Source organism: Symphalangus syndactylus, chromosome 1 (genome assembly GCF_028878055.3).
Source record: "Symphalangus syndactylus isolate Jambi chromosome 1, NHGRI_mSymSyn1-v2.1_pri, whole genome shotgun sequence".
In the NCBI taxonomy this organism is placed as follows: Eukaryota; Metazoa; Chordata; class Mammalia; order Primates; family Hylobatidae; genus Symphalangus; species Symphalangus syndactylus.
In genome coordinates, this window is record NC_072423.2 from 88,933,703 (window position 1) to 89,222,060 (window position 288,358).

The following is a 288,358-nucleotide window of genomic DNA, read 5'->3' on the forward strand; positions in this document are numbered from 1 at the left end:
TTACAATCACTGCATAATATTTGCTTTTTACATGTAACAGTATATCATAGATTTTTCCTTATTGATATATAATTTCATAAGCATCACTTAATTTCAACTTAGGATTTTATGAATCAATATAAATTTACCATTCCTCTATTATTGGATATGTAGGGTATTTCTTTTTCTTTCTTTTTACAAATCACTTTTGGAGCACAGAAATCATGAGCAAGATACATGTTTCCTCTTATTATTCAAAATGCAGCTTTACATTTAAAGTCTTGTCAACATTGACCAGTAGGAAGTACTAGCACCTGTTAAAAGCCAGAAAATTTATTTTTAATTTCACATCGACAAGGGAATAGTCAAAGATCCAATACACAGAAATAGTTATTTCAGATTCATTTAGCATGAGTTCATTTAAGAAATTTGATTTGTTTTAAATTCTTGGTGTATAACATAAAACACTGATGGAGGGGTTCAAATCTGAAATTTTCCTACGTTAAGTCTTCAATCCTTCAGTGAGTTTCCTTTTATGGAAAACTTGGGTTGTGTGTTCTGAGCTAAAAACTACCAAGTAATAAATGAATATGATAGAATCTTGTGGTGGCAAAATCAAAGCAAAGTTACAATTATCCTCTATTGACCCCAGCCTACTCAGCAGTGCAAAATGCTGAGCAAGAATAAATAAGTTGTCTCCCCTTAGAACTTCCTATCTGGGTGGAGAAAGAGAAATTAGTTCATCAGATACCTGTTACGGGTAAAGCATTTTGTTAAGTATGGAAGGGTACAGATAAAGATGGGAGAAGCTCCCTGATCTCAAAAATCTTAGTGCCTAATTGAGAATGATATAAGCATATGTATTAAAAGATGACCGATAAAGGTCCAAGAAAACTCAATGGGAAAAGAACAATCTTTTCAACAAACTGTGGTGGGACAACTGGATAGCCATATGCAAAAGAATAAAATTGGATACCTACCTCACACCATACACAAAAATTAAAATGGAGGCCTAAATGTAGGAGCTAAAACTATAAAACCTCTTAGGAGAAAACATAGGTATACATTTTGTTACCTTGGAAAGGCAATGAGTTCTTAAATATGACACCAGAGGCACAAGCAACCAAAGAAAAAATAGATAACTTTGTTCTTAAACAAACAAAGAAACAAGGAAAAATAGGAAGGAAGGAAGGAAGAGAAAGAGAAAGAAAGAAAGGAAAGGAAATAAAGAAGGACACAACTTTACTCCATACTGTTTGCGTTTTGAGTTTTGGTATACTTTAGACTCCCCAGAAGGAATTTAGAATAGGGGTTACCAAATGGATGCACATTAGCATGAAGTGAGAGTTTTCCAAAGCCCTACTGCCTAAGCTGAGCCCAGATGTAATCATTAGAATCTCTGGGCTAGCATTAGGCATTGGGATTTTTAAAAGGTCCCCAGATAATTCAAATTAAATCAAGTCTAGCCTAAAGCTGCCTCCTTACATTTTTTTGTTTGTTTGTTTGTTTTGAGACGGAGTCTCGCTCTGTCGCCCAGGCTGGAGTGCAGTGGCACCATCTTGGCTCACTGCAAGCTCCACCTCCCGGGTTCACACCATTCTCCTGCCTCAGCCTCCCGAGTACCTGGGACTATAGGCGCCCGCCACCACACCTGGCTAATTTTTTGTATTTTTAGTAGAAATGGGGTTTCACCGTGTTAGCCAGGATGGTCTCAATCTCCTGACCTCGTGATCTGCCTGCCTCGGCCTCCCAAACTGCTGGGATTACAGGCGTGAGCCACCGCACCCGGCCCGCCTCCCTACGTATTTTAAGGTTGGCCTAAAGGTTTTTCTTTACATCGTGAACTGTAACAAGTGGAGGTGTAAACAGACCGTAGCCTACACTTGTGCCAGTCATGAAGTTTTGATCAATCAAATGTCGTCAACTGTCCGAACCGTGATCAAATAAGGTAAATGCCAACCTGTAACCAATCCAACTGTTTCTCTACCTTATTTCCATTTTCTGCACGTCACTTTTCTTTTTCTGTTCATAAATCTTCTTCCACCACGTGACTGTGCTGAAGTCTCTGAACCTCTGGCTTGAGAGGCTGCCCAATTCGCGCATCATTCATTGCTCAATTAAACTCCTTTAAATTTAATTTGGCTGAAGTTGTTCTTTTATCAGTACAGCTGCCGTGAAAACTAGTGATTTAAAAAATAGCATGCATCCTATGTTAGAATGCTAAACACCCGCGGAAAACTCAATTCTGCTGAACTCTACTCCGTTTTGTCCCGTTCAATGAGAGCCTTTTTTTGAATTTGTCTTTCTCAGAGCTTTCCTAATTAAACATTTTCAAGTGAACTCAGGAAAGAAAAAGTCTTTAAGAGAATCTCTTGCAGTTCCGCATTGACAAACAAAAGGCCTGCAAAATAGTATATCCTAGATGGATCTTAGCTTATTTTTTTTTTGACAAGCACCTAATTCAAGTTTATTTAAAAGAAGAAAAATTGTGTGTCTCATTTAATGTCTTAATAAAAGTTTTCTGTCATCTCGTGATGCATTATTCCTGTCATCAACTCTGATTCACTGCAGCTGTTTCCTGCAAAATGCAAAAGCATAACTTCAACAAGTTTCATTTCCTATAAAGATAAAAGTACAGAAAGTTGTGGATAAACCTCTGGGCAACTCTGTTACTGCAGAAGCTGATGAAAAATGGTGCCAGAGCTATGAGAGCTTTCTGATGCTTTAGGGCTGGGGACTTCTCTTTTCCTTGATCTCACCTGGTTCATGGAGCAATATCGTTCTTGTCACTGATGCTGCACCTCACAGATTTGTTGCTACTGTATTGGCTGCTGTGATTGTTTCCATCAAAGATGAGCAAGAATTGCTTTGAAGAACATTTTACAACACACAATTGTCAATGAGTTATTATAAGTGATATGACTGAACTTTAGCTCTAAGTGAATAGAAGTGTCTAAATTGCACCTGCACCATCCTCTTGACTACTCACTAGTGAGATGGAGACTAATGCATCTAAATTCTGTAGACTTCACAAAGGCAGGAATTCTTGTCTATGTTGTTTACTCCTATATACACAGCACTTAGTACCAAGCACATGGAAAGTTGAATTTGTTGAATTTGCTGAATGAATGTAGCCCTTTTATCTAGCTGTGCCTGTAGGCTCTAGACCTCCCACCATTCTGAGGTAATTGCTTGCCTAGATGCTCGTGCAAACATTGAATTCTCTCTCTCCTCTCCTTCACAACCAAACAACTCGAAAGCAGAGTCTGCTTTCAAGTTTGAATGTTTTCATATCACATTCATTTTTCAGTGAATTACAGTCTGTCTTTTCTAATACTTTTCTAAAATTGTTTCCCCAAATGCTGCCAATGACTTCTTAATTGTTGAATCTAGTGGATTCTACTCAATTCTCATTCTGTGAGATTTAACAACACCGCCCTTTTGCTTCCTTGCCTTTTGAGACACATGCCCTTCGTTAGCTTCCAAGATGGGACACTCTTAACTCTCTCTCCTACTTTCTTAGACATACACAATTCCATCTTCACTAGTTTCATTTTTTCTGACAACCAAATGTGCACATTCCTCACAAAGTGTCACCTTCCCCCCAAAACTCTCATCCATTCCCATAACTCAGTCTATCAATTTTAGGTAACTAATTCATGTAATTGCATTTTCAATCCTGTTTACTCATCTGATTTCCAAGCCTGCACGTCCGGGTATTTGCAAATTATTTCATAATGATCTCCTATCTGCAGTGTAAAACTATAGAGCTGGTCCAGTCTGAGCCCACAGTCCAATTCCCATGCACCTCCTTTTCAGCTTCCTGTCTCTCTCCATTCGCATCCTCCCCCATCATCCATACTCACAGCTGAGAGATGTATTTGATTTCTTCCTTTTTCACTCTTTGTATCTAATGAAGTTCCTCAGGTACTTTAAGTTTTGTCTACTCTAAAATGTCCCTAAAATCCAACTCTCCTTTCTAGTCTTCAGTTTAGGTCTAGTTTCTCATTTGCTCCTGCTGTTTCACTTATTTTATAAATGATTAATTGGAATTGTTACATCCCTACTTAGACATCTTGAATGATTCTCCAGTGCTTACCAAGTAAAGTCCAGATGCCATGGACATTTAAGATCCTGCATAGTATTGTTTTAACTTTTCTCTACTGCCTTCTCATTACACCCTAATTTAGCCACAGTCCAGCCTGGTTATTCAATTATTGCTCCTGAACACAAATAGAATGTTTCTGTTTTCATCCTGTTTCGATAGTGTTCCCCTACATGGAATATTCCTCTCTTTTTTCTCTCTTACTAAGTTCTACCTATTCTCTAAGATTCATCTCAAATCCTTCCTACTCCATGAGGTTTTCTTTTAATACTCCAATTTTATTGAGCTCCCACCTGTGCTATATTATTGAGCAATTATATTGTCCTATGCACCAGGACATTATACCATTATTTAGCTCTTCTGGGCTGACTTATATCACTGGTTATCTTGTAAAATTATTTGTATTGAGATTTGTTTCACACACCATAAAATTTACTCTTTTAATTTTTTAAGGAGGTTCTTGAAGAAGCTCCCATACTGTTTTCCATGGTGGCTGTACCCATTTTCATTCCCACCAACAGTGAGCAAGTGTTTCCTGCTCTCCACATCCTCTCCAGCATTTAGTTTCTTTCTTTGATAACAGCTATTTTAACTGGGATGAGATGATATCTCATTGCAGTTTTGATTTGCATTTCTCAGATGACTAGTGATGTTGAAAATTTTTTCATATGCCTGTTGCCATTTGTATGCCTTCTTTTGAGAAATGTCTATTTTGCCCATTTTAAATCAGATTTTTTTTGTATTGAGTTGTTTGAGTTCCTTATACATTTCTGTTAAGTTGAATGGTTTGCAAATACTTTCTCCCATGCTGTAGGTCTCTTTATTTTATTCTATTTTATTTTATTGATTATTTTCTTTGTTGTCGAAAGCTTTAATCCAGCAATCTGACTGCTAGGTATATATCCAAAAGAAAGGAAATCAGAATATTGAAAAGAGACCTGCACTGTCATGTTTATTGCAGCACTATCCACAATAACCAAGGTATATTATCAACTCAAGTGTCCATGAATGGATGGATAAAGAAAATGGGATATACGTAATATACACAGGAACATTATTCCACCATAAAAATTAATGAAATCATGCTATTTGCTACAATATGGATGGAACTGGAGGACATTATGTTAAACGGTATAAGCCATACACAGAAAGACAAATGTCACATGTTCTCACAAATATGGGGGTGCTAAAAAAATGATCTCATGGAGATAGTAAATAGAATGGTGGTTAACAGAGGCTGGGAAGGGTAGTGAGGAGGGAGGGATAAAGAGGAGCTGGTCAGTGGGTACAAAAATATAGTTATGTAGAAGAAATAAGTGCTAGTGTTCAATAGGGTGACTAGAGCTAATAATTTATTGTATATACAAAATAGCTGGAAGAGTAGATTTGGAACATTCCCAAAATAAAGAAATTATAAATATTTAAGATGATGGATATCCTAATTACCCAGATTTAATCATTACACATTGTATGCTTGTACTAAAATATCACATATATGCCATAAACATGTACAACTATTAGGTATTCATAAAATTTGAAAAATTACCCCTTTAAGTTGTTTTTAAATACATTAGGAAGTTGTACAACCATCACCACTATATAATTCTAGAATATTTTCACCACCCTGAAATGAAACCTAGACTCATTAGCAGTCACTCCCCATTTTCTCCTTCCCCCAGTCTCTGGCAACCACTAATCTACTTTCCATTTCTATGAATTTGTCTATTCTGGACATTTCATATGAATGGAGTAACACACATATATGGCCTTTTCTATCTGGATTTTTGCACTTAACATGATGTTTTCAAGGTTCATCCATGTTGTGGCATGTACTTCATTCTTTCTGATGAATGAATAATGTTTCAGTGTATGCATATACCACATTTTCTTTATCCATTCATCAGTTAATAGACATTTGAGTTGTTCCCACTGTTTGGTTATTATGGCTATGAACATTTGTATATAAGTTTCTGTGTGAGCATATATTTTCAGTTCTCTTGGGTATATACCTAGTAGTCGACTTGCTAGGTCATATGGTAACTTTATATTTAGCTTTTTGAGGAATTGCAAAGCAACTTTTCAAAGCAACCACACCATTTTACGTCCCCACCAGCAAATTATGAGGGCTCTAATTCTCTAAACCCTCACCAACACTTGTTACTTTCTTTTTGATGATAGCCATCTTTGTGAATGTGAAGTACTATCCCCTTGGGGTGATTTGCATTTCGCTAGTGTCTAATAACATTGAATATCTTTTCAGATGCCTGTCATGCACATACTGATTGGCCATATGTGTATTTTCTTTGGAGAAATATATATGCAAATCCTTTGCCAAATTTTAATTGGATTATCTTTTTATTGTTGAGGTGTAAGCTTGCTTTCTGTATTCTAAATCCTAAACCCTTATCAGATATATGATTTGCAAATATTTCTCCCCTTCTGTGGATTGTATTTGCATTTTATTTATAGTATCCTTTGATGCACAAAAGTTTTAAACTGAAGAAATGAATTAAAAGAAGTCTTCTGAGGAGATAACTTAATAAACAAGGCAGTTGGTGACAGAAGAGATCCAATGAGTTAAAGAGGGTATGATTAAAATCTTAGAGAAATTAGAGAGGCAATATTTAACAACATTCTACAGCATTATCTAGGAAGAAAGCACTTTCCATAATAGGTGAAAATGAGAGTTGCTCCTTTTGGTGTTCATGTATGACTATTCAATAAGCAAGGAATGTTTGTGTCTATGTGCAAAGCAATACAGGGAATTAATCATTGAAGTCTACCTTTTAACCAGCAAGAAAGAAAGGAGGACAAAGTAAGGAGACAGAGACGGTGAGAAAGGGCAATGCTCTACTATGACTAAGACTCCTCCTTATGAGGCATCTCAATTTAGAACTATGCCTATGCTTTAGAGGACTGAAACAGGAGGAACTTGACTTAAATTAATATGAGAACTATATTGGTTTAAAATAAGGAGAAGGAAAACTAATTTTCTTTTAAATGTATACCATGGGACAGGGATTAGGGTAGAAGCATTACATCCAGTAAATCATTTCTGCCTCACCTCAACCCAGCGAAGATGGGTATAATCCCATTTTACAGAGGAAGAAATAGAGTTTAAAGAAACATCACTTCCCAAGGGCACACAATAAAGGAACTGGAATTCAAACTTCAGCCTAATTATAAAATATTCATTATTTCTCCTACTGTCTTAGGACTAAAAGAGAAAATCTCTCTATCTTCCATCTAAAGACATATTACATTAATTCTTTACTTTTTTCCACTGTTTAACATCTTTGAGATCTTACAGTATCATAGGTTAAGTGGCTGAATTTTCTTTCTTGGTGTTGTATAAAATAATGGCACATCTTAACAACAATTATGTGATAGATTCAATGAACTACTCAGATACATGACTGACTTTTGATGGAAATTCTGGCAGAGATATTTAAAGAATAATATTAATAAAATAGTTTAGATTTGAATATTCACTCTCAGATGGAAAGCAGAGGCCTGGAATAGAACACCTCTAAGAGGTAGCTTCTTTGTTTAGCTCTATGTTCTTCACACTTAGATGATGGCACTTCATTCTGAAATATTCTACCTTCCAACACTTGGCAAACATCATTGTTTACAGATCTTTCACTTTGCTTTTCTGAAAAACAAAAACATTTTATGACAGTACCCACCAACAGGACCTTCCATTAATAATGCAAAAGCTAAGGTGTGTTTGGAGGTATCCAGTAAAATCAGAGAAGGATCAAGGAGGAGCAAACTTGGCCCTCAAGAGGCTAGGCCCAGACTGCACCTCCTTCACCTTTTACTCCAGAAAGCAGAAACTCATGACGGGAAGAGGAAGTGAACAGGGTGTGCATCTGATGATGGAGATCAGGGCTGGCCAGTCCTGCGTTCCCCAAACACCCTCTCCTCTGTTCCCTAATATGAGGATGGAGAAACTCCATTTCTTCACCCTATCCTCTCAACTCCAGGGGATACTATGAAAGGTGACCATTAAATATGGGACCAGGACTCTCACCCTTTCCAATGCATGGGAATTTCCAGATCTGAGGAAGAGTCTATGAGTGAGTATGACGAGACCACAGTTAGCCCCCGTAGTGGCCAAAATTAAATTATCATGCTGCTACTTTTAAACCAAAGATTGCTTCTTAGCCCCAGAGACCCCATAGACCCTCCCAACTCAGAGAAAGACTTGCTCAAAGGCAGGTTCAAGGATGACCTCTTCTGCAAAGCCTTTCCTCACCAACCACTGTAAATTCTCCTCTCATGGCCTGATTGGATTTCATAATAACTGTGTATTTCACTGGGTCTGACTCTATCATTAGGATATAAGCTTCTTGAAGGTAATAACCATTTTTACTCACCTCAGCATCCCCAGTCCCTGCTCATTCAATTCTCTTTAAATAACTGTTAGACTTTGTTCTTTAAGAACTTAGTGAAATCATCAACACAATTTCCATTAGCAGCACTACTTCTGTAAAGCACTCAAATTAGAACAAAAGTAAATATGTGCCTTATCTTCTACACAACTTTACTTTCCTTCAAATGATAAGTATGTGTGGTGATGGATGTGTTAATTAGCTGGATTTAATCATTCCACAAGGTGTACATATATCAAAACAGCATGTTATACACCATAAATATATACAATTTTTCAGTTGTCAATATTCCAGAAATCAGCTCTAAGCACTCAGCTTTTATTCTGTTGGCTCGGATGTTTTCAGAAGGAGGAGCTAGTGCAATTCACTATTTTTAGTTAATTCTCTTTTCTATATTTTGCTAATACCTTGTCCCCAAAAGCCAACAGGTGAGCCCCATTTGTGTATTCCACACAAAAGGCAACTCTCCTTCTCCAAACAGCTACCTGCACCAAGTGTCCCCGTGACGATTCTGTCCTCTCCTCCAGAATCCTTCACTTGCCTCTGTTGCCCACATTTACTTTAACCTAAGTCTTGATGATTCTTTCTCCATATTGCTAACAAAACAACGACATGTTTTGGAGTCCTCCCTATGTATTAAACATAAATAAAAGTGTTCTGTACACATATCTCACTTCAGCTTCATAATAACCCTTTGGCATAGATACTGTTATTTCTCGAATTCAAAGACAAGTTGCCTAAAGCACAGAGACGTTAACTAATTTGCCCGAGATCACAAATAGGAAGAGAGAGAACAGGCATCTGTTCTGTATTAGATCCTATCATATTCTTAACCTCCATGGGTTTTATCTTCCCTGTTTGTCTTTTTAGACCTATCTTTAATCCTTACTACCTTGGCAACTTCGACATAGGCTTGTTATTGTTGATTATTTTTTACTTTTTATTTTGAAGTAATGTTACATTCACATGCAAGCTGCTAAAATACTACAAGGAGCTCCTAGGTACATTTCTGCCAGCTTCCCTCGTGTGCACAATGTATATAACCATAGTATAACTGCCTAAACCAGGAAACTGACATTTGTATAACACCACTGACTGAACCTCAGAACTTATTTGAATGTCACTAGTTTTTAAATGCACTCACTATGCTTTGTGTGTGTATATACAGTTTATTCATCAAATGTAGAGATTTTTGTAACCACTACCATAATTGGATTTTAGAACAATTCCACTATCCGCCAAGCACTTGTGAGTATAGATCGTTTCCATCACTAAAAAGAAACTCCCTTGTGTCACCCCCTTACAGTCCAACCCCATCCCTAATCCCTGGCAACCACTGGTCTGTTCATCATCATATACTCTGACATCTTAAGAATATTCTATAGATGAAATCATAGAGAATGCAATCTTTTCAGGTCGGCCTTTTTTCACTTAACACAATGCCCTTGAGATCCTTCAGTTCCTGTATCAATAGTTTATTACTTTTTGTTTTGGAGTAGTCCGTTGAATGGGTATATAGTTGGCTTAGCTACAACCTTTCATTTTCTTCTAGCCTCCTATAGTTCTTCTACCAGAATAATCCAGTGATTCTCAAAACACAGAGGGAGGCCTTCCTTCAATTGGTCATGAATGTTAAAAAGCAGAATTCTGGATCCTGTTTGAGGTCCATTGAATCTGAACATCTGAGGGTAAGGACTAGTGTTACAATATCTGCAGTTCACATACTTCAATGTAGATGGTGTAGTATTGATTGCTTTTTAGTTGCATTAAGCTATAATAGAAACCTATGTTGCTTCCACTTTAATTAGGAATGGTGATGATCAACTGGCACTCTAATCACAAATTCCATTCTTCAGAGGCAATCAGTGGTATTGATATCAGACCCTTTTCTGATTAGAATAATACATGTCCAATTTTTTAAAATATGAGTGGCTTATGACATAGCATTATTAGAAATGGATTCTTATCTGTGAAATTAAAGGCATTAATATTTTAGACACACCCTAAACCCTAGCATGAACAAGATATAAGAATCTAACAATGTCTGTAGCCTTTACCCTTCCACCCTAAATTTATGCCAGATCTTTGGACCATCCATGAACTTGGAAGACTCTGATGATAGGAGTCTATCATCAGACAAACCTGGCTTGTACACCCAATTGAAACTTGCAGATAGAATAGTACTAAGCAGAGTACCTAAAGGATACAGAAGCTAGGAATGTGATAAGCATTTTCTACCATATTCACTTATTAGAGCCTAGAATAGTGCCTACAGTAAGTATTTGGTGAATTTCAAAATGTGCTCTATTCTTTTATAGATTTCTAATTTAAACTAGAGTCACAGAACCAATTAATCCCTAACTAGTGAAATTCAAGGTCTTTAGTAGATAAATACTTTCTCTAGATTCAAAATACTTGACCCAAATGGGCATACCATACAAGTATTGTTGTAAGATTTCCAACCACTTGTCATTTTCTGAGGTTGCACAGTGTTAGGAAAGAAGCAGAGAGATATGTCTCCTTGCCTTTCCAAGGTTCTGAGTCAACATCTTGTTGTATCAGAAAAAGGAGAATAAAAGAATAACTGTTCAAAACAAGAAAGAATTTTTTTTTTAAGCAAAGATTAACCATGAAGGACACCTGGTGGTGAAATCTGTCACCATCATGTCACAATTGCTCCTCTGTACAGTACCACACTCGCCACTTGAGGTCACTACTGAGGCTCAGATACTGCACACATGTGAGTTTCAAGCCTTTTGAAAAGCCATGCTGTGGAAGCCCCAGTCATTAATACATGAGTGCACTCTGCCTCTGTCTCACTCCACTCTCCCTGATTGGCTCAAGTTTACCTAGAGACTCAGTCAGGCTCCCAGTCGCTGAAGGTGCCCTGCTTTAGTAGAAAAAGTAAAGAGTTTGCACTCAGACACACCTGGACAGACTCTCTACCACTTTCTAACTACATGACCTTAATCATATTGCTCACCATGCTATGACTTAGTTTCCTGTGTGTAAAATGGCAGTTAAATCTATTATGGCATTGTTGGAAGAATTAAATAAAGGTTTATGCAAAGCCAAACAGTATCCATTAAACGGCACATGATATTATGTCTAAATCAATCCTGATATTGAATGTACTACCATTCTCTACCCACCAGTGACTGAGGTTTAGAATTTATTTCTATACATTTTCCAGGAGCCCTAAGCATACTAACTCTCCTCTTCTTATCTTTATTCTGACCCTGTTTATATCACTAGGCCTCGGTTCCTTTACTGACCCTTTCAGCGTGAGTGACCTAGCTCTCACCATTCCCCTTCCCAGAAGACTAGACCTGACTCCCTGTACCTCTAGCTGCCAGATAGAGCCTGTCTGGCAAACATGGAGTCACAATGGTTGACAGGTCGGTGTTACCCAAACCGTTGATCACAGACCAATGCTAGATGCTTTCTTCCTTCCTTCCTTCCTTCCTTCCTTCTTTCCTTCCTTCCTTCCTTGCCATTTCATGAAAATATAAATACAGAAAATGAGAATAAAGCTTGCATCGCTTCTCAGCATTTTGGCTGAGACCAAGTATGGAGAGGAGTATGTAGTAGCATGTAGTGACTTCCATCTCATTGTACAGGGTATAGACCATCATGCATGCAGCTTATATAACAAGTTGTATGTGGTATGAGCTTCATATTGGTCATGCTCTATAGGACCACATTACAACACGTAATATGCTAAGGTTGGTTTGTCAACTCTAACTCAATAAAATATATTTAAAAATTGAGAAAATTTAAACATTCTTTATATCCAATTATTCCACTGGAAAAGCTCTGCTGAAAACATTTGAAATAGGTAGTGAACTGTTTGCATTTCATCAAGACAAGAAGCTGCATAAATGTCTTCTTTTGAGAAGTGTCTGTTCATGTCCTTTGCCCACTTTTTGATGGGGTTGTTTGTTTTTTTCTTGTAAATTTGTTTGAGTTCATTGTAGATTCTGGATATTAGCCCTTTGTCAGATGAGTAGGTTGCAAAAATTTTCTCCCATTCTGTAGGTTGCCTGTTCACTCTGATGGTAGTTTCTTTTGCTGTGCAGCAGCTCTTTAGTTTAATGAGATCCCATTTGTCAATTTTGGCTTTTGTTGCCATTGCTTTTGGTGTTTTAGACATGAAGTCCTTGCCCACGCCTATGTCCTGAATGGTATTGCCTAGGTTTTCTTGTAGGATTTTAATGGTTTTAGGTCTAACATTTAAGTCTTTAATCCATCTTGAATTAATTTTTGTATAAGGTGTAAGGAAGGGATCCAGTTTCAGCTTTCTACATATGGCTAGCCAGTTTTCCCAGCACCATTTATTAAATAGGGAATCCTTTCCCCATTTCTTGTTTTTGTCAGGTTTGTCAAAGATCAGATAGTTGTAGATATGTGGCATCATTTCTGAGGGCTCTGTTCTGTTCCATTGATCTATGTCTCTGTTGTGGTACCAGTACCATATGCAGCCAAAAAACACATGAAGAAATGCTCATCATCACTGGCCATCAGAGAAATGCAAATCAAAACCACAGTGAGATACCATCTCACACCAGTTAGAATGGCCATCATTAAAAAATCTGGAAACAACAGGTGCTGGAGACGATGTGGAGAAATAGGAACACTTTTACACTGTTGGTGGGACTGTAAACTAGTTCAACCATTGTGGAAGTCAGTGTGGCGATTCCTCAGGGATCTAGAACTAGAAATATCATTTGACCCAGCCATCCCATTACTGGGTGTATACCCAAAGGACTATAAATCATGCTGCTATAAAGACACATGCACACGTATGTTTATTGCAGCACTATTCACAATAGCAAAGAGTTGGAACCAACCCAAATGTCCAACAACGATAGACTGGATTAAGAAAATGTGGCACATATACACCATGGAATACTATGCAGCCATAAAAAATGATGATTTCATGTCCTTTGTAGGGACATAGATGAAACTGGAAAACATCATTCTCAGTAAACTATCGCAAGGACAAAAAACCAAACACCGCATGTTCTCACTCATAGGTGGGAATTGAACAATGAGAACTCATGGACACAGGAAGGGGAACATCACACTCCGGGGACTGATGTGGGGTTGGAGGAGCGGGGAGGGACAGCATTAGGAGATATACCTAATGCTAAATGACGAGTTAATGGGTGCAGGAAATCAACATGGCACATGGATACATATGTAACAAACCTGCACATTGTGCACATGTACCCTAAAACCTAAAGTATAATTAAAAAAAAAAAGACAAGAAGCCTGTTTGATCTCAACTTTTCAAAGATGTACCTATGACCAGAATCACTTATTTGTGTGACATCTTTAATAATTTAATGATTATAATAACTCTATGCAAAGAAAAACTGCAGGTAAGATTAAAGGGCAAAAATAAACATTAAAAGCTTAGAAAAAGAGCATTTAACAACTAGCAAGAAAGTGATTGATGATTTTGATATTCCACATCTGCAATAAGTTATTACCAATCCCTGTATGAATTGTATATTTCTTTTGATGGAATATAAAATTCAGAAGAGGTCCAAAAATTGAAAATTAATCTTTCTAGAATGCATTTTTTCTTTTTCATAAATAAATTTTATTGTATATATTTAAATATACAATATGATGTTATGAGATACATATAGACAGAAAAAAGCCTCTGTAGTGAAGCAAATTAACAAACCCATCATCTCAGTTACCCGTTTTTTTGTTTTTGTTTTTGTGGCAAGAGAAGCAAAATCTATTCATTTCGCACGAATTCCATATACATTACAATTTTATTACTTACCATCCTCATAGTGCACCTTAGATCTCTAGACTTGTTCATCCTATGTATCTGCTACTTTGTATCCTCTCATCTACATCTCCCATTTCCTCCCCCCAGCCACTCCTGCTAACCAACGTTTTGTTCTCTATATCTGTATATTTGCAATTTTTTAGCAAAAATGATATCAAAAGAGAAGAACCAAGTTGGAGGAGTGACACTATCCAACTTCAAGACTTATAGTAGAGCTACAGTAATGAAGACAGTGTGGTATTGGTGAAAGAACAGACAAATGGATCAATAGGTGAAATCAGCCAGACACAGAAAAAAATATATTGCATTATCTCAAAATCCATTTTTTGATCAAAAGGAAAAAAATTATAGACAGGATAAATTGTTGGCAGTGACTACCAATGGATTGAATATGTATTTTGAAAATATGATATCACTTGTTTTGTTATATATAAGAATTTTAAATAAATATTCTGTGTTTCCAGCCGGGGGCTGTGGCTCACACCTGTAATCCCAGCACTTTGGGAGGCCAAGGTGGGTGGATCACTTGAGGTCAGAAGTTCGAGACCAGCCTGGCCAACAAGGTGAAACCCCGCCTCTACTAAAAATACAAAAATTAGCTGGGCGTGGTGGCACACGCCTGTGATTCCAGCTACTCAGGAGGCTGAGGTATGAGAATCCCTTGAACCCAGGAGGCAGAGGTTGCAGTGAGCTGAGATCATGCCACTGCACTCCAGCTTGGGTGACAAAGTGAGACTCTGTCGCAAAAACACAAAACAAACAAAAATTATGTGTTTCTGAAATTATTCCAAAATTTATTCTGTTCCTATCAACATACCTCTGTGAGACTGATTTCTCTACTAGGGGTATTGTTAAAACAAAACATAGAAACAGTTTAAAAATGCATTATCCTCTGCAAGTAGCACTGCCATCAATCCGAGTTAAACAAATTAATAAGCAAGAAGCAAGTTTATTTAAATAGTGGAAATTTAAAGAGTGATGTACACAATGTTTATTCCAAGTGTGTATTATAGACTTTTAATGCAGGAAATCAGTATTTCCTTTGTAATTTTTGTTTAGCTACAGTTTTGGAAGAGCCAAAAGCTATGTGTAATAGTGATTATAATAGTTGTGGATCATTGTCAGATTTGTAATTCTTTTCTGTTTTCCCATGTTGAGGTGACATTTATTAAAACCATTTTATGCCTACAGATTCTAATGAAAATGCTGGGCTTGAATTATTGTCTATCTTATTTTCCTAGTTGTTTATTTTTATTATATTTTACAAATGTGTTGTTCCACAATAAATTGAAATTTTTAATGGAAAAAATGGCCTTTCTCCACAGACTGTTTGTAAAGCATTCAGCTTTACGAGCATGTTCCTAAGCTAGGGATACAAAAGAGATTATGAAATGGTACTATAACTCCTGCCCTTAGAAGTTAGAGCATGTCTGAAGAAATCACAAATCAGAACACAACATAGAAGAATCACACTGTTAATGGCACTAACCACATGATTATAGGAGAGAACAGTGCAGAAGTCTTACCAAGATTTGCTGCATGGAGGTGGGTCTGAAAGGCCAACAGGAGAAGGAAGGGGATTCTAGGTTTAAAAGACACTATTTCTTTTTTCTTTTTTTAATTTTTTATTTTATTTTATTTTATTTTTTTGAGAGGGAGTCTCGCTGTGTCACCCACGCTGGAGTGCAGTGGCGCAATCTTGGCTCACTCTAACCTCTGCCTCCCAGGTTCAAGTGATTCTCCTGCTTCAGCCTCCCAAGTAGCTGGGATTACAGGCGTGTGCCACCACGCTCAGCTAATTTTTGTATGTTAGTAGAGACAGGGTTTCACCATGTTGGCCAGGCTGGTCTCAAACTCCTGACCTCAAGTGATCCACCCACCTCAGCCTCCCAAAGTGCTGGGATTACAGGCGTGAGCCACTGTGCCCAGCCTGACATTATTTATTTTCAACTTTCTCTTCCTGCTGCCTGGAATAAGGTTGATCATGTTATACCTTTCCAGACAGCAATCATGATTCTGTGGGCTTTCAAAAACAATGCTGACTTCTTTTTCCTTTAAATACCTTCAAGCCTTTCAGCAATATTATTGCCTGAAATTGTCATTTTCTTAAGCTCATAACATTAATAAATCTTCAGCATCTTTTTCTATTTTAGAAAAATATATGAAAATATAAACCCACAAGAGAAAGAAAACCCTCAATAACACACACAAAAAAAGAAAAAAGAATCTGCACTCATGCCACTAACTCTTTTAACGTATATTTAACGAGCCTTAACATGTGTGAGACACTGTGCCATACATGGAGTTGGAGGTGGGGATAGATATCAGCCCCTGCCCCAAGGATCTCTGGTCTCAAGGTACTCATTTGTACCTGAGATACAACCTAAAATAAATAACTGGAATGTGATAGGACACTTCCAAAAAATAAAATAGCATGCCACTATTAAGAATTACAATAAATATGCTGGGCGCGGTGGCTCACGTCTGTAATCCCAGCACTTTGGGAGGCCAAGGCGGGCGTATCACGAGTTCAGGAGATCAAGACCATCCTGGCTAACATGGTGAAACCCCAACTCTAAAAATACAAAATATTAGCCAGGCGTGGTGGCGGGTACCTGTAGCCCCAGCTACTTGGGAGGCTGAGGCAGGAGAATGGCGTGAATCCAGGAGGCGGAGCTTGCAGTGAGCCAAGATCGCGCCACTGCACTCCAGCCTGGGTGACAGAGCAAGACTCCATCTCAAAAAAAAAGAATTACAATAAATATGTTTATTGACATGAAAAGCTATTTATAGGACATTAAGCTTAAAAGCAGGTTATGAAGTATATATACATTATGATCTTAACTTGATTTTACTATGTAAAATACATATATGTGCACACAAAAGTTTACAAATCAAAATGCAAATGCTATCATTAATTACGTCTGCGTGGTGAGATTGAGTGCTTTTTCTCTCCTTTTTTTATTATCTGCATTTTACAATTTTGTCCATCTAATTTAAAAGGCATTAAAATGCATTATGATATTGCAATGATTAAGCATCAGAAAGCTGGAGAAAATAAATACTTAAAGTGTTTGGGAGGGTCACAGTAGGCTTCCCAGTAAAAATTAGAGGAGGACGTGAAAGCACAGCATATTCCAAACTTTACAGTTGCATTTACATCACTTGAGGTGAAAGAGAAATAACCATAAAAGGACTTCGGAACTACATAAAGATACAAGACAAATTGGTTTGGAGCACGGAAGTAAAAGCTACCTATAAAATCCAGGTAAATATCTGATACTGGCACACAGGTTGAAGCAGAAAAAGAGGAAACATAGAGGTACCAAAGGAACAAAGTAAGTCCATTGATACATCCTTGCCTATCTCTCCTCCAAATCAATGGGCACAAAGTGGGGCTGGTCTACCTGTGTGGGTTCTATTCTCTAGATTGGAGGGATGAAGACAAGTTCTTGACTCTATGTTGAGGCCAGGTGAAAAATGAGGGAGAATAAAACCATGAATGAAACAAGAAAGAAACAAAACAGAAGAGGAATGAAAAAGTAAGTTGATTGCTATACAAGAGATAAAACGGACTGCAAAAAAAAAAAAAAAAAAAAAAAAAAAAAAGCTAATGCTTGCCGGGCACGATGGCTCACACCTGTAATCCCAGCACTTTGGGAGGCCGAGGCAGGGGGATCACCTGAGGTCAGGAGTCCGAGACCAGCCTGCCCAACATGGTGAAACCCCATCTCCACTAAAAATACAAAAATTAGCTGGGCATAGTGGCAGGCGCCTGTAATCCCAGCTACTCGGGGGGCTGAGGCAGGAGAATCACGTGAACCTGGGAGGTGGAGGTTGCAGTGAGCCGAGATCGCTCCATTGCACTCCAGCCTGGGTGACAAGAGTGAAACTCTGTCTTAAAAAAAAAAAAAAAAAAAGCTAATGCTAAGAAAGGTGAATAGTAGGTTCAACTGTATGCCATTCCATGAACATGGACCCAAAAGGATGAGGCCATGCCCCACTGGGCGCTTGATGATTATGTGGCTACCACAGGGACAACATAGAACACAGAAGTAATACTGGAGCCCTTGGCTTTGTAACACATTTTAATTAAGGTACTTCTTTCTGACAAGAAAACAATTAAAATTAAAATAGGTGGGGATAGAACATTCATTTTCACCAGATCAGCATTTTGTGAAAGGTGATATAAGTGTACGCCTCTGGATGTACTGGGTGATTTTGTGGAAATGATTCGGTTTCATGTTTTGCTTTATGCTATAAAGTAATCTTGAAAATAATCATCATCTTCACTCTGTCAAAAGTGAAGTTAGCATGAAAATGAGGTAGAAAGAAACTATAAAAAAGTAAATTTTTTCCCATTTTTATTTGAAATAACGTAATCACAGAGCAAATTGCTGAGGTTTTCTCTAATTGCTTTAGTCTTATACTTTTGATCTCATCAGAGCTCCAATATTTTTATGTGTTCCTTGTTCTTAAAAATAATTGCAGTTGTTCTAATTTTTATTTTTAAAAAAAGGACAACTAGGGGTAAATATTTTGTCAACTGTCAAGAGAACAATCCTACTAAGTCAATAGGTGGAATCTATAAAAGGAGTCTATTTATTAGTTTCCCTTCTCATGTATCATTTGCAGAATTGTCTTCATTTCAATTTAATAATTAAAGAATCAGAACTGGCTGGCTCTGTCTTTAATTCTTTTTATAAAACCAGAACTTGACCCAGTAAAAATGTATTCTGAGTCCTAATAACTATAGACCTAGCCATTAATAATCTGGTTTCTATGTGAAACTTACAGATCTTAGTCCAGAAACTAAACAGCAGATATGAAAGGAGAAACAGTTGATAAATTAAAAGTATTGAGTTTTCCTCATAAAATTTCTCAAGATAAAAAAAAAAGCAATGATCAACAGCAAAGGAGAATGTAATGAAGTCATATACATGCAGAAACGTGGACAATTCTTTAATTATATGCTTTTAAAAGCTCAAAAAAATTCTCGTTCTGGTTAATTACTGTACTCTGAGTACCCATCTCCTATTTCCTTGCTCTTGACATTGACCCTGTTCAATTCCTTTTATAAACTTTTCCTATGGCCACATCCACTGCCTAAAACAAGATAGAATACCTTGGGATCTAATAATAAAATAATAGTTCCTTTTTAAGCTCTTGCCATGTGCCAGGCACTGTTCCAACAGTTTTGCATAAATTTGGATAATTTGATCTTTAGACTAGCCTCTTTAGGTACCTTCTGTCATTTTACATTTGAGACATAGGAACTAACAGGGATTTCATTAAGAAACTTGCTTAAAGTCCCAGACTTAGTGAAGTAGCAGATTTTGAAGATTAGAAAAGAGGGCTTGAGCAATATTTGGCCACAGAAACCAGATCCATAGGATGTATAACCTCACATTCTCAAATGCTATTGACAGTTACGTGGTGTTACTCTAAGAGTCACAGCTATGGACTTGTTTCTTTTTCCTTGTTTAAAATAAACTTTTGTGGGCTCAAATGTGTTTACTTTTTTTTTTTTTTTGAGACAGAGTCTCGCTCTGTCACCCAGGTTGGAGTGCAGTGGCACGATCTCGGCTCACTGCAAGCTCCACCTCCCGGGTTCACACCATTCTCCTGCCTCAGCCTCCTGTGTAGCTGGGACTATAGGCAACCACCACCACGCCCGGCTAATTTTTTTTTTTTTTTTTTTTTTTTGTATTTTTAGTAGAGATGGGGTTTCACCATGTTAGCCAGGATGGTCTCGATCTCCTGACCTCGGGATCCGCCCGGCTTGGCCTCCTAAAGTGCTGGATGTGTTTCCATTTTGAAAAAAAAAAAAAAAAAAAAGGCCTTTGTAATGAGATATTTCAGAAAGATGTTTTCTCCCTTTTCATTGACTTTTCAACCATTTTCAGTTGCATCTAGCATCGGAGAGTAAGGGTTATGTGTGCAGGTTCTGGATTAAATTCTCTCATTATGAAATGGGGATATTAGCAGAGTACGTACCTCATGGGGTTCTGTAAAGGGTACAGAGATAATGTATCTCATGCACTTAACATAGCAATAATAATAGAGCCAACCCTGTAATTGGCACAATTCTATATACTTTGCAGAGAATAACTCTTTAACATTCAAACTGACTCTCTAAGGAAGGTAGTCTTATTAGCTCTATTTTGCAGACAGAAAACAAAGGCAAAGAGAGGTTAACAAACTTGCCAAAGACACAAAATTGGGGTTAGATCCGAAGTTCATGTTCCTAAACATGACACTATACAGACCCTACTGTGCCTACAATAAGTTTTTAATAAATGTTAGCTCTCTACACACCTCATCTAAAGCTTGCTAAAGAGAATCCTTATTAACTTAATTACTCAATCACGAAGAAGTTAATCTGGTTTATAAACTCCTCTCCATGGCATCAGAAGACAGAAGTTTTGTTGTTGGGTAGTTGCAGGAGCAGAGTCAATACCCTGTCACCAAGGCTGACCTGGAAAACAAGCTGCAAATTTCCAGAGTGATTCTGAACCAACAGCCAAGAATCCCATTTTCGAGTCCTAACTCTGCCACACGTTTTCCATGTAACCTTGAGCATGTCACTTAACTTGACTCAGCTTCAATTTCTCATCTGTAAATCAAGGGTAATGAGACAGGATAAATGGAAAGGGTCTTTCCTACCCTAAAATTTCTGGATTCTATGAGCACAAGGTCTGAATATGTGTCCCTGTTAGATACCAGTGATACACTGTACCAATAGGTTATTCGTAGTATTCACACTTCATACCAAGAATGAAACATTCATCACTCTTTCTTGATATTCATAAGTACAAGAAAATTGCTTGAGAAGACCTCAAAAAAGGAATCTAAGGCTAAAGACAAATTTTTTAAGTGTCATCATTTTTTTCAAGAATTAATAGTCATTGTTGTCCATATCCAGTTGTACTGGCTTATTTCCAACAAAATTTCCCTTGCCTACATGGGGCCTGAGATGCTCTAAGCTTTCAGAAGGACAGAAATGAATAAAAGCATTTTTCCTAAAGAACAGAAGAATCATCTTAAGTGGGCATATGTGAACTATCTAGTTTCCCAATTCCTGGCAAATAATTTTAATCTTGGACTGCCCTCCTTGCCATACAAGTATTGTATTACTTGGCCCCGTATTAGTTTTCTATTTGTTGATATAACAAACTACCACAAATGTAGTGGCTTAAAACAATATAATTTTTTTATCTGACAGTTCTGTAGGTCAGAATTCCAATACCAGCTCACTAGACTAAGCTCAAGGTGTCAGCAGAGTCATGTTCCTTCCTGGAGACTCTAGGGAAGAATCTGTTTCCTTGTTTCATCCAGCTTCTAGAGGCCACCCATACACCTTGGTTCATGGACGCCTTCCTCCATCTTCACAGTCGGCAGCATAGCATCTCTCTAATGAGGGATGGTTTCGGGATGAAACTGTTCCACCTCAGATCATCAGGCATTAGAGTCTCATAAGGAGCATGCAACCTAGATCCCCAGCATGTGCAGTTCTCAGTAGGGTTCACGCTGCTATGAGAATCCAATGCCATGCTGATCTGATAGGAGGCAGAGCTCAGGCAGTAATGCTTGCCTGCTGCTTACCTCATGTAGTGCCGCCAGGTTTCCAACAGACCACGGACAGGTACCAGTTCCTTGGCGTGGGGGTTGGGGATTTATGAGAATCACGTTTCTATCAGTTGTTATGGCCCGTTATCTGCTCACTTGTTCCCTCCATTTGCATAGATAATTGACATTTGACATTTGGTAAGATTTTCTTTAGTTTCTTTTCTGGATAAATGTATCACTTTGGTATGTTTTGTGACACTTAGGACACAATGATGTCATCCAAGCCAACAAGCCATGCTGAAGTACATGAAACCATACCCAACCCTTACCCACCAAGCAGCTTCATGGCTCCTGGATTTCAACAGCCTCCGGGTTCAATCAACTTAGAAAACCAAGCTCAGGGTGCTCAGCGTGCTCAGCCCTACTTCATCACATCTCCAGGAACCTTTGCTAGCAGTCAACCGGGTCAAGGAAATATACAAATGATAAATCCAAGTGTGGGAACAGCAGTAATGAAATTCAAAGAAGAAGCAAAGGCACTAGGGGTAAGTCTATTTACTACCAGAATTTTAATTTCACTTTTGCAAGGTCTTCTTATAAGTTATAGGAGAAGAGAATACCATCCAATTGCTAAAAAGTTCTGAACGTTATTCTGAAATTATCTCTTTTAGACAGAAATAGTCTGCCTATAGACTTTCCCTTGAGTTCATTTCATTTTAGATCAGGCAAAAATATAACAGAAGACAAAGGAGCCTCCCTAGCTGGAGGAATTGGTAATATTGACATGATGGAAGCACTATTACGTCTAGCTTGATCTCATTTCTTCAAAGGACAATCTTTTGGACAATCTCATCTCTGGATTAGTTACAAGTCTGGTATTTGCATAAAGGTGAATTTACATAAAAATGAACATTGATGGCTGCCCCCAGAAAAGGAAACTACAAATGGGCAGTCTGGGAAAGGCTGAGTGTGAAAGAATTAGGGGACATTCCATCTGCTGTGCCCCTCTCGCCAATACCCTTAGAGATGCTACGGCTTAACTGTCACCTTACTTCTACAAAGGAGACTCTGAACTGACTACCTTGTTTCTGTAGGCATTGTAAAAACAAAAATGCCCTATTTGTAAGAAAATTCCACCTGCCTAGGTAGAATTGTTAGTCCCTTCGCTGTGCTTTCCAAATATGTCATTCATCCCACTAGCACAATTCCACCAAATTATCTTAAGTCTCTCCCTGTGAATAGCTCAAAATGCTCTGCTGGAGCATTCCGTAAATGAATGCTCATTATGTGCCAGAAACTCTTCTAGCCATCTTACTACCTATTTCAAGTTGTGATGTTTTAGGGAAGTAAAAATGAGCATGAGTTCTCTTGCAGCAGCCTATTTACTAAGCTGTAGAGGTGGCCCTTCTGATCCTCCACCTCCCAGATACAGGAAATTCCCCGCTCCTAATAAGCCAGTGGGACAAACTAACACCCAATACGGCCAACTCCACACAGGTACTTGGAATATCATTGAGCACAAAGCAAGTGCAATCTCTGCCCTTACAAAACTTACGCCCTGGGTGGGGGGAAATCAGACTGTACACACAATAAGGAAGTAAAGTACTTAGTGTGTTAGAAGGTGTTGAATGATACAGACAAAACAAAGAAGTGTAAAAGGGCTAAAAAGTACTAGGCAGTGAGGAGGCAGCAATTTCAAGGTGGTCAGAATGGGCTTTCCTTAGGACATGACATTTGAGCAAAAACCTGAAGTTAGGAGTGGGCCCTGCAGATATCAGGGAAAGAGACAACAACCAGCGTAAAAGTCTTTAGATGAAAATGTGTGTAAGGTATTTAAAGAACAAGGAGGAGGCCAATAAAATAGAACAGAATGAGTGAGGGAGGGAGCAGTTTTCAAGAGGGCAGATGAGTGGCAGAGGCCACAGCTGGTGAGGCCTGCAGAGCAGAAGGCTTTGGCTTTGATTGAGTGGATGAGGAACCACTGAAGCATGCTGCCCGGTGCCAAAGAGGCGTGTGATAAAAATACTTCAAAAGAATGTGAAGTTTTGTTTTCAAAATCTCCAGTTGGCAGAAGCTACTTCCTCTCTCTGAAGACTGTTATTTCTATGCCATCAGCAGGCCCCGGGCATCACGACAGTGCAGGGGCCACAGGTGGCAGGAGGTGGCACACCTTTACCAGTCAACTCAGACCTTTAAGTGCTTCTGTGGCCAAAAATGCAGACAAATTGTATGTCCAAATTTTTAAGTCTGTCCTATAGGCAATTTTCATCAGTAAATGGTACAGCTAGGGCTGTAGGAGGAGAAATGAAGGCCAGTACAAATCCAGATCTAACTGCCCCTCATCAAGGTGACAGGAAGGATGAGAATGGGAAGTTTGTGGCCAGATGGCTGAATTGCTGCTCTAAATAAGAGTTGTAAAAACCAAATATAAAGTCTAATACAGGAGTTCTTTAAGTGAGATAGGCTAAAGGAGGCCCATCATTTCTCTGAAGCTATATGCAAAAGTATGGTATGTGTGTGTATGAATGTGCAAGAATAATTTTTCAGGGAGAAAGGTTCATGGTTTTTATCAAAGTCTCAAGAAACTTTTAGCATTGTTTATGAAAATGGGTTTTTTTTCTAATTTTAATTCAATTTACTTGTGTTCAGTAGCTATTTATTGAAGAAATAAATACAGCAGTCTTTGCATTTGCAGTCTTCCTGGATAGATAAGATGTAAACATGAGGAAAAATAAATTACAAATCTACAATCAACTTTTGGACCAATCTAGAAGTGGTTATTCCTCAGAAATCTATCTTTATTTACAATGAAGGAAGGTTAAATAAGAGGTACAAGGAGCTAAAAGATGTATACCTTACTTTTAGTAATATATGATTGATAAGAAGAATGATTGGTAAGAAAATGATTGCATACCTGCAACTTTTTAAAAAAGAACAATATACACTTTGGGAGGCCAAGGTGGGCAGATCAAGAGGTCAGGAGATTGAGACCTTCCTGGCTAACACTGTGAAACCCCGTCTCTACTAAAAATACAAAAGGAAATTAGCTGGGTGTGGTGGTGGGTGCCTGTAGTCCCAGCTACTCGGGAGGCTGAGGCAGGAGAATGGCGTGAACCCGGCAGACAGAGCTTGCAGTGAGCCGAGATCGTGCCACTGCACTCCAGCCTGGGAGATAGAGCAAGACTCTGTCTCAAAAAAAAAAAAAAAAAAAAAAAAGAACAATATAAATGAATCCAAAATCAAGTAATAAGGTGTGTTTTATGTCATGACAGGCAACAGAAATTTAGAAAGAAAGAAAAAAGATTAATTTGGTGTAATCAAGAAGACTTCATGGAAAAGGTAGAGCAGAGCTGAGCATGGGGGAAGACAGTACTGAATAATTCAGACAGGCTCAGCAGTCAATGTGCTGCAGTAAATTCCCAGATCTGCCTCTTAGGAATTGTGTGACCTTGGATACCTGATGCCTTTATGTCTCTTTGACTCAATCCAGTTGTGGGAGGATTACATGAAACAATAAATGTAAAGTGTTCAGAACATGACCAAGCACATAATTCATGCCTAATAAATGGTTTTATCTTCACCAGTTCCTTTACCCGTAACTGGGATGACCCAAGCAGAGAACTGATCCATCTGAAAAAGCAGCTACTGACATCACAGTTAAAGTATTTTTTTTCCAATAGTCCTTTAGAGGCCCTCAGAGATGCTAATGCATGATTAAGCAGCTTTACTTTCTGAAGAATTCTTCTTGGGCCATCCCAGTAAGTCTCCCCAAATACCTCAAAACAGGGCGTTTCACTAAGGGCCTTGCACTCCAGTTATTCTAGTGTATGTCAGAATCTTCATGGCCCACCTCCTGCTTCAGATGCACGCCTGAATGACAATGATGGATCTCAGCAAAATTGACAATAAATAAGCAGGGGCAGCAATGACAGTAATGTTTCACATGTCTGAAAGTGAAGAAGTAATTTTAAATGGCTGTTTTCTTTTTTTTCAGGTGATCCAGATCATGGTTGGATTGATGCACATTGGTTTTGGAATTGTTTTGTGTTTAATATCCTTCTCTTTTAAAGGAGTATTAGGTTTTGCCTCTACTGCTTTTATTGGTGGATACCCATTCTGGGGTGGCCTTTCTGTGAGTAGATTGCTAGAACACCACTCCTTCTTGGTTTATAAAGTATTCCTTCTTGGTTTATAAAGTATTGCTATCTCCAGCCAATTCACAACTCATTTCTTGATAAAGCCCTACATCTGAGGGCTGGAGAATTTAGAAAAATTAACAGCTCTGAATGAGCATGAAAAAATCGGGAACTTGTTCGCCATTTTACCTAGGAGCTTATTCCATTCTTTGAAATTTAATCATGTAATCAGCAAGCCAAAGTTTTGGTTTCCTACTACATTTGAGATGGAAATATATGTGTTGGGTGGAGAGAGAGAGAAAAGAAAAGGTGATTGGAAACATGATTAAAAATATGCAAGTAAGCCAGGCATAGTGGTGTGTGATTGTAGTCCCAGCTACTTGGGAGGCTGAGGCTGGGGAATTGCTTGAGTTCAAGAGATTGAGGCCAGCCTGGGCAATATAGTGAGACTCAGTCTCTAAAAAAATTTTTTTAATTAAAAAAATGCAATTGATTATGAGAAGGGATGGAGCAGTAAGCCTTAGAACAAGGAATGCTTAAACATTATGAGTTCTTCATAGGCCAGAAATTAAGGAAAAGAAAATAAAAAAGTCAAGGACATATGACTGAGAGTTACTCCAGAAAATTCAGAAGTGCGAGAGAAAATTTTGAGAAGGAAACTAGATGAACATAAAAGACCAACCTTTCATATAAAGAGAAATTCCCAAGCACAACCAGTTAACCCATTTCACAAATAAATTTGTCCATTTCCACAGTTCATTATCTCTGGCTCTCTCTCTGTGTCAGCATCCAAGGAGCTTTCCCGTTGTATGGTAAGTTAGACTGTTTCTACTTTTTGAACCCCTTTAGAGATTAGCTTAACATATCGGGGAGGAAAATTGAAAAGCTGGATTTGGGAAATGCAAAAGGGAGCACCTTTCCTACAAAAATCTATTGGTTGCCTCATGGTCTGAGCGCTGGGGTGGGGGAATGGTCCACACAGTTTGCCACTAAGAAATGGCAGAGCTCCACATCCTGACTCTTGAACTCACAAGGGTGAGAAGTAGTAAAGATCAGGGTTGTTTAAGCTTTAACCTAAAAGCTCCCTGGTTCAGTCCGGTCACACTCTATTATGGGAAGTCCAAAGGAGAATCCAGGAGCCAGGAAATAGCTACTAGACACATCAGTTACCAAATCTCTACCGTTCATTTGCCACTTCTCAGCTCTGTCTTGCATTTTTATTTTTTTATTTGTGCTATTTCCTACTCTTACACAGATTGTGTGTTTTACAATTCTTTAAATTGCCATTAAATGAGTCTAGCTTATTCTGTAAGAAGAGTTTATAAAAATGATCAGTAAGACCGGACTTTGAGTTCTGTCGGTCACAGCACCCCACCTATTCCAATTTCCTGGTCTACTATTGAATCAGGAAAAAGAAAGTGATTTACCAAGAACTAGGGTCAACTAGAGCAGAGGTGGTGTCAAGATTATATGTAATCCAGCACAAGAGGAAAGAACGGGGAAAGAGGCACACAGAATCATGTAGCTCATGCTCTTCCAGACAAAAGAAGAATAAAATAATTAAATCAAATTAAAATAAAATAAAATAAGCCTAATTCTGACTAACCACTCCTGTTGTAGTCCAAAAACAAAATAAAGCACCCTTTCTCTGCATCTTTTAAGGATCCTTCCCTCTAATTGAGATTGTCCAAGCATAGATTCCATCCTCTTAGAGGAGACAGCCACTGACACTTACCTAAGACAATTTTTCTAAGACCTTTTAGAGACCTTCAGGAGGCTCTAAGGCACGCTGCAGCACAAGCACATTCTAAAGAACTCAACTGTGCCACCCCTAGCAGGTCACCTGCGGACTTGGTTTCACAATTATTCTTCTGCATGTTAAAATCCTATTGTAGAAACTGGGGAAAGTTTTGGAGTCGTCCATACACCTCTGCCCACAAAAGCCTAAAGAGTTTCTCCTTCTAAATTCGGAGGTTCATATTTAGTCCCTAGAGAGACTTCGGGTTTTCATTAATTCCTAAATTTTTCAGCAAATGTGTCTAAATACTTTCCCATCTATAAAATCAGATGCTATCGTACTACCTCATTCAAAGGCTGTAAGAGTCAAGTGAGATAATTTAAATAATTTAACACAGTGTCTGCCACAGAAAAATGCTCATTAGAAGTTTGTTTTTTCATTTTTTTATAAAGAAAATATAGTTGTTATTGTGCATGAGGCTTTTAGTAAAATCCAATAGATGAGTGCCTGCTTTATATGATTTACATTTTTCTACAGCTTTTTAGAAGTACCCTACATCTAGGCTGCATACAGAATAATGTTTATGGTAATTACCCAGAAGGGCAGAAAACACAATAATTTCAACTTAAAAATTGTTTTGAAAGTTCAAAAATTAAGAACCATGAAATTTGATTGATTCTTATTTCACTTAACTTCAATGATCCTGTATATAATTGATTTTTTCCTGCCATCTCCATTAGGTGAAAGGCAGCCTGGGAATGAACATTGTTAGTTCTATCTTTGCCTTCATTGGAGTGATTCTGCTGCTGGTGGATATGTGCATCAATGGGGTAGATTTCCAAGACTACTGGGCCGTGGTAAGTATCCCATAATCCACCATGTGCCTGCTCTCTTTTCAGTCCCGTAAAGTGGGTCTATGTTTTATCTCCTAATACCATACACCAGCTCTAGTGGAAAATCGTTTTTCTATTCTAGCCCCACCCCTAGTCATATGATCTCTAGGACTATAGAATAAAGTGAGAGGGTTACCTCTACAGATAGACTGAGGCTTAAAGGACATCCTTTATTGGCCCATCTCACTGTTAATCACATGAACAATGGGGAAGGGTTTGGATAAGCCTCCATGGCTTCTAAAATTGTCCAAAAATTATTTTCCCAACATTTGAAATTCTGTATAAATAAGGTAGTCAAGCTATTGAGTGTTTTTTGTTAAACTTCACAGTAAAGTATGAAGTGAGAGGGAAATGACAGGGATAAGAACATCTGATTTTTACAGAGAAACCCAAGGAATGAAGCAATTGCAAAATGAAGCACATATCTCTGAATGTGCTCAAAACAGAATCACACATTCATTAGCCTTATATAGTCAAGCATGGACTCTGACCTTAGGAGGAAATGGGTGGCCTGAGGGCAGGAATGCTTACCATCTATAAGGAATGGAGCAACATGGTATAAAATGAGGTTGGGCTGGAAGCTGTCATCCTACCTCAATGGCCACGTTAACAATGTTGGTCTTCATTCTGTGAGCAATGGAAAACCACAGAGGAGTGGTTTTATTGGTTTTGTTTTATTTTATGTTGGGGTTGGTTTTGCTTTTGCTTTTCAGTTTACAAAAAGCAGAGTTTATTAAATTACTGTGGGCTACATATATCTTAAGAAAGACACATAATGATAGGACATATTAACATTAAGACAATATCACAATATTTTGAACAAATAACCACAATAACATTTCCCTTATCAGTTCACTCAATACTGTGTAAGTAATTCTGTTTCACTGGATCTTGGAGTGGCAGGCTTATGAAGCCATCTGCTTCTCAACTAAAAGGTTCTGAAATCCTGACTCCAACCATTGGTATAATCTGAAAATTGTCTGAGCACTCCCATCAGATGCCTGTCCCCTAGAGTATGTGCTTTGAAGTGTCAATAGTTTGAATTGCTGGCACAATCCTTTTCCACCAAGCTCTGAGACAATCCTTCTTTGTTAAAAATGTAGGAGAGTTTTAGGCCGGGAATTTGAATGATCACTTTTGTGCTTAGAAAGGACAACACTGTTTGCAGAGTAAAGAAAAGCTTATATAAGAAGGTGTATTAGTTTGTTTTCACACTGCTGATAAAGGAATACCAAAGACTGAGAAGAACAAGGGGTTTAATGAGCTTACAGTTCCACATGGCTGAGGAGGCCTCACAATCATGGCAGAAGGCAAGGAGGAGCAAGCCACGTCTTATATGGATGGGGGCAGGCAAAAAAAATAGAACTTGTGCAGGGCAACTCCTGTTTTTTAAAACCATCAGATCTCATGAGACCCATTCACTATCACAAGAACAGCATAGGAAAGACCTGCCCCCATAATTCAATCATCTCCCACCAGGTTCCTCCCACAACAAGTGGGAATTATGGGAGCTACAAGATGAGATTTGGGTGGGGACACAGAGCCAAACCACATCAGGAGGCAAAAATAGATGAGAAAGCTTCTTGGTAAATAAGGCAGAGTGAAGCAAGAACAAAATTCCTCCTCCAAAATACCAAACGAAAGAACAAAAATTATTCAAAAAAACTGCTTTCAAACTGGCATCCAAGTAGAGAAACAAATCATTCTGATGCTACTCAAAGCTGAAAAGAAGCACAGCTTTTAGACCTGGCTCTTGTTTCCCTAAAAACAAAACTGAGGAAAGAAGGGAAGGCAAAAAAAAATACTGAGAAGTCTCACTAACACTCTCCAGTCTGTAGCTGAGAAGCCTGGGGTGGAGAGCAGTCAATTCTGCGAAACGATAAAGCAAATCCTGTATGGCACAAGACCATGGGTAGTACCCAGGACCTCAGGAGACAGAAGAAAGGGCAACACCTTCCCATACCCTGCATGGTACCCTGCTACCAGCAGGGAATGAGCAGAAATGCACAGGAATACACAGGAATAAACCTCCAGCCAAGGAGCAGGCCTCCATACTAAGCATTTAGCAGGCTCTCAGAAGACAGAAAAAGCGAAGTCCATGTTCACCAGCAAGAACTTTGCTCGAAGCCAGCTAAGCTATCTCTCCCTGCAACAGCTATATGTTCACATTCACAAACATGGATATAAAACAACAGCTAGGGCTCAAGTTGTAATGGAAGCAAGGAAGACAAATGGGACCCAAATAAACAGAAGTGTGAATGAAGGAAAATTCACTTACACTGTATCTGATCAAATAGAAGGCCTGTATAGAGTTCAAGTGAGCTTAATACTTTTATTTAAAATAGAAATAACATGATTTCATTCTTATGGAATGATGCTCCTCTCTCTTGGTTATTCTCTTTTTTCCCTCTCTCTCATGGCATCTTTGCACACATCCATTCTTCTGCCTTTTCCCTGTACACAGAGAGCTAGGATAATAGTCATCAAACATTAATTTTGGTTATTTCTAAGCAGTGGCATTTGGAATGATCCGCTGGTTTCTATATTGCTTGACTTTTTTAATGAGTAGTAACATTTTTATTAAAAAAAAAATGAGGCCATCACAAAGGAAAAAAAATACCTTCTTTCTAATATTTCTAAACAAAATAGCCTACTTACCAAAAGGAAAGACTTCTGGCATTTTAAAGAAAATCCAAAATAAATTCACACTCCTCAGGAACAAGCATTTGATGATACTGGAAGAATAAACATAGAGCGAGTTGAATATAAGCAATAGCACATTTGATGAGTCAATAACTTTTTGAAGCCCACGTGAGGCCCTCCTGATTAGCCAAAATTTCACTATTTATTTATGATTTCAGCTTTCTGGAAAAGGCATTTCAGCCATGCTGATGATCTTCTCCCTCTTGGAGTTCTTCATAGCTTGTGCCACAGCCCATTTTGCCAACCAAGCAAACACCACGACCAATATGGTGAGTTGGGTCTCTTCTTTATAAAATAATCTGAAAATGCCCTGGAGAAATACAGACTTGTGTCTGCTAAATCCTACTATCGGCTTACCAGAATGCTCTTTGTCCTTCACTCTGATGGTACCAGAGGAAATTGCATAGGATTGTAGTAACCATATTGCTTGTTTTTATTCATTCTTTCCAGTCTGTCCTGGTTATTCCAAATATGTATGAAAACAACCCTGTGACACCAGCATCTTCTTCAGCTCCTCCCAGATGCAACAACTACTCAGCTAATGTCCCTAAAGAGTAAAAGAAAAAGGGGTATCAGTCTAATCTCATGGGGAAAAGCTACTTGCAGAAATTTCTTAAGAAGAGGTCTTTTATTGTCCACAAGGATTTCTAGTCTTTAAAAACTGTTTGAGAGTTGTTTTTAGGTTGGTCGCTAATGATGGCTGTATGTCCCTTCACTGTCTCTTCCTACATTACCACTACTACATGCTGGCAAAGGTGAAGGATCAGAGGACTGAAAAATGATTCTGCAACTCTCTTAAAGTTAGAAATTTTTCTGTTCATATTACTTTTTCCTTAATAAAATGTCATTAGAAACAAAAGCCTTTTTCAGTGTGTTTAAAAAATTGATTTTGATTTGATATTGGTTGTAGAGCAGTAGATCTGACCTATACTCCAAGAAGACTGATAAACCTTCTTTGATGATGATTTTTCTAGGTGTCCAGTCACTGGAGTTCCCTAACTCATCTCCTCCTCATCTTTCTGTTCGGAAAGCAAGTGTCCAATTGCCCTTGTTGGAGGTCACATTATTCTATACATTAATGTCATCAAACATCTTGCCTCTTAACTATCTACAAAATTTTGCTATTTACAGAGTATTTTCATGTACATTAAACTCACCTGCAATGGGACAACAGTAAGACAGGGATGCTGCATTGAGGGGTTTTCATTTGAGTTTTAGCTTTTTGTTTTTTGAATTGTTGGCACATTTATAAGCCAATTAGAACAATCAAGGTAAGACAGAAGGGATGAATGACAGTGTAAGTTTCAAGAAATCAAAAGCACAGATGGAAAACATCACCTAAGTCATGAAAAAGGGCAGTTTCTCTACAAAATAGAAAGGTATAATTATCACAGATATCCACAGCTTTGCAATAGTGGCAGTGAGGATCTGATGTGATGGCTCATGTCATCCCTGTCAAAGCAGTAGTGACGTCATGCCTAAGGTAGGGGCATAGGTAGAGTCAGAATGTTGAACAGAATGGTAACATGGGAAAAGTCATGGAACTGGAGAATAAAGTGGTCAGAGAAACAGGATTGCCAAGCTGTACAGAGGGCACATTTGAGGATGTGGTAACAAATTCAGAGTATGAACAAACTGCTCCTGCAAGGCCTTGCTGCTAGATCCAGGCAAACTATGGATCCAGGAAACTATCTATTTGATTTTATCCAGATTTTGCTAGAGGAGATAACAAAATAGCAGAAGGGCAAGAAAGCTTAGAACATTGTAAAAAATATTATTTAAATGATGGACTGTGGAATCTAAACTGGATAAGGAAGGAATAATAATAATAATAAAAGCAATAATAAAGAAAAAAGACAGATTGATCATAAATGGAGAAATCTGCCTTTTCTCCAGGAGCTGTTGTGACAATCAAATAAGATAATGTTATATGAATATGGTTTGAAAATAGCAAAGTATTGTCCCTTTTTGAAATTTTAGTATTATTAAAGAAGCCAGAGGGGAAAAATATAACAAAAAGAGTAGGCAGAGAAATCAAAATCACGGAAGAGGCAGATTAGAAGAACAGAATTTTTGCATCTGGGAAAGCAGATGTATTATGTCAGGTGAGAGTCACATAATTTCAGCGTCATTAACCTGCCTAGGTCCCAACTATTCAGCAACTGGGTGATCAGAAATGCTGTGTCCTTCACCGTAAAGCTCAACAGCTCAGCAAAAGTGAAGGCATAGATTTCACGGTCTAAGGGTCTGGAAAATAAATGGTGCCTCAAAATGTGGGGGAGGGGATGGTATATTGTATATCTATACATGTAAAATAAACAAATATAAAAGTAACTTACCTTAGGGAACAGAAGCATTTCCAGCAAAGTTCATTTTTTAAGTAAATTTCTATCAAATATATTCTATTTTTCAATTTGCTTTAATAATAGTAATAATAACGGCATATATTTAGCCCATTCTTTGTACCACTCACGTTCCAAGCACTGTTTCAATGCTCACAATAACCACCTGTGAGGCAGGTGGATCATTTTCAGATGAAAAAACTTTGGCAGAAAAGTTAAAAATCTTGTCCTAAGATATGTAGCTAGCAAATGGTGAAGCATGGATTTGAACCCAGGCAGTATGTTTCCCAGGTCCAGGCAGTTGCCCTAACCATTATTCCCACTATTCTTATGGTCTTGGATAGAATCAGACATTTGTAACACCAAAACAAACAGAAATGTTTCTCTATAGTAAGCTTGTAATAAATTTGGAAGACATTGCCTTATTCTCTGAAAGGAGAGAGGAGATTTGGTAGTATAATAATACAGTTGACACTTAAACAACATGAGTTTGAACTGTGTGGCTCCACTTGTGTGCATATTTTTTCAATGTGGGAAAAGTCATGGAAGTGGAGAATAAACTGATCAGAGAAACAGAGGATTACCAAGCTATACTGAGGGTACATTTGAGGGGGTTTTAGCAAATTTATACTATGAACAAATTTCTCCAGCTGGGCCTGTGATCTGAGACCCTAGAAGGTGACTGGAATAGAAATATGATATTGCAACATAAAGGTCACATGCCTGCTGTGGTATTATTTAAAGCCCTTATGATATTTTCATTCTGGAAAATCTTTTTTAAATGTTCATTTTTTTTCATTCATTTGCTTAAAAAGAAGTATTACACTACTACTTTGTGATGAAAACTCTGCTATTCCATAAAATTTAGGCTTTACATATTTTTTTCATGTAAGGTAATATAAAATGAAATAGAGTAGGATTTATCTAGATATCAGTGAACGCACGCTTTTCTCATGCACAATTAACGCTGGATTTGTGTACAAAGACTTTGCCTACGAAATATAACTTAAGCTACACACACACATACACATTACACACACAACTCAAGTACCTCCTATATTTAGTCTCTTCCATCCTCAGAAGAGCACAGATCGTTATTAGATCTCTAGGGCTCTAGGGTGTCTTCTAATTCTAGATTCTAAGGCTTTACAGAAGGTCAATCATTCATCATGAAACACATGGGCTCAAGAATGATTTTCAAGAATCTATAAATATGTCTTAGATAAACATGTGTCATTGATTTCACACCTGGCCAAAACAAAATTTCTGAAAGCTCTCTTTCCCAGAACATGTTTGCATTTGTCACAACCCTCTAATAATCAATCACAATTGTCCCCTTTTCCCACAGAGCAGATGCTGGCCAAACCTACCCTGAGTTTGGACAACTGGGGGTGGGGTGCAGAGTCCCTAGGCATCTATTTGCAGGGGTGATTTGCATCAAGGAAAATATGCCACAGAAATTTTGAGTTCAGGTATCTGATACTCAAGCTGAAAGATCAGAGTCCGGTTGCCAGCCTCACCTAGGTGACCAGGTCTAATCCCTGTGGAGAAAGGGCTGTGCTCCTCACTTGTGCATGGACTATAACCAGGCTCCTTCTCTGTAAGGAAGACTGAAGAAGAGGCAAGGCTGTTTGAACACCTCCAGGGCTCTGGTGCTTGGGGAGCCCTGGGAGACAGCACCTGGGGTAAGGCAGCCTTCTCCCAGAGAAGCTGCAGCAAGGCCTGAGAAGACTACAGCGTACCTGGAAAGTGGCTGCCCCATACACTCAGCAACAGCTCAGCTGAGGCCTGCGGGAGAACAGATGTGAAAATTCTGGGGACTCCCAGAAATGCTCTGGAAATTGGGATTTGCAGATAACTGGGGTCATTCTTCAACAGATGGGGGTGGAAACCAGGCCAACTGGGCCATAAGGCTAATATGTCTTGCTAATTCCCACAGGCTGGAGAGGCCTTGGATATCAGTGTTTTCCTAAAACTTGCTGATTTCTGCCCTTTTCTCTTCATTTTGCATTTAAAACAAACCAAGGAAATTTATAATTTATAACTGTTCTCTCTTTTCTCCTAGCTCTCTTCCTCTCCCTCAGTTCTCTGGTTTCACTCTTAAAAACAAATCGCTGTTACTAAATTCCAGCAGCCTAGCAGTGCTCAACAGGCTTTATTCAATCTCTTTCTCCACACACACACCACGGGGGTCTCTATTTTGTTTAGGTCTAGACCATGCACAATTTCACTTTATATTTCACAACTCTTTCTACTCTCCCAAGTATTTGGCAACGCTTAAGGATATGGTAAGGACTTTTAGGCCAAATGTCATTTCATATATTCATACAATGCTACAATGTGTACTTCAAGACCCTAATTTTACAGATGAGAAATGAATTCAAAGAGTAGAGGAATGGAGTACACACAGCCAGAACTGGAGCTGGAAACCATCCCTAGACCTTGCGATTTCTTCAACAATATTCTTTATGCAATTCCATGACAGTCACAACACAGAGCTCTTTCTGAAGGAGGCTTAGAGGAAGAAAATTGGGTAGGAGGATGGGCTACAAATTCTGGAGCTAGACTTACACTGCTGGAGTTAGAATCTCAACTCTTAACATGTATAAGCTGTGTGACTCTTAATTTCGCCAAACCTTAGCATACTCATCTGTTAAAATGAAAATAACAATGGTATGTACATCATTGGCATGTGGTGAAGTTTAAATAAGCAATATAAGGCACTTAACATATTGCCTCAACATAGTAAATGCAAGGGAAAAAAAGCAAGATAAGTTTAAGCTATTAAGTAGCGTTTTACTAAAGAACAGTATATAAGTGATATAGTAAACATATGAAAACTGAAATCTACTACATATATGTATGTGTACCTGCATATATATGTACACCTTTATACATATAGATTATACTTTATATAAATATACATATGTATGAACATTGCATTTCTACAATGAATAGTTTCCCCAGTTTGTACAGATTTCCATTTTACTTTACTAGAACACCCTAGTGTTTACACCGAGGAAACATCTGTTTTCTCTACTGTATAAATAAATAAAATTCCTCAAAAAAATCTGGACAAGTTATTTTATCAGGGCTCACAGCCAACAGGGTCCTTGTAATAATCCCCAACAATGGTTTTAACAACATTATATAGGCATTGTGGTTCCAGCACATTTTCACTAATGTCTTTTGTATACTGGGAACCAATTCAAGAGAAATTAACAATATGATCCACATGGAGAAATAAAAGTCATATTGGATGTCAAACCATGACTGATTGATTGCCTCTTCATTGCTGAAGAATACAGTTTTTAACAACCAAATGACAAAAAATTAAAGTGAATTCTGAATTTCCAAATCCAGTTTATAGGTACTGAGAAAATCAATGCTGCTTTTACTCATCTGTGATATTAGCAGAAGAAATAAGATGTGCCAAGGAACCATGCCTGTCTCATAGTTTGGCTCACTCTTCTATTTTTGCCTATGTTTATACTGAATACACATTTTGGCACCAGTCCAAAAAAATGATCAAATCCATGATAATTTCCAGAGACTGTTGGCCAAAGCTTAAATGAAGAAATATGTCACTTCTCTCACAAATAATTAATCAGTCTTGGCAGCAAGTTACAATGGGGGTCCATCTCATCAGAACTGGCTCTTTCTACTATGGTTTCTAAAAAATCCATAACTCTGACGTTGAAGACACAGTTCCTCTTTCTACAGCAAAGAGAATGCTTAATATTATCAGAGCCCTCTCTGCTCATAGACAAGAAACTCACAAAATAATAATAATGCTAGAAACTGAAATGGTATATTACTTAAGAATAAAACTATTACCTTCAATGACATACTGACTAATACAGAATGTAAAGACTTTAAAAGAGCCTGGACTTTTTTTTTTTCTTTGATTTGAGGGGACTTTGGAGTCTCAATGTAAGGAAGCTAGCTGTGAGACTAAAAATAAAGATTCTCAGTTTACAGTTGATTTTTCAGGCTACAAAAGATCTTGATGGCTTTTAGACATACTCATGATTTAGCTTTTTGCAAATAAGGGTGTTGGAAGCACAGAAAATTTCCTTATGAAAGAAAAATCTGTCTTGTTTTCTGCGTGTTTTACTCACTGGCTATCATTGGCTAAAAATTTACATTACAAGCTGGAATTTTAACTTTTCCACAATGTCAATTCAAATTTTCCATGAATAAATGAGAAATGCCATTGAGTAGCTGTTCTCCAGGTACTTTAAATGCCTCAGTAAGTCATGATAGCTGCCTAAGAGGATGGTCTGTACTCCTCATCTAAAGCACCTCTTCATAGACACTGTTTTAACTACTGTCTACACCTCAAATAGAAAATTGACACCATGTATCACCTAAAAGGTAAATCCACCACAGCAAGTGGATCAAAAAGTCATTCTGGTGCCTTAAGTATTACTCTCATCACCAATTTCCTTCTTCGGTTACTTATGTTTAAAGAAAAAAAAAAGTGAGCCATTGATTCAGCCACTTCACTCGAAAGTGCACCTTCCAAAGTGCTCTTGTGGTCAAAATTCTTCTTTGAAGACAGAAAAGGTGAAGGACGGACTTTTCCTCAGTGATCCTGGTCACTGTGCAGCAGGTGTGTGTATAAGAAACGCACCAATACGGGCAATCTCAGAATAGAGGTTTGCAGAAACCGTTCCTAGAAACACCAAAACGTAGTTAACCCGTTGTCTGACCACCTGGCTGCCAGGGGCCTAGTGAGTCTGCGCACACGCACTCCCTCCTCCCCTGCGTTCCTGAGTGGCTGCGCAGGCGCAGGAGGAGCACACCGTTGCCACTGGAGACCGTCACTCCCTGAGGAGCCTGAGGGCCGGCTGGGTGCTGGGCTCCGGGCTATCCCTGTGATGGTAGCTCAGCGAGATCTGGGGACTTGGCGCTGAGCGCGTTGCCAGCCGGGATCTTCCTCTTCATCTAGGCCCGGGCGCTGGCGTGAGAACTCGGACTGGCCCCCCCGAAACGCCTTGGAACCTTGAACAAGTAAAATGCAGGGTAGTGATGTCGCTTTGCTGGAGTGATTTCGTGTCAAAAGCCATAAAGGGACACGGAGGCTGATTACGGTGTTCCTCTCCCCACAGCCTCCCTGTTCTCTTATCATCTCCTCCCTCCCTCATCAGAGTCTGGATCTTAACGCACCCCGCCCCCACCCGCCCGCCCCCCGCCGCGCCCCATTCTTGATTTGATCCAGTATTGAGTCTCTGGGTTCTAGCCCAGGACTGTCCTTGGTCATACAGAAATGAATTCCTTGACTTCTGGGAGCTCCCATTGACTTGGGAGCCAGTCCTGAAAATCGAAAGAATACACTGTGGTAGGAATTATGCTCAGAATGATGGGGGAACAAGGAGTGGGGCATCTAACAGGCTTGTGAGACAGAGTAGGCTTCCCAAACAAGGTTACTGCGGGAGCTGTTAGTGTGGAAACCGAAGAGTGGTCAGAGTTAAGAAGCTGGGCAGGGAGCTGTTCATGAAGGGCTTTACGTGCCCTGCTAAAGAATTTGGACTTAATTCTGAAGGCGCTGAGGGGTTGCATCCCTGCTAAAGACGCTAAAGATAGAGAAGTGGTTTCTAGATAAGAGCTTTCTGTGACTATTTCAGAATTTCTATATAAAGCAAGTTTAGGGGATAAGAATGGGGTTGGGAGTAAGGGTTAGGGGACTCATCCCCCAGCTGTTTTTGGATTAGTGACAGGATCACCAAAAAATAAAAATAAATAAATGATTCCTTATATTTATTTATTTTTACAAATAATGGGATGCTTAACTGGGTTTAAAGTACTCAAACACAGACTGATTTTAAAAAAAGAAAAGAATTCCAACCATCAGTTATTGCAGGAATATGTTGTAGTATTTCTTAGTTTCTTCCTTCCATCAATTAACCTGAGAATTTTGAACACCCCCACTTTCTTTTTTTGATTGGCATTTTTTAGGAATACCAAACCTAGGGTGGTTTGGGTAGGGGCCTAATGGAGATTACAGTGATGCCAGATATTCTGCTCCCTGAGTCACTTCATGGTGCTTCCACTGTTAACTACTAAAGTGAAAAGAATTTTCTATACAGTCATCCCTCCGTATCTGCTGGGCAGACACCAACATCAAAGGGTGCTCGAGTCCCTAGTATAAAGTGGTGTAGGATTTGCATGTAACACACAAATCACCTATATTTTAAATCATCTCTGGATTACTTATAATATCTAATACAATGCAAATGCTATGTAAATAGTTGTTACACCACATTGACAGTTGCATTTGTATTTTTACTGGCATTTTTTGGAATATTTTTGATCCACAATTGGTTGAATCAGATGAAACAGAGGGTCAACTGTATACATAAAAGGGCCTATTTTTATTTTCTTGTTTTCTGTAAAGTGACAAATAATAGCAATGTAGATATGCTGTTCCTTATTATTCTATGTGGATTCTATGATTTTATGGTTTTGTATTTAATCATAGCAGAGTGATTTTGATTGTCTATACTTCTAAACACTTTGTTATTTCTCAAAGATGTGTTTGAATGTATAAAGCTTACTTCAGTTAATAACATATTGTTTTCTCTCTGTTGCTGTTACTAACTTGTATTCTTAACTAGCTTTTTCTGTCTCTATACTTTATAGCATTAAGAGACATTGAGAAAACAATTTTAGAAAACAAAGACTTATTAAAATAATTAAGTCATGAGATTTCACAAGTACAGAGAATGAGAGGTCAGTTGGTCAAATTCCCTCCTTTCTGAAAAGATCAAGCCTCAGATTTTAAGATCGTGTTAGTGAGGTGGCATGACTCAAGTTATTGACCTATGTAAACATGACATACTAGCAGATGTAGAATTCCAGATCTAAAAATAAATATAATCCACAAGGGTATATAATTAATAGCCAGGTTTTATCTTAATATAAATGTGGAGATGATCTGAACAACAGAGAGAAATGCAGGAATAACAGGGAAAAAAAAGACCAGGAAATGCATTAACATTGTGGGAGCAACTTTAGTAAGCTGTCTGATAGAATAAAAGATTCTTTTCATATAGAAATAACTGGGTATTAGGTATGTGTCAGGAAAAAAATCACAAGCCTACATTTTTGATGAATTTAAGTACAAGAACTTGGTTTTGAAAATTCAAACATGGCACTATGAATTGCATTGAATTGATTATGAATTGCAAATAAATTGTTGAAAGTTTTACTGAAAATTCTCTAATACTATTCCCTAGATATTCTTTATACCTTATCATTTCTTTATACCTTATCATACTCTGTAAACAGTAGGCACTATTTACTACTCAGGGATGATAGCTGTAAAATGCCGATATGTTTTAGTCATAGAGAGAGACTTTTCAGTTATGAAGGCTGTTATTCAGAACAGGTGGATGAAAGTTGATGCCTCTAATATTAAGGCCTAGAAAGAAGAAGGCTATTGCTTCTGAATTTGGGGAGGTGGTGACTGAACAATAAGGAAAGGATCAAACTTACGTATTTTCTTCTAAGAAAATAATGTATATGTGCTTTGTATTGTTTTGTACAAGTTTGCCAATAAAGACATCACCAAAGGTTAGAGAGAAAATCATCTACAGGAAATGCTGGCAGTATGGCATGTGTTCTTTCACAAATCTCTACAGCAGATTCTCTCGTTTTAGGGGTAAGATTTCACTTTGACTAACTGAATTTAAGATCATGAACTATTTCATTTTTTAAAAGGATATATTGGATCTAAAGGGGGAGAGACTTGGTTAAATCAAAAGGGTAAAAGTTTATTTTTTTTCAAATGTTGATTGTCTTCTACAAATTTTGACTGATCTCATGTTCCTTAATGTGCTGAGATATAGTATACAGACTAAACCAACACACACAGGATAATAGAGAAATCCAAGTAAGGTTTAAAAGGAAAAAAGAGAGTACTGTACTTATATCTATGCAGTAGGATGATTATAAATTTGTCTCTTCTATTAAGTTATAAACATGTGAAGTTACAGTTTAGCTTTCTTAATAAACACCAAGGAATTATGAGTATCATGCTTTTTCACATCCAAAGGGGAGAAAACTTTTCCACTCGTGAACTTTTCTTCTGAATTTGAATGTTGCATAGATCAATTATCTAAGTCGCCTATACGACTGTTCAGCAGAGGTTCTTAAACTCTTTGGGGTCACAGACCATTTTGGCATAGAATGAAAGCTCTGAATCTTCTTCCCAGAATTATGTACGTGTCGCAATCCTTCGCATTTTTTTTCCTGGGGGCAGGGGGTAGGCGGGTCTGACCTCCTGGAACTCATATTGGCTCTAGATTAAGAATCATTTTTAAATAAGAAAACCTATCTTGTCCTTCTCCACACACTGGCATTCTTAATAAGCTTTGGCTAATTAGATATTTCATAGTTTTATATAAAACAATAGTCAATCATTTAAAAAGAGATAGTATTTTTCAAGCCCACTTACTTTTTTAGCAGTTGGGAAAGTCACATGGAATCACTATTCTTTTTTTTTTTTTTTTTTTTTTTTTGAGACAGAGTCTGGCTCTGTCCCCCAGGCTGGAGGAATCACTATTCTTGACACCAGTATGCTTATATAAGAGGTATTTGCTGGATGTCTCCTCTATTCTAGGCACCATATTAGAGGCTGGTGATAAAACATCCCAGGCCTTATGGGATTTTGCAGTCTAGTGGGGGATATTTCTCCAGGCAAATCCAAAGAATTTCTGGAAATATTACCATTCTTGCAAATTTGATGCAAGGGGAAACCTTAAATTCTAAATCTATAAAAATGCACGATCATTACCAAAAAAGACTTTTCCTTAAAAAAAAAAAAACTTCTCCGAAATGTATTTTTTAAAGTTAGCCAATTGCACTTACATATTTCATAGACTGCCTGCTTTGCAAAGAGCTGGAACTCTTAAAACATTAAATAGCTTTCTGTTAAAGTTTATATGAAAATAAAATTTATGTGTCCTCTGTCATTTTTAAAGAATAACCAAAACTGTGATTAAATATATGAAATATTAGTTCACATATAAATTCAGAAATAAATTTGCTGGGATTATAATTATCTTCTTACAAATTAAGAGTTGAGTAATAATTCTCCCCTATTCAAAATCCTTCCCCTCTCCAATGGGAAAACCGAGTTCAAGCGAGTCCATTTTGGATATTTTCTGCATAGCTGTGTTGGATTATGCCTCACTCCAGCATACTTGTGAAAAAAATCATACCAAATACTCCTTGAAGGAAAAGATGAATCAAACCTTTATAAAATTCAAAAAGTGATTCATCTTTAATAAATTACTAATGTACAAGAAAATGTTGGATTTATGGCTTCCTGCATTATAGTAGATTAGTAACCACATCTTCTCTAAAGTAACCCCAATATTCTCCTCTCATACCATTACTTGATAGGTATGGAGACTACCAGTGATAGAATCAAACTGTTAACTTACAGGAGAATTGGCCAGAGCTACTATTATTGAACAGCCTGTTGCTTTCAGTATGACTGATTCCTATTGGGTAAATCTCAGTCCTTCCTGATTGGTCCTTTTTTATGGGATAACCAATGCAGGAAATACATCATTAAGTGCATTGCTGTTTTACTTTTGTATTTGTAAAGGTGTTAAATGCTTCTTATAGTTAACACTTATTGGAATTGTGTTTTAAATTACATTATTTCAGTACTAACAGCATTCTCTTCTCACAGGCTATCCAGATTATGATTGGCATCTTTCATGTTTTCATGTGGTACTTTCTACTGGTTTTGTATATGGGACAAATTAAAGGAGTCTTTGGAACGTATGAACCTGTAACTTACAAAACAGGATGTACTTTATGGGGAATTTTTGTGAGTAGAATACATATATATTGCTTTAATCATACAATAAATAATATTCATGCCAATAGTAGAAGGTAGGGAACGGTTTCTGAACAAGGTTTTCAGGAGAATTATGTAACTAAATCCCATGTTGATAATTTATTCAAAGTCAGATTCCTTTTTTCAACAAATATATATTGAGCACCTTTAATTTACAAGTGCTGTTTCAAGAGATATGAGTACAGGAGTACACAATGACAACCATAGGGCAGTTTGTCCCTAGATATGTGAAAGACAGAAAATCTTAACTATAATATCCATTAGCATGATTAACTTGCATGTTTATTATCTTCACTTCAGTCTCCTCACCCAATGAGTCAGTACTCATTTTTTAAATTTTTCATTACTGACACTCTCCTGTGGTTTCTAGATAGCCACTAGGTAGAGGAAAACTTGGAGTGCATGGCATCCTGGAAGCCAAGTGAAGAAATTGTTAGAAGAGATGAGGAAGGATCAATTGTATTATATTTTGTTGTTTTGTCAAATAAAATGAGGGCTATGAATTGACCATTGGATTTAGCAATATGGAAGTCAGTAGTAAATTTTACAAGTAGTTTCAGTGGAATTGTGAAGCAAAAACCTGGTAGGAGTTGATTTAAGAAAAAAATAGGAAGAGAGGAATTACAGACAGTAAACAGACAGCTTCTTTAAGGACTTTACTGTAATGTGGTATAAAGTAATGGGGTGACAGCTGGGGAAATTTGGCTCAAGAGAGGGTTTGCTTATTAGTTTCTGTGGGTTGAAAGAAAAAGCATCATATCCTTTGTTGAGAGGCCTGAACCAAAAGAAAGAAAATTGATGATATGAGTAAATGGGGGTGGGTATTGGAATCAAGTATTTGTGTAGGCAAGAGGTGATGGATTTTGATGCACAAATAGCTAGGAGCATAGAAAGTTTATCTAGGGTAGTGGTTCTCAGCTAGAGGCGATTTTGCCCCTGAGAACATTTTATAATATCTGGATATATTTTGGATTTTCACAGCTGGAGGTGTACATCAGGTGGGCAGGGGCAAAAGATGCTGCTAAATAGCCTGTGATCCACAGGACAGCTCCTCACAACAAAGAATTATCCAGTCTAATTATAAATGGTTTCAAAGTACAAAAACAGAAGGGAAAGGCAGAGAATGGAGAGTTTTCTTTGATAGGATGTTGGAAGCCTGTGGAAGTTTTTTTTTTCCAGTAGCTTCAAATAGCTCAATGAATTAGGAAGCAAGATGATGAGCTGAGACTGAGGATGGGGAAGTGGTTTGGTTGTTTGAGGAAAGGCAAGAGAATATGAAATAATCATCGAGGAAAAGTGAGAGTGCACAGATTATGGAGAGGTGGTTTTATTTTCATACAGCATTAAGGACACACTTGAGCAGGATATGAATATGGGTTGTATGCCTTTCTCAGGCCATGTTCAGCTGCATGAGTGCAACCATGCAGTAGGATAAAAACAATCAGGATCTTTGTTTAGCCATGCAACTATAATAAAACAAGAAAGGTGCAAAGCAGTTGCAAGTGGATATAGGGCAGTGTTTGTAATGGTTGGCCATGAAATTTAAGTTAGTGATGGAAAGAAAAATTTAACAGAGAGTTGAAGTTCTCAGATTACAGACTCAGGTGGGGTCAAAGGGTTATTAGAATTTTAATACTAGAAGGCATGAGCTAGAAAGATAGCAGGTGGTGACCAGGTGGAATACTTGAAACTAAGATTTGAAAGGTACAACAAGGACAAGAGAATGATTATGGGAGTGAGTGACTAAGATAGTTTGGAGTCAGGGATGGGAGGAGAGAACAAGAACCACAAGCCCAAGGTACTAGAAAGATGATATGGTTTGGCTGTGCATCCCCACCCAAATCTCATCTTATAGCTCCCATAATTCCCAAGTGTTGTGGGAGGGATCTGGTGGAAGATAACTGAATCACAGGGGGAGAGTCATTCCCATGCTGTTCTCACAAGATCTAATGGTTTATAAAAATGAGAGGTTTTGTGCCCCTGGCCCCTCCTAAATTTCATGTCTTCACATTTCAAAACCAATCATGCCTTCCCAACTGTCCCCCAAAGTCTTAACTCATTTCAGCATTAACCCAAAAGTGCACAGTCCAAAGTCTCATCTGAGACAAGGCAAGGTCCTCTCCACCTATGAGCCTATAAAATCAATAGCAAGTTAGTTACTTCCTAGATACAATGGTGGTACAGTCTTGAGTAAATACAGCTGTTCCAAATGGGAGAAATTGGTTGAAACAAAGGCTATAGGCCCCATGCAAGTCCAAAATCCAGTGGGGCAGTCAAATCTTATCAAAGCTCAAAAATGATTTCCTTTGACTCCATGTCTCACATCCAGGTTATGCTGATGCAAGAGGTGGGCTCCATGGCCTTGGGCTGCTCTACTCTCATGGCTTCACATGGTGTAGCCCTGATCTGGCTGTTTTCACAGGCTGGCATTGTCTGTGGCTTTTCCAGGCACAGGATGCAAGTTGTCAGAGATCTACCATTCTGGGGTCTGCAGGATGGTGGCCTTCTTCTCACAGCTCCACTAGGCAGTGCCTCAGTAGGGACTCTGTGTGGCAGCTCCAACCCCACATTTCCCTTCTGCACTGCCCTAGGAGAGGTTCTCCATGAGGGCCCCACCCCTGCGGCAAACTTCTGCTGGGCATCCAGGCAGTTCCATGTATCCTCTGAAATCTAGGCAGAGGTTCCAAAACCTCAATTCTTGACTTCTGTGTACCCGCAGGCTCAACACCACATGGAAACTGCCAAGGCTTGGGGCTTGCACCCTCTGAAGCCACGGCCCAAGCTCTACATTGGCCCCTTTCAGCCACAGATGAAGCAGCTGGGATGCAGGGCACCAAGTCCCTAGGCTGCACATAGCATGGGGGCCCTGGGCCTGGCCCATTAAACCACTTTTTCTTCCTAGGCTTCAGGGTCTGTGATGGGAGGGGCTGCCATGAAGATCTTGGACATGCCCTGGAGATATTTTCCCCATTGTCTTGAGAATTAACATTCAGGTCCTCGTTACTTATACAAATTTCTGCAGCTGGCTTAAATTTCTCTTCAGAAAATGGGTTTTTCTTTTCTATCACATTGTCAGGCTGCAAATTTTTTGAACTTTTATGATCTGCTTCCTTTATAAAACTGAATGCCTTTAACAGCATCCAAGTCACCTCTTGAAAGGTTTGCTGCTTAGAAATTTCTTCTGCCAGATACCTTAAATCATCTCTCTCAAGTTCAAAATTCCACAAATCTCTAGGGAAAAATGCCACCAGTCTCTTTGCTAAAATATAACAAGAGTCACCTTTGCTCTAATTCCCAACAAATTCCTCATCTTCCATCTGAGACCACCTCAGTCTTGATTTCATTTTTCATATCATTATCGGCATTTTGGTCGAAGCCATTTGACAAGTCTCTAGGGAGTTCCAAACTTTCCCACATTTTTCTGTCTTCCTCTAAGTCCTCCAAAGTGTTCCAACATCTGCCTGTTACCCAGTTCCAAAGTCTCTTCCACACTTTTGGGTATCTTTACAGCAGCACCCCACTCCTGGTACCAATTTACTGTATTAGTCCATTTTCATGCTGCTGATAAAGACATACCTGAGACTGGGCAATTTACAAAAGACAGAGGTTTGTTGGACTTACAGTTTCTCATGGCTGGGAAGGCCTCACAATTGTGGCAGAAGGCAAGGAGGAACAAGTCACATCTTACGTGGATGGCAGCAGGCGAAGAGAGAGGGCTTGTGCAGGGAAACTCCCATTTTTAAAACCATCAGACCTCACAGGACTTACTCACTATCACAAGAACAGCATGGGAAGGACCTGCTCCCATGATTCAATTATCTCCCACTGGGTCCCACCCACAACACGTGGGAATTATGGAAGCTACAAAATGAGATTTGAGTGGGGACACAGAGCCAAACCATATCAAAAGATTAGATAGATAGATAGATAGATAGATAGATAGATAGATAGATGCATATATATATATGCATGTATATATACACATATACACATATATATGTATGTATGTGTTTGTGTGTGTGTGTGTGTGTAAAAATCACCAAATATTAAGTTATGTTGGAGAGAGAATCAGAGAGTCAAAATTTCAATTCATTCCAAAAGAGGAATGGCCAAGGGGTCAATAGATTACTTAAACCATGAAAGATGGTGAGTTATAGAAACTGACATGTGACTCAAAGGTGGAGGAAGAAAGAATGGTTGGATAGCAATAATGAGCAAGGAAACTGCTTATCCCACACTTCAGACAGATGGAATGAGGGCTGTAGGATACAATATGGCTGCCCATTGAGACAGCAATTAATCACTAGAAGAAACAATGATTTCTAGGAGGTCTCCCATTTTTATACATATACTAGCTCATAAGTGTCAATGGATTGCCTTAAAAAAAAGGAGAAAAATATTGAATTTTCACAAAAAATCCAGATAAATGATACATGGTTCATAAAAGATGCATGGCTCATAAATAATGCACTGGTTCATAGGTGATAAATGACAAATGATGTACTAGGTCACAAGTGTCAAAGCACTACCTTAAAAAATAGGAGAAAAACTGTGGATTTTCCAACAAAATCCAAATAAATGATGCATTTTCCTTAGTGTTTGACCATTCACATTATAAAAATAGTATATTAAACTCCTAAGATAACTTATCTAAAATTTCAACTACGTGTAATTTAATACTAAACTTCTCACTTAAGCCTAAACTTTGAAAGGCATTTTGTAAAACACATAGTAATCTGAAGATAATCTCATTAGAGAGCACTCTAATTCAAAATTCACAAGATATTTTCACTTTAAATTCTGAGCTAGTTCTTACCTTCACTGTGTACCTCCTTAGAAATCTCAGCTTTTGTTGTGGAATGAAGTGCTGAACAAATAGATTTAAAATTATCCATTGGAAGTTTGTAAGCTTCAGGTTTGGGCTTCCTATATATAGTGACATGACAAAAATAGCCTTTGACTTGGATCTTTAGTGTCTTATCACTAAAACAAATAAGACAAGGAATACTTTGAGGAAATTCTGCAACCCATCTTCAAACAATATGGCAGAGTTTTATACTTCTTGGAAGTAGACAGACTTCCTGACATGAAATAATGGAAACTCTGTTTTAAAAAACAAAGGCAAAGGCACGAATTTCTGCCATTACCTTAATAATGACTACAATCTCATAAAAGAGACTGCATATTTTGTACCATCACAATATGGAATAGATTCTTGAACCACTTTTTCCATATTTGGATATGTACATAGTAATCATAATTAGTGTCATCATCTCATTAGGAAGGATAACATTAAAAGCAATAATCAAATGAGTTATATATGATGTATCTCGTACACATAAAAGCAAACTTGGTTCCCAGTTCAGGACTGCTTAGGCTATCTGGCATATTATCACAATGTGAATCTGCCCACTGTCCCCTATATGTTTCTGTTATGATTGACTCTACTATTACCTTTCAATGTATTACTACATGACGTAAATTTGTCCCGACCCATCTACTAAAACTTCTGTATATTTTGTTACTATTAGCATTCTTAAAATAATTAACTTAGAAGAGTTATTAAAAGTACATTCTAAATTGGCAAGCATTATCAATGAGTATTTATAAATATGTTTTTATATCCAGTTTATCATTGCAGGAGTCTTCCTAATAAGAGTAACAAAGTATCCGACTCGATCTGGAGTAAGTTGAAATGTTTGAGGTATCTCTAGAAATCACTTATCACAAAGCTAAATGTTAAGTTTTAATGAAAATATAACATCTAAACAATGAAGGAATCTACCCTGCCTGTAAAATAAATGAAGGAATTAAGAATGAATCTAGAAGAACATAATTTAATGTAGACAAATATACTGTATTGGTTAAAATCATGATTACTTTATGTATAGGTTTCTAAATATATAGTTTTTGTTTTGTTTGATGTTCTACCTTTTAACATTGTATAAACTTTATAATTAAAAAATTTTAATAGGACCTAATGCTTTTAGATATAGACATTATACTACTGTAAAACTTCATGTTCTGAACTATCCAGTTTGGGAACAAGATTATATCTTGTAACAAAGTAGGGAGTTGGTCCAGATTAAAGATCCATGCATGGTATAGGTGGATAGAATTGGGAAGAAGAACACTTTAGAATCTTAGAGCTAAAACATACCTTAGAAATTAGTCTGTCCTCATAATTTTACAGATAAAAAAAGATGTCTGAAGATATTGATAGATTTTCTTAGATAATGAAAACCCAGAGTTAAAATTTTATCAACTAACTCCTATTTCTACAAGCAATCATTTTCCATTTTCTTTTTTTCTTACAATGGAACCACTTTTGTCCAAATCATACCTTATGTGCTTTCATCCAAATGACCAATAACATTGAAAAACACAATACTTTTTTTTTTTTTGAGATAGAGTCTAGCTCTGTCGCTCAGGCTGGAGTTCAGTGGCACAATCTCGGCTCACTGCAAGCTCCGCCTCCCGGGTTCACGCCATTCTCCTGCCTCAGCCTCCGGAGTAGCTGGGACTACAGGCGCCTGCCACCACACCCGGCTAATTTTTTTGTATTTTTAGTAGAGACGGAGTCTCACCGTGTTAGCCAGGATGGTCTCGATCTCCTGACCTCGTGATCCACCTGTCTCGGCCTCTCAAAGTGCTGGGATTACAGGCATGAGCCACCACGCCCGGCACCGAAAAATACAATACCTTTTAGCCTAAATGGAAGATTAATGATTAATGGACTGATGGTGTTAATGTTTCCTCCAGATTAAATGGGCTTCATATAAATCAGAAAAATATTTTCTTAATACTTAATACTTCTAAGACTGCAGAAACTAGATCAAAGTTTTAACTAGATGACTTTTTTCAGCAATGCAAACTATTACACCAAAATGTTTATTCTGAATATAAAAATTTGCCCTCTGTCTCCTTTTCAGATTATATGTACTTTAATCATAAACATCATCTGCATAATTACTACAATTACTGCAGTAACTCTAACAATAATAGAGTTGTCTCATTTTAATTCTGTGTCATACAGGAATTATGGACAAGCGGTAAGTGACCAATTCTATGGGAACATATTAATTTTAAAATTATTCTTTTTAATAATTTTGAAATCTTAGGAGGTAAGATGAGGCTTTTATTGGTCCTCATGAAATTCTTTGATTTAGTAGTGAGCTCTTGATTGAAAATTTTAAATCAAAAATAATTCTAGGCTGTGAGTTTTAGTAAATATTAAGAGAATGTTTGAATTCTTGACTTGCTGAATTAAAGTGAGTAAAAATTTGAAAGCTTCAGTGGCAAGTTTCTATGTAGTAGGCACAGAGTCACTTAATGATTCTCTTAATACAAGAAAAGCATAATCCTGGACCATAAAACCATTTTGCAAATAAACAAAAGAATTTGCTACTGACACATATGGTTCAAATTGTAGACACCTAGTAATTTCTGGCTTAACATAGAGCTTTTCTTACATAGCCTATCTTTGCATCTTACATGAATTTTGCTTTAAGGCCAAAAATGCTAAATATAAATAAACCTAACTTATTTCCATTTAGTTCTTCAGTAAAGGTGATGATCTTTACTGATAACACAATAGTTTTATTTTAATTATATTGGCTTTAAATTCAGAATCATAGAATATTAGTGGGGCAAAAGACCTTAGCAAAGTTAATACAAAATCTCACATTTAAAATGAGGACAAATTAGAGTGAAACACCTTGTTTGACCAACAGAATAAAACAAATAACAATTTCAGTAATGAGTAGAAGCATCATTGCAGGTGAAGGATAAACTTCCTCCTCCTCCCCTACACACTTTCTCTCCATACCTGTGACATGTTATTAAGGGGGACGTCAGGGGAAAGAACCCAAACCTGGAGAACAAAACCCTGGAGGACAGTGATACAATAATAGAAAAATGCAGTAATACCCCAAAATATATTATCTGTAACGAGTGATTATGTAAACAAACATGGACCAGATCTTCCCTGTAAATTGTAAGAAAATTGTCCAGTTGCCCTGAACATTCAATCTAGAAATCTTTAGTTCTAATTTTGAGGGCATAGAATAGGAAAGGAGGACTTAAGTTATTAAGTGCATAATTGTTTCAAGTTATATGTCACCATTCTTATTCATAAACTTTTAATTATCAGTTTAATATGGCATAATTGCCAAGGATTGCCTTTTGCAGTCAGTGTGACAAACCATTGTAGTCTGTATTTATCTGATCTGAATTCAGTAATAACGACCAGTTTTACAGTCTCTCAAAATCACAAGTTTCAGCACAAGTTCGCTGTGATAAGTTACACAAAATGAACTTGTATATTAGACTTATATCTCAAAGCCACCATCTTTTTCTAGTGCCATTATAGAATTATATACTTAAACTTGCTAAGGCAGCCAACACTTTACAGGACTTTTACATGCCAACTTTTCTAACATAAGCAAGGGGCTTGGCTAAATCTACAAACTCATCAAGTTATCAGTGTTCCCCAGCAGTTAGAAAAGTGCATGCATCTGAAATATACTCCTCATATGGCCGAATGGTTAATAGCATAGATTCCAGAGTCAGAGTGCACTTATTTAAATACCCTCAGTACTCACTGTGTGTAAACCCCTAGAAAAGTTTCTTAACTGTTTCCAAGTTTTCTTTTGTGTAAAATGAAGAAAATGCCTGCTAGTTAACTGCTCTGTTCTTTCTTCCAAACTCCTAGCCTGTTGTTTTAAAAGCTAGTTTGACTTTTCTACTTGGCTATGCTTCTATCACTATCATATCAAACTCAACAGATATAAAATGGAAATTACCTCCTCAAAAATACTATACTGCAAGACTCCCTCGTTTCAATCTCCCACACACAAAACCTTGACAAAATACCTCATCTCTCTTTCTACTGTCTTTATAATTACCAAATATTGCTTATTCTTCATTTAAGTATTTATTAATTAGGGTTATCTTGGTTTTAAGTAACAGGAAATACAACCCAAGTTGACTTGAGGCAAAAAGGGTCACTTACTTACTTAAGCTGGGTCCAGAAGCTTACAGTTTACATCATCTGCCAGGGACTCATTCATTCTCTCTCTCTCTCTCTCTCTCTCTCTCTCTCTGTGTGTGTGTGTGTGTGTGTGTGTGTGTGTGTGTGTGTGTGTTTCCATTTCCTCAGTTGTTTTCATATTTGAGCTGCTCTGGCCGACCTTTTGCCGCTTTCAGTCAGGGAGGGAGTTTTAGAATAGCACTCTCATATAAATTAAAGAATATGGGGCCAGGCACGGTGGCTCACGCCTGTAATCCCAGCACTTTGGAAGGCCAAGGCAGGTGGATCACTTGAGATCAGATGTTCGAGACCAGCCTGGCCAACAAGGTGAAACCCTGTCTCCACTAAAAATACAAAAGTTAGCTGGGCATGGCGGTGGGCACCTGTAATCCCAGCTACTCCGGAGGCTGAGGCATGAGAATCGCTTGAACCCGGGAGGCAGAGGTTGCAGTGAGCCGAGATTGTGCCACTGCACTCCAGCGTGGGTGACAGAGCGAGACTCAGTCTTGAAAAAAATTAAATTAAAAAAATAATAAGGAATATGGGCAAACTGACTTTTCACAGTCTTGTCAGCTAAGAGGTCCCAAGTACTTTCTAGCTAAAATGTTATGATTGTTATGACTGTGCATTTCTGCCAACAAAATTAAATCAAAATTATTTACCTTGGTATTTCAAACCTTCTACATCTTTTCCTTATCTTCCTGTTTATATCATATATGAATGAACACTCTAATTCAGTTAAAACATGTTTTATTATTTTCTCAAAACGTTATATTGCTTACATTGTTTTGTTCTCACATTAAAAACCATAGGATGTTCTGATACATATTTTACTATTGGCTCTATTTTATGTCTCAATTTTTAAATTGTTTTGTCACACTTTTAATTTATGCTATTAAACTCTTTCTGAAACAAGATAGGTTACAAGGAAACAAGCAAATAAAAATTTAAAGTTGCCTAGAATGCTGCTTCCTGCCTTCGTTTTTCTCAGTCCTACCCTTATTTCAAAGGTCCTACCACTTTATGAAGCCTTCCCAGAGAGTAATAGCTTGGAGTGAACCTCCTGTCCCTCCTGTCCCCTGTAATGATTGAGCAAGTTTTTATCCATTTTATATGGTACCTTATATTATCTTTCTGTCTCTTCTACTTCATTATAAACTCTAAGAAATCAGGAAGTTTTTATGTATCATTGCATTCCTATCATCTAATTCCTACTACCAGATAGTTTCTTGAATATAAAAGATATTAAATAAACCAAACAAAGAAGGAGGAGGAAGAGTTAGAGAAGGAATTGAAGGGGAGAGAATTATGATGTCATTATTTCTAGATCTGAGTATCATTCTTGTCTTTCCACAGCTAGCACAAAACCCACATTTTCAGGATGAGTACCAATATTATTCACATAACTAACCAATCAGATTTATAGTTGAAAATATCTTTCTGATAGCAACAGAAGGGAATCTGTTTTATTTATCCCAGCAGTCACAATCACCTTATGCTTCCAAATTAAATGTTCTTTGAACTCTTTTTGAATTTATTAATCATTTTAAATGATATTAGAGCAATATGTATGTGAGAGTTTTATCACCACGTATGTAAATTTAAGAAGGGTTGTCATCAAAAATAGCTGTTTTAATAGAAAAGGATTGCTTGATAAATCTGTTGGTGGCCATCTTATCATTAGAGACAGGAGAGTCAAATCTTAGTAACTGAAGAGCTTAGATAGTGAGCTGTGCCAGTGACTCTGTAAAAGCTCTCAGAAGTGAGACAAGAATGCTAAGCAATGGAGATCAAATACAGAAGCCACAGATGCTGAATTGAGGAACCAAAAGCTAGGGAAAGTATAGCAGAGGGCAAAGGAGTAGAAAGGTCTAAGGAAATCAAATGGTGAAAGGTTTATCTGTTCTTATTTTCCTTCCTTTTTTTTTTTTTTTTTTTTTTACTCTCATACCAGTAGTTCCTTCCATGATCATGTTTGCACTCACTAAAGATAATAACATAAGATTTCTCCCTGTTTTTTGGTTATAGAAACTTGGGAGGGAAGTATCACGTATTTTACTGTTCTTCTACACTTTGGAATTTTCTATTGCACTTACACACTCAATATGCAGCTGTTCCAATTTGGTAAGTGTTTACCCACTCTCTGGCAAATCAAAAGATGTTGATTTCTAGTAACTACACTCTATGGGGAGATGAAGTGCACTGATACAAAATATTTAGAACTAATATAAATGGAAGGTGTGATATTGCCTTTATTTTTTATGTTTGTTATTTTACGAATAGAAAGCATAAAATTATAAAAGTAATACATGAAACTACATTTAAAAGTAAAAAGCATATAGAGTAAAAAGTGATTTTTCCTTAATATGGTTCTCATCATATCCACACATCCAATTCTATACAAAAAAAGACCAATACACACACATTCTCTTTTTTACTAATTGTATGTATTATATTCACATTGTTTTGTCACATGCATTTTTTGCAATGATTAGAAATATCTTTCCATTACAAAACATATCTAAATACTGCCTTTTATTGCCCTCATTGTTTTTCTTAGTATTTAACATTCCCTAATTACTGCATATGTAGCTTGGTTTCCAGTTTTTTCTAAATTATAAACAATGATGCAGTGAACATTTGAGTATAAATATTTTTGCATACAGGACCACTAATTCTTTAGGTGTTTGATTCCTAGAAATGTAATTGCAGGATCAAGTGTAACAACATCCCAAAATGCTATAACAACTCACAAAAGTTTATGAGAATGACTATTTTCTCACAAGCTTAAAAGACTACATATCTAAAATTCATTCATTCTTTCTCAAATATTTATGGAGAGCATGCTATTTGCTAGGCATTGTCATAGGCACTAAGGATGCAATGATCAACAAAACAATGGCTTTTCCATTAGGGAGTTTGCATTCCATTGGGAGAGAAAGGCAATAAACAAACACATAAAAATATAAAATGTCAATAACTGAAAAATGTTATGAAGTAAAATAAAGCAAAGTAAGGAGATAAGGCAAGATTATTTTATGTAGGATGGTCAAGGAAGACTACTATGATCAACAACTGATTGAAATACGGAAACAACTATAAGACTATATGGTAAAAGGATTTCTGAAGAGAGGGAATGAGTTGCATTTCCAGAATGGCTGATTGAGGACATGGTAACTCTCCCTAAAAATGAAATTATAAAACTGAACAAAATTGTCAATAAACAACCTTCTAAAGATTCAGGAAGTTGACCAAGCATACAAGAACTTGAGAAGTGTTTATTTAAGAAAATCTACTGGACCTCAGTAAGAACAGTGGATGTCTGTGGCATGTTAGCTTGGGACTGTTCTCACTCTTCCCACCTGATATGGTTAGGCTTTGTGTCCCCACCCAAATCTCATCTTGAATTGTAATCCCCAGCTGTTGAAGGAGGAACCTGATGGGAGGAAATTGGATCATGGGGGCAGTTTTCCCCATGCTATTCTCATGATAGTGAGTTCTCATGAGATCTGATAGTTTTATAAGTGTTTAGCAAGTTCCTCGTTCACTCAGTCTTCTTTCTCCTGCTGCCATGTGAAAAAGGTCCTTGCCTCCCCTTTGCCTTATGCCATTATTATAAGTTTCCTGAGGTCTCCCCAGCCATGTGGAACTGTAAGTCAATTAAACCTCTTTCCTTTATAAATTACCCAGTCTTGGCAAGTTTGTTATAGCAATGTGAAAACAGACTAATATACCACCCCACCCCCAGATTCCATTACACAGAAGTTTCCCTTGGTGGGTCAGACTGTGAGGCCCAGCAGCCTCATTGCTTGAGATGACTAGTTTTATTTGGAACAGAACTCAGAAAGTTCCATGACCAAGAGCGTTATTAAAACAACAGTAATCCCAGTGGCAAACAAGCAGATAAGGCCAAGGTCACTCCTAGCCTGACTAAGATCACAATACTTGTTGGGGCAAAAAATTTACTAGCAACCAACCAGAAACTCAACAGAGAAATGTGAAGAACAGGACAGCCACTGTGGACCTTGATAACTTCCTACTTTTCCCCTGTAGTCTGGAAGAATATAAATATATGCAAAGCTATATACATACTAAGGAGACAGGAGAAGGTCCTAGCGAGCCCTTGGTTGAACAAGAGGCGTTGCAAAAATAAAGTAAAAGCTGGGGCAGCCTCAAATTTGAATATATTGCTCAAGCTACACTGATTCATTGGGAAAGGGTAGAAGTCTTACTGGCTCAAGGTGTCTAATACTTTCCTAGAGCTTCTATAACAAAGCACCACAGACTGTAGCTTAAACAACAAACTTATTTCCTTACAATTCTAGAGGCTAGAAGTTCAAGATCAAGGTGTTGGCAGGGTTAGTTTCTTCTGAGGCCTCTCTCCTTGGCTTTCACTTGGCTGTCTTCTGCGTCTTCACATGGTCTTCTCTCTTTATTTGTCTGTGTCCTAGTCTCTTCTAAGCTCACCAGTCATATTGGATTAGGGCTCATTCTAATTACCTTATTATAACTTCATTGCCACTTCAAAGACCCTATTTCCAAATATAGTCACATTCCAAGGTACTGGGAGTTAGGACTTCCAGTATTCCAAGATACTGGTGGTTAGCAATAACCACCACTCCTGGGAAATAAGGCAATCAGAATCTAAAATTGCTACCATATATTATCTAAAATGTCCAGTTTTCAACAACAAAAAGTATGCAAACAATAGGAAATAGTTACCCATAGAGTTTAAAACAACACTTAATAGACGCAGTGTCTTTGAGCAAGGGAAGAATAAATGTTGGACTTAACAAAGAAAGGCTTCAAAAATTAGTAAAGTAAATATGTTTGAAGAATTATAAGATGGCAACAATGGTTCATCAAATAAAAGTCAATAAAAGAAACAGAAATTATAAAAAACCCAATGGAGGTTCTAGAGTTTAAAAATACAAGAACTGAAACGAAAAGCCACTAGAGGAACTCAAGAGCAGAGGTGAGCTGACGAAAGACAAAATAAACAGATATAAAGATAGCAAAAAAGATATTGCCCAGTCCAAAAAACAGGAAAAAAAGAAAATGAAGAAAACTGTACAGAACCTCAAAATCCTTTGAGATACCATCACATGTATAATGGGAGTCCCATAAAAATGGGCAGTACCAGAAAAAAATTAAACAAATAATGGCCCCCAAATTCCCCTAATTTCATGGAAAATATTCAATACATCCAAAAAGCTCAAGGATCTTCAAGTAAAATAAACACAAAGAGATCCTCCTAGACACCTCCATGTCAAATTGATAAAAAAGAAAATCTTGAAAGCAGCAAAAAAAAAATAAAAACAAGACTCTTCATATATAAAGGAACCACGGTAATATTAACAGCTGGGTTTTCATCCAAAACAATGGAGGCCCGAAGGTAGTGGAATGGGATGTTAAAGTGCAGGGGGAAAAACAGTCAGGCAGGAATTCTTTATCCTTTAAAACTACCCCTCAAAAATGAAGGTGAAATAGAGACACACACAGATGAATAATGTGTTGCTAGCAGAAATTCCTCATGAGAAACACTAAAGGAAGTTCTTTAGACTGAAAAGAAGTGACATCAGATGAAACTCAAATGCACATGAATAAATAAAAAAAGTACCAGTAAAAGTAATTATGTAGGTGGTTATGAAAATAAGTATAAATACTTCTTTTGTGTTTTTTTCTGTTAACTGATTTAAAAGACAGTTGCATTAATTGCATTGGGCTCACCCAGGTAATCCAGGATGATTACCTTAATTTAAGGTCATGTTATTAGTAACATTAATTCCATCTGTCATAACTACTCAGCTCCAACTTTTAGCATGAAAGTATTCATAGACAATACATAAAGGAATGGATATGGCTTGTTCCAGCAAAACTTTATTTACAAAAACGGGAGTGGGCTAGATTTGGTCCATGTATCATAGCTTGCCAACCCTTCTTCAATAGATAGTTTCTCAATTTTTCTCTTAAATTTTAAAAGATAAGATTATAAAAGCAGTAATTATAACACCATATTGGTAGTTACATAATATATATAGATAGAATAGATGACAATAATAGCACAAAGAAAAGGAAAGGGAATTAGTTATATGGGAATAAAGTTGCTGTATTTTACTGGAATTGAATTAGCATTCATCTGAAGTAGACTGTGATAAATTAGGGTGCTTATTTAGTGATTAAGCAAGCTAAAACTATAATAGCTTAAAAATAAGGGAATTAACATACACAAAGTATGTTTAATTTTTAAAGAATAAAGAAAGAACACAATGCCCAGGCTTGGTTGGTTAATACCCATATTCCCAGCATTTTGGGAGGCCAACTTGGGAGGACCATTTGAGCCCAGGAGTTCAAGACCAGCCTGGGCAACATGACGAGACCTCATCTCTACAAAAAAGTAAAAATAAAAACACTAGCTAGGCATAGTGCCACATGCCTGTGGTCCCAGCTACTTGGGCAGCTGAAGTGGGAGGATCACTTGGAACCCAGGAGGTCAAGGCTGCAATGAGCCATAGTCAGGCCACTGTACCCCAGCATGGGTGACAGAGCAAAACTCTATCTCACAAAAAAAAAGAAAAAGGAAAGGAAGAGAAAACACATGAGACACGTATAAAACAAATAACAAAATGTCAGATATAAATCTATTCATTGTAATAATAACATTAAAATGACAGTGAGATATTTTAAAGTACCTACTGGAATGACTGAATTTCAAAATATTGACAATGCCAACTGATAGCAAAGATTATGGATAAAAGAAATATCTCTCACACTCCTAGTTGAAATATAAGTTATTGCAACAATTTTTAAAACCTTTTGGGCATTACCTACTAAAAATTAAAATGTGCAAACCCTATGATCAGTAATTTAAGTCCTTGGTATATAACTAACAGAAACATTTGCACTTATGCATTAAGATAAACTTCCAGGAATATATAGACAGCAGTATTATTCATAGTAGCCCCAAAGTGGAAACAACACAGATGGGTGAGTGGTGAATAAGTTGAGGTGTATTACTTTATTGAAATTTGACATGGTGATTAAAAGGAAATATACCTGCACTTAACAACATGGATGGATCTTACAAATAAAATGTTGAGTATAAAAACTCAAAAGAATGCATACTTTTAAAACATTCCATTCATATGAAGTTTGAAACCAGGTAAAACTAAAGCTAACCTATAGTGTTTAGGGGTGAAGCTTAGTTGATGAAACTAGAAAAAAAATTGACAGGACCGATGACCTTATCTAAAAGTCAAAATGACCATTACCTTGAAGGGAAGGAATAGGTAATAGGTGAGAAATGTCTTGAGAGGCTAGGGTGCTGGCATCTATTAAGATTTATGTTCAAGAAGACTATGGTTATTTTTATTATAAAAGTTTGAAAGTATACCAAAAGATACAAGTGATCCAACAGAAATTAAGAAAGTAGGTTGAAGGCTGGTCATGGTGGCTCACACCTGTAATCCTAACACTTTGGGAGTCTGAGGCAGGAGGATCACTTGAGGCCAGGAGTTCAAGATCAGCTTGGTCAACATGGTGAAACCCCGTCTCTACTAAAAATACAAAAAAATTAGCCAGGCATGGTGGCACAGGCCTGTAATCCTAACTACTCCGGTGGCTGGGGCATGAGAATGGCTTGAGTCTGAACCTGAGAGAGAGGGGGTTGCAGTGAGCCGAGACTGCACCACTGCACTCCAGCCTGGGTGACAGAACAAGACCTTGAAAAAAAAAAAAAAAACCCAAGGAAGGAAGGAAGGAAGGAGAAAGAAAAAGAAAGAGACAGAAAGAAAGAAGAAAGGGAGGAAGGGAAGAAGGAAGGAAGGAAGGAAGGAAGGAAGGAAGGAAGGAAGGAAGGAAGGAAGGAAGGAAGGAAGGAAGGAAATGAAGGAAAGAAAGAGAGAGAAAGAAAGAAAGAAAGAAAGAAAGAAAGAAAGAAAGAAAGAAGAAAGGGAGGAAGGGAGGAAGGGAAGAAAGAGAAAGAGAGAAAGAAAGAAAGGAAGAAAGAAAGAAAGAAGGTTGAAATAGGAATGGGACAGAAGTAGGATACTTTAAGATTTTACTCTATAAATATCAGTATTACCTGTATTTTTTAAGAAAAAGATCTATTTATTAGTTGTACAATTTTAAGAAACATGATACGATTTGTAAGAGGTTACTTTTTTCCAGTTTCGAAGACAAAATGATCTTACATCTGTTGCTGAGGAAGCTGAGAGCACTCTTTAAAAACCCTAGAAATGTGAGAATTTTGCTGTTGCTGATGCCTGGTGTGGGTCCTAATGATATCTCTGTATAACAAAGCAGTTACAAAGCCTACAGACTGTGCAAAATAAAATACAAACAAGGTGAATTTTTCTCCTCGGTATTCAAAAATGTCTCTGCTCATGTTTTTCTAGGCTGCAAGGGGAAAGCTTTTCCCTATTTAAATATGAGATTATTGCCGGATGAATTTGTTATCTAGGTACTCTGAATAGCTGTCAACTCTCCATAATAGAGCTTTTGTAAGAGACTGTAAAAAAGATTCATTATTATCTCTAGAGTGAAGGCTATAAAGACTTGGGCCAGGATGCCGTATAATTCACAGGAAAACTTTAAATACTTATGTCCGTACAAGTAGAAAGCACATTTTACAGTCTGAGTTCTTCTACTTTAACTAGTTTCTACCAAAGTATGAATCAAAAGTCCTCTAATTCATATTTCCTTCATTGTTTTTTGACTTCTGTTCTCCTTATTTAAAGTTCCTTTCTGCCCTGAACATATCTGCTATCTTTCTTATCTTTCTTTCCCCTTGCTTCTTTCTTCTTGTCATTGTTTGGATCATCTGTTCAACTGCTTTTCAAAGCAGACAGACTGTTTTTCCACAATAAGGAGAATTTCCTAGAAATCTGTCCTGAATTCAATTCACCCTCTCTTCTAATATGGAACATTACTTCAGAAAGATGTTTCACTAATTGTTATCTAACACTGTAAACTAAGGTTGCTTGATTCTAAGAATTTCAGCACTTAGCTCATTTTTTTCAGATTGTCTACTGTATGCCAATGAATAATATATTAAGCTCTGGAGTATCAACAATTAATAAGGTACCTGATGACAAGGAGACTTTATTTTAGGGGATGAAACAAATAGCTACCAAATTAAGACTATCTATGACATATAAACAGAGTATAAAAAAGTAGAAATAAGACAGAAGAAATAATCCTTCAGATGTGAAACAAGAGGAATAAAGCTTTATGAAAGACCCCTGAGCAGGGGATTACTAGTTTACCAAGCAGAAAGGTAGGAAGACATTTTGAACAGAAGACTTTAGCTTATTAGAAAAGTGGGAGAGATCACAGCTAAAATAAATATATTAAAATTTAATGACAGGGAGGAGGAAGTCAAGAGTGAAAGCTGGAAAGACGGGGGAGGCAAGATAATAAAGAAGTCAAATCATCAAAGAGTTAATACTAAAGTATTGAACTAAATCTTGCAGACAGTAGGGGGCCACTGGAAAGTATTTCAACAGGAAAATCATAGGCTTGGATTGACATTGAAAAAAGTATGAAATATGGGAAAATGCGATAGAAAGTATAAATTTGATTAAAGCAACTGGATTGTGAGAGGGAAAAATGGATAATTATTGTAATGATTCAGGGAAGCAATGAAAAGTGGTAAGTTTTAGCCTTACTGGCTGATTAAACATGAAGTGTGAAGGAATCTAAAATAATCCCCTAGTTTCTGGATTAGATAAAACCTATAGTGATATAAAGCATATAAGACATAACAGAATTGGATAAAATGATAAATTCTATTAGGATAAGTTGAGTTTGAGATAACTAGAGAACATCAAAGTAGAGATGTCAATTAAGCAGTTGAAAATACAAATCTGGAGACAGAGGAAAGATCAGCTATAAACTGATTGATTTTGGTGGTAATTAAAAATATTGAGGGGTGATGTCACCACGATGGCAGACTAGAAAATTACCTAATCATATCTCCCAGAACAACAACAATTCTGCACCCATTCCAAGTCAAAAGTCTCTCTGCAGGAGCCTCAGGATTCAGGTAGGAGTTCCTCAAATACCCAGTGGAGCCCAAGACCCAGGAGAATCATTTTTAGATTGCAGACCAACACCCAAGTGGCTGATTTGCCAAGATTTCTTGCAGATTCAAGCCCAGTAACATCCTAGGCCTTGAAGGGGCCTGTTTAAAGTCTCATTCGGCTTTGAGCTTACAACCAAAACCATCTGCCAAGGGTTCCAGAAGGAATCATGCACACCAGTGCCTTGGTGGAAAGGCTTGTCTGCCTGCTGACATTGATCTTGGCAGTGACCCTGAAAAGTGCGCTGTGGCTCTGCTTACACCTTTCTTAGCTGAGATCCCAGCTCAGAGCTACTCACACAAGAATCCCAAAGGGAGACTCACTCATCTCTTGTAACCCGGAAATCTGAGCCTCCGTGATGGGCTTGCCAACCTCTGTCTCACAGGAGATCCCAAGGGGGTCCACTCTCAGCTCCAGTGCCTCTCACTGCAGTTGAGAAACTATCCCATCTGTGCTGAGATCTGCTGGGAAATGAGTACCTGTCTGGGCCAACAAGATGGACTTTCCATGCTGCATCACACAGGAGATCCCAAAGGAGCCCAGTCCCTTCTGCTGCAGTCAAGGAACTATCCCATTTTTGCAGGGTCCTCCTGTGAGACATGTGCCCTCTGAGCCAACAAGACTGGGCTCTATAACCTTTATCCCACAGCAGATCCTGAGGGGGCCCAATCTCAGCTCTGGTCCCTCTCACTGCAGTTGAGGAACTATCCTATCTGTGCAGGAACTTGCTGGGTGGCATGTACCCCTCTACACTGAGATTGACCTCTGAAAATCCCAAGTTGTTGGGTGGCACAGACACGTAAGGTACCACAAGATGGCGACAGTTCCAGGTTCTTCCTCCCTCTCCACACCTGACGCAATGTTAAACCCGCCAAGAAAGAACCAATAAGAAAATAACACCTCCCGCTCCCCCCCCGCCGCTCATCCCCAGACCCGCCCCCCAGACCCAATCATCGATACCCACGTAGCCCTAAGGGATATAAATATCCCATCCCAACAGCACTCTCTCTCTCTGCGCAACCTGACCTGACTCTGCTAAAAAAGATGTCTTGACTGCGTTTGGCGTGCTCTGGGTCTGCCTTTACTCTTTCACAAGTGGGCCCAATTTCAGCTCAAAACCCTCCTGCTTCAGTAAGGTAGCTATACCAGCATGCCAGCCTCTGTTTCACAGCAGATCTTGCAGGGAACCAAACTCAGCTCTGGCCCTTCCTGCAGCAGTCAAGAAACTAGCCCACTTGTGCAGGAATCTGCTGGATGATGCATGCTTATCTGAATTGACATGGGCCTACTAGCCTCCTTCTCATAGCAGCTCCCAAAAGGGCCCAGGCCTTTTGCTACTCTTGCTGCACTTGGGGACACAGCCCACCTGTACAGAGACTTGCTAGGAGGTATGCACATATCTGGGCCACTGGGACAGTCATTCAGCATTTTCACACAACCCCAGTACCCTTCTTGAGTCTTTCCCAGGTCCATCTGGGTCAGAAAGCTGTGTCAACCTTGAAGCCTTCAAGAGGTTCACAGTAAGCCTGGGCTTAGGGTGTCTTATAATGCTGAGACAGCTGCAGTGGTCACAGGCTCTGGGAAAACAACAGTAAGTCAGCTTAGAATCCCTGGAAATCCCTCTAAAGGAAAGGCATAAACAAAGCCAGTCTGTAAAGAATGAAATAAATACCTAATCCCTCAATGCATGGATATTGTCACACTTCCACAAGCATCAAGAACATTTAGGGAAATATGACCTCAACAAATGGACAAAATAAGGCACCAGAGACCAAACTTAAAATGATGGAGATGTGTGATCTCTCATACAAAGAATTCAAAAAAGCTGCTGTAGGGAAGCTCAATTAACTTTAAGGAACATAGAGAATCCATTTAGAAATTTATCATAGAAATTTTAAGAGAGATTGAAATAATTAAAATCAAACAGAAATCCTGAAGGTATAAAATACGATGAATGAAATGAAAAATGCAATAGTGAGCATAAACAGCAGAAGTGATCAAACAGTATGATCAGTGAGCTCAAAGACAGATTATCTGAAAATATACAATCAGAGGAGAAAAAAAGAATGAAAAAGAATAAAGAAAGCTCACAGGACCTACGAGACAACATTAAAGGAGAACATATTCAGGTTATTGGACTTAAAGAGGGAATTTAAAAAGACAAAGGGGTAGAAAGTTTATCCAAATAAACAATAACATAAACTTTCTAAACCTGAAGAAAGATATAAATATCCAGGTACAGAAAGGTTAAAGGTCGTCAATCAGATTCAACACAAATAAGAACACCCCAAGACATAAAAAAACACTAAAAGGTAAAAGACAAAGAGAGGATTCAAAAAGCAGCAAGAGAAAAGAAAGAAAATATAAGGGAGATCCAATACACATGGCAGCAGCAGACTTCTTAGCAGAAATTTTACAGGCCAGGAGGGAGTGAAACAATATATCCAGAGTGCTAAAGAAAATGCCAAACAAAGAACATTGTACCCAACAAAGCTATCCTTCAGAAATGAAGGAGAAAGAAAAAGCTTTAGCAGACAAACAAAAGCTGAGGAAATATATTGTTACTAGACCTGTCCAACAAGAAGTGCTAATGGAAGTTCTTCAAACCCAAAGAATAGAATGCTAAGGTGATTGTTACACGTTATTGTGATTGTGGTGTTTAAACCATTTATATCTTTAGTAAGAAGACTAACAGACAAAACTATTAAAAATAAGAATATTTTAAACTATTAAAAATAAAAATATTGCCTATTTTAAATAGGCAATATTTATCATAGAAATTTTAAGAGCGATTAAGGTAATTAAAATCAAACAGAAATCCTGAAGGTATAAAACATAACTATTTTAAACCAGAATTATTTTTTATAAAGTAAATTGTGACTTCAAAAATGCAAAATGTGGGGAGAGAAGCAAGTTAATGTGTACAGGGTTGTTTTTTTCTTGGTGTTGTGTGCAATCAGTTCAGTTGATGTCAGTTTTAAACAACTTGCTATGGCTATAAGATGCTTTACACAAGCGTCATGGAAACCACAGAGTAAAAACCTATCATTGATATCCTAAAAATTAAAAGCAATGAATTAAAACATGCTACCAGAGAAAACCACTTACATACAAAGGAAAACAGTAAGAAAGGAAGAGAAAAGTTACACAACAACTATAAAACAAGTAGCAAAATGGCAGTAGTAAGGACATACCTATCAATAATAACACTGTTATTAAGTAAATTAAAATTATCCAATTAAAAGATATAGAGTGGCTGCATGAATTAAAAACAGAACCCAACTATATGCTGCATATAAGAAATTCACTTCACTTATAAAGATGCACACAGATTGAAAGTGGAGGGATGGAAAAAGATATCCCATGCAAAGGCAAACCAAACATGAACAGGAGTAGCTATGCTTAGATAATATAAAATAGACTTTAAGTCAAAAATTATACAAAAAGGCAAAAAGGCCATTGTATAATTGATAAAGGGGTCACTTCAACAATAGGAGATAACAATAGCAAATATGTAAGCACCCAACACCAGAGCACCCAAATATATCAGCAAATATTAATAGATTTGAAATGAGAGATATACTATAATACAATAATAGTAAGGGACTTCAACAACACACTTTTGGCGGTGGACAGATCATCCACGCAGAATATCAACAAAGAAATATTGTAGTTAAACTACACATGAATTGGACCTAACAGACATTTAGGGAACACTTTACCCAACTACTGCAGAATACACATTCTTCTCATCAGCAAATGGAATAACCTCCAGGATAGACCATATTTTAGCCACAAAATAAGTCTCAACAAATTCAAAAAAGTAAAAATTGTATCAGGTGTCTTTTCTGACCACAGTGGAATAAAACTAGAAATCAAGAACAAGTGGAACTTGGGAAACTGTACAAATACATGAAAATTAAACAATATATCCTCAAACAACCAATGGGTCAAGGAAGAAATTAAGAAGGAATTTTAAATATTTTTGAAACAAATGAAAATGGAAACAAAACACACTAGCATCTATGGGATATGGAAAAAGTGTACTAAGAGGGAAGTTTATACTAATAAATAGCTACATTAAATAAATTTCAAATAAGCAACCTAACAGTGCACCTGAAGGAACTATAAAAGCAAGAATAAACCACCCTGAAATTAGTAGAAAGAAAGACATTTTTAAAAGATCAGAGAAGAAATAAGTGAAATTGAGACCAAAAAAAAAATACAAAAGATCAGCAAAATGAAAAGTTGAATTTTGAAAAGATAAAACAAAATTGGCAAACCTTTAGTTAGAATAAAAAGGAGAATAAAAAAGAGAAGCCCCAAATGAATAAAATTGGAGAAGAAAAAGGAAACATTACAACTGAAACCAAAGAAATACAAGGGATCAATAGAGACTATTATGAGCAACTATGTGCCAATAACTTGGATAATCTAGAAGAAATGGATAAATTTCTGGACACATACAACCTACCAAGATTGAACTATGAAGAAATAGAAAATCTGAACATACCAATAATGAATAACAAGATCAAAGCAGTTATAAGCAGTCTCCCATCAAAGAAAAGCCCAGGATCTGACAGATTCACTGTTAAAGTCTACCAAACATTGGAAGAAGAACTAATATCAACTCTACTCAAACTATTTCAAAAAACTGAAGAGGAGAGAATAGTACTCAACTCATGTATAAGGCTAGAATTACTCTGATACCAAAACTGAACAAGAACACAACAAAAACTACAGGCCAATATCCCTAATGAACATAGATGCAAAAATCCTCAACAAAATACTAGCAATCTAACAACATACTAAAAGAGATTATTTATCATGATCTATTGGAATTAAACCTAGAGATGCAAAAAATGGTTCAACATGTACAAGTCAGTAAATGTGATAAATCATATCAACAGAATAAAGGACAAAAACTATATGATCATTTCAATACAGGCTTAAAAAATATTCAATAAAATTCAACATCCCTTCATGATAAAAACCCTCAACAAACTGGTATATAAGGAACATACCTGCACATGATAAAGGACACATGACAAGCCCACAGCTAATATCATACTGAACAAAGAAAAACTGAAAGCCTTCCCACTGAGATCTGTAACAAGGCAAGGATGCCCATTTTCACCACTTGTATTCAAAATAGTACTGGAATTTCTAGCCAGAGCAATTAGGCAAGAGAAAGAAATAAAGGGCACCCAGATTGGAAAGGAAGAAGTCAAATTATCTTTTTTCCAGATGACATGATCCTATATTTAGAAAAATATAAATACTCCATGAAAAAACTCACAGGACTGATAAACGAATTCAGTAAATTTGCAGGATATAAAATCAACACACACAAAAAATCAATAGTGTTTCTACATGCAAACAGCAATCAATCCAAAAAATAAATCAAGAAAGCAATCCTGAGATCTTTCCAAGATGGCTGAATAGGAACAGCTCCAGTCTACAGCTCCCAGCATGAGCGATGTAGAAGACGGGTGATTTCTGCATTTACAACTGAGGTACTGGGTTCATCTCACTGGGACTTGTTGGACAGTGGGTGCAGCCCATGGAGTGTGAGCCGAAGCAGGGCAGGGCATCACCTCACCTGGGAAGTGCAAGGGGTCAGGGAATTCCCTTTCCTAGCCAAGGGAAGCTGTGACAGATGGTACCTGGAAAATTGGGACACTCCTGCCCTAATACTGTGCTTTTCCAACAGTCATAACAAACAGCACACCAGGAGATTATATCCTGCTCCTGGCTTGGCGGGTCCCATGCCCATGAAACCTTGCTCACTGCTAGCACAGCAGTCCGAGATTGAACTGAGAGATGGCAGCGAGGCTGGGGGAGGGGCATCTGCCATTGCTGAGGCTTGACTAGGTAAACAAAGCAACCGGGAAGCTTGAACTGGGTGGAGCCCACTGCAGCTCAATGAGGTCTGCCTGCCTCTGTAGACTCCATTTCTGGGGGCAGGGCATAGCTGAACAAAAGGCAGCAGAAACTTCTGCAGACTTAAATGTCCCTGTCTGACAGCTTTGAAGAGAACAGTGGTTCTCCCAGCATGGAGCCTGACATCTGAGAACAGACAGACTGCCTCCTCAAGTGGGTCCCTGACCCCTGAGTAGCCTAATTGGGAGACACCTCCCAGTAGGGGCCGACTGGCACCTCATACAGTGAGGTGCCCTCTGAGATGAAGCTTCCAGAGGAAAGATCAGGCAGCAACATTTGCTGTTCTGCAACATTTGCTGTTCTGCAGTTTCTGCTGGTGATACCCAGGCAAACAGGATCTGGAGTGGACCTCCAGCAAACTCCAACAGACCTGCAGCTGAGGGTCCTGGCTGTTAGAAGGAAAACTAACAAACAGAAAGGAATAACATCAACAAAAAGGACATCCACACCAAAACCCCATCTGTAGGTCAGCACCATCAAAGACCAAAGGTAGATAAAACCAAAAAGATAGGGAGAAACCAGAGCAGAAAAGATGAAAATTCTAAAAATCAGAGCACCTCTTCTCTTCCAAAGGATCGCAGCTCCTTGCCAGCAATGGAACAAAGCTGGATGGAGAATGACTTTGACAAGTTGACAGAAGTAGGCTTCAGAAGATCAGTAAAAATAAACATCTCTGAACTAAAGGAGGGTGTTCAAACCCATCTCAAGGAAGCTAAAAACCTTGAAAAAAGATTAGACGAATGGCTAACTAGAATAAACAGTGTAGAGAAGACCTTAAATGACCTGATGGAGATGAAAACCATGGCACGAGAATTACGTAGCCAATTCGATCAAGTGGAAGAAAGGTATCAGTGATTGAAGATCAAATTAATGAAATTAAGCGAGAAGTTGAGAGAAAAAAGAGTAAAAAGAAACAAACAAAGCCTCCAAGAAATATGGGACTATGTGAAAAGACCAAATCTACGTTTGACTGGTGTACCTGAAAGTGATGGGGAGAATGGAACCAAATTGGAAAACACTCTTCAGGATATTATCCAGGAGAACTTCCCCAACCTAGCAAGGCAGGCCCACATCCAAATTCAGGAAATACAAAGAACGCCACAAAGATATTCCTCAAGAAGAGCAACCCCAAGACACATAATTGTCAGATTCACCAAGGCTGAAATGAAGGAAAAAATGTTAAGGGCAGCCAGAGAGAAAGGTCGGGTTACCCACAAAGGGAAGCCCATCAGACTAAGAGCGGATCTCTCGGCAGAAACTCTACAAGCCAGAAGAGAGTGGGGGCCAATATTCAACATTCTTAAAGAAAAGAATTTTCAACCCAGAATTTCATATCCAGCCAAACTAAGCTTCATAAGTGAAGGAGAAATAAAAGCCTTTACAGACAAGCAAATACTGAGAGATTTTGTCACCACCAGGCCTGCCTTACAGGAGGTCCTGAAGGAAGCACTAAACATGGAAAAGAACAAGCGGTACCAGCCACTGTGAAAACATGCCAAATTCTAAAGACCATGGATGCTAGGAAGAAACTGCATCAACTAACGAGCATAATAACCAGCTAACATCATAATGACAGGGTCAAATTCACATATAACAATATTAACCTTAAATGTAAATGGGATAAATGCCCCAATTAAAAGATGCAGACTGGCAAATTGGATAGAGTCAAGACCCATCAATGTGCTGTATTCAAGAAACCCAACTCACGTGCAGAGACATATAGAGGCTCAAAATAAAGGGATGGAGGAAGATCTACCAAGCAAATGGAAAACAAAAAAAGCAGGGATTGGAATCCCAGTCTCTGATAAAACACACTTTAAACCAACAAAGATCAAAAGAGATAAAGAAAGCCATTACATAATGGTAAAGGGATCAATTCAACAAGAAGAGCTAACTATCCTAAATATATATGCACCCAATACAGGAGCACCCAGATTCATAAAGCAAGTCCTTAGAGACCTACAAAGAGACTTAGACTCCCACACAATAATAATGGGAGACTTTAACACCCTACTGTCAACATTAGACAGATCCATGAGACAGAAAGTTAACAAGGATATCCAGGAATTGAATACAGCTCTGCACCAAGTGGACCTAATAGACATCTACCAAACTCTCCACCCTAAATCAACAGAATATACATTTTTCTCAGCACCACATTGAACTTATTCCAAAGTTGACCACATAGTTGGAAGTAAAGTGCTCCTCAGCAAATGTAGAAGAACAGAAATTATAACAAACTGTCTCTCAGACCACAGTGCAATCAAATTAGAACTCAGGATTAAGAAACTCACTCAAAACTGCACAACTACATGGAAACTGAACAACCTGCTCCTGAATGACTACTGGGTACACAACAAGGCAGAAATAAAGATGTTCTTTGAAATCAAGGAGAGCAAAGACACAACATACCAGAATCTCTGGGACACATTTAAAGCAGCATGTAGAGGGAAATTTATAGTACTAAGTGTCCACAAGAAAAAGCAGGAAAGATCTAAAATCAACACCCTAACATCACAATTAAAAGAACTAGAGAAGCAAGAGCAAACACATTCAAAAGCTAGCAGAAGGCAAGAAATAACTGAGACAAGAACAGAATGGAAGGAGATAGAGACACAGAAAACCCTTCAAAAAATCAATGAATCCAGGAGCTGGTTTTTTGAAAAGATCAACAAAATTGATAGACCACTAGCAAGACTAATAAAGAAGAAAAGAGAGAAGAATCAAATAAATGCAATAAAAAATGATAAATGGGATATCACCACCGATCCCACAGAAATACAAACTACCATCAGAGAATACTATAAACACCTCTACACAAACAAACTAGAAAATCTAGAAGAAATGGATAAATTCCTGGACACATAGACCCTCCCAAGACTAAACCAGGAAGAAGTTAAATCCCTGAATAGACAAATAACAGGCTCTGAAATTGAGGCAATAATTAATAGCCTACCAACCAAAAGAAGTCCAGGACCAGACAGATTCACAGCCAAATTCTACCAGAGGTACAAAGAGGAGCTGGTACCATTCCTTCTGAAACCATTCCAATCAATAGAAAAAGAGAGAATCCTCCCTAACTCATTTTATGAGGCCAGCAACATCATGATACCAAAGCCTGGCAGAGACACGACAAAAAAAGAGAATTTTAGACCAATATCCCTGATGAACATCAATGGAGAAATCAATAAAATACTGGCAAACCAAATCCAGGAGCCCATCAAAAAGCTTATCCACAACGATCAGGTTGGCTTCATCCCTGGGATGCAAGGCTGGTTCAACATATGCAAATCAATAAAAGTAATCCATCATATAAACGGAACCAAAGACAAAAAACCACATGATTATCTCAATAGATGCAGAAAAGGCCTTCGACAAAATTCAACAGCCCTTCATGCTAAAAACTCTCAATAAACTAGACATTGATGGGACGTATCTCAAAATAATAAGAGCTATCTATGACAAACCCACAGCCAGTATCATACTGAATGGGCAAAAACTGGAAGCATTCCCTTTGAAAACTGGTACAACACAGGGATGCCCTCTCTCACCACTCCTACTCAACATAGTGTTAGAAATTCTGGCCAGGGCAATCAGGCAGGAGAAAGAAATAAAGGGTATTCGATTAGGAAAAGAGGAAGTCAAATTGTTCCTGTTTGCAGATGACATGATTGTATATTTAGAAAACCCCATCATCTCAGCCCAAAATCTCCTTAAGCTGATAAGCAACTTCAGTAAAGTCTCAGGACACAAAATCAATCTGCAAAAATCACAAGCATTCCTATACACCAATAACAGACAAACAGCCAAATCATGAGTGAACTCCCATTCACAACTGCTTCAAAGACAACAAAATACCTAGGAATCCAACTTACAACGGATGTAAAGGACCTCTTCAAGGAGAACTACAAACCACTGCTCAAAAAAATAAAAGAGGACACAGACAAATGGAAGAACATTCCATGATGATGGATAGGAAGAATCAATATTGTGAAAATGGCCATACTGCCCAAGGTAATTTATAGATTCAACGCCATCCCCATCAAGCTACCGATGACTTTCTTCACAGAACTGGAAAAAACTACTTTAAAGTTCATGTGGAGCCAAAAAAGAGCCCGCATCGCCAAGACCATCCTAAGCCAAAGAACAAAGCTGGAGGCATCACGCTACCTGACTTCAAACAATACTACAACGCTACAGTAACCAAAACAGCATGGTACTGGTACCAAAACAGAGATATAGATCAATGGAACAGAACAGAGCCCTCAGAAATAATACAACACATCTACAACCATCTGATCTTTGACAAACCTGACAAAAACAAGAAATGGGGAAAGGATTCCCTATTTAATAAATGGGGCTGGGAAAACTGGCTAGCCATATGTAGAAAGCTGAAACTGGATCCCTTCCTTACACCTTATACAAAAATTAATTCAAGATGGATTAAAGACTTAAATGTTAGACCTAAAGCCATAAAAACCCTAGAAGAAAACCTAGGCAGTACCATTCAGGACACAGGCATGGGCAAGGACTTCATGACTAAAACACCAAAAGCAATGGCAGCAAAAGCCAAAATAGACAAATGGCATCTAATTAAACTAAAGAGCTTCTGCACAGCAAAAGAAACTACCATCAGAGTGAACAGGCAACCTACAGAATGGGAGAAAATTTTTGCAATCTACCCATCTGACAAAGGGCTAATATCCAGAATCTACAAAGAACTTAAACAAATTTACAAGAAAAAATCAAACAATCCCATCAAAAAGTGGGTGAAGTATATGAACAGACACTTCTCAAAAGAAGACATTTATGCAGCCAAAAGACACATGAAAAAATGCTCATCATCACTGGCCATCAGAGAAATGCAAATCAAAACCACAATGAGATACCATCTCACACCCGTTAGAATGGTGATCATTAAAAAGTCAGGAAACAACAGGTGCTGGAGAGCATGTGGAGAAATAGGAACACTTTTACACTGTTGGTGGGAGTGTAAACTAGTTCAACCATTGCGGAAGACAATGTGGCGATTCCTCAAGGATCTAGAACTGGAAATACCATTTGACCCAGCCATCCCATTACTGGGTATATACCCAAAGGATTATAAATGATGCTACTATAAAGACACATGCACACATATGTTTACTGCAGCACTATTCACAATAGCAAAGACTTGGAACCAACCCAAATATCCAGCAACGATAGACGATTAAGAAAATGTGGCACATACATACCATGGAATACTATGCAGCCATAAAAAAGGATGAGTTCAGGTCCTTCGTAGGGACATGGATGAAGCTGGAAACCATCATTCTGAGCAAACTATCACAAGGACAGAAAGCCAAACACTGCATGATCTCACTCATAGGTGGGAATTGAACAATGCGAACACTTGGACACAGGGTGGGGAACATCACACACCGGGGCCTGTCATGGGGTGGGGGGCTCGGGAAGGGATAGCATTAGCAGAAATGTACCCTAGAAATTAAAGTATAATAAAAAAAAGCAATCCAATTTACAATAGCTACAATTTTTTAAAAAAATACCTAGGAATAAATTTAACCAAAGAAGTGAAAGATCTGTACAAGGAAAACTATAAAACTCTAATGAAAGAAACGTAAGAGAACACAAAAGATAATAAGATATCTCATAATCATGGATTAAAATGGTTAATATTGTTAAGATGTCTATACTACCCAAAGAAATCTACAGACTCAATGCAATCCCTAACAAAATACCAATGACATTTTTCACATATATAGAAAAAAATCCAAAAATTCATATGAAACTACAAAATACCCTGAATAGCTAAAGTAATCCTGAGCGAAAAGAACAGAGCTGGAGGCATCACACTACATGATTTTAAATTCTACTACAAAAGTATAGTAACCAAAACGGCATCATACTGGCATGAAAATAGATACAGAGACCAATGGAACAAAACTGTGAATCCAGAAATAAATCCACATACTTACAGCCAACTCATTTTCAACCAGGATGCCAAGAATACACAATGGGAAGAGGACATTCTCTTTAATAAATGATGCTCAGAAAAATCAATATCCATATGCAGAGGAATGAAACTAGATCCGCCTCTCACTATGTACAAAAAAGCAACTCAAAATAGATGAAATATTTAAATGTAAGTCCTCAAACTCCGAAACTAGTAGAACAAAACATTGGGAAAACACTACAGGACCTTGGTCTGGGCAAAGTTTTTTGGGTAAGACTTCAAAAGCACAGACAACCAAAGCAAAAATAGACAAATAAGATTACATCAAACTAAAAAGCTTCTGCACAACACAGGAAACAATCAACAACCTGCACACTAGGAGGAAATATTCACGATCTCTTCATCCACACAGGGGATTAATAACCATAATATATAAGGAACTTGAGCAACTCAATAGCACAAAGCCCAACTAATCTAATTTAAAAATGATTAAAAGAATGTTAAAAAACATTCCTCAAGAGAAGACATACAAATACTCAACAGGCATATTTTTTAAATGCTCAACATTACTAATAATCAGGGAAATAAAAGTCAAAATCACAATGAGCTATCATCTCACCCTAGTTAGAATGGCTATTATCAAAAAGACAAAAAATAACAAAGTTGGTGGGAATGCAGAGAAAGGGGAATGCCTGTACATCATTGGAAAGAATGTGAAATAATACAGCCATTATGGAAAACATTATGGAGGTTCCTCAAAAAACTAAAAATAGAACTACCATATGATCCAGCAATCCCACTGGTGGGTATATATCCAAAAGAAAGGAAATCAGTGTATGAAATAAATATCTATTCTCTCATCTTTATTGCAGCACTTTTCATAATAGCAAAGATACGGAATCAACCAAAGTGTCCATTAATGGATAAATGAATTTTAAAATGTGGTATGTATACAAAATGGAATATTATTCAGCCATAAAAAAGAGTGAAGTTTTGTCACTTGCAACAACGTGGAAGAACTGGAGGTCATTACATTAAGGGAAATAAGCCAGGCACAAAAAAACAAATACTGAATGTTCTCACTCATATGTGGGAGCTAAAAAAGTTTATCTCATTGAGGTAGCAGAGGCTGGAAAAAGAAGGGAGGAGGGGGTGATGAAGAGAGTTTCATTAATAGGTAAAAAATACAATTAGATAGAAGGAATAAGTTCTGGTATTTGATAGTACAGTAGGGAAATTATAGTGAACAATAGTTTACTATATATTTCAAATAGCTAGAAGAAATGTAATGTTCCTAACATAAAGAAAAGATAAATTATTGATGTATGAACATCCTAATTACCCTGATTTTATTACATACTGTATACATGAATCAAAATATCACATGTACTTCAAAAATATGTACAACTATGATATAACATTAAAAATGTTTTTAAATGTTTTAATTTTAAAATATGGAAATAAAAGGGTGTCAATTTCCAGCACTTAAGGACTAGCTTCCTGCAATCAAAGCCTCCTACAAAGAACAATAAAAGGAAGCCAATTTTTAAAAATATCCTTTGTTTGAAGGCTGGAGATCTGGGATTTAAGGAGACATGCTTCCAGAGTGGAACCAAGAGATAACCCAGGCTTTTGGCACAACATTTTGCCCAGAGGCATTTTCTAAATCACAAACATCAAATTAGAGGTTAAGAAGTGGAGAAGAGCTTTCATTACTCTCCAAAGATTGTAAAGAGTAACCATAAACACCCAAGACTTAGTGTTGTGATCCTTAAAAGGGCTATATCTTAACAGTAAAGTTGAACGAAAATAGGCTATACCTCTAATATAAGGATACTCAGACTCAAATCAGGTCAATCACATGATATTAAAGTGAGCTTCACCAAAACTAACATTCTGCCAAAAACAAAAATAAATCATTTCAGGAGGAATATAATATCACCCAGAGCATCAAGTTATCACTACAAATTTTCATACACAATGTCTGAAATTCTGTCAAAGTAAAACAAGAAATGACTGAGTAATGTCATCAAGATGACAGAGTAGGAGATACCAGCCTTCATCTGCGCTAACCTGCCCCACTGCAAACACACATACATACACAAAAAACATATATAGATGGCTATCCACAAACCAAAACCACCCTGAGAAGACTCAAGGTCCAAGAAAAAATCCGCAGCAACGCAATAGAGCACAAAAAATGGAGAATATTCATACAGAAAGGATTGCTGGTGAGATCAGCATGTTTGTGATAACTAGAGATGGCTAGGAACAAAACTGAAACGCAGAGACTATTAGTATCAGCCATGTACAGGAACCACCATCATCCCCAGTGGCCTGCTCCACAGACAACACTGGCATCTTTTACTTTTTTACTTTTTACATCCAAGAGACAACCAACAGTCATTCCTGCAGGGGAACCTCAGAGAGAAAGATGCAGCTGTACACCGCTTTCCCCTCCAAGGGCAGCCTCTGTTGAGCCCCTAAAGGAATAGAACCACTATCCTTCCCAACCCTCAACCCTTGAGTAGCAGCCGCCCTGCAAGTGCCCACACTCCAGACTTGGGATCTAGGGCTGCACTGCACATACCCACATATCAGACACCAAAGTCATTGCCATAGCAATCTAGTTCATATTCTAGACCCTGAAGCCAGGGTCTCTTTGAATGTGACCATATTCCAGGCAACAGCCACCATAGAGAACTGGGCACCTGAGCCCTGTATCTCTGCATATGTCTCTGCTCAGCTCCACAGTTGCTTCACAAGCACCTATGCATTGCATACTGTTACCAACAAGACAGCAAGGGTGCCAGTGCCCAAGCCACCAATCCCAGTACGACCTCAGATTCAGGATTCATAGACCCTCCACAAGTACCAGTGCTTCAGTGAGATATTGCTCCTCACTGGAGGGCATCAGCTGTGGGGGTCCACCCGCAGACCCTGACCCAAACGACAGATGAATAAAACCGACACTGATACACAGATATTCTCTTTTGCCAGTCCTGCTGAGTGTACGACCGCCTGCACACCAAGAGGGGTTTGTCACTGCGGCCAGCCCTGAGCAGTTCACACTCCAGGCATTTATTTAGTATACAATAAACAACAAAAGCTCTGAGTCAACACACTTGTGGATAATTAAAATGGTTAAGAGAGTAGTTCTAGGAATTATTAAAGCTCAGACGCTGCGATCTAAAGTAAACACCATTAGGGGGCAATATCCCTGGTCGACCTCCCCCAGAGAGGGCCATCTGGCTCAAAGGTTAGTTAATGGAGGTAGGGTAAACAGACTTAACTGCGGAAGCCTCTATTGTCCCTAGTATTTACCCTATGACCTAATGCTCTAAGGTAAGAACGGGCTGCCTTCAGCCTGTTCAATTATTACAAGCTATGTAACCTTTCGGCCTTCCAAAAGGTTTGTGACTATTTCTTATAACTTTTCCCAATATTTCCCTTTGATATTTCTGTCACCATCCTGAGTGAATCCCAACATTTCAGGCTTCATCTCTATGGCCACTCCATAGGTACCACTCAGCATACATCAGTGCCAATGCCATTTGGGCTTGCAAGTAGGATCCAGTGTCAAGAGAACTTCCATCACTACAACATCAGGATCAAGAAGATCTTAGCAGCTACTACCACCATAAACCCCAACAACTCACACTACTGCAACAAACATCCACACTGTCACATGCTGAGGATCCATGTAATCTTTGTCAATACCAAACCAAGCTGACAGAGCTGCAAAGTGTGGGCGGCAAGCCACCCAGGCGCCGAGGCAAGAGACCCAGGACACGAGCTGTTCCAGTATAATAAAATATAAAACAAGAATAGTCATACCAGATATAGATCTTAGATATGATTACATATGAATATCATTAATCATTAGTTGGTAGTAATTACTCTTTATCCCAATATTATAATAATCCCTGCTCTATAATCATAACCTAGGAAAAACCAGGCCATACAGAGACAGGAGCTGAGGGGACATAGTGAGGTGTGACCAGAAGACAGGAGTGCGAGCCTTCTGTTATGCCTGGACAGGGCCACCAGAGGGCTCCTTGGTCTAGCGGTGACGCCAGCATCTGGAAAGATGCCCATTGCCAGGCGGACCATGGTCTAGCAGTAGCAAAAAGTGTCAAGGAACAACACCCGCTACTTAGCAGGCCAGGAAAGGGAGTCTCCTTTTCCCCGGGGGAGTTTAGAGAAGACTCTGCTCCTCCACCTCTTGTGGAGGGACTGACACCAGTCAGGCTTTCCCACAGTTATCCGGAGGCCTAACCGTCTCCCTGTGATGCTGTGCTTCAGTGGTCACGCTCCTAGTCCACCTTCATGTTCCACCTGTACACCTGGCTCTGCCTTCTAGATAGCAGTAGTAAATTAGTGAAAGTACTAACAGTCTCTGATATGTAGAAACAATGGCGTAAGCTGTCTTTCTCTGTCTTCTCTCTCTCTCTCTGCCTCGGCTGCCAGGCAGGGAAGGGCCCCCTGTCCAGTGGACACGTGACCCACGTGACCTTACCTATCATTGGAGAAGACTCACATTCTTTACCCTGCCCCTTTTGCTTTGTATACAATAAATAACAGCACAGCCAGACATTCGAGGCCACTACCGGTCTCCGTGCATTGGTGGTAGTGGTCCCCCGGGCCCAGCTGCCTTTTCTTTTATCTCTTTGTCTTGTGTCTTTATTTCTACACTCTCTCATTGCCGCACACAGGGAAAGACCCACCAACCCTGTGGGGCTGGTCCCTACACAAAGAGACTGCACAGCTGTGCACTCAGTGATGCCAGAACTGCTGCTGCATCCCACCTAGCAAACACTCTTGCACCTCATTTTTACCCACAGCAAAAGGTGTTTATACACAAAAACTAGTCTGTAAATTCTAGTATAGGTGACTGCTCTACAAATGCACAGAAATCAACATAAGGCAGTAAGGAACATGAACAACTAAGGAGACATACTACCAAAATAACATAGTCTCCCAGTAGCTGACCCCAAAGAAATAAAGATGTATAAACTGCCTCACAGACCATTTAAAATAATTGCTTTAAGAAAGCTCAGCAAACTTCAAGAAAAAACAGATAAACAATTCAATGAAATAAGGAAAATAATAAATGATCAAATGAACACGCTTAACAGAGATTAAAATTATTTTAAAACAAGAAATTTTGGAGCTGAAAAATAAAATAAATGAAGTGAAAAATGCAATAGACCCAGTAATGCAATTGCTGAGTCAAATGGTATTTCTGCTTCTATATCTTTGAGGACTTGCCACACTATCTTCCACAATGGTTGAACTAATTTATACTCCCACCAAAATTGTAAAAGCATTTCTTTTCTCTGCATCCTCTCCAGCATCTGTTATTTCTTGATTTTTTTAATAATTGCCATTCTGACTGGCATGAGATGGTACCTTCCTGTGGTTTGGCTTGCATTTCTCTAATAATCAACGAAGTTGAGCTTTTTTCCTATGCTTGTGGGCCACATGAATGTCTTCTTTTGAGAACTGTCTGTTCATGTCTTTTGACCAGTTTTTAATGGGATTGCCTGGTTTTTTTTTCTTGTAAATTTGTTTAAGTTCATGGTAGACTCTGAATATTAGATCTCTGTCAGATGGGTAGATCGCAAAAATCTTCTCCCATTCTGTAGGTTGTCTGTTCACTCTGATCATAGTTTCTTTCTTTCTTTTTGGTTTTTTTTTTTTTTTTTTTTTTTTTTTTTTTGGGAGACAGAGTGTCGTCACCCAGGCTGTAGTGCAGTGCAGTGGTGTGATCTCAGCTAACTGCAACCTCTACCTCCTGGGTTCAAGTAATTCTCTGCCTCAGCTACCCAAGTAGCTGGGATTACAGGTGCCCGCCACCATGCCCGGCTAATTTTTGTATTTTTAGTAAAGACAGGGTTTCACCATCTTGGCCAGGTTGGTCTTGAACTCCCAACCTCATGATCCACCTGCCTCAGCCTCCCAAGAGCTGGGATTACAGGCATAAGCCACCACACCTGGCCTGATGATAGTTTCTTTTGCTGTGCAGAAGTTCTTTAGTTTAACTAGGTCTGTTTTGTCAATTTTTGCTTTTGTTGCAATTGCTTTTGGCATTTTCTTCATAAAATTTTTCCACTTGCCTATGTCCTGAATGGTATTGCTTAGAGTCTTCTAGGACCTTTACAGCTTTGGATTTTACATTTAAGTCTTTAATCCATCTTGAGTTAATTTTTCTATAATGTCTAAGGAAGTGGTCCTGTTTCCATTTTCTGCATATGGCTAGGCAGTTCTCCTAGCACCATTTATTAAAGAGGGAATGTTTTCCCCATTGCTTGTTTTTGTCAGGTTTGTTGAAGATCAGGTGGTTCTAGGCGTGCGGTCTTATTTCTGAGTTCTCTATTTTGTTCCATTCCTCTACATGTCTGTTTTTGTACCAGTACCATACTGTTTTGGCTACTGTAGCCTTGTAGTATAGCTTGAAGTCAGGTACCACGATGTCTCCAGTTGTGTTCTTTTTGCTTAGCAAAAGTTTTAAAATAGTTTTTGTCTAATCCTGTGAAGAATGTCAATGGTAGTTTAACTGAAATAGCATTGAATCTATAAATTACTTTGAGCAGTATGATCATTTTCACGACACTGATTCTTCCTATCCATGAGCATGGAATGTTTTCTCATTTGTTTGTGTCCTCTCTAACTTCCTTGAGCAGTAATTTGTAGCTCCCCTTAAAGACATTCTTCACTTCCCTTGTTAGCTGTATTCCTAGGTATTTTATTCTCTTTGTAGCAATTGCTAATGGAAGTTCATTCATGATTTGACTCTCTGCTTGTCCATGTTGGTGTATAGGAATGCTAGCAATTTTTTCAGGCTGATTTTATATCCTGAGACTTTGCTGAAATTGCTTATCAGCTGAAGAAGCTTTTGGGCTGAAAGGATGGAGTTTTCTAGATATAGGATCACGTCATCTGCAAATAAAGATAATTTGACTTCCTCTCGCCCTATTTGAATACTTTCTTTCTTTCTCTTGCCTGACTGCCCTGGCCAGAACTTCCAATACGATGTTGAATAGGAGTGGTCAGAGAGGTCATCCTTGTCTTTTGTTGGTTTTCAAAGGGAATGCTTCCAGCTTTTGCCCATTCAGTATGATGTTGGCTGAGTCTGTCGATTATTTTGAGGTATGTCCCTTCAATACCTAGTTTATTGAGAGTTTTTAACATGAAGGGATGTTGAATTTTATCAAAGGCCTCTTCTGCATCTATTGAGATAATCATGTGGTTCTTGTCTTTAGTTCTATTTATGTAATGAATTACATTTATTGATTTGCATATGTTGAACCAACTTTGCATCCAGGGATGAAGCCAACTTGATCATGGTGGATAATCTTTTTGATGTGCTGCTGCTGGATCCCATTACTGGATATATACCCAAAGGAATATAAATCATCCTATTATAAAGATACACGCACACTTATGTTCACTGCAGCACTATTTGCAATAGCAAAAACATGGAATCAACCCAAATGCCCATCAATGATATACTCGGTAATGAAAATATGGTACATATACACCATGGAATACTATGCAATCATAAAAAGGAAGGAGATCATGTCCTTTGCAGGGACATGGATGGTGCTGGAAGTAATTAACCTCAGTGAACTAATACAGAAACAGACAACCAAACACCACATGTTCTCACTTATAAGTGGGAGCTGAACAAAGAGAACATATGGACACACTGGGGGGAACAACACGCACTGCAGCCTGTCAGGGGTGGGGTGGGAGAGCATCAGGAAGAATAGTTAATGGATCTTGGACTTAATACCTAGGGGATGAGTTGATCTGTGCAGCAAACCACCATGGCACATGTTTACCTCTATAACAAGTCTAAAAGCTGAGTGGGGTGGGAGAGCATCAGGAAGAATAGTTAATGGATCTTGGACTTAATACCTAGGGGATGGGTTGATCTGTGCAGCAAACCACCATGGCACATGTTTACCTCTATAACAAACCTAAAAGCTGAGTGGGGTGGGAGAGCATCAGGTAAGAATAGTTAAGGGATCTTGGACTTAATATCTAGTGGATGGGTTGATCTGTGCAGCAAACCACCATGGCACATGTTTACCTCTATAACAAACCTACATTGTGGTGGCTCACACCTGAAATCCCAGCACTTTGGGAGGCCAAGGTGGGCGGATCACGAGGTCAGGAGATCAAGACCATCTTGGCCAACATGGTGAAACCCTGTCTCTACTAAAACATAAAACATTAGCCAGGCATGGTGGCACATGCCTGTGGTCCCAGCTACTCAGGGGGCTGACACAGGAGAATCGTTTGAACCCGGGAGGAAGAGTTGCAGTGAGCCAAGATCATACCACTGCACTCCAGCCTGGCTAGAGAGCGAGACTCCATCACAAAACAAAACAAAACAAAAAACCTACAAACCTGCACATGTAACCCAGAATTTAAAAGCCAAAAAAACAAACCCAAAAATTCAATAGAGAGCATCAACAGCAAAACTGATCAAACCCATCTGAGAAGTAAAAGAGTATTTTAAAATATACTGATATGGCTTGGCTCTGTGTCCCCACCCAAATCTCATCTTGAATTGTAATCCCCATGTGTCAAGGGAGGGAGTTGGCTGGATTATGGAGGCAGTCTCCCCCGTGCTATCCTCATGATAGTGAGTTCTCATGAGATCTGATGGTTTTATAAGCATCTGGCATTTCCCCTGCTTGCGCTTCCCTCCTGCTGCCTTGTGAAGAAGGTGCCTTGCTTCCCTTTCCCCTTCCACCATGATTATAAGTTTCCTGAGGTCTCCCAGGCCATGCAGAACTGTGAGTCAATTAAACCTGCTTTGTTTATAAATTATCCAGTCTTGGAAAGTATCTTTATGGCAATGTGAAAACAAACTAATACATATATATTCAGAGGAGAAAAAAAGAATAAAGAGAAATAAAGCTTATAGGATTTATGAAACATACATAACATTTACATGTTATATAATAGAAAGCCCAGAAATAAATTCACACATATACAGTCAACTAATCTTCTACAAATGTGCAAGAATATGCAATGAGGGAAGGATAGTCTCTTCAATAAATGATGTAACTGCATAACAAATGGGAAATCTGAATATCCTCATACAGAAGAATAAAATCGAATTCTTATCTTACACCATACAGAAAAATCAGTTCAAAATGGATTAAAGACCTGAATGTAAGACCTGAAATTATAAAACCACTAGCAGAAAATATATAGGGGAAAAGCTCATGACATTGGTCTTGGCAATGATTTTTTTTTTTTTAGTGCACTGAAGTACAGGCAGCAAAAGCAAAAATAGACAAATGGGTTTACACCAAACTAAAAAGTTTTTGCTCAGCAAAGGAAAAAACAGAGTGAAGAGGCAGCATACAGAACGGAGAAAAATATCTACAGACCATATATCTGATAAAGGGTTAGTATCTAATATAAAGAAATGCCTACAGCTATTGGCAGAAAAAAAAAAACCCAAAGAACCCAATTTTAAAATGTACAACTGACTGAATAGACATGTTTCTAAAGAAGATATGCAAGTGACCAAAAGGTACATAAAAAGGTGGTTAACACCACTAATCATCATTTAATTTAAATCAAACCACAAGGAGATATGATCTCACACCTGTTAGTATGGCTATTATGAAAAAGTCAAAAGATTACAAGTGTTGGCAAGATGGGGATAAAGCTATCAATTATATCTCAATAAAGCTGAGGGGAAGAGAAAATTATTACAGGGCAAGTTGGGTGGGGTTTAGGAATGCATATGGACAGGGGAATTGTGGTTATGTTTGCAAATCCATTGCAGTCTGCCATATGGTTACAAATGTTCGTATCTATTCCACAAGCAAAGTACACCTACCCCCTTTCTAGAGCACCAAAAGGTGCTCAATTTAATTATGGCTAAGATTTCAGGATCTTGTATCTAAATTAGGTGAGAAAGTAGCCAAGTATGAATAAATATTAACTAAAATGCAGATCATCTTCACCCTACATACCCAACTTATAATGGTCAGGCAAGAACAGGAAAATTGCAATAGATAATGCTTTTCAGAAAGGGATCCTGTGGGGACATGAGGCTTCCAGTCCATTGTACTCTATTACTGCCTGGGAGTGGTTCCTGATGGAAGAAGTTGAAAAATTTTAAATTTGAGGTACTAAGATTTACTATAAAGCTACTGGAATTGAAATTGTTTGGTGTTGGCGTAAAGATAGACAGAAACTGAAATAGAATATAGAAACCAGAAAGAGAACCACAAAGATTTTGACCTCTACCTTTTACCATACAAAATCAATTTCAGATGGCTCAAAATGTAAACAGAACAATAAAACATTTAGAATATAACATAGTAGTATATCTTTATTAACTTTGGATAGGAAAAAAAATTTTTAACAGGACACACTAAAGAGTACCCAGAAAGATAACATTAATAAATTAGAATACATTAAAATTTGAAACATCATCAATAGACATCTTCAAATGAATGACAGAAGATAATTTGAATACATATTCCTGGCAAAAGACTCATATCAAGAATATACAGGCTGGGTGCAGTGGCTCACACCTGTAATCCCAGCACTTTGGGAGGCCAAGGTGGGCATATCACTTGAGTCCAGGAGTTGGAGACAAGCCTGGGCAACATGGCCAAACCATACCTCTACAAAAAAATTTAAAATTAGCTGGGCGTGGTGGCTCATGCCTGTAATCCCAGCTACTCTGGAGGCTGAAGTGAGAGGATCTCTTGAGCCCACGAGGTTGAGTCTAAAGTGATCCAAGATTGCACCACTACACTCTAGCCTGGAAAACAGAGTGAGATCCTCTCTCAAAAAAAAAAAGAATATATAAAGAAATCCTACTAAGTACTAAGAAATAGACTAATATAAAATTGGGTATAAAATGTGAATAGGTACTTCTCAAATGAGGATCACCAAGTATCCAATAGGCATATAAGAATGTGCTCAACATCATTAGCGTTAAAGGAAATGAAAAACCTCAAATACAACTCTACTACAAATATGCTAAAATATAAAATTACAAAAAATAAAAACATCAAGTATTAGTGATATGTGCAAGTCTCATATTGTGTATGAGGAAAGCATAAATTGGTATTTTTAGGAAGCTGTTTAGCAGAATCAACTATAGCCAATTAAAACTATGCCCTATGACTCAGCAATCACATTCCTAGGTATATATTCCTAGGTATAACAGAAATTAGTCCATATTTGAACAAAAAAATGTTTAGAATGTTTCTAATAACTTTATTCAAAAATAGAAAACTGGAAAAAATTGAATCATCCATCAACTGTAAAAAGTGTTGCAGATATCTTGCTCCTTAGTTCAGCTAAAACTGGGTTCTTGGCCGGGCGCGGTGGCTCACGCTTGTAATCCCAGCACTTTGGGAGGCCGAGGCAGGCGGATCACGAGGTCAGGAGATCGAGACCACGGTGAAACCCCGTCTCTACTAAAAATACAAAAAAATTAGCCAGGCGTGGTGGCAGGCGCCTGTAGTCCCAGCTACTCGGCGAGGCTGAGGCAGGAGAATGGCGTGAACCTGGGAGGCGGAGCTTGCAGTGAGCCGAGATCGCGCCACTGCACTCCAGCCTGGGCGACAGAGTGAGACTCCGACTCAAAAAAAAAAAAAAAAACTGGGTTCTTGTCACAAAACCAGGAAAATTTAGGCATGCAAACACATTGAAGGGTGAGTAGAACCAGATTTTATTGGGTGAAAAGAGAAAAAAAAGAAAAAAAAACACAGCAAAGTGAGATGGAGTACTGCTAACAGGCCCCTGACCTCGCAGATTGGATCCCGGGCCACCACACAGGAACTGAAGAGAGCAGGCTCCTCTCCTGCATAAGGCCTAAATTCCCCGTGGCTCCACCTACTTCCCCCAGTGTGCATGTCGGCCTCCAGTCTGCTGCCCAGAGAAGCCCTGGGCAGGTTTCCCCATCTGCACAAAAGCATCTGATGTAAACACTTGTGGGGCAGGTGGGAGATTCTCCAGGGACCTTTTTTTTTTTAATCTGCCTAAGCATTTGGCTGTCTCATTATCCCCTTTAATGAAGTACATCTAACTGCCATTAGAATAAGGATACGGGTAAGGATGAAGACCGATCTTAACTGCTTCTCCTAACAGTGGGCGCTGTTTGGGAAAATGGCAGTCAGATCTCCCTCAGAGGCCTATCTAAGGGTCATTGGTAAAGGGGCCATTGTTGGAGGTTCTGGTTGCATGACCATTTGGAGATTGATGGCCTGAAGGCAAGAAGAGACAAACAGGATTATTAGAAAACATGTATCAAAATGAAACAAGGGGTGGGTAAGGACAGCTCAGAGATCCTAAAGCCTTTCATTAGTTTGCACAGGGAGAGAGAGGCCAAAAACCTGACTGGCAAAAAAAGAAAAAAGAAAAAAAAGAAACTTTTGCCCTTTTGCTAGCATGTGAGGCTTCTGGGTCCCTTCCCCAGAGCCCAATCCTAAGCCAACCGGTTTAAGGTTTGAGAAATTAATTCTTCCCAGTTTGGAGAATGCATCTGAGGGGAGTGTTCCATAGTATGGATGAGAGGTGAAGCCAGCTGGACTTCCTGGGTCACATGGGGACTTGGAGAACTTTTCTGTCTAGCTAGAGGATTGTAAACGCACCAATCAGCGCTCTGTGTCTAAAGGATTGTTAACGCACCAATCAGAACTCTGTAAAAACGCACCAATCAGCAATCTGTGTCTAGCTAAAGGATTGTAAATGCACCAATCAGCACTCTGTGTCTAGCTAAAGGACTGTAAACGCACCAATCAGCACTCTGTAAGATGGACCAATCAGCAGGACGTGGGAGGGAAAAATAAGGGACTAAAAGCTGGCCACTCCAGCCAGCAGCGGCAACCCGCTTGGGTCCCCTTCCATGCTGTGGAAGCTTTGTTTTTTTGCTCTTCACAATAAATCTTGCTGCTGCTCACTCTTTGGGTCCGCACTACCTTTATGAGCTGTAACGCTCACCGCGAGGGTCTGTGGCTTCATTCCTGAAGTCAGCGAGACCACGAACCCATCAGGAGGAACGAACAACTCTGGACATGCCACCTTTAAGAGCTGTAACACTCACTGTGAAGGTCTGCAGCTTCACTCCTGAAGTTACTGAGACCACAAATCCACTGGAAGGAAGAAACTATGGACACCTCTGAACATCTGAAGGAACAAACTCTGGACATGTAATCTTTAAGAGCTGTAACACTCACTGCGAGGGTCCGTGGCTTCATTCTTGAAGTCAGTGAGACCAAGAACCCACCAGAAGGAATAAATTCCAGACACATGGAGACATAATTATGTATCAGTGAAGAGAGGAAGGGAAGGAAAAAGGAAAAAATAAGGCATTTTTTTCAGAGGAGTCCCACAGGTTCAGGATGCATTCAAAAAGGGTACAGACTGAAGATGAATGACTACTCATCTAGAAAGAGGGGAGCAGGTGTCCCTGGTTACTTTTTCTTCCTAGTCAATACCCAGGGTGTATCAGGGAGGGAAAGTGAGACATTCCTCTTTCTTTCCTCTGTCCTTGTATCCCCAAGTCCTTGCAACCGTGATAGGGTGCCATCCATGGGTGTCAAGGCAGCTTTTGCCCATGTTAATGGGGAGGGGATGGGGAAGGGAATATTTGCTCTTACCCTATCTCCTCTGCTGTCAGTAGCCTTTGAATTCCCTAGTCCTCATTTACACCATGGATACTAGCATGACCTTATCCACGAAATGGGAAGCAAACCTCATATCTGACCTGAATAATTTAGTTTGCCTATTTATATTTTGACTACATCTGCATTTCACCAAAAATCTTTAAGGCTGCTTTTATTTCTCAAAGATGAAAGTCATGTGAACTAAAAAGTACCACAGCTTTTATCTTCCCTTTTAAAAAATATTTGATCCAAGTGCTTATCTTCCTTTAGCACTTTTTTTAATAGACATCACACATACAATACATATATAACTACACAGACAGGCAGAAGAAATCCAGCAGCCATAAGATTTTTCATTTGCTAATCTCCTAATTGGATTATTGGTCTCTGGGTGGAGCCCTTTAAGAGACAGGGCTAGGAAAACATGCAGCTTCTAGGGTCTAATAAACAGGCACGACTGGGAGGCAAAATAGATTTTGAGAGAGATCCGTCAACTTTTAATTCCTGGGGTTCCATGTCGAAAACTGATTTCTTCCCAAAATAGAGTGAGTGGTGCCTTCGCTGTTTTTCCCAAGGAGTCCAATGACCCCAGGAGTTGTCTTAAGGCCTCTCATGTGTGTATCGAATGGAAAGACAAAATGGAGAAAAAGAATTTGGACAACTGAGAACAAAACCTTTTTCCAGCAAAACAAGATCCAAGAAAAGAAAAACATAAAGGCCTTTTTAAATATACCTATAACTTGGATATCCACTTTTAATTAAGTTGAGTGCTCTTTAATGCTCATTTACCACGCAAAAATCCTAAGCCTTTAAGAATAATGCTAAGTCTACTCTGCCTGCACCCTATAAATGCAACAGCATATGAATAACACCTGGATAACAGCACATCTGTTTACAGCATGTTTACTAAATATTTTGAGCCAGTGTTGAAATCTACTGTACCAAAAAAAAAACACTTTAAAAATATTACTGCTCATTGACAATGCACCTACGCAGCCAAGAGTTCTGATGGAGATATACAAGGAGATAAAGTTTTTTCATGAATTTTTTTCTCCTCCTGAGGTTATGATTTTATTGCTCTATAGGATATTAACCATTTCATGACTTTTAACACAATATCTATTCTGCAGCCAATGGAGCAAGGAGTAATTCTGACTTTCAAGTCTTATTTTTTAAGAAACACTTTTTTAGGACTATAATTGCCGTAGATGTTGATTCTTCTAATGGGCCTGGGCAAAGTGGATCCGGGAAAACCTTCTGGAAAGAATTCACCATTCTAGATGCCATTAAGAACATTTTTGATTCATGGAAAGAGGTCAAAATATCAACATTAAGAAGAATTTAGAAGAAATGGAGACCAAGCCTCATGGATGAGTTTGAGAGGTTTAAGACTTCAGTATAGGAAGTAATTGTAGATGCAGTGGAGATAGCAAGCAAACTAGAATTAGAAGTGGAGCCTGAATGTGACAGAATTGCTGCAATCTCATAAAACTTGATTGCATAAGGAGTTGCTTTTTTTTTTTTTTTTTTTGAGGTAGAGTCTTGTTCTGTCACCCAGGCTGGAGTGCAGTGGCACAATCTCGGTTCACTGCAACCTCCGCCTCCCAGGTTCAAGCGATTCTCCTGCCTCAGCCTCCCGAGTAGCTGGGACTACAGGCGCCCACCACCATACCAGGCTAATTTTTTGCATTTTTAGTAGAGATGGGGTTTCACCGTGTTAGTCAGGCTGGTCTTGATCTCCTGACCTCCTGATCCACCCACCTCGGCTTCCCAAAGTGCTGGGATTACAGGAGGAGTTGGTTCTCATGAATGAGCAAAGAAAGTGGTTTCCTGAGATGAAATCTACTCCTGCTGCAGATGCTATGAGCACTGTTGAAATGACAACAAAGGATTTAGAATACTACACATACTTAGTTGATAAAGTGGTGGCAGAACTGAAGAGGACTGACTTCAATTTTGAAACAAGTTCTGTGAGTAAAACGCTACCAAACAGCATCACATGCTACAGAGAAGTCTTTCAAGAAAGGAAGAGTCAATTATCATGACAAACTTCCTTGTCTTATTTTAGGAAATCACTACAGCCATCCCAACCTTTAGCAACCACCACCCTGAGAAGTCAGCAGCCATTAACATCAAGGCAAGACCCTCTACCAACAAAAGATTATGACTCACTGAAGTCTCAGATGATCATTGACATTTTTAACAATAAAGTATTTTAATTAAGATATGTCCAGTTTTAAATACAATACTGTTGTACACATTTTAATAGAGTACAGTCTAATAGTCTAATAACTTTTTTTCAGATGGAGTCTCACTCTGTCACCCAGGCTGGAGTGCAGTGGCACAATCTTGGCTCACTGCAACCTCTGCCTCTTGGCTTTAAGCAATTCTCCTGCCTCAGCCTCCCTAGTAGCTGGGACTACAGGTTCACACTTCCACACCCAGCTAATTTTTTTCTATTTTTAGTAGAGACAGGTTTCACCATGTTGGCCAGGCTGGTCTCAAACTCTTGACCTCAGGTGATCTGCCCACCTCAGCCTCCCAAAGTGCTGGGGTTACAGGCATGAGCCATTGCACCCAGCCCTAATAACTTTCATATGCATGGAAAAACCAAAAAATTACTGTGATTCACTTTATTGCAATATTTGCTTTATTGTGGTGACCTAGAACTAAACCCACAATATCTCCAAGGTGTGTCTGTATTTATGTATATATAATATTAAAATAATTCAAAGATCTAATATAGGGGCAAGTCATATTACAAATTAGACGGCTCAAATTTTAAAGATATCAATCCTTCCTGTGGTAAACTAGAGGTGATCATAAACTTTGACACTCCTTGACCACAGAAAAAGTCAAGTCTAGGTCCCTTTCTCTTGAATCTAAGTGGACTTTGAACATTTTGACTCATAGAATATAGGAGAAATGATACTGTGACTTTCTGGGCCCAGGCTTTAAAAGGACAACAGCTTCCATTCTCTATACCTTAGAGCACTCTCTCTGGGACCCCTGAGCTGCTATACAGAAAGTCCAGCTACGTTGACACTGCCCTGCTGTAGAAGCCACCTGCAGTGGCTTTCATCAGAGTCTCAGTTCAGCCAGCCTTACTTGCCAGTATACCAGGCATGAGTGAGGTCCTCTCAGACCCTTTAGACCAACCTATCCATCAACTGAATATCACTAAAATTAACAAGCTGAGAGAATACATGGACACATAGAGGGGAATGACAGACACTGGGGCCTATCCAAGGGTGAAGGGTGGGAGTAGAGAGAGGATCAGGAAAAATAACTAATGAGTATCAGGTTTAATACCTGCATGATGAAATAATCTGTTCAACAAACCCCCATGACACAAGTTTACCTATATAACAGACCTGCACAGGTACTCTGAACTTAAAATAAGAGTTTAGACACAAAGCTGATTCTAAATTTACATGGAAATTAAATGTGACAAGAATGTCCCAGTTTATGTTGAAGAAGAATAAAGTTGGAGAACTCATGCTACCAAATATCAAGACTTATTCTAAAGCTACTAGTTTCTTGAGACACTCTCTTTCTGGGGGAGCCCTGAGGGGCTATATTAGAAGTATAACTACACTGAGACTGCAGAACTGGAGAAGCCACCTATAGAGCCTGTTGTCAGAGTCCTAGCAATTGAGAGATTTACTTTTAATAACTGTCCCAGGTAAGACAGTGCATGTGTAAAATATGCCAACAAAACAGAATAGAGTTCAAAAATAGATGCACACATTTTTAAGCAATTTATAACAAGAACAGTTCAGAGCTGTATATACTTTTCAATAAATTGTCTTACAATGGGGTAAAATTTACTTATAACTTTCAATAAATTCATAAAAATTTATGAATCAGTTCGAGGCAGATTATAGATCTAATTGTTAAAGATAATACAATCAACAAAATATTAGCAAGTCAAACCCAACAGCATATTATTTACAAAGAAACAGAATTATTTAAAAAGACCAAGTTAGAGTTATCCAGAAATGCAAGGGTGGTTCAACATAAGAAAATCAATCAGTGTAATATACCAAATTAATAAAACAAAGGGGAATAAAATGATATGATTATCTCAATTGTTGCAGGAAAAGCATATAACAAAATTCAACACCTTGCATGATAAAAACTCAGAAAACTAGGAATAGAGGAAAAACTTCTGAACTTATAAAGGATATTTATGAATGAATACAGATAACATGATTATCTATGGTAAAAGACTGAAAGCCTTCTCTCTAAGATCGAGAACAAGACAAGGATGCCTTCTTCCACCTCTGCTATTTGACATTGTACTGGAAGTTCTAGCTACAGCAGTTAAACAAAAAAAAAAAAAAAAAAAAAGAAGAAGAAGGAAGCAAAAGGCAACTAAATTGAAAAGAAAGTGGCAAAGCTCTCTCTGTCAGCAGATAACATTATCTTCTACATAGCAAATAAAAAAGAATCCATATATTCACAGCCGAATTCTACCAGAGGTACAAGGAAGAACTGGTACCATTCCTTCTGAAACTATTCCAATCGATAGAAAAAGAGGGAATCCTCCCTAACTCATTTTATGAAGCCAGCATCGTCCTGATACCAAAGCCTGGCAGAGACATAACCAAAAAAGAGAATTTCAGACCAATATCCTTGATGAACATTGATGCAAAAATCCTCAATAAAATACTGGCAAACCGAATCCAGCAGCACATCAAAAAGCTTATACACCATGATCAAGTGGGCTTCATTCCTGGGATGCAAGGCTGGTTCAACATACGCAAATCAATAAATGTAATCCAGCATATAAACAGAACCAAAGAAAAAAACCACATGATTATCTCAATAGATGCAGAAAAGGCCTTTGACGAAATTCAACAAAATCTCCTTAAGCTGATTAGCAACTTCAGCAAAGTCTCAGGATACAAAATCAATGTACAAAAATCACAAGCATTCTTGTACACCAATCACAGACAAACAGAGAGCCAAATCATGAGTGAACTCCCATTCACAATTGCTTCAAAGAGAATAAAATACCTAGGACTCCAACTTACAAGGGATGTGAAGGACCTCTTCAAGGACAACTACAAACCACTGCTCAATGAAATAAAAGAGGATACAAACAAATGGAAGAACATTCCATGCTCATGGGTTGGAAGAATCAATATCGTGAAAATGGCCATACTGCCCAAGGTAATTTATAGATTCAATGCCATCCCCATCAAGCTACCAAAAACTACTTTAAAGTTCATATGAAACCAAAAAAGAACCCGCATCGCCAAGTCAATCCTAAGCCAAAAGAACAAAGCTGGAGGCATCATGCTACCTGACTTCAAACTATACTACACGGCTACAGTAACCAAAACAGCATGGTACTCGTACCACAACAGAGACACAGATCAATGGAACAGAACAGAGCCCTCAGAAATGATGCCACATATCTACAACTATCTGATCTTTGACAAACCTGACAAAAACAAGAAATGCGGAAAGTATTCCCTATTTAATAAATGGTGCTGGGAAAACTGGCTAGCCATTTGTAGAAAGCTGAAACTGGATCCCTTCCTTATACTTTATACAAAAATTAATTCAAGATGGATTAAAGACTTAAATGTTAGACCTAAAACCATTAAAATCCTACAAGAAAACCTAGGCAATACCACTCAGGACATAGGCGTGGGCAAGGACTTCATGTCTAAAACACCAAAAGCAATGGCAACAAAAGCCAAAATTGACAAATGGGATCTCATTAAACTAAAGAGCTTCTGCACAGCAAAAGAAACTACCATCAGAGTGAAAAGGCAACCTACAGAATGGGAGAAAATTTTTGCAACCTACTCATCTGACAAAGGGCTAATATCCAGAATCTACAATGAACTCAAACAAATTTACAAGAAAAAAACAAACAACCCCATCAAAAAGTGGGCGAAGGACATGAACAGACACTTCTCAAAAGAAGACATTTATGCAGCCAAAAAACACATGAAAAAATGCTCATCATCACTGGCCGTCAGAGAAATGCAAATCAAAACCACAGTGAGATACCATCTCACACCAGTTAGAATGGCCATCATTAAAAAAGCAGGAAACAACAGGTGCTGGAGACGATGTGGAGAAATAGGAACACTTTTACACTGTTGGTGAGACTGTAAACTAGTTCAACCATTGTGGAAGTCAGTGTAGCGATTCCTCAGGGATCTAGAACTAGAAATCCCATTTGACCCAGCCATCCCATTACTGGGTATATACCCAAAGGACTATAAATCATGCTGCTATAAAGACACATGCACACGTATGTTTATTGTGGCACTATTCACAATAGCAAAGAGTTGGAACCAACCCAAATGTCCAACAACGATAGACTGGATTAAGAAAATGTGGCACATATACACCATGGAATACTATGCAGCCATAAAAAATGATGAGTTCATGTCCTTTGTAGGGACATGGATGAAACTGGAAAACATCATTCTCAGTAAACTATCGCAAGGACAGAAAACCAAACACCACATGTTCTCACTCATAGGTAGGAATTGAACAATGAGAACTCACGGACACAGGAAGGGGAACATCACACTCCAGGGACTGTTGTGGGGTTGGGGGAGGGGGGAGGGACAGCATTAGGAGATATACCTAATGCTAAATGACGAGTTAATGGGTGCAGGAAATCAACATGGCACATGGATACATATGTAACAAACCTGCACATTGTGCACATGTACCCTAAAACCTAAAGTATAATAATAATAAAAATAAGAAAAAAAAAAGAAGCTTCAAAAAAAAAAGAAAAAAAAGAAAAATAAAAACTCTCAATAAATTAGGTACTGATGGGACGTATCTCAAAATAATAAGAGCTATCTATGACAAACCCACAGCCAATATCATACTGAACGGGCAAAAACTGGAAGCATTCCCTCTGAAAACTGGCACAAGACAGGGATGCCCTCTCTCACCACTCCTATTCAACATAGTGCTGGAAGTTCTGGCCAGAGCAATCAGGCAGGAGAAGGAAATAAAGGGTATTCAATTAGGAAAAGAGGAAGTTAAATTGTCCCTGTTTGCAGATGACATGATTGTATATCTAGAAAACCCCATTGTCTCAGCCCAAAATCTCCTTAAGCTGATTAGCAACTTCAGCAAAGTCTCAGGATACAAAATCAATGTACAAAAATCACAAGCATTCCTGTACACCAATCACAGACAAACAGAGAGCCAAATCATGAATGAACTCCCATTCACAATTGCTTCAAAGAGAATAAAATACCTAGGACTCCAACTTACAAGGGATGTGAAGGACCTCTTCAAGGACAACTACAAACCACTGCTCAATGAAATAAAAGAGGATACAAACAAATGGAAGAACATTCCATGCTCATGGGTTGGAAGAATCAATATCGTGAAAATGGCCATACTGCCCAAGGTAATTTATAGATTCAATGCCATCCCCATCAAGCTACCAAAAACTACTTTAAAGTTCATATGAAACCACAAAAGAACCCGCATCGCCAAGTCAATCCTAAGCCAAAAGAACAAAGCTGGAGGCATCATGCTACCTGACTTCAAACTATACTACACGGCTACAGTAACCAAAACAGCATGGTACTGGTACCACAACAGAGACATAGATCAACGGAACAGAACAGAGCCCTCAGAAATGATGCCACATATCTACAACTATCTGATCTTTGACAAACCTGACAAAAACAAGAAATGCGGAAAGTATTCCCTATTTAATAAATGGTGCTGGGAAAACTGGCTACCCATTTGTAGAAAGCTGAAACTGGATCCCTTCCTTATACTTTATACAAAAATTAATTCAAGATGGATTAAAGACTTAAATGTTAGACCTAAAACCATTAAAATCCTACAAGAAAACCTAGGCAATACCACTCAGGACATAGGCGTGGGCAAGGACTTCATGTCTAAAACACCAAAAGCAATGGCAACAAAAGCCAAAATTGACAAATGGGATCCCATTAAACTAAAGAGCTTCTGCACAGCAAAAGAAACTACCATCAGAGTGAAAAGGCAACCTACAGAATGGGAGAAAATTTTTGCAACCTACTCATCTGACAAAGGGCTAATATCCAGAATCTACAATGAACTCAAACAAATTTACAAGAAAAAAACAAACAACCCCATCAAAAAGTGGGCGAAGGACATGAACAGACACTTCTCAAAAGAAGACATTTATGCAGCCAAAAAACACATGAAAAAATGCTCATCATCACTGGCCGTCAGAGAAATGCAAATCAAAACCACAGTGAGATACCATCTCACACCAGTTAGAATGGCCATCATTAAAAAATCAGGAAACAACAGGTGCTGGAGAGGATGTGGAGAAATAGGAACACTTTCACACTGTTGGTGGGACTGTAAACTAGTTCAACCATTGTGGAAGTCAGTGTGGCGATTCCTCAGGGATCTAGAACTAGAAATCCCATTTGACCCAGCCATCCCATTACTGGGGATATACCCAAAGGACTATAAATCACGCTGCTATAAAGACACATGCACACGTATGTTTATTGTGGCACTATTCACAATAGCAAAGAGTTGGAACCAACCCAAATGTCCAACAACGATAGATTGGATTAAGAAAATGTGGCACATATACACCATGGAATATTATGCAGCCATAAAAAATGATGAGTTCATGTCCTTTGTAGGGACATGGATGAAACTGGAAAACATCATTCTCAGTAAACTATCGCAAGGACAAAAAACCAAACACCGCATGTTCTCACTCATAGGTGGGAATTGAACAATGAGAACTCATGGACACAGGAAGGGGAACATCACACTCGGGGGACTGTTGTGGGGTGGAGGGTGGGGGGAGGGACAGCATTAGGAGATATACCTAATGCTAAATGACGAGTTAATGGGTGCAGGAAATCAACATGGCACATGGATACATATGTAACAAACCTGCACATTGTGCACATGTACCCTAAAACCTAAAGTATAATAATAAAAAATAAAAAATAAAAAAAATCCATATAACAGCTAGTAAAAGCATTTATCAAAGTAGCAAGGTATAAGATCAACATGCAAAAATTAGTTATGTTTTTATATACCAGTAATGAACAATCCAAAAAGGAAATCAAGAAAGCAATACCATTTACAATAGCATCTAAAAAACTAAATACTTAGGAATAAACCTAACCAAGGACGTGAAAGACTTGTATGCTAAAAACTAGAAAATATTGCTGAAAGGAGATCTAAATAAATGTAAAGACATATGTGTTCATGGATAGAAAGCCTTAACATTGCTAAGATATTAGTACTATTACCCAAAGCAATATATAGATTTGATGCAATCTCTGTCAAAATCCCAACAGCCTTTTTGCAAGAATGGAAAATAAGTTCTTCAAATTCATTTGGAATTACAGGCCAAAACGATCTTGGGAAAGAACAATAATGTTGGAGGACTCATACTTCCTGACTCCAAAAACTGTAGCAAAGCTACAGTTATTAAAAGTATGGTACTGGCATGAAGGCAGACATACAGACATATTGAAAAAAATTGAGAGCCCAGAAATAAAGTCTTGAATATATGGTCAATAGATTTTTGTCAAGAATGTCAGGACCACTGAATGGGGAAGGGACAGTCTTCTCAACAAATGCTGTGGGAAAATTGGATATCTATATGCAAAAGAATCAAGTTGGACCCTTACTTTATACCATATACAAAAATTAACTGAAGAGAAACTCAACATCTAAACTTGAACAAAAGACAAAACTATAAAATGTTTAGAAGAAAAGAGTGCAGAAAATATTTATAAGACTGGATTTGGCAACAATTTCATAGGTATGACACCAAAGGCACAAAGCAGCAAAAGCAAAAAGAGATAAATTCGACTTAATCAAAATTAAGAACTTCTGTGCATCAAAAAACACTCAAAAGAGTGAAAAGACAATCTACAGAGTGGGAAAATAGTTGCAAATCATCTATCTGACAAGGAATTAATATCCAGAATATATAAAGAACTCCTATAACTTAATAATAATAAAACATTTTCAAAGTGGGCAAAGAACTTGAACAGACATTTCTCTAAAGAACATAGACAATGGCTAATAACCACATGAAAAGATGTTCAGCATCACTAACCATTAGGGAACTGAAAAATCAAAACCACAATGAGATACCACTTCATACCCATTGGGACAGCCATCACTTAAAAAGGAAAGGAGGGAGGGAGGAAGGAAAGAAACAGAAAAGGAAGGAAGGAAGGAAGGAAGGAAGGAAGGAAGGAAGGAAGGAAGGAAGGAAGGAAGGAAGGAAGGAAGGAAGGGAGGGAGGGAGGGAGGGAGGGAAGGAAACAAGTGTTGGTGAGGATGTGGAGAAATTGGAACCTTGCGTCTGCCGGTGGGAATGTAAAATGTTATAGCCTCTGTGGAAAACAGTATGGTGGTTCCTAAAAAAGTTATACATAATAATACCATATCTTCCAGCAATTCGACTTCTAGGTATATACCTCCAAAGAACCAAAAGCAGGGACTCAAACAGATATTGGTACACTAAGTCAATGTCAACATTATTCATGATAGCCAAAAAATGGAAACAATCCAAATGGCCATCATCAGATGAACGAATAAACAAAATGTGTTATGTATGTATGCAATAAAATATTATTGTCTTACAAATGAATGAAATTCTAATGCATTCAACACCTTGAAAGCAAACCTTGAAAATGTTATGCTTAGTTAAATAAGCCAGGCACAGAAAGACAAATATTGTATAATTCCACTTACATGAAGTATCTAGAATAGGCAAATTCATACAGCCAGAAAGCAAAATAGAGGTTACAAGGAGACAGAAGAAGAGGAGAAGGGAAGATACTGCTTAATGGGGGGAGAGTTCTTGTTGGGATGATGAAAAAGTTTTGGTTATAGATAGTGATGATTGGTACACAGCATTGTGAATGTATTTAATACCATTGAATTGTATACATACGAATGGTTTAAATGATAAATAATATGCTAAATATATCTTACCACAATTAAAAAGGATAATACAATAGGCTTCTAGATTTTAGCATAGGTGATTATCATCATCATCTTGGAGCAGCTAAAGATTTCCTAAAATAGATACAGAGAGCACTGATCATGGGGGAAAATATTGATAAAATGGTATACATTAAAATCAGGAACATCTATTAAAGGACACTATTTAGAAAGTGAAAAGGCAAGCCACAGACTAGGCGAAGGTATTTCAAAGTATACAGTATCCTAAAAGGTTTACTTTCAAGTTTTGGTAACTTCAAAAGTACAAACTCAAACAAATCATTTTATCATTTAATTACTTAAATTTATTTTACATGTATTTAGTTTTATGAGTTTTAATAATACAATTTAATGTCCATTTTTCATTTCAGTCACTCTGAAGATGGAAATTTTGTTCTATAGAGTCAATTTGGTGAACATGAAAAAACCAGTGCCACATAGCACAGGGAGGTCTCCAAGAACCCCTATGTCTTTCTATTGAGCCCCAAAGCCCCATCCAGATCTCTTCATCCTTCTTGATGAGTTTTCCTATAGTACCCTTTCTTTTTTATTATTATTATTATACTTTAAGTTTTAGGGTACATGTGCACAACGTGCAGGTTAGTTACATATGTATACATGTGCCATGTTGGTGTGCTGTACCCATTAACTCATCATTTAACATTAGATATATCTCCTAATGCTATCCCTCCCCCCTCCCCCCTCCCCACACCCCACAACAGGCCCCAGTGTGTGATGTTCCCCTTCCTGTGTCCATGTGTTCTCATTGTTCAATTCCCACCTATGAGTGAGAACATGTGGTGTTTGGTTTTTTGTCCTTGCGATAGTTTGCTGAGAATGATGGTTTCCAGCTTCATCCATGTCCCTACAAAGGACATGAACTCATCATTGTTTATGGCTGCATGGTATTCCATGGTGTATATGTGCCACATATTCTTAATCCAGTCTATCATTGTTGGACATTTGGCTTGGTTCCAAGTCTTTGCTATTGTGAATAGTGCCACAATAAACATACGTGTGCATGTGTCTTTATAGCAGCATGATTTATAATCCTTTGGGTATATACCCTGTAAAAAAAGAGCCCGCATTGCCAAGTCAATCCTAAGCCAAAAGAACAAAGCTGGAGGCATCACGCTACCTGACTTCAAACTATACAAAGCTACAGTAACCAAAACAGCAGGGTACTGGTACCAAAACAGAAATATAGACCAACGGAACAGGACAGAGCCCTCAGAAATAATGCCGCATATCTACAACCATCTGATCTTTGACAAACCTGACAAAAACAAGAAATGGGGAAAGGATTCCCTATTTAACAAATGGTGCTGGGAAAACTGGCTAGCCATATGCAGAAAGCTGAAACTGGATCCCTTCCTTACACCTTATACAAAAATTAATTCAAGATGGATTAAAGACTTAAATGTTAGACCTGAAACCATAAAAACTCTAGAAGAAAACCTAGGCAATACCATCCAGGACATAGGCGTGGGCAAGGACTTCATGTCTAAAACACCAAAAGCAATGGCAACAAAAGCCAAAATTGACAAATGGGATCTAATTAAACTAAAGAGCTTCTGCACAGCAAAAGAAACTACCATCAGAGTGAACAGGCAACCTACACAATGGGAGAAATTTTTGCAATCTACTCATCTGACAAAGGGCTAATATCCAGAATCTACAATGAACTCAAACAAATTTACAAGAAAAAAACAAACAACCCCATCAAAAAGTGGGTGAAGGATATGGACAGACACTTCTCAAAAGAAGACATTTATGCAGCCAAAAGACACATGAAAAAATGCTCATCATCACTGGCCATCAGAGACATGCAAATCAAAACCACAATGAGATACCATCTCACGCCTATAGTACCTTTTCTTTACAGCATACCTAATTTGAAACCATGTCAGTTCATCAGGGAAGTTCTAATAACTAACTCAAAGAAACTGTGTCATGATCTCATCAGTTTCTTTCTCCTCAGATGCCTCTTGCCCTCTATACAAATCATCTCACCTTTAACTTCAAAAATCACCTCTATATACCAACAAGAACTAGGAAAAGCATCTTTTGTCAAGCCTCCAATTCCTCCACAAACATTTTTCCCTTTTTTACTTTAGGTGCTAATCTCCTTAAATTTGTATAGCTGCACATGTGGTCAGGAAAGAATTCAAAAAGGTGCACTCCAAAATAACATTCAATATTCACTTACACAGAGAAATGGCAAACAGCTCACTCTGCCGAAAAGTATTTTCAGGGCCAGGCGCGGTGGCTCATGTCTGGAATCCCAGCACTTTGGGAGGCCAAGGCAGGTGGATCACAAGGTCAGGAGTTCGAGACCAGCTTGATCAACATGGTGAAACCCTGTCTCTACTAAAAATACAAAAATTAGCCAGGTGGGGTGGCATGCGCCTGTAATCCCAGCTACTCAGGAGGCTGAAGCAGGAGAATCGCTTGAACCTGGGAGGCAGAGGTTGTAGTGAGCCGAGATTGCGCCACTGTACTCCAGCCTGGATGACAGAGTGAGACTTCATCTCAAAAAAAAAAAAAAAAAAAAGGATTTTCAGTTCTGATACACCAAGCACTTTGTGACATATTTTTTAAGTTTAAATTGCATATAATATAGAGGGTCTATAAATAATATCAACTGACGAGGATATTAATAATTCATAAAATCATCATGCAATGATGGGTGTTTTTTCTCTTTTATAAACTTCCTGACATATAAAATCCATGTACAAAATAATTATAGATCATATCACATATTATACATTTTATTTTCAGGCTATGGAAAGGTATTTTATCTATATTTAGCAACTTGAATTAAGCACAGAGTCTCACTGGGCATAAAATATTATCTCTAAAGAGTTTTCGTAGGAAGCTGAAAAAGTCTGCAGTGACTGTGCACTTTGGTTTTGGTTTTTGGGTTTGTTGTTGTTGTTGTTTGTTTGTTTGCTTGTCTTTTGACTCTTTGCCTGACATTTGGCAGGTCATCACCAGGCACAGGATTAAGTGCACATTGATTGGGAGGCCGAGGCGTGGGGATCACGAGGTCAGGAGATCGAGACCCTCCTGGCTAACACGGTGAAACCCCGTCTCTACTAAAAATACAAAAAAATTATTCGGGCGTGGTGGCAGGTGCCTGTAGTCCGAGCTACTCCGGAGGCTGAGGCAGGAGAATGGCGTGAACTCGGGAGGCGGAGCTTGCAGTGAGCCGAGATCGCGCCACTGCACTCCAGCCTGGGCAACAGAGCGAGACTCCGTCTCAAAAAAAAGAAAAAGAAAAAAAAAAAGAAAGAAAAAGAAAAGGATTAAGGGCACATTGAAATCTGTGGTCTCTCTATTTTATAATTTACTTTACCCCAAAATGCACACCTTAACTGTACAGAAAAACAACGTAAAGAACGGGGAAGATCAATATTTTGCTCAAACAGGCAACTACCAAATAAAAAGGAGAGTTAAGGACCAGAGTCAGGTTTACTGATTAGTACCCTTCCCTTCCCTTTCGACCTTGTGGGGATTAAAAGTAAAAAGACTTGTTAATACTAACCTATTACAAAAGTGATGAAGAGGGCATTTGCTTGATAACGAAGTCTCTGCAGAGGCAGCCAGAGAATCGGCCTGCGGCTGGAGTCAGGCGCAGCGAGTATGACGCTAACAGGGGCCGGAAAAGGTTCTTCTGTGTCAGACCCCACCCCACGCCTCATCTCTCACTGCTGTCCTGAGAGCCAGCATGCTCAGAACAGTTTCGAGGCCCCCAGGGCGCCTGTGTCGGCGCGGGTCTCCACGTGGAGTCCCCTGGCGGCCGCTCTAGACCATAACCGCTACGTTGGAACCTCGCGAGAGGAGATGAGGGTCACCACGGAGGAATCATCGCCCACCAGGCAGGTGCTGCCTCCGAAACTCTGAAGCCGGAAGATCCGGAACTAAGGGCACCAACTGCAGGATCACGCCCCTCTGGCCTTGTGATCAAGTCAGTGTAGGGCATGGTCCGGTTTGGACCATAAGTTCTTCTTGTTCGAGTTTCAATTTTGTACGTTTCTCTTGTTTGTTCCCCAACACAGTGCTATAGGAGGGTTGTTTTTTTGTTTGTTTGTTTTTTGTTTTTGGCGCTGAGGAAACAGACTTTGAAAGAGTAAATGACATGAACAAGGTCACATAAGGTAAGATTTGAACTCACAACTGGTAAGATATGAACTCAAGTTTGACTCTTTCCACTATACCTTTCAATTTCAAGCTTAATGGGCCATCTCAAAGGCAATTTAAGCCTTAAGAGTTCATGGTTTATATAAGTGAAAGGAAACATTTATAAATGAAAAATGTAAAGACAAGATCTTAGACTTTGACAATCTCCTCTTGGAGATTGGGGAGATTGTCAAAACCACATGAGAAAAGTTACAAGACAAATCGCTTTAAAAAAAAAATTGGTTGCAAGAAACAAAAGCTCTTACTAGTTTTAGCAAAATTAAGATATATTTGTTATAATATATGAGCAGGTATTTTACATAATATAAGGACCAGAAATCAGCCAGGTTTCCGAAAGGAATTGGAACTAGAAAATGGAAAGCCATCATAATCTTGGGAAGTTCTGTTCTTCCGTCTCTGCTTTTCTCTGGGTGTCTTCTCTATCCTCTCACTCTCAAAACTTACTTTCTCCACAATTTTGTCCATTAGAGAAGAGCATGGCAATGCCACTTCTCCTAAATTTTTACATCTTCTCAACCTGAACAATCTTGGAAAGAGTATATCATGAACTCGCCTTGCTTTAGATGTTTACCTTTGACCCAATCAGCTAGGATAAAATAATTATGGGTATTAAATATGGATGCTAGGGAGAATAACACAGGTTATATACAATCTAATTATAGCTATCTGTGAGTTGTCATTTTCTTATCTGTTGAACACCCTCTCTATATTTTTATTGGTTCCTAACTTATGAAGCCCACCTTTCCAAAATATAACATATCACTCTATTTTCCAGCCTCCCCTGCAGCTGGTGTAGGTGTATGACATGGGTTCTTCCAGTCAGGTGCCCCTGAACCAGACTTTAATTTAGAGGGAAACAACGAGTAAGAGAATAAACCATGGCAACCAAAAGCCCAATTTTTCTGGGGATAATGGGGATTATGGGTAATGTGGGGATATGGGTAATTTCTAGAGGGATTGATGTTATTGGGACAGTCACCATATTCTATTTACTAAAGCCTAATTTAAGATTTGTAAGTGAACAAACAATTTGAGAGGTAACTAATGGATTTCTCAACATGGTAATATTGGTGGTTTCATGCAAAAACCTCTCAGGGAACAACAAAGTAGTGAAAAATAGGCAGCTGTTGGTTGGATTTCCCTCTAAAGTTTAAGTTTCTTACCCCCCCCCAAAATTAACATTAATTTGTTTTCATATTTTCCTACAGAAAAGGAACACATTTATTCTTTCATATCTCTATTGTATCTTAGTGAAAAATGCCACGAAATCGTCTGTGGATAAGAGAGGAAACAAGAATGTTGGGGGTAAGAACTAAATACCAATTGAGTGAATAAATGATTATAGTGCTGTGATTTCTAAATATAAAAGGGAAGAGACTGTAACCACCTCTATTATGAACTCCTCAAATGGAGGAATGTTAACAGAAGTGTCCTGAAATTGTTATGTAGCATCTGCATTTTCCACATTCAGCCTCAACACATAAGCTATTTATCAGGCTCACATTAAATAAAGCAGAAATTATGAATTTATCAGCTACATGTAAATGACCCAACAATGTCTAAACCCACTCATTCTCTCAGAAAACCCTGACTCTGGAAATGGGTAAAGAAATCTCTTTTTGGCATCTATAAATTATTTCAAGCTAAGCTGATGACACGGTTCTAAATGAGATGACCAGATTGTGGAAACTACATTCAGGAGAAGCTGCAGGCCACAGAGCTTTATGGACAGTGATCAAAATAACACTGTGCTTTCAAGATTACCCCCAAAACACATGACTCTTTTCCCAGTCAACTTCATCAAATATGGCAAGTATTCACCCATATTGCTATATGATTTTGCATTATCCACTCATTGTTGGATGATGGAACCAAATTAGGATTAAACCAGCAGGATTAAAGTTTGGTTCAGGAAAATTCCCAACATCACAAGTCTATTATTACTTCCACTTATTTAAGATCTGCCTGATCCTTTGCCAGAATTATACTAACAGCCTTACATAAAACAAGCAATGAACCCAATATTTTCTCTCTTCATTTTCAAGGTTGTGATATTAAAGATTTGGATTCCTAACCCCCTTATCCATTTATCTGGTCTTGATATTGGGAAAAAATTAGTTGAAATGTATTTGAGAATAAATAAATTTGTTATTGTCCATATTACTGTCTTTCTAATGAGATCTACCATTATCTAAGAAGACACAGAGCTCTGGTTTTATTTCATGCATTAAGACATTCCAATGGCCATTTCTCCCTATTCTTACCACTAACTATATCTAAAACTTTGGATAAATACAAGAAGATCCTGAAAAGTATGGATAAGGAAGAATAAGATTTAGGGACCTTTGAACCCAAAGAATGATATGTTAGTGAATTTCCTGAGTTTTCTTTTTATTGCATATATCTCAAACTGGGTTCCCAGTTGAGATATACCTACTAATGTTTTGAAGCCTGCAATTTCAAAATATAAAATACCTAGGAATAAATTTAACCAAGAAGGTGAAAGGAAAACTATAAGTAAAACTACAGAAGACTGATAAAAGAAATTGAAGAGGGCACAAACAAACAGAAAGACATCCCATGCTCATGGATTGGAAAAATGATGATACTAACCAGAGAAATCTACAATTTCAATGTATTCCAAATCCAAATACCAATGTCACTTTTCATAGAACTAGAAAAAAGAATCCTAAAATTTGTATGGAATCAAAAAAAGTTTTCAAATAACCAAAGCAATCCAAAATACTTAGAAGAGAAGGACTTGAGACATTTTCAACACATTGAAATGTCCTAACTACCCTGACTTGATCATTACACATTCAATAAATGTAGCAAAATATTACACGTACCCCACAAATATGTACAAATATTATATCACTAAAAAATAAATTATAAAAATAAAAATTTGATTGATATAACTAAACAAGAAAAACAAATATATAAAAGAACTCAATACCGCCACCAACCAGTAAGATGTAATTAATATTTATAGAATATCTATATCTAACATCAGAATATATACTCTTTTTTTTTTTTTTTTTTTTTTTTTTACTTCTAGGTTCAGGGGTATATGTGTGGCTTTGTTATATAGTAAATTGTTATTATGGAGGTTTATTGTACAGATTATTTAATCACCCAGGTCATTAGCATAGTACCTCATGGGTAGTTTTTCAATCCTCACCCTGCTCCAAACTTCTACCCTCAAGCAGGTCCTGATGTCTGTTGTTACCTTCTTTGTGTTCATGTGTGCTGGACATTTAGCTCCCACTTATAAGTCAGAACATGCAGTATTTAGTTTTCTGTTCATGTGTTAGTTTGCTTAGGATAATGGCCTCCAGCTCTATTCATGTTGCAGCGAAGGACATGATTTCATTCTTTTTTATGGCTACATAGTATTCCATAGTGTATATGTACCACATTTTCTTTATCTAGTCTACCATTGATGAGCATTTAGGTTGATTCCATGTCTTTGCTCTTAGGAATACCATTCTTTTTAAGTGTCCATGAAACATTAACCAAATAAACTATATTTTGGGCCATACACTTTGAAATATTTAAAAGAATTGAAATCATATGGAATGTGTTCTCTCACCAAAATAGAATCACACTAGAAACCAATTAAGAGAAAGATAACAAAAAAGCTCCAAACTTGAAAACTAAGACACTTCTAAATAATTAATGCTTTAAAGAGGACATTTCAATGAAAAATTTTTTTAAATTCAGTGAATTATAGTGAAAATACATGATATCAAAATGTATAACACTAAATGCTTACAGAAAACAAGAAAATTACCGAATAAATACTCTAAACTCTTACTTAAAAAAAACTAGAAAAAGAAGAGCAAAATAAACCCAAATAAATCAGAAGAAAATAATAAAGATAAGAAAATAAATCAATAAAATTAAAATTTAAAAAGTAGAGAAAATCAGTACAACAAATAGTTGATTCTTTTAAAATATCATCAAAATCAACAAACATCTAGCAAGATTGATCAAGAAAAAGAAAGCAAAGACAAAAATTACCAAACTCAGAAATAAAAGAGTATATTACTACAGATAATTTATATCTCAAAATAATATTAAGAGACTACTATCAGTAACTCTATAGACACAAATTTGACAACTTTGATAAAAAGAACAAATTTTCCCAAAAAGCACAAACTACAACTCAATATGAAATAGATGATTTTAATGGCCCTATAATTGTTAGAAAAATTAAATTTGTAATTTTAAAACTCCTGAAAAAGAAATCTCCAGGCCTGATTTCACTGAAGAATCTACCAGATGTTCTTAGAATATTCAACACCAGTTTTTCTTAATATTTTTCAAAAAACAAGAGGAATGAAACATTTCCCAACTTATTTGAAGAGGCCAATATTATTCTGATACCAAAATCAAATACAACAAAGATAGTACAAAAGAAGAAAACTGTAGATCCATATCCTTCAGAATATAGACACAAAAATCACTTATGAAGTATTAGCAAATATAATTCAGCAATATTTAAAAATTTCCACCATGACTAAGTGAGACTTATTCCAGATATACAAAGCTGGTTTAGTATTCGAGAAGCAATCAGTGTGACCTATCATATTAATAGGCTAAAGAAGAAAAATCACATGATCATGTCAGTTGCAAAATAAACCACATTTGACAAAATTTAACTAACACCCATTCATGATATTTTAGAAAGCTCTTAGAATAATAGAAATGTAGAACTTCCACAACCTGATAAAGAACACCTACAAAAAAACTTACAGCTAACATTATATTTCATCTTTAAAACTTGAATTATTTTTCCCTAAGATTAGTAACAGTGCAAAGATATCATCTCTCACCATGCTTACTAGCACAGTACTTGAAGTCTCAGCACAGATCAATAAGATTAAAAAAGAAAGCTTTACAAGCTGTATGCTTTTTACAGCATACAGATTGTAAAGGAAAAAATAAAAATATCCCTGTTTGCAGATGACATGATGATCTATGTAGAAAATCCCATGCAATTAAAAAAAAACAAAAAGGACTCCTGGAACTAATAAGTGAGTTCAGCAAGGTCACAGGATACAAGATTAATGATCAACATACAAAATTAATTATATTTTTATATAATAGCAATGAACATATGGACAACAAAATTTAAAACACAATACTATTTAAAATCACTCAAACAATTAAATACTTAGGTATAAGTTTAGCAAAATATATACAGGACTTATATTTTGAAAATTATCTAATACTAATAAAAGAATTCAGGAGGCTGAGGCGGGTGGATCACCTGAGGTCAGGAGTTCAAGACAAGCCTGACCAAAATGGTAAAACCCCATCTCTACTAAAAATACAAAAATTAGCCTGGTGTGGTGGCATGTGCCTGTAATCCCAGCTACTCAGGAGGCTGAGGCAGGAGGATTGCTTGAATCTGGGAGACAAAGGTTGCAGTGAGCCGAGATCATGCCACTGAATTCCAGCCTGGTTGACAAGAGCGAAACTTCACCTCCAAAATATATAAATAAAATAAAACAAAATAATTCCAAGTAGGTTACATAAATGAAAAGCCATTTATTGTTGTGGCTGAAAATCTCAACATAGTAAAAATATTAATTGTCCCAAAATTGACATATAGATTTAGCACAATTCCTATCAAAATCCTGGAAACATTTTTTGGAGATTTAAATAAGATTATCTAAAATTTCTATGGAAAGGTTGAGAAGCTAGAATAGCTAAAATTTTTTTAAAGAAGAATAAAGTGAAAGGAATCATACCACCTGCTTTTAAGACATATAACTACAGATATTAAGATTGTGTGGTATTCATGAAGAAATTCTCATCATCACTGGCCATCAGAGAAATGCAAATCAAAACCACAGTGAGATACCATCTCACACCAGTTAGAATGGCCATCATTAAAAAAGCAGGAAACAACAGGTGCTGGAGACGATGTGGAGAAATAGGAACACTTTTACACTGTCGGTGGGACTGTAAACTAGTTCAACCATTGTGGAAGTCAGTGTGGCGATTCCTCAGGGATCTAGAACTAGAAATACCATTTGACCCAGCCATCCCATTACTGGGGATATACCCAAAGGACTATAAATCATGCTGCTGTAAAGACACATGCACACGTATGTTTATTGTGGCACTATTCACAATAGCAAAGAGTTGGAACCAACCCAAATGTCCAACAACGATAGACTGGATTAAGAAAATGTGGCACATATACACCATGGAATACTATGCAGCCATAAAAAATGATGAGTTCGTGTCCTTTGTAGGGACATGGATGAAACTGGAAAACATCATTCTCAGTAAACTATCGCAAGGACAAAAATCCAAACACCGCATGTTCTCACTCATAGGTGGGAATTGAACAATGAGAACTCATGGACACAGGAAGGGGAACATCACATTCAGGGGACTATTGTGGGGTGGGGGAAGGGGGGAGGGACAGCATTAGGAGATATACCTAATGCTAAATGACGAGTTAATGGGTGCAGGAAATCAACATGGCACATGGATACATATGTAACAAACCTGCACATTGTGCACATGTACCCTAAAACCTAAAGTATAATAAATAAAAAAAAAAAAAAAAAAAAAAGATTGTGTGGTATTGGTGTAGCAACAGATACATGGATAAATGGAACAGAACACACAATCCATAGGTAGACTCATACAAGTATGGTTGACTGATTTTTTTATAAAACTAATTCAACAGAGGAAGTATAGTCATCTCTAAAAATGGTGTTGGACTAACTGGATAACCAGTGGCAAAAAATAAATACAACAAAAGAACCTCAAACTAAAGTCTCCTACCTTATACAAAAATTAACTCAAAATGAATAATATATTTAAATATAAAACTATAACACTTTTAGAAGAAAGCATATAAGAAAATATTTAGTACCCAGGACCCTAGAGCTCTTTAACATGACCTTAAAAACATGATCCATCCATAAAAGACACAAATCAATACATTTTACTTCACCAAAATTAAGTTTTGTTTTGTGAAATACCCTTGTTAGGAAGATGAAATGACAAGCTACAGAGTAGGAGAAAATACTTGCCAACCACATCTCTGACAAAGGATTTGTATCTAAGAATATCCTTCTTAAAATCCTTAAAACTCAACAGCAGAAAAAACACAAATGATCCAACTTTAAAACCAGCAAAAGACATGAAAAGACATTTCACTGAAGAAAATATACAGATGGCATAAGCCTATAGAAAGATGCTCAACATCATTAGGCACCAGAGAAATGCAAAGTAAGACCACAATGAGATATCACTACAAACCTATTAGAACAACTAAAATAAGAAATTGTGACAATACCACATGCTGGAGATGATGCAGAGAAACTGGATCTCTCTTACATTGCCAATGAGAATATAAAAATGATACAATCACTCTCGAAAATAGTTTGACATCTTATTTAAATACTAAACATACACTTACCATTAAATTTAGCAAGTGAGCTCCAGGGTATTTATCTTGTACAACTGAAAACTGATGTCTGCAGAATTTACACATGACTATTCATAGCATCTTTATTTGTAATAGCTACCAAACTGGAAACTATCAAAATACCCCCTCAAGAGGTGAATAAACTCTAGTTGTTCATACCGTAGACTACTACTCAGAAATTAAAAAGGAGTGCCCAGCACTTTGGGAGGCCGAGGCGGGCGGATCACGAGGTCAGGAGATAGAGACCATTGTGAAACCCCGTCTCTACTAAAAATACAAAAAATTAGCCAGGCGTGGTGGTGGGCGCCTGTAGTCCCAGCTACTCGGAGAGGCTGAGGCAGGAGAATGGCGTGAACCTGGGAGGCGGAGCTTGCAGTGAGCCGAGATTGTGCCACTGCACTCCAGCCTGGGCCACAGAGCGAGACTCTGTCTCAAAAAAAAAAAAAAAGAAAAAAAAGAAATTAAAAAGGAGTGAACTACATTGTTACACATAACAACTTGATGGATTTCAAAGGTATTTTGCTGGACAACAACAAAAAAGCCAATCACAAAAGGAACATACTGAATTATTCCATTTATTTGACATTATCAAAATGATAATAGTGAGGATATGAAAAACAAAAAGTGACTACCAGAAGTTTAGCATTGTTGGGACAATAAAGATATAGCATGAGGGATATCTTCATGGTGATAGAATAGTTCTGTATCCTGATTATGGTTGTGATTATGCAAATATGCTTATGTGCTAAAATGACACATAACTATACACACACACTGTATCAAGGTTAATTTCCTAATTTTGATATTGTCATATAGTTATGTAAGATGGAACCCTTCTGAAAATCTGGATTTAGGACACAAGGACCTGTCCATACTAGTTTTGAAAATTCCTATGAATTTATAATTACTTAAAAATAAAGTTTTTTTTAATATTCTACATCCTTCACTAAACTCAGACTTCAGAGAAAGTCATCGTGTTCCACGCCAAGCAAGGAGATGAAATGTGCACAGCATGTCAGTCAGTGGGAAAAGTCCTATCCATTCCAGTTTCCCCTTGCTTCCTGCCACAGCCTGCCTGAAGTACCTCTAAATGCATAGTTTTGTGTTGCCTAGGGGTTAATCTGTAAGTGAAAATAGTATTTTCATTAATTAGCCAATTCTTGGCTCTCCCCAGAATCACACACCAGAACAGAAGCTCATTGCAAACTTCAAGTAGAGGTGTCCAGTGTTTTAAGAAAATCTGTGAGAAAAATATGTCAGGAATCCCCAGACATTGTGATTTGCAGTATGGCAAAAGATGCTAAGTTATGAACTCCAATCCTGCTCCTCCAGCTTTTTCAAACTTAACCCCTGGGCTTACCTGGGGGTGTAGGTAGGGAAAGTCGGAATGTTGGTTCATTCAGCTGTGGCAGAACAAAAGCACCCCTGAGAAATATCTACCTGAAAACCAACTGAAAGGCCCTACAGTGATACATTAGCAGGCTCTTCATACAACTTAGAATTGTCCTCCTCCTGTGGCTCAGAAACTGTCATAGCTGGCCTATAACTTCAGTGGGTACAAATTATCTGAGACCTCCACATCACGAAATAGCCCCTTGGAAGATTGACAGAAAACCAAGGATCCGAAAGGCTCACTATCCTTTTAAAAGGACCCTCTTATAAAGGACCCAGGACTATTAGTTATAGATGTTATGGAGGTGGGAAGAACAAAAGGAACCAAAGTCCAAAAATCAGCTTTGGTAAGATAAGAGAAATCTAGGGAAGGTTAGAAATACCAAGTCTAGTTGCCTATAGAACATAAAAGCTGTATATGCAGGATAAGATTGTTGACCTAGGTCAAGAATTCTTGACCATACAGGTCAAAGATTGTTGACCACACTGGGACTGATGACTCTCGAAGGAGGTCAATTCTTCTGGACTCCAGGACTAATGCTATATAATCTCCTGAACCAATCAGATAAACAGACTCCTAGTATAATTTTATTGGATATGTACATAGTCATCATATCTACAAACTGCTCTGAAATAATAAACTCTCCTTATCTGAGTTGAATGTTGAGAAATTTAAAATTCTGTTAGGTCATCACCTTCTGTCTTCATCTTGGCTTTTTCTTGATGTATATTCCTTTCAAAGGTTGAACTAAAATAATAACTAGTGTTAGTGTTATTTTCTTCCAGGCCATACAAATAATGACTGGCATACTTCTTCACTGCCTGGGACTGCTCTGGATATATTTGTTATTCACACAAACTAGTGCATTTGAAGCCATATATACTCCTCTTGCACTACTAACGGCATACCCATTTTGGTCATCCTTGCTTGTGAGTAAATAATCAAATTTCTGATTGTTATTCATTAACTTATTTGTTACATTTAATGACTGTTTATCAGTCAAACAGTGTGCCAGAGACTGAACACTAAAAATGCACAATCTCTATTCTCAAGGAACTCATTTTACCTGGTTGAAAATAATATACCAATATGAAAAAACTTAGATTCTTATCAGTGATATTCTTTAATAATAAGAGTCTATTTTGTTAAAAGGCTACCTTTTACATTCTTCTAGGATATGGAGAAAAATGATAAGATGCCCAAGAGGCATTTTGGGAAAACAGAAAATGGTTGGTGACTATTCAACTGCCCATATGGTATTTATTTTGCCAGTGGGGCAAATAAAAAATGAGAGGGCATAACTGCTTAGGAAATAGTGGGATATATACAATTTGTGTAGGGAAAGAAACATAAAATCTTTGTGTTGTATTTGAGAAGTATTTGGTAAAATTGAACAGAGATTTTGAAATTGAATTTTATTGTGACTGATAGTATGATGAGTGATGTGCCATTGTCTTTAAAGGGGATATCATGAAGAAGGATATTATGGTGGTTGATGTGCCATGTTTCCCACAAAATCTTGAGTGAAGCTTATTATAATATCACATTTGGAGTTTGATCACTCAACCAGTACTTATTGAGTACTATGATGTGTCAGGCACTGTTTGAGGTGCCTGAGATACATTAGCAAACAAAACAAAGATCCCACTTCTTATGGAGCTTTTATTCTAGCATGGTGTAGTATATTAGAAGATGATAAGGCTATAGAAGCAAAAAGAAAAAGAGTAGGCTAAGGGGGCCTGGAATTTTGGGGAAAGTGGCAAAGGGATATAGGTTATCATCTAAAATTGGATGGTTGAGGTAGGGCTCATTGAAAAAATGACTCTATTACTGATCTATTGTTATATAATAAACCACAAAAAACCCAGTGGCATACAATTACAAGCATTTATTTTTTACTCATGCAGACTTGGCAGAGATTCAGCTGCTCTTGGCCTGGTTTCAAGCTACAGGACAGGTCCAGATCTGCTCCATATGTATATTATTGCCTTTAGACTAGTGGCTACTAGAGGCATATTCTTCTCACAATGAAAAACAAGAACACAAGAGGACAATCCTAATCACACAAGACCATTGCAAGCTTTGGCTTGGGTCATGTTTGTTAAAATCCCAGCTAAAACAAATAAAATGATCAAGTCCTAAATTAAAGAGCAGGGAAGCATAATCCAAGCACCATGAGATCATGGCAAGAGTATGAAAATATATTATTATTACCTAAAAGTAAAAAATTGTGGCCAACAGTTCAAACTACCATAGTGACATTTGAGCAAAGACTTGAAAAAGTGATGGTTTTGACCACAAGGATATGCTGGGAAAAAACATCTCAGGAGAACATTCAGAATGAAGTCTTCAATGAAGGGTTCCTAGAAAAATGTAGTCAGTATTTCTGGAACAGAGTGAGCAAGCACAATGGTAGTAGAAAACAAGTTAGAAAAAAAAATGGGGTGCCTGTTAATATAGGGCTATGCAAGCCATTGTAAAGATTTTAGCTTTTACTGTAAGTGAAATTGGAGTTATTATAGTGTTTCATAAACAGAGCTAAATAATCTGGCTTAGGTTTTAAAAGAATCACTTTGGCTTCTGTGTTGAAAAGAGAATGAAGGGGTCCAAAGAGACTTTTTAGAAAGCTACTTCAAAAGTCCAGGTGAGACTCAAACAAAGTTGTTAGTAGTGAAGGTGGTGAAAGTAATGATGTAGACATATGTTGAGGTAGAGCCAATTTAATATCTTGATGGATTGGGTATGGAGTGTGAAAGAAGTTAAAGATAATGCCAGGGTTTTTGTTCAAGCTAATAGAAGGAATGACTTGACATCAACTGATACAGGGAAGACTGTGTACAGAACTGGTTTTCAGAGGAAGACGATGAGTTTGCTTTGAAAATGTTGAGTTTGAAATGTTTATTTAATATTCAACTGGACATGTCAAGTAGCCTGTTGGACATGGAATATAGAGTTCAGAAGACAGAATTAGAATAAAAGATACAGACTTGCAGAAAGGACAAGAATTCACCAACCAAGTATCTGCTGCCTTCAAGAGACTCACCTAACACATAAGGAATCACATAAACTTAAGACAAAGGGGTAGAAAAAGATGTTCCATGCAGATGGACTCCAAAAGCTAGCAGGAGTAACTACTCCTCTATGAGACAAAACAAACTTTAAAGGAACAGCAGTTTAAAAAGACAAAGAGAGACCTTATATAATAATAAAAGGCCTTGTCCAACAAGAAAATATCACAGTCCTAAATATATACGCACCTAATGCTGGAGCTCCCAAATTTATAAAACAATTACTACTAGACCTAAGAAATGAGATAGCAACACAATAATAGGGGGGACTTCAATACTCCACTGGCAGCACTAGAAAGGTCATCAAGACAGAAAATCAACAAAGAAACTATGGATTGAAACTATACCCTGGAACAAATTGACTTAACAGATATTTACAAAACCACTGTACCCAACAACTGCAAAATATACATTCTATTCACCAGCATATGGAACTTTCTTCAAGATAGACCAAATGATAGGCCACAAAACAAGTCTCAATAAATTTAGGAAAACTGAAATAATATCAAGTACTCACTCAGACCACAGTGGAATAAAATTGGAAATCAACTCCAAAAGGGACCTTCAAAACCAGCAAATACATGGAAATTAAATATCGTGCTCCTGAATGATCATTGGGTCAACAATGAAATCACAGTGGAAATTACAAAATTCTTTGAACTGAATAATAGTGACACAACCTATCAAAACCTCTGGGATACAGCAAAGGCAGTACTAAGAAAAAAGTTCATACCCTTGCATGCCTACATCAAAAAGTCTGAAAGAGCACAAATAGACAATCTAAGGTCACACCTCAAGGAACTAGAGAAACAAGAACAAACCAAACACAAACCCAGCAGAAGTAAAGAAATAACCAAGATTAGAGCAGAACAAAATGAAATTGGGGGAAAAAAGCAATACAAAAGATAAATGAAACAAACAGCTGGCTCTTTGAAAAGGTAAATAAAATTGATAGACCATTAGCAAGAGTAACCAAGAAAAGAGAAATGATCCAAATAAGCTCAATTAGAAATGAAATGGGAGATATTACAACTGAAACCACAGAAATACAAAAGATAACTCAAGGCTACTGTGAACACCTTGTGCACATAAATTAGAAAACCTAGAGGAGATGGAAAAATTTCTGGAAATTTACTACTCTCTTAGATTAAACCAGGAAGATATAGAAGCTCTGAACATACCAAAAACAAGCAGCAAGACTAAAATGGTAATAAAAAATTGCTAACAAAAAAAAAAAGCCCAGGACCAGATGGATTCACAGCAGAATTCTATCAGACCTTCAAAGAAGAATTGGTACCAATCCTACTGACACAACTCCAAAAGACAGAGAAAGAGGGAATCCTCCCTAAATCACTCTATGAGGCCAGTATCACCCCAATACCAAAACCAGGAAAAGGACATAACAAAAAAAGAAAACTACAGACCAATATCCCTGATGAACATAAATGCAAAAATCCTTAACAAAATACTAACTAACCAAATCCAACAGCATATCAAAAAAGTAATCCACCATGATCAAGTGGGTTTCACACCAGGGATGCAGGGGTGTTTTAACATACTCAAGTCAATAAATGTGATACACCACATAAACAGAATTAAAAACAAAAATCGCATGATCATCTCAATAGATGCAGAAAAAGCATTTGACAAAATCCAGCATCACTTTATGATTAAAACCCTCAGCAAAATCGGCATACAAGGGACATACCTCAATGTAATAAAAGCCATCTATAACAAATCTACAGCCAAATGGGGAAAAGTTGAAAGCATTCCCTCTGAGAACTGGAACAAGACAAGGATGCTCACTCTCACCGCTTCTATTCAACATAGTGCTGGAAGTCCTAGCCAGAGTGATCAGACAAGAGAAAGAAATAAAAGGCATCCAAATCAATAAAGAGGAAGTCAGACTCTTGCTGTTTCCTAATGATACAGTTGTATATCTAGAAAACCCTAATGACTCATCCAAAAAACTCTTAAAACTGGTAAATGAATTCAGCAAAGTTTCAGGATATAAAATTAATGTACACAAATCAGTAGCTCTGCTATACACCAACAGCGACCAAGCTAAGAAACAAATGAAGAACTCAACCCCTTTTACAATAGCTGCAAACAAATAAAATATTTAGGAGTACACCTAACCAAGGAGTTGAAAGACCTCTACAAGGAAAACTACAAAACACCACTAAAAGAAATCATAGATGACAGAAATAAATAGAAACACATCCCATGCTCATTTGCTAGGTAGAATCAGTATTGTGAAAATGGCCATACTGCCAAAAGCAATCTACAAATTCAGCACAATTCCCATCAAAACAGTACCATCATTCCTCACAGAACTGGAAAAAAACAATCCTACAGTTCATATGGAACCAAAAAAAAAAAAAAAAAGCCCACATAGCTAAAGCAAGATTAAGCAAAAACAACAAATCTAGAGGCATCATATTACCCAACTTCAAACTATACTATAAAGCACCCAAACAGCATGGCACTGGTATAAAAATAGGCACATAGATCAGTGGAACAGAATAGAGAACCCAGAAATAAAGCCAAATACTTACAGTTGGTGTATCTTTGACAAAGCAAACAAAAACATAAAGTGGGGAAAGGACACCCTATTTAACAAATGGTGCTGGGATAATTGGCAAGCCACATATAGGAGAATGAAACTGGACCCTCATCTCTCACCTTATTCAAAAATCAACTCAACATGGATCAAGGACTTAAATCAAAAAAATATATATAGAAGATAACATCGGAAGAACCCTTCTAGACATTGGCTTGGGCAAAGACTTCATGACCAAGAACCCAAAAGCAAATGCAACAAAAACAAAGATAAATAGGTGGGACTTAATTAAATTAAAGAGCTTCTGCACAGCAAAAGGAACAGTCAGCAGAGTAAACAGACAACCCACAGAATGGGAGAAAATCTTCACAATCTACACATCTGACACAGGACTAATATCCAGAATCTACAAGGAACTCAAACAAATTAGCAAGAAAAAATCAAACAGTCCCATCAAAAAGTGGGCTAAGGACATGAATACACACTTCTTAAAAGAAGATATACCAATGGCCAATAAACATATGAAAAAATGCTCAACATCACTAATGATCAGGGAAATGCAAATCAAAACCACAATGTGATACCACCTTACTCCTGCAAGAATGGCCATAATCAAAAAATAAAAAAAAATAGATGTTGGCATGGATGCGGTGAAAAGGGAACACTTCTATGCTGGTGGGGAATGTAAACTAATACAACCATTATGGAAAACAGTGTGTAGAGTTCTTAAAGAACTAAAAGTAGAACTACCATTTGATCCAAAAATCCCACTGCTAGGTATCTACTCAGAGGAAAAAAAAGGTCATACAAAAAAGATACTTGCACCCACATGTTTATAGCAGCACAATTTGCAATTGCAAAAATATGGAACCAACCAAATGTCCACCAATCTACAAGTAGATAAAGAAGCTGTGGTATACATTTACAATGGAATACTACTCAGCCGTAAAAAGCAACAAATTAATGGCATTCACAACAACCTGGATGGAATTGGAGACTGCTATTTTAAGTGAAGTAACTCAGGAATGAAAAACCAAACATTGTATGTTCTCACCCATAAGTGGGAGCTAAGCTATGAGGCTGCAAAGGCATAAGAATGATACAGTGGACTTTGGGGACTCAGGGGAAAGGGGAGAGGGTGAGGGATAAAAGACTACAAATTGGGTTCAGTGTATACTGCTCAGGTGATGGGTGCACCAAAATCTCACAAGTCACCACTAAAGAATTTACTCGTGTAACCAAATACCACCTGTTCCCCAAAACCTATATAAATTAAAAAAAAATAAATGTAATGACAAGAAAAGAAGCTTTAAAAAGTAAGAAATCTTAAAAAAATAGAATAGTCATTGGCATCTAGTAATGAGACTAGATGAGATCACCAAAGAAATAAATAAACATAGAAAAGAAGAGATAACTAAGGACTAGAGCAGCACTATCCAATACAATAGTCACATGTACCTACTGAACCTGGAAAATGCAACTCAACTGTCCTGAGTAGTGCTGTAAAGATAAAATACATATAAGATTTCAAAACTTAGTATACATTTTAAAATGTAAAATATATAATTATTTTATATTGATTCTATCTTGAAATAATTTTGGATATGTGAACTTATAGAAAATATATTATTAAAATAAGTTGTATATATTTCTTTTTAGTTTTCTTAATATGGCACTTGGAAACTTACAATTACATATGTTGCTTGCATTATATTTCTATTGGACAGCCCTAGACAATATTCTGACTGAGGACAGTGCTATGATTAGGCTTGTTTTAATACTATCACTCTGTGAGTAATAAGAGATTAGATTTGAGAATGTTAGAGAAGTTAGAAGAGGCTACTGCATTGATTCAGACAAGAAAAAATGGGGCCTTAATTCAATTTAGAGGTGCCAAAAATATAGGTTCTGTCTTAGTCCATTTTGTGTTGCTGTAATAGAAAATCACAGGCTAAGTAATTTATAAAAGAAAACAAATGTACTTCTCACAGTTCTTGGGGCTGGGGACTCTAATATCAAGATGCTGGCATCTTGTGAGGGCCTTCATGCTGCATCAGCTCATGATGGAAAGTCTAAGGGCAGGCCAGGTGCGGTGGCTCACGCCTGTAATCCCAGCACTTTGGGAAGCTGAGGCAGGTAGATCACGAGGTCAGGAGATCGAGACCATCCTGGCTACCACGGTGAAACCTTGTCTCTACTAAAAATACAAAAAATTAACCAGGCATTGTGGCGGGCACCTGTAGTCCCAGCTACTCGGGAGGCTGAGCCGAGATCACACCACTGCACTCCAGCCTGGGCAACAGAGTGAGACTCCATCTCAGGAAAAAAAAAAAAAATCAGTGAAACAGGTAGTTGGTATTTTGCAAAGTTAAACAAAATTGACAAACATTTAGCCAGACTAACCAGGAAAAAAAGAGAGAAGATTCAAATAAATAAAATCTGAAATTAAAAAAGAGACATTACAACTGATGTTGCAGAAATTCAAAAGATCATTAGTGGCTACTATGAGCAACTATATGCCAATAAATTGGAAAATCTAGAAGAAATGAACAAATTCCAAGATACATACAACCTACCAAGATTGAACCATAAAGAAACCCAAAACCTGAACAGACCAATAACAAGTAATGAGGTCAAAGCCATAGTAAAAAGTCTCTCAGTTAAGAAAAACCTGGGACCAATAGCTTAACTGATGAATTCTATCAAACATTTAAAGAACTAGTAGCAATTCTACTCAAACTGTTTCAAAAAAATAGAGGAGAAGGTAATAATTCCAAAGTCATTCTATAAGGCTAGTAAAACCCTAATACCAAAACCAGACAAGGACACATCAAAAAAAAAAAAAAGAAAAAACTACAGGCCAATCTGATGAATATTGATGCAAAAATCCTCAACAAAATAATAGCAAACCAAATTCAGCAATACATCAGAAAGATCATTCATCATGTCCAAGTGGGATTTACCCCTGGGATGCAAGGATGAATCAACATACCCAAATAAATCAATGTAATACATTATATCAACAAAATGAAAAGTAAAAACTATAAGATCACTTCAACTGATGCTGAAAAGTCATTTGATACAACCCAACGTCTCTTCATGATAAAAACTCTCAAAGAACTGAGGATAGAAGGGACATACCTCAATATAATAAAAGTCACTTATGACAGACCCACAGCTAGTATCATACTGAATGGGGAAAAACGGAAAGCCTTTCCTCTAAGATCTGGAACACAACAAGGATGCCTGCTGCCACCACTGTTATTTAACATAGTACTGGAAGTCCCAGTTAGAGCAATCAGACAGGAGAAAGCTATGAAGCCCATCCAAATTGAAAAGGAAAAAGTCAAATTATTCTTGTTTGCACATCATATTGTCTTATATTTGGAAAAACCTAAAGACTCCACTAGAAAACTATTAAAACTGATAAACTCAGTAAAGTTGCAGGATGCAACATCAACATACAAAAATCAGTAGCATTTCTATATGCCAACAGTGAACAATCTGAAAAAGAAATTTAAAAATCTCATTTACAACAGCCACACATAAAATTAAATACCTAGAAATTAACTAGGGAACCAGGAAACAAATCCACACACCTATAGTGAACACGTATTCAACAAAGGTGCCAAGAACATATACTGGGGAAAAGACAGTCTCTTCAATAAATGGTGATGGGAAAACTGGATATCCATATGCAGAAGAATGAATATCTCTCACCATACACAAAAATCAAATCAAAATGGATTAAAGACAAATCTAAGACCTCAAACTATGAAATGACTACAAGAAAACATGAGGAAAATCTCCAGGACATTGGTTTGGGCAAAAATTTCTTGAGCAGTACCTCACAAGCCCAGGCAATCAGAGCAAGGCAATGGGATCACATCAAGTTAAAAAGCTTCTGCACAGCAAGGGACACAATCAACAAAGTGAAGATACAACCCACAGAATGGGAGAAAATGTTTGCAAACTACCCATCTGACAAGGGATTCATGGCCAGAATATATAAGGAGCTCAAACAACTCCGTAAGGAAAAAATCTAATAGTCCGATTAAAAAAATGGGCAAAGGATTTCAGTAGACATTTCTCAAAAGAAGACATACAAATGACAAACAGGCATATGAAAAGGTGCTCAACATCACTGATCATCAGAGAAATGCAGATCAAAACAACAATGAAATGTCATCTCACCCCAGTTAAAATGGCTTATATCCAAAAGATAGGCACTAACAAATGCTGGTGACAATGTGGAGGAAAGGGAACCTTTGTACACTGTTCATGGGAATGTAAATTAATACACCCACTATGCAGAATAGTTTGGAGGTTCCTAGGAAAACTAAAAATTCAGCTGCTATATGGTCCAGCAATCCCACTGCTACATATATACCCAAAGGAAGGGAAATCAGTGTATTGAAGAGATATCTGCACTCCTATATTTATTGCAGCACTGTTTACAATAGCTAAGATTTGGAAGCAACCTACGTGCACATAAACAGATGAATAAAGAAAATGTGGTACATATACACAGTGGAGTACTATTCAACCATACAAAAGAATGAGATCCACAACTGTAGCAGCTCTGCTCCCACCTCAGGCCTGCAACACAGGAGAGCACAATTCCAGTGCTCACTGCTGAGACACTTTCCACAATTCTAGCTGTGGAGACTCCTAGCCCACTCCAGGGCAAGAACTCCCATCTCTGGCCCAAGACTATAATCCTTACGTGGCCATGCTGCAGGCTCACCATAGAATGACTGACTTTGTATGCACTGAGATTAAAAATGATGACCTGCTATTGGTCCTGGGTTTGGGAAAATGTCTGCAGGTTTTCCTAGCGCCTTTCCCTCTCAGTGTCTCCAAGCTTCTCCCTAAGTTAGCTCCAGGGCTTGGGAGAAATAAAATGCTCCCCCTCAGCCTAGGTTGCTTGGATTTCCAGTGGAAAGATGAGTCACGGAGGCTTTCTGCTTCTGTCACACAGTGGGACTTCACTCACTTTTATCAGCCAGACATCATCACGGGGACCGTTTGCCCATGCTCTTTTCTCCAGGATCTGGGTGTCCTTAACAACACCAGTGAGTTTCTGTTTTCCTTTTTGAATTAAAGCTCACAGAGTTGATCTTTATGCACTATTTTTTTATTTCCAAGTTGCTAAAGTATGCTAAAAGCCCCTAATCTGCCATCTTGGAAAAAAAAATCGAAACATTATATGTAACTATTACAACACTACAACAATAACACAATGTAACAGACTATCCTCATTTTACCAATGAAAAAAGCAAAACTAAGTTATAGGTTAAGTAATTTTCCTGAGTCACAGAGAAAGCAAAGAGCAAAGAACTCAACCGCAGATCCTTCTTACTTCAAAATTCTATTTAGTATTGACATGTGAGTTTCCAGATTTTTCTGGGAAAACAACATCCCTCTCGCATACTACTAACTGACCTGTTCATTTCTTAATGCTGTGGAAAGTTTTATGCGTTCATAAATGTTGCATCTGTGAGGAAAATAATTTCTGATACACCATAATTGCCATCTTTCTAACAAGTGTCACGAAATGATGGAAGATCTCAGAAAAAGCTATTCATGGAAGACATTGTATAATTCTTCTATTTGAATATGTAAACTGAAGCATCTATTTTATGAATGATATTTTCTATTAATAAAATATTTAAGCATTATATTAAAGGTATTTTCATATGAAGTCACCAAGATATAACATTTCCCAGTAGTAAATTCATTAATTGGGTGCATTTTCTTGTAATTCACATATTGGCTTAATAAATTATGATTGACAAAAACTAAGGAAACATTGATACTCCTTTTTCCATAAAGTCACTTCAGAATGCCCTTAGATTCTATTTCCAATACATATATTAAATTAGTAGCCAGGGATTTCATGGCTTTCTCCCATCTCCACAAATAAACCCTTGAATTATATCCTGAATGATTTTCTCAATGGTCCCATATTCTTTATGTTAAAACATTCTGGAATTCTCTTACGTTTTAAGTTTATACATAAACATAATGACTGGGTATTAATAAATGTGATCTTTGTTTCCAGTTTATCTTCTCAGGAGCCTTTACGGTATTTTTAGAAAAGAGACGTTCACCATTCTTGGTAAGTCAGAATGCTTATAGCAGCTCTAGAGTTTTATTTGCCAAAAGAAGGAAAGTCAGTGCGTAGGCAGCATTGTCTATGTGTCACTAGAAACCTATATATAATTGAAGAATAGATTTTTAAAATGTAAGAAATGTAAGTTTCCATTGCATTTTCAAACAAAAACAGAATACATGCCAGTTACTGAAGTCATTGTTACATTTCATTAGTTATAAAAATAACTCAGGATGTATGAAGTTAATCAAGAAACTAAATTTCTACATGATAAATCATTTAATGCAAATTAAAATTCAGTGAAGATGTAAATACAGCTATCTTGAAATGACCCAGTTTCTGTTATTATCTTCTTTTTCGCTTGCTTCTTTCTTCATATGTCTAGGAAATTTAATTGTATGGGGGCTACTGTGTATGTGGTGTTTTAAAGAATCTGGATCATGTTGATTTCCTTTAGTGAATATTGCATTTTGTATTAATAGGAAGTGAGGTGAAAGAACAAGAAATTAGAATAATTATGTATGTAAATGCTAGGAGATTGACTTCTGGAATGGCAGACTGAGAACTCCATGAAATCGTTCTTTAACAAAAACAGAGAAACCACTGGCAAAACAACCAAAAGTAATGATTTCAGAGCACTGGAAATTAATCAAAGCCACAGCTAAAACAGAAAATTATCTAAGAGATACTAGTAAACCTCAGAAAAACAGAGAGATCTATAATGCTTTAATTTGAGGCTAATTTCCGTCCCCTCTCCCTTCAAGCTCCTTGGCAGAGTATGTATGAATAGCCAGCAGTATAGCAACCAGCTGAGAGGACCGACATCATGTGATGCTCTATTGAAAGTGCCATCATCTGAGCACAGTCAATATTTTGTCTGAAATTGCACCTCGGTTCCCAGGATATTTTGGCTATTTTTTGGATAAAAATTTCAGCTCAGTGAAAACAAAGTCCTACCACTAGATGGCTTAAACACCATCAATCTGCTAGCAATAGCACAGCTTAATAAGGCTATGAATTCAGGTAAATAAGGGCTTGGTCAGAAATTTAAAAGACGATCCTGAATAACTAGATAATCATAAGGAGCTTTGAAAAGCTCTGACATATTCTTGGAGATCTAAAGTCCCTCACAAATATGGAAAGCTATGTGCATGCCCAGAAAGCAACAAAGAAAGAAGAAAGGCCCACCACTCATTTACCTCTGGCTGACTATGAGGCCCTAGGCAAGGAAGAAGTGAAAGCTGAAGCTGTCTTATAAACTAACTGAAGTTTTAAGCATATATTCTCATACACACTCTCCTTGGCAAAGGATTATTGACTGACATTAAATTACACTGAGCCAGGGATGGCTTCTAGGAAGCAGATAACCCATGGGCTTGACATTGAGGGAATAAAATATTTACAGAATTAATCCAGGAAACTTAACAAAGAAGAAGGAATAAGAAAAACAACAACAACAAAAGCAAAAATAGCAAACCCTGGGGGTGGGGAAGCAATTAAATACCAAATATGCTACAATGTATTATGTAAAATGTCAATTTTTCTAAAAAACATAAAACATGCAAGGAAACTGAAACATATTTTACATACACAGGAGAAAAAAGCAACCAACAGAAAAATATTCCTATGGGGGCCAAAATTTGGTACTTACTACTCAAAGACTTCAAATTAGATCTTTTAAGTATGGTCAGAGAAGCAAAAAAAATTGTTAAAAGAATTAAAAGAAAGCATGAAAGTGATATGTCACCAAATACAGAATATCAATAAATAGAAATTATAGATTTAAAAAAATTAATACGTTATTTGGATTTCCCATAGAAATCACTTTAAAACATGACTGAAAATATACACAACAAGAAATAAGGCCATCGCCAGTGATGCCAGGCACAAGTTCAGCTCAAACCATCCTAGACTCCAGACTGGTCCTTCGGACCCAGACTCTACACCTGCCCTAGCACCAGGCCAACCCTAACCTGCAGGCCAGTCCCTGTAGCCCAAGTCTCCAGAGGACCCAGGGTCTAGGCCTGCTCCAGCAGACCCAAGGTCCAGGCCCACCCCAGTGCACCCCATTGCCAAAATGAGCCACATGGAATGAGGCACCATGACCACCCTTGCAGACCCATTCCAATGCCCATGGACTCAGGACCCAGACTCATCCCTACAGACTTGGTTTAGACTTGCCCCAGTACCAGGCCAGCCCCATGGACTCAAAATGCAGACCCATATCAGTGGTCCCAGGTGCCAGGACCATCACAACATCTGAGTGACCCCTAAAGAGTCAGGCTCAAGGTTCACACCAGTATCAGCTCAGCTCTTGTAGACTCAGGCTTCAGGCTGGCCCCCACGGATACAGGCTCCCAGCCCATCCCCATACGCCAATCAACAAGTCAACCATGGTAGATCAAGGCTACAGGCACAACTCCACAGAACCAGGATTCAGGCCTACCTACCTGCTAACCTGGTATCAGGCCATCTTGCCTAAGGACTCTAGCAACAAGCCAGCCATACCAGATGTCCTGCCCAGAATCTTTGAATGAGCTCACTGGTGAAAGTCTTTTCCAGACAAAGCCAGTATGAAAAAACTGGAATAAGGCTCCTACTTCAAATGGACAGATATCAATATAAGGCAAAAAAAGATGAGAAAACAAGAAGACATACCACCAAAAGAACACAATATGCTCCCAGTAGCTGACCCCGAAGAAATGGAAATATATAAACTTCATCATCAATAATTCAAAATAATTGTTATTGAAACGCTCAAGGAACTTCAAGAAAATGCAGATAATTTTCTAAAATCAGGAAAACAATAAATGACCAAAATGAGAAATTTAACAGAGTGAATAAAATTATTTTTAAAAATTAAACAGAAATTCTGAAGCTGAAAAATAATGAATGAAATTAAAAATACAATAGAGAACAGCAACAACAGAATTCATCAAGGAGAAGAAAGACTGACATTGAAGACAAGGCATTTGAAAAGATACAGTCATAGGAGAAAAAAGTGAAAAGGACAAAAAGGTCTATAGGATTTGTGGGACAAGATCAAGAGAGGAAATATTCAAAGTGTAGGAGTTCAAGAAGGAGAAGACAAAGACAAATGGGTAGGAATATTATTAAAATAACATAAGAAAGCTTTCTAAATCTGGGAAAAGATAGAAATATCCAGGTACAGGAAGGTCCAAAGGTCTCCAATTAGATCATTCCAAGCAAGATTACACCAAGATATAATCAAACTGTCAAAAATCAAAGACAAAGAGAGGCTCCTGAAAGCAACTAGAAAAAAGAAGTAACTAATATATAAGAAAGTTTCAATAAGGCTAGTAGGAGATTTCTCAGCAGAAACCTAACAGGCATGGATAGAATAGTATGATATATTCAAAGTGGTGAAAGAAAAATACTGTCAACAAATGACCCAGGAAAGCTGTTCTTCAAAAATTAAGAATGAAGACTTTCTCAGACAAACAAAAGCTGAGAGAGTGTATTATCCTGTGATGGAAGGGTCAGAGCTTACAAAATTGTCGTTAGATAGGAGTAATAAGTTCAAGAGACCTTATGGCGCAATATGATGACTATAGTTAAAAACACCAGATGTAACAGAGGTGTTAGAATTATCACACTGTGACTTAGAAAAGCTATGATTAATATGCTAAGAAATCTAATGGAAAAAAGTGGGCAACAACATGCAAGAACAGATAAGTAATGTAATCAGATAAACAGAAATTCTAAGAAGTAATAAAAAGGAAATGCTAGAAATAAAAAATGTTATAACAGAAATGAATAATGCCGCCGGGCGCGGTGGCTCACGCTTGTAATCCCAGCACTTTGGGAGGCCAAGGCGGGCGGATCACGAGGTCAGGAGATCGAGACCACGGTGAAACCCCGTCTCTACTAAAAATACAAAAAAAAAATTAGCCGGGCGTGGTGGCGGGCGCCTGTAGTCCCAGCTACTCGGAGAGGCTGAGGCAGGAGAATGGCGTGAACCCGGGAGGCGGAGCTTGCAGTGAGCCGAGATCGCGCCACTGCACTCCAGCCTGGGCGACAGAGCGAGACTCCATCTCAAAAAAAAAAAAAAAAAAAAAAAAAAAGAAATGAATAATGCCTTTGATGGGCTCATTAGTAGTCTGGACATGCCTGAGGAAAGAATTAGTGAGTTTAAGGATCAGTAAATAGAAGCATCCAAAACTAAAAAGTAAAGGGAAAAAAAAAACTGAAAAAAAAAAAAAAAAAAAAAAAGGACAAAAAATCCAAGAACTGTGAGATAAAGACAAAAGAAGTAACATGTGCGTAATGGAACTGCCAAAAAGAGAACAAGAGGGGATGGAAGAAATGTTTGTTGCAATAATGACTGAGACCAAACCACAGATCCAGAAACTTAAAGGTCACTAAGCAGAATAAATGCCAAAAACATACACTTAGGAAAATTATATTTAAACCGCAGAAAATCAAATATTTAAAAAATAATCTTGAAAGAAGTTGTATTAGTTTGTTCTTGCACTGCTATATAGAAATACCTGAGACTGGGTATTTATAAAGAAAAGAGGTTTAATTGACTCACAGTTCCTCAGGCTGTATAGGAAGCAGGACAGCATCTGCTCGGCTTCTGGGGAGTCCTCAGGAAACTTATAATCACGGCAGAAGGTGAAAGGGAAACAGGCACATCTTACACGACAGGAGCATGACCAAGGTAGGGGGAGGTGCCACACATTTTTAAACAACCAGATCTCATGATAACTCATTCACTATCATGAGAACAGAGGGGGAAATCCACCCTTTTGATCTAATCACCTCCCACCAGGCCCTGCCTCCAACATGAGAGATTACAATTCAACATGAGATTTGGGCAGTGACACAGATCCAAACCATATCAGAAGCCAAAAAAAAAAAAATTACCTATAGAGGATCAAGGATAAGAATTACATAGGACTTCTCCTCATGCACCATGCAAGTAAAAAGAGTGGAGTTAAATATTTAAAGTATTTGGAGAAGTGCCAACCTAGAATTCTGCACTCTATGAAATTATACTTCAGAAGTGAAGGAGAAATAAATGTTTTCTCGGACAAGCAAATTTGAAGAAATTTGTTGAGAGTAAACCTGCCTTGCAAGAAATGTTAAAATAAGTTTTTTCAGGAACCAAAAAAAATGATATTTGTCAGAATCAGAACTTAATAAAAAAAAGAGAAAGAAAAAGTGAAGGTAAAAAATTAAAACTTTTATTTTTCTTATATTTAGCCTAACAGTTTGCTCAAAATGATGACAGCAGCAACGTATTCAATGATCATACCCTATGAATAGGTGTAATGAAAGAAAGCAATGATACAACAGATGAGAGGAAGGAATTAGGACTACTTTGTTAATATAAGATACTTGTACTATCTGTGAAGAAGTATATTGTTATTTGACAAATAGAGTTGGATTAGTTGTAAATGTATATTGAAAACACTGTGGTAACCACTTTAAGAAGTTTTCTTAAATACTTGATTTGCTAATAAAGAAGAGAAAATAGAATCACATAAAATGTTCATTTAAGCCAAAAAAAAGGTAGAAAAACAGCATAATCTGAAAAAAACAAGCAAGAACAAGGGAAATGGAGACCAGTAATAAATAGATGACAGATATTAATCCACCTCTGTCAATAATCACTATAAACACCAGTGATCTAAATGCACCTATCAAAAGACAGAGATTTTTGAAGAGTGGAACAAAAAACAATATTCAACAATATGTTGTCTACAGGAAACCTGCTCTAAATATAAAGACACATATAGATTGAAAGTAAAAGGATGGAAAAAGATACCACATGTTAACACTATTGCTTCTCGGCCTTTTGGCTAAGATCAAGTGTAGTACATGTGAACACTAATTGAAAGAAAGTAGGAGTAACTATTTTAACTTCAGACAGAGCAGACGTCAGAGCAAGGAAAATTATCAGGAATAAAGAGAGGCGTTACATAATGATAAAGGGATCAATGTATGTGGCCAACAGCAAAGTAATAAAATACATGAGGCAATAGCTGATAGAACTACAAGGAAACATATATGGATCCACTATTAGAGTTGAAGACTTTAACTCCTATAATTAATAAAGACATTCTGCAAGCAGAAAATCAGTATATACAGAGTTGAACTCAACAGCACTGTCAATCATCTGGATATAATTGACACCAATGCAATACTCATACAATAAAAATACATTTTTCTCAAGGACACTTATAACAGCCCCTAAGATAGACCATGTTCTGAGTCATAAAATACATGCTAGTCGATTTTTAAAAATAAACATTGTACAATGTATGTTCTCAGATCACACTGTGATGAAAATAGAAGCCACATTAGAAAGGTAAGAGAAATGATTTCACTTTGACTATGTCACCTCTCCACAACAATGGCATAGCACCCACTGCACAGAAAGGATTTCCTTAGGCCCAAGATTTCTACAAGGGAATAAAAAGGGAGCCCATGGTGGATATCCAGCTTCCCCAGCATTCTTGGGTGTTTTGCAGGAGGCCCACTTGCCAAATGGGGAACATTAGAAGTATCAGCAGGGGTAGACTATGTGGTATCAGCTAGAAATAGAAAATTGGGGCCCATAGCAACCAGCATGTGAATCTTGGCTGTGGCTCTGTATTCTGGTCAGCAGAGGCACCCGACCAGAAAGATTAGCCAAAAGCATCTCTCTGCAGGAAGCACAGCTGAGAGATTTGCCAGGCTCAAGTCTTTGTCTAGCTTTGACACCCAGCATCAGAGCTCTGCATAAGGCTCTCCCAGGCTGAGAAGCAAGTCTGCATTTGGACATTACTACAGAGTGTACCTTCTGGCCCAGCTCAACATGATTAGCTAAGCAGTAACCCAGAAGCCTCAGAGACCTGCATAAGGATTTATCAGGCTGGGAGTCAAGCCAATATATGAGCATATCTATGAAGCAAAGCATCTGGCTCTGCCTGACACTAGCAGTTGAGCAGAGGCCCCATCAATCTTCAGAGCCCAGTTGGAGGTTCTGTCCAGACCCAGGCGAGGAGGGAATCCTATGACTACACATATCTGTGGAATATAGTCTCTGACCCTGACCATTTCAAATAGCATTTTCATAATTGAATTTACAGAAGGAAAAGAGAGAAAGGAAGAGCAAGCATATTTAAGAAAATAATGGCTGAAAACTTTTCAAATCTGGAAAAAGATGGCAACATGCAGATACAGGAAGCTCAGAAGTCTTCAACCAAATTAAACCCAAAGAAGGGTTAACCGAGACATACCATGTTCAAACTAACAAAAATCAAAGACAAAGAATTCTGAAAGTAGCAAGAGATAAGAAACATGTCATATTCAAGAGGGTTCCAATACAGCTATCAGTAGACTTCTCAGCAGACATCATGCAGGCCAGGAGAGAGTGAATAATATACTTAAAGTGCTGTTAAAAACAATGACAACAACAACAAAAAGTCAACCAAGAATATTTTACCTTGCAAAGCTATTCTTTTTTTGATTTTTTTTTCTTTTCTCTCTTTTTTTTTTTTTTTTGACACAAAGTCTTGCTCTTGTCACCCAGGCTGGAGTGCAATGGCGTGATCTCGGCTCACTGCAACCTCCACCTCCCGGGTTCAAGCGATTCTCCTGCCTCAGCCTCTTGAGTAGCTGGGATTACAGGCACCTGCCATCACGCCTGGCTAATTTTTGTATTTCTAGTAGAGACGGGTTTCACCAGTCTGGTCTCAAACTCCTGATCTCAGGTGATCCACCCACCTCAGCCTCCCAAAGTGCTGGGATTACATGCGTGAGCCACTGCGCCCGGCCCTTGCAAAGCTATTCTAAGGAAATAAGGGAAAAATTAAAACTTTCCCAGACAAAAAAAAAAAAAAGCTAAGGGGGCTCATCATCACTACACATGCCTTACAGGAATCACGAAAGGGAGCTATTTAAGCTGAAACCAAAAAAACGACGATACAAATTCATAACAAAAAACATATAAAAGTATAAAACTTGGTGGTATAAATAATACACAGTCATATTCAGAATATTCTAGTACTGTAATGGTAGTACATAAAGCAATTTTATCTCTAATATGAGTGTTAAAAGACAAAACTATTAAAACAACTATAACTACAATAAACTAAGGGATACAAATTACAAAACATATACATTTTGACATCCAAATAACAAATAGGGGAAAAAGTAAAATGTAGACATTTTGTATTGAAAGTTGTTATCAGCTTTAAAAGCCTGGTACAACTACAAAATATTTTATTTGTGCCTCATGGTAACCACAATAAAAAAACTTATAATAGTTGCACAAAATATAAAAACTAAGAAATCAAATCACACCACCACAGAAAATCATCAAATCACAAAAGACAGTAAGAGAGGAGGAAATAAACAAAGGATGGTTTAAAAAGAAAATAAACCACAAAACAGCAATAAGAGTTCTTATATATTAATAATTACCTGGAATGTAAATTGATTAAATTCTTCAATAAAAAAATTAAGTAACTAAATTGACTGAAAAACAAAATGTAACTATATGCTGCCTACAAGACACTCGCTTCACCCTTAAGGACACATATAGGCTGAAAGTGAAGGGGTGAAGAAAGATATTTCAAAAAGTGGCTGAAGGATATGAACAGACGCTTCTCAAAAGAAGACATTTATGCAGCCAAAAGACACATGAAAAAATGCTCATCATCACTGGCCATCAGAGAAATGCAAATCAAAACCACAATGAGATACCATCTCACACCAGTTAGAATGGCCATCATTAAAAAGTCAGCAAACAACAGGTGCTGGGGAGGATGTGGAGAAATAGGAACACTTTTACACTGTTAGTGGGACTGTAAACTAGTTCAACCATTGCGGAAGACAGTGTGGCGATTCCTCAGGGATCTAGAACTAGAAATACCATTTGACCCAGCCATCCCGTTATTGCATATATACCCAAAGGATTATAAATTATGCTGCTATAAAGGCACATGGACACGTATGTTTATTGCGGCACTATTCACAATAGCAAAGACTTGGAAGCAACCCAAATGTCCAACAATGATAGACTGGATTAAGAAAATGTGGCACATATGTACCATGGATGCAGCCATAAAAAAGGATGAGTTCATGTCCTTTGTAGGGACATGGATGAAGCTGGAAACCATCATTCTCAGCAAACTATCACAAGAACAAAAAAACAAACACCGCATGTTCTCACTCATAGGTGGGAATTGAACAATGAGAACACATGGACACAGGAAGGGGAAATTCACACACCGGGGCCTGTCATGGGGTGAGGGGAGCGGGGAGGGAAAGCATTAGGAGATATACCTAATGTAAATGACGAGTTAATGGGTGCAGCACACCAACACGGCACATGTATACATATGTAACAAACTTGCACGTTGTACACATGTACCCTAGAACTTAAAGTATAATTAAAAACAAAAAGAATTTTAAAAACTGAGAAAAAAAGAAAGATATTTCCTGAAAATAGAAGCCAAAAAGAGAAGAAATAGCATACTCAACAACAAATGTTAACAAGTATGTGAAGAAAACAAGCCCTTCATATTGTCATTGGAAGTGTAAAATGACACCATGACCTTGTAAAAATATGTGGTCATTCATTCAAAATTTAAATATACACCTGCCATATGACCCAGCAATTCATTGCTAGGCATTTACCTCTGAGAAATAAAAACATATGTCAAAACCAAAAAAACAAAAACTTGCCCACATGTTTATAGGAGTTTATTCACAATAGCCAAAACCTGAAATTGAACTAGGCAAGAAAACTTTTATCTGAAATGTTTTAGTTATTTTAGAAATAAAGCCTGGGTTTTTTTAAATAAAGATTAATAATTCATGATTTTCTCTGGCTGCAATAAAAGTATAAAAGTGTTTCTTAAAATATTCTTTATACCATCTTGCTGGGTGCGGTGGCTCATGCCTGTAATCTCAGCACTTTGGGAGACCAAGATGGGCAGATCACTTGAGGTCAGGAGATCAGGACCAGCCTGGCCAACATAGTGAAACCCCATCTCTACTAAAAATACAAAAATTAACCAGGCATGATGGCGTGTGCCTGTAATCCCAGCTACTTGGGAGGCTGAGGCATGAGAATTGCTTGAACCTGGGAGGTGGAGGTTGCAGTGAGCCGAGATCCCACTACTGCACTCCAGCCTGGGCAACAGAGCGAGACTGTCTCAAAAAAAAAATTGTTTATATGGTCTCTATTTTCAAAAATTACTAAAAAACAAAACAAAACTTCATAGTAGATGGCAGGGTCATAGAGGGTAGCTTATCCCATGCCTCACACTTTTTTACTGCATCTGGCTCACACATAGTGCCCCTTCATGCTCTTCTTTCTTAATTTTTAATAGCTTTATTGAGACATAATTGACATATAATAAACAATAAACTGTACATATTTAAAGTACACAATTTGGTAAGCCAATAATACAATAAGACAGTACATATGTCACCCCCAACAGTTTTCTGATGCCCCTTTGTCATCCCTCTTGCTTATCCCTCCTCAAAACCCTCCCTCCCCCAGGCATCTACTTATCTGCTTTTTATCACTACAGATTAATTGGCATTCTCTAGAGTTTTATACACATGGAATAATACAGTATATATGCTTTCTTGTTTGACTTATTTCATTCAGCATAATTATCCTGAGATTCATCCATGTGTATAAATTATCAATCCCTTTTTTATTTCTAAGTGATATTCAATTTTATCGATATATCACAATTCATTTATCCATTCACCTATTGATGGAACTTGCGTTGTTTCCAGTTTTGAGCTTTTACAAATAAAGCTACTATGAACATTTACAAGTCTTTGTGCAGACATATGCCCTCATTTCTCTTTAGTAAATACCTGAATCATAGGGTATATGCATGTTTAACTTTTCAAGAAACTGCTAACCTGTTTTCCAAAGTGGTTGTAGCATATTACATTTCCACCCACAGGCTGAGTATTCCAGTTCCTCCATGCTTTCACTCTCTTCTTACAGTGCATTTATTGTATATCTTTTTGTATTAATGATTTATCAAATTGTGTACTTTAAATATGTCCAATACCACCCCAACCGAGAGCAGGAATCGAAACAAGTGTTTCTGCTTGTTTTATTCAGATAAGTGTTTCCCAGAAAAACTTCATGCTGCAGAGAAGAACATCTGCTCCATGGGGCCTTATTGATGCATTTCCTCAACAAGGTGGCTCTTTTCTAAATAAAAACAGATTATTTTGACATAACTATTGCCTTTTGTATCGTTGAGAAAATGAAATGTTTACCAAATATACCTCATTTTAAAGACTGGATTATGTCAACATACCAAAATTTACTAAGCAATACAGTTGTATGTTTAGGTTATAAAATGAAATAATAAACATTTTATTTTAATTTGTCTTTCTTTAAGGGAGATTTGTTCCAAAAGAATAAATTAATTGAGATCACTATACAGCATGCAACAGCAATGTCGATAAACACATCCTTTATCCAGTGAAATTGGTTTCAGAATTCAGTAGTTCGAGCTTTTGTAATTATTATCTAATTCATATTAGATAGAAGGAAATATACATATCTTTTTAAATTTAACTTTTATTTTAAGTTCAGGGGTACATGTGCAGGTTTGTTATATAGGTAAACCTGTGTCATGGGGGTTTGTCTTACAGATTATTTCATCACCCAGGCATTAAGCCTAGTACCCATTAGTTATTTTTTCTCATCCTTTCCATTCTCTCACCCTCATCCTCCAATAGGCTCCAGTGTGTTGTTTCCCTCTGTGTGTTCATGTGTTCTCATCATTTAGCTCCCATTTACAAGTGAGAACAGGAGGTATTTGGTTTTCTGTTCCTGCATTAGTTTGCTAAGGATAATGGCCTCCAGCTCCTTCCACGTTCCTGCAAAGAAAATGATCTTCTCTTTTTTATTGCTGCATAGTATTCCATGGTGTATATGTACCACATTTTCTTTATCCAGTCTACCATTGATGGACATTTAGGTGGATTCCATGTCTTTGTTATTGTGAATCATGCTGCAGTGAACATACACATGCATGTGTCTGTATGACAGAATGATTTATATTCCCTTGGATATATTTCCAGTAATGGGACTGCTGGGTCAAACTGTAGTTCTGCTTTTATGTCTTTGAGGAATCACCACACTGTCTTCCACACTAATTGAACTAATTTACAGTCCCACCCACAGTGTATAAGTGTTACTTTTTCTCTAAAACCTTATCAGCATCTGTCATTTTTTGACTTCTTAGTAATAGCCATTCTAACTGGTGTGAGATGTTATCCTAAAGTGGTTTTGATTTGCATTTCTCTAATGATCAGTGATGTTGAGCTTTTTTTCATATGCTGGTTGGCCACATGTATGTCTTCTTTTGAAAAATATGTGTTCCTGTCCTTTGCCTGCTTTTTAATGGGGATATTTGGTTTTATCTTTGTAAATTTGTTTAAGTTTCTTACAGATGCCGGAAGATGCTGGATATTAGACCTTTGTCAGATGCATAGTTTGCAAAAATTTTCTCTCATTCTGTAGGTTGTCTGTTCACTCTGTTGATGGTTTCTTTTGCTGTGTGCAGAAGTTGCTTGGTTTAATTAGATCCCATTTTTCAATTTTCAAATTTTGTTTTTGTTGCAATTGCTTTTGGTGTCTTTGTCATGAAACCTTTGCCAGTTTCTATATCCAGAATGGTATTATCTAGTTTGTACAGGATATATTATATATATGATATCATATATATCATATCCAAATTATATATATAATTAAATATATAATGATATAATATATAATTATATATGATATACGATATCATATATTATATATCCTGTACAAACTAGATAATACTAGATAATTTCCAATGACCAAATGATTATATATGGTATATATCATATATATTATATTATTTTATTTTATTTTATTATATATTATATTATATATTATATTATATATATGATTATATATTCTATATTCTTTGTCTATAAATGTAGACAGAAATAAAATATAGTATATTTTATATTATATATCATTTATATCATATTATATATCATATATTATATGTCCTATGTATATTATATTATATATTATATTATAATTATTATATATTCTATATTCTTTGTCTATAAATGTAGACAAGTAAGTAAATATAATAAATAAGGATCTTCTTAATATCATATCACCTCTCTGATCCTATACACGGACAAAGTGCAATTATGCAGCAGCGTTATACATATGTATGCAGTTCTCTACCATCTTCAAGATAAAATCCTAAATATCTAGCTAGATAGCACCTATCTTTCCAACAGAATTTTCTACAGCTCTCCTTCTTCCACTCCAAAATGAACCATAACAAACTCCTGAAATGTTAGATCACGAAAGAGTTAAGATCATAATTAAAGATCAATCCAATAAAATGAGCCATTCTTGTTATACAAATATAATCTTAAGCAATATCTTTATGTTTCTATTTATTTAAGATACCACTTTAAGGTATCCATCAGGGTATGTGTCATAAAATATTAGCATTCTCTGATATTCTGAAACTGTATGGCACTATGAATTTGCCTACATTATTACAATTTTTTACATTCTATTCATATTTAACATGTACTTGTTTGTCTTCCTCAATAGTCTGAAAATTCCTTGAGTGCAGAGACCATTTCTTTTCTGTCTTTTTATTGACTAATGCAGAGTATAGATTGCAGAGTATAGAATAGGCATTCAATAAATTGTCAGTGAATAAATAAACTTGTTTATTATATCAAAAGTTTTATCATCTCCAAACTTGTTTATTCCTATTGAGATCCTGACAAATCTGCAGTTCTGACAGTCTTTGTAATGATCCTACTATGCTGAAAAGATCAGAATTTATATAAACCTTTTACTTTTAAAAAACTTTTACTTTAATATACTTGTCAATGATGCATACGGATAATTTCCAATGACCAAATGATTATTTTTCTCTATTGCAGGTGTCTTATACTTTAGGAGCAAACATCATAAGTGCCTGTATTTCAGTGATTGGTCTGCTTTTACTATCAATTGAGTTTATAATATATAGTAAAAGTTCAAAAAATTCTCTTTGGCCACATGTAAGTACCAGGTTTCTGTGAGAATCTCATCACAATTTTAGAATTATGTGTTAAATATTTACTAAGTGATCAGAGTACTTAAGTACAATGCAAGTCATGAAGGTGACCCTCACCATTAGTTTACCTCATGGTATATGCATCTATTAAAAATTAATAGATGCATTTTGAGTGACTAAGCATTATATTCAATTCTGGACCCTCCTGACAGCCGTGATATTTTTATGATGGGCAGCCCAGTTCATTCCAGGTACCTGCATCTCTGAGGTCAGTTCTCCCAGGCCTTAAAAGATCAAGTTTGTTATAGCAAGACTTGGTCTTCCAAGAAGGAACTGGCATACTCATGTACCTGTGATACCCAAGGGCTTACGTTCAATGTCAGGGCTGTAGTTTACGACAGAATAAAGCTGAACTCTGTACATGTATGTAATTTTGAATGCATGTACTCAGTTCTATATCATTCATGACTATGTGGACATTTTTGCACTGCCTGCTTTGAGTCTGTCAGTTGTTCAGCAGGTCTGTGGGAGTCTAAGTGTGTTCACGTCTGCATTTCAATATCCATGTATATCTATGTTCCCATTCATATGGAACTGTGGACATACGTGCATTTATCTGTGTATGTTTGTTGGTGTGGAGAGAAGGGGCTAGGAGGGCAAGAAGGTGGAAGTCAGTGCTAAGCAAGTTGTGTAGAAATTGAAGTGATAAGGGCCAAGGTCTTCTCTAGGATTTCTGTCCTTCTGCTCTATCCCATCTGCCCAGGGCTTGATGAAGGGCAAAATAGTGGGGACTTTTACCAATACTTAGAAATCAACTTTTCTGAACTGAATCCATTGGATATTGCCTGTATTTAAATTCCTAACTAAGTAAATTCTCCTTACTTCAACATCCAAAACTCTTGGTTAATTATCTAGTTGCAAAGAATACACCAGTTTGCATTTTGCTGGATTTTTCTTATTTCTATGTAGCTTTGAAAGTGATTTTACAGTGAGTGAAATGGTAAACCTCCTTAGGAACGATTTATGTCTCTGATTCAATAAAGAAATGAGTTTAGAAATTTTAAACTACTTGCTCAGAGTCACATGGCTAGTCACTTACAGATCATTTTTTCTAATGCAGAATGGTTTCAAATTCTAAATTATCTTACCCCACAAAATTGAGCTTTTACAAAAATCGATTCAGTGGCACATCAAAGAATAATTTTGCTACTGCAGAGAATGCTAATATTTTATGACACATACCCTGATGGATACCTTAAAGTGGAGATATTGCTTAAGATTATGTTTGTATAACAAGAATGGCTCATTTTATTGGATTGATCTTTAATTATGATCTTAACTCTTTCATTTTTCTAATTTATCTCTTAAACTATCAATATTCATATTAGTAGGAAATCCAGAATCTTCCTTTTGAGGGCCCCTCCCTGTTGACCCTCTCAAGTTACTCAAAACCACTGGGATCCAAAGGTTCGATATTGACTCCAAGCCCTTAGTTAACAGAGTCATGGAGAATCTCATCAGTCCACCAGTGTGCCCTTAATTTCCACTGCCATGGTTCAGTTACTATTAAATGACGCCATTATTTAACACTGATTTGAGTAGCCCATGGTGACCCTGTCATAAAAATGCATTGAGTACTGAAGAGGCTTGGGCTTCCAATATTACAGATTCTGTATTCTTGTCTCCAACCCAGCTACACTGCCAGGATATGGGTCTATTGGGGCTTATAGACAGAGGCACAATCCCAGGAGGAAATTCCTACCCCCAGGTCACATCAGCCCTTGTGTTGAGTCCAGGTTACACATCTAAACATTCTTTTCTTTCATTGTTTCTCTTTAGTGTCCTTTCCTATCAACAGGGCAAATTTATATAAGCTTCTCTATTAAATAAGTTCTATAACACTAAACCTCAAGGGTGTCACAATTCCATCTTCCCCAGAGATTTATTTGCCTCATTGAAAATTTCCTGTTATTATCCACAACAGTAAACAGGAAAACACAATCAATGATTCTCATCATCCATTTGGCAGAAATATATCAATATATCATCATCCTCAATAATTATCAGTTGTAATTACAATTAAAAATATTTAAAATTCTATTGTTGAGGTAGAGGATAGGGTGGGTAGTTTTTCTCTTCTATTTTTCTTCTTCAATTTTAAGATACCTTTATTATTTCTAAAGTGCTCACATAGAAAGATCGTAAGGAATGTACATTTTCTTTTTGGATACAGAAAAGTGGTAAACTCCTTTCAGAATATCTGTTCATATTAACCATCTTGGAGTTGTTTGTGGCAAGTATAGTCAGCCACTGGGCATCCCAAGCAAAAAAGAGAGGAAGATAAAGATGCAGTGAGTATCCCATTTTTCCCTTAGTAAATCAGAAGATGTTGTCTTCTGTTATGAACACTATTTGAATAACTAAGGTTTTGATATGAATTAAGTATAAATAATACCATCACTAAGCTGTGATTGTAGATAGCTGAAAACACTCGGCACTAACTGTCGTGTACTTATATAGGTCCCTCCACAACTGAATAAATAATTTTCTCTTTTATAAAGGTGTTCTGCATTACAGGATACTTTTATGTCCACACCATATGAGAGAATAAGGTAGAAGATATGTGATTTTCTGGCTCAGGTCTGTTTAATTCTACAGACATTACCCCAGAAACAAAAAGCTTTGTAGAAGTTGTTACCAGGCACGGGGATATGGGACTACCAAAGTCTGAAGACTTTATTTCTCAAAATTTGGGAGAATAAGTTGAATATCTAAGTGTAGAATTTTAGTGTCTTCAGAAACCAAGATTTGGGAGTAATGGAGAAGTTGAAAAAGATGGTAAAAGCCTTTTTTCAATATAGCTATTTTCCTACTTTCTCCATATCAACTACTTCATGTCTAAAGGAAAACTTAACCTCCATTTGACCTCAATCTCACTAAATCAGAGAACTTCAGTGAAAGATATGCCCGCCCTTTTTCCCCAGTACCCACTCAATAGGCCAAGGCTTAGAGATCTATGAGACCATAAAAACAACTGAGAAGGAGACCACAGTTAACACAAAGAAGAAAGTGAGTTGTCCATATATCCTAGACCACATGTGTAGAAAGGTTTAGGAAATTTAAGCTTCCTCCCCATTTTACCACTTTCTAATCTCATCTGTTTGACCCTTTGACCTGCCTTCTTACCTAGGTCTTAATCTCTTCAGGTTGCTGTTCTGTCCCTTGACTTTTCCAACTGTACCTCTATAGTTTTTGTATAGGCAACACCATATATACCTACAGCTTGGTAGATGTATACCACCTTTATTTATAATAATCCAAATGTTGAATCTCCACCCTAGACCTTTCTACTGAGCTCTAGGCTCATATTGCCAACTTCTTTCTAGAGAGTTTGATTCAAATGATTCCAAAGCACCTCAAATAAAACATATCTAAAACTGAACTAATCATCTCACCCACAAAGTCATTACCTTGTCTTTTCCATTTAAGAGCACTACCATCTATCTACCTGCCTGCCCTGGCCAGGGAGTTGAGAAATACTCTCAAATTGAAACAATCTGACAATCCTTTTTATATGATCCCCTAAATGTATTTCAATTCTGTCCTCTGTTTCTTCATCTCCCCAAATGAAAGTTTAAACAGGAAACACTTACCACACGAAAGCCTGATATTCTACCACAACATTCATTTCTGTAATAATTTAGCCCAATCTACTTTCTTGACTTCATTTCCTACCACTCACCCCCATAAATACTGTGCTCCAGCCTCACCAATTTACTTATCATTCCATAAATATGCCTTGTTAAGTTTACCATCTTAATTTATAAATAGCTTTGTTTAGGAATCTCTATTTTGAATTAACCTGATAAAATGAATTAGGAGGGAGAGGAATTTATCATATAGATTTCTTTTCTTGTATTTCCCACTTTCTCTTGACACTCAGAGGCTACATCTTCATTTGTACTGCAAAAGTCACTTGCTTTTCAAAACATGTGAATTAGCTATAGTTCCAGGTGAATTAGGGTATTGAAAACCTGTTATCTGGATCACTGATTGCCTTTCAATGAATTTTCTTTAAGTAAGGTATTAAAATGGGGAGCTGAAGTTCCATCTAAAGATATTCAAACTCGAAATCTCAAAAAAATATGGCTCTACCTAAAAGCAAAGTAAACAAAAACACAACACACACACACACACACACACACACACACACAGGTCTTATTCTTAATTCTTCTCTGAATAAAGTGAAAAGAGAACAAACATGGATTGGGTATATAAGAACATATAGATTTCTACTCCAACTAAATAGAATTTAAACTGACGGGTATTCAATGCTATACTTAATAATGCAATCAAGTTTGAGTAGAAAACAATATGTCCTTCATGATCAATCATTGTCTTGGGGACTGTCTTTTCATATAACATTGTCTTTGGCTTTCAATCTATAGAAACAAAAAAGAAGGGAGGATGGAAACCAGGGAGAAAGGGAGAGAGGACAAGGAAAGAAACTAAAAAGTATCAAAAGCACGTGGTTTAATTTAAAAATCTCGCCTGGTGAGGTGGTTCACACCCATAATTCCAGCACTTTGAGAGGCTAAGCCAGGGGAACTGCTTGAGCTCAGGATTTTGAGACCAGCCTGGGCAACACAATGAGACCATATCTCTACAAAAATAAAATAAAATAAATAAATAAAATAAAATATAAAATAAATAAAATTAAATTAAAATAAAATAAAATAAAATAAAATGCATGAAGTTGAAAAAATTACCCAGGAGTGGTGGCACATCCCTGCAGTCCTATAGCTACTTAAGAGGTGGAGGTGGAAGGAGGGCTTGTGCCCAGGAATTCAGAGTTACAGTGAGCAATGATAGTGCCACTGCATTCCAGGCTGGGTGACAGAAAGAGACCTCATCTCTAAAAAAATAAATAAAATAAAAATCTCAATGATGAGAATACTTCTATTAGAATTATTTCCAAAATTCTACCCCAAATTCTATAGTTCTTTATTTTAGAGTGTGCTAATGATCAATTTACTGATATCTAACTTACCTCAGGTTCATGGCAGAAGGAGATCCTTTCTCTACATATTAAAGAAACCATCGGTGAGCTCAGTCAAGGAGGAAAGTTTAGTGGCAAATGAAGAACTTCATTCTGTTCAAGAGGCTTCTTGGAAAATGTAATTTCATTAAATCCATCTCAGTATTCTCTTCCCCCTATTTCATTAATAAAAATTAAAATTGATGAATATAGTTATTTTTGTCTATGTGAGGAACTGTGCATGAATTTATCTCAGTTTGAATATGGTCAGCCTGAGTTAAGGGATTCTTCCATACAAGAGAAGTTCTATGAATGGGCACATGTTTCTAGAGTAGAATCTATACCTAAAATTGATAATGATGTAATAAATGCTAACTCGAGAAAATTATTTCATTGTAAGATGGAGACTTCGCATAAATGATAAATAATCCCATTGCTTGTGAAGGCTTCTTTGCTGATTAGCTCTAAATACTACTTCTAATTATTTCTTTCTCACTGGATATTATTAAAACATGCATAGCTTACCTATAGTGAAGAAAGTATATTACAATTAGCCATATCTTTATGTTATTGAGACTACATGAATTAATAGCTACTGGATTTAGTTTGTCTAGAAAGCCCAGCTCCCAAAACGTTACATTTTTTGGCCTGTAATTTTACACTGTGGCTTATCACACTCAAATTTTAAGTAAATTATCTTAGAAATGTTTTGTTGTGTCTATAAGAATGCTTCCTATTCTTTAAATTTTCTTTGATGTCCATACCCCACTCCCCCTTCCCTCCCTCCATGAGCAATTGTTCCACTTTATAAAACATGCATATTTTACTTGTCAGTATCTCCCCAAAAATGTATGGTATTCTATTGTAGGAATGTATTTGGAATCCATGAAGATCATACCCACACATAAATTACACGCACAAACTTTGCTCCTCCCAACAGTAAGTTTTAAAGATTTATCCATGTTGCTATCGGTACCTCTATCGGTTGATTTTAAATGCTGCCTAAAAGTCTGTGCCATGCACCTAGCACATTTATACATTCGCTGTCCCAGGAATGGGCAACTGGGTTCCCCCCATCTTGCCCCTTAAGTAATTTGGGGGGATACAAATTCAAGATTAGAGTATCTGTGTTATTTATGTATATGCCATTTGTTTATGAAGCGCAAAATTTTCCACCATTTAGAACAGTCTTCTGTTGCAGGTCCTTTATTGTTGTGTACTTTTTCTTCAGTCTAGTCTGTATACTTTTGTTCTCTTAGGAATTCACAGATTCTGGTTCACCAAGAGAGTTGCTTCTTATTTTTCAATGTGGCAATGGAATTTTTTTGTAAGGGTGCTCCTTGGAATTGGAGTTCATATGAAGAATAAGTAGCGGCGCTCGGGGCTGGCGGCTCCTCCCCGCCCGGCCAGGCCCAGCAGCCCTCCGAGGCCAGCGCCGCCGCCATGTCCTCCGGGGCTAGCGCGAGCGCCCTGCAGCGCCTGGTGGAGCAGCTCAAGTTGCAGGCTGGCGTGGAGAGGATCAAGGTGCGGGCCCCGGGTACCCAAGCTCCGGTCCTTCCGCCCGCGGGGCGTGAGAAGAGGAGGCCGGCGGCCCGGACCGGGCGCCAGCGGGGGACTCGGTGGCGGCGGCGAGGCCTCGGCGGGGCGCGGGGGGCGGCGGGGCCCGCGGTCTCTCAGGCAGCTGCAGAGCTTCAACAGTACTACAGTATACAGTATGCAGAATGCCTGCAAGGATGCCCTGCTGGTGGGTGTTCCAGCTGGAAGTAACCCCTTCCGGGAGCCCAGATCCTGTGCTTTACTCTGAAGACTCGAGAGAAGTTCACTGAGGAATGCCTTCAAGCACAAAGTGATGAATGACTGCCTTCAAGTCTCAAGAAAACACTTTTCCCTAACTTTTAGAGATATTTCAGCCCTTTCCTGTGGCCTGGTCCTATAGCCAAAATCACAGATATTCATGAGTTTCTACTTGAGTGAGGAAACTGGGTGAAGGAATAGAGTTTTAAATAGTAATAACTTGTTTTTTTGTGCAAGTACTTTTATACATAAGATAAACAAAAACCAAACATGCCAAAATTCACCTCTTTCATAAGTGAGTTACTAAGATTTCTATACCTGGAATATCATATAAGTTTCATTTACTGGATGTTTACATTTTAGGAAGGAAAATAGTTTTGTTTATTTAAACAATTGAATACTGGTAAACTGTTGTTCCTAGAAGATATTTATACCATAAAAAATTTGTTCTTTTCCCATGAATTTACAATTCCTAAATGAAGACCAGAAAGTACAGATTGCTGGGAGGAAGAATAGGCTTTATTAATCAACTGATGTCTTGATTTTTCTAAATGGGAAGATTGTTTTATTTTTAACACTAATTATGGGAGCAGATTCTTAGCAAACTTCTTTGGAAAAGTTAATGTTATGATGTGCATTAGCCTGCCCCATCATGTATATAAATGAAGCAGATTTGATCTTTGTATTCTTACATTCCTCTACTTTGTAGTTGTGGCTGTACTTAAAGAAATACAGAATTTCATATATTTAAAAATGTTTAAAATGTGACCCACAGAACATTGTAAATGATTAAAAACTAACATGAAAATATTACAACCTAAGAGAATTCTTAACTTCACAAGTGTTTTATTTCGATGATATGCCTTTGATTTAATTTGGGACACTTTTTTAGAAGGATACATTATTCGTGTTTGTAACAGTCTTTGAAGAGCTTGGAAATAAAATTTCTGCTTAATCATTTTTCTAAAAAAAAAAAAAAAGAATAAGTACCATCTGTTTGGTCTACCTTCATGAACTAGAAACCACAACTGTGAGAGAGACTTGTATAAATGTACGGGTTGAGAAGAAATACAAAGTAGGGAGTAATATTTGAATATACTGGGGAGAAGAGATAATTGATGGATTAAGGTTTATAAGCCCTTTGAAGGACATGAGATTAGTAGCACAGGAACAGATTACACTTGAGGAAAGATAACTAATTCTGATCAAGTAAGAAAATAGTGAAAAAATAGCTTTAATGTAAATGTTCTTTATCCATTCCTCCATATGAGAAGGATAAGAAAGAACATGAGAGCCTTTGTCTTTCCTTTGAAAAAATTGACAAGGCGTCATTTAGGAGTGAGGGGTGGTAATGAATAAAGTACTTGTTTGGATTAAGAGTTGCCAGGAATCAGAGGCAAAATTGGCCAAATTATACTCAACGATTTAATTAGAAGCACAGATGAAGACACTGGACTTTCAGATGACATCTTTGTTGGGTGTCTATCCATGCCATTGTGAGAGTTTCCCTAAAATATCCTACACAGGAAAGGTGGCATTACAAGGTAGCAAACTTGCATTTGTGGGTTTTAATAAGATGATAATTAGTTGGATCTGTGGGATCCAGGCTGAACGAGGAAGGATATGATGCCAGAAATTTTGAAAGAAATGTAGAGATCGGGGGCCAATAATCTGAAAAGGGGCTGCTAACACCTAAGATGCCTTTGTGCAAACTAGACAAAAGTACCCAGTTCAAAAGGACAGATTGCTCAATAACAGCTCCTCTGGGAAAATGAAATAGAAGGTGAGTCCCTCTGAACAGCACAATTAGAAATTGAGGCCCCTTTCTCCTAGCTGATCAACCCAGCACCAAGGGAGTCTGCCCTGCAAGTGGAGACCAGGTGCAATTGCAGCCCCAATCTTTGACCCCATTGACATGCATCCTTGAACAAGGTCCCAGCTTCAGAGCCTGAGCTAGTTTAACACAAAGAATAGCTCTAGATAGGGAGTCATGACATGGCAGATCTGAAAGATATTTGTTTTTGATCACAGAGCAGGATATCACAATTGAGATACTGGAAAGAATGAGCTGCAAATGTAAATATAGGGTAGCTCTTCCATTTATTCATACATTCATCATAAACTACTTTTTGACAATCTACTTTGCACCAGGCATAATTCTTGCTTCTGGCAACAGATTTAAACAAAAGAGACAAGATCCTGCCTTCAGGGAGCTTATATTCTAGGGAAAGGAAGTCAGTGACACTATATGGATCATGCACTGGTCAACAAAGCAAATACATAAAAATTTAAAAGGCCAATCTCTCCTTCCCCCATAAAAAAAAGGAAAAGAATCATAGTCACCCTTGGAAGGTGTTCATTATTTCAAAATTTCATAAGTAAAGAGATAAAGCATACATCGTGCCTTTCATTTTTATAACAGTTTCATTGAGATATAATTCACACATTATAAAATTTACTTATTTATTTTGGTTTTTTTTTTTTTTGAGATGGAGTCTCGCTCTGTCGCCCAGGCTGGAGTGCAGTGGCGCAATCTCGGCTCACTGAAAGCTCCGCCTCCCGGGTTCACGCCATTCTCCTGCCTCAGCCTCCCGAGTAGCGGGGACTACAGGCACCCACCACCACACCCAGCTAATTTTTTGTATTTTTAGTAGAGACAGGGTTTCACCATTTTAGCCAGGATGGTCTCGATCTCCTGACCTCATGATCTACCCACATCTGCCTCCCAAAGTGCTGGGATTACAGGCGTGAGCCACCGCACCCGGCCTAAAATTTACCTATTTAAAGTGTATAGTTTAGTGGCTTTTAGTATATTCACAGAGTTGTGTAAATAACACCACCTAATTTTGGACCCAAACCCATTAGGAGTAATTCTTATTCTCCACCCACTTACCTCAGTATTAGCAAATCACTGGTCTACTTTCTTCCTCTGTGGATTTGCCTACTGGGGCTATTTTATATGAACGTCTTTTGTGACTTGCTTCTTTCACTTACCATAATGATTTCAAGGCTTATTCATGCTGTAGCATAAACTAGAACTTTGTTGTGTTTCATTGTCAAATAATACATTATATGGATATACCAAATATTGTTTGTTCATTCATTAGTTGGTAGCAATTTGGGTTGTTTTCATTTTTGGCTATTAGGAATATATAAGAATGCTCCTATGAACATTTGTGTGCAAGTATTTTTGTAATGAGGACTTTCCTGACTCCCCTTATTTACATTTCCATTGACCCCACATCCCTTTCATACTTTATTATTCTCCTTAGCTGTCATTATTCTTAAAATGCTATAAGTTTTCCTTATGAATCTTATTTATTATTGGTTTCCTTCTTATTAGAATTTCATCTGTTTTGTGCACTACTGTATCCCCAGCATTGACAACAATGCCTAGCACATACGGGCACTCAGTGGAAATTTGCTAAATTCATTAATCATAAAAACGCCAAACATAAAAGAGTTCAACAAACATGACTGTCATCTGTTACTCATAATTAGCCAGCTGATACTAACACTTTAATAAATTAGACAAAACCTTGCAATCATTCATTTGTTCCTACTATGTGTTGAGGATGGTTGTAAACACTGAATATACAACTCAAACTGTCAGGTTCAGCATGAAGGACATATGTGCACCTGGTTATCGCAGTGGAATATGTTTGTAAAACATCTTTGGTTTTCAAAGTTCTGCAGCATGAGCATATGAGGTACCTGAGCAGGTATCATCTCCACTCTACAAAAGAATAAACTAAGGACCAAAGGAGTCAAATGCAGTGCTGTACCCACCACATCTTGCAGAGGATTCTAAGTGGCAAGGAGCTTCTGACAACGATGCTGCTTCTAAGCGGGGATGTGTCAGGGGTTAGCAGTGGGGCCACCACGTGATCAGTCCGCCGACAGATCAAGCACAGCCTCTTCCTCCTGGGTGTGCCAGGCCCAAGGACAGAGGATGATGCCCACACAGCCAGGAAAGTGCGGCATTGTTGTCACCCGCCACCCCACCCTCGTCTTGGGAGACTGCAGGCTCCGCGGAGCCACGGGAGCCCCACGGTGCCTCAGGTGTCCGCGCGGGTCTCTCGCACAGCCGCGCTCTTGGACGTTAGAACCCCGCGAGGGGGGGTGAGGGGCGCCACCGAGGAAGCGCCCACCAGGCTCCGGGGGCTGCCAGGCCCCGAACTGAGGAAGTTGACTGCCAGATCACACTCTGTTGGCCCACGCGTGAGTGTAGGGATCCCTGGTTGGATTTTCACTGGCGCTGGGAATAAAACTGGCACCTGCCGAGGGTCAGGTGTTCCCCAGGACCCCATAGTCATAGCGTCTTCCAAACCACTTCCAGTTGGAAAGAGCCTTAATTAATACATTGTGGCACTTTTCACGTATTTCTTTCAATACCTTTTCTTCCAATGTTTGTTTTCAATAAGTGACCTGTTTGACACACCCAGCATCCTCTCAAGTAAAAATAAATTGGCTAATTCACAGGAGGAGAATATGGAGATAGTGTAGTGAATTGGGGATCCCAGGGTCATGGTTGTGGCAATAATGACTCTTACTTTCCATCTTTTACCATATTTCTATATTCTTGTTAGCTTAGGACATGCGCCTTGGGTTTTGCGCTAGAGATCATATAAACAGAAACTCATATTTTGGATGATAGGAATGGTTGATTTCCAAGAACAGTAACTTAAGAGTTTCCCTGATTATGTATTCCCTTTCCTGGTTGACCTACAAAGCTTTAGTAGGGAGACTCCTTAACCAGGATTATATAAGTAGATTCTGCTGCTGCTCCTCTGGAGCAGGCCACAGAGTCCTCGTGTGAAAAGTGGCTCTTCTGAGAATCACCTCCTGAAATTCATATTGTCTGCATGTATAAATTCAATTTGATCCTTAACAGTGAAACCGAAATTTGCTTTCTTAAGACTTTTTAGTACCTGCCGCATGTCTCCGTCAAGTCTGTTCTATCTCCTTGGGTTCATCCGCTATGGAGAAAGACAGTATGTGTCTTTGGGGTAACCTTCCAAGGCTGCCCAAAACTAATTCAATAAATGCCAGAGAACCTATGCCGTAAGGCTGAACTTCCCAAACATGTTTCATGACTGGCGTAAACAAATCTACCCATTTATACATAATGTGGTAACGCATCATGCCTTTCCTGGTAACACATCTTCTTATCATCCAAAATATGAGTTTCTGTTTATATAATCTCTAGTGCAAAACTCAAGGCACAAGATACCCAAAATGGGTAGAAAGGATTCTGCAAACAATTATTGTATTCCAACAATGTGCAAACTCATTGCTAGAGCCAGATACTGTGACACTGTGAGATTTTGCAGCAGCAATGATGTATATGGGAAGGCACTTAAAAACCATAAGGTACTTAAATATCACATGGTAGTGGAAATGTCAGCGGTCAGGAATGGATGGAGTGCTGTGTGGGAAAAAGAAGTGTAGGCCAAATATATCTGGCTCCAATGTGCCACACAAAGAAATGTGTACTGTGGCCCGAAGACAACAAGGAGCCATTGAAAGATTTTTTTTTTCTTTCCGACATTTATTTTAAGTTCAAGGGGTACATGTCCAGGTTTGTTACATGGGTAAACTGCATGTTATAGGGGTTTGGTGTACAGATTATTTTATTACCCAGGTAATAAGCATAGCACTTGAAAGGCAGATTTCCTTTTTTTTTTTTTGAGACAGAATCTCGCACTGTCGCCCCAGCTGGAGTGCAGTGGCACAATCTCAGCTCACTGCAACCTTTGCCTCCTGGGTTCAAGAGATTCTCCTGCCTCAACCTCCCAAGTAGCTGGGGTTACAGGTGCCTGCCACCATGCCCAACTAATTTTTTGTATTTTTAGTAGAGACGGGTTTTTACCATGTTGGCCAGGCTGGTCTTGAACTCCTGTCCTCGTGATTTGCCTGCTTCGGTTGCCCAAAGTGCTGGGATTACAGGAGTGACCCACTGCACCCAGCCCAATAGGTAGATTTTCTATCTTCACCTCCTCTCACCATCCACCATCACGTAGGACCTAGTGTGTATTGTTCCCTTCTTCATGTTCATGTGTACTCAATGTTTAGCTCACATAAGTAAGAACATGCAGTATTTGGTTTTCTGTTCCTGCATTAATTTACTTAGGATAACGACTTCCAGCTCCATTCATGTTGCTGCAAAGGACATGGTTTTGTTCTTTTTTATGGCCGCGTAGTATTCCATGGTGCATACATGTCACATTTTCTTTATCTAGTCCACCTTTGATGGGTATTTAGGTTGATTCCATGTCTTTGCCATTGTGAATAGCATGACAATGAACGTACAAGTGCATGTGTCTTTGTGGTAGAATGATTTATGCAAGTGATTTCTACACGTGACTTCTGTTTTAGAAATGCCACTGTGGTCATATTATAGAGGCTGGATTTAAGCTTTTAGGTTCCTTTGCTGTGGTGATCGGGTTGTTTCACATTTTGCTATTTTGTAGCAAATTGTAACTCAAGGGAATAATTCAAAGGAATGGTGTGAAATAACCTGAAGGGTCCAGCCCTACAGGTCCTGTGGATTTTTCTCTTCGTGTGCAGAGACAAGAGATTGTAGAAATAAAGACACAAGACAAAGAGATAGAAGAAAAGACAGCTGGGCCCAGGGGACCACTACCACTAAGGCGCGGAGACTGGTAGTGGCCCCAAATGTCTGACCGTGCTATTTATTGGATACAAGGCAAAAGGGGCAGTGTAAGGTGTGTGAGTCATCTCCAGTGATTGATAAGGTCACGTGAGTCATGTGTCCACCGGACAGGGGGCTTTTCCCTTTTAGGTAGCCGAGGCGGAGAGAGAGAGGACAGCTTACGTCATTATTTCTTCTATGCTCTTCTCAGAAAGATCAAAGACTTTAATATTTTCACTAATTCTGCTACCGCTATCTAGAAGGTGGAGCCAGGTGCACAGGGTGGAACATGAAAGTGGACCAGGAGCGTGAACGCTGAAGCACAGCATCGCAGGGAGAGGGTTAGGCCTCGGCATGGCTGTGGGCGGGCCTGACTGATGTCAGGCCTTCCACAAGAGGTGGTGGAGCAGGGTCTTCTTTAACTCCCCGGGGAAAGGGAGACTCCCTTTCCCGGTCTACTAAGTAACGGGTGCCTTCCCGGGCACTGGCGCTGCCGCTAGACCAAGGTCTGCTAAGTAATGGGTGCCTTCCCAGGCACTGGCATTACCGCTAGACCAGGGAGCCCTCTAGTGGCCCTGTCTGGGCATGACAGAGGGCTCACACTGCTGGTCACTTCTTACCGTGTCCCTTCAGCTCCTATCTCTGTATAGCCTGTTTTTTCCTAGGTTATAATTTTCCTAGGTTATAATTGTAGAACAAAGATTATTATAACATTAGAATAAAGAATAATGCTATAAACTAGTGATTAGTAATATTCATAGATAGTCATATCTATATTCTATGTCTAATATAACTATTCTTATTTTAAGTATTTTCTTTATTATACTGGAACAGCTTGTGCCTTCAGTCTCTTGCCTTGGCACCTGGGTGGCTTGCTGCCCACAAATAACCAGTGAGGTTGCTTCTAATAAAATCTGGAAAAGAAACCAAAAGTAGTGTCCGAAACTATAGGGGAATCGGGAATCTGATACAGGTAACTGGAGAGAAGGAAGGAGTTGAAGGGAAACAGGAAAAAAGCATTATTGGCATTTGACTCTGTGCCAGTTCCTATTATTTGCTTCTAAAAACAACTCTGTGGGATTAGAAAAATGAATTCTCTGAAATATTAAGTAGAATTTAACATTAGTAATTAATATAGACAACTGTTATTAGCCTAAAAGTAGTTGTACCAATTATACAATTAGCAGTCAATATAGACAAGATTTGAACTCAAGTCTATATCCACTTGTTTCACAATACTATGCTCCATTTTCTCAGTTTCATGTGTCATTGGTACATCTATTTGGTAACTGATCCTTAAGAATTAATGGTTGATGTAAATCAGAAAGAAAAATAATAAAAGCAAAGATTTTGAAACCAAGATCTTAGACTTCAGAGTTGGCTATTGGCAAAATATTGAGAAAAAATCTAAACTAGGTAAAGAACAAAAATCCATCAGCTATTGTAAAACCTAAAGAGTAAATTCTCAAAGCCATAGGGAAAGAGTTATAAGAAAGTCAAATCAGTAATTTAAAAATGCTTTGGCTGCAAGTAACAGAAAACAACTCTTGCTAGCTTAAGCAAAACAAAGAAACATGTATTTTCCAAGGGCAGGAAGACATCTCAGTTTCAGAAAAGGACTATAACTAGGAAATTGAAAGTTATTAGGAACTCCAGTAGTTCTCTTGGTCTATTTCTTATTTTTGATTTTTCTGGATGTCTTCCCAGCTTATATGGTAGAACACATTAATGTTCTTCATTTCAAGAGTTTATATAATCTTATCTAGAGGCAAACCCATACTAAGGTTATAACATCTAAGTTCTAAATACACAATTCCTGGGAAAGTGACACTGATGGATCCAACCTGAGACAGATTCCCCACCTCTCTTCCAGTTAGTACAATAAGGGAATAATTCCTACAGATGACAAGCATGAAACTGAGGTGAGTGGGCCACATACCCAAAATGGTGTCCACAATAGCGAAGTCACAGAGATAATTTATGGCTGCCATCTTTTAAACATTCATGGCTGCCATGTGTTAAACATCTTCCCTACTTTTTTATTGGTCACTAAGTTGTAAAAGCTACCTTTTCCAAAATGGAATCCAAAAAATTATATTCCCTTGCCTCCCTTGAAATCAAAGTGCAGGCATTTGATCTAGGTTCTGCCAATTACATTCTTGCACTAAAGTTTGATTTAGGAGAGAACAACAAAAGAGACCCTACAGTAGGCATCAACTGGACAGATGATGGCCCAGGAGACAGGGAAGGTTTTATCATGATGCCAGTTCTACAACAGAGTTCTGGGGCAGGAAATGGCAAGAGCACTTCCTCCTCAGTTTTGATCAGCGATTTGTCTCTGGGCATTGTTTGAAAAGCCTACCCTTCCCAGTGATTATGTGAGCTCACTCATGTTCTTTTTCACTTAAACAAGCCATATTAAATTATGCTGTCTGCATCTTAGCATCCTAAGGACCCACAGGGTGTCATTTAAAATTGGTAAAAATGTATAAAATCTAATAGGACAATTAGAATTGCTAAAAGGTTAGCTATGTCCAAGAGAGCATATCAATTGATTAATTTTAAATACCTATTTCAGGGAACTGTTTCATTATTTAAAAATTAAAGACAACAATAATAGGTTTCTCAATGACCTTTAAGTGCTTTTATGAGATCACTATTTTTAAAATCACTATGTTTATTTTTTCTATGTTGCCTTTTAGAGATAGATTCCATTCATCCTTTCAAATATCTACACCATATTTGGGATAACATGCCATCATCTCACATTGTGTTGAAAGAAGAAACCAGAATGTTGGGGGTAAGATTCAGTGCTACTTGAGTGGATAAATGATTTTGGTGTTGCAGATCCCAAATATTTAAGGAAAGAGACATTGATTCCTCTCAGTTACCCAATGGGAGATAGTTGATAAACTGAGTCCCAGCAATCCTGCTGCTGTGATTTTCCCTTTGTCTGTGTGTATCTATAAAGAGTTTGAAATAAAGCTGAGACTGGGTCCTAAAGGAGATGACAAGGTCGGGGTCATAGTCAAGAGATAATCTAGATCATAGGGCTTTGCGGACATTGATCATCTCATAGCACGATGCTCTCAATGCTCTTTCTCTACATTTATCTCAAGGAAGTTGATGTTTTGGACCACTGTCTACTCTTTTCCCCCAACCAAACCTAGTATGCTACATACTGTTGCATAATACAGCCTAATTATTGCGGATTTGAGTGAGCTCAAAAACCAAACTATAAGATAGTATAGTTCAAGAAAGTGCCTAAGATCACAGGGGCCAGAATCTTAGGATTCAGCAGGACTGATTGCAAGTGTTCCTCCCACCCCATAGTGTTAAAATCAAAATTGCTATCACAAGAAAAACATTTTTGTATTAGCTGATTGATAGGTATGGTAAAATATGCATCAGAGAAATGAGCTGGATCCATGTATTTTGCTGACCTGGCCCATAAACAAGCCACTAGAACACCTTCATTTGCCTGAAAGCAACCATACATCTACTAGTTGCTAAAAATCCTCATGATTAATACCTATGTGAGCTACATGTGGCAATTCTAAGCACTTTTATGGCTGTTACCTTCTTCTTTTTTTTTTTTTTTTTTTTTTTTGAGACGGAGTCTCGCTCTGTCACCCAGGCAGGAGTGCAGTGGTGTGATCTGGGCTCAAGGCAAGAAGCTCCACCTCCTGGGTTCACGCCATTCTCCCGCCTCAGCCTCCCAAGTAGCTGGGACTACAGGTGCCCGCCACCATGCCCGACTAATTTTTTGTATGTTTAGTAGAGACGGGGTTTCACCGTGTTAGCCAGGATGGTCTCGATCTCCTGACCTCTTGATCAACCCGCCTCGGCCTCCCAAAGTGCTGGGATTACAGGCGTGAGCCACAGCGCCCGGCCGGCTGCTACCTTCTTCAATCACCTTGGCTTCTCCCCAGTTTTTGGATAATTTTGAGGGCTGAACAAGAATAGTAGCAGAGACTCCTGAGATTCAGAAACATGGAAGCTATACTCCCTCCCTTCCCTTTCTATCACCTAACTTGCAACTCTCTTAAAATATATGTATTGTGTCATTGATTCTGACATTCTTTTCTTATAGGCTGCTCAAATAATTATTGGTCTGATCCACTGTGCTCTGGGAAAAACCTGGATACATTTATATATTAATCAATCTACTTCATTTTCAACAATCTATTTGCCTATAGTCTTTATATCAGGATTCCCATTTTTGGCATCCTTAATTGTGAGTAAATTATTTTTCCGATGAGCATTTATTTATTCATTCAATATATTTAATGACTGCTTCTGTGGCCAGGCAATGTGCTAGAGATGCCATCTGTGAAAATGTATAATACCTGTTGTCAAAGAATTCAGTCTTGTATCTTTGAAGATATTTTAAAGTGGTAAATTTATTTATAAAATTCTTTCATACAAAGAGTTTATTTAGTTGAGTAAACACTGGGGGTAAAAGAATGGTAAGGTTCCAAAAGGGTATTTTAGACAAATAGTAAGTGGTTAATGAGTGCTCAGCTTACTTATAAAGCTCATGTTTCCCAATAATATAGGCAATCTGAGAGCCAGAACTTCATTTCTGGGGCAATAGAAGGAACTATTAAAAGTAGTTCCACAAAGGAGAAAAGAAGAGAGATCAGACTACAAAGGAGAAAAGAAGAGGGATAAGGGCATTATCGGCCCAAGAGGAATTTGAAAGAATTCAACAGGGATTTCCATTTTTTTTTTTTTTTTTTTTTGAGATGGAGTCTCACTTTGTTGCCCAGGCTGGAGTGCAATGGTGCAATCTCAGCTCACTGCAACATCCACTTCCTGGGTTCAAGCAATTCTCCTCCCTCAGCCTCCCGAGTAGCTGGGATTACAGGCACATACCACCACACCTGGCTAATTTTTTCTATTTTTAGTAGAGACGGGGTTTCACCATGTTGGTCAGGCTGGTCTCGAACTCCTGACCTTGTGATCTGCCTGCCTCGGCCTCCCAAAGTGCTGGGATTACAGGTATGAGCCACCACACCCGGCCTCAACAGGGATTTCTAATGAATTTATATTATGTCTTACAGCACAGAGTAAAATATTCCTCCTTCCATTTTCCCACACACTTCTCAGTAATATCTATCTCCCAAAAATATTTTAGCTCATTCACTCAGCAAAAATTTGCTGAATACCTACTATAGATCAGGCTTTGTTCTAAGTGCTTCACTTACAGCAGTGGATACAATAGACCAAGATTAGAAACATATAACCTACCAACACTGATTCTTGAAGAAATAGAAAATCTGAGCAGAACAATATTAGTAAAGATTGAATCAATAATCAAAACCCTCCCAAGTGAGACTGGCCTTTAGGACTATGGGCTGCATGGGAGCAAAGTGAGGCCCGTGACTACCAGCTTTCCCCTACTTCCCTGGTGACCTATATGACTCGGCAGAGGCAGCCATAATCTCCCTGGGAATATAACTCCATTGGACTGGGAACCACGCCCCCAGCCCACATAGCAGCCACAGCAAACCCTGCCCAAAAAGAGGCTAAGCTCAGACACTCCTATCCCTGCTCCCACCTGATGGTCTTTCTCTACCTGCCATGGTAGCCAAAGATAAAGGTCATAATCTCTTGGGAGCTCTATGACCCTGCCCACTGCCTGAAAAAACTGAATACTTTATCAGATGTTCCTAGGGCAAGTTTGCATCCTCCCTATAAGACCACCGCTGATAGACTCTTGAAAGAATCACCTCCTGGCTGGAGACCAACCAAAACTGGTGCACTATACAAAAACTCAACCAAGGACCCTCACAGAGTCCACTTCACTCTCCTGCTACCTCCACCAGAGCAGGTGCTGGTACCCATGGCTGCAAGACCTGAAGACAGATCACATCACAGGACTCTTTGCAGACACTCCCCAGTACCAGCCTGGAACCCAGCAGTACTGCTGGATGGCTAGACCCAGAAGAGCAAAAACAATCACCAAAGTTTGGCTCTTAGGAAGCCCCATTCCTAGGGGAAGAGGGAGAAAACCACATCAAGGGAGCACCCTGTAGGACACAAGAATCTGAACAGCAGCCCTTGAATCCCAGATCTTCCCTCTGACATAGTCTACTCAAATGAGAAGGAACCAGAAAAACAATTCTGGTAATATGACAAAACAAAGTTCTTTAACATCCCCAAAAGATCATACCAGCTCACCAGCAATGGATCCAAACCAAGATGAAAGATCCAAATTGCCAGAAAACCAATTCAGAAGGTCAGCTATTAAGCTAATCAAGGAGGTGCCAGAGAAAGGTGAAGTTCAACTTAAAGAAGTCAAAAACATGATACAGAATATGAAAGGAAAATTCTTCAGTGAAATGGAAAGCATAAATAAAAAACAATCACAACTTCTGGAAATCAAGGACACACTTAGAGAAATACAAAATGCACTGGAAAGTCTCTGCAATAGAATTGAAAAAGCAGAAGAAAGAACTTCAGGGCTTAAAGACAAGGCTTTCAAATTAACCCAATCCATCAAAGACAAAGAAAAAGAATTTTAAAAAATGAACAAAGCCTCTAAGAAGTTTGGAACTATGTTAAATCTTCAAACCTAAGAATAATTGGTGTTCTTAAGGAAGAAGAGAAATCTAAAGGTTTGGAAAACATATTTGAGGGAATAATCAAGGAAAACTTCCCCAGCCTTGCTAGAGATCTAGACATCCAATATAAGAGCCTCAAAGAACACCTGGGAAATTCATTGCAAAAAGATCATTGCCTAGGCATATAGTCATCAGGTTATCTAAAGTCAAGACAAAGGAAAGAATCTCAAGAGCTGTGAGGAAAAAGCATCAGGTAACCTATAAAGGAAAATCTATCAGATTGATAGCAGATTTTTCAGCAGAAACTCTACAGCTACTAGGGATTGGGGTCCTATATTTAGCCTCCTTAAACAAAACAATTATCAGCCAAGAATTTTGTATCCAGCGAAACTAAGCTTCATAAATGAAAGAAAGATACAGCCTTTTCCAGACAAACAAATGCTGAGAAAATTCACTGCTACCAAGCCAGCACTACAAGAACTGCTAAGAGGAACTCTAAATCTTGAAACAAATCTTCAAAATCACAAAAATAGAACCTCCTTGAAGCATGAATCTTACAGGACCTATATAACAATAACACAACGAAAAAAAACAAGGTTTTCAGGCAACAAATAACACCATGAATGGAATAGTACCTCACACCTCAGTACTAACATTGAATGTAAATGGTCTAAATGCTCCACTTAAAAGATGTAGGATGGCAGTATATATAAGAATTCACCAACCAAGCTCCTGCTGTCTTCATGAGACCCACCTGACACATAGGACTCACATAAGCTTAAGGTAAAGGGGTGGAATAAAATATTCCATGCAAATGGACACCAAAAGTGAGCAGGAGTAGTTATTCTTTTAGCAGACAAAACAGACTTTAAGGCAACAGCAGTTAACAAAGACAAAGAGGGACATTATACAATGATAAAAGAACCAGTCCAATGGGAAAATATCACAATCCTAAATATATATGCACCTAACAGTCGAGCTCCCAAACTTATAAAACAATTACTGCTAGACCTAAGAAATGAGACAGACAGCAACACAATAATAGTGGTGTACTTCAATACTCCATTGACAGCACTAGACAGGTCATCAAGACAGAAAGTCAACAAAGAAACAATGGATTTAAACTGTACCCTGGACAAATGGGTTTAACAGATATTTAAAGAGCAATTCTACCCAACAACTGCAAAATATTCATTCTATTCATCAGCTTATGGAACTTTCTCCAAGATAGACCATATGATAGGCCACTTAACAAGTCTCAATAAATTTAAGAAAATTGAAATAATATTAAGTACTCTCAGACCACAGCAGAATAAAATTGGAAATCAACTCCAAAAGGAACTCTCAAAGCCATGCAAATCCTTGGAAGTTAAATAACCTGCTTCTGAATGATCATTGGGTCAACAATGAAACCAAGATGGTAATGTAAAAATTCTTTCAACTGAACAGTAATAGTGACACGACCTATCAAAACCTCTGGGATACAGCAAAGACAGTGCTGAAAAAAATTCATAGCCTTAAATGCCTACATTAAAATGTCTGAAAGAGCACAAATAGACAACCTAAGGTCCCACCTCAGGGAACTGGAGAACCAAGAACCATCCAAACCCAAACCCAGCAGAAGAAAAAAAATAATAATAAAGATCAGAGTAGAACTAAATGAAATTGAAACAAAAAAAAGAGCTGATTCTTTGAAAACAATAATAAAATTGATAGAACATTAGCCAAATTAACCAAGAAAACAAGAGAGAAGATCCAAATAAGCTCAATTAGAAACAAAAAGGGAGAAATTACAACTGACACCACAGAAATGCAAAAGATTATTCGAGGCTACTATGAACACCTTTACATGCATAAACTAGCAAACCTAAAGGAGATGGATAAATTCCTGGAAGCATACAGCCCTCTTAGATTAAACCAGGAAGATATAGAATATTTGAACATACCAATAACAAGCAACAAGATTGGAAATGATAATTTTTAAAAACTGCCAACAAAATAAAGTCCAGGACTATACAGATTCACAGCTTAATTCTGTCAGACATTCAAAGAAGAATTGGTACCAATCCTATTGACACTATTCCAAAAGACAGAGAAAGAAGGAATCCTCCCTAAATTATTTTATGAAGCCAGTATCACCCTAATATCAAAACCAGAGAAGAATATAACAAAAAAAGAAAACTACAGACAAATATCCTTGATGAACATAGGTTTAAAAATCCCAAAAAATATACTTGCAAAAAAATACTAGCAAACTAGAATCCAACAGCATATCAAAAAGATAATCCACCATAATCAAGTGGGTTTTATATCACGGAGGCAGGGATAGTTTAACATATGCAAGTCAATAAATGGAATACACCACATAAACAGAATTAAAAACAAAAATCACATGATCATCTCAATAGATTCATAAAAAGAATTTGACAAAGTTCAGCATCAGTTTATGATTAAAACCCTCAGCAAATTGGCATGGAAGGGATATAAAGGCAATAAAGCCATCTACAACAAACCCACAGTCAACATTATACTGAAAGTGTAAACCTTGAAATTCTCCCCCCGAGAACTGGAACAAGACAGGGATGCCCACTTTAACTACTTCTATTCAATATAGTACTGGAAGTCCTAGACAGAGCAATCAGACAAGAGAAAGAAATAAAGGGCATCCAAATCAGTAAAGAGGAAGTCAAACTGTTGCTATTTGCTGATGACATGACCGTATACCTAGAAAACGCTAAAGACTCTTCCAAAAAGCTCCTAGAACTGGTAAATGAATTCAGCAAAGTTTCAGGATATAAAATTAATGTACACAAATGAGTAGCTCTGCTATACACCAACAGCTACCAAGCTGAGGGTCAAATCAAGAACTCCACCCCTTTTACAATAGCTGCAAAAAAAAAAAAAAAAATACTTAGGAATACACCTAACCAAGGAGGTGAAAGACCTCTACAGGAAAACTACAAAACACTGCTGAAAGAAATTGTAGATGACACAAACAAATGGAAACACATCCCATGCTCAGGGATAGGTAGAATCAATGTTGTGAAAATGTTCATACTGCCAAAAGTAATCTAAAAATTCAAAGCAATTACCATCAAAATACCACCATCATTCTTCACAGAACTAGAAAAAACAATCCTAAAATTCATATGGAACCAAAAGGAACCTGCATAGCTAAAGCAAGACAAGCAAAAAGAACAAATCTGGAGGCATCACATTACCTGACTTCAAACTAAACTATAAGGCCATAGTTACCAAAACAGCATAGTACTGGTACAAAACAGCATAGTACTAGTATAAAAATAGGCACATAGACTGACTGAACAGAACAGAGAACGCAGAAATAAACCTAAATACTTACAGCCAGCTGATCTTCCACGAAGCAAACAAAAGCATAAAGTGGGGAAAGGACACCATATTCAACAAATGGTGCTGGGATAATTGACAAGCCACATGTAGAAGAATTAAACTGGATCCTTGTCTCTCATCTCCTACAAAAATCAACTCAAGATGAATCAAAGACTCAAATATAAGACCAGAAACCATAAAGATTCTAGAAAATAACATCGGAAAAACCCTTCTAGACATCGGCTTGGGAAAAGACTTCATGACCAAGAACCCAAAAGCAAATGCAACAAAAACAAAGAAAAATAGATGGGACTTAATTAAACTGAAAAGTTTTTGCACAGCAAAAGAAATAATCAGCAGAGTTAACAGACAACCTACAGAGTAGGAGAAAATCTTCACAATCTATACATCCAATGAAGGACTAATATCTAGAATCTACAAACAACACAAACAAATCAGCAAGAAAAAAACAAACAGTCCCATCAAAAACTGGGCTAAGGACATGAATAGACAGTTCTCAAAAGAAGATATACAAATGGCCAACAAGTATATGGAAAAACGCTCAATATCACTAATGACCAGGGAAATGCAAATCAAAACCACAATTGATACCACCTCACACCTGCAAGAATGACCATAATCAAAAAATAATAGATGTTGGCCTGGATGTGGTGAAAAGGGAACACTTTTACACTGTTGGTGGGAATATAAAATAGTACAATCACTATGGAAAACAGTGTGGAGATTCCTTAAAGAACTAAAAGTAGATCTACCATTTGATCCAGCAATCCCACTACTAGGTATCTATCCCAAGGAAAATAAGCCATTATACAAAAAAGATACTTAAAAATGCATGTTTTTAGTAACACAACTTGCAATTGCAAAAATATGGAACCAGCCCAAGTGCCCATCAATCAGCAAGTGGATAAAGAAAATGTGGTATGTATATGCCATGGAGTACTACTCAGCCATAAAAAGGAACAAAATAATGGCATTTGCAGCAATGTAGATGGAATTGGAGTCTATTATTCCAAGTGAAGTAACTCACAAATGGAAAACCAAACATCATGTGTTCTCACTCATATGTGGAAGCTAAGCTATGAGGACACAAAGGCATTAGACTTTGGGGACTTGAGGGAAAGTGTGGGGGATGGTGAGGGACAAAAGACTACACATTGGATACAGTATACACTGCTTAGTTGGTGTGTGCACCAAAATCTCAGAAATCACCACTAAAGAACTTATTCATATAACCAAACATCACTTATTCCCCAAAAATCTATTGAAATAAAAATTTTAAAAACCCTCCCAATAAAGAAAATCCCAGGACTTTATAGTTTCATTGGTGAATTCTACTAAATATTTAAAGAATTAATGCCCACCCTCAAACTCTTCCCAAAAATTGAAGAGGAGGAAATGCTTCCAAACTCATACTATGAGGCCAACATTAGCCAGACATCAAATCTAAACAAAACACTACAAGAAAAGAAAATTATAGGCCAATATCCCTGATGAATATAGATGCAAAAAACCTCAACAAAATACTACAAACCAATTTCAACAGTGCATTAAAGAGATCATACATCATGATAAAGTGTGATTTGTACCAGGGATGCAAGGATGATTCTGCATATGCAAATCTATAAATGTGATATGCTACATTAAAATGATGAAAGATGAAAACCATATGATCATCTCAATAGATGCAGAAAAAGCATTTGACAAAATTCTTTCATGATAAAAACTCTCAATAAATTAAGTCTAGACGAAATGCAATTCAACACCGTAGATCCTCTATGTGACAGTCCCACAGCTAACATCATACTCAATGGTGTATGATGTATCAAGCTCAAAGCTTTTCTTCTAATATCAGGAACAAGAAAAGAACACCCACTCTCACCACTTATATTCAATATATTACTGGGGGCTCTAGCTGAAGCAATGAAGCAAGAAAAATAAAAGCCATATAAATTAGAAAGAAGTCAAATTGTTTCTGCTTACAGATGACATAATCTTATATACAAAAAACCCTAAAGACTCCACCAAAAATCTGTTAGAACTGTTAGAATTCAGTAACTGAATTCAGTAAAATTGCAGACACAAAATGAACATACAAAAATCAGTAGTGTTTCTATACACTAACAATGAACAATCTGAAAAAAGACACAAGAAAACAATTCCACTTAAAATAGCATCAAAATAAATGAATAAAATATGAATAAGTTTTAACAAGGAGGTAAAATATCTGTACACTGAAATTAAAACAACAATGAAAGAAATTGAAGAAAACACAAATAAATAGAAAGATATCCTGTGTTCATAAATAAGAAAGATGGATATTGTAAAATGGTCCATACTATGCAAAGTGATCTATAGACATAATGCAATCCCTACCAAAATTCCAATAACATTTTTCACAAAAATATATTTTTAAAATCCTGGAATTCATATGAAACCACAAAAGATCCTAAATAACCAAAGCAATCTTGAGCCAAAAGAACAAAGCTGCAGGCATCACATTACTTGATATCAAAATCAATTACTAAGCTATAGTAATCAAAACAGCATATTACTGGCACAAAAACTGACATATGGATCAATGGAGCAGAACAGAGAATCCAGAAAAAAATCTATACATTTATCTTCAATTGATCTTTGACAAGACTGCTGAGATCACACAATGTGGTCAAGAGAGACTCTTCAATAAATGATTTGGGGACAACTGGATATCCATACGTAAAAGAATAAAATTGGACCCTTATCTCATGCCACATATAAAAACCAACTCAAAATACATAAAAGACTCAAATATAGGACTGAAACTATAAAACTGCTAGAATAAAACAGCAAAAAATGCTTCCTGACATCAGTCTGGGCAATGATATTTTGGATATGACTCCAAAATCACAGGCAGCAAAAGCAAAAATAGACACATGGGTTTGCATCAAACTAAAAAGCTTCTGCACAGCAAACGAAGTAATCAACAGAGTACACAGACAACCTGCAGAATGGGAGGAAATATGTGCAAACTATATATCTGATAAGAGACTAGTATACAAAATGTATAAGGAACTCAAGCAACTTAAAGTAAGAAAACAAATAACCTGATTTTTAAATGGGCAAGGAACTAAATAAAAAGTTCTCAAAAGAACACATATGCTATGTCAACAGGTATATTAAAAAATGCTCAACATCACTAAGCATTAGAAAAATGTAAGTTAAAACCACAATGAGATATTACCTCACATCTGTTACAATGACATTTATCAAAAAGGCAAAATATAAAAGTGTTAGTGAGGGTGTGGAGGAAGGAGAATATTTGTATGCTGTTGGTAGGAATGTAAATTAGTACAGCCATCATGGAAAATAGTATGAAGGGCCCTCAGAAAATTACAATGAGAACTACCATATGATCCAGCAGTTTCTGTTCTGGGAAAATATCCAAAGGAGATGAAATCAAAGGGTATCTGCACTCCCATGTTTATTGCAGCATTATTCACAATAGCCAAAATATGGAAAAATATGGAATCGACCTAAGTGTTCATGGACATATGAATAGATTAAGAAAATGTGGCATTCATACATATATAAACACAATGTAACATTATTCAGCCTTTAAAACAGAAGAAAATCCTGTCATCTGCAACAATATGAATGAACCTAAAGCATGTTATGTTAAGTGAAATAAGCCAAGTACAGAAAAACAAATATTGTATGTATTAGTGTGTTTTCACACTGCTATGAAGACATACCTGATAGGGTTTGGCTGTGTCCCCACTCAGATCTCATCTTGAATTCCCATGCATTGTGGGAGGGACCCAGTGGGAAGTAATTGAAACATGGAGGCAGGTCTTTCCTGTGCTGGTCTCATGATAGCGAATAAGTCTCACAAGATCTGATGGTATTATAAGAGGGAGTTTCCCTGCCCTATCTGTCTCTTTGCCTGCTGCCATCCACGTAAGATGTGACTTGCTCCTCCTTGCCTTCTACCATGATGGTGAGTCCTCCCCAGCCATGTGGAAATGTAAGTCGATTTAACCTCTTTCTTTTGTAAATTGCCCAGTCTCAGGTATGTCTTTATCAGCAGCATGAAAATGGACTGATACAGTAAATTGGTACCAGGAGTGGGGTGCTGCTGTAAAGATACCCAAAAATGTGGAAGCCACTTTGGAACTGGGTAACAGGAAGAAGTTGGAACAGTATGGAGGTCTCAGAAGAAGCAAGGAAAATGTGGGAAAGTTTGGAACTTCCTAGAGACTTGTTGAATGACTTTGACCAAAAGCCTGATAGTGATAGGACAATAAGGTCCAGGCTGTGGCGGTCTCAGATGGAGATGAGGAACTTCTTGGGAACTGGAGCAAAGGTGACTCTTGTTAAGTTTTAACAAAGAGATTGGTGGCATTTTGCCCTTGCCCAAGAGATTTGTGGAACTTTAAGCTTGAGAGTGATGATTTAGGGTATCTGGCAAAAGAAATTCCTAAGCAGCAAAGCATTCAAGATGTGACTTGGGTGCTGTTAAAGGCATTCAGTTTTATAAGAGAAGAGCATAAAAGTTCAGAAAATGTGCAGCCTGACAATGCGATAGAAAACAAAAATCCATTTTCTGAGGAGAAATTCAAGCCAGCTGCATAAATTTGCTAAGTAATGAGGAACCAAATGTTAATCCCCAAGACAATGGGAAAATGTCTCAGGGGCATGTCAGAGGTCTTCACGGAAGCCCCTCCCATCACAGGCCTGGAGACCTAGGAGAAAATGGCTTCATGGGCAAGGCCCAGGGTCCCTGTGCTGCGTACAGCCTAGGGACTTGGTGCCCTGCATCCCAACCGTTCCAGCCATGTTTGAAAGGGGCCAACGTAGAGCTTGAGCAATGGCTTCAGAGAGTGCAAGCCCCAAGCCTTCTGTGAGTGCACAGAAGTCAAGAATTGAGATTTGGAAACCTCCACCTAGATTTCAGAAAATGTATCAAAATGCCTGGATGTCCAGGCAGAAGTTTGCTGCAGTGGCAAGGCACTCTTGGAGAACATCTGCTAGGGCAATGCAGAAGGGTAATATGGGGTGGTAGCCCCCACACAGGGTCCCTACTGGGGTACCATCTAGTGGAGCTGTGAGAAGTGGTCCACTGTCCTCCAGACCCAGTATGGTAGATCCACTGACAGCTTGCACTGTGCACTTGGAAAAGACAGAGACACTCAACACCAGCCTATGAAAGCAGCCAGGAGGGAGGCTTTACCCTGCAAAGTCACACAGGCAGAGCTGCTCAAGACCATGTGAACCCACCTCTTGTTTCAGTATGACCTGAATGTGAGACATAGACTCAAAGGAGATCATTTTGGAGCTTTAAGATTTGACTGCCCTACTGGATTTTGGACTTGCATGGGGCCTGTAGCCCCTTTGTTTTGGCCAATTTCTCCCACTTGGAATGACTGTATTTACTCAATGCCTATACCTCCATTGTATCTAGGAAGTAACTAACTTGATTTTGATTTTATAGGCTCATAGGCAGAAAGGATTTGCCTTGTCTCCGATGAGACATTGGACTGTGGACTTTCGATTTAATGCTGAGTTAAGACTTTGAGTGTCTGTTGCAAAGGCATGATTAGTTTTGAAATGTAAGGACAGGAGCTTTTGGAGGGACCAGGGTGGAATGATATGGTTTGGCTGTGTCCCCATCCAAATCTCATCTTGAATTCCCATGTGTTGTGGTAGGGACCTGGTGGGAGATAATTGAATCATGAGGGCAAGTCTTACCTGTGCTGTTCTCCTGATAGGGAATAAGTCTCACAAGACCTGATGGTATTATAAGGGGGAGTTTCCCTACCCAACCTCTCTCTTTACCTGCTGTCATCCACGCAAGATATGACTTGCTCCTCCTTGCCTTCTGCCATGATGGTGAGGCCTCCCCAGCCACATGGAACTGTAAGTGGATTAAACCTCTTTCTTTTGTAAATTGCCCAGTCTCAGGTATGTCTTTATCAGCAGCGAGAAAATGAACTAACACAATACCCAAGACTGAGTAATTTATAGGGAAAAGAGGTTTAATTGACAGAGTTCCTCATGGCTAGGGAGGCCTCAGGAAACTTACAATTATGACAGAAGGCAAAACTGGCACATCTTACATGGAAGCAGGTGAGAGAAGTGAGTGCTGAGCAAAGGGGGATGCCCCTTATAAAACTGGCAGATCTTGGGAGAACTCACTCACTATCATGAGAACAGCATGAGGGTAACTGCCCCATGATTCTATTACCTACCATACATGGGGATCATGGGAACTATAATTCAAGATGAGATTTGGGTGGGGACACAGCCAAACCATATCACCGTATGGTCTCACTTATATATGGAATCTAAAGAAGTCAAATTCATAAAAGCATAAAGTAGAATGGTGGTGGTCAGACTCTGGCACTAAGGGGACATATTGGTCAAAATGTAAGAAGTTTCAGCTAAACAGGAAGAATAAGCTCTAGACATCTATTGTACACCATTATGACTACTGTTAATAAGGTATTGTATACTTGAAAAATGCTAAGAGAGTAGATCTTAAATGTTCTCACTCCCCCAAAAAAGTACTATGTGAGTTGATGTATATGTTGGTTTGATTATGGTAATCATTTCACAAAATGTACATATATCAAAACATGTTATACATCATAAATATTTAAAAGTACTTTGGGAAAATAATAAAATATAGAGGAGGGTAAAGAAGCATGAGGTTAGTGCAGGTTACAATTTTTTGTTTTTTTTTTTGAGACGGAGTCTTGCTCTGTCATCCAGGCTGGAGTGCAGTGGCCTGATCTCAGCTCACTGCAACCTCCACCTCCCAGGTTCAAGTGATTCTCCTGTCTTAGCCTCCCGAGTAGCTGGAATTACAGGTGTCCACCACTAGGCCCAGCTAATTTTTATATTTTTAGTAGAGATGGGGCTTCACCATAGTGGCCAGGCTCATCTCAAACTCCCGGTCTCAAGCAATCCACCTGCCTCAGCCTCCCAAAGTGCTGGGATTACAGGTGTGAGCCACCATGCCTGGCAGGTTACAATTTTTATAGAATGTCCAAGCCTCATTGAAAAGAGAACATTTGAGCTAAGACTTGAAGGAGTGAAGTAATAAGCCACTGGATATCTGGAGGAAGAGTAAGAAGGAGAACAGGTCTTAGGCTCAGAACAAGCCTAGAGTGTTTACCAAAGAAGAGGCCAGTTTGGATGGAGCAAATTCAGCTAAAGGAAAATTAGTAGAAAAGGAGGTCAGCTATATGATAGAAGACATGATAATCTAAGGATCTGTGATCATTGCATGTATGAATATCATTGACAGCCATTGCAGGATGTTGAACAGGGGAATGACATGATCTGACTTAAATTTAAAGATCATTAAGAAATTATAACAGAGCAAAGGTCAAAGCAAGGAGACCTCCTAAAATCTGATTACAGTTATCCATGAGAGATGATAGTGGCTCAAACCAGGGAGGTAGCAAAACAAAAAGTAGTTTGTTTAGGATATACTTTGATAATAGAGACGATAAAATTTCGTAATGGATTGTATGTGAGATGTGAAAGGGGAGGGGAAAAAGAGAAATAAATAAGACCCCAAAATATTTCCTCAAGTAATTAGAAGAATGGATTTGACGTTGACTAAAATGAGTAAGACTATGAGTAGAGGTGATTTGCAGAGGGTAGAATTTCAGGTGTTCAATTTGGGACACATTGGGTTTGAAATCTTTTTTAGACACCAGGTAGAGATGTCAAGTACCTATCTGTATATGAGTCTGGAGTTTGAGAAAGAAATATAAGTGTAAGATTATTGTCATATTGATGGTATTTAGTACTGTAAGAAAACAAGAAATTATCAAGAAGGGATCTCAATTGTGTAGATGAGATAAAGTAAAGGATCAAAGCTTGAGACCTGGTGTACCTACAGCATCAGGAATTCAGATTGAAGAGAAGGGAAGGGCAAAGACAATTGGAAAAGAGAAAAATAAGAGAGTATGCTATATTGGAAGTCAACTGAGGAAAGTAGATTCAAGAAAAATGGAGCAATCAACTCTTGAAGACTACAGATTAGGCCAAGTTAGATATGACAAGATCTAAAATTGTCATTAGATTTTATAACATTGAGATAATGAATGATCTTGACAAAAAGAGGTTCATTGGCACGGTAGAATAGAAAACCTGATTGGAGTGGGCTTAAGAAATAATTGGGGGCCGGGCGCGGTGGCTCACGCTTGTAATCCCAGCACTTTGGGAGGCCGAGGCGGGTGGATCACGAGGTCAGGAGATCGAGTCACGGTGAAACCCCGTCTCTACTAAAAATACAAAAAAATTAGCCGGGCGTGGTGGCGGGCGTCTGTAGTCCCAGCTACTCGGAGAGGCTGAGGCAGGAGAATGGCGTGAACCCGGGAGGCGGAGCTTGCAGTGAGCCGAGATTGCGCCACTGCACTCCAGCCTGGGTGACACAGCGAGACTCCGTCTCAAAAAAAAAAAGAAATAATTGGAAGAAAAGATAGTAAGTTTAGATAACTCTTCACTGAATTTTCCTGCATAAAGAATAATAACAATATGGTAGTAGCTGGTAGAGCAAGTGCAGTGTGTTTTCATTCTGACAGTGATTAACTGGTCAGACAGTGATTAACTGATAACTTTGATTCCCTCAAAGTTATGATGGGAAACTAGCACGTTGAAAGCATTGGTTACCCAGTGTGGATAAGACACACATGGGTTAAATACATTTTTATGTCATATTATTATTATGTGACCATGCAGTAAGGAAGCCACCAGTCATCACAGAGTCACAAGTGAAAATTAGTTTTATCTAGCCTTATTGATTATTCAGGGACCCACAATACAATTTCACTGGTTAAAATTACCCCCAACCTCAGCCAGTTATTTACCCTTATTCCTAGTGTCTTTACATATTAATTACTTCTATTCACTAATTTTTAAGCCTAGTATATGCACTTATGCAAGTCATCTAAATTCTATTTTGAACTAAGGATATAAAGAGGCAAACAAATGTGTGTACAATTTTTTTCAACATATTTGAGTGTTACTATAGAAACACAGATCATAGATGCTTGACGCAGATGGTCACCACAACTGGAAGAAAGGAGAGAGGCTTCCCAGAGGCAGATACTCTTGCACAGAGGCTTAGATCCTTTGCAGTAGCTGTTTTCTCTCCTTAAGATGCTGCACCCTCAAGTCTTGATGCTTATTGTCATGCAAATCACAGCTTAAATATCATCTTTTCTGAGAAACCTTTTTGAAAAACCTCTTGAATTTCACCCTCAGCATATCCTTTATCATATCATTCTGTTTTATTTACTTCATATTTTAATATGGCATGAAAACCTCTTCTCTGTATGTTGTTCTTTTGTTTATTATCTGTCTCTAACACTATTTACTGTGAATTTTCAGAGGCCCCATTTTCTGAGAAAGGAACATGCTCTGCTCCCCTCATTACAGACTAGATAATCATATAATGTCATTTAAAAACTGCATACACACATGCAGTTTACACCAATGGAAAAAAAATCAATTATTGATGCACTGAAAACTATTGTCCTTCCAACCAGTGCCAGAAAATAATAGAATATTCAGTATAAGCTACATTTGGAAGCTAATACATGACACTTGCATTTCAAAAATTAAACTGCAGATGAACTATTTTCAATGCTGTTTCTGGTTAGTAAAATATTTTTCAATAACATTATATTGAACATCTGTGAACATGAACTCACCAAATTATAACAACATATATTTTCTAGCAATAAAACTCATATATTCAGTAAGAAGTTATTAAATAAAACCAGGTAAGTTTTTATTTACCCTCCATGCTATAAAATCATGTTAAAAATATCCCTGCATTTTATGCCAAATACAAGCATCACAGTAATCCAGTAATGGTTCTCTATATACTAAAGAACCTTGGATTTATAGCTAGGTGATTTTTCCAGGGGCTACCACAGAACTACAACAGGAATTTTGGTATTTCAGCCAAATTCCTCTTAAACTTCAACTACTCTTTGGGTGGGCTTCATGAATGTTATTAAAGTTCTGAGAATCTCTTGTATGATAATGAAAATATTCTTATATATGCCTCTTTTTGTTCTCAGTATGTTATATCAGGAATTTTTGCAATAGTAGCAGAGAAGAAACCTTCACCAAGGTTGGTAAGTCAAAATGATTAAAACAATTTCATGCTGTGTTAGGTTTAAGAGCCCTGGCCTCAGAAAGTGGTCAACTCATGGGTCGGTTGGAAAAATTTAGCAACAACAGTATAGGCTTTTAAAAATAAAGTTTTATTAGAAAGAAAGAATGCTGCAGAAGAGTGCAGCAGGGCATCTCAGCAGGAGAGGACTGAGCATGCCACCGTGGATTTTTCCTTAGGGGTATTTATGGACCTGAAAGTGGGAGCTTAAGGGTAATATGCATGTTAAACGATTACATTTGCAGACATTTTGGTGCCTTAATGTCAGGAAGGGTAGCATGAGTTTAAGCATGCATGCATTCCAGAGATGTATAGAAATTCTAGTTACTTATAAATTTTAAGTTGAAAAGAGGCCTGGAACTAGGTGCCAACTTTAGATAATAGGGAAATCTAATTACTTCTAAATTACTCAAATAAGGAAATTTTTGTCTCGGATGACCGGCTTGATAGTCACCAGGTGGTCTTCACGCTCTTCATTTCAGATAAAAAAATTTAATTTGTCAAAAACAATGATATCTGTAAGGAGCACATATCATTGTTTCTTAAACAGTGCAAGTCTATCCAAAATACTGCTTTAGAATACTTTACGGTATTTTTAAATGGGATGCTACAACAGAATTATTTGCTAATTTTCTAAAACACCAAAATAATACAGGATGCATGAATCAAACTAGAAAGTCAGATATGGAAATTTAAATAAAATATATTATTCATTTCAAATTAAGATATCAAGTATGATATAACAAATGTATATAGATACATTGAAACAGTGGGAGAGAAAAAATATGATTAGAATAATAATGTTAAGACTTATTGGATGGCTTCTACGCGCCAGATGCCTTACGAAGTTTTGGGATAATAGCTTACAGCACAGCGAACCCTATCAGGTTGATAATATTATATACCTATTTGATAGATAAGGAAACTGAGATACCAAGAGCATATGCAACTATCCCTAGATGTATATTAATTAATAGATCTAGATTTTGTAAGGGATGGAGCTGAACTTTGAATCAAGTAACCTTAGGTTAAGAATTCAAACACTTAATCATTGCTTAGGGAATATGGCAGAAGGAACAAATGCTTAGACTAAGAAGGCATTGGGTGGGAAGAATCAGACAGGGCTAAACAGGAAGTCTTGGTTAAGAATAAGATAGGATCCAAGTTCTCTGTGAGCTCAGCAAAACAAAGTGACGCATGGTATTTATTTACATTTACTCACATATCTATCTTTTGTTTCTCTTCATTTATTTCTGTATTTCAGCATTTCAAATTGGGATTACTTTCTCTCTGGCTGAGATATTCCCTTCAACTTGTTTTTGCACAAAAATCCTGGCAATAAATTCTCTCAGCTTTTGGTAGTTTGAAAACCACCTTATATTGTCTTTGTTTTGAAAGAGTCTTTAGCTGTATATAGCATTCTTGGTTGGCAATTATTTTATTTTACTTCAGCACTTTAAAGATGTCAGTCTGTTGTGTTGTGGCTTACATCTTCGCCATTGTGAAGTTTATGTTTGTCTTAGCTTCTGAGACTACTTTTACAGTTTTCTCTTTTAGTTTTTAAAAGATTTACTATGATGTACTTAAATACGGTTTGCTTTATATTTACCTCATTTGGAATTTGCCAAATACGTGTATCTACATGGGTTGACTATCTGGGTTGACATTTTTCATCAAATTCTGAATATTGTCACTCATTTTCTCTTCAAATATTGCTTTTTCAAAATTGCCTTTCTATTCCCCCTACCTCCATGATTCCAATTATATGTATGTTAGATATTTTCACTGTATAGACATATCTCTTACACTTTTTTCTTTTTCTTTTATTCTTCTTCTCTTTACTTCAATTTCAACATTTTTCTCTTGCCCTTTGCTTCGGGTCATTAATGCTGTTGGCTATTGTGTCTAATATGCTGTTAAACTCAGTGATAGAGTTCTCCATTTCAGTGAATGTATTTTTCTTTTTTTATTTTTTTATTATATTTTAAGTTTTAGGGTACATGTGCACAACATGCAAGTTAGTTACATATGTATACATGTGCCATGTTGGTGTGCTGCACCCATTAACTCGTCATTTAACATTAGGTATATCTCCTAATGCTATCCCTCCCCCCTCCCCCCTACAACAGGCCCTGGTGTGTGATGTTCCCCTTCCTGTGTCCATGTGTTCTCATTGTTCAATTCCCACCTATGAGTGAGAACATGCAGTGTTTGGTTTTTTGTCCTCGCGATAGTTTGCTGAGAATGATGGTTTCCAGCTTCATCCATGTCCCTACAAAGGACATGAACTCATCATTTTTTATGGCTGCATAGTATTCCATGGTGTATATGTGCCACATTTTCTCAATCCAGTCTATCGTTGTTGGATATTTGGGTTGGTTCCAAGTCTTTGCTATTGTGAATAGTGCCACAATAAACATACGTGTGCATGTGTCTTTACAGCAGCATGATTTATAGTCCTTTGGGTATATACCCAGTAATGGGATGGCTGGGTCAAATGGTATTTCCAGTTCTAGATCCCTGAGAAATTGCCATACCAACTTCCACGATGGTTGAACTAGTTTACAGTCCCACCAACAGTGTAAAAGTGTTCCTATTTCTCCACATCCTCTCCAGCACTTTTTGTTTCCTGACTTTTTAATGATGGCCATTCTAACTGGCGTGAGATGATATCTCATTGTGGTTTTGATTTGCATTTCTCTGATGGCCAGTGATGATGAGCATTTTTTCATGTGTCTTTTGGCTGCATAAATGTCTTCTTTTGAGAAGTGTCTGTTCATATCCTTTGCCCACTTTTTGATGGGGTTGTTTGGTTTTTTCTTGTAAATTTGTTTGAGTTCATTCTAGAATCTGGATATTAGCCCTTTGTCAGATGAGTAGATTGCAAAAATTTCTCCCATTCTGTAGGTTGCCTGTTCACTCTGATGGTTGTTTCTTTTGCTGTGCAGAAGCTCTTTAGTTTAATTAGATCCCATTTGTCAATTTTGGCTTTTGTTGCCATTGCTTTTGGTGTTTTAGACATGAAGTCCTTGCCCATGCCTATGTCCTGAATGGTATTGCCTAGGTTTTCTTCTAGGGTTTTTATTATTTTAGGTCTAACATTTAAGTCTTTAATCCATCTTGAATTAATTTTTGTATAAGGTGTAAGGAAGGGATCCAGTTTCAGCTTTCTACATATGGCTAGCCAGTTTTCCCAGCCCCATTTATTAAATAGGGAATCCTTTCCCCATTTCTTGTTTTTGTCAGGTTTGTCAAAGATCAGATGGTTGTAGAAATGCGGCATTATTTCTGAGGGCTCTCTTCTGTTCCATTGGTCTATATCTCTGTTTTGGTACCAGTACCATGCTGTTTTGGTTACTGTAGCCTTGTAGTATAGTTTGAAGTCAGGTAGCGTGATGCCTCCAGCTTTGTTCTTTTGGCTTAGGATTGACTTGGCAATGCGGGCTCTTTTATGGTTCCATATGAACTTTAAAGTAGTTTTTTCCAATTCTGTGAAGAAAGTCATTGGTAGCTTGATGGGAATGGCATTGAATCTAATGTATTTTTCAATTCTAGAACTTCTGCTTGATTCCATTTCTAGTTTCTAATTATTCTGTGAAACTTTCTATCTGTTCATCTATTTTATCTATTTTTTCTATTTTTTTGAACATATTAATAGGAGTTATCTTAAATTCCTTATTAGTTTTAAGTCTACTAACTGGATCACTTATGACACTATTTCTATTATTTTTGTTTCCCTAGTGTTTTTTTAAAATATGGCCATGTCTTTTAACATGTCTAGTAATTTTTCATTAAGTACTCAAAAATATGTATTAAAAAGTACAGCAATGTTAGCTGATGCTTAGTTCTTCCAGAGTGAGCTCACTCATCTCTCCCCAAGGTTGATAAACCAGAACCAAGGCTGAACGGCAGTTAGTTCATATACTTCTAATTTATCTTCTAATTATAGCATATAACCCTCCAAGGTTTTCAACTGAGAACATAGTATGTCTTCAAGTAACTTCCCTCTTGCAGTCCTGAACCATGTTTTCTCAGCACAATTACAAGGCCAAAAACTCTGTTCTGTTTCTCAGCTGCTTTCTTCTTAATTCCGTCTCCTACTGACCAGAAAGGCATCAAAATCTGGCTAGCATGTTAATAGTAAAATTTGTTATGAGGCTTACTCATTTCTCTGACCTCTTCTTCTACTCAGGAGCTTATCTCCTCAAGTTTATGTTTTCTTTTCAGACCTGAAAGAACACAAAAATGCTATAGTGATTCCTCTCTCCCCTAGCAACTCCTACTTAATCTGAAACCTCAGCCTCTTGTCCTGGCAAATGCTCCCAAAGGCCAACATGGTGAAACCTCATATCTACTAAAAATACAAAAATTAGCTGGGTGTGGTGGCAGACACCTGTAATCCCAGCTACTCGGGAGGCTGAGGCAGGAGAATCGCTTGAACCCAGGAGGCAGAGGTTCCAGAGAGCCGAGATTGTGCCATTGCACTCCAACCTGGACAACAAGAGCGAAACTCTGTCTCAAAAAAAAAAAAAAAAAAAAAAAGAGAAAAGAAAAGAAAAATTACCTGTAGAACCAACATCTTCTCACCTTTCTGTGGCTTTCTTAGGATTCACAATCCCTGTATATTCCTGAATGTTTTAGAAGTTTTCTGATGCTTTTATATAGATGAAATATTTTTGTACTATATTATGCTTTTCTGGTTGCTTTCAGAGGGAATACTAGTCTGCCATACCTTTTTTATCATACCAGAAGCATAAGACTTGTCAATGTTTTTATGCCTATTGGATATCATTGTTTTCTTTCTGATATTGATTATTTGTGTGCTCACTTTGTCTTGATTGATTATTGATTATTTGTGTGCTCACTTTGTCTTGGTTAGTCACACTAGGGATAAACGAACTGCAAAAAACCCTAAAAATTAACCTATAAAATGTATGCCTTTGAAAACTACAGTGTACTGAAGGAAGATATAAGAGGAAATAGAATATATTGATAGTCCTATAACTATTAAATGAATTAAATCTGTAGTTAGCAACATTCCCACACAAGATAAATTTAAGCTGTGATGGCGTCACAAACAAATTCTATCAAATACTTATAACATCAGTCTTAAATTATTTCAGAGAATATAAAAGAAAGTGGACTTCTCAGCATATATTATGAGGTCAGTAAGCCTTGAAGTCAAGATCAGGCACAGACATGATGAGAAATAGAAAATAAAGGCAAATATCATGTATACATGTACATATAAGCAAAAATTCTAAACAAAATATGAATAAATCAAATTATTATATAGACAAGATAATATGATATAAAAAGTTATTTTTATTACAAGATATAAGGTTGATATAATGTTAAAAATTTAAAAATGTAACTTGTTACATTAGTAGAATAAAGGAGAAAACATATCAGCATCTCAGTAGATAGTGCAAATGCAGTTGATAAAATTTAAAATCATTCACACTGTTTTTAAATCTTAGAAAGCTAGGTGTAGAAAAATGTAAATCAAACATTATATGTCATGCTAAAACAGTAAGAGCGATCTCTTTAATCAGGAATAAAACAAAAATGCCAGTACCAAGATGGTTCACTTAGGTCCAATGATAATCACAAAGAAAAACAACACAGAAGATACACGAGATTGCTTTTTAAGTTAAAGTGTATCACTACAAAAATCAACAAATCACAGAGGAAGAAAACAAGATTGGAAGAAAAAAAGAAAGGAACTACAAAATAGTCAATAAATAATTAACAAAGTGATAGTAGTAAGTCCTTTCCAATGAATAATTACTTTAAATGTAAATGGATTAAATTTTCCATCAAAACACATAAAGTGACTGGATGAATAAAAACAAGACCTAACTATCTGCTGCATACAAGAGACTCACTTTAGCTTTGAGGACACACATGAACCAAAAGTGGATAGATGGAAAAAAATATTCCTTGCAAATAATAACCAAAAAAGACCAAGAATAGCTATGCTTATATCAGACAAAATAGACTCAAAGACAAACACTGTAAAATGAGCCAAAGAAGGCAATTATAAAATAACAAAGGGGTCAATTTATCAATATAACAATTGTACATATATATGCATCCAATATCAGAGCACCTAAATGTACAAAACGGAATATTAATATATCTGAAGAGAAGATAAAAATAGAATGCAATACAATAGTAGAGGACTCAGCACAAAGTTAGTAGAAGTAAGGAAATAATAAAGATCAAAACAGAAATAAAAGACTAGAAAAATAATATAAAAGATAACCAAATGAAGATTTGTTTTCATAAAAAGATACATGAAATCAACAAACCTTTAGCTAAGACTTTAGCTAGACTAAAAAACCTTTAGCTAGACTAAAAAAAAGACATAAAATTTGAAATGAAAGAGACATTGCAACTGATACCACAGAAATAAAAAGAATCATAAGACACTACTATGAATAATTATACATCAACAAATTGGATAACCTAGAAGAAATGAATGCATTACTAGAAATGTAAAGCCAAGTAAGACTGACTCCTAAATAAATAGAAAATCTGAATAGACCAATAATGAGTAAGGAGACAGAATCAGTAATAAAAAGTCTCTTATCAGGGAAAATTCCAGGACCTGATTGCTTCACTGCTGACATATACCAAACATTTAAAGAACTAACAACAATCCTTCTTCAAATATTTTTTTTAAAATTGAAGGAGAATAATTTCAAACTGATTTTACAAAGCCAGCATTACCCAGATACTAAAGCCAGAAAAAATTACTGTGAGACAAGAAAATTAAAGGCCAGTATCCCTAGTGAACATACATGCAAAAATTCTGAACAAAATTCTAGCAAAACAATTTCAATAACATATTAAAAGGAACATTCTGCATCCCATGTGGCACCCCCAGGACTAAGAATCAGAATGTACAATATCCGCTGTCACCAGCAACCCCTCCCCCTTGCCCAGAAGAGCCACTATGCACTAAGCATGCCCTCCCATAAAACAAGGACCAGCCCTCCTGGGACCCACCACCACTGATAATTCTACTGCCTCAACCACCAGAGAAAATATGCACCATGAGCATTCCCCAGGGTCCAAGGATAAGACTGTCCATCACCCACCATCACCAGTGACCTTGCTCAATTAACCTGCAGAGCAACCAGGTGCCACATGTACTCCTGGAGTCCAAAGACTGGCTCACCTGATGGCCCAGAAAAACTGCACCACTAAATTCATAAATACCTGCAGTCTCTGTGCACACACAGACACCATTGACATTGGTTACAGTCAAAGAAATCACACAGAGACCACTATTGAAAGAAAATTAAATCACACAGAAAGAAATCACCCAGAACCACCAAAGCACCCTACTCACACAACACTGTAGAATACATCTAGAATAAAAAGATTTCTCCTATAAAAAAGCTACTCCATATAATTGGAAGAGGCACTTTTCCACAAGATGCACAGATATCAAAGTACAGACACACACACACACAAACACAACCATGAAAAAGCAAGTAAACCTGAAACCTTCAAAGAATACAATAATTCTCCAGTAGCAGAACCCAAGTAAAAGGCAATCTATGAAATGCATGAAAAGGAATTCAAAATAATAACTTTAAGGCACTCAGTGAGATACAATGGAATACAGATAGACAATTCAGTGAAATAAAAAAAAATTATGACCTAAATGAAAAATTCAACAGAGATAGATATAAAAAAGCAAAGAGAAATCTTAAAGCTGAAGAATTCAATCAGTGATATAAAAAATACAATTGAGAACTTCAACAATAGACTAACTCAAGCAGAAGAAAGAATTTCCAAACTTGAAAACAGGTATTTTGAAACAATCCAATCAGACTAAATAAAAAGAAAAAACAATTTAAAGAAATGAAGAAAGCCTATGAGACTTACAGAACACTCTTAAGCAAACAAATATTTGCACTATGGGGTTTTTGGAAGGAAAACAGATTAGGAAAGGCATAGAAAACCTGTGTAATGAAATAGTAGCTTAACACTTCCCAAGTCTTGGGAGAAATATGAACATCCAGAGTCCAGGAAGCTTGAGTGTCTCCAATAGACAACCCAGAAATGTCCACTCCAAGGAACGTTAGAGTCAAACTGTTAAAAGTCAAAGACACCCATCCCTCTAGGCTCAATGTGCTTCCGTAAGAGAATTTAGTCCTAGGGGAACTGTCAGACCCTGTGGTCTTCCACATCAGACAGAGTTGGTCTGACTTGGGCCGTCCTTGGTTTGATGGCCTCTCCCAGGGCCCCAGTCTGGCCATTCCTGCTTACAGAGCAGTCTTGGATGCCCTGGGGGACCCACACCATAGCTTCTGCACCAGTGGACAGTGCCTGACTGGTGGAGAGCTCCAGTGAGGTGGCCCCTATAGCCGTGCACCAGCCCACACATTCCCTCCTCATACTACAGCTTCCCACAAGCCCATGGCAACTCCCCACATCACTTTGATGGCACATGTCTGTGAAGGCAGGTTTTGCTTTACTGGCCCCACCAGCATGCAGGAGTGCAGTATGCTTTCCCACCCTTGCCGACCATAATTGCAGATAAAGCCTTGAAGGGCAAAGGGTCAGTAAGCCCCGCCCCAACAAGCACCCAACCCTTGCACTAACACTGCACAGAGAACAGGGGATCCTCCCACACCCTAAGCGATCACTCCTGCTTGCAGAGCACAGAGAAGGCACTCAGACCTGCACTGGCCAGCACCCTGTCCCAAGCCAACACCACCTCCATTGCAACAGGGCACACAGTCTCCAGCAGGGGACCCCAGCTGCCTTGCCTCTGCCACTGTTGTGAATGCCCACAGGGAGGCAGACACCCTGCATCTACTAACACTCTGCTACAGATGCCGCACCTCAGTGCCCCCAGCACAGTGGAATCCAAACCTCAAGGAGCCAGAGAACAAAGTTGGGGCCCAATACAAGTCCTCCAGAGTTAGAGCAGGCAGTTCATGGGTTGAGAGCTGAGCACTGGCCCCCTAAAATCTCCCAGAAATGAAGCCAGTCAGCTGAATCCACCTTATACCACAATCAAACCCTCAAGGTCATCAAATAGGAAAAAAGAAAAAAAAAATCCAAAGGTCAGCAATCTCTAAGACTGAAGGTCTTAGATAATCCCCTAAAGATGAAACAGAACCAGTGCAAGAATGCTGAAAACTCAAAAGGCCAGTGTGCCTTTTTTCCTCCAAAGGACCACAATACCTCTCTAGCAAGGGTTCAGAACTGGGCTGAGGCTGAAATCACAGAAATGTAATTCAGAATATGGATAGAAACAAAGTTCATTAAGCTACAAGAATATGTTATAACTCAATGCAAGGAAGCTAAAAATCATAATAAAACATTGCAGGAGCTGACAGAAAAAATAGACACTATAAGAATTTCACAATGTAATCACAAGTATTAATAACAAAATAAACTGAGCAGAGGAAGAATCTTAGAGCTTCAAGACTGGCTTTCTGAAAAAAGACAGGCAGACAAGAATAGAGAGAAAAGAATGAAAAGGAATGAACAAAACCTCCGAGAAATAAGGGATAATGTAGAGACTGGATCTATGACTGATTGATGTACCTGAAAGATATGGTTGGTTCTATGCAGAGAACAGAACCAATTTGGAAACATATATCATGATATCATTCATGAGAACTTCCTCAATATAGTGAGGGAGGCCAACATTCAAATTCAGGAAATGCAGAGAACTCCAGTAAAATACTCTACAAGAAGATCATCCACAAGACACACAATCATCAGATTCTTCCAACACCAAAATGAGGAGAAAAAAAAATATTAAAGGCAGTGAGAGAGAAAGGCCAAGTCATGTACAAAGGGAAGCCCATCAGACTAACAACAGACCTCTCAGATGAAACCCAACAAGCCAGAAGAGACTGGAGGACAATATTCAGTATTCATGAAGAAAAGAAATTCCAAACCAGATTTTTATATCCAGCCAAACTAAGCTTCATAAGTGAAAGAGAAATATGATTCTTTTTAGACAAGCAAATGCTGAGGGAATTTGTTACCACCAGACCTGCCTAACAAGAGCTCCTGAAGAAGGCACTAAATATGGGCAAGAAAGACCATTACCAGCCACTACAAAAACACACTGAAGTACACAGACCAGTGACACTATAAAGCAACCGCATAAACAAGTCTGCAAAATAACCAGCTAACATCATGGTGACAGGATCAAATACACACATATCAATATTAATCTTAAATGTAAAAGTGACAAGCTGGATAAGGAACCAAGACCCACCAGTATGTGGTCTTCAAGAGATCCATCTCACATACAATGACATACACAGGCTCAAAATAAACAGATGGAGAAAAATCTACCAAACAAATGGTAAACAGAAAAAAGCAGGGGTTGCAATCCTACTGTCTGGCAAAACAGACTTTAAACCAACAAAGATCAACATAGACAAAGTAGGACATTACATAATGATAAAGGGGAGGTCAGGAGGTATATGGAAAATTTCTGCTCAACTTTTCCATTAACCTAAAACTGCTCTTAAAAAAATTACCTATTTTGGCCAGGCGCGGTGGCTCACGCCTGTAATCCCAGCACTTTGGGAGGCCAAGGTGGGCAGATCACGAGGTCAAGAGATCGAGACCATCCTGGCCAACATGGTGAAACCCCGTCTCTACTAAAAATAAAAAAATTAGCTGGGTATGGTGACATGTGCCTGTAGTCCCAGCTACTCGGGAGGTTGAGGCAGGAGAATTGCTTGAACCCGGGAGGCAGAGGTTGCAGTAAGCCAGAATCGCACCACTGCACTCCAGCCTGGCAACAGAGTGAGACTCCATCTGAAAAAAAAAAAAAAAAAAAAAAACAACAACAACAAAAACAAAACAAAACAAAAAAACCACTATTTTTAGAAAGTCAACTTGATCCCAAAATATATGTGTAAATAAAAAAGGCTGCGATAATCCTGAAGAAAAACAATGTGGACGTACTCTCTCAAATTTTAAGACTCATTAAAACTTTAAAAAGCCAGTATGATATTATCACTCAAATAGACCAATAAATAGAACAGAATAGTTTCCAGAAACAGACACATGCTTACATAGACATTTGATTTCTGACCAAGGTGATGCGCAGAGCAATGGGAAACAAGCAGCCTTTTCAGCAATTAGAGCCAGCTGAATGTGACTCATGAGAAAAGAATGAAACTTTAGTCCTACCATACGCCATACACACTCAAAAAAGTCAGTTTCAAGAAGATTTCAGATATAAATGTGAAAAGTAAAATTAAATGCTTCTAGATGTTAAGTGTATATTTGCATGATTTTGTGGTGGGTAAAAATTTTCTAAACCAGATATAAACAGGAAAATACATTAAAATTAGAAACTTTGATTCCCCAATTGGCACTATTCACAAAAACTAGGTAAGCCACACAGGGAAAGTTAATTTTACAATTATCATCAGTGAAAGACTTGTATCCACAATATATCAAGAACTTCTAAAAATCAATAAAAAGTGCAGATAGCCCAATAAAAATAGACAAAATCCTTGAGCAGCCACCTTATACAAAATGATATTCAAATGGCCAATAAATTCATTAAAATATAATTAAACTGAAAAGGTAACCCTTATACACTGTTGTTGGGAATGTAAATTGGTACAGCCATTATGGAAGACAGTATGGGGATTCCTCAAGAAATTACAAATGAAACTACCATATAACCCAGCAATCCCTCTTGTACCAAAGGAAATGAAATCAGTAACTCATAGACATATCTGTACTCTCATGTTCATTGCAGCTTTATTCACTATAGCGTATATTTGGAAACAACCTGTGTCCATCAATGATGAATGGATAAAGAAACTGGTACACACACACACACAGACACATACACACACACAGACACACACAAAATGGAATATTGTGATGCCTTAAAAAAAAAAAAAGGAAATACTGCCATTTGCAACAACATGGATGAACCTGAGGAACACTGTGCTAAGTGAAATAAGCTATACACAAAAAGAAAAAGAATGTATGATCTCACTTATATGTGGAATCTAATAAACACCAAATACATTGAAACAGAGAGTAGGACAGTGGTAATCAGAGGCAGAGAGGGGAGGAAATGGGGAGAAGTAGATCAAAAGGTACAAACTTACAGTGATGTAGGATGAATAAGCCTAGAGATCTAACGTACAGCATGAGGACTATAGGTGACAACATATATTTAACATTTGCTCAGTGAGTAGATTTTAAGTGGTCTTACCACAAAAAAAGTAATTATGTGATATGATGGACATGATCTTTTGCGTGACAGTAGTAATCATTATACTATGTATATGTGTATCAAAACATCATACCGTATAACTCAAATACATTGCAAAATGGTACACCTGTTTTGTAAGACGGTTTGGCAGAAACGATAAAAATAGAAAAAAATAAAAGTGATATACTTAAGCTCATTAAAAATTAGGAAAATAAAAATTAAAACCACAATGAAATACTACAGCAAACTTGCCAGAATGGTTAACTTATTGGCAAGAATGTGAAACAACTACTAGTGGAAGTTTAAATTTCTACAACCACTGGAAATTTGTTTGACCATATCTTCCAGAGTTGAACATATGTTTACCCTATGACTGAGTAATTCTACTTCTAGATATAGGCCTATCAGAAATGCTTACATATGTTTTATGAAAGAAAATACAAGTTATAGCCTCCTTTTTCACAGTGGCCAAAACTGGAAATAACCCAAATGTGCATTAGTAAAAATATGAATAGACAAATTATAGCACACTGATAGAATGGAAAATAACATAGCAATGAAAATGAACAAAACTACTAAACATAACAACATTGATGAATTTCATACAAACATAATTTTGAGTGAAAGCGACAAGGCACAAAACAGTACATACTGCATGATTACATTTATATAAAGTTCAAAAATAGACAAAATGAATCAATGGTATTGAAAGTCAGCTAGTGGTTTCTCTTATGGAGGAGGATGGGAATAGGGAATGAAAAGAGATATAAGTGATTTCTGGGTTGCTGAATATGTTTGGTGTCTTGATATGGGTGGTGGCTACATGAATTCTTATACTTTGTAACAATTCTCTAAACTGCATACTTTAGAATACATGTTATGCATCAATGTTTATTTTTAAAACGATTTCAATGTAATTTCCACATTAAAGGATAAGAAAATATTTGATCATCTTAAAAGATTTCAAAAAATAATTCAATAAAATCTGTAATCATTCATGGTAAAAAGCTATTAGGAATATCTAGGAATGTCCTTTTGATGACAAAAATATTTATTAAAAATTTACAGCAAATATCATACTTGATAATGCAACTTTAGAAGCATTCCTATTAAAACGAGGCACAAGACAAGAATAAACACTTTCATTGTTACTACTCAGTATAGAAATTTGACATCCTGGTTAATGAAATAAGACCAAAAAAAGTCAGAAATATAAATATTGGAAAGGAAGAGCCAAAACTCACTATTTTAAGATGGTAGGCATGGCTTCTCCTGGGGCCTTGGAAAAGACCTGTGCATTTGAGAAGCTCAGAGACAAGTGCCTTTAGCTTCATTGTAATCTGCCCCTGCAGAGAACATTGGGTTTATTCATGATGTCAGTATTTATTGCATTCTCTTCACATTTACTGTTGCTAGTTTTTCTCTCCCATTAGAATGTAGCACTTTCTTTTTTGCCTCAACACAGTGCCCATAAGAATTTTATATTTAATGAGGAAATGAAATATCTGCATGCAGTATCAGAAAACCATGTGTATTGTTGGAATCCCGACACATTTGGAGGTTGGGAGCCCTTAGAGTGAACTTTGATTCAGAAAAAAATCAGAAGTTATAACAAATCCTCAGCTTTAACATGTTTATCAGTAATGCAAACTAATAACTTCATGTCAGCTTGTTTGTTCCACATATAACTAGTTGACATTTTGTATCTATTCTAGTTGATGTATGCCATATGGATAAATTTAAACAGTTTTGGCCTTGCAATAATTGGTTTACTTCTAATTGCATGTGAAATTATACTCTTTTTAATGAAAGATGAAAATATTCAGTGGCCACACGTAAGTAAAAGGTTTTACAATATTTTTTTCACAGAAACTTACACTTTAAATTTGTTTATAAATGAGCAGAGGCTATTTTGGTGTTGGACAAATGCAGAGGTGATCAAAATTAACAATTCACATTTGGCATGACCACAAGTAAGGATCCAAACCACTGAATAGACCTTTAAAACTGGGACCACAACAAACCTCAAGAAATCAAACGGTGTTACATAAAATAAAATAACTAAAATGTAGATTATTGAGATTCAGATGAAGGATGATGGTAAAGATACAAAAACCTTAAATAAATATAGATATCTCTTCAAAATAAGGATACATTGGAAGTTGGCAGGCTCACTGACACAATGTACTAGATACAGTCTAGTTATCTGTGTCTCCCCAATCCCTTCAAAATAAGGATATATTGGAAGTTGGCAGGCTCACTGACACAATGTACTAGATACAGTCTAGTTATCTGTGTCTCCCCAATCCTTATTTGCAGTGCCCAGAACTTAATAGATGTCTAATAAGTGTTTATTGAGTGAATGTAAATACTTCTTATTTTACTATCCTCTCTGAAAGTATTCCCAGCAAAATACTATTGAAAATCAGTAATCAGCAATTCTCTGTACTCAATAGGCAGGTAAGTCCCAAGTCCCCTGACTATACTGTAAATTCACCTTTTTTTCACATAGCACTAACCATTTGATTTTAAGGTAAATATTATGGATATGAAAATTGAAATGGAAAAAAAAAGATGAACATATGGTCATTGGGTAAATGTGCATGGGATTCCTAGTTGCTTAAAGTTAGAAACCTATATATATCGGAACGGGGGAGACGATACACTAACACTTCAGGATGTCAAAGACCTGATGGAATTAGGACAAAGAAAGGAAGTCCCACTTTTTTCAAATTTTAAAAATGACAGGATAGTTAGGACAGATATCTGCAGTTCAGAATTTTTACACTCATAATCATTATTGGCATTTTGGTCATTTTAGGACTACACTTAATATTTTATGACACCATGTGTACTGCATGCCTTATGCAGAAGGAAGGTCTTAAGAATTCTGAGGCCTATCAAGTGTTCATATCTTTTTCAAATCCTGCTTATGCTTTATTGATGTGACAGCTCAGTATATATCTGGAAGTTTTGTTTTTATAGGCTATAGGAGTAAATAAGAACACTTTAAATACTTGATTGAGTAACTAGATGCTAGGTCTTAGAGGATATCACTCATATGCACAAACACAAAAGATATAGAGCAAAGGCCTAAGACATCACAGTATATTCAAAGGTCAGCCTGCCCTACTCCCTGGAAGTTTATTTTGTCACACATCATGGGCAGAACCCTATCAAGCAAATTTAATGACAAGGAGATTGAAGTATGATGGCTTTCCATACCTAAAGCTATTATAGAGGTCAAATAAGAACTAAAGCCCTATAGGGGAAGATAGAGTATGAAAAAAACCTGTATATGAGTTTTTTTTATTTCAGTTCCTAAAAGTTTTTCTTCAACACCAATACCGAAATATGCCATACTAGAACTCATACCCTACAATCTCAGTTGCTAGCATTGTCGTTTGTACATAACAGATTCATTCCCAAATGCAAGAAGTCTGAGGATTAGTAAATATGCTGTTCTGGCTGAGGGGTCAGACACAGCAAGCTCTGAGGCCTTTCCTTATGGCAGACCAATTTGGAAATTACAGGATATCAGTTCCTTTCCTCCCAGGAGGCTCTTGGCATCTGTGAAAATTTGCCTATATTATTGCCAACAAGAATCTTTGTTTACCAAAAGCTACCAGGATGAGCAGCCTTTCTCAGGCATTCCACAACTATTCTTCTAAAGAAACCACTAAAGTGTTCAGGAAAGAATCAGAAAATATCTGCCCCAAGTAACTTTCTAAATCTTTCAAGACACAGAAATGGCTGGCAGCTTCTCTTGCTAACAACAGGTTCAATTTATCTTCTTTCTCCATAGGCACACAGCTACATTTATTTTATAATAAATTTATTTGTATAATTATTGACCAAAGATAAATATATAATTAATTATAAATTACTTACTTTTTAATATTCTATTTCATTTCACATAGGATTTGAAAGAGCTTAAGGAATACCTGTAGTAATATAATTAAAATATATCTAAAATGAGTAAATACTTTAAAAATGTTTATTAGCATAAATTGTTACATAGTATAGTGATATATGTGAGGAGACTTCAAAAAGTTTGTGGGAAATGGAGTTAAAAGATTAAAAATATGAACTTTATTTCTCAATATAAGATCCACCAAGGTCAAGACACTTTTGTAAGCAATACCAGCCATTTAGTCCATCTCTAAAGGACTGAGGGTCCTGGTATTTTAACCATGTCAGTAAAGCATTTTTTTTTACATTATTAACTGAAGAGAAATGGGTGCCCTTTAAAGATTTTTTAAGATTAGAAAACAAAATAAATCCAAGGGATCCAAATCAGGACTGCGAGGTGGATGCCTAATGATTCCCCATCCAAGTTCTCACAAAATTGCCCTTGTTTGCCGAGAGGAATGAGCAGAAGCATTGTTGTGGTGGAGAAGGGCTCTCTGGTGAAACCTTCCCAAGCATTTTTCTGCTAAAACTTTAGTTAACTTTCTCAAAACACTCTTATAATAAGCAGGTGTTACTGTTCCTTGGCCCTCCAGAAAGTCAACAAGCAAAATGCCTTGAGCATACCAAAGAACTGTTGCCATAATATTTGGTTTTGACTGATTCAAACTTGCTATGACTGGACCACTTCCACCTCTTGGTAGCCATTACTTTGACTGTGCATTGTCTTCAGGATCATACTGGAAAAGCCATGTTTCACCCCCTATTGAAATTATTCCAAGAAATGCTTCAGGATCTTGATTCTTCTTGCTTGAAATTTTTATTGAAAGCTCTTTTGTCTGCAGCTGATCTAGGCACAACAGCTTGGGGACCTATCAAGCGGAAAGTTTGCTCAACTTTAATTTTTCAGCCAGAATTGTGTAAGCAGAACCAACTGAGGTATCTGTGGTGCTGGCTATTGTTCCAACTGTTAATCATGGGTCCTCTTCAATTAGGGCATGAACAAGACGAACTTTTTTTTCTTGTTAATTGATGTAGATGGTCTGCGACTGCACGTTGCATCTTCAACATTGTCTCATCACTTCTTAAAACAAGTTATCTATTTTTTGTTTGTTTTTCAAAATGATAGATTGGAGTCTTTGTTAGCACACTGCACCCAGTTGATAAGAACAAAATAGTGTGTAGATTCATGCTATGGACTTTTATCCGAGAAGGAGCACAGGAACTCAACAGAAAAACTGAAAGGAACTTTGAAAACCCTGAAAGGAGTGGCAGACATCAACTTGCACTATGAGTCCGTTGGAAAACTATGAGTCTTGAGAGCATGAAAGGGAGAGAGACTGTCTCCATGATACAAATTCCCTCTTGGGAGCTGGGCAATCCAGGCCATGAGGGAGTGACTTAACCCTACCAGGAGCTGGAGCTAATTTGGTGAGTAGTGGGGAGTATATGAGAAGGAATGGCATCAGGATGTGCTTTGCATGAACTCCCAGATGTCAGTGGGGACAGAAAGAAGGCATTCCTGATCCTAACTCACAGGGAATCTTTCAGAAACCTGCCAGCTAACTCAGGCAGTGGTCATAGGTTGAGAGAAACTCCAAACTGAGATGTGTGATCTCATCTCAAGTATGAGACGTAATCTCAATAATCTCAAGGCCAGAACCAAGAGGCAAGAAGAAAGCATGCTCTTGCTACAGGTCCAAAACTGGGCACCTCTGTTTTGCAGGTCATATTGGGAAGGATGTGGCCTGAAACCCAAATCCTTCTGTTTCTGTCTTGGTTGGGAAGTTCTGCATTCTGAGCATGAACTGTCTGGAACTCAGCTGGCTGTTTCAGCTTTCTGCCAGCAGAAATTTGTGTATGTGAGACCTACTGTGCCAAAGGCATGGGAGCTGGGTGGGTCTTACTGCCACCTGCTACCCCTTTTCCTCATACAGACACTTTTGTGCAGCAAAAGTGGTTATACCCTTCCCTGCAACATTGTCCCAGTAGCCAGCGAGCTGCCCTCTGACCCCCATCAGGGCCACCATTTGTACCCACACTTGGGGAGCTAGAGCACTGACTTGCCTGATCCAACCCTCACCCGGCTTTGCCCTTCCACTTGCTTTGGTAGCAGAACATGGACAGGAAGTTTTGAGAGTTCCATGGGCTCACCTATTGCCTAGGATATCTGAGTATTTACCCTGGGTAATATAGACCAAGCATAAATTCCACAGCTGCCACTGCAGCTGGCTCTCTACTGCATGCACCACATCCTGGCCAGAGGTCAACTGGCCTAGCCCATTACAATATCTGATAGCACAATAACAGCACTCAAGAAGAAGAAGGCTTTTGCATGATCTCAGCTAACACTATTGACTGCACCACCACAGCTACTCAGGAGGCCTTGAGCCCATTCACATGCCCAACACATTACTACTACATCTAGCAATGGAGAAAGCCACGATGCCAAGGCTATTTATAACCAAGGAAATCTTACAGAGTGTAAGCCACTCCCCTGCCACCATCATTAGAGCTGGTACTTGCACCTACCACTGGAAAACCATAGGATGGGTCAGCCTGGTCCAGCTCCACTCAACATCACCTCTGGAGCTAAGAGTGGAGTCCAGGCTACTGCATATCTCACAGACCAGTCCATAGCCTGAAGCATCAGAGAGCTTCTCCAGATGACTGACTAGAGATTATCAGTGACAAATTCTCAGAAGGAAAAACCAAAATTACACTTGGATGATCACAGTGCAAATGGAGTATTAAGGGGAGAGTGCTGGAGCTTTTTGGAGAGTTCACTGGAAAAATCTATGATACATAAAAAAAGAAAGAAACAAGAAGCTGGTAGAGCTTAAACCCCAAGAGACAGAATATTCTGTGGAAAGTGAATGGAATGCTTTCAGCCTCTGCAGCCCTTGTGGCAGCCTGCTGGTATCCAAACTCAAGGAGAGCTTATTTGGACTTGTAAGCCCAAGTATTGGATTGGCCTGTGATTTGGGGACTTCTAAAGGGCATTACACTGGGCTACCAGCTTGTGCAGGTTCCTTCCTTTCCCCCAGACCTGAGCTATAGAAGCAAGTGCCATACTGGATGTGCAATCATTATGGGACATTGTTCTGCTACGGGACTTTCAACCCTTGTGTCTTCACATCACCAGATCACTTGCTGACATTTCCCAGCATCAGCCTGGATTGCGGCAGACCCGCAAGATGATGGCTAGAGCCAGAGGAGCATCAGGATTCCCAGTAGTCTTGCTGTCCAAGACTGCCACTCCTGGGGGAAGGAAGAGTGTACCACATCAAGGGAGCACTCTGGGGAACAAAAGAAACTAGAATGTGGGCTTTTCTTGTCCCAGAGCTTCCCACTGCGGGCAGGAAGCACCTGCACCTCCTTCAAAAAAGGCACGGGTGCAGTGTTGGGCTTAATAGGGGAAGACTGGTTCTGCCCTAGCAGTTGAATAGCCCTGGTGCTTATAAAGGGACTTTGCATACCTCTCACCATTTTGCATAACGGGACTTTTTATCTCTTTCACCCACCACTGAAGACACCACCAGAGCTTCTCCCACGGGAGCTTGGCAAGGGTGCACCTGTAGACGGCTTTTATGGAACATTCTGAGATGATAGCATCACCATACGAGGTGTGCCCTCTGGGTTCAGGATTGCATGAGGAGTGGAGTCCCACTCCCTCTATACAAGAAACATCAGCATTTCTGCAGATGGACGAGGTCCCTGTCTGATCTGAATGTCCAGAGCACTAGGACAAGGGTGTGACAGGGAGTTTGATCACTTTCCTCCTGGCCTGGTAGTGGAAATGAAGTGGCACCAGTGAATTTCACCAGGAGCTCCCCCAGCAGTGAATTTCACACTGCAAAGGCACCAGTGAATTTCACCAGGAGCTCCCCTAGCCGCCTCATCAGGGATAGGGCTTTTGCTCACCAATGGGGTATTGAAGATACCCACCTGCTTCAGCCACAGCCAATTCTTACCCACAGGTGCCTCCTACTGGCCTGAAGGCTAAACTGCTCAACCCAGTTTAAAAAAAAAAAAATGGAATGCACACCACTGGGGAACAAGATAAGTTTCCTGAGAACTCTGCCATTCTGACCCCAAAGGAGACAATAAGCCTGCTCATACACCCAGTACATCACTACTATGAGCAACATCTGAGAAAGCTATAATATAAAGATTCTCTATAACCAAGGAACTAATACAGTGTCTTTGCCACTGAAAGCACCACCCAGAGCTGAAGCTAGGTCATCATAAACTATACATTATTGCCACATCCTCAAGGTATAAAAAGAAAACTTAGTCCAATCAAAAAATAAATTCAAAAATAATGAAAAGAAATAGTATCTCCAGATGAGAAGAAGCCAGAAAAATAATTCTGGCAATATGAAAAAGCAGAACCTTGCCACACCCTGAAAGGATCACATTAACTCTTCAGCAGTGGATCCAAACCAAAATGAAATATTTGAAATACCAGATAAAGAATTCAAAATATTGATTGTAAAGTTACTCAATGAGATCCAAGAAAAATTTTAAATCTAACATAAAGAAATCAAAAATAAATTCAGGATATGAATGAAAAATTTTCTAAAGAGGTAAATACTTTAAAAAAAAAAAAACAGAGAACATCTACAAATGAAAGACTCATTTAGGGAATTACAAAGTGCAGTGGAAAGTATTAACAATAAACTGTACCAAGCAGAAAAAAAGCATTTCAGAGCTTGAAGACATGGCTTTTGAATTAATTCAATCATACAAAAATAAAGAAATAAACAAAGTTTCCAAAAAATATGGGATTATGCAAAAGGTCAAAACCTAAGAATCATAGATATTCCTGGCCAGGCTCAGTGGCTCACATCTGTAATCCCAGCACTTTGGGAGGCCAAGACATGCTGATTGCTTGAGCTCAGGACTTTGAGGCCAGCTTGGGCAACATGGCAAAACCTAGTCTCTACAAAATATACAAAAATTAGCAAGGCATGGTGGCATGTGCCTATAAACCCAGCTACTTGGGAGGCTGAGGCACAAGAATTGCTTAAACCCAGGAAGTGGAGGTTGCAGTGGGCCAAGATCATGCCACTGCACTCCAGGCTGGGTGACAGGATGAGACTCTGTCTTAAACGAAAGAAAGAAAAAAAAAAGAATCATAGATATTACTCATAGATATTCCTGAGAGAGAAGAAGAAAAAGCAAAAAGTTTGGAAACCTATTTTTGAGAGAATAATTAAGGAAAACTTCCCTAGTCTTGCCAGAGACTTAGACATCCAGATTCAAGAATCTCAAGAACTTCTGGAAGATGCATTGCAGAAAAGACATTAGGAAGGCATATAGTCATCAAGCTACCTAAAGGCAACATGAAGAAAGAATTCTAAGAATAGTGAGACAAAAGCATCAAATAACTTAAAAAGAAAAATTTATCAGACTAACAGCAGATTTTTCAGTAGAAACCTGACAATCCAGAAGGGATTGGGGTCCTCGCTTTAGTCTTCTTAAACAAAATAACTGTCAGTCAAGAACTTTGTATCTTGCAAAACTGATTCATAAATGAAGTCCTTCCCAGATAAGCAAACACTAAGGGAATTTGCCACCATTAGACCAGTCCTGCAAAAAATACTCAAAAGAGTTCTAAACATCAAAATGAAAGATCTATATGCACCAGTATAAAAACACTTAAAAGTATAAAACTCACAGGGATTATAAGACAGTAGCACAATGGAAAATACAAAGCAACTAGGTAACAATCAACATGATGACTGGAACAGTACCTTACATATCAATATCAACTTTGAATGTAAATGATATAAATGCCCCACTTGAAAGATATCAGTGGTGGAATGGATTTTGAAAACACAATCCAAATATCTACTGCCTTCAAGAGACTAGTAAAGAGTCTTACAGACCCAACGATATAACAATACTAAATATATATGCACCTAATATCAGAGTTACCAGATTCATAAAACTACTAGATCTAAGAAAAGAGAAGACACCAATATAATAATAGTGGGGGACTTCAACAGTCCACTGACAGCACTAAGCAGATCATCAAGGCAGAAAGTCAACAAAGAAACACTGGACCTAACAGACATTTACAGAACATTCTACCAAAAAAAAATTGCATAATATACATTCTTCTCATCAGCACATGGAATATTTTCCAAGATACATCACATGATAGGCCACAAAAAAGCTTCAATAATTTTTAAAAGATTGAAATTATATTACATATCTTCTCAGACCACAGCAAAATAAAACTAGAAATCAATTCCAAGATGACTCTCAAAATCATACAAATACATGGAAATTAAACAACCTGCACCTGAATGAGCTTTGGATCAATGATGAAATAAAAATGGAAATTTAAAAATTTTTTGAAATTATTGATAACAATGGCACAAGTTATCAAAATCTCTGGGATATCACAAAAGTAGTGCTAAGAGGGAAGTTTGGGCCAGGCACAGTGGCTCACACCTGTAATCCTAGCATTTTGGGAGGCCAAGGCAGGTGAATCATTTGAGGTCAGGAGTTCAAGACCAGCCTGGCCAACATGGTGAAACCCCATCTCTACTAAAAATACAAAAGTTAGCTGGGCATGGTGGCAGGCATCTGTAGTCCCAGCTACTCAGGAGGCTGAGGCAGAAGAATCGCTTAAATCGGGGAGGCGGAGGTTGCAGTGAGCCGAGATCGCACCACTGCACTCCAGCCTGGGTAACAGAGCTAGACTCCATCTCAAAAAAAAAAAGATGGAAGTTTGTAGTCCTAAATGTCTACATCAAAAAGACAGAAAGATCACAAATTGAGAGCCTAGAAACATGCCTGAAGGAACTAGAAAAATAAGAGCAAACCAAAACCCAAGCTGGAAGAAAAGAAATCACTAAGATCAGAGCAGAATAATGAAATTGAAACTAAAAAAAATAAATAAATAAAAACCAAGGATCAATGAAATGAAAAGCTGATTCTTTGAAAAGATAAACAAAATTGACAGACAAATTTCTAGATTAACCAAGTAAAGAATAGAAAGGATTCAAATAAGCTCAATCAGAAATGAAAATAGAGACATTACAAGTGATTAGACGGAAATACAGAAGATCATCCAAGACTGCTATGAACATTTCTATGCACACAAACTAGAAAATCTAGAGGAAATTGACGATTTCTGGGAAACATGCAATCCCCAAGCTTGAATCAAGAAGAAATAGAAATCCTGAACAAACCAATAATAAGTACTGAGATTGAGTCAGTAATTTTAAAAATCTCCCAACAAGAACGAAAAAAGAGCCCAGGGCAAGACAGATTCACAGCCAAATTCTACCAGACCTTCAAATAACTGACATACTTAAAATATCCCAGAAAACCAAGAGGAAGGGAATTCTCTCTTACTCATTCTACAAAGCCAGTAGCACCCTGATACCAAAGCCAGGAAAGGACACAACAAAAAAAGGAAAACTACAGACCTAAATCCCTGATAAAATTAAATGTAAAAATCCTCAACAAAATACTAGCAAACTGAATCCAACAGCACATCAAAAAATTAATTCACCAAGATCAGGTGGATTTCATCCCAGGGACACAATGATAGTTTAACATATGCAAGTCAATAAATGTAATTCACCACATAAAAAGAATTTAAAGCAAAAACTATATGATAGACTCAAAGGGTACAGAAAAAGCATTTGATAAAATTCAGCATCTCTTCATGATAAAAACCCTCAACAAACTAGGCATAGAAGAAACATACCTCAAAATAATAAAAGAGGTTGGGCGCAGTGGCTCAAGCCTGTAATCCCAGCACTTTGGGAGGCCAAGGCAGGCAGATCACTTGAGGTCAAGAGTTAGAGACCAGCCTGGCCAACATGGTGAAACCCCCTCCACCAAACCTGGCTAATTTTTTATCTTTACTAAAAATAAAAAATTAGCCAGGTTTGGTGGTGCGCACCTGTACTCCCAGCTACTCGAGAGTTGAGTTCCCAGCTACTTGGGAGGCTGAGGAGGGAGAATTGATTGAACCCAGGAGGCAGAGGCTGCAGTGAGCTGAGAGCATGCCACTGCACTCCAGCCTGGGTGAAGGGAGAGAAACCTTGCCTCAAAAAAATTAATAATAATAATAATAAAAGCTATATGTGACAAACCCACAGCCAACATCATACTGAATGGGAAAAAAATTAAAAGCATTCCCCTTCATAACGAGTAAGACAAGGATGCCCACTTTCACTACTCCTATTCAACGTGGTACTCAAAGTCCTGGCCAGAGCAATCAGGCAAAACAAAAATTAAAAAATAAGCCACATCCAAATTGAAAAAGAGGAAGTCAAATTATTTATCTTTGCTAGTAATATGACCTTATGCCTTAAAAACCCTAAAGACTCCTCCAAAAGACTCCCAGATTTGATAAATGAATTCAGTAAAGTCTTAGGTTACAAAATCAACATACACAAATCAGTAGCACTGCTATATGCTAATAACAACCAAGCCGAGAATCAAATCAGGAACTCAATCCCATTTACAATAACTACAGAAAAAAACACCTAAAAATATACTTAACCAAGGAGGTGAAGGATCTCTACAAGGAGAATTACAAAACACTGGTAAAAAGAAATCACAGATGACACAAATGGAAAAACATCCCATGCTCGTGGATTAGAAGAACCAATATTGTGAAAATGACCATACTGTTCAAAGAAGTCTACAGATTCAATGAAATTCCTATCAAGAAACCAATGTCATTTTTCACCGAATTTACCCCAGTAACAATGACCATTATTGAAAAGTCAAAAACCCATAGATGTTGGTGAGGATGCAGTTAAATGGTGAGGATGCAGTTAAAACCCATAGATGTTGGTGAGGATGCAGTTAAATTATGCACTATTGATGGGAAGTAAATTAGAACAACCTCTATGGAAAACAGTATGGAGATTTCTCAAAGAACTACAAGTAAGTCTACCATTCAATCCAACAATCCCACTACTGGGTATCTATCCAAAGGAACAGAAGTCATATCAAAAAGATACCTGTACTCATATGTTTATCATAGCACAATTCACAATTGCAAAGATACTGTGATGGTTAATACGGAATGTCAACTTCTTTTGGATTGAAGGATGCAAAGTATTGCGCCTCAGTGTGTCTGTGAGGGTGTTGCCAAAGGAGATTAACATTTGAGACAGTGGGCTGGGCACCATCTAATCAGCTGCCAGCGCAGCTCGGATATAAAGCAGGCAGAAAAACGTGAAAAGGCTAGAGACTGGCTTACTCCCAGACTACATCTTTCTCCCGTGCTGGATGCTTCCTGCCCTCGAACATCAGACTCCAAGTTCTTCATCTTTGGGACTCGAACTGGCTTCCTTGCTCCTCAGCTTGCAGACAGACTATTGTGGGACCTTGTGACCATGCGAGTTAATACTACTTAATAAACTGTCATATATATATATAATCCTATTAGTTCTGTGCCTCTAGAGAACCCTGACTAATACAGATATGGAATGTACCTAAGTGCCCATCAACTGATGAGTGGATAAAGAAAATATGGGAGATATATATATATACACCATGGAATATATATACACCAGCAATAAAAGAGAACAGAAAGCCAAATATACATGTTCCCACTTATAAATGTGGCTAAGTTTTGGGTACTCAAGGCCATATAGAGGGGTATAATGCACAGTGGAGACTCAGAAGGGGGAGGGTGGAAGGGGAGTGAGGGATGAAAAATTACCTATTGGATACAATGTACACTATTCAAGTGATAGGTACGCTGAAAGCCCAAACATCACCCCTATGTAATTCACTCATATAAACAAAAACCACTTGTACCCCTAAATCTATTGAAATTTTAAAATTTGATTTAATTTAAATATAAAAGTGATGCTTTTAAAACCTTTAAAAAAAATTTTTCCATTTGTAAACTGCCTATTTCTCTGGAGCATTCTCTTCATAAACTTTTGGTTTTCTTGTGTTTTGTTTTGTTTGTTTTGTTTTGCTTTTGAGACAGGGTCTTGCTCTGATGCCCAGTCTGAAGCACAGTGGCGTGATCATGGCTCACTGCAGCCTGGACCTCCTGGCCTCAGTTGATCCTCCCACATCAGCCTTCTTAGTAGCTGGGACTTATAGGTGCACACCACCAGGCCTAGCTAATTTTTTTTGTAGAGGTGCCGTTTCATCATATTGCCCAGGCTGGTTTCAAATTCCTGGGCTCGAGTGATCCGCCCACGTCGGCCTCCCAAAGTGCTGAGATTACAGGTGTGAGCCACCACACCTGGCCCCTCATAAACTTTTTGTAAAGCATCAATAGTTTATGGATTCATTAGTCTTCCACCCAGGCTTTGACATCAATTTTATGTTTGTTCTTTCTTCAATTTTAGCAGAATTCATGTTTCTCTGGTAGGGGCTCTTTTCAAACTGACTTCTTATCCTTCTAAGTGCCTCAAACCAAATCCTGTTAAGACATATTATAACAACTTAGTGTGAGTTTATTTTGGTGCAAAATTTTTTGAAATCCGTGCATAGTTTTGCCATAGTATGCATTTCCCATAAACTTTTTGAAGACCCCTTGTATTAGGTTGAACCATTTGAAATTGCTGATATCAGACCATTTTTAATCTACAAAATTGTCAGTATTGTATGATCCAATCCAATGTATTAGACTATTCCAATATATGCAATTTGGAATATGATCCTTGTGAAATCAAGAGGAAAATAATAATGTAGATATATAGGTTTTAGAATACTAAGAATTACCAATACTGACACAGTTTTTGCACTGTTTCCTGATAGGCAAAGTGAAAATGAAATTCAATCACCATGTGAATAAATTATCTATTAGGCAGAAATGTTTCAGTTCATTATGGATAAAATGATTCCTGTAATAGTACTTTGCAACCATTTATTTGTGTATAGTTCAGTATAATAGACATTGTGTCATGAGGTAGACCAGCGAAAATAAACTCCTCGAAGGCTATAATTTTGTCTGCTTCAGATACTGCTACATCCCCAGCATCTTAGACAGGACTTGGCACAAAAGAGGCACTAATTTTATGTGTGAACATTCCTATAGCAAAGGCTAGAGTAGCTTCCAAAAAGCTATTTCTTATTAAAAAAAAAAACAAAAAAAAACTTCTAAGGAAATACTAGGGAAACTGTAGAGTCAAGAAATTGTGGACTAACAATGTTGCTTCCTAATGCCCTGTTTTGATCAAGAGATAAAACCTCGAGAGATGTGATGTTCATGAGATTACATATTTCAAACTATTTCATAAATAAATCATGGACCCATGATAAGAATTGAGTATCAGACCATTTTCAGGTGTATATTATTCTGGAATGATTAGAACATGAAGATATTTGTAATGACATTAGGGTTGTTAAAATTAAGCAAGCAGGTAGTAAATAAGCAGATTTATGTTCTCTAATAGAATTTGAAAAGTAAGATTTTCAATAGATGAGCTCTCATTCATTCTGACATAGTATTATTATAACTGGGACTTTTTTTAATCCATTCTGGCACATAAATCAGGTTTCCCATATTTTATGCCATCAATCATGTTTTTAAATATATTAACTGGAATATTTTGGTGAAAAGTATGTCACCCAAACCAGCCTTAAAGAATTACTTAATAATACTCTTGGCAAAAAATCTGGATTCAAGGATTATAACCTCATAGTCATCTCATCTCATTAGAAAAAATATTTATAAGATTAATAAAAATAACCAAAGAAATTGAAACTTAGAAAATATATGACATTATTAGATAAAAACAATAAAATTACAAAATATTTATCCAAATTAATTTTCTTGCTTTAAAATAATTGATATCAAATATTTTTAGTGGAAATTATTATTTAACACGATCAATTGTCTCTGGTGGCCACTCCTACTTTGTGACAATTAAATAATGTCATTAGCATTTAGGAAGATGTCTGTCCTCTGCCCTAAGTAAAGTATGCCTGAAGCTCTTTTGAAAGGCATTCCAATTTCTAGAATATCATTTAAGATTGAAGAGAGACCAAATACGATCATTTCTATTTCACTGTCTGTCAGGTCTTTATTACCAATAGTCAGAAGGGCAATTTCTGCTCGCCCTAATCCTCAATCGTGTTCAAATGAAAGAGTCTTATAAGAACTACTCATTATAATAAATTCATTTAGTATAATCTGTTCATATTCAATCTATTCATATTGTATAATCATTAATTATACATTCATTTAGTATAATGTATTCATATGGCTATATTATAATTAATATTAATAGATTATAATACATTCATTTAGTATAATCTATTGATATGATTATACTAAATGGATGTATTATAATTAGTGATTATACAATATGACTAGATACAATATGAATAGATTATATTATATACAATTATATATTATACTATTATAGTTTAATATAATATATAATAGTATAATATATAATACTATTATATTATACTATAATATATATTATACTATATTCATAGTATAGAATATAATATATAATGTGATTACGTTACCTATTAGGCAGAAATCTTTCAGTCCATCATGGATAAAAAGATTCCTGCAATAGTACTTTACTCTAAAACCATTTGCTCATGTAGAGTTCAGTATAATAGACATTGCATCATTAGGTAGACTCATGAAAATAAAGAGGCTATGATTTTATTAGAAATTATTAGAATTTTATACATATAGTATATTCTATACTATGAATATAATATACATATGCTATGACTATAACATATCTATTAGTCCATTTTCACGCTGCTAATAAAGACATACCCAAAACTGGGAAGAAAAATAGGTTTAATTGGACTTACAGTTCCATGTGGCTGGGGAAGATCTCACAATCATGGCAGGGGGCAAAAAGCACTTCTTACATGGCAGTGGCAAGAAAGAATGAGGAAGAAGCAAAAGCAGAAACCCCTGATAAGCCCATTAGATCTCGTGAGACTTAATCACTGTCACAAGAATAGCACCGTAAAGGCCAGCCCCATGATTCAATTACCTTCCACTGGGTCCCTCCCACAACACATGGGAATTCTGGGAGATAAAATTCAAGTAGCTGTTTGGGTCGGGGCACAGCCAAACAATATCAACATATTTATAGTACAATAAATTCATATCATTTGTTCCAATTTGAAATGGAAGAAAATGAAAAGAAGGCCATAAATAGTCTTCTCAAATGTTGATACTAACAGAGTGAGCTAGAGAAATGCATGTGGAAAGCATTTTGGCAGTATTTACCATAAAACAGCTTTTTTGAAATCCATTTTAATCATTCAAAAGATAGAAAAGCTTGGATGAATCAAAATGTGTAGCAAACTTAAATATTGTATTTCTACTTAAATATTCTATAAACATTAAGTATTGTTAAGCTTCTATATAAATATAAACTTCTTATGGCATAATTTTAATGAAAAATATGAGATACACTATTTTCAACTGTAACAATGTTATAGAAACACATAAATGAGAAAACAGAAATCACAGTCTTGTAAGTCTGCCAGAACTAGGATGGAAGGCACCTGAGAAAGAGTAGAGTAAGGGAAGAAAAGGGGGCTGGAACCAAGTTCTAAGCAACTCCAACATCCAATATATGGATGTTGCTAATTTTGCTATTTTAACTTATCCAAGTCTCATTTTCTTCTACTCTAAGGTAAGAATAATAATGCTACCTACCACAAAGGATTATTGAGTGAACTCAATGAAATAATGCATATAAAGCATTTAACACAAATTCCTAACCATCTAATAAGTGCTCAACAAATGTTTGTTATTATAGTATTACCTTATATACAGGCAAAATCATCACATTGTATTAAGGTGATGGTACTAGTATTACAGACGAGTTTTCTATTTTCTAAATTTATTGCAATTTTATGTTATCTATATGTTTCTAGACATTTTAGAAATGTGAAGATCTCTAAGGAATATAGATTTTCTTCTTTTTTATTTAGAAAAGTGGAATCATGCTTTCAATGTATTTGTGGGTATTCTCCACCTTGGAGTTGATCTTGGCAAATACAGTGACCAGATGGATAAAAAAAGCACATCATCATGGCAACAATACCACGTAATGTGAGTATTTCATTTCTCTGACTAATTAGGAAGTAGTAGTCTGTTATGAACCCATGCTAAGGGATTAAGATTTCAGTAGAAGCTTTTTCTACTTAATGTTTCCACTAAACACTGAATATGAGCTGAAGCAGTCTGGACTAAATTTATCTGCGTACAAATGAAGATAAACAATTCTCCTAGATAAATTTTTAGGATCAAAGGGGTGTGTGTCCATATCCCCATGAGAAAATGTAGTAGGAGATGTATCATTTTCTGGCTCACGTCTATTTCATTTGAAGGATAATTGCATGGAGATCAGTCTACTAGGTCTGTGGCCTATAATTAACAAATAAAGTTTAGGTCCCTGGCACCTGGGAGCCTTGGAGCAGAAGGAAGATAAAACATGTTGGGAGAAGAGAGAGAACATGTCCTACTATCAGACACTGCTGGTCTTAGATGACACCAGCGATACACAAATAATATATTTCTCTTCTCCAAGCATCTCCTGGAAATAGGCAAACAGCAGCCTTGACATTCAAACTCATCCGCAACTGCCTGAAAGTGAATCAACCTTAGAGCTGATAAGAGAGAAGGAATGAAAATGAGGAATCCAAATAGTATGAGGAAGTGAGGGAAATTTTACAAGAGAACATCGGGTCATAGCTGTGGACTAGGCTGGAATAGAAGGAGTAAATCCCTAGTTACTCTGCATTTTCCAAACCCTACCCTGGACCTTCAACATGTAAGTGATGGGTTATGTATTAAAGTAACCTGAAATAAAGGAAAACTTCCCAAATGCACATTGGCCCTATGATTGGAAAAACTATCAGTTTTGAAGAGAAAGATTCAGGTAACTTAATTTAAAAGCCACCAGTGACCATGAGATCTGGTTCTCAAAGCTCCATATTCTCTGGAATAAAATGCAATCCACGTGTTTTAAGGAAAGAAAATATTCTGGCTATGTAAGTAATGATGAAGCCTCAGAACACCAAGGAAAAGGGGGAAATAGCTGAGTTCTAGCCCAAGAACATGGAAATAATTTAGAAATCCTCATAATGAAAGGAAAGTGTAAGAGTGAGGAGCTTGACAAGCCTGAAACACAGCATTGGAGGAGGTGAGTGACTAAAGAATCTCAGCTGAAAAACTCAAGGGACATAATGGTATAATGGCCTAAATGTTATAAGAACATGAGATTAAGACTTGGGTAAAGGGTCAGGTTTGTGATATTATAGGAAGTAGTAGCCAAGTGGTAAAGTAGCCCAAGTCATAAGAAAAGGCATACAACAATTAAAAACCGAAATCATGGTTGTAGCTAAAAGCAAAACAAACATCTACAAAACAAAATCTACTGATGTCTGCAAGCAAATTCCAGTCCCTGGGTTCCTAAGTCTTGACTCTCTTCTGCAGGACCTGAAGAGAGTTGGCCTTATGGAAAGGAAAAACTCACAGAAAACAGAATGTTGGGAAACGAGAGAAGAGAGTTATCAAGAAATTTTTTAATGTTAAATTATGTTTTGTATACTGTTTACAGTTATGCCATACGAATAACACTGGATAAAATACAACCTTATGTTAACTATAATGACATTAATAAATCACCTTCCATTTATTCTAAATTCTTTCATCACGTAGTAAATATCAAGCATAGCACTACACTCTTAACGGTTTAATTTTATTAATTTAACTTGAAACTAGTCATGTATGTTCTCTTTAGATTTTTAGTGTTTATAATGCATGGCCATTCATTTCTAATCTAAAATGAAAACATCAGAAGCATATGTGCCCTTTCCTGGGGGTAAAAAAAAAATCCTGAATGGTGAGAATAATCCCATTAACATCCCTTCCAAAATGACCACCCAAAATTTTGTGATCTGACAGACAGTCCTCACTCACCAGCTTTTCAGATTTGATTCATCTGCCCAGAGAAACATGAAATAGATGACTCAAGAGGCGTAGGATCTCTCAGAGTCCAAGTAGGAATTAATATTCTTATTAAAGAATAAGCTGAAAAAGCAGAGAAGAGAATATATGGAGAAAAGGAGAGTTTATTTATTTATTTTTTTATTTATTTATTTTTTTTTTTTTTGAGACGGAGTCTCGCTCTATCACCCAGGCTGGAGTGCAGTGGCACGATCTGGGCTCACTGCAAGCTCCACCTCCCGGGTTCACGCCATTCTCCTGCCTCAGCCTCCCGAGTAGCTGGGACTACAGGCGCCCGCCACCCCGCCCGGCTAATTTTTTGTATTTTTAGTAGAGACGGGGTTTCACCGTGTTAGCCAGGGTAGTCTCTATCTCCTGACCTCGTGATCCGCCCGCCTCTGCCTCCCAAAGTGCTGGGATTACAGGTGTGAGCCACCGCGCCCGGCCAGGAGTGTTTATTTTCATATGATTGCGTCCTTCCTCTAAATCCCTGCAAGTTGTGTCTCCGAATCACCTATCAGGTCTAATTCAGTAAAGGAATTTAATTGGGAAGAATTTGGAGAGTCATTTATTAGGATACTTCAATGACTTAGAGTAAGACCACTCAGGATACATTAATGATCAACTTCTAACACTCAACTTATCTCAGGTTCATTGGCACAAGGAGATTCTTTCTTACATATTAAAGAACAGAATCATCATAACCTCAGTCCAGGATGAAAAAGTTTCTTGGTGAATGAATCATCATTTTGTTCATGACCTCAGGCCAGGATGAAAAGGTTTAATGGTGAATAAATGGTCATTTTGCTCAAGTGACTTTCTAGAAAACATACAGTGAAGTTCATCCCAAAGTTTCTTTCCCTCATTCTATAATTAAAAATTAGAATACATGGCCGGGCGTGGTGGCTTACACCTGTAATCCCAACACTTTGGGAGGCTGAGGCAAGTGGATCACGAGGTCAGGAGATTGAGACCATCCTGGCTAACACGGTGAAACCCCATCTCTACCAAAAATACAAAAAATTAGCCGGGCGTGGTGGCGGGCGCCTGTAGTCCCAGCTACTCGGGAGGTTGAGGCAGGAGAATGGTGTGAACCCGGGAGGCGGAGCTTGCAGTGAGCCGAGATGGGGCCACTGCACTCCAGCCTGGGCGACAGAGCGAGACTCCGTCTCAAAAAAAAAAAAAAAAAAAATTAGAATACGTAACTCTGCTTATATTTTCTGTTTGGAGATACTGAGCATTCTCAGTTTGGATCTGGTTGTCTTGAGTTAAGGAATTATTTCACCCAAGAAAACTTCCAGGAGTGGTGACAGATTCTCCAAAGTAGGCATAAGATGCAAGGAGGTAGCATAGGTTGATAGGGTAATATTTTAAATGCTGACTCAAGGAAATCATTATTTCATTACTAAGAGTAAAATTAGCATGAAGTATAAGCACCCCCATAGCCTAGATAGTCTTCTCTAGATCAATAATAGTTCTAAACATACTGTACTCTAAATACATTATTTCTGAGTAATTTCTCCTCAATGAACACTTGAAATTTGCATAACCTGCCATTAGAGAGAAGGCATACTTCAATTATCCATATTCTTATAAAGTTGAGACTGCACAAACTAGTGCCTACTAGGTTAACACGAAATGTTTTAACAACAGTGCAGCCTTCAGTTTTCTAGAAGATCCGGTTTCCAAATAATTACAGCATTCTTTATGCCTAATGTCCTAGCTACAAATAATGATACTGTATAGTTTTTTCACAATATGAATTTTATGAAACATTTTACTGGGATTATCTCATTAGATCTGTTAAATCTCTACCCTATTTTTATTTCCTTTATCTCTACACTCTACTCTCAAATATCTCCCCTCATGAGGAACCATTCCTTTGTATTTCATATAAATGGTTTTTTAAAACCACTTTTTAATTTTAAGCTGCTTTATATGATTAATACATAAAAATTTATACATATGTAATGCATAGATCTCAGTGAGTTTGGGGATAGGTATACACCTATGAAACTATCACCACCATCAAGGCCATAAACACATTTATCATGTCCCAAAGTTTCTTTCCACTCCCTTTATTATTACTGCTTTTTACTTTTTCTTTGGGTATTAACATTTAACACACCGCTACCCCCTTAGCAATTTTAAGCACACAATACAGTTTTATTCGCCATAGGCACTATGCTATAGAGTAGATCTCCAGAGCTTAGTTATTTTGCATAACTAAAATGTTGTGACTTTTAACCATCATCTTCCCATTTATCCCTCCCACAAGCCACTGACAGCTACTATACTACTCTCTGCTTTTAAGAGTTTGGCGATTTTAGGCTATTATTTAAAAGAAAAATACAGCAGATGCTGGTGAGGTTGAGGAGAAAAGGGAACACTTCTACACTGTTGGTGAGAATGTAAATTAGTTCAGCCACTGTGCAAAGCAGTTTGGAGATTTCTCAAAGAACTTTAAACAGAACTACCATTTAACTCAGCAATCCCATTACTGAGTATATATCCAAAAGAAAACAAATCATTCCACCAAAAAGATATATGCATTCACAAGTTCCATCACAGCACTATCACAATAGCAAAGACGTGAAATCAATCCAAGTGCCCATTAACGGTGGATTGCATAAAGAAAATGTAATATATCTACCATGGAATACTACACAGGCATAAAAAAGGGTGAAATCATGTCCTTTGCAGCAACATGGATGCAGCTGGAGACCATTATCCTAGGCAAATTAGCACAGAAACAGAAAACCAAATGCTGCGTGTTCTCACTTGTAAGTGGGAGTTAAACGTTGTGCACACATGGACATAAAGATTGCAACAACAGACACTAAGACTATCAAAAGGGAGAGGAAGAAAGGGGGCAAGGGTTGAAAAACTATTGGGTACAATGCTCACTACCTGGGTGATGGAATCAATCATACCCCAAACCTCAGCATCACACAATATACCCATGTTTCAAACCTGCATGTGTACCCCTGAATCTAAAATAAAATTTGAAATTATAAAAAATGAAATTATATAACTTAAAAAATATTGCTGAGATGGAAAAATAAATAAAATGGAAAAAATTTAAGAGTTTAGATTCCGCATAGTGAGATCACACAGCACAGGTATTTGTCTTTTTGTGTCTGGCTTATTTCACTTAAGATAATATCCTCCAGATCCATTCATGTTCTCACAAATGGAAGGATTTCTTTCTTTTCTTTTTTTTGAGATGGAGTCTGGCTCTGTCGCCCAGGCTGGAGTGCAGTGGCACAATCTCGGCTCACTGCAAGCTCCGCCTCCCGGGTTCACGCCATTCTCCTGCCTCAGCCTCTCCAAGTAGCTGGGACTACAGGTGCCCACCACCACGCCTGGCTAATTTTTTGTATTTTTAGTAGAGACAGGGTTTCACCGTGGTCTCGATCTCCTGACCTCGTGATCCGCCCGCCTCGGCCTCCCAAAGTGCTGGGATTACAAGCGTGAGCCACCGTGCCCGGCTGGATTTCTTTCTTTTCTAAGGCCAAATTACACACACACACACACACACACACACACACCACAATAAGGCCAAATTACACACACACACACACACACACAATCACAATTTCTTTATTTACTCATCCACTGGTAACATTTAGCTTGTTTCCATATCTGACTATTACGAATAATGCTGCAATGAAAATGGAAGTGCCAAATTTCAAATCCTTTGCCTATATATCCAGAAGTGATATTGTTGGATCATATGTCAGTTCATTTTTAACTTTTCTAGGAACCCCCATATAGTTTTCAATAACAGCTATACTAATTTACATTCTTACCAACAGTGTGTAAGTGTTCCCTATTCACTGCATCCTCAACAGCACTTGTTATCTTTTGATTTTTAATAATAGCCATCCTAACAAATGTAAGATGCTATCTCACTATGGTTTTGATTTACATTTCCCTGATTATTAGTGATGTTGAGCACATTTTCATATACTTCTTGGCCATTTCTATGACCTCTTTTAAGAAATGCCTATTTAGAAAGTCATGGAATAAACTTAAGTGTCCATCAGTAAATGACTGGACTTTTAAAATGTGGTGTGTATATACATACTGTGGAATACTACTTTGCTGTGGAAAAGAATTAAATCATGTCTTTTGCAGCAACATGAATGAAACTGCGGCCATTATCGTAAATGAAATGACTCAGAAACAGAAAGTCAAAAACCACACATTCTCATTTATAAGTGGGAGCAAAAAAGTTGTTACACACGGACATACAGAGTAGAATAATACACATTGGAGACTCCAAAAGGTGAGAGTGTGGGAGGGAGTTAAGGAATGAAATACTACCTATTGAGTACAGTGCACATTATTTGGGTGATGAGTACACTAAAAGCCTAGGTCCAGACTTCACCACCATACAATATGTTCATGCAACAGAACTGCACTTGTACCCCATAAATCTATTTTTTTAAATTGCCCATTTTTAAATTTGGTTGCTTTATTTTTTTTATTCAGTTGTATGTGTCCTTTGTATATTTTGGATATTAAATCCCTTATCAGATATATGGTTTGCAAGTATTTTCTCTCATTCCATAGGTTGCTTTTTCGTTGTTTTTCTTACTGTGTGGAAGCTTTTTAGTTTGATGTAGTCCCACTTGTTTATTTTTGCTTTGTTGCCTATGCTTTACAGGTCATATCCAAAAGACATCATTGCCAAGATAAATGTCAAGGAGCTTTCTCTCTGTGTTTTCTTCTAGGAGTCTTAGGGTTTCAGATTTTAAAATAAATTACTTTATTCATTTTTACTTAATTTCTGTGTTTGGTGTAAAATAAGGCTCCAATTCATCCTTTCCATGTTAATATCCAGTTTTACTAACACCATTTTTTGAAGAGACTACCCTTTCCCCATTATGTAGTCTTTCTGCCTTTGCTGAAAATTAGCTGGCCATCTATGCATGGGTTTATTTCTGTTCTCTCTATTCTGTTCCATTAGTCTATATATCTGTTTTTATGTCAGTACCACTCTGCTTTCTTTACTATAGCTTTGTAATATAGTTTGAAATCAGGAAGTGTGATGCCTCCAGCTTTGTTCTTGCTCAAGATCGCTATGGCTATTCAGAGTCTTTTGTGAGTCCATACAAATTTTAAGATTGTTTTTTCTATTTCTGTGAAGTATACTGCTTTTGACAGAATAGACATTTTAACAATATTAGTTCTTCCAATCTATGAACATGGATATCTTTCCATTCATTTGTGTCTACTTTAATTTCTTTCATCAACATTTTATAGTTTTCAGTGTACAGCTTTTGCATTTCCTTGGTTAAATGTATGTCAGTGTTTTCACAATTTTTCTCTGCTAAACATCATTTTGTGTGTGTTGTTTTCCTGGTTTTGTTGAATTGTCTCTGTGTTCTCTTGCAGCTCACTGATGTTCTTTAAGATGATTATTTTGAATTCTTTGTCACGCAGTTCATAGATATCCAATTTTAAAGGTCAACCACAAGAGCTTCACTTTGTTCTTTTGGTGGTGTCCTATTTCCTTGATACTTTGTGTTCCTCAAAGCTTTGCATTACTGTCTTCACATATGAAGAAGCAGTCAATGTTTCTAATCTTTACCTGTTTTCTTCAGTAGAGAAAGACCTTCACAGCGAGCCCTGCCAGAGATTCTGGGGGCCTCATGTACTTTTTCTATAATGTGCACACTCTATTTCTCTTGTTCCTTCTTAGTGGGCAAGTCTCAGGATTGTGTGCCTTCTTTCAATCCAAAGTCAGGCCTGATGCTGAGAGCCTGCCATTTATTTTCCCTAAGGCAATGTCCTGAAGTTTTAAAGGTTGTGCTTTTTTTTTTTTTTGAGATGGAGTTTCACTCTGTCACCCAGGCTAGAGTGCAGTGGCGCGATCTCGGCTCACTGCAACCTCTGCCTCCCAGGTTCAAGCGATTCTCCTGCCTCAGCCTCCCAAGTAAGCTAGGGCTACAGGCGCATGCTACCATGCCCGGCTAATTTTTTTGTATTTTTAGTAGAGAGAGGGTTTCAGCATGTTAGCCAGGATGGTCTTGGTCTCCTGACCTCAGGTGATCCGCCCTCCTAGGCCTCCCAAAGTGCTGGGATTACAGGCGTGAGCCACCACGCCCTGCCTCATCTTCTTTTAAAGCAAAGAAGCGGAGTTCAAGAGCTGGTTATCACAGTGGAATATGTTTGTAATTGCAGTGGAATATGTTTGTAAAACGTCTTTGGTTTTCAAAGTTCTGCAGCACGAGCATATGAGGTACCTAGGCAGGTATCATCTCCACTCTACAAAAGAATAAACTGAGGACCAAAGGAGTTAAGTGCAGTGCTGTACCCACCACATTTTGCAGAGGATTCTAAGTGGCAAGGAGCTTCCAACAATGATGCTGCTTCTAAGCGGGGGTGTGTCTGGGGTTAACAGTGGGGCCACCACGTGATCAATCCGCTGACAGATCAAGCACAGCCTCTTCCCCCTGGGTGTGCCAGGCCCAAGGACAGAGGATGATGCCCACACAGCCAGGAAAGAGCGGCATCGTTGTCAGCCCCTACCCCACCCTCGTCTTGGGAGCTTGCAGGCTCCGCGGTGCCACGGGAGCCCCACTGAACCTCAGGTGTCTGCGGGAGTCTCTCGCACAGCCGCCCTCTTGGGCGTTAGAATCCCGCGAGGGGGGATGAAGGGCGCCACCACCGAGGAAGCAGCCCCCACCGGGCTCCCGAGGCTGCCAGGCCCCCAGCTGAGGGCGCTGCCTGCAGAACCACACCCTCCTGTCCCTGTGCTAAGAGCTTGATGCGAGTGCCCGAAGCCCTGGCCTGGTTACCATTGGCGACTCCCTCGTCCTGGGTTCTCCCATTCATTGCCGGGAATGTTTTACTAGTAACCATGGTATAGTTGAGACGATCCACTCTTGTCCTACGCATTTCGGCACGATACAGGCATCTAGGAGGCTTACTTGGCATTGCCTGAGAGAATCTTCCATCCATTTAAGTAAGTAAACACCAGCGGGGGTGTTGGCCTTGTGAGTTGCGGCACCGTGAAAAACCAAGGCCTGCAGTTTTCAGCATCTGCCCAATTTGAGCTCCTGTTTGAAACCACTGTTGGTTTTCCCTTCTCTTCCTAATGGTTCAGGTGGCCGTAAGATATCCTCTTGAGCCTGAGTGTCAGTTATTTTATAAGATCTCTGTTTATCACCTTGAGATGTTCTGCAGGGTCCCTAAAGCGAATTTCGTGTATTCACATAGCCTAGATTTTAAGTCGTTGCATTCCAGAGTTACCATTCAAATTTAGAGTTTCAGCTTGCTCTTTAGGACAGTAGTAATAAAACTACAATCATGACTACATTTATTGCACAATGTTACATACTAGACACTTTTCGAAATTATCTATTAATACTAATTTTATGAATACCATGAGCTCATATACTAAGACCTCAAACAGCATGAGGTCTTAGTATATGAGCCAGTTTAGTTGTTTGCAAACTGCAGGAACACATAGAAACTTCGTTGTACTTATACATTTACTTGACAGTCACTGAGCTCCAAAAAAAAAAAAAGTACCATGCACAGTGCTTAGAATCTACAGCTACAAAGATGAATATGACAAAACATACAAAAAATATGACTTATTGGTGGAACTGAAACTGATCAAAAATGGCTGGAGTATGGTTTGAGAAATTCGCCTGGAAAGGAAACTAGAGGGCACATTGTGAAAGGCTCTTGTACGTTTGCAGACTATTCTAAAGTCAGTAGGGAGTCTCTTAAATGATACGATGATATACGAAGAATTTCTGTGGCTGAGATGTGGGGAATAGGCTGAAGGAGCAATGAAATCAATAATGAATATTAGAGGACAGACGACCGAATAAGAAATCTTCGTAATAGTCCAAGCAAAAAATGAGCTCCTTGCGAACTCAGCCAGTGATGTTTGTCTACCATTTCTATCTCTACACCCACCCCTCAGTATAGTAACAGATTTGGATTTGGAGTTTTCCATGTTTTAATGGGTTGGTTGATTTGGTTCAGCTGGGTTGGATTGGCTTTTGCGGAAGACTAAAGGGGAGGAAGTTGGAAGGGAGCAGTGAGGTATTCAAGTTTAACCATGCTTCAGTTGGATTTCTGGGCACCATTTTAATTCCACTGAGGAACAGAAGTTTAAATTAGGAATGGGACAAAAGCCAAGTGCAGAATATAGAAAGCTCATGGAGAAGATTAGAGGAGAGCTCCAATGCAGTGAGCATGTGGGAACCCAACAGACTCATTCCTAAGATATAAGACTTATGTCAGTGAAAGTAATCTAAAACAACATGGTTAGAGGTGACATCAGTGAAAATGGCACAGTGGGGAACACCATGCAATTAATAAACTGGAAAACACTTTCAGAAGCAACATTCTCACAACTCTGAAAACTAACCAAAACTTGCAGCAACCAAGGAATGCTTGATCAAGAAAACACACAGAAATGTTGGAAACAAATTTTTGTGACATTTTAATTTATCCTAGTCTCATTTCCCACTGCCCAGCTCATCAGTGCCCTTGAATAAAACAGCCTTCATTCTCTGTATAGGTACCCAGTAACAGAGGGAGCAAAGCAAATCTTATCCTCAAAGAACTGCAGCTGCTTGTTAGATCTGCCTGGTGGTTCCATAGGGAAACTGCTCAGAGAACCTGCCTTTACCTTGCCTAAAATAGAACTATCCCAGAGCTCAGGTAAGCAGTGGCATTTGTCAGAAACATGTAAAGGAAAAAACATAATAGTCATTGTTGTCTGAGGCAAGGAATAATGGTTGGGCAAATAATAGACTAACTGAAAAGTTTGGGAGAAAAGGCCAGGGAATGAGATGCTTTGAGTAACAAACTCCCACATATTTCTGATAATCTAGAAGGCCACAGACAGGCCCTGGGCTAGACACATGCTCAGAAAAGACCTGAAAACATCCTAAGGTCTCACCTTTGGATAATGTTGAGACTCTGTACAAGTAGGAAGTAAAGGATAAGCAGAGTGGTCTTTAATGCATTTTGAGTTGATTTTTGTATATGGTGTGAGAAAAGGGTCCAATTTCATTATTCTGCATGTAGACACCCAGTTGTCTCAACACCATTTATTGAAGAGGCTGTCCTTTCTCCATTGTGTGCTTTTGGCATCTTTGCCAAAAATCGGTTGACCATAAATGTGTGGGTTTATTTCTGAGTTCTTCAGTCTGTTCCATTGGTCACTGTGTCTGTTTTCATGGAAATACCATGTTGTTTTGATTATTATAGCTTTGTAATATATTTCAAGATTATGTAGTATGATGACTTCAGCTTTGTTCATTTTGCTCAAGATTGCTTTGGCTAGTTGGGGTCTTTTGTGATTCCATACAAATTTCAGATTTTTTCTCTATTTCTGTGAGAAATAGATTGAATTTTGATAGAGATTGCATTGAATCCATAGACTGATTTGGGTAGTATGGATATTTCAACAATATTAACTCATCCAATCCATGAACATGAAATAGCTTTTCATTTATTTGTATTTTCTTCAATTCTTTTATCAATGGTTTGTAGTTTGCAGTATATAAATCTTTTAACTCCTTGGTTAAATTTGTTTCTACATATTTTTTATACTACTGTAACTGGGTTTGTTTCCTTAATTTATTTTTTGGATAGTTCACTGTTAGTATAAAGAAAATCTTCTGATTTTTGCATGTTGATTTTTTCTTTTCTTTGAGATAGAGTCTTGTTCTGTCATCCCAGGCTAGAATGCAGTGGCATGATCTTGGCTCACTGCAACCTCCACCTCCCAGGTTCAAGTGATCCTTATGCCTCAGCCTCCTGAGTAGCTGGGATTACAGATGTGTGCCACCATGCCCAGCTAATTTTTGTATTTTCAGTAGAGACAAGGTTTCATCATGTTGGCCAGGCTGGTCTCAAACTCCTGACCTCAAGTGATCCACCTGCCTTGGCCTCCCAAAGTGCTGGGATTATAGACATGAGCCACCACACCCAGCCAGGTGTTGGTTTTTACCTTGAAATCTTACTGAATTTGCTTATTAGTTCTAATAGTTTTTTGGTGGAATCTATTGGATTTCCTACATACAGGATCATGTCATCATGTCTATGGGGTTTTCTATATATAGGATTCATTTCCTATCTCGATGCCAGTGTGTCCAGGAGGCGGAACATGGAGTCAAGCAAGATTATTCTGTAGACTTCAGATTTAACATTCTTTACCCAGTTGAGTTTTCCTTTGTTGCTATTTCTCCCTTTTAGAATGAAAATGTCAATCCTATGCCTGTCACACTATTGTATTTTGGAAGCACAAAACTTATTCGATTTCACAGGCCCACAGCTGGAAGGAAACTTATCTCAGGATGAACTGTGCCTTGAATCTCATGCCTATATCTGATTTAGATGATACTCATGACTTTGGACTTTTGATCTGTTGCTGGAACAAGTTAAGACTTTGGGTCTCTATGGATAGAATGACTGCATTTTGTATGTGAGGACATATGTTTTGGGGGGCTATGGGATAAATGCTATGGTTTGAAGGTTTGTCCCCTCCCAAATCATGTTGAAATTAAGTTGCCGTTTTATCAATATTAAGAGGCAAGACCTTTAAGAGTGATTCATCCATGATGTCTCTGCTCTCATAAATGGATTAATGTCTTTATCACTGGAGTGGGTTTGTTACTGAGGGAATTGGTTCATTATAAAAGGAAGAGTTTGGTCCTCTTTTGCCTCTCTATCTCTCACCATCTCTTTGCCTTTCCACCATGGGATGACGCAACAGTAAGACCCTTGCCAGATGCCAACTCCTCAATCTTAGACTTCCCAGCTTCCAAAACTTTGAGCCAATAAATTACACAGTCTGTTGTATTCTATTACAGCAAAAAAATGGATTAACACAACTTGAGAGGAGTCTAATATATGATGTATCATGGAGAATGTTCCATGAGTACTTGAGAAGAGTGTGTATTCTGCTGCTATTAGGAGAAATGTTCTTTATTTGTATATTAGGTCTATTAGGTCCAGGATTTCCTTAATGATTTTCTGCCTGGATGATCTGTCCATTGCTGAAAGTGGGATATTGAAGTTGCCTACTATTATTGAATTGCAGTTTATTGCTCCCTTCATATCTATTAATATTCTATATATGCACACATTTATATGGTGCTCCAATGTTGGGTGCATATATATTTACAATTGTTATGTCCTTTTGATGAATTGACCCCTTTATCATTATATAATTACTTTATTTGTCTCTTTTTACGTTTTTTTACTTAAAGTCTATCTTGACACATATAAGATAGCTACCCATGCTCTCGTCTCCCTTTGTATGGAATATCTTTTTTCCATCCCTTCATTTTTAGTCTAAGAGTGTCTTTAAAGGTGAAGTGAGTCTCTTAGAGGTTCCATAGAGTTGGGTCTTATTTGTTCATTCATTCAACCACCCTGTCTTTTGACTGGAGAATTTAATCTATTTACATTTAAGGTAACGTTTGACAAGTGAAGAGTTAGTATTGCCATTTTGGTATTTGTTTACTGACTGTTTTGTAGTTCCTTTGTTCTTCCAATCTTGCTGGCTTCCTTTGTGACTTGTTGAATTTTTGTAGTGATATGCTTTGATTTTTTTTATCTTTTTCATATCTGCTATAGGCTTTCTTTTTTTTGTTTTGGTTTTTTAGTTTTTTTATATATACTTTAAGTTCTAGGGTACATGTGCACAACGTGCAAGTTTGTTACATAGGTACACATGTGCCATGTTAGTTTGCTGCACCCATCAACTCATCATTTACATTAGGTATTTCTCCTAAGGCTATCCCTCCCCCAGCCCCCCGACAGGCCCCGGTGTGTGATGTTCCCCACCCTGTGTCCATGTGTTCTGGTTGTTCAACTCTCACCTATGAGTGAGAACATGAGGTGTTTAGTTTTCTGTCCTTGTGATAGTTTGCTGAGAATGATGGTTTCCAGCTTCATCCATGTCCCATCAAAGGACATGAACTCATCCTTTTTTATGGCTGCATAGTATTCCATGGTGTATATGTGCCACATTTTCTTAATCCAGTCTATCATTGATGGATATTTGGGTTGGTTCCAAGTCTTTGCCATTGTGAATAGTGCCACAATAAACATACGTGTGCATGTGTCTTTATAGTAGCATGATTTACAATCCTTTGGGTATATACCCAGTAGTGGGATTGCTGGGTCAAATGGTATTTCTAGTTCTAGATCCTTGAGGAATCACCACACTGTCTTCCACAATGGTTGAACTAGTTTACACTCCCACTAACAGTGTAAAAGTGTTCTATTTCTCCACATCCTCTCCAGCACCTGTTGTTTCCTGACTTTTTAATGATCGCCATTCTAACTGGTGTGAGACGGTATCTCATTGTGGTTTTGATTTGTATTTCTCTGATGACCAGTGACGATGAGCATTTTTTCATGTGCCTGTTGGCTGCATAAATGTCTTCTTTTGAGAAGTGTCTGTTCATATCCTTTTCCCACTTTTTGACGGGGTTGTTGTTTTTCTTGTAAATTTGTTTAAGTTCTTTGTAGAATCTGGATATTAGCCCGTTGTCAGATGGGTAGATTGCAAAGATTTTCTCCCATTCTGTAGGTTGCTGCTATAGGCTTTCTTTTGTATTTACCATGAGGCTTAAATAAAAAATCTTATAGGTATACTTATTTTAAGCTGATGACAACTCAACTTCACTTGCATACAAAACCTCTACACTTTTACACCCCATACCACATTTTACATTTTTCTGTTACCGTTTACATCTCTAGGAAAGATGAAAATAATGGGAGTGGGTCAGCTACATCAAAAGGTATCTACTCAGTCTCATTTAAAGGTAATTATAGAAGAATAAAATCTAAGAGGTAGCTTTTGGCTTTTGCCAGGAAGTTATTGCTGTTCAGCAGAGAATAGTATCAGTGGGTTGATGCAAAAAGCTTTTTGCAAGGAATTGCTAAGTAGTGGAAAATCAGAGGCTTCCATTTCAAGTGCCTTATCTCAAAATAATAATAAGTATTACTTGTTCTCTATATTTCTCTACAGAAAAGTAGTCCATTCATCCTCTATAACTGCTATACAATATCTTTGTTAAAATGCCAAGAAGATTTATCCTAAAAGAAGGCACCAAAGCAATAGGGGTAAGGACTAAGTGCTACTTGGGTTAATAAATGACTAGTGTTTCTTCTTCCTAATAGAAAAAGGAAAAGACATTGACCACATCTTCCCCAAAGGAAGGAGAATTGACAAAAGTGTCCTAAGGTGATGATAACTAGCCTAAAGCTAATTGGACTCAAATGTGACGGACCCAAAAAACATTCCGGAATAGTTCAACATTACCACAACCCACCCAGGGTTCTAACAAATACATTCTGAGTTTGCTGATATATGAAAGGTCCATTTTCTACCTGTGTCTGTAAACAGTTTGAATCAAAGCTCATCAATCATAAAGTGGTCAAGTAATGGGCTTAAAACCAGAAAAGGCTGTAGACCCTAGGGCGCTGTACTGTCAACATGTGCCCCTTACATTCAGCTCAGGTGGGTCACATTCTGCTTCAATGATCTCCCGCTCAGCTCTCCTCAATCTTAGAATACTATACCCTTTTGTATTATCCACCAATATTTGTGGGACCTTGAATCACATATGCACTTAAGTCAGCAACATTAAAGCTTGCACTAGGAAAATTCTCAACATATCAAATATATTATTATCTCCAGCTGGTTGAGACCTACCCAGTACACTATCAGAATGCAGGGCATACTTATATGCAGTAAAGCCCCATATATAGGAAGGGCAGAAAACTGGTGGTGTTCCCAATACAATGGTGTTTTAAGTCTAGGTTGATTGCTTCGCATCTGCTTATCTGGCCTGGAAGATGGTGGTGACAATGTGTTTGAGAAGGTATAGGCCTATTACTGGCCACCTATTGACCTACCAGTGAAATCTAGCACCTAAGGGAGGATGAAGGGTTTAGGATCTGTGATGGTTAATTTTAGGTATCAACTTGACTGGATTAAGGAATACCTAGAAACCTGATAATGCATTATTTTGGGGTGTGTTTGCTGCAAGAGTGTTTCCAGGAGAGATTAGCATGTGAGTCTGAATAGACCAGGTGGGGAAGATCCATCCTCAATATGGGTAGACACCATCAAATCTGCTAGTAATCTGGAGAGAACAGTAACAGAGAAAAGGCAAATATGTCAGCCTACTGCTGGAACTAGGACATACTCTTCTTCTCCTGTCTTTCGACAACAACTTCAGGCTCTATGGCCTTTGGACTCCAGGACTTAAACCAGTGGCCCCCCAGGTTCTCAGGCCTTTGGCCTTGGACTGAGAGTTACATCATTGGCTTCCTTTGTTCTGAGGTCTTCTAACTTTTGAACTGAGCCATGCTACTAGCATGCCAGGGTCTCCAGCTTACAGATGACCTCTCATTTGTTCAAGTCAAAACAAGAATCAGAACAGTCTGACTTCTGTAGATCTATGGTGTTGGGTAGTTAATCATAGTGTTCCTAGATATGAAATAGATAGGAAGACTACTACATTCTCACTTGATCTGTGCAAGCAGAAAACTTCCTGGTCAAGTGAACAAAAGTCTACCTCAAAACATAAAAACAGAGAATTATGACCCCTCAATCAACTCCCAGACTTGAGCCAGTTTACAGATCCACACCCATTGAATGAAAGTAGGCCATGTCCCCACCAAGAAAGGACCCTGATATACTACTTAAAATTTATATTGTTAATCTTTCTCCCATACTTCTCCAGTGGGACCTATGGCCTTTTACCAGCAGAACTGTACATTGAGGAAAGGGAAATAATCAGAATTTTGGGGGAGTACTGGACACTGGCTCTGAACTGACATTGATTCCAGGAGATGCATACCATCACTGTGGCCCTCCATTTAGAGTAGAGGCTTATGAAGGCAGGTTATTAATGGAGTTTTAGCCCAGGCCCAACTCACAGTGGGTCAAGTCGGTCCCCAAACCCATTCAGTGGTCATTTCCCCAGTTCCAGAATAAACAATTAGAATAGACATACTTTGCAGCTGGCAGATTCCCTACATTGGTTTCTTAACCTGTGGAGTATAGTGAGAAAAGATAAATGGAAGCCTTTAGAGCTGCCTCTACCTAGGAAAATAGTAACTCAAAACCAATACTGCATTCCTGGAGACAATGCAAAGATGAGTGTCACCATCAAGAACTTGAAAGATGCAGAGGTGGTGATGCCCACCACATTTGCATTCAACTCTCCTGTTTGGCCTGTGCAGAAGACGGATGAATACTGGAGAAGGACAGTGGATTATTGCAAGCTTAACTAAGTGGTGACTCCAGTTACAGCTGCTGTACCAGATATGGTTTACTTGCTTGAGCAAATTAACACATCTCCTGGTACCTGGTATGCAGCTATTGATCTGGCAGATGCCTGTTTCTCCATCCCTGTCTATAAGGCCTACCAGATAGAGTTTGCCTTCAGCTGGAAAGGCCAGTTATACATCTTTACTGTCCTATCCCAGGAGTATATTAGCTCTCCAAACTTATGTCATAATTCAGCCTGCAGGGATTTTGATTGCCTTTCTCTTTCACAAGATATCATGTTGGTCCATTATATTAATGACATTATGGTAATTGGACCTAATTACCGGTAACTACTCTGGACTTATTGGTAAGATATTTGCATGTCAGAGAATGGGGGAGAATATGAGTAAAACCCAGGGTAAATCCTTCTACCTCAATAAAATTTCCAGGGTTCTCATGGTGTGGGTCATGACAAGATATTTGTTCTAAAGGCCAAGTTGTTTCACCTGACCCCCCCAGAACCATGAAAGAGGCACAATGCCTAGTAGGCCTATTTTAATTTTGGAGGCAACACATTCCTCACTTGAGTGTCCCACTCTAGCTTATCCACCAAGTGACACAAAAAGATGCTAATTTAGAGTGGGCCTCAGAATAGGTGAAGGCTCTGAAATAGATCCAGGTAGCCGTGCAACCTGCTCTGCCAGTGGGGTCTTATGACTCAGCAAACTCAATGGTACTTGAGGTAACAGTGACAGAGAGGGAGGCCTCTATAGATAAGATACAGTGAATGACCTTGGGATTTTAGAGCAAGGCCCTGCCATCTTCCACAGATAACTGCTCTCCTTTTGAAAGACAGCTCCTAGCCTCCAACTGGGCCTTAGTAGAAACTGAATGTTTGACCAGGGTCCATCAAGTAACAATACAACCTTTTCTGCCCATTATAAACTAGATGTTGCCTGACCCACTAAGCCATAAGGCTGGGCGTGCACAACAACGCTCCATCATCAAATGGAAGTGGTACGTATATGATCAGGCCTGAGCAGGTCCTGAAGGCACAAGTAAACTACATGAAGAAGTAGCCCAAATGCCCATGGTTCCTACTCCTGCTATGTTGCCTTCTCTCTTGCAGTCTTCACTTATGGCCTCATAAGGAGTACCCCATGATCCAGGCACAAACCAAAAGTAGACAGCTATAGCACTTACAGCCCCTTTCTGGTACATTCCTGAAGGACAGTGGTGAAGGGAAATCTTTTCAATGGGCAGAACTTCAAGCAGTGCACCTGGTTATGAACTCTTCTTGGAAGGAGAAATGGCCTAATGTGAGATTATATACTGATTCATGGGCTGCAGCCAATGGTTTGGATGCACAGTCAGAGACTTGGAAGGAACATGATTGGAAAATTAGTGAAAAAAAAAATGGAGAAGAGGTATGTGGCTAGACCTCTGAGCGGGCAAAGGATGAGAAGATATTTGTGTCCCATGTGCATGCTCACCAAAGGGTGACCTCAGCAGAGGAGGCTTTTAGTAATCAAATGGATAGGATAAGACCCATTGTGTGGACACTAGTTAGCTTTTTTCCCTAGCCACCCTTGTTATTGACCATTGAGCTCATTGAAAAGTGTCCATGGTGACAGGTATGGAGATTATGCATGGGCTCAGCAACATGTACTTCTACTCACCAAGGGTGACCTGGATATGGCCACTACTGAGTACCCAATCTGCTAGCAGCAGAGACCAACACTGAGCCCCCACTATGGCACCATTCCCCAAGGTGCTACTTGGAGGCAGATTGATTATATTGGACCACTTCCATCATGAAAGGGGCAGCATTTTGTCCTTACTGAAAGATGCTTATTCTGGACATAGATTTGTCTTTCCTGTATGCAATGCTTCTGTCAAAACTGCCATCCATGGATTTACAGAATGCCTTATTCACCATCATGGTATTCCATGCAACATTGCTTCTGACCAAGGAATTTACTTTATAGCCAAAGAAGTTTAGCAGTGGGCTCATGCTCATGGAATTCACTGTCTTGTCATGTTTGCCATTATCCTGAAGCAGCCAGCTTAACAGAATGGTGGAATGACCTTTTGAAGTTACAGTTACAGTGCCAGCTTGATGACAGTACTTTACAGGGCTGGGACAAGGTTCTCTAGAAGGCTGTATATGCTCTAAATCAGCATCCAATATCTAGTACCCTTTCTCTCATAGCCAGGATTCACAAGTCCAGCAATCAAGGGGTAAAAGCAGGAGTGGCACCACTCACCATTACCCCAGTGACCCACTAGCAAAATTTTTGCTTCCTGTCCCTGTGACTTCATGCTCTATTTTTGTCAAACTAACAAGATGTCTGGTATAGAAGTCTTAGTTCCAGAGAGAAGAGTGCTTCTACCAGGAGCAACAACAATGACTTCTTTAACTCAAAGTTAAAGCTGCCACCCAGCCACTTTGGACTCCTCATGCCTCTGAGTCAACAGCCAAAAATGAGAGTTAACGATGTTAGCTAGGGTGATCAATCCAGGATGCCAAGGGGAAATTGGACCATTACTTCACAATGAATAGAGGTAAAAATGAATATGTCTGGAATACAGGAGACCCCTTAGGGTGTCTCTTAGTACTGTCATGCCCCATGATTAAGGTCAATGGGAAATTACAACTCAATCCAGGCAAGCCTACGAATGGCCCAGACTCTTCAGGATTAAAGGTTTGGGTTATCTTGTCAGGTAAAGAAACATGACCAGCCAAGGTTGCATGATACCCAGGCACAACCCAAATGTAGACAGCTGTAGCACTATAGCCCCTTTCTGGGGGCATTCCTGAAGAAAATAATAAAGAAAAATCTTCCCAGCGGACAGAACTTAAAGCAGTACCCCTGGTTGTATATTTTGCTTGGAAGGAGAAATAACCGGGTGTGTGACTGTATACTAATTCATGGGCTGTGGCCAGTGGTGTGGCTGGAATGTCAGGAACTTGAAACGAATACGATTAGAAAAGTGGTGACACAGGAGTCTGGAGAACAGGTTTGTGGATAGACTTCTGAATAGGCAAAACACATAAAGATATTTGTGTCCCATGTTAATGTCCACCAAAGAGCAACCTCAGCAGAGGAAGATTTTTTTTTTTTTTTTTTGAGACGGGGAGACGGAGTCTCTCTCTGTCACCCAGGCTGGAGGACAGTGGCACAATCTCGGCACACTGCAACCTCTCCCTCCCAGGTTCAAGCAATTCTCCTGCCTCAGCCTCCCAAGTAGCTGGGATTACAGGTGCGCACCACTGTGCCCAGATAATTTTTGTATTTTTAGTAGAGATGGGGTTTCACCATGTTGGCCAGGCTGGTCTTGAACTCCTGACCTCAGGTAATCCACCCATCTCAGCCTCCCAAAGTGCTGAGATTACAGGCGTGAGCCACCATGCCCAGCCAGCAGAGGAAGATTTTAATAATCAAGTGGATAGGATGGCCTGTTCTGTGGATACCACTCAGCCTCTTTTCTCAGCCACCCCATCATTGTCCAATGGGCCCATTAACAAAGTGGCCATGGTGGCAGTGGCAGGGATGGAGGTTATGCATGAGCTCAGCCACATGGACTTCCACTCACCAAGGCTGACTTGGCTACAGTCAGTGATAAGTGCCCAAAATGCCAGCAGCAGAGATGAACATTGGGTTCCTGATATGGTACTATTCCCTGGGGTGATTAGCCTGGTGGCAGAATGGCTACATTGGACCATTTCTATCATGGAGAGGGCAGTGTTTTCGTCTTACTGGAATAAATACTTATTCTGGATATGGTTTTACTTTCCCCACATTCAATGCCTCTGCAAAAACTACCATCCATGGACTTACAGAATGCCATATCTATTGCCATGGTAATGCCACACAGCATTGTTTTTGATCAGCGAACTCACTTCAGAGCAAATGAAGTGCAACAATAAGCTCAAGCTCATGTAATTTTCTAGTCTTACTATGTTCCCCACCATTGTGAAGCAGCTGGTTTGACAGAATGATGGAATGAACTTTTGAAGACAATTACAGCACCAGCTAGCTGGCAATATCCTGCATAACTGGGGTAAGGTTCACTAGCAGAGTGTTTCTCCTACAGCTAGGATCCACAGGTCCAGAAATCAGGGAGTGAAAATGGGAGTGACACCACTCACTATTACCCATAGTTACCTACTAGCAAAAATTTGCTTCCTGTCCTGAAACATTATACTGTGCTTGTCAGATGTCTTTATTCCAATGGAAGAAATGCTTCTACCAGGAGACATAATAATGATTTCATTGAACTGGAAGTTAGGACTGCCAACTAGCTATTTTGGACTTTTTATCTCTGAATCAGTTGGCAAAGAAGGGAGTTATTGTGCTGGAAGGGGTTATTGATACTGACTACCATGAGGAAATTTGGCCTATTTCTTCACAGTTAAGGAAGTGTATATTAGTAATACAGGAAGCCCCCTAGGGCATCTCCTATTACCATGTCCTGTGATTAAGGTCAATGGAAAACTACAACAACCCAATTAGAACAAGACTACTGATGGCCCAGACTCTTCAGGAGTGATGGTTTGGGTCAACCCACCAAGTAAATAATCACAGCCTGCTGAGGTTCTTGCTGAAAGCAAAGGAAATATGCAATGGGTAGTGGGAGAAAATAATTACAAATACCAGCTATAACCATGTGGCCAGTTACAGAAATAGGGACTGTAATTGTCATGAGTATTTTTCCTTTTTTTTTTTTTTTTTTTTTTTTTTGAGACAGAGTCTCGCTCTGTCGCCCGGGCTGGAGTGCAGTGGCGCAATCTCGGCTCACTGCAAGCTCCGCCTCCCGGGTTCACGCCATTCTCCTGCCTCAGCCTCCGAGTAGCTGGGACTACAGGCGCCCGCCATCGCGCCCGGCTAATTTTTTGTATTTTTTAGTAGAGACGGGGTTTCACCGTGGTCTCGATCTCCTGACCTCGTGATCCGCCCGCCTTGGCCTCCCAAAGTGCTGGGATCACAAGCGTGAGCCACCGCGCCCGGCCCTATTTTTCCTTTTTTTAATGAACATGTTTGTGTGTTTGTGTGTATTACATACCTTTGTTTTCTTCCCTCTCTTATCCCCTTATCATGTAACATAACATGTGTTGACTTTATATTATAGTTTTTAAGTTGTGGTATTTCAACAGAAGAGTAAACGTCACTCAAGAATTTTGCATCCTCCTCTGGAAAAGTGTTAGTGCATTTTTTGTTGTATGCATGACAGCTGTTAGGCAAAAGTATATCTTTCTTTGGAGATGAAGTATGGTTTCACGAGATGTGTAAGTGGACTGCTAAGTGGACTGCTAAGTGGACACGAAGTTGACTTGTGATGGGTAATTTTATGTGTCAACTTATCTCTGTCAAAATGTGCCTAGATAGTTGTTCAAACATTATTCTGGCTGTTCCTGTGAGGGTGTTTGTGGATGACATTAACATTTAAGTCGCTGGTCTTTGAGTAAAGCAGATTGCCCTTCATAATGTGGGTAGATTTTATTCAATCAGTTGAAGGTCTGAGTGAAACAAAGGCTGACCTTCCCCCCTCCATTTCTCTCATCCCTCCCCACACGGAGCAAGAGGAATTTTCCAGAAAACTGCCTTCAAGCTTCATCTGCACCATCAGCTCTTCCATATCCCCAGCCTGCTGGCCCCACACTATAAATTTTGGACTTGCCAGCTAAAATTTACAGAGTACATGTACAGATACAGAGTAAATCAAAATGACTGAGGCAAGTCTAAATCATTTTAAGATATTTGTTTGCCAAGGTTAAGGACATGCCTGAGAAAGAACCCAGAACCACGGGGAAAATTGTGACCCATACTTTTTCTGAAGAGGGTCTGGAGACCTCAGTATTCAAAGGCAAAAGCGCAGGTATTGAGGAAAGAGGAAGAAATTTTTTTAAGGGTGTGACTAGATAAGAGGCAAGCAGTTGCATCCTCTTGAGTGTTTCATCAGCCATTCCCTGAATACACAATTTACACATGAGATGGCGGTACAGGAATAGTTACTTATACATTTGTCTAGTCCAATAAATCTGCATTGTTACATAAGATAAAATAAACATAGGGCAGAGGAAGCAATCAGATATGCATTTGTCTCAGGTGAGCAAAGGGATGACTTTGAGTTCTGTCCTTTGTCCCATACCTGTGAAGATGAGGTCCTAAGATTTATTTTCCTTTTACTAACATATAATATATATTATACACACATATATGTATATATAAAATATATAGGGTCTGTTTCTCTGGAGAACTCTGAATAATATACTTTTACATAATCTGAATACCAGAACAGAAACCCATATATTCCCTATGAACATGAATTTTAAGGTAATCTGATTGAAATAGCTTTAATTCACTTATTTTTTTTTTATTTTTATTTTTTTTTTGAGACAGAGTCTCGCTCTGTCGCCCAGGATGGAGTGCAGTGGCACGATCTCGGCTCACTGCAAGCTCCGCCTACCAGGTTCACGCCATTCTCCTGCCTCAGCCTCCCGAGTAGCTGGGACTACAGGTGCCCGCCACCACGCTCAGCTAATTTTTTCTATTTTTAGTAGAGACGGGGTTTCACCGTGTTAGCTAGGATGGTCTCGATCTCCTGACCTCGTGATCCGCCTGCCTCGGCCTCCCAAAGTGCTGGGATTACAGGCGTGAGCCACCGCACCCGGCCTAATTCACTTAAAACTACCTAAATGGATCAGAGAGAAAGAATGGGCACCAGGCGATAAAGTAGTTGCTGGGGAGGTGATGTTGGGTTTTAATCTCCAATACGGCCCCTTCGGTGGTTGCACACATCTAGTCACTGGTGTGTGCAGTTGGCTCTACTCCGGCTGGAGAATAAAGCCCAGCTCCAAGCAGGCCCCAGAGAACCACTTCACTTAACAGCTATAGAAAACCAGGAGTCACTAGAGGGCCTGCTTGCCTGCTCTTTTGAACAAGGTCTAGAGCTGTGATCCAGATTGGTTACAAAGGTCAGCACTGGTTGCAGGAGCAGGCAGAGCAGAGAGAAACTGAGGTCCAAGTCACAAACAAGAGAGAATGAGGGAAGTAAGGCAAGATCAAAAGTTCCTATTTGGGATTCGCAGTGGAGAACAAGAGCTGAGTCTACAGGCTGGAGCTGGCCTCAGAGAACCAACTATGGGACGGAGACAAATATCAAGGAGAACCTTAAGAGTCCTCAGAGCCAACAGCTCTCCTTTTGTTGTGTGTCTTAGGCCAAACAAATAGGCTTCTGCTTTTCACTTAACTAGAACCAACTAGAAAAATAAATATTAGTTATCTCTGAAGGTTGCTATGAAACAAAAGCAAATACTCCCTGTTTAAATACATGAGGAGACCCCACCACCTAACTGTGGCTGCCATTTCTCTATTCAGTCTGCTTTCTCACACACAATTCTTTCACTACTGCTTCAGAAGTACCGAACATTCTCCTAACCTCTCAATCACCCAGACTGTAATCATGTGTGATAGATTTGACTTGAGTAATAATGTTGGCTCTCTCTTCTCACAGGCTGTGCAAATAATGATTGGCCTGATTCACAGTGCACTGGGAACTCTCTGGATTCGTTGGATTTTTCTAAGAGAGGATTCAAGTGGTTCTGGTCCTATCCCTATAATTGCTGTAGTAATTTACTCATTTTTGTCATCATTTTTTGTGAGTAAACCATGGTATTATTGCTTTCAATTCATTTATATTTTTCTACTGAATTCAAGTGTCTAGAAATGGGCTAAAGACCCAATCTCTAACTTAAAGGAGCCCATTTTTGTGTGAATACAGACTTAGAAATGCCTTATGTTTGTTGCATGTTTTAATAATTTTCTTGAGAGGGTGAGGTGCCTATGTGGGAAATATATTAAAGGAGTATGCTTGAAGAATAATAAGGAGAGTGGCTATTTGGGTAACTATAAGGCTTATCTTTTGCAGAGTGAAAAATCCAAAGGCCTTAGCTTAATGTCTGGGGCTACAGAGGCAATTTTTAGAGAGATTGTATACAGAAAGATAAAAAAAAAAAGGAGGCCTAGGGGCACAGGAGGAATTTGGGGAAATTAAACAGAGATTTCTAAAGTAGATGTTTTGAATAAGGGTATTATAATAATTCCATGGTAGCAGTTGCCAAAATTCCCACCAAGGGCATGCCCAATGACAGAAGCAGAAAGTTTACCCAAGGTTAAATTTCTCCACAGAAGAGAGTTTTATTACCTCCTCACCCACAACTTTGTACTTTTCAACCAAAAACAGGGCTTCAAGGGAGAGATTTAGTATAATCCAGTCCCTTTTGCTTTGTGAAAAGGCCCCTGAGACATCCCTGTACAGTCATTTCACCCAGAGAAGGGCCTGGTAATCTCTGCTCTGGATAAAAGACATTATTTTCTCTAAGGCTTTCTTATAGTGGGAGTCCTCAAGTGGAAGACACTTACCAACACTAAGAACTTTCTGGAAAGAGTGTATGTAATAAAGACAAATCATTTAAACTGAAATAATACAATGAATCACCTATTGCAAATCATCTAGAAAGACTCCTCAGCCCAAGATATGGAAGAGGAGCATATGACAGATATTTAGCCATAGATAATAATTATTCGATTTTATATCTATTGTGTATCAGGCACCTCCAAAAGGCACTTGAAGTTCGTTTTACCTTAATTGCCACAACAACTCCATGAGATAGTTTTCATCTCCATTTGACAAACAGGGAAACTGAGGCTTGGAGAACTTAAGTGACACTCACAGAGTGACACAGCAATAAAGTGTCAGAGGTAAAAGCAAACAAACACAAGCTAAGATGATTCTGCCTTCATGACAGGATTTCATTTTCCTGGGCTGAAGGATCCCCAGTCCCCTTCTTAGTATGTTTGAATCATCTTTTGTTATTGCTGCAGGCAGATTGAAGACAGGTATATGACACTGGAAAAAATTTAATTCTTGGTATACCAGAAACAACAATCCTTTCAACTAGTGCCAGAAGGTGATGATAGCACTTAGGGTATGATATTTGTGGAAGGCAAATTATAAATCTTCAGATCTAATGTTTTCTGAAACTGTTCCCACTGACGAAATTTTTTTATAACATGGAGGAAACACATTTCTTGCAAGTGAGAGCCACCACACTAGCTACTAGGAAATATTTTCTAATAATTCACTTCAAGGGATCAATAAATGACAATTAAAACAAGTGAAGTGCCTACAACTTGTCCTCATAAAATCATTGTGAGCTCCCTAAGTCCCATCCCCTATGCAAAGGTTTCATTAATGACCAGAAACTTTAAAACATTTTTCATCCCTATAACAGACAAATAGTGAATCTATGCTTTAGAAATTGTACTAGCAGTCATTACAGACATCGAACGGGGTGTTTCATGTTAAAATCACTTTCTTCAGAAATTCATTCAGTGCTACTTTGGATATTAGGAATGCCACTGGCTCTAGGGAAAGAAGCTATTGAGGGGATTATCATAAGGCATTGTGTGTTTATAAATGCTTATTTCTATCCCCAGTTCATCAACTCAGGATCCAGCAGTGTAATACAGAAGCCTGCTACAAAATATAAGGTATGTCAGAATATTTGGAGCAACTCTAAAGATTAAAATGTTACTTGGTGCAAACAAACAAAAAAAGAAATGATTGCTGGGCAAACTTTTTTGGGGAAAAAAACTTTTCCAAATGTTTAAATAAAAAAAGTTAATTTAATTTTTGTAAAGATATGCTCCAGTGCATCCTCTGTGCGTGGGTGTTGGAGGAGGATACAGTGTGAGCAATAAGACTGTATACAGGGATAGATGTGAGAGTTACCATGAAATAAATCATTTCAAGCTATCTCAACGAGCATATATAACCAAACAAAACTCCAGACAACGTCTTACTCCGTCACCCAGGCTGAGGTGCAGTGGATCATCACAGCTCAGTGCAACCTGGAACTCCTGGGCTCAAGTGATCCTCCAGCCTCAGCCTCCCAAATAGCTGGGACTGTGGGTATGTGCCACCACACCTGGCTAATTTTTTCATTTTTTGCAGAGATAAGGGTCTTGCTATGTTTCCCAGTCTGGTTTTGAACTCCTGGCCTCAAGGCATACTCCTGCCTTGGTCTCCTAAAGAGCTGGGATTATAGACATGAGCCACTAGACCTAGCCACCAAACAAAACTTCGACCCTGAGAGTCAAAGCATTGGGAAGGAAAGAAATGTAATTAGGATAAGATTAGAAAATTAGTGCCTAGTTAAGGAGAATGGGTAAGACAAAATAATGTGTGAACAGAGAATTGCCTTCAGCAAAACCAGGTCTAGGAAATATCAATTAGGACACAAACCAGATATCATGACAACACCTCTAACAAAGGATGGTCCTTTTTCTTTTAGAACTTCCCTCCTGCCTCCCACAGCCCCCTTGTGATTAGGATCGCAGCTCTGGAGGCAGATGGCCTGAATTTTCCAATTCTGACTGCCCTACTAGTGCCTGTGTAACCCTGAGCAAATTACTTTACTCTGTGCCTCACTCACCTCATCTAAAAAATAAAATGTGGTTAGTAATAGTAACTACCTCAAAGAGTTGCTGTGAGGATTAAATTAGTAAGTAAGCATAAAGAACAGTACCTGGGGCCGGGCACAGTGGCTTGCACCTGTAATCTCAGCACTTTGGGAGGTCAAGGCAGGCAGATCACCTGAGGTCGGGAGTTTGAGACCAGCCTGGCCAACATGACAAAACCCCTTCTCTACTAAAAATACAAAAATCAGCTGGGTGTGATGGCGCACGTCCGTAATCCCAGCTACTCAGGAGGCTGCGGCACAAGAATCACTTCAACTCCAGAGGCAAAGGTTGCAGTGGCGCTGAGATCCTGCCACTGCACTCCAGCCTGGGTGACAGAGTGAGACTCCGTCTCAAGAAAAAAAAAAAAAAAGAAGAGTACCTTGCACACAGATAGCACTCTGCTTATCAAAACCCGCTGAGGAACCTGGTCTCTACTAAAAATACAAAAAATTAGCAGGGCGTGGTGGCGGGCGCCTGTAGTCCCAGCTACTTGGAGAGGCTGAGGCAGGAGAATGGCGTGAACCCGGGAGGCGGAGCTTACAGTGAGCCGAGATTGCGCCACTGCACTCCAGCCTGGGCGACAGAGCGAGACTCCTTCTCAAGAAAAAAAAAAAAAAAAGAAGAGTACCTTGCACACAGATAGCACTCTGCTTATCAAAACCCACTGAGGAACCTGGTCTCTACTAAAAATACAAAAAATTAGCCGGGCGTGGTGGCGGGCGCCTATAGTCCCAGCTACTCCTAGAGGCTGAGGCAGGAGAATGGCGTGAACCCGGGAGGCGGAGCTTGCAGTGAGCCGAGATTGCGCCACTACACTCCAGCCTGGGTGACAGAGCGAGACTCCGTCTCAAAGAAAAAAAAAAAACCCGCTGAGGAAAACAGGGTGCTTTCAGGGATTGGTAAGAGAAGAAATTGAAATTTTATTTCATATTTCAGATAAAGGTCCACCTATTTTTTCTTTCAATAGAATAGGGTCAGAGCGGTATGAGAGGCCATTTTTCTCAGCCCTAGATTGGAAGTTATAATTATGGGCATTAAGTTATTGCACTTTTTTTTTTTTTGAGACAGAGTCTCGCTCTGTCGCCCAGGCTGGAGTGCAATGGTGCAATCTCAGCTCACTGCAACCTCCACCTCCTGGTTTCAAGCGATTCTACTACCTCAGCCTCCCAAGCAGCTGGGACTACAGGCACCCGCCACCACACCTGGCTAATTTTTGTATTTTTAGTAGAGACGGGGTTTCACCATATTGGCCAGGCTGGTCTCTAACTCCTGGCCTTGTGATCTGCCCTCCTCGGCCTCCCAAAGTGCTGGGATTACAGGCATGAGCCACTGCACCCGGCCTAGTTATTGCACTTTTTTTAAAACTTCTATTCCCAAAGCAGCCACTGTTAATATCATTTTTCATTCTAGTCCTTTTTTTAAGCTTTTTTTTTTCTAATTTGTTTGCAAGCAGAGTGAACATGTGACTTAGAAGTCATCTGGTGTTGCTTTTCCGCAGAAAACCTTACATCCCCGGAGATATAAGTACAGATGACAGCAAAGCCCATAAAGCCCCCATGTGATTTTGTAAACTCCCAGAACTGGCATTCTCATAGTTTAGTTTCTGTATTGGTGCATACTGTCCCAAATTTGCTCCACAACACCCAAAGAAGCAGGTGTGAATACACTCAGCCCCTTAACTGATTTTCACAAAAACTCACAAAAAATTTTGGGTTTTTTTACTTGAGGATTGGTGGGGGAAGATTATGATTGTAATTTCCAAGTTCCAGTTATGACCTAGATCCCTTTGTAACTCTCTCCCTAATCCCCATCACTCTGTATTCTGCCCTTCTTTTTCCATCTCCCCACTCCACCTCAATCAACCAATCTATACATATATATGTGTGTGTGTGTGTGTGTGTGTGTGTGTGTGTATATATATAATTTGCTGAGTGTCAGGCATGTTCTATGTATGTAGGATGCATCAGTGAACAAACAGATGAAAATGTATTACCCTTAGGGAGCTTACATTCTAATAGCAGGATAAAAGCAATAACAATAAACAGGACAAACAGGGAAATAATATAGTATGTTAGAAGGTGATAGGTGTGATTAAAAAAAGAAAACGTAATCAGGGCTGCCATAGTTTTGTCTTGAACATTTGGATGGATTCAGTTGGGAATCTTAGACATGAAGATATTTAAAGCCAGGAGACTTGTTGAGACCTCCAAAGGAAAGAACACAACAAAGATGAAAAGAGAAACAAGAACTGAGCCCTAGGGCACTCCAACATGAAAAATAGAAAAAAGGGGAGAAAATAATAATTTTTTTACTTGAAAAGTTTCTTGGTTTAATCGTGTTCTAAAGAGTAAAATATTATATCTTATTCATGTGCATGTTTTCAAGTTAAAGCAGAAAATAAATGTAGAATATATGTTTTTGTTTGAGTTTTTTTTGTTGTTGTTTTTTGCTTGTTTGTTTTTTGAGACAGAATCTTGCTCTGTTACCCAGGCTGGAGTGCAGTGGTGCAATCTCAGCTCACTGCAACCTCTGCCTCCCAGGTACAAGCAATCCTCCCAACTCAGCCTCCCAAGTAGCTGGGACTACAGGCACCCACCACCACGCCCTGCTAATTTTTGTATTTTTAGTGGAGACGGTGTTTCATCATGTTGGCCAGGCTGGTCTTGAACTCCTGACCTCAAGTGATCTACCCACTTCAGCCTCCCAAAATGCTGGAATTACAGTCATTAGCCACTATGCCCCACCAGAATATATGTCTTTTGTGCCATAATTTTTAAATTGTTTTTTCAAATAACATACATTAAGTAACTCCCTTTTGGGGTGCAGATATTTGAGTTCAGGAACTTTTTTCTGAAAACATATATATTTATTTTCATGTTAACCTGGGAAAGTATTTAGCTATCTATGTAAGTATTATCTTAATTGATTCTTTTTGTAAGCATACAACTCAATGGTTTTTAGTATATTCACTGATACGTGCAATTATTAACACAGTCAATTCAAAAACATCTTCATCACCTCAAAAAGCAACTCTGTACCCCTTGGCTATCACTCCCATCCCCAACCTCCCATTCTCGCCAACCTTAGGCAACCACTAATCCACATAGGGTCTCCTTATATTTTCCTACTCCAGACATTTCATTAAAAATGAATCACATAGTATGTAATTTCTTGTTAACTGGCTTATTTCACTCAATATATTACTGTAAAAGTTCATTCATGTTGTAGCATATATCAGTACTTTATTCTTTTTATGACTAAACATTTCTATACACCATAACATTCAAGCTGAGAGTCAAATCAAGAATGCAATTGCATTTACAATAGCCACATTGTAATAAAATACCTAGAAATACATCTAACCAAGGAGGTGAAAGATCTCTACAAGGAAAACTAGTTAATACAAAATACTGCTTAAAGAAATCATATATGACACAAACAAATGGAAAAACATTTTATACTCATGGATTAGAAGAATCAAAATCATTAAAATGGCCATACTGCCCAAAGCAATCTACAGATTCAATGCTATTTCTATCAAACCACCAATTATCATTTTTAGCAGAATTAGAAAAAGTATTTCTAAAATTCATATGGAATTAAAAAAGAACCCAAATAGCAAAAGCAATCTTAAGCAAAAAGAATAAAGCCAGAAGCATCCACATTACCTGACTTCAAAGTATACTACAAGAGTATAGTAACTAAAGCAGCATGGTAGTGGTGCAAAAGCAGGCACATAGACCAGTGGAACCAAATAGAGAATTTGGAAATACATCTACACAACCACAACCAAATTATATTCAACAAAGTCAACAAAAATAAGCAATTGGGTAAGGATTCTCCATTCAGTAATGGTGCTGGGATAACTGGCCATCCATATACAGAATAATAAAACCGAACCCTCAAAAGCAATTGCAACAAAAACAAAAATTGACAAATGGGACCTAATTAAACTAAAGACTTTCTGCACAACAACAAAAAAGAAACTATTAAACTAAACAGACAACCTGCAGAATTGGAGAAAGTATTTGCAAACTATACATCCTACAAAGGACAAATACTCAGAATCTGTAAGTAACTTAAACAATTCAACAAGCAAAAAACAAATAACCAAATTAAAAACTGGGCAAATGACATGAACAGTCACTTCTTAAAAAGAAGACATACAAGCAGCCAACAAACATGAAAAATGCTTAATATCACTAATTGTCAGGAAAATGTAAACCAAAACCAAATGAGATACCATCTCACCCCAGTCAGAATGGCTATTACTAAAAAGTCAAAAAATAGATGTTGGTGAGAATGAGGACAAAGGGAACACTTATACACTGTTGGGGGAAAAGTAAATTAGCTCAGTCCCTATGGAAAGCGTTTGGAAATTTCTAAAGAACTAAAAATAAAACTACCACTTGACCCAGCAATCCCATTACTGCATATACACCCAAAGGAAAAGAAATCATTTTACCAAAAAGACATATGCATTTACATGTACATCACAGCACTATTCACAATAGCAAGGACATGGGATAAATCCAGGTGCCCATCAATGGTGAATTGGGTAAAGAAAATGTGATATATATATATATACACACACACACCATGGAATACTACACAGCCATAAAAAAAGAGTGAAATCATGTCCTCTGCAGCAATATGGAGGCCATTGTCCTAGGTGAATTAACGCAGAAACAGAAAACCAAATGCCAGTGGGGTTATAATAAGTGGGAGCAAAACGTTGGGTACATATGTACATAAAGATAAGAAAATAGACATTGATGAATGCTACGGGGGGAAGGCAGGAAGGAAGAAAGTTTTAAAAACTACCTCTTGGGCCGGGCGCGGTGGCCCACGCCTGTAATCCCAGCACTTTGGGAAGCCGAGGCGGGTGGATCACAAGGTCAGGAGATCGAGACCACGGTGAAACCCCGTCTCTACTAAAAATACAAAAAATTAGCCAGGCGCAGTGGCGGGTGCTTGTAGTCCCAGCTACTACGGAGGCTGAGGCAGGAGAATGGCGTGAACCCGGGAGGTGGAGCTTGCAGTGAGCCGAGATTGTGCCACTGCACTCCAGCCTGGGCGACAGAGCAAGACTCCGTCTCAAAAAAAAAAAAAAAAAAAAACCTACCTCTTGGATACTAACTGGGTGATGGGATCAATCATACCCCAAACCTCAGCATTATAAAATACACCCAAATAACAAACCTGTACATGTGCCCCCGAATCTGAAATGAAAGTTGAATTTTTTTAAGAACATGTGAATAGACATTGTTTTATTTCTATAATTTATTCAGAAATAAATCTGCACACCCACAACCAACTGGTATTCAACAAAGTCAACAAAAATAAGCAATGGGGTAAGGAGTCCCTATTCAATAATGGTGCTGGGATCACTGGCCATCCATATACAGAATAATAAAACTGGACCCTCTGAATGCCTTTTGGGTTTTCTTTACCACCAAACTGCCCTGGTTAGAACTTCTAATACGAGGTTGAATAGATATAATGAGAGCATATCTCACTGTCTTATTCCTCATGAAAGCATTGAGTGTTTCGCCAATAGGTGTGTTAGGTGTGGATTTTTATTAGATGCTCCTTACCAGGTTGAGAAAGATCCCATCTATTCCGAGTATTTTGAGTGTTTTTATCATAAAACAGTGAAGGATTTTCACCAAATGCTTTGTCTACATCAATTGAGATGATCATATATGTGTTTTTCTATTTTATTGATATAGCATATGACATTAATTGTATAAGATAAAACCAGCCTTGCATTTGTGGAATAAATCGCACTTGCTTACAGTGTACAAGCATACCTCGTTTTATTGTGCTTTGTTTTATTGCACCTCACAGATAATGAGGTTTTTTACAAACTGAAGGTTTATAACAACACTGCATCAAGCAAAGCTGTTTCTTCAACATCACGTGCTCACTTCATGTCTCTGTGTCACCTTTTTGTAATTCTCACAATATTTCAAACCTTTTTATGATTATTATATTTGTCATAGTGATCTGTGATCAGTGACCTTTATGATTATTATATTTGTCATAGTGATCTGTGATCAATGACCTTTGATATTAACATTGTTATTGTTTTGGCATATCATAAACTATGTCTATATAAGATAACAAATTTAATGGATAAATATGTGCATTCTGACTGCTCTACCAACCATCCTTACCCTTGTCTCTCTCCATCTCATTGGTCTTCTCTATTTTCTGAGATACAACAACATTGAAATTAGGCCAATTAATAACCATACAGTGGCCTCTTAGTGTTAAGAGAAAAGAAGAGCCACACATCTCTCTCTTAAGTCAAAAGTTATAAATGATTGAGCTTATGAGGAAGGCATATAGAAAGCTGAGATAGGCCAAAGTTAATCCTCTTGCACCCAACAGTTAACATAGGTGTGAATATAAAGGAAAAATTGTTGAAGGAAATTGAAAATGCTGCTTGAGTTAACACACAAATGATAAGAAAACAAAACAAGCTTGTTGCTGATGTGGAGAAAGTTTTAGTAGTCTGGACAGATCAAATCAACTACAGCATTCCCTTAAGCCAAAGCCTAATCCCTATCAAGGCCCTAATTGGCTCTTTTCAATTCTATGAAGACAGAGAGAGATGAAGAAACTTCAGAAGAAGAGTTTGAAGCTAGCAAGGTTGATTCATGAGGTTTAAGGAAAGAAGTTGTCTCCATAACATAAAAATGCAAGGTCAAACAGCAAGTGATAATGTAGGAGCTGCAGCAAGTTATCCGGAAGATCTAGCTAAAATAATTGATGAAGGTGGCTATATTAAACAACAGATTTTCAATGTAGATAAAACAGCCTTATATTGCAAGAAGACGTCTTACAGGACTTTCCCAGCTAGAGACAGACAGACAATGCTTGGGCTCAAAGCTTCAAAGGACAGGCTGACTCTCTTGTTAAGGCTAATGCAGCTGATGACTGTAAGTTGAAGCTAATGCTCATTTACTATTCTGAAAATTCTAGGGCCCTTCAGAATTAATCTACTCTGCTTATGTTCTGTAAATGGCATAAGAAAGCATGGATAACAGCACGTCTGTTTACAGCATGATTTACAGAATATTTTAAGTTCAATATTAAGAACTACTACTTGGGAAAAAAGCTTCCTTTTAAAATATTACTGCTCATTGACAGTGCACCTGGTCACACAAGAGCCCTAGTGGAGATGTATAAGATTAATGTTGTGTTTTCATGTCTGTTAACATAACATCCAATTTGCAGTGATGAATCAAGGAGTAATTTGTACTTTCAAGTCTTGTTATTTAAGAAATACATTTTGTAAGACTACAGCTGTCATAGCTGGTGATTCCTCTAATCTCGGCAAAGTAAATTGAAGAGCTTCTGGAAGATTCACCATTCTAGATGACATTAAGAGCATTAATGACATACAGGAGGAGGTCAAGATAGCAACATTAGCAGGACTTTGGAAGAAGTTGATACTACCTCTCATGAATAACTTTGAGGGGTTCAAGACCTCAGTGGAGGAAATCACTGCAGATGGGATGGAAATAGCAAGAAGTGAAGCCTGAAGATGTGGCTGAATTGCTGTAATCTCGTGATAAAACTTTAATGGATAAGGAGTTGCTTCTTATGGATGAGTAAAGAAAGTGCTTTCTTCAGGTGGATTCTAGTCCAGTGAAGATGCTATGAACATTGCTGAAATGACAATGAAGTATTTAGAATATTACATAAGCTTAGTTGATAAAGCACTGTCAAGGTTTGAGAGGATTGACTCCAGTTTTGGAAGAAGTTTTATGGTGGATAAAATGCTATCAAAAAACATTGCATACAGCAGAGGAAACTTTTGGGAAAAGAATAGTTGATGGGTGCAGCAAACTTCATGTTATCTAATCTTAAGAAATTGCCACAGGCACCCCAACCTTCAGTAAATGCCACCCTGATCAGTCAGCATCAAGGCAAGACCGTCCACCAGCAAAAAGATTACAGCTCACTGAGGCTCAGGTGATCATTAGCTTTTTTAGCAATAAAATATTCTTAAATTAAGTACATTTTTAGACATAAAGCTATTGCACACTTAATAGACTACAGTAAACTGTAGCATAACTTTTTTTTTTTTTGGACGGAGTCTCGCTCTGTCCCCCAGATAGGAGTGCAGTGGCCAGTGGCGCAATCTCGGCTCACTGCAGGCTCCACCTCCCAGGTTCATGCCATTCTCCTGCCTCAGCCTCCCAAGTAGCTGGGATTACAGGCACCCGCCACCACGCCCAGCTAATTTGTGTGTGTTTTTAGTAGAGACGGGGTTTCACTGTCTTAGCCAGGATGGTCTCAATTTCCTGACCTTGTGATCCACCCGTCTTGGCCTCCCAAAGTGCTGGGATTACAGGCGTGAGCCACCGTGCCCGGCCAGCATAACTTTTATATACATTGGGAAACTAAAAAATTCATCTGTTACTTTATTAAAATATTCATTTTATTGCAGTGGCCTGAATCTGAACCTGCAATATCTCCAAGGTATGCCTGCAATATTCCTTTTTCTGTGTTGCTGTATTAAGTTTACTAACATTTTGTTGAAGATTTTTGTGTCCTTGTTCACAAGAGATCATGGTTTTTAGTTTTCTTTTGTTGTGATGCATTAGTCTGATTTTGATCTCAGGGTAATAGTGGCCTCACAGAATGAGTTAGGAAGTGTTCCCTCCTCTTCTATTCTTAGAAGAGTTTGTGAAGAAGGTAATTCTTTAAATATTTGGTGGAAGTCACCACTGAAGTAATCTGGGTCTGCCCTTTTCTTCATAGAAGATTTGATTATAAATTTAAATATCTTAATTTTTTATAGTCTATTCAAATTTTCTATTTCTTCCTTAGTCAGTTTTAATAGTTTGCATGTTTCTAGGAACTTGTCCATTTCAGCAGGTTATCTAATTTATTGGCATATAATTGTTCATAGTATTCTTTTATAATCACATTTATTTCTATAAGGTTTGTAGTAATGTTTCCACATTCATTTCTGATTGTACTAATTTGAGACTTCCCTATTTTTCTTTAGTCTCATTAAAGGCTTTCCAATTTTGTTCATCTTTCAAAGAATCAATTTTTGTGTCCATTGATTTTATCTATTGTTTTTCTATTTTGCTTGTAAATAATTTTTGCTTTAATCTTTACTACTTTATTTCCTTCTGCTTTCTTCAGGTTTGATATGTTTTTTTTTTTTTTTTTCATTATCTTAAGATGGAAAGTTAGGTTACTGACTTGGGGTCCTTCTTCTTTTTTAGTATAGGCATTTACAGCTATAAATTTCTATCTAAGCACTCATTTAGCTGCATCCTATAAGCATTGATATGCTGTATCTTCATTTTCATTCATCTCAAAGTATTTTCTAATTTTCTTTTTATTTCTTCTTTAATCCCTTGGTTATTTAGGAGTATGTTGTTAATTTCCACATATTTGGGGTTTCCCAAATTTGTTATTAATTTTAATTTTGTTCCATTGTACTTAGAGAAAATACTTTACTATTTCTAGTCTTTTAAAATTATTAAAATGTGTTATGCCCTAAACTCTGGTCTATTCCAAAGAATGTCTCATGTGCAGTTCAGAAAACCATGTATTCTTCTGTTGTTGGGTGAAATGTTCTATAGATGTCTGTTAGGTCTAGTTGGCTTATAATGTTGTTCAAATCTTCTATTTCCTTGTTTATCTTCTGCCTTGTTGCTCTACTCATCATTAAAAGTGGGTCATTGAAGTCCCTAACTACTATTGTTAAATTGTCTATTTCTTTCTTTGTTTCTGTCTGGTTTTGCTTTGTGTATTTCAAGCCTCTGTTCTTAGAAAATATATATTTATAATTGTTATCTTCCTGATGAGCTGACCTTTCACCATTAAAAAATGTTCCTCTCTATCTCTAGTAGCATTTTTTTTTTTGAGACAGAGTCTCACTCTGTTGCCCAGGCTGCAGTGCAGTGGTGCGATCTTGGCTCACTGCAAGCTTCGCCTCCCGGGTTCATGCCAATCTCCTGCCTCAGCCTCCCCAGTAGCTGGGGCCACAGGCGCCCACCACCACGCCTGGCTAATTTTTTGTATTTTTAGTAGTGGCGGGGTTTCACCGTGTTAGCCAGGATGGTCTCGATCTCCTGACCTCGTGATCCACCTGCCTCAGCCTCCCAAAGTGCTGGGAATACAGCGTTGAGCCACCACGCCCGGCCAGCATTTTTAAAATATATTTTGTCTGGTATTAGTATAGCCATTCTAGCTTTCTTGTGTTTGTTCTTTGGATTACAAATATTTTTCTATTTTTTTGTTTCATTCTTTTTGTGTCTTTGAATCTAAAGTGTGTCTCCCATAGACAGCACGTAGTTGGATCTGGTTTTTGTACCCAGTCTGACAATCTCTGCCTTTGATTGAATTGTTTTTATTAATTCACATTTAATCTTATATTGAAATAGGTTTGCATTTGACATTTTACTTTTTCTCCATGTTTTATGTTTTTTGTTTCTCTATTCTGCCTTGACTGCTTAATTTTTTCTTGCTAAGTGGATATTTTCTAATGTAGTATTTTAATTTTTAATAATTTTTTACTATATATTTCAGTTATTTCATTAATTGTTGCTCTAAGGCTCATCATATTTTAACTTATCAAAATATGCTTCATATTTATACTAGTTTAATTCCAGTGAAATATAGAAACATTATCCCTATATAGCTCTATTTCAATACCTCTTTATGTGATATTATTGATGTATTACATCTATGAATGTTACAAACACAAGATAACATTATGATTCTTACTTTATATAATTCTATCTCTTTTAAAGAAGCAAAGAGAAGAAAAGGAACAAGTATACATTTACAACTTTTGTTATTTACCATTTATTTATTTACCATTACAATTTATTATTTACCAGAAATTTTTTATTTATAATTTCTTGTTCTCCTCATTTGTTCCTGTGGGTTCAAGTTTAACATCTAGAGTAAATTCCTTAGCTTAAAATACATTTGCTCCCCTCCCCCTACTTTTGCTGTTATTGGCAAATATATTGCATTTCCATATGTTATAGACCCAACAATACGTTATATACATATTGTTTCATATGATTGCTTTTTAAATAAGTTAGTAGAAGAAAGAGGATCAATTTGCATTTACGCTTTCTTTTATATTTGTATAATCTTCTTTTGTCAGTGATCTTTATATTTTCATGAGATTCACATTACTATCTGTAGTCACTTGCTTTCAGTCTGAAGAATTTTCTTTAGTATTTTTTGTAAGGCATGCTAGCAACAAATTCTTTCAGATTTTGTTCATCTGCAAATGTCTTTATTTTGTTTTCATTTTTGAAAGATAGCTTTGCTAGAAGTAGGATTCTTGGTTGATAGGTTTTTTTTTTCTTTGAACCCTTTGAATTTGTTATCCCACTACCTTCTGGATTTCAATGTTTCTGATTAGAAGTCAGCTGTTAATCTTATTGGAGTTCCCTTGCATGTCTCAAGTCATTTTTCTCTTGCTGCTTTCGAGATTTTCTCTTTGTTGGCTTTCAGCATTTTTACTGTGATATGTCTACTTGTGGATTTCTTTGTGAGTTTCTTCCTTGGGATTTGTTGAGATTCCTAGCAGGTATAGATTAATGGCTTTGAATAAATGTGGAAAGTTTTCAGGCATTATTTCTTTGAATATATTTTCTCCTTCTTTCTCTTTCTCCCCTCTTCTGGTACTTTCATTATGTATATGTTGTTGTCCTTAATGGTATTTCACATTTCTCTAAGTCTCTATTCATATTTCTTCATTCACTTTTCTCTCTGTCTTTCAGGTTGCATAATCTCTATCAATCTATCTTGAAATTCACTAATTCTTTCTTCTGCCACTTCAAATCTACTGTTGTGCCACTCTAATGAATTTTTTTATTTTAGCTGTTATAATTTTCAACTCCAGAATTTCCATTTGGTGTTTTAAAAATGATTTATATATCTTTATTGATATTCTCTATTTGATGCAATATTGTTATCACACCTTCCTTTACTTCCTTAATCATGGCTTACTTAAGTGCTCAAACATCTTTATAATGACTATTTTGAAACATTTGTTTATTAAATATTATACCTGGTCTTTCACAGTTTTTGTTGCCTACAGTTTATATCATCTATGGGTCAAACTTGCCTGTTTCGTTGCCTGTTTTATATTGTTGCCTATTATATAATTGTTTTGTTGGAAACTGGGCATTTTAGATAATATATTATAGCAACTCTGGGTACTCATCCCCCACACCAGGACTTATTGTTATTTACTTGATTAGCAAAAAACTCTCTGGGTTGTTTCAGTGAAGTCTATTTCTCCCTCTTCACTGTTAAGCTTTGATGTTGCCCCTTACAGGGTGCAGGCTTGTGATGCCCACAGTCATCCTGGGATGACATTTATCTTGGAAAGGCTCTCTTTGTCTCTTTCCCTAACCATACCCAGCTGTTACGCTCTACTAGTGCTTGCTGGTTGTTCTGAGACAAAAACTGCTTCACAGACTGACCCAAACAAATTTGAGCTCCTTTGAGGGGACAGCTCCTAAAATCAATGTTTGAGATTTGTTCTGACTCCAAAAGGGCTCTTCCTAGCTTTCCCTTTTCCCGTTTCTCTCTGGGAAAATCGTGGGCCTACAGTTTAGCCTGTATCTAAAATGTATCTTTGAACACCTACCAAGTGCCTTTTACCACAACTTCCACTGTTTTTGAGAGTACTTGTAAGCCTAAACTTCTCCACATGCTATAAATGAAGTCACCTCCTTTGGGAACGGAATGGAGATTTCTATTCTATAGCCTATTTCTCTCCCAAAGTCTCTGAGCTAAGGATCTGGTGCAGGGGTGAGGAAGTGGCAGGGACAATGGAGTCTTTCTCTTTAAGAGTTGAGGGTTTGGTGAATGGGGGAGGGTACAGAAGCCCCAGTTCCTCTCAGCTTGCCTCTAATGATGTGAAACCCTTACCCCTCATGATGTGAAACCCTTACCCCAAAGCCAGAAAAAGGTCAATTAGAGCTCAGTATTCTCAGTAGTGCCACATCTAAGATAGAGTCTCCATCCCGTGAGTAAAAGCTGGGTAGAAGAGATCACCCATCTCTTGGCTGCATTCACTTGGTACTTAGCCTCAGCATAAGTATTTAGGCAGGACCAGAAAGGCTAATTAGTTGGCCTACCCTTCCTGAGAAGATAGTATAGCAATCTGACTGGGGTCTTTGAGGAAAGGGAGTCCTATGTTTTTGGCTATTCCAACCTAGTGTGGTCTTGCTGATCTGAGAGGAGGGAGGGAAGCAGGTCTTGGTTCAGATACCATACCAGAAACTCTTAAAGCTTGTTCTGAGTAGATTTTCTTGAATGAATGTGCCTTTATTTGCTATATTCCATTAAAAAGGTTTACAGAGTACAGAGGTTTTAAATGATTAAGATTTTTGAAATAATTTTTACAAATTGGCTGGGGAGTTGGTTCAGAGTTCCTCCCATTCTTATGCTGAAAGTGGGACTCTCCAAAAATAATAATGCTGTACACTTAATTCTATAAATAATTTATTAGAATTTTTAGGAACATAGATACCTTCTTAAGTGATCCTGGTTCATAAGCCTCTCTATCCTCATTAATGGACATAGGATAAGTGTACAGAGGCATTCTAAGCATATCACAATCTGACTTTGTACTAACGATGAATCTTTTTAGTTGACAACTCCAGCAGCATAGTTCTACATATTCACAAAGCTAAATTTGAAAATCCTAATCACAGTATACTAGATTATTCATCATTTAGTACATGTCATGTATTAAATGTATTATTTATACATGACTAATACATGACATGTATTAAATGTATTAAATTTTATTAAATGAAATTTTATTAAATGAAATTGTTTGTAATTATGTCTCACCCATTAGATTAAAAGCTCCTTGAGTAGAACCCTGAGGTTTAGTACATTGTAGGCACTATATAATTAATGAATAAATATTCCCTCCGAAAAAAAATTATCCTACTAGCTTCTAGACAAATTTGAGATGGAGTCCTGATATCAACCTCTGTGATGATCAAAGAAAGTCAGATTTTTTAAAACTTTAACTTGAATGTTCTAGCCAGTAGGACAGACTGATTGCTTCAGCAACATCTGTTTATGCTGTCCATAACCAATTTTTCTTTGTATGTCTATTACAGCTTACTTTAGCAATTGTAATGAACAGCATAACTGTTTGTGTGACTACACTTGGTATAATTCTATTAAGCATTGAGATTGCAACTTTTGCATTAAATGCAACTACATACAATTGGTCAAACGTGAGTACCAGTTTTAATAATAATTAGATCAAAATTTTAATATAAATGAAAAATTACAGTGAATGATGTATGTTGAAGTGAGTAAGGCATAGAAAAGGCCACCAAATGTGTCAATTATCTTTGGCATAGAAATGTAAAGATAAACTGTATTTTCTCTGCATTCTTGCTATAAGCACATTGAAAAATCAGTTTTTCTCAAAAATTTTGATGCACTATAAACCTCAAGGAGAGATTAAAATTATCATTAAGATAAAATGATAGAATACTTAGAAACCCCAAAGACCTACCTGAAAAACAACTGCAGAAGTCAAACAGTTCAGAAAGGTGGCTGGATAAAAGAAAAACCTGCAAAAATTAATAGATTGTCTTTACACTAGAAATAACCACTTAAATATTGAAATTTAAAAAAACAATCAAAATAACAGCAAAACTATAAATGTTTAATAAGCATTTAAAAAGGACTGAATACTTTGAAAAATTATGTTCTTGAATGCAAATTTACAAAATCATAAAATTGCAAGTTTCTGCAAATTAACACATAATTGTGATGCAATTCCATTTAGAATCTCAACAGCATTTTGGAAGTAATGCAATAAAATTACTCTAAAATACATATGGATAGATGAATAATTGCATAAAAATGCCAAGAAAGTCTAGAAGTTACATAATGATTGAGGAGGATCAGAGAATTTGCTGCACTAGATATTAAAACTTGTTATTAGGCTATTATAATAAAAATAGTACAGTATTTACACACTAAAAGGAAAATTTAACAAAGAACAGAATAGAGAGTTGAAAAATAAATCTAACTATAAGTGAACACATATTATTTTATAGGTGATAACATTACCAGTCAATAGAGAAAAGATGAAATTGGAAAAAAACAGTATTAAATCAATAAGCTATCGATTTCCAAGAAAATAATAATAGACACCTACTTTGTACCACATATAAAAATAAATCACATATTAAGTATGGGTACATAAAACCATTCAAATTAGCACAATATATAGAACTAATATATTATTTACATAAGCAAGAGAGAAAACCAAGAAGGAGGAAAGATAGACATTTTATGTCATGAATATTTGCATTTTTTATACAATATAGGCTGAGACAACAATAGCCTAAAGAGTTAAAATACTGCCCCAGTGGGCTGAGGGAGTGGGGTCCCCACCCCAGGGTGTCAAAGAATAGGGCTGTCCCCTAGCAGACCCGGAAGACAGAACCACAGAGGATTATCCTCAGGCCTTAAAAATCTAACAAAATTTTCTCTATTGGGTTTTGGACTTGCTTAGGTCTGCTGCCCACTTCTTTGTTTCTTATTTTTTCTATTGGAAATGGAAATGACTATCCTCTGCCAGTCCCACCATTATATTTTAGAAGTAGATTACTAGTTTTCTGGCTTCACAAGTCCACAGATAGTGAGAAATTTTGCCCCAAGATGAATCATCCTATAAGTGATGATTTATATCATGAATTTAGATGCTATAACTGATTTAGATGATGAGATTTGCGGATTTTTGATTTTATAATATTTAGGACAAGTTTGGACATAGAGTTGATTCTAGAGTGGGTTACAACTTTTGGAGATGTCAAAATTAGCTGAATATATTTTGCACATGGGAAGGATGTGAATTGAGGGGAACTAGAAGCAGACTGTTATGGGTTGAATTGTGTCACCAAAACATATATGTTGCAGTCCTAACCCATGGCACCTCAGAATGTGACATTTTGGGGGAATGGGATTATTCCAGGTATAATCAGCTAAATTAAGATGAGGTCATACAGGGGTAAGAAAGAAATTTGGACATAGGTACATAAGGAAGATGGCACTGTGTATTAGTCCATTTTTACACTGCTATAAAGAACTGACTGAGACAGGGTAATTTATAAAGGAAAGAGGTTTAATTGACTCACAGTTTTGCATGGCTCGGGAGGCCTCAGAAAACTTATAATCATGACAGAAGGCAAAGGAGAAGCAAGTACCTTCTTCACAAGGAGGCGGGAGAGAGAGCAAAAGGGGAACAGGTACAGACTTTTAAACCATCATATCTCATGAGAACTCACTCACTATCATGAAACAGCATGGGGGAGCCACTCCCATGATCTAATTGCCTCCCACCAGATCCCTCCCTCAACATGTGGGGATTACAATTCGAGATGAGATTTTGGTGGGGACACAGAGCCAAACCATATTATTCCATCCCTGGCCCCTCCCAAACTTCATCTCCTTCTCACATTTCAAAACACGATCATGACCCCCCAGCAGTCCCCCAAAGTCTTAACTCATTCCAGCATTAACTCAAAAGTCTAAGTTCAAAGTCTCATCTGAGACAAGGAAATTTCCTTCCACTGAGCCTGTAAAATCAAAAACAAGTTAGTTACTTCCAAGGTACAATGGGGGTACAGGCATTAGGTAAATGTTCCCATTCCAAATGGGACAAATTGGCCAAAACAAAGGGGCCACAGGTCCCATGCAAGTCTGAAACCCAGCAGGGCAGTTATTAAATCCTAAAGCTTCAAAATGATCTCCTTTGGCTCCATGTCTCACATCTAGGGCACACAGATGCAACAGGTGGGCTCCCAAGGCCTTGGGCAGCTCCACCCCTGTGGATCTGCAGGGTAAAGCCTCTGCAGCTGCTTTCGTAGGCTGATGCTGAGTGCCTGCAGCTTTTCTAGGTGCATTGTGGAGGCTGTCAGTGGATTTACCATTCTTGGGTCTGGAGAATGGTGGCCCTCTTCTCATGGGTCTAGTGGGTAGTGCCCCAGTGGGGACTCTGTCAGGGCCTCAACCCCACATTTCCCCTCTGCAGTGCCCTAGTAGAGGTTCTCCATGAGGGCTCTACCCCTGTCACAGGCTTCTTCCTAGACATCCAGGCATTTTCATACATCCTCTGAAATCTAGGTGGAGCCCACCAAGCCTCAACTCCTGACCTCTGTGCACCCACAGGCCCAACACCATGTGAAAGCCACCAAGGTTTGGGGCTTGCTTCCTCTGAAGCAACACCCCAAGCTGTACCTTGGCCCCTTTTAGCCACGGCTGGAGCTGGTGCAGCTGGGAAGAAGGGCCCCAAGTCCCGAGACTGCACAGAGCAGCAGCAGGGGTCCTAGGCCTGGCCCACAAAACCATTTTTTCCTCCTAGGCCTCCAGGCCTGTGATGGGAGGGGCCGCAGTGAAGATGTTTGACATGCCCTGGAGACATTTTCCCCATTGTCTTGGCTATTAATATTTGGTTCCTTGTTACTTATGCAAATTTCTGCAGCTGGCTTGAATTTATCCCCAGAAAATGAGTTTTTCTTTTATACCATGTATCAGGCTGAAAATTTTCCAAATTTCTTTGCTTTGCTTCCCTTTTAAACACAACTTCCAGTTTCAGATAATCTCTTTGTTCACACATATGTGAATATACTTCTAGAAAAAAGCAGGTCACCTCTTAAACACTTTGCTGCTTAGAAATTTCTTCCACCAGATACCCAAATCATCTCTCTCAAGTTCAAAGTTCCACAAATCTCTAGGGCAGGAACAAAATGCCACCAGTCTCTTTGCTAAAGCATAGCAAGACTGACCTTTGCTCCAGTTCCCAAAAAGTTCCTCATCTCCATCTGAGACCACCTCAGCCTGGACTTCATTGTCCATATCACTATCAGCATTTTAGTCAAAAGCATTCAACAAGTCTCTAGGAAGTTCCAAACTTTCCCACATCTTCCTTTCTTCTTTTAAGCCCTTCAAACTCTTCTAACTTCTGCCTATTACCCAGTTCCAAAGTTGCTTCCACATTTTCAGGTTATCTTTATACCAGGACCCCACTCCTGGTACCAATTTCCTGTGTTAGTCCATTTTCACACTGCTATAAAGAGCTGCCTGAGACTGGGCAATTTATAAAGTAAAGAGGGTTAATTGGCTCACGGTTTCACATGGCTGGGGAAGCCTCAGGAAATGTACAATCATGGCAGAAGGCAAAGGAGAAACAAGTACCTTTTTCACAAGGAGGCAGGAGAGAGTAAAGGGGGAACTTCCACAGACTTTTCACCATCAAATCTCATGAGGACTCACTCACTATCGTGAGAACAGCATGGGTGAAACTGCTCCCATGATCTAATCACCTCCCACCAGATCCCCCCTCGACACATGGGGATTACGGTTTGAAATGAGATTTGAGTGGGGACACAGAGATGAACCATATTACCATCTGAACATACAGGCAGAGATAGGAGTTATACTATTACAAGTCAAGGAACACCTGGGGCTACCAGAACCTGGTTGAGACAAGGGAGGATTCTCTCCTATATGCCTTAGAAAGAGCATGATCCTGCCAATACATTTATTTTGAACTTTTGGCATCCAGACCCATAAGACAATAAATTTCTGTTGTGTTAAGCCACCCAGTTTGTGGTACTTTATTATGTTGCCCTAGAAAATGAATACACGAGGATAATATGTAAGTACTCGATAAATTGAAAACATACTTAGTTGTTATGAAAATACCCAAAAATAATCATAATTGTGTGAGACTGCTAGGATAAATACTTACTCCTGAATTTCTAAATGTTGATCTTATATAATTTTAAATGGTTAATGAATATGAAGATTTTTTTTATTCAGATGGTTGGTATGATGCTTTTATAATATTTACTACTCTGCACCATCTTAGAGATGACCATTGTAATCATAATCATCCAGTGGGTTACAAGAGCATTTCATCATGAAAAACACACTGAAGAAAGTGAATAACTTTGTTTCTGGAAGTCAAATCAAGATAAAGCCAGTTTATAATGAGGGCCCTCTCTGAGAGTTCAAAGTTTAGACTTGGCGAACAAGAGTGTTGCTTCAAAAGTAAGGTCAAGAGTATCTAAAAAAACATGATGAAATATCTTCTGCTTGATATTGTGTGGAATTGAAGTCAAACAACTTGCCCTGGCAAAACTATGTAGAAGTCTTTTAGGCTTACATCTCCCAGGAGATTAACAGAGGAAATATATAGGCTAAAAGGGTTTCAGAGATCATACTTGTGATATGGGGATACTGACAGCTATAAACCCAAAAATTCAAATTTAGTTCTGAAATGTTGGTTTCAGAATATCAAATGCCTTCAGAAAATAAACATTTTAGAGGACACTGAAAAGAGTACTTCTAGAATAGACCAGTAAGAACCTCCAAAAACCCATCCCTCAATAAAAGCAATGAGAATACTGAAAAAGTTGTCAAAATCAACTTTTTCAGAACTTTGGAAATTAGTCAAAGACCTACGACAATCCAATAAGCATTTATTCAAGTTAAATGGCCAAATCATGGTAAGGACAGTGAGCTCTATGGTATTGCAGCGTGCCCTATTCCCATCGTCTTACCCTATCTCCTCAGCAGCCTTTAAAAGTAACAACCTTGCAACCATAGTACCTGTGGAAAAAGGCCTAACAACCACAGGAAAGGACAAAATGGGATTTAAGTGCCCCAAAAAAGCCCCATTCTCAGAGAATTGTTGTTAACTTGTCTGGCAGCTCCCCAGACATCCCCACTGGCAAGACTCTTTAATTTGATTTCATTCAGAACTCAGTCACTGTAAACAGCTTTTCTTTCTGGGGATATTTGTCAGAGCAATCAATGGCATTTAACATCACACCTGCCTGAGGCAGAGATAACAGTTGTGCCAAACAAAAGGTCACATTTAAAAAAAAAAAAAATCTGAGCAGTAAGATGTCCATAGAATATTTTGAAATTATGACAATATCTGGAAACATAAAAGATCACATGCATATGCAGGGATGTGTACATGCCAAGGAAAGACCTGAAAAATGTCCTAGCCTCCCACCTTGGCTGACCTGAAGAAAATCCAATTCGACCATTCAAGTTAAATGGCTGAATCATGGTAAGAACAGCGAGCTTTGTGGTATTGTAACTTGTCCTATTCCCATCCCTCATAACCCATCTCCTGCTTTTATGATAAAGGCAGGAAGTAATAGCTAAGGCAGAGTTGCAAACTCTCCCAGAGCTTTAAAACCTTACCCCAACACAAACACATGCAAACACGCAACACACAATCTCTCAGCAAAGTCTAGGAAACTTACTGGTTCAAAAGAATTAAGGAAATCTTTGTCCAATCACTAGCTGACCACTAAGTTAACAAAGCAGAATAACAAAGACAATAATACAATCAACCCCTAGAGGGCTATGATTCACAATGTTGCCACACTATATTATTTTAAATGTTCAATTTTTAACAAGTAAAAATATAAAACATGCAAGGAAACAGAGAAGTATGGCTTAAATACAGGAGAAAAAACAGTCAATAAAAATTTTCCCCAAAAAAGTCTAAATGTTGAGGTTACCAGAAAAAAAGGTATTTTAAGTCAGCAAGTATAAATAAGCATAAAGAACTTTTAGAAACCATATCTAAAAAAACTAAAAGTATGAACACAATGCCTCACCAAAAAGAGAGTATTAATAATGACATAAAATAGAAACTATTTTTCCAAAAGAACCAAATAGAAATTGTAGAGCAGAAAATTACAATAACTAAAGTGAAAATTTTACTCAAGGGTCTCAACAGAAAATTTGAGCTGGCAGAAGAAATAATCCACAAACTTGACAGTAGGTCAATTGAAATTACCTAATCTATGAAACAGAATGAAGAAAAAAGAACAGAGCTTCAGACACTTTTGAAACACCAGCAAGCATACCAAAATGTGCATAATGGTGAACACATAAGGAAAGAAGAGAGAAAGAAAGAAAAAAATGGCACAGTGAGTTTGTGAAGAAATATTGGAAAATGTATAGCTGTAAAGACTATATTTTGAATAAGTATCTCAAATCAAAAACCCAACTCTCCCCCTTAAAAAATCGGGAAAAGAAAACTAAACCTAAAGTGAAAATAATAAAGACTAGAGTAGAACTAAATGAAATAGAAGATAGGAAAACAATAGAGAAAAACAATAAAACCAAAAGTTCCTTCTTTAAAAAGAATCCCAAAATAACAAACCATTAACCACACTGACCAAGAAAAAAGAAAGAAGACTTAATTTACTATAATTATAAAGAAAGAACATTACTGACAATGTTATAAAAGTAAAAATATTGAACAATCATATGCCAACAAATTAGATAACCTACATAAAATGGACAAATTTCTAGAAATACACAAATGACTGAAACTGACTCAAGAAGAAATAGAAATCTAAATACATCTATCACAAGTTAAAGAATCAAATTAATAATCAAAAACTTTCCATAAAGAATAGCCCAGTCTCAGATAGCTACATTGTGAACTCTACCAAAGGTTTAAAGCATTAATACTAGTTATTCACAAACTTTTTCCCAAAAAAAAAAAAGAGGAGGAATAAATACTTCCCAACTCATTTTATAAGGCTAGCACTAGTTTGGTACTAAAATAAAACAAAGACATTATAATAAAAGGAAACTATAGACTAATAACCATTATGAATATAAATGCATAAATCCTCAAAAACTATTAACAAATGGAATCTAGCAACATACAAAAAGTATTATATATCATGACCAGTTAGGATTTATCCTAAGAGTACAGAGCTCGTTCAATATATGAAAACTTATCAATGTATTCCACCTTACTAATAGAATAAAAGCCAGAAACCACATGATCACCTCAAAAGACATAGAAGAAGCATTTAAGAAAATTTAACACCCTTTTATGATTAAAAAAGTTGAAAAACTAGGAATAGAATTGAATTTTCTCAACCTAAATATGGGCATTTATTAAAAATTTATAGTTAACATAATACTTGATAAAGAGACACTGAATCATTTTCTTCTTAAGATAAGAAACAAGATATCTTGTCACTTATATTCAACATTGTACTGTAGGTTCTATCCAGGAAAATCAGGCAATAAAAAATGAAAGAATTTAGTTTAATCAAGGAAAAATTAAAACTAACACTTTTTACAAAGGACATTATCTGATCTTGTGTAAAATGCTAAAAAATCCATAAAAATCTAGTCGAACTAATAAATAAGTTTAACAAAATGGCAGAATACATGGCCAATATACAGAAACCAATTGTATTTTTGTATACAAAAACACAGTTACAGTAACATCAAAAGGAATAAATATACATATACTTCACATTTAGGAATAGATTTTTAAAAAGAAGTGAGACTCGTCTACCACAAACTCTAAAACATTATTGAAAGAAATTTAAGAAGATGCAAACAAATGAAAATACATCCCATGTTCATAGATAAAAGACAATATTTGAAGACAATATTACGATGGTAATACTCCCCAACTTAATATAAAATTTAACACAACCCCTGTTAAATTACAGCTGGCATTTTTCAGAAATTGACAAGCTTACCCTAACATTCATATGAACATGGAAAAGACCCAAAATAGTCAAACCAATATTAAAAAAGAAAAACAAAGTAGGAGGTGTTAGGTTTTGAAGGGAAGGGTTAAAGAAAGACACACACACACACACAAAGAGGGCAGCTCAACAGCAAATGCAGGCTTTACATCCAGCATAAAACCTACAGAAGTGGGGAACCAGTGTAATGCCAGAGCCCACCGCTGCTTATAGCCTGGGGGTACTTATAGGTATGGGTGGGAGGGGTCTAGGCAGTATGGCTTGCTACCCAGCAGGATATTGGTAAGATGTTCCCATGATGAGGTGGTTTTGGCCCTTGGTTTGGCAGAATGTCATCATGGTGTTCCTTGGACCTTTGCCCAGCAAGATATAATAGGGATGTTTCTTTAGTTGGGCCTTTGTCTGCCTTGTGGTCAGGTGGTTAGGCAGAATGTTTCTCGTGGCCCGAACTCCTGTGAAATGTTTCACTTTGACCAAGGTCTGCAAAATAGCAGGGAGTTTACAAAATGGTGCAGTTTGGACTAACGAGAAGGCTCGCACTTCCTAGTTTCAAAAGTTACTAAACAATTACAGTAATCAAGAAATTGCGGTGTAGCAGGATGAGCCGTGGACAAAACTTCACAGACACTGAGATAGTGAAGGAAGTAGCTGTAATCAGCTGGAAGCATTGGCAGACTAGCGTCTTAAAATCCGAGCTTGTTGAGTGCACAATTTCTGTCCCTTTTAAGGGCTCACAATGCTAAAGGTTTTGCATGAGAGGGTTGTGATTGATTGAGCAATCTAGGGGGGTACATGACAGGGGCTGGGGCTACATGCACCAGTAATCAGAGTGAAACAGAACAGAATGGAAAGTTTGTTGTATGTCCTTCCATACGATGTCTGGAATCTATGGATAACATCAGTTGCTAGGTCATGGGTTGAATTTTAACCATCAGGCTAAGGTCAGGCAGGCCCAGGCCTGGTTTTGGGTCTGGTTTTGGGTCTGGTGCCTGGTGCCGGGCTGCCTGCCTTTGGTTTCGCTTCCTTGTTTCTTCTTAAAACAGGTACTGAGTATAAAACAGTATAGAACAATATGGGGGGTTCTCTTTCTCTCTTCTCTCAGTGGTACTGCCATAATGATAGGCATAAAAATCAGTAGAACAGGATCAAAAACCCAAAAATAAGTTCGTACATAGCTACTTGATTTTTTACTAGCATGACAAGACAATTCAATGGAGAAATAGTGGTCTCTTCAACAAATGCTGCCAGGACAACTGGATATCTACATACAAAAGAATGAAGTGAGACCACTACCTCACAGAATATACACAAATTAACTCAAAATGCATAGACCTAGATTTAAGAGCTAACATTATAAAACTCTTAGAAGAACATACAGGCATAATTATTTGTGGCCTGAATTAGGTAATGGTATATTAGCTATCACACCAAAAGCACATTTAACAAAAGAAAAATCATAGATAAATTGACCAAGGGAAGAAAACTACAGACCAACATGTCTGATGACTATGGATACAAAATTTTCAACAAAAAACTAGCAAACCAAATCCAGCAACATATAAATATGATTATACAACAGGGCCAAGTGAGATTTACTGTAGGAATTCAAAGTTAGTTTAACATACCAAAATCAATCAATGCAATATATTTCATTAAAATAATAAAGGGCAAAAACATGCTCACTAAACAAAGTGATGAAAGGAAATAGATTGTAATGGCTGATGATTTTATCTCCTTACTTATCTATTTTCCCTAAATCCTTTCAAAATAGATAATTAATTCCAAAAACAAAAATCTGTAGTTTGGTGTCAACCTAAAACTCTGCCAGGAGCCAAAGGAATGGCATGTTTGTGGAATTCCTGTAGGATAATATGTGGAGGATCATGGCAGGAAATGAGGCTGTAGAAGTACATTGAGACCAGATCTTAATGGGGCTTAACTATACCTTATTAAAGAATTTTGAATTTAGTCTATAGATACCAGGGTGCTCTTGCAGGGTTTTTAACAACAGTGTTTCTTGATCAAACTTTTCATTTATATAATTATTTTCATTAGAATATTTCCTGCAGCAAATTACAGCCCTTCCCCGCTACCCCCAACTCAAACTGCTAAATCAATCAGGAATCATCTCATGATCATAAGATGGCTTAGGCAGCATAATTTTCAGTTCACATCCAGCAGGAGAAACTGGCCTTTCTCAGAAGCTACAAGGAGACCTCTCTTTACTTCACTTGGCTTAATTGCCTCAGGTCTGCTAATCTCTGAATTGAGTAATAGCAAAGGGAATAGGATTACCATGAAAGATTCAGACAAATCATTTGTAGTAGGATAATTTTGAGGGAGTCAACCAGAGTGTCCTCAGTCATTCGGGGAGGAAAATAGAGATAGAGATAGGAAAAAGAAGAACAAAGCTAGAGATGAATATAATTAGCTGGTTGCCCCAGGCAAGCCAAACAATGAGTACCTAAACCTAAACAATGAAGAATAAAGAGAAGATGATAAATTTGAAAGATATTTAGGAGGCTTATTAATGTCTTGTGTGTTCATTTCACACTCAATGTTAAATCTTAGATTAAATAAAATTAGTTTAATAAACTGCTTATCCCTTATTTCTATTCCCATACTGCTCAATAACTACTGAACATAGCTTTAAATACTAACCTGTATTTTACTTGATTAGGAAACTATTTTTTAAATCATGTATTTTCAGTTTTGTGTGTATGTGCTTATACAATATAATATTCTGCTGTGAACTTAAAAACAAAATAGAAAAACAGAGGTTTACTCATGAAAAAAATGACACTGTTCCCATTAGAATGCCTGCTACAGTGGCTCCCAAAACTCCTGTAGTATGAGCCAGATGGCTCTCCGCTCCAATGGTTGTTCAGATATTTCTCTTCTGATCTAGAACATGAAGTAGAGTACCCAAGAGGAATCAGGACTCACCAGAGTCCAGTTAAAATCATTTTAAGAAGAATAGTTTAATATGGTTGTTGTAGTTCATTGAAACCTCTGATATCTGATGAGTTATAGGTCTGATATGCCTTTGGCTAGGCCCCCCAGAACTGAGTAGGTACTGTCTTCTCAGTATACTTTTAACTAACCACGTACCAGGCTTACATATTTGTTCATTTTTTGTTGTTGTTTTGTCTTACTTTAACTCAATGTCTCAGGATAAGGCTCTTATTTTAGAATATAATCATGATCAATTTGCTATCTCAATTCATCTCAGGCACTTCACCCTCGGAAACCTCACTGTCAGAATCCTTGGAAATCACACCACGCACAACTTCTATTCATAATTTGCAAAGAACCAGTGTGACTCCACTCAAGAACAAAAGATTAATTGTGAATTAGCGAAGAACTCTAATTTTTTCAAGAGGCCACATGGAAAACGCATTCTAATGAAGTCCTTTCCATTGCTCTTTTTTCTTAGTTCTTCAATAAAGCATGCGATTTGATCACAAATTGACTCTTCCCTTTTTAAAAGCCAGTATGGGTTAACAGGGATAAATACAGCCCCTGCAATCCCTGTGGTTGAGGGGATGTGGGAGAGTAGTGTTGAATGCCCATGTTATCTTAGGTTGGAGGAGATTGGCTTGAATTAAGGAACCCCTTCATCCAAGAGGAGAAAATACTCTGATTTTAGAAGATGGCGTAATGTTCATGTGATAATGTCAATACTCTTGCTCTCTCTGTACTTTTGTTTTCTCCTCTGTAAAACAGAAATAACAGTCTCTAACCCACAGAGTAGATGGGAGGATTAAATGACAATATATCATTAAAAGAGCTTACAACAGCTCCTAACTCATAATTGTCCCTCAATAAGTTTTTATTATTTATTATTTATCAGCTCTTATCATTATATCAGTAGCATAATGATATATGAAGCCAGATTGAATTTTTCCTGTTTTCCAAGAATTGGTGACTAGAACCTCCCTCTGAAAGCAGGAGATGTACTCAAATAAGGCCACAAAACCACTTAAAATCTTGATGAAAATGTTATGTATTGACTTGTGTCCCCCTCAAAAAAATATATTGAGGTCCTAATCCCCAGTACTCAGAATATGACCTAATTTAGAAGTAGGGTCTTTAAATAACCAATCAAATTAAAATGAAGTCATTAGGAGAGAGCCTAATCCAATATCACTGGTTTCCTTATAAAAAGGGAAAATTGGGCCGGGCACAGTGGCTCACGCCTGTAATCCCAGCACTTTGGGAGGCCAAGGCAGGTGGATTGCTTGAGGTCAGGAGTTCAAGACTAGCCTGACCAACATAGTGAAACCCTGTCTCTACTAAAAATACAAAAATTAGCCGGGCATAGTGGTGCACACCTGTAATCCCACCTACTCGGGAGGCTGAGGCAAGAGAATCGCTTGAACCCAGGAGGCAGAGATTGTGATGAGACTAGATCACGCCATTGCACTCCAGCCTGGGCAACAGAGAGAGACTCTCATCTCAAAACAAAGAAAAAGGGAAATCAGACACAGACACAGATATGCACAGAAGGAAAACGATGTGAAGACACACAAGGAGAAAACCATGTAAAGATGAAGGATTGGGTGATGCATCAACAAGCCAAGAAGTGCCAAAGATTTCTAGCAAACCAGGAAGAGGTCAGGAAGGATCCTTCTCCTCCAGGTTTCTGAGGGAGCAGGACCCTGACAGCACCTTGATTTTGGACTTCCAACCTCCAGAACAGTGAGATAATAAATTTCTGTCCTTCTAAGCCACTCATTTTAACACCTTGTTACATTAGCTCAGGGAAACTAATGCAGGTGCCTTTTCACTATAAGGGGCACTAGATTTCCCCCACCCCATGGAACATGTTAGGTGTTTATGAAAGGAGGTTATCCTCTCACCTCAGCATTCCACAGTAGGAGTGCAGCATTCGAAAGGCTCTACTCTCTGAAGCTCGGGGAGAGAAGAAGCAGCTGTAAAGTGTGTGACTGTTTACAGGAAGCATCCCGCTCCCCACTGATAGTCTTTGGGACCCAGGTGGGACTTGCTGACCTGATCTAGAACAACCAGAGCAAAAGCCAGCAACAATGTTAAAAAGACGGCATGGTATAGGAGCCTGCAGAGAGGGACCATGGACCACTCCTAAAAGTCGGAGCTTGAAAGAGGTAAAAAAGAAAGCTACCTATCACCACTGCCTGCAGGCCGCAACCCTGGAACACTAGAGGGAAAAGAGACTGGAAGCCTCAGGTTACCTGAGAATTGCTGTAGCATGGGGAGCAAGGCATATGAAAGCACTTCAGCAAAATGCTGCCAATGGAGGGTCAGTATGAAGGTGTAGCCAAATTACCAAAGAAGCTACTAATGCCTAGGAGAGAGCGTCTCAGAATTGAGTGACTCTTAACTGTGGCCAGCAGAAGCTTCCACATACCCACCTAGGTTAGGAATATAATCCACAGAAAGAGAACTATATTCTGACATGGGAGCTCATTTAATTTTTTTTAAATAAAGGTTGTTTTTATATGTATAAAATTTGTCATTTTATAGGCATATTTTAAATATGCATATTTTAATTTATATCATAATTGTATAATTTATATGCATATTTTAAAAGTGCATATTTTGTAACACAATTTTTAAAGTCTCTGCTGTGAACATTACATATTGAATGTATATGTTTGGGTTGTCTGTTGTTTTTCAGTCTTACTCTGATGTTATCTCCAGGAGTCCACCATACAATTTCTCCAGAGCCTCTGTTGCAACTATCTTCTTCCAATCCATCCTTGATACACTTTTAAAGATAACAGCACCCAAGATCATGTCAAGTATTAGAGACTGAACATACATTTCTACAGATAGTGGGATCTCTCATAGTTCAAACTTTGTATGGGATACTTTTCTAATTCCCCATTCCATTAAATAACAAAAGAAATTAATACTGTATTTGCCCCACTTAATTATGAGACTATTTCTCGCTTCTTCTACTTCAGCACTCTGTAATTGGCCTCAGCCTGTTCTGCCTACACAGATTAACATTATATCCTCCTTTCTCCCATATTAGATGAATGAGTCTGTTGTTTTATTATCTCATTCTATTCTTTATTATTTACAATAGTAATTCCCACTAATACCTCTGCTTTCTTTTTTATATATTTTTTGTACATATGACTTCTGATCTTTTTCTCTTACATACAAAGTATTATTATAAAAATGTACAGGCATATCTAATTATTATGTATTTCAGTATATTCAGGTCTGAAATTTTATATAATAAAATGGATATTTTATAATAAATTTACTTGCCCTTTATATTACAGTTAAGCATTATATTGATCTCTTAAATTATGTAGATCTCATTATTTGTGGTTTGTATCTCAGGATATGAAAAATATTAACTCTACATTTATTTTACTGAGAAATTTTTAAACCATCTAGATTTTGACTAAAAGTCTCAGTACAGACTTCTAATTCCATCCAATGTGAAATAACTGATACTAGATTTACTGAAACCAGCTACGAAAACTGGGGAAAATGCATAAAACATCAATTTTTAAGCATTGTACAAAAACCAACAGAAGGTTTCCATTCTTTGGAAATAGGGAAGTATACAAGGTAAGCCCCCACATTCACCCAGACTTCCCCTTGGAAACATTTTCCAGGCCATGTGGTAGGAATGTAGAACCCAAATAGTTACAGTCGTTTTGCTGGATGGAAGCAGAGATTAAGTTCGAAACTGCTAAAGTAGCTGGAATTTGATGGGCATACCTACAGAGATAGGGAAGCTACGGAACAGATACCTCAGAAGTCTACAAAGAAATTTTCCTTAGGTCCTTAGCTGAATCCTGGCCATACCCTTTAATACAACTTCAGAAGGCCTAACAGCAAGTAAATTCCTGGCCAGGTGTGGTGGCTCACGCCTGTAATCACAGCACTTTGTGAGGGAGGCCAAAGAGGGCAGATCACTTGAGGTCAGGGGTTTGAGACCAGCCTGGCCAACATGGTAAAACCCCATCTCTACTAAAAACACAAAAATTACTCGGGCATGGTGGTGGGCACCTGTAGTCCCAGCTACTCAGGTGGCTGAGGCAGGAGAATCACTTGAAACAGGAGGTGGAGGTTGCAGTGAGCCGAGATCCTGCCACTGCAGTCCAGCCTGGGTGACAGAGCGAGACTCTGTCTTAAAAAAAAAAAAAAAGGAAGTAAATTCCAGGGAGACCGAGAGCTGGGCATAGATTCTTGATCCTACACAGTGTGGTGAGTGGTGAAGTGCAGGCGCAGCCAAAAGAGAGAAACCTTCTTGATCATCCCTGACATTCGAAGGATACTCCAGAGATGCTACAGCTTCTAATTAAGAACGATGAACTAGGAGTACAGGCTACACCTTGGAATAAGAAAAAAGGAGAAAAAGACGCACCCTAACAAAGCCTAAAATCAGGATGCAAGATTATCTGCAAAAATTTAATTGCTGGTGTGCCTTCTCCAAGGAGAGGAAAGAGAATAGTACCCAGATCCTCACATTTTGAACAGATCATCTAGGAAAGAACACTTGGATACAGCAGAGGACAGACGAGAAACACCAGCAGTAAGAAAGGACATGGTGTGAGGAAGCTTGCTCAGCCAGGAACTGACCGAGAGCCAAGAGAGCCTCCTGGACCTAGGGAAACAGGAAGAGAGAAACCCCTAGAACTCCAAAATGGGCTTTTATGATCTTGGCTATGGAAGAAACCCTGTAGTGGATTCACGACAGCACCAGGCCTGGCATATGGAGCTTCCTAAAGATTGCACAGAGATGTTGCCCCAGAACACAGAATCCCACAAGCTTCAGCACCCTGAGCAGCCTCAGCTGGGAGCCATTTTGAAAGCCTGGATACTAGAGATCTACAGACACAGCTGCTGCCACTGAGCAGCTCCAAGGAGGGAGAGGGAAGAACAGGTGCTCCCATGCACCAATGAGAGGGTACCTGCCACCCTGCTGCAGTTGAGACTGAGACATAAATAAGCCATGTTCCCCACAGCTTCTTGCTCACACTGCTTGCCTGGGAGATGCCCCACCCTCTCTGGTCTTAACCCCAAGGCACCATCTTAAGAGTTGAATGCTGGACTGTGCCCTGCCCTTGGGCTGAGGTCAAACACACACAATTACAGCTGTTGCCTAGGCAAGGAGTGACGGGGAAACCAGGCTATCTCATGCAAATATAGGACAATAGCCACTGATCTGCAACAGGCTGCTGTGAGACTGAGACGTGAGGGGATGACACTCCCCACAGCTTCTTATACGTGCTTCTTGCCTAGGAGGGACCCCACCCTCCCTGGCCACAGGCCCAAGGTGCCATTTTGAGAGTTTAATGCTGGGCTATGCCCCACGGTCAGGCCAAATTCAAGTTGACAGGGCTGCAGCTACTGCCCAGTCAAGGAGGGATAGGGCAGCCAGGCTTTCCGATGCACACCTAGGACAATATTCAATGCCCTGCCATAGGCTGCTGCAAGACCAACACTCAAGCGAACCACACTTCTCACAGAGTCTTGCCCATACTGTTCGCCTGAGAAGGGCCTGACCCTCTCTGGTCACAAGCCCACAGCTGGCACCATTTTGAGAGTTTAACACTAAGCTGTTCCCCACCCTTGGGCCAAGGTCAAGGTGACACAACAGCAGTCGCCACCCAACTGAGAGAGAGACAAGGAAGACCAAGGTCTCCAAAGCACACTTAGGACAATACCCACTGCCCTGCTACAGGCAGCTGTGGGACCAGGGAGTAACCCACCCAATCCATTGCAGCTTCCAGCAACACCAACACAGATGGCATGGGTCACTGTGGTTTCCTCCACCACTGCTACTGCCACACCACACCATCTTCCCAGGGGCCTGAGACTCCACCCACACACCAGGCCCACTGCTCCCACTGCCTACTTCTAAGCAAGCAGCTTGGAGGCCCAAGAATGAGCCCTCTAGGACCACTAACACGAGGGCCAGTATAAGCCACTCTGGAGCCTTAAAACAGGCTCACTCACTCCACTGCTGCCACTACTAGGGCCCAAAGACTGGCTCAGTTGGTGTATTAGTTTGTTCTCACACTGCTATAGAGAAATACCTGACGGCCAGGCACAGTGGCTCATGCCTATAATCCCAGCACTTTGGGAGGCTGAGGCAGACAGATCACTTGAAGCCAGGAGTTTGAGACCAGTCTGTACAACGTGGTGAAACCCCGTCTCTACTAAAATACAAAAATTAGATGGGCGTGGTGGTGCACACCTGTAATTCCAGCTACTTGGGAGGCTGAGGCACGAGAATCGCTTGAACCCAGAAGGCGGAGGCTGCAGTGAGCTGAGATCACACCACTGCACTCCAGCCTGGGTGACAGAGTGAGACCCGGTCTAAAAAAAAAGAAGAAAAAAGAAAGAAAGAAAGAGAGAGAGGGAGAAAGAGAGAAAGAGAGAAAGAGAGAAAGAGAGAGAGAGAGAAAGAGAGAAAGAAAGAAAAGAAAGAAAGAAAGAAAGAAAGAAAGAAAGAAAGAAAGAAAGAAAGAAAGACAGACAGACAGACCTGAGACTGGTGAGACTGGGTAATTTATAAAGAAAATAGGTTTAATTGCCTGGTGGTTCCACAGACCGTACGGGAAACATGGCAGCATATGCTTCTGCAGAGGCCTCAGGGAGCTTTTTCTCATGACGGAAGGCAACATGGGAACAGGCATCTTACATGGTAGGAGCAGGACCGAGAGAGAGAGGGATGGTGCCCCACACTTTTAAACAACCAGATATCACACAAACTCACCCACTATTGTGACACAGTACCAAGGGGAAAATCTGCCCCCACAATTCAGTCGCCTCCCACCAGGCCCCATCTCCGACACTGGGGATTACAATTCAACATGAGATTTGGGCAGGGACACAGACCAAAACCATATCAGTTGGCATCTAAGTCCCCAGCTAAAAGTCACCGCAACCTTAACTAATAACTGTACCATAAGTCACCAAGGCAATCACAGAGAACACTGACTTTGTGTGTACTGCAAAAGAAGTCATACAAAGATCACACTACTGCCAGCACACAAAATCAAAGTCAAAGTATCTTAATCAACAATACGTACACATCCTCAGTAAAAAAAAAAAACAAAAACAAAAACAAAAAATTCCCCTACCAAAGCAATTTCAAAAAATTGGAACAAGCAACTGCTACACTAGATGCAAAGATATCAATGGAAAAACACAGGAAGCATGAAAAAGCAGGGAAATGGGACACCATCAAAGGACCATAATTTTCCAGCAACAGATTCCAATAAAAATGAATTCCTTGAAATGCCAGATAAATAATTTAAAATATTGATTTTTAAAGAAGCTTAATGAGATGCAAAGGATATCTGAAAATCAGGCCAGGCATAGTGTCTCGTGCCTGTAATCCCACTGTAATCCCAGCACTTTGGGAGGCCGTGGCAGGCAGATCACTCGAGGCCAGGAGTTCGAGACCAGCCTGGGCACCATGCTGAAACCCTGTCTCTACTAAAAATACAAAAAAAAAAAAAAATATATAAACTAATAGAAGGAATTCAGTAAATCAATTCAGAAAATGAAAGAAAATAAAATCTCAGTACCTGAAGACATGTCTTTTGAAGTCATTCAGCCAGACAGAAATAAGGAAAAAAGAATTACAGAGGATAAACAAAGTCTTTAAGATATTTGAGATGATATAAAACAACCAAACTTACAAATTATCAGTACACCCAAGGGGGAAGAGAGATCCAAAAGTTTAGAAATGGCCAGGTGTAGTGGCTCATGCCTGTAATCCCAGCAATTTGGGAAGCCAAAGTGGGAGGACTGCTTGACATCAAAAATTCAAGACTAGCCTAGGCAAGAAAACAAGACTCTGCCTTTACAATTTTTTTTTTTTTTAATTAGCCAGTCATAGTGGCTCATGTGTGTCATCCTAGCTACTTGAGGGGCTAAGGTAGGAGGATTGCTTGAGCCCAGGAGTTTGAGGTTGCAATGGGCCATGATTGTGCCACACTGCACTCCAACCTGGGTGACAGAGTGAGACCTTGTCTCAAAAACAAAAACAAAACAAAACAAAAGCTTAGAAAACATATTTGAGGAAATAATCAATATAATGTCCCAAGAATATCAAGAGAGTTAGACACAAAGATACAGAAAGTCCAGTGATACCAAGGCAACACATTGCAAAAAGGATCTCACCATGGCAATATTATATTCAGAATGTCTAAAGTCAACGAGAAAGAAAGAATTTTGACAGTAACAATACAAAAGTTTCTAGTCACTAGAAATACCATTTGACCCAGCCATCCCATTACTGGGTATATACCCAAAGGACTATAAATCATGCTGCTATAAAGACACATGAACATGTATGTTTATTGCTGCACTATTCACAATAGCAAAGACTTGGAACCAACCCAAATGTCCAACAATGATAGACTGGATTAAGAAAATGTGGCACATATACACCATGGAATACTATGCAGCCATAAAAAATGATGAGTTCATGTCCTTTGTAGGACATGGATGAAACTGGAAAACATCATTCTCAGTAAACTATCGCAAGGACAAAAAGGCAAACACTGCATGTTCTCACTTATAGGTGGGAATTGAACAATGAGAACTCATGGACACAGGAAGGGGAACATCACACTCCGGGAACTGTTGTGGGGTAGGGGGAGGAGGGAGGGACAGCATTAGGAGATATACCTAATGCTAAATGACGAGTTAATGGGTGCAGCAAACCAACGTGGCACATGGATACATATGTAACAAACCTGCACATTGTGCACACGTACCCTAAAACCTAAAGTATAATAATAAAATAAAATAAAACAAAATAAAAAAAGAACTAAAAGAGAAAAAACAAAAACAAAAACAAAAAAGTTTCTAGTCACTTATAAAGAAAACTCCATTAGACTAACAGCAGACTTTTCAGCAGAAATCTTACAGGCCAGAAGAGAATGGAATGGTATTTTCAAAGTACTTAAACACAAGAACTGTCGGCCAACAATTTTGTGTCCTGCCAAAATAGGTTTCATAAATAAAATCCTTTCCAGGCAAGCAAACACTGGGGGAATTTGTCACCCCTACAAATGGTCACCCTACAGGAAATGCTCAAAGAGGTCTTAAACACGGAAATGAAAGGTCAATATTCATCATCATTAAAACACATGGAAATATAAAACTTACAGTTTGTATAAAACAACCACACAAAGGAGGAAAAGAAAGGAATCAAATGGCAGCATGACAAAATTTTACTAAACCACAAAGACAAAAAGACAGAAACAAAGAATCTATAAAACAACTTGAAATCGATCAACAATGTGACAGGAACAAAGCTTTACATATCAATATTAACCCCGAAAGTAAATGGACTAAATGCTCCACTGAAAAGATGCAGATTGGCAGAATGGGTTTAAAAAATAATGCAAGTATATGCTGCCTACAAGAAACTCATCTTACCCACAAAAACACATATAGGTTGAAAGTAAAGAGGTAGAAAAGATATTCCAAGCAAACAGAAATAAAAGCAAGCAGGAGTAGTTATACTTATGTCAGATAAAATAGGCTTTAAATCAAAAAACAGTAAGAAAGAAAAAGAAGGGCATTATATAATGATAAAGTGATCAATTCAGCAAGAAGATGTAACGATCCTAAATACATATGCACCCGACATTGGAGCACCCCAATTTACAAAACAAATATTACTGCAGAAAACCAAATACCACATGTTCTCACTTATAAGTGGGAGCTAAATGATGAAAACTCATCAACACAAAGGGAAAAATAGACACTGAGATCTATTTGAGAGTGAAGGGTGGGAGGAGGAAGAAGAGCAGAAACATAACTATTGGGTACTGAGCTTAATACCTGGGTGATGAAATAATCTGTACAACGAACCCCCATGACATAAGTTTACCTATGTAATAAACCTTCATATGTACCCCCAAACCTAAAAAAACACAAACAAATATTACTAGACCTAAAGAAAGAGAAAGATGAGAAAGACAGCAACACAATAACAGTGGGGGACTTAACCCACCCACTTACAGCACTAGACAGAACATAGGGAGAAAAAATTAACAAAGAAACACTGGCCTTAAATTGGACTTTAGACCAAATGGACTTAACAGGTATTTGTGCAGTGGTGCAATCTTGGCTCACTGCAACCTCCACTTCCTCAGTTCAAGTGATTCTCCTGCCTCAGCCTCCCAGTAGCTGGGACTACAGGCATGCACCACCCTTCCCGGCTACTTTTTTGTATTTTTAGTAGAGATGGGGTTTCAGCATGTTGGTCAGACTGGTCTTGAACTACTGACCTCAGATGATCCACCCTCCTCGGCCCTCCCAAAATGCTGGGTTTACAGGCATGAGTCACTGCGCCTGGCCCAGAATATGCATTATTTTTATCAGCACATGGACCATTCCCCAAGATAGACTACATGTTAGGCCACAAAACTAGCCTTAAGAAATTTTTAAAAATTGAAATCGTATCAACTATCTTCTCAGATGACAATGCAATAAGCTGAAAATCAGTACCAAGACAAATTTCAGAAAGTATACAAATACATGGAAATTAAACAGCATGCTCCTGAACAATCACTGGGTCAATGAAGAAATTAAGACAGAAATTTAAAATTTTTATGAAATGAAAAGAAAAACACATCATACCAAAATCTGGGGGATACAGTGAAAGTAGTTCTATGAGGGAAATTTGTAGCATTAAATGCCTACATCAAAAAAAGCAGAAAGATGACAAATTAACAGCTTAACATTGTATCTCAAGGATGTAGAGAAACAAGGAGAAATCAAACCCAAAGTTGGCAGAAGAAAAGAAAAAAAGATCAAGTCAGGACTAAATAAATCAGAAATGAAAAAAGAATACAAAGGATCAACGAAATGAAAAGTTTGTTCTTTGAAAAGATAAAATTGATAAACCACTAGCTAGACTAATAAAAGGGAGAGAAGATTCAAATAAACACAATCAGAATTGAAAATGAAGACATTACAATTGATACCACAGCAATACTAAAGGCTCTGACATAAGGATTTGGGTGCTTACTTGGGAAGTGACCCAAGACTCACTGTGAAAAAAAATGGAAAAGTGATACAAAAAAAGGAAGAAAGTCAATAGACTGTGTATTAATGAGTGAGTTCTGTTATAGGGAACTGGTGCTTAATCCTGTTGGAGACTCTCTAAGAGACAGATGAAACACACTTCAAAATTATTTCTCTTAGGGGACAGAGAAGCTAGGGTAGTTATCCAGCATATGCACATTACACTGGATAGGAAAAAGTCTTGTGGGATTAACTTCCCAGCATCTATAGCCTGCCCCATACCTATGCATCCTCAGAAAAGAAAGGAGTTGTCCACAGATGTGGAGACTGGTTGAAGATGCAGCATCAACAGCATTTGCTGCAGAGTTTGCTGGGAGTTTGAGGCTGCAGTGAGCTATGATCACATCACTGTACTCTAGCTTGAGCAAGACCCTGACTCAAGACCTCCAGAGTGGATCAAGGGGATATAGATGCTGCATCAACAGCATTTGCTGAAGTAGGTTTGGACAATAATAATCTCCCTTGTATGTCTCTGGTCCCTTCTAGAAAGTTGGCACCACTTCTATAAACTCAATTAAAAGGTGGCAAATTTCATCTTCTACAATATCTGGTTAAAACTGGTTCCGAATGTCCCACATGCACTAGGGCTTAGCCACCTACATGTCCTCATTCAGATGCCTCTTATTATTTCTGTCAATACAGTTTGGTTCATGTTATTCGTCTTTACAAAAAGCTATTGAGTTACTTTATAGAGTTAGACAAATGCTAAAGTTCATTTGGAAAAACCAACTTGCAAGAATAGCCATAAAATACAATGAAAAAGGAAAAATTACACAGGAGACTAACCCTACAGGACATTAAAGTACACTGTAAAGCCTCTATAATTAAAACATTGTTGAAATAACACATGAATAGACAAATAGACCAATAGAAAGTAAGAGAAAGACCAGAATTAGAACCAAATGCATACAGAAATTTAGGCTGTGACAAAGGTGGCATTTCAAATGCCACTGAAGGCAAGATGAACTATTTAATAAATTGTTATTATTTACCTGGGGCAACCAGGTAGACTTTTGGAAACATATAAAATTAGACCCATATCTCATAGCATTCACAAAAAAATACATTTTACATGTATTAAGAATCAAAATGTAAAAAGTAAAACAATACAAGTATTAGAAGAAAACACAGCTAAATTCCTATTTAATCTTAGTGTTAGGAAAGGCTTTCAAACAATGACTCAAATTCATAGGTAATAAAAGATAAGATTGATAAATTTTACTATAAGAATTTTTAAAATTTTTCTTGACAGAAAACCACCCTAAACAAAATCAAAAGACACTTGTCAAACTTGGAGAATATACCAAAGACAAAGACCTAAAATCCCAGTATACAAAGAACTCTTTAAAAATTAAGGGAGAAAGGTCCAGGAATCTGATAGAAAAAATGGGTAAAGAAGTAAAATTTGGGCTAGGCATGGTGGCTCACTCCTGTAATCCCTGTACTTTGGGAGGCCGAGGCAGGAGAATCACTTGAGGCCAGGAATTCAAGACCAGCCTGGGCAGCATAGTGAAATCCTGTCTCTACAAAAAATTTTAAAATTTAGTTGGACAAGGCCGGGCGCGGTGGCTCAAGCCTGTAATCCCAGCACTTTGGGAGGCCGAGGCGGGCAGATCACAAGGTCAGGAGATCGAGACCATCCTGGCTAACACGGTGAAACCCCGTCTCTACTAAAAATACAAAAAATTAGCCGGGCATGTTGGCGGGTGCCTGTAGTCCCAGGTACTCGGGAGGCTGAGGCAGGAGAATGGCGTGAACCCGGGAGGCGGAGCTTGCAGTGAGCCGAGATCGTGCCACTGCGCTCCAGCCTGGGGGACAGAGAAAGACTCCGTCTCAAAAAAAAAAAAATTTAGTTGGGCACAGCAGTGCGTGCCTGCAGTCCCAGCTATTCAGGAGGCTGAGGCAGGTGGATTGCTTGAGCCTGGGAGTTTGAGGCTGCAGTGAACTACAATCACATCACTGCACTCCAGCCTGAGCAAGACCCTGTCTCTAAAAAATACAAACAACAACAAAAAAGTGAAGTCTGACTCCAGCTACCTTTTCATCTTTATTACATTCAATATCCTTCACTGTGAGCCATTCCCAACATATCTCTACTTTCTCTTCGCCAAGACTTTTCCCTTTCCATACCCTTTTTTTGTTTTTTTTCCATACCCTTTTTTGTGTTCTTTTTGTTTTGACCATCTTACAATGTTCTAGCCATCCCATCAACTTCATTTGTTCTTCATTGTTCACCTTCTTCAACGGTAAACGTGTCATGGACTATTCCATGCAGCTGTTTTTGTACTGTGCAATTCACACGATGTATATCATACATATGTGGAATGCCCTCCTATGGATGGCTTCTGATTTTCTATTGGCTCTGACTTGGATGAAAATAGATCTAAGTTGATACAAGTCTTATTTCACTCACTGTGACTCTACCCCTTTCTTGACTGCAGTTTATTGATTTCAAATGCCACCTTCTGTTTGAAGTCTTCCATAATCTCTTCAAGTCCAACTAATCATTTTCTCCTCTGTTCTCCTGTGGAGACATTTCTCTCTCTACTGTGGTGGTTATTTCATCCTGTCTCATGTTACAGCTAAATACAGCACACCCTCGGTGCCCAGTTCATCTCTGTGTCTCCCAGAGCAACCAGCCCAAGCCTTTCTTCTCCGTGGAGATTATACCATAGACTCTTGTCAAATCAAACCATATTTAACTGGCTCATTAACCAAAACAGGAAATAAACATGAATGAAACTGAGCTCTAAGCAGCACGTAACCTGGCCTGCATCCAGGAAATAGAGGACTTCGGATCCTTCTAACCCTACCACCCAACTGGCCCCAGTACATTCGTTCTCTCAGGGAAAAAAAAAAAACAAGGTCGCCACAGCAAAGAAAAGGGAGTAGGATCAAGAGATACATGGCTGCTGGCAGAGCGAGGTGAGTCTACTTAATCTGATGGTTGGTAACTGGGAGTTGGTGATAAGGTTTTTCTACCAAATGAGACTTACGGCGAACCAGTGTGGGTAAAGTATAGGCAGAGTGTATTGTACTAGCTTTATTGGGTCTGCTCCAAGAGAAAGAAAGAGAAAGACAGGAGATGGAGGGGGACGGGAGAAACAAAAAGAAAAAGAATTTTTTAAACCACATTAGAATGTGTAAGTAGCCTAGAAAATTGAGCAGCGGAAGCCACCCAATGAACAGACACTGCCTTAGCAATGGGGCTTCCCTTGAGAAGGATAATCTCCATTTAACTAATATTGACATACCTGGGACCTTGGAGGATTCTTGTCCACTCTCTCACCCTGTTTCCTTTTCCAGAGAATGAGAGAATTGAACTCAATGTTGTCCAAGAGATTTTCTAGTTCTGAACTTTTGCTTTCAGCCAGTACTAACATCTGCAAAGCAGCACTCTAAACACTATGAGAGGCCAGGCGCGGTGGTTCACGTCTGTAATCCCAGCACTTTGGGAGGCCGAGGTGAGCGGATCACCTGAGGTCAGGAGTTCGAGACCAGCCTGGTCAACAGGGTGAAACCCCATCTCTACTAAAAATACAATAATTAGCCGGGTGTGGTGGCGGGCGCCTGTAATCCCAGCTACTCAGGAGGCTGAGGCAGAAGAATTGCTTGAACCTGGGAGGCAGAGATTGCAGTGAGCCAAGATCATGCCACTGCACTCCAGCCTGGGTGACAGAGCGAGACTCTGTCTCAAAAAAAATAAAAAATAAAAAAAAAACACTATGATGGACACAAAGATGGAAAAGACAGACCACTTGCCCTCTGGTAGCCTTCACCCTCTTTGAGTCTTAGTTTTCTCACGTGTAAAACTGGGCGGGTGAGAGGATGAAAGGAAATGTATTTGTAAAGCACCTCTTAAGTGCCCTATAACTGATATCTATTTTTTGTAACATGGGATTCATAAACTTGTAGAGGGTTAAGATGCTCCAATGAGCCAGAAGAAGCAAAAGTCCTTTTTAAGTAAGTACGAGTCCATATGTGAGGGACAATTCTGTCGCATTTATTTCTTGGCAGCATGAATTCGATGACTTCAGCAGTTCCAGTGGCCAATTCTGTGTTGGTGGTGGCACCCCACAATGGTTATCCTGTGACCCCAAGAATTATGTCTCAGGTGCCCTTGTATCCAAACAACCAGCCACAAGTCCACCTAGTTCCTGGGAACCCACCTAGTTTGGTGTCGAATGTGAATGGGCAGCCTGTGCAGAAAGCTTTGAAAGAAGGCAAAACCTTGGGGGTAAGTGAGATTTCCCTTTGCAGGCCACAGACTGCACAGCTGGAGTGATGGCAGGGGGAAGGGAAGGCCTGGGAAATACACAAACACCACACCCCGCAAGTGGGGCTGAGCTCATTGCACCTTGCCAAACACAGGTCTATTAGAAAACTCAGCTGCACAACATCACGGGGGGGCCTCTGCGCAGACCTTGTATTTTCTGATTTAGGCATTTTAGGAAAGAGAAAGAAAAGCAACAAAAAAGCAGTGCACTTGAAGGTTGATCCTGTTGCCAGGATCCACGCCCAGCCCTGTGGCCTCTGAAGGGGTCCCAGCAAGACCAAAGGAGACCACAAGGTAGAGTCAGAATCCAATAAGATCGAATCAAATATTTGCCCAACAGGAAACAAAGCAGGTTAGGCAATCAGCAACATAAATGGTCACCCCAACCCCTGAAAGGCTGTCCTGCGCAGGGCAAGGAAAGGCCCATTTCACTGTGCAGTTGAATGATGACAAGCATGAGTTTGGATGCAGACTGCCCGAGCTCCAACCCTAGCTCCACCCTCAAATAGTGCTCATGGGAACATAAATTGATACAACCCTTAGGGAGGGAAATTTGTATCTGCCAGATTTATAAAATATCCAATAATTCCATTGCTGGAACTTCTGTGCCTGCACAAACTGTGATATATATGAGCTTATTCATTGCAGCATGGTTTGTGATAACAAAAAAATTGTAATACCCATCAATATAATACTGGTTAAGTCAGTATATTGGTTAAGTCAGTGTAATATACTGGTTAAGTCAGTGCATCCAAAGAATAAAATGTAGTGGAGCTATAAAAAGAACAAGAAAGCTCTTTGTGTAATGATAGGGACACACCCCAAGATATGGAGTTAATGGAAGAAAGTAAGGGGCAGACACTGTGTATAATTGGCTTACATTTATGTGAATTTAAGGAAGTAATATATTTGTATTTGCTACCAAGTGTGTAATATACAAACATACACAGATGTTCTTCCATTTACAATGGGATTATGTCCCAGTGTACCCATCATAAATTAAAAATATCATAAGTCAAAAATACATTTAATACACGTAGCCTACCAAACATCATAGCTTAGCCTCACCTACGTTAAACACATTCAGAACACTTAGGTTAGCCTACAGTTGGGCAAAATCATCTAACACAAAGCCTATTTAATAATGTTATTGAATATCTAATGTAGTTTATTGAATACTGGACTGAAAGTGAAAAACAGAATGGTTGTATGGGTACTGCAGATACAGTTTCTACTGAATTCATGTCACTTTCACACCATAATAAAGTTGAAAACTTTTTTTGTTTTTTTGAGACAGATTCTCACTCTGTCACCGAGGCTGGAGCGCAGTGGCGCGATCTTGGCTCACTGCAACCTCTGCCTCCCGGGTTTAAGCAATTCTCCCGCCTCAGCCTCCCAAGTAGCTGGGATTACAGGCACCCACCATCATGCCTAGCTAGTTTTTGTATTTTTGTAGAGACAGGGTTTCACCATGTTGGCCAGGCTGGTCTTGAAGTCCTGACCTCAGGTGATCCGCCCGTCTCAGCTTCCCAAAGTGCTGAGATTACAGGTGTGAGCCACTGTGCCTGGCCCACGTGGCATTTTTTGTAAGGACACCAGTCATATTGGATTGGAGACCCGCTCTACTCCAGTGTGACCTCATCCTGGCTGATTACATCTGCAACAACTCTGTTTTCAAATAGAGTCACATTCTGAGGCACTCAGCATTAGAATTTCAACATATGAATTTGGAGGAGGGTTGGGGGAGGGGAGCATAATTCAACACATAACAATATCCTAAAGAAATAAGAGATGAAGGCAAAGATTTACATACAAGGATGTTTATCACAATGTTACATATAATAGAAAAAAAGTAGAAATAATCTTACCTGTCCAGTAACTGTCTGAACTGCTCCACAGACCATCCATAATGGGATCTGAGCAGCCCTGAAAAAACATATGTTCCAAGAATACTTAATGCCATGAGGACACATTCATGATGAAATATTAAGTTAATAAAATTCAGAACCATGTTGTGCTATCAAGGTATATATTTGAAAAGAATAATAGGAGAACACACCAAAATGTAAACAGTTGTTTTCTCCAGGCAGGGGTAGGGGGGAGATTATAGGTAGTTTTTATTTCATTTTTGTATTTCCCATATTACTTTTTAGACCATGAAAATAAAACATTTATTAAAATTAAAAGGATGCTCATAGGGGAGGCAGGACCCAGAAACAAGACTTCAGCTTGTGGCTCTCTTGACAGGCCATCCAGATCATCATTGGCCTGGCTCACATCGGCCTCGGCTCCATCATGGCGACAGTTCTCGTAGGGGAATACCTGTCTATTTCATTCTACGGAGGCTTTCCCTTCTGGGGAGGCTTGTGGGTGAGTAACTCAAGTCCTCCCCCAGATGAGTTCCCAGAAGGTGTCCAGGCACTCAAGGCCAGCTTGCCAAGTTGTACAGCTGTGCCCTGCGGAAGCTGTGCCCTGCGGAAGGTTCCCAGCCACCCAAACGTGGGGGATAGGAATCCAGCCAGCCCTGGCCTTGTTCTACAAGTATATTAGTTTGGTAGGGCCGCCCCAACAGAGTATAGCACCACATGTTGGGTGGCTTAAACAACGGAAATTTGTTATCTCACAGTTCTGGCAGCTGAAAGTCTGAGATGGAGATGTTAGCAGATGTTTTCCCCTAAGGTCTCACTCCTTGGCTTGCAGAAGGTCATCTTCTCCCTGTGCCTTTCCATGGCCTTTCCTCCATGCCTGTGTCCTAGTCTCCTCTTCCTATGAGGACACCAGTCATATTGGATTAGGGTCCCCCCTGGTGACCTCATTTAACCTGAATTATGGTTTTAACAACCCTATCTCCAAACACAGTCAGATTCTGGAGCACTACAGATTAGAGCTTCAATCTATGAAATTTGGTGGGGGATAGAGGGTGTGGACACAATTCAGCCCATAATATCAAGCTACAACCTCGCAAGGTGACATCCACTCAAAAGGGATGTATTTTCTTTTTACTTTTTTTTCTGAGATGGAGTCTCACTCTGTCGCCCAAGCTGGAGCACAGTGGCGCAATCTCAGCTCACCGCAACCTCCCCCTCCCGGATTCAAGCAATTCTCCTGCCTCAGCCTCCCCCGTAGCTGGGATTACAGACGCACACCACCACGCCCGGCTAATTTTTGTATTTTTAGTAGAGACAAGGTTTCACCACGTTGGCCAGGCTGGTCTCAAACTCCTGACCTCAGGTGATCCACCTGCCTTGGCCTCCCAAAGTGCTGGGATTACAGGTGTGAGCCACCGCACCCGGCCAAAAGGGATATATTTTCTTAATTCACAAAGAAAACATCCACATGTAAAAAATACACTGCAAATAGCCCCTGGCATTGTTGAGCATAGGCCCACAAGCCTGAGCTCCAGGAGAAAAACACTCAGCAAAGGTGAAGAGTGGCTTCCCAGCTGTAGAACAGCAAGGGTTTGAGTGCTTGAGCAGTGGGGACTCAATCTAGATCTGCAGATGGGCTTTGGCAGCTCCATTTTGGCAAAATACCTAATATGTTAAATGTGTATTATTTTTCTGGAAGGGTCCATAGCTTTCGTCAGATTATCAGAGTGATCTGTGACTCCATAAAATGTTAAGAACTACAGTCCTTCTTCCACGTCAGTTTATTACCTTTATGGTTCCTTTGCAGTGTCCCCCTGCCCACACACACACACACACACACATGCACACACACACACACTCCTTCTCCCCTCTCCACCTTCCTTTCTCCTTTCTCTCCCTTCTGTTACAGTCTTCCTCCTGACTCACACACCTACGTGTGACACTAATGCAACTTTCCTCATAAATGGCACAACTCCAGAGTAACCTAAGTGCCAGCCCAAGTCCCTCTACCTTATAAGAGTTAAATAAAATAGCCTAGAGCTATCTCCATCCCCCACAGCCACACAAGTTCTGCAAATGAACAGGGCTCCTCTAGTGAGGCTCTCTGCACACACCCAAACTCAGAACTCAGCCCCTTTCCCTCCCACAACCACTCACATGATACCTGTTCCTGTATCTCCGACCTTCGTGGAATGTGGGGCTATGAAGAGGGCTAGCAGCACGGCCACCCAGGCCTACCACTGAGTACACAATGCCTACCACGGAGCACTGGATTCCACCAAGTGCCGGTGAGCAGCAGCCAGTTGTCCTGGCATCTCAAATGCCTCACTGACCACGCCCCCTCCCACCAGGCTGCTGAGTCCCTTCAGCCCTTATGACCTGCCTCCTTTTGCTCTGCAGGGCAGTTGTGCTCTTTGCTGCCCTCTTGATCCCAGGACTGTCTTTCTATTTCCCAAAGATCATCAATATCCTCTTCTGAAACAAAGGCTCATCTCCTCTGGCTCCTCAGAAGGACTGAGAGGGACACTGAAAGTGCAGCCCTTCCTCTCCATCAAATCTCTATAAACAGGAGGGTGTGAGCCTGATATTTGTTTTTCCACTCATAGGAGAATATGGCCTTGGCCTTGGAAGGCAGAAACAGCTGGAATAAGTTTTCATTGTAAATAACTATTTCCACTCTATGGCACATGCAACTGCCCTGGGTGGGAGGGAGTATGGAGTGAGGGTTAGGAACATGGAGTCTGAAATCAGGCTGCCTGGACTTGATTCTCAAATGCATGTGCCATAGAGTGGAAACACTTATTTACAATGAAAACTCTGCTGGATGACGTTGTGTGAGTTTCAAATCTCTAAGCTTAGTCTCCTCACTGATAAAATAGCAAGAGTAATAGTGCTTGATGGGCCACCATGCAGTTAAATGAGGTGAGGTTAAATAAGTACTTCATCTGTTGGGAGGAGGGCAGTGATGGGTTGCTAGTCAGTACGCGGCTTCTTTTGGGGCTGATTCAAATGTTCTAACTTAGATTGTAGTGATGATTACACAACTCTATAAATATACTAAAAATAATTGCATCATATACTTTAAGTGGGTGAATTATATGATATATGAATTATATGTCAATAAAGCCTTTTTTAAAAAAGCATTTTCTATAGTGCCCCACAAATGGTAGTTCCTATTAAATATAGCTCATGCCCTCTCATACCACCGTTGCTAGCCCATCAGGCAAATGATGGCAGGCAATCCCATCAGCCACAGTGCCTGCAGAATACCAGTGTTGGATGAAATGAACGCAATTGACATCATCATCCTCCTTGTATTTGATGTTCAGCATCATAGTGACACAACGTTTATCTGAGTAACTAAAAGTTATTTGTCCAGATATGCAGACAGGCAAGGATTGATGTCAGGCTTCTATCTAAAAGCAGCAGAGAAGACGCTGGTAACTCCTTCCTTCTCCCCTCCAGAGCCCCCAAACCTAATTGAATCTTGATATAAAGATTGGAAAACAATAGGGTGTACATGTGGGAAAATAAAATACAAGGAAATAATCCAACATTTATTCAGCATCCACTATGTGCAAAGATATACTAAATGCCAGATGTAGGGCATAAGTTGTCTCATGACAATGACACTTGGGAAGAGCTATAAAGTTTTCCATTTTGTAGATAAGGAAATAAAGATTTAGAGAAGTTAGTAACTTACCAAAGGTCAAGAGTTTCTAGCCAGAATTTAAAACCAGGTTTGCTGGATCCTAGAATATATATTTATCCCACCCCAGTGCCCTTTCATGCAGTGCAAAACAGCTCATTTTTTCTGTTCCCCATGTTGAGCTGATGGTTCCAGCAAAGGTACCCACTGGGTGTGACCAGAATCATAGAAGCCTGGGGAAGGGCACCCCAGCCCCTGACCTCTTTCTAAACCCACTCTGTTCTGCACCAGTTTATCATTTCAGGATCTCTCTCCGTGGCAGCGGAAAATCAGCCATATTCTTATTGCCTGGTAAGTTACACTCTGAGACCAGCTCTTCCAACTGGAGACCTATAGAATGGTGTCACAAGGGAGAAAGTAAGGTCACATACGATTCCTCCCCAGCCTTGCACCTACTATAACCAGTCACAGGGTGCTCACACACATTCCCACTCATACAGACTGGCCACAGGAGCCTGGCCCTGGAGTCACATGTGGAAAAGTCCCAAGAGGATGCAGAAGTGAGAAGGGGCAATACGGTCATCTTAGTTAAGTCACCAGAGTATGGAGAGCGAGAGAGAGAGAGAGAGATAACAGCTTTCCTAAGAAGCCCTGACACGGAGAGGCACAGAGCTCCCAGGGGCCCAGGGCTGCCGTCTAGCAGAGCAAGGAGCCAAGAGTACCTCCAGTACACAGAAGAGGCCTCCGGGGAAGCCGAAGGAGGCTCAGTCACTTGCTTTCCTAAGGAATCTGGCCAACAGAACTCTGATAATCAACATGGACAAAGCTTTGTCCTCCCTTAGCAACAGACCAAGAAGGTATCTTCATTTGTCTCATAATCAGGTTACGAAGGGTAAAGGGTGACCAGGTCCCTACAACCAGATGAGATCTATTTGAAAGTCTTCAAAAGAAAGCTGAAAATATGGAAGCATATCTTTCTGCACATGGCCCAGAATCATGGAGCATCTTAGCTTATCACATCCCAAGACACTTGGGCTAAGATTCTATTTATCCTATGGGACAAATAGGTCAAGTGTTTCCCAGAGATTATTCTTTTTTCTTTTTCTTTTTGTGTGTGTGTGTGTGTGTGTGAGATGGAGTCTCACTCTGTCCCCCAGGCTGGTGTGCAGTGGTTTGATCTCAACTCACTGCAGCATCCGCCTCCTGGGTTCAAGCAATTCTCCTGCCTCAGACTTCCTAGTAGCTGGGATCACAGGTGCACACCACCATGCCCAGCTAATTATTGTATTTTTTTGTACTTTTTGGTATTTTGGTAGAGATGGAGTTTCACCATTTTGGCCAGGCTGGTCTTGAACTCCTGACCTCAGGTGATCCGCCTGCCTCAGCCTCCCAAAGTGCTGGGATTACAGGTGTGAGCAACTGCGTCCAGCCCCAAAGATTATTCTTGAGAACATTTCTCCCATGATATGCTCAATGAAGATAGTTAGATGAACTTGGGAAAATCTCTATGTATTGTTTCCTCTCTGAAAGACCTAAAATCCTCATTATAAGGCTCTGAGAAATACCACGATGATCTGTTTACCTTTGCCCAACCCAACTATTTTGAAAGCTAACTTACCCCAAAACCTTTCTTGCACAGAACACCTCTTTACTTGCAGTGGAAATAGGGTTCCTGGGATTCACATTAAGAAACACTTTTTGATGAAAAGAGTTATAGAGATGGATGGTGGCAATGGTTGCACAGCATTGTAGATGTATTTAATGCTACTGAACTGTAACACTTGAAAATGATTAGGATGTTAAATTTTATGTTGCATATATGTTAACACAATTTTAGAAACTGAGGGGAAAAAGAAACACTTGTTGGGTCTCCATTCATCTCAGCTATAACAGTTTTTCTCGCCCACCCTGACCCTCTGTGTCTTCTTCAGCTGTCTGGCAGTTTGGGCTTGAACATCGTCAGTGCAATCTGCTCTGCAGTTGGAGTCATACTCTTCATCACAGATCTAAGTATTCCCCACCCATATGCCTACCCCAACTATTATCCTTACGCCTGGGGTGTGGTGAGTATCCGTCTCAACCAAAGATCCTCTAAGTTCTGAATTAGCTACATTTAGAAAACTCCCAGAGAGGGCTTGACAACCAAGCTTCCTCATTGAACATGGTAGGAAAAGGAGGTGCTTTCAGAAAAGGAACAAATTTTAAAGTCCTTGACCCATAGCTTTAAGCACATGACCTTTCTCAGTTTGGGTTTCTGCCTTTGTAAAACAATACCTACCTTGTGGCAATGTTGAGAGAATTAAATGCAATTTTACAAAAAATGCATACGTGCCCACCAACCAGCACCTCTCCTCACATTCTCTGCCTTCTTGCCCATTACTATAAGCAAGAGGTTAGCAAACTTATTCTCTAAAGAGCCAATAGTAAGCAGTTAAGCTTTTGCAGGCCTACAGTTCTCTGTCGTGCAGCTATAGCTGCCTTATAGCAGCCACAGAAAACACTAAACAAATGAATATGGCTGTGTTCTGATAAAACTTTATTTACAAAACAGGCAGCAGGCAGGATTTGACCCATGGATCATAATTCGCCAACCTCTACTATACACTAGCACTGTCCAATAGAAATATGCAAGCCACATATGTTATTTTAAATTTTCTAGTTGCCACATTTAAGAGAGTGAAAGCAACAGGTGGAACTGATTTTAATAATCTATTTTATTTAACCCCGTATATCCAAAATATTGTCATTTCAACATGTAATCAGTATAAAAACTTGGTTTGCTATTTTGCATTTGGGGAACTAAACCTTCGAAATCTAGTGTATATTTTGCATGCATGGCACATCTCGATCTGGGACCAGCTGAATCTCAAGTGTTTAAAAGCCACATGGGAATTGTGGCCGCTGAACAGAATAGGGCAGCTACAGATGAGCTACCTGTGTCCCATGTAAATTCAATCCTCTGTCTGCACAACTGAGTCCATCTTCTCCTACCTGCTCAAGTTCTCCTCCCTTCTCCCTCATCCCGTCTCTCCTCTACATCATCAGTCTTTCCCCCTTTACTGGGGCTTTTGCATCAGCATTAAGCATGCTTTTGTTTCTTAAAAAACAAACCAACCAACCTCCTCTTCTTTCTACTTCCTTTATCCACTACCACTGTATCTCTCTGGCCTTCTTTGCAGACAAATTCTTAAAAGAATTGTCTACACTTAGTGAGTCCAATCCTCTTCTCTCATATTCTCTCTGAACCTGCTCCAATTAGACTTTCAGCCTTGCTTCCCTAAACACCTGCTCTTCTCCAAATCCCCAATGGGGTGATTGATCCTTCTTCTCGGAGGGACTTTGCTTGACTGGTTGCCCTCTTCTCTGTCTCCTCTGCTAGTTCTCTTTTTCCCAATCTCTTAGGCTTAATAATTGGTTCTCTGGTTTTCTTTCTCTACTCATTTGTCTATCTCATTTAGTCCGGCAACTTGAAACACCTTGTCTATGACAATTGTTCTAGAATACATGGCTCCAGCCAAATCTTCTCCCCTATACACCAGTCTAGCATGTCCAATAATCAACTCAACAGCTCAAAGGTCACACGTCCAAGTCCGATCTCCAGATTTCACTTTCCAAACCTTCTCTACTCAGTTTTTCTGATTCCAGTTGATGGCAACTCCATCCTTCCAGTTGCTCAGGACAAAACCTTGGAGTCGTCATTGACCCTGTCTTTCTCTTACACCTCACAGCCACTCCCTCAGGCAATGCTGTTAGTTCTACTTTCAAAATGCATTCAGAATCCCACCATTTTCCCTCAGCCCCTCTACTCCCACGCTGGCCTGAGCCACCACGTCTCTCATCTAGTCATGGAAACAGCCTCCTGACTGCTCCCCTTCTCCCACTCTGACCTCACTGCAGCTGTTGATAGCATGGCCACCAGAGGGATCCTTTGGAAACATAAGAGCCCATCACTTCTCTGCTGGCATCTTACTCAGAAAAAAAGCCAATGTCCTTCCAGCAGCCTGAAGATGCTGGGCCCTCTGGTGCCCCCAGCCCCAGGCTCTGCTGCTGAACCACGGGAACCTCTGTGATGTTTTCTCCAACACTCCAGGCATGTTTCCACCTTCGGGCTGGAATGTTCCCTCCGACTGGGGAACTCTTCCCTCAGATGTTCCCACAGCTTCCTCCGTCCCTTCCTCACCTCCTTCAGATCACTACTCTGCAACCACCTTCCCAATGAGGCCCACCTGAACAACCCAACACCCACACTCTCCCAGTAACCCGCTTCCCTTCCCTTATCTATCTTTCCTGTAGTCTATGCATCTAACACCCTCTGCAACTGACTTATTTGTTTCATTTCATGCTTACTGTCTGTCCCTAGAATGAGATTCTTAAGGACAGGGACGTTTTTGGTTTCATTCACTGTCATACCTCAAATACCTAGAACTGTGCCTGGCGCACGGTTGATACTCCATAATCGTTTGTCAAGGAATAAATGAATGTGCCAGCTGTGATTCATACTCAGTAAACATCAACAGCCATTAACTGTTGTTTGTATTCGATCAGATCCTTTTATCCGCAAGAGACTTAAAGACTTATCTTTCCAAGATTCTTAGGCAAAGCCTCTCCCTAGAGACCCTATGGACCAAGTCCATGTCATTTATCAAAAGTACCTTGAGTTTCTCCCCTCCCAGAAACATTTTATGGCTCCCAGATACTTTACGATTAAAGTCCAAATTCCTCAGCCAGGTATTTGCCCTCCCTGGGGGATCTGGCTCTATCTCACTGTGCTCTACAATTCACCTCCTTTCGAATCTCTCACCCACACTGAACCCCAGCTACTCCCATCCACTGGGAAAGGCAGGCACAACCGAGTATTCGGGAATTTTCCTGCCGGGAAAGAACCAATCAGGGAGGCATGGACTGCCCAATACAAGAAATTAGGAAGCAAATGCTGATGGAGGAACTAAGGGAAAGGAAGATGGGAGAAGAGTTTAGGAAAGACTAAACCCCAAGCAGCACAGCCAGGTGCCCTGGAGTAGAGGGAGCAGCAATTTTTGATTCAGAAAACTTGGCTTTTAATCTTAGTTCTGCCAATGATTGATCTTGGAATTAGAACTCGCCCCAGGCCCACCACCCATTCCACCTTCAAGCCTCAGTCATCCCTTCTGAACATGGAGGGTCGGACTGCATCTGAGCTTTGCAAATAATGACCCAAGGAATGGAGAGGCTCTGGGGTTTCCACAGCAGAAATTATTTTTCATCAAATAACAAATATCTCAGCTGCTTGAGGGACCCCTTTTCCATGAAATATTTTATGTGTAAAAAAAATTTATTTAAAAAAAATTGAAAAAGACCAGCATACTTTGCCTGGACCATTCTACTCTAAGTCTCTGTGATCCGTTGACTTAGACATCCTGCACTCCCCTTTTCCTGGGACAACTGCCTCTACCCTCACCCTCTCCCTCCTCAGTGCTCTGGGATACCTTTTTGCTGTTGTGTAGCTCTTACTCTATCTGATGTGAATTATAATTATTATCTGTATCTGTTTTCCTACTAGATTGTGCCTCTCAGGATGCATTTCTTAGCCACTTCTACCAAGTAGATAATTAATAACCACTTGCTAAATGGAGAGGAAGGAGAAGAAAAGGGGCTAAGGAGAGGCCTCTCCAAAGGAGAGAATTCTCCAAGCATCTGGCTGTCACCAATGCTGTTTTTAAAAATCATAATTGAGAATTGAGGCCGGGCGCGGTGGCTCACACCTGTAATCCCAGCACTTTGGGAGACCAAGGCAGGTGGATCACTTGAGCTCAGGAGTTCAAGACCAGCCTGGGCAACATGGCGAAATCCCAACTATACAAAATATACAAAAATTAGCCAGGTATGGTAGCGCATGCCTGTAATCCCAGCTAGTCGGGAGGCTGAGGCACGAGAATCACTTGAACCCGGGAGGCGGAGCTCATAATGCTGAGCTCATGCCACTGCTCTCCACCCTGAGTGGCAGAGCAACACTCTGTCTCAAAAAAAAAATTAAAAAATCATAATTGAGAGGCATTTCTTTGGTACCTACTGCATGCCATCCACCTTCACTATGAAATGTTCTCATGTCACATAATTGGAACCCAAATGGCAATGGGAGTCTCCTGGATGGACCTTAGATTGAAACTCGCTTCCCAGATACTCTGGAAGGCTCCATACTCCTGGATATTCTTGGGGAACAGCAAATGGAGGGTTTCTATTTCTCCTGGTTACCTCCTGCTATGGTTATTTACTTCATTTTGGGGATCCTTTCACTGACTCTTCTTCCCAAGCCAGAGAAACAGCCCCAATTCCTCCTCTCCACAAAACACCACTGTCACATGTCAAGAAAGTCTTTTCAGAGGCTGACTTTTTCCCAAAGGTTCAGATGAAGGGATGGGTTGCCCCTCCACACCTGTGGGTGTTTCTTGTTAGGTTGAACAAGAGACTTGGAAATGAAAGAGACACAGAGACAAAGTATAGAGAAAGAAAAAGGGGGCCCAGGGGACCAGCGTTCAGCATACAGAGGATCCACGCCAGCACCAGCCTCTGAGTTCCCTTAGTATGTATTAATCATTATCGGGCATGGCAGGATAATAGGATAATAGTGGAGAGAAGGTCAGAAGGTAAACACATGAACAAATGTCTCTGCAGCATAAACAAGGTAAAGAAAAAAGTGCTGTGCTTTTGATGTGCATATACATAAACATTTGCTGCCAGCATGTCCCACTTCCAGCCCTAAGGCGGTTTTCCCCTATCTCAGTAAATGGAATATACAATGGACTTCACACCAAGACATTCCATTGACCAGGGATGAGCAGGAGACAGAAGCCTTCCTCTTACCTCAACTGCAAAGAGGCATTCCTTCCTTTTTTACTAATCCTCCTCAGCACAGACCCTTTACGGGTGTTGGGGGGGGGACGGTCAGGTCTTTCCCTTCCCACGAGGCCATATTTCAGACTATCACATGGGGAGAAACCTTGGATAATACCTGGCTTTCCTAGGCAGAGGTCCCTGCGGCCTTCCGCAGTGTTTTGTGTCTCTGGGTACTTGAGATTAGGGAGTGGTTTGAGATTAGGGAGTGGTGATGACTCTTAACAAGCGTGCTGCCTTCAAGCATTTGTTTAACAAAGCACACTCTGCACAACCCTTAATCCATTTAACCCTGAGTTGACACAGCACTTGTTTCAGGGAGCATAGGGTTGGGGGTAGGGTTACAGATTAACAGCAGCTCAAGGCAGAAGAATTTTTCTTAGTACAGAACAAAATGGAGTCTCCTATGTCTACTTCTTTCTGCACAGACACAGTAACGATCTGATCTCTCTTTCTTTTCCCCACATTCAGAGGGATGGTGGAGGTTTACATCAGAGCCCAGCAAACCACTGATTACTGAAGATTAGACATCCTTGCTTTGGGAAGTCTTCATTTTTCACAGGAGGCCTTTTCTTGTGGCCTCCCCCTTCCCACCATGGCGCTCAGCTCCTTCTTTTTCCTCTAACCATCTCCCTGTTCTGTCTGTGGCTTGTCCATACCCTCCAATTCCTACCCATGGCCTCCCCAGAGTAGTGTCACTGCTCCTCCCCTCTCTGACTCCAGAGCACACCCTCAGGTCTCCACACCCGAAGCAACCTATCAAGGGGCTTCCCTAAACATGGTCATCTTTTTTCTCAGAGGAATACTACCAAGTAAATGTTGCAATAACAATTCTTTTACTCCCCCACTTGATCCTTACAAAAACCCGGTGGGAAATTTCCCCCCACGAGGCTGAGAGAGGATAGGGGACTTCCGCAAAGCCACGGAGAGTCCATGGCAGGGCCCCAGTGAGAGGTCAGTTCGGACTCCCAGTCCCATGCTCCTGTCCTCCCCGTCCCATGCTCCTGTCCTCCCCATCTGCTCTGCCTCCAGAACCCTGGAATGGCGATTTCTGGTGTGCTGCTGGTCTTCTGCCTCCTGGAGTTTGGCATCGCATGCGCATCTTCCCACTTTGGCTGCCAGTTGGTCTGCTGTCAATCAAGCAATGTGAGTCCCAGGGCTCCTCAGTGGGTGGAAAGATGCCCTCAAAAAGGTGGAGGCAAGGGAGCTCTTTGTGCTTTCCACTGCCTACTCAGAAGCAGGAGTTCCTCAGTGTCCAAGGCCTTTGCCGCATGCCTGTCCTTCTTAGCATGCCACCTGTGTGCCTGTGTTTTCCAGGTGAGTGTCATCTATCCAAACATCTATGCAGCAAACCCAGTGGTCACCCCAGAACCAGTGACCTCACCACCAAGTTATTCCAGCGAGATCCAAGCAAATAAGTAAAGTTACAGATTCTGGAAGCATCTTTCACTGGGACCAAAAGAAGTCCTCCTTCCTTTCTGGGCTTCCATAACCCAGGTCGTTCCTGTTCTGACAGCTGAGGAAACATCTCTCCCACTGTTTGTACTCTCACCTTCATTCTTCATTTCAGTCTAGGAAATCATGCTGTTTCTCTATCAAGAAGAAGACAGAGATTTTAAATGGATGTTAACGAAGAGGGACTCCCTAGGGCACATGCATCTGCATGTATGTGGGCATCCAGCCTGGGGCTTTGGCACACACACATTCATGTGCTCTGCTGCATGTGAGCTTGTGGGTTAGAGGAACAAATATCTAGACATTCAATCTTCATTCTTTCAATTGTGCATTCATTTAATAAATAGATATTGAGCATTCAATGTGTTCAAGGCTCTCTTCATGGCAGGAGGGGGCTGGACATTGACATGACACAGTCTTGGACCTCAAGGAACTTCTGGCCTCAGGAGAGAGGACACCAGGACATCATGGGAGCAATTTTCACTCACAAAGGGCAACATGGGGGAGAAGCAGAAGGAGCCCAGAGTGAATTTATTCTGGCTGTGATGCAGAAAGGAAGGAATGAGGAGAGCAGAGGACAGGTCTGGTTGGGGGAGCAACATCTGAATGGGGCAGTAAAGGACATGAGGATTTTCAGTGTAATAAGGGACCACGTGGTTCGGGAGGCCTTCGGAGAGAATGATCAGTCCTTTTAGATTCTGTTACCAATGAGGCAACCAAATTCACGAATGTGCAAGAATGTAGAAGGAATCTTCCAGAGACATAAGGCCAGTACATCACTATCTGTAAAAGGACTAATTCCAAAGAGAAATGGTCATGCCATTACTGTTACCATGTCTGCATTTACAGTGGTAACAGCATCTAAAAGGACTAATCCTTTCAGCAGACGACTCACTCTCTCCAAAGGTCTCCCAAACAGCGTCGTCCCTCATACTGAAAATCCCTCACTGTCCTTTAATGACCCATTTAAATGTTGCTTCCTGAACCAGGCAAAATTTAAATACTGTTATGTATGATAACCAATGGGCATCCAAGAAGTTGCATTCTGAGGGGTTATAGCAATCATCTCTAAAGTCCAGCTGTTGTCAAGCTTTCCTTAGCTACAGAAGCACTGCAAAGATTTGTTTGTTTGTTTTTTGTTTTGATTACTAAATACAAAATGTGATTTTGCTCTTGTAAATAACTTTGTTCTTGGGGTTATCTAAGAAGTTTCTTCTAAATGGCATGCAGTTAGAGGTCTGTGGCCTGTGCACCTGCATCTTCTCATCTTCTCTGATCAGGGATCCTTCTGATGGCCATCAGCTAGCCAGGAACAGGAGGGTTTTCATTTGCTAGAACTAAACGGGCCTTAGGAATTACAGACCCCCCAAAAAAATTGATTTTTCAGGTGGAATATCAGGCATGTAATATCCTGGTTCTAGATCAGCCCTTCACACATCTGTTTTGTAAGCTAGGAGGTTAGGACACTGGGCTCCCCAAAAGGGACCCACCTGTTTACACCGTTCTCTGAGGGCTGGGTAAACAGAGCAAGCCTGCCCCTCTTACCACCGCCTTTCTTATTGCTGCCTCTTGCTGCCCCATCTAACTCCATACCTTCTCATTCTACAGAACTCTACCCCTCAACCCTGACCCTCCATTCTGTTCACAGAGGCTCCTTCCTGACATTTCTGACCTATGAGTCAACTCAGATATTGCTAACATAGCTCACTTCCTGCAGTGTGGGTCATCCCAGAGAAAGCACTTTCTAATGCATCTGGTTCCTCTCCAGATGGGGGCACCTGACCCTGCCCTCCTGAAATCACCATGGGGCTTGTTGGAACAGATTCTTTCCTATCTTATCACCTACTATATTGGTCCTGTGTTCTAGGCCCTTGTCCCAAGGGGGACCAATTGCCAACCTGGGGTGACAGCTCATTGCATAAAATTTTATGCATTCTCTGCACCACTCCACAAGCCCTCCATCCACAGGGCTCCATCCCCTCCCTATCCACTCCATAACAATGGAACATAAAACCCAGAAGAGATCTCAGAGATCTGTGGCCCACCCAACTATTTAACCATAGCACTGTGGTAGTGCAATGGTTTAAATCTCCCCTCCAAAACTCATGTTGCAATTTAATTGCCATTGTAATGGTACTTAAAAGTGGAGTCTTTAAAAGATGATTAGATCATAAGGCCTCTGCCCTCATGAATGGAGTAATGACATTATTTTGGGAGTGGGTTAGTTATCACAGGAGTGGGCTCCTGATAGAAGGATAAATTTTGGCCCCTGTCCTCTCTCCACCTCTTGTGCTCATTTGCCCTTCAGCCATGTTATGATGCATCAAGGCCCTCAGCAGATACTGGCACCATGCTCTTGGACTTCCCAGCCTCCAGAACTGTGAGAAATAAATTTCTTTTCTTTATGAATTACCCAGTATCTGGTATTCTGTTATAGCAATGTAAAACAGACTAAGACAGGTAGAGATGGAAATTTGCCCAAGGTAATCAACCCAGCTAGAGGTATAGCCAGGTCCAGAACCAGAACTTCAGGTGGCCGGTTCAGGACTCCTTGCAGAAGGAGGAGCATGTGGTAAAAAGAAATCAGAGTGGTTAAGATTAAAACATTATCTTCACTTCCTTAGCTTGAAATGACACAGGATCCTTTGGGTGCCACTTCACCAGCCAGAGACCTCCGCAGCCAGCAGCACCTCTGCTAGAGTTTTGCTCATGACTGCTGAGCTGGCTCCTCTCACTTGGCCCAGCAGGCTGTGCTCAGCTCATGCTTCTGGCGCAGATCTCACACCCACCATGGGCAAGTTAGGCATGCAGCAGCAAGGGGTGTGTGAGCAAGCAAGCGAGAGTGGGGTCTGGCCATGGTACAACTGTGCTGGCTGCTGCAGTGGGGCAGGCAGCTCCAGGGGCCAGCACAGGCACAAGCTCTGTGCAAGGCTATGGCTGGACCAAGTATGCCTTAAGTGGCTTCCACCTTGAGCACTGGCATCTGGACAAGGGGAATGCATGGTGCCTGAACACTTAGAGATGCCAGCAACTACAGAGCCCCAAGTGGGTGTTACAGCACATCACAGCTCTGGCTCAGGGAGTACTGAGATCTGGACTCCCAGAAGGGTCACAGCTCTTCTCTCATAATCCGGCAAATGAGAGCATGTCACCACCCATAGCTCAGTAGTCTGGCCAGAAACGTGTTTCAACTTGATTGTTTTACAGCTTGTTTGGTCCTGGTGCCCTGCTCCAGCCCACAGCTCGTGGGCTGGCCTGGCCCTGCCCCACTTCCCATGATGCGGAGCAGCTGCCCAGCGTCTGTAGAAGGCAGGAGGGATACAATGTTAACAGCTCCTTTTGCAGCTGCCATTCTGCGGGTGCTGGGTTTTTGTCCTGTGTCCAGGAAGAATGAGGTTACATGGACAACCAGAAAGTGAGCAAGGCAGAGAAGAGTTTTACTGAGCTCTTAGTGGAGAAGGGGCCCAAAGTGGGTAGCCTCTACCCAGAGGTGGGTAGTCCCACGTGGCTGAGTCCAGAGGTTTTATGGGCTCAGAATGGGCGAGTGTGTGCTCACTGGTCCAGGGCAGGCCTGGTAAGAGCACCACTTGATTGGCTAAAAGACATCCAGGAAGTTCTCACTCCAGGTCACGGACTTTACCTGGAAAACTGGCAGCCTAGTTTTCAGGCTTCAGGCTCTTTGGCTTGAAGATCAGGTTTCACTGAGGACCCACCCCTCTCTGCCTAGGAATTTGTCTGCCTCCTGCGGCTATCAACACCACTCTCAACTGGCTTTCTCCCCCAATTTCCCATTCACTGAAGATACCATTCTCACGAAACTCACCAATGCCCTTCATGTTCCCAAGCCCAGTAATTCTGTTTCCTACCTTACTGACATCTGCAGCATTTGACCCAGCAAACCACTTCTTAGAACACTGTCTCCTGGTTCTGCTCTGGCTTCTCCAGGTGTCCTCTTCATTCTCCTGCATGAACAACT

The 288,358-nt window shown here is 38.6% G+C and overlaps 5 protein-coding genes, 1 long non-coding RNA gene and 2 pseudogenes across 15 annotated transcripts; all 8 read left to right on the forward strand.

The window, feature by feature from the left end:
- The first annotated feature begins 17,577 nt into the window (after positions 1-17,577).
- LOC129480821 (membrane-spanning 4-domains subfamily A member 12) lies at positions 17,578-32,188 on the forward strand. Of its 2 annotated transcripts, XM_055275228.1 has the most exons (7): positions 17,578-17,628; positions 22,123-22,404; positions 25,854-25,991; positions 26,751-26,807; positions 28,474-28,590; positions 31,488-31,598; positions 31,780-32,188. In XM_055275228.1, the coding sequence occupies exons 2-7, from the start codon at positions 22,129-22,131 to the stop codon at positions 31,885-31,887; spliced, it is 807 nt and encodes a 268-aa protein (XP_055131203.1). In that variant the 5' UTR covers positions 17,578-17,628; positions 22,123-22,128; the 3' UTR covers positions 31,888-32,188. The 2 variants fall into 2 exon arrangements, with proteins under 2 accessions (XP_055131203.1, XP_055131286.1); XM_055275311.1 differs by lacking the exon at positions 25,854-25,991.
- A 6,272-nt stretch (positions 32,189-38,460) lies between these two features.
- Positions 38,461-104,718, forward strand: MS4A13 (membrane spanning 4-domains A13). Of its 6 annotated transcripts, none has more exons than XM_055275927.2 (7): positions 38,461-38,699; positions 41,225-41,337; positions 43,378-43,518; positions 49,177-49,233; positions 50,481-50,600; positions 54,608-54,703; positions 104,665-104,718. In XM_055275927.2, the coding sequence occupies exons 2-7, from the start codon at positions 41,287-41,289 to the stop codon at positions 104,665-104,667; spliced, it is 468 nt and encodes a 155-aa protein (XP_055131902.1). In that variant the 5' UTR covers positions 38,461-38,699; positions 41,225-41,286; the 3' UTR covers positions 104,668-104,718. The 6 variants fall into 6 exon arrangements, with proteins under 6 accessions (XP_055131902.1, XP_055131548.1, XP_055131635.1 ...); XM_055275573.2 differs by lacking the exon at positions 104,665-104,718 and adding an exon at positions 60,749-60,952; XM_055275660.2 differs by lacking the exon at positions 104,665-104,718 and adding an exon at positions 60,749-60,952 and having other exon boundaries at positions 38,461-38,687.
- LOC129481125 (membrane-spanning 4-domains subfamily A member 12-like) lies at positions 103,078-143,158 on the forward strand. 4 transcript variants are annotated; one of them, XM_055276131.2, is made up of 7 exons: positions 103,083-103,370; positions 104,622-104,718; positions 113,051-113,194; positions 123,961-124,017; positions 137,971-138,090; positions 140,320-140,437; positions 143,142-143,158. In XM_055276131.2, the coding sequence occupies exons 2-6, from the start codon at positions 104,671-104,673 to the stop codon at positions 140,428-140,430; spliced, it is 480 nt and encodes a 159-aa protein (XP_055132106.1). In that variant the 5' UTR covers positions 103,083-103,370; positions 104,622-104,670; the 3' UTR covers positions 140,431-140,437; positions 143,142-143,158. The 4 variants fall into 4 exon arrangements, with proteins under 4 accessions (XP_055132194.1, XP_055132365.1, XP_055132106.1 ...); XM_055276219.2 differs by lacking the exon at positions 123,961-124,017 and having other exon boundaries at positions 103,078-103,370; XM_055276390.2 differs by lacking the exon at positions 113,051-113,194 and having other exon boundaries at positions 103,079-103,370.
- Positions 129,820-129,896, forward strand: LOC129461818 (uncharacterized; annotated as a pseudogene).
- Positions 143,159-144,567: 1,409 nt separating the features above from the next.
- Positions 144,568-145,178, forward strand: LOC129490323 (guanine nucleotide-binding protein G(I)/G(S)/G(O) subunit gamma-10-like; annotated as a pseudogene).
- A 3,866-nt stretch (positions 145,179-149,044) lies between these two features.
- On the forward strand, positions 149,045-224,761 carry LOC129490332 (membrane-spanning 4-domains subfamily A member 8-like). Its single transcript, XM_055294097.2, has 8 exons — positions 149,045-149,139; positions 154,276-154,373; positions 155,667-155,810; positions 171,594-171,646; positions 212,339-212,481; positions 216,812-216,906; positions 224,198-224,268; positions 224,646-224,761. Exons 2-6 carry the CDS (start codon positions 154,326-154,328, stop codon positions 216,817-216,819), a joined length of 396 nt encoding a protein of 131 aa, XP_055150072.1. The 5' UTR covers positions 149,045-149,139; positions 154,276-154,325; the 3' UTR covers positions 216,820-216,906; positions 224,198-224,268; positions 224,646-224,761.
- Positions 189,022-208,040, forward strand: LOC134735667 (uncharacterized). The gene is made up of 3 exons (XR_010119009.1): positions 189,022-189,266; positions 201,768-201,888; positions 207,928-208,040. It is a non-coding gene; the product is annotated as an uncharacterized lncRNA (long non-coding RNA).
- Positions 224,762-269,019: 44,258 nt separating the features above from the next.
- LOC129490341 (membrane-spanning 4-domains subfamily A member 8) lies at positions 269,020-284,740 on the forward strand. Its single transcript, XM_055294108.1, has 7 exons — positions 269,020-269,189; positions 270,282-270,501; positions 272,788-272,910; positions 276,349-276,408; positions 277,989-278,120; positions 283,960-284,073; positions 284,245-284,740. Exons 1-7 carry the CDS (start codon positions 269,170-269,172, stop codon positions 284,347-284,349), a joined length of 774 nt encoding a protein of 257 aa, XP_055150083.1. The 5' UTR covers positions 269,020-269,169; the 3' UTR covers positions 284,350-284,740.
- Positions 284,741-288,358: the final 3,618 nt, after the last annotated feature.

Bases quoted from the DNA above. Each gene is read 5' to 3' on its own strand.
- LOC129480821 (XM_055275228.1), top strand. From the start codon at position 22,129: ATGATGTCATCCAAGCCAACAAGCCATGCTGAAGTACATGAAACCATA. The intron at 26,808-28,473 runs GTAAGTTAGACT...CATCTCCATTAG, and splicing joins AGGAGCTTTCCCGTTGTATG to GTGAAAGGCAGCCTGGGAAT. The intron at 28,591-31,487 runs GTAAGTATCCCA...TTATGATTTCAG, and splicing joins TCCAAGACTACTGGGCCGTG to CTTTCTGGAAAAGGCATTTC.
- MS4A13 (XM_055275573.2), top strand. From the start codon at position 41,287: ATGGCATGTGTTCTTTCACAAATCTCTACAGCAGATTCTCTCGTTTTA. The intron at 41,338-43,377 runs GTAAGATTTCAC...CTCTTCTCACAG, and splicing joins CAGATTCTCTCGTTTTAGGG to GCTATCCAGATTATGATTGG. The intron at 43,519-49,176 runs GTGAGTAGAATA...TTTTATATCCAG, and splicing joins GTACTTTATGGGGAATTTTT to TTTATCATTGCAGGAGTCTT.
- LOC129481125 (XM_055276131.2), top strand. From the start codon at position 104,671: ATGCCACGAAATCGTCTGTGGATAAGAGAGGAAACAAGAATGTTGGGG. The intron at 124,018-137,970 runs GTAAGTCAGAAT...TCTCTATTGCAG, and splicing joins AGAGACGTTCACCATTCTTG to GTGTCTTATACTTTAGGAGC. The intron at 138,091-140,319 runs GTAAGTACCAGG...TTTTGGATACAG, and splicing joins AAAATTCTCTTTGGCCACAT to AAAAGTGGTAAACTCCTTTC.
- LOC129490332 (XM_055294097.2), top strand. From the start codon at position 154,326: ATGCCATCATCTCACATTGTGTTGAAAGAAGAAACCAGAATGTTGGGG. The intron at 154,374-155,666 runs GTAAGATTCAGT...CTTTTCTTATAG, and splicing joins AAGAAACCAGAATGTTGGGG to GCTGCTCAAATAATTATTGG. The intron at 171,647-212,338 runs GTTGGTAAGTCA...TTCTCTGTATAG, and splicing joins GAGAAGAAACCTTCACCAAG to GTACCCAGTAACAGAGGGAG.
- LOC129490341 (XM_055294108.1), top strand. From the start codon at position 269,170: ATGGCTGCTGGCAGAGCGAG. The intron at 270,502-272,787 runs GTAAGTGAGATT...CTCTCTTGACAG, and splicing joins AAGAAGGCAAAACCTTGGGG to GCCATCCAGATCATCATTGG. The intron at 272,911-276,348 runs GTGAGTAACTCA...GTTCTGCACCAG, and splicing joins CCTTCTGGGGAGGCTTGTGG to TTTATCATTTCAGGATCTCT.